At 30.6% G+C, this 288,358-nt stretch overlaps 23 protein-coding genes and 1 long non-coding RNA gene across 34 annotated transcripts; 10 read left to right on the top strand and 14 right to left on the bottom strand.

Annotated features, from left to right (window-relative positions):
* The first annotated feature begins 2,155 nt into the window (after positions 1-2,155).
* On the top strand, positions 2,156-3,795 carry LOC141532157 (uncharacterized). The gene is made up of 2 exons (XM_074250374.1): positions 2,156-2,432; positions 2,509-3,795. The coding sequence occupies exons 1-2, from the start codon at positions 2,156-2,158 to the stop codon at positions 3,495-3,497; spliced, it is 1,266 nt and encodes a 421-aa protein (XP_074106475.1). The 3' UTR covers positions 3,498-3,795.
* An 8,004-nt stretch (positions 3,796-11,799) lies between these two features.
* Positions 11,800-13,694, top strand: LOC141532209 (uncharacterized). Its single transcript, XM_074250449.1, has 2 exons — positions 11,800-12,380; positions 12,451-13,694. Exons 1-2 carry the CDS (start codon positions 12,336-12,338, stop codon positions 13,228-13,230), a joined length of 825 nt encoding a protein of 274 aa, XP_074106550.1. The 5' UTR covers positions 11,800-12,335; the 3' UTR covers positions 13,231-13,694.
* Positions 13,695-21,524: 7,830 nt separating this feature from the next.
* Positions 21,525-25,485, top strand: LOC141532321 (uncharacterized). The gene is made up of 6 exons (XM_074250612.1): positions 21,525-22,014; positions 22,323-22,492; positions 22,795-22,880; positions 22,948-23,164; positions 24,582-24,730; positions 24,889-25,485. The coding sequence occupies exons 2-6, from the start codon at positions 22,393-22,395 to the stop codon at positions 25,183-25,185; spliced, it is 849 nt and encodes a 282-aa protein (XP_074106713.1). The 5' UTR covers positions 21,525-22,014; positions 22,323-22,392; the 3' UTR covers positions 25,186-25,485.
* A 42,009-nt stretch (positions 25,486-67,494) lies between these two features.
* Positions 67,495-92,806, bottom strand: LOC141532163 (carboxypeptidase B). The gene is made up of 8 exons (XM_074250383.1): positions 92,654-92,806; positions 90,235-90,559; positions 89,872-90,174; positions 70,032-70,122; positions 69,788-69,933; positions 68,389-68,445; positions 67,915-67,999; positions 67,495-67,850 (listed from the first exon to the last, which is right to left on the bottom strand). Exons 1-8 carry the CDS (start codon positions 92,731-92,733, stop codon positions 67,666-67,668), a joined length of 1,272 nt encoding a protein of 423 aa, XP_074106484.1. The 5' UTR covers positions 92,734-92,806; the 3' UTR covers positions 67,495-67,665.
* Positions 92,807-95,700: 2,894 nt separating this feature from the next.
* Positions 95,701-106,852, bottom strand: LOC141532258 (uncharacterized). Of its 3 annotated transcripts, none has more exons than XM_074250514.1 (4): positions 106,632-106,852; positions 105,647-105,814; positions 104,118-104,180; positions 95,701-100,758 (listed from the first exon to the last, which is right to left on the bottom strand). In XM_074250514.1, the coding sequence occupies exons 2-4, from the start codon at positions 105,686-105,688 to the stop codon at positions 99,373-99,375; spliced, it is 1,491 nt and encodes a 496-aa protein (XP_074106615.1). In that variant the 5' UTR covers positions 105,689-105,814; positions 106,632-106,852; the 3' UTR covers positions 95,701-99,372. The 3 variants fall into 3 exon arrangements, with proteins under 3 accessions (XP_074106615.1, XP_074106616.1, XP_074106617.1); XM_074250515.1 differs by having other exon boundaries at positions 106,792-106,836; XM_074250516.1 differs by lacking the exon at positions 105,647-105,814.
* Positions 106,853-107,437: 585 nt separating this feature from the next.
* Bbs5 (Bardet-Biedl syndrome 5 protein) lies at positions 107,438-110,114 on the top strand. The gene is made up of 8 exons (XM_074250679.1): positions 107,438-107,478; positions 108,548-108,696; positions 108,762-108,811; positions 108,907-109,033; positions 109,124-109,257; positions 109,316-109,417; positions 109,635-109,826; positions 109,898-110,114. The coding sequence occupies exons 1-8, from the start codon at positions 107,438-107,440 to the stop codon at positions 110,108-110,110; spliced, it is 1,008 nt and encodes a 335-aa protein (XP_074106780.1). The 3' UTR covers positions 110,111-110,114.
* Positions 110,115-110,117: 3 nt separating this feature from the next.
* On the bottom strand, positions 110,118-111,672 carry LOC141532366 (uncharacterized). The gene is made up of 3 exons (XM_074250685.1): positions 111,237-111,672; positions 110,598-110,752; positions 110,118-110,503 (listed from the first exon to the last, which is right to left on the bottom strand). Exons 1-3 carry the CDS (start codon positions 111,244-111,246, stop codon positions 110,348-110,350), a joined length of 321 nt encoding a protein of 106 aa, XP_074106786.1. The 5' UTR covers positions 111,247-111,672; the 3' UTR covers positions 110,118-110,347.
* A 2,961-nt stretch (positions 111,673-114,633) lies between these two features.
* On the top strand, positions 114,634-119,579 carry Rep (Rab escort protein). The gene is made up of 8 exons (XM_074250672.1): positions 114,634-114,759; positions 114,843-114,908; positions 114,996-115,187; positions 115,276-115,459; positions 115,534-115,774; positions 116,159-116,588; positions 116,672-116,796; positions 117,930-119,579. Exons 3-8 carry the CDS (start codon positions 115,054-115,056, stop codon positions 118,394-118,396), a joined length of 1,581 nt encoding a protein of 526 aa, XP_074106773.1. The 5' UTR covers positions 114,634-114,759; positions 114,843-114,908; positions 114,996-115,053; the 3' UTR covers positions 118,397-119,579.
* A 313-nt stretch (positions 119,580-119,892) lies between these two features.
* Positions 119,893-120,676, bottom strand: Trs33 (trafficking protein particle complex subunit Trs33). Its single transcript, XM_074250687.1, is given in 2 exon segments — positions 119,893-120,423; positions 120,498-120,676. Coding segments are annotated over 2 exon segments (579 nt in total). The 5' UTR covers positions 120,663-120,676; the 3' UTR covers positions 119,893-120,009.
* A 742-nt stretch (positions 120,677-121,418) lies between these two features.
* Positions 121,419-175,441, top strand: LOC141532364 (uncharacterized). 2 transcript variants are annotated; one of them, XM_074250683.1, is made up of 6 exons: positions 121,508-121,556; positions 172,876-173,119; positions 173,800-173,862; positions 173,949-174,155; positions 174,527-174,851; positions 174,925-175,441. In XM_074250683.1, the coding sequence occupies exons 2-6, from the start codon at positions 173,102-173,104 to the stop codon at positions 174,963-174,965; spliced, it is 654 nt and encodes a 217-aa protein (XP_074106784.1). In that variant the 5' UTR covers positions 121,508-121,556; positions 172,876-173,101; the 3' UTR covers positions 174,966-175,441. The 2 variants fall into 2 exon arrangements, 1 of the variants encoding a protein (XP_074106784.1); XR_012480080.1 differs by lacking the exons at positions 172,876-173,119; positions 173,800-173,862; positions 173,949-174,155; positions 174,527-174,851; positions 174,925-175,441 and adding exons at positions 123,353-123,401; positions 123,463-123,810; positions 123,861-125,242 and having other exon boundaries at positions 121,419-121,556.
* LOC141532362 (uncharacterized) lies at positions 131,327-135,195 on the bottom strand. The gene is made up of 3 exons (XM_074250681.1): positions 135,178-135,195; positions 131,691-135,089; positions 131,327-131,615 (listed from the first exon to the last, which is right to left on the bottom strand). Exon 2 carries the CDS (start codon positions 135,069-135,071, stop codon positions 134,115-134,117), a length of 957 nt encoding a protein of 318 aa, XP_074106782.1. The 5' UTR covers positions 135,072-135,089; positions 135,178-135,195; the 3' UTR covers positions 131,327-131,615; positions 131,691-134,114.
* Positions 151,189-169,442, top strand: LOC141532359 (uncharacterized). Of its 5 annotated transcripts, XM_074250674.1 has the most exons (11): positions 151,189-151,417; positions 151,806-151,989; positions 158,381-158,514; positions 158,825-158,948; positions 159,028-159,377; positions 159,542-159,667; positions 159,750-159,858; positions 160,359-160,512; positions 168,647-168,833; positions 169,025-169,153; positions 169,248-169,442. In XM_074250674.1, coding segments are annotated over exons 4-11 (1,245 nt in total). In that variant the 5' UTR covers positions 151,189-151,417; positions 151,806-151,989; positions 158,381-158,514; positions 158,825-158,946; the 3' UTR covers positions 169,436-169,442. The 5 variants fall into 5 exon arrangements, with proteins under 5 accessions (XP_074106775.1, XP_074106777.1, XP_074106774.1 ...); XM_074250676.1 differs by lacking the exon at positions 151,806-151,989; XM_074250673.1 differs by lacking the exon at positions 158,381-158,514.
* A 1,570-nt stretch (positions 175,442-177,011) lies between the features above and the next one.
* Positions 177,012-206,564, bottom strand: LOC141532357 (uncharacterized). Of its 2 annotated transcripts, none has more exons than XM_074250669.1 (3): positions 204,034-206,564; positions 177,277-177,387; positions 177,012-177,153 (listed from the first exon to the last, which is right to left on the bottom strand). In XM_074250669.1, exons 1-2 carry the CDS (start codon positions 205,901-205,903, stop codon positions 177,335-177,337), a joined length of 1,923 nt encoding a protein of 640 aa, XP_074106770.1. In that variant the 5' UTR covers positions 205,904-206,564; the 3' UTR covers positions 177,012-177,153; positions 177,277-177,334. The 2 variants fall into 2 exon arrangements, with proteins under 2 accessions (XP_074106770.1, XP_074106771.1); XM_074250670.1 differs by lacking the exons at positions 177,012-177,153; positions 177,277-177,387 and adding exons at positions 189,420-190,120; positions 191,223-191,421 and having other exon boundaries at positions 204,034-205,912.
* A 128-nt stretch (positions 206,565-206,692) lies between these two features.
* Positions 206,693-209,291, bottom strand: LOC141532363 (uncharacterized). Its single transcript, XM_074250682.1, has 4 exons — positions 209,154-209,291; positions 208,222-208,978; positions 207,643-207,910; positions 206,693-207,541 (listed from the first exon to the last, which is right to left on the bottom strand). Exons 3-4 carry the CDS (start codon positions 207,673-207,675, stop codon positions 206,699-206,701), a joined length of 876 nt encoding a protein of 291 aa, XP_074106783.1. The 5' UTR covers positions 207,676-207,910; positions 208,222-208,978; positions 209,154-209,291; the 3' UTR covers positions 206,693-206,698.
* Positions 209,292-222,725: 13,434 nt separating this feature from the next.
* On the bottom strand, positions 222,726-225,896 carry LOC141532288 (uncharacterized). The gene is made up of 2 exons (XM_074250564.1): positions 223,168-225,896; positions 222,726-223,092 (listed from the first exon to the last, which is right to left on the bottom strand). The coding sequence occupies exon 1, from the start codon at positions 224,523-224,525 to the stop codon at positions 223,944-223,946; it is 582 nt and encodes a 193-aa protein (XP_074106665.1). The 5' UTR covers positions 224,526-225,896; the 3' UTR covers positions 222,726-223,092; positions 223,168-223,943.
* Positions 225,897-225,954: 58 nt separating this feature from the next.
* Positions 225,955-251,154, bottom strand: LOC141532368 (uncharacterized). The gene is made up of 3 exons (XR_012480081.1): positions 250,057-251,154; positions 227,043-227,189; positions 225,955-226,560 (listed from the first exon to the last, which is right to left on the bottom strand). It is a non-coding gene; the product is annotated as an uncharacterized LOC141532368 (long non-coding RNA).
* LOC141532360 (uncharacterized) lies at positions 231,507-234,307 on the bottom strand. Its single transcript, XM_074250678.1, has 7 exons — positions 234,216-234,307; positions 233,851-234,068; positions 233,456-233,577; positions 233,083-233,193; positions 232,442-232,801; positions 232,086-232,284; positions 231,507-231,761 (listed from the first exon to the last, which is right to left on the bottom strand). Exons 2-7 carry the CDS (start codon positions 234,053-234,055, stop codon positions 231,619-231,621), a joined length of 1,140 nt encoding a protein of 379 aa, XP_074106779.1. The 5' UTR covers positions 234,056-234,068; positions 234,216-234,307; the 3' UTR covers positions 231,507-231,618.
* LOC141532365 (uncharacterized) lies at positions 241,055-242,788 on the bottom strand. The gene is made up of 3 exons (XM_074250684.1): positions 242,735-242,788; positions 242,505-242,640; positions 241,055-242,059 (listed from the first exon to the last, which is right to left on the bottom strand). The coding sequence occupies exons 2-3, from the start codon at positions 242,532-242,534 to the stop codon at positions 241,712-241,714; spliced, it is 378 nt and encodes a 125-aa protein (XP_074106785.1). The 5' UTR covers positions 242,535-242,640; positions 242,735-242,788; the 3' UTR covers positions 241,055-241,711.
* LOC141532297 (uncharacterized) lies at positions 243,389-248,694 on the bottom strand. Its single transcript, XM_074250577.1, has 5 exons — positions 248,649-248,694; positions 247,963-248,129; positions 247,619-247,685; positions 247,384-247,525; positions 243,389-243,954 (listed from the first exon to the last, which is right to left on the bottom strand). The coding sequence occupies exons 1-5, from the start codon at positions 248,649-248,651 to the stop codon at positions 243,722-243,724; spliced, it is 612 nt and encodes a 203-aa protein (XP_074106678.1). The 5' UTR covers positions 248,652-248,694; the 3' UTR covers positions 243,389-243,721.
* Positions 251,155-251,174: 20 nt separating the features above from the next.
* On the bottom strand, positions 251,175-253,568 carry LOC141532356 (mitogen-activated protein kinase kinase kinase 7-like). 2 transcript variants are annotated; one of them, XR_012480079.1, is made up of 4 exons: positions 252,173-252,233; positions 251,766-252,084; positions 251,309-251,692; positions 251,175-251,237 (listed from the first exon to the last, which is right to left on the bottom strand). XR_012480079.1 is itself a non-coding variant. In XM_074250668.1 (4 exons), exons 1-2 carry the CDS (start codon positions 253,126-253,128, stop codon positions 251,781-251,783), a joined length of 342 nt encoding a protein of 113 aa, XP_074106769.1. In that variant the 5' UTR covers positions 253,129-253,568; the 3' UTR covers positions 251,175-251,237; positions 251,309-251,692; positions 251,766-251,780. The 2 variants fall into 2 exon arrangements, 1 of the variants encoding a protein (XP_074106769.1); XM_074250668.1 differs by lacking the exon at positions 252,173-252,233 and adding an exon at positions 253,091-253,568.
* Positions 253,569-257,392: 3,824 nt separating this feature from the next.
* Positions 257,393-258,628, bottom strand: LOC141532238 (uncharacterized). The gene is made up of 2 exons (XM_074250481.1): positions 258,563-258,628; positions 257,393-258,397 (listed from the first exon to the last, which is right to left on the bottom strand). Exons 1-2 carry the CDS (start codon positions 258,603-258,605, stop codon positions 257,427-257,429), a joined length of 1,014 nt encoding a protein of 337 aa, XP_074106582.1. The 5' UTR covers positions 258,606-258,628; the 3' UTR covers positions 257,393-257,426.
* A 4,449-nt stretch (positions 258,629-263,077) lies between these two features.
* Positions 263,078-265,164, top strand: LOC141532276 (uncharacterized). The gene is made up of 3 exons (XM_074250553.1): positions 263,078-264,541; positions 264,661-264,828; positions 264,898-265,164. Exons 1-3 carry the CDS (start codon positions 264,503-264,505, stop codon positions 265,153-265,155), a joined length of 465 nt encoding a protein of 154 aa, XP_074106654.1. The 5' UTR covers positions 263,078-264,502; the 3' UTR covers positions 265,156-265,164.
* A 10,530-nt stretch (positions 265,165-275,694) lies between these two features.
* On the top strand, positions 275,695-278,246 carry LOC141532211 (uncharacterized). Of its 2 annotated transcripts, none has more exons than XM_074250451.1 (2): positions 275,695-277,678; positions 278,036-278,246. In XM_074250451.1, exon 1 carries the CDS (start codon positions 276,912-276,914, stop codon positions 277,674-277,676), a length of 765 nt encoding a protein of 254 aa, XP_074106552.1. In that variant the 5' UTR covers positions 275,695-276,911; the 3' UTR covers positions 277,677-277,678; positions 278,036-278,246. The 2 variants fall into 2 exon arrangements, 1 of the variants encoding a protein (XP_074106552.1); XR_012480059.1 differs by having other exon boundaries at positions 275,713-277,915.
* Positions 278,247-280,180: 1,934 nt separating this feature from the next.
* Positions 280,181-282,642, top strand: LOC141532217 (uncharacterized). Its single transcript, XM_074250457.1, has 4 exons — positions 280,181-280,408; positions 280,484-280,936; positions 281,005-281,325; positions 281,395-282,642. The coding sequence occupies exons 1-4, from the start codon at positions 280,189-280,191 to the stop codon at positions 282,480-282,482; spliced, it is 2,082 nt and encodes a 693-aa protein (XP_074106558.1). The 5' UTR covers positions 280,181-280,188; the 3' UTR covers positions 282,483-282,642.
* Positions 282,643-288,358: the final 5,716 nt, after the last annotated feature.

The raw sequence follows: 288,358 nt of genomic DNA, 5'->3' as shown, positions 1-288,358 counted from the left end.
GGTACTATAATTTCAAACATTGAGTCAAGTAAGGAAACAAATTATGATTCCAAAGTCAAAAAAAATAAATGTAGCAAGGTAAATTACATTTATTTAAATTGTTGTCTTATATCAAATGTTTTTTTTTTTTCTAATATGCTCTCCATATTTTGTACAGCGGAAAAAAAATGATGTCACTTTCATCTCGCAATCTGATGGACATTGTAACAAAGAAAATGTATGTTATTGAAGTTCAATTTTATAAAATTGTAATCAATTGCGAAGTTCATATCATTATTTTGTTTTCTTTTCATTTTTTATAGGAGCCCATTTGTCTAAAGAAATTAAAGAAAGAGACGGAATTGCCTAAGGTAAGTTTCTAGAAAACATAAGATATTTGATATAGTTACTAATTATATTGTATTTTACAGAAAAAAGAAATAGTTCAAAAGAACAATGAATTAATTACTCAACAAGTATGTATGCTATGAAAAAATTTAGTAATTTTTCTAGTAAATTGATGATGATTAATGATCTAGTTCATATTCATTTAGATTATTATGATAAAATCGAAAAAAGACGAGTAGTGAAGCTGGGGGGTGATACAGTCATTACAGGAATCTGTTTACCGACAGATGACTCGTGTCCGTGCTAAGGGATCTACATTACCGATTGTGGGTTTGTGTCCACGCTAAGTACCATTTGTCGATATGGGTGACCTGTTTTACCGACAGTTTGAGCATATGGTCGAGGTTTTGCAGGTGGCGCTGGTGGTGAATTCCGCCGTCATCTTACTGTCCGCCATTTTCCCGCCATTTTTAAAATTTATCCGCCATTTTGAATTGTGAATCCGTCATTTGAATCCGCCATTTTGAATCCGTCATCTGGTGGCTGCTATTAGCCATTTGAATCCGCCATCTGGTGGCTGCTATCCGCCATTTTGAATCTGATTTCCGCCATCTGGTGGCTGCTATCTGAAATCCGCCATTTTGAATTTGCCATCTGAAATCCGCCATCTGGTGGCCGCTATCCGCCATTTTGAATTTGAGTTCAACATTTTGAGGTTAAAAAGCATCCTCAACTATTAACCTGCCTTCGGCTCAGCCATAACAGATCAATAGTTCAGGATTACGCATTTGTAGTATGGTATATCCATGTTCTATATATTTAAAATGAAGTTATGTCAACTACTTGCGAGAAGGATTTCACACAACACCATCTGGTGACAGCGTGCATTACTTCTAACCGCGCAGTAGATGACTCATTCTGTTCTAGAATTTTCTAACTGCGTAGTAGATGACGTCATCAGACAGGCTTGAACCTGTTCAAGGTCATATAACTGCGCAGTAGATGACTCATTCTGTTCTAGAATTTTCTAACTGCGTAGTAGATGACGTCATCAGACAGGCTTGAACCTGTTCAAGGTCATATAACTGCGCAGTAGATGACTCATTCTGTTCTAGAATTTTCTAACTGCGTAGTAGATGACGTCATCAAACCGGTTTTGAGGTAGAGGAGTGGGGGTAACTGCGTAGTAGATGACGTCATCATACAGGTCTGAGCCTGTTCAAGGTTGCGTAACTGCGCAGTTTTCTTTGTTCTATTTCTTACTGCGCAGTAGATGACGTCATCAAACCGTTTTGAGGTAGAGGAGTGGGGGTAACTGCGCAGTATCCTTTAGCTATAAAAGCAGCGCGCTCAAGCCATACTTCACAAAAACGAAGTACATGTCTCCAGTGAAACATCTCTCGTGATTAAACAGTATTCAGTGTTATAAAATATAGTGAAGTTCAGTGTTGTGAAGTACGCGAGTATAGTCCAGTGTACAAAAACTATTGTGTAGTGTACATAACCTTTAAAAGTGTATATAACCTATAAACAGTGACATAACCTTTAAAAGTGTACATAACCTATAAACAGTGTATATAACCTATAAACAGTGTACATAACCTATAATATTGTGTAAGACAGTAGTGATTCTCGTTCCAAAATGGCACAACCTAACCTCATCGAGGCTCTCAAGAACTTGGTGGACACTATTGGGAACTGACCATTTCGATCACGACATCTGGTGGTAAAAAAAAATACTAGTTTTAGTGTGCACTTTAGTATACAAGTATATGAAATAATTCCGAAAAATTAATTAAAAAATTAAAAAAAAATTAATAATTCTAAAATGGAACTCATTAAATTAAACCCTCGTTTAAAAAATAAAAGTAGAGTTTATTGTGCTGTGAATGGTTGCGGTAGTAAATCCCAAGAAAATTTAGAAATCAGTTTCCATGCTTTACCTAAACCTGGTAGTACTTTTGTTTATGTTGAGAATTATTTTGGAGCAAAAGAAAAAATTGATAGGCTTAAAGCTTGGCAACGCGCTTTAAAATTAAAAGCTATAAATCCCCATATGAGAGTGTGCTCGTTACATTTTAAGAGAAGTGATTTTATTTTACCAGGTAAGTTGACAATGCTTAACCTTAAACATGCAAAGGAGTTTAAATGTATAAATTTAAAAAAATTCTATCTTTGCAGATATCATAACAAAAAAGATGACGTTAAAAAAAACATGTGTTCCATCATGCAATTTGCCGACTTCTAGCAAAGTATCAGCTCAAGTTGACAAAATAAAAGAGGCACGACATCAGCGTCGATTAAATCGGAGTTCGAAAAAAGAAGCACATGAAAAACATACAAACATAAGTGAGGATTGTAGTGTAGAAAATTTTGATAGTATTTTACCAGATAACAGTGGTGAAGATCTTTTGACTAATGATAATGTTGATGAAGTACCATCTGAAAAATCATGCAAAGATTTCGGAGTTCAGGTGGAAGCTGTATTTATTAAACCATCATTCATGGATTTTATCAACACCGAGGAAAATTTACGAACAGCAACAGGAATTCAGTCGTATGAAATGTTAGATTTAATTGTTGAGCTTGTTAATGACAATTATAGACGGTCTTTACATAACAGTAAAATGAGCTTGAAAGATAAAATAGTCATGACATATGTAAAATTAAAACAGAATCTTTCGTACTCATTTCTACCAATAATTTTTAATAATTGCACACCTAGGCACTGTCAACGAATTATCTATAAAACTTTACAAATGTTAAGTGAAACATTAAAACCTATGATAACTTGGCCATCAAGAGATGAGATCTCTCGAAACCTACCAAAAGTATTCAAAGGTTTTGAAGACGTGAGGGTAGTTGTAGATTGCACTGAGATTTTTATACAAGCTCCAACTAAGTTGTGTTGTCAAGAAGTTGTTTATTCAAACTATAAATCATCTCCAACGATCAAGATTATGACCGGAGTATCACCAGGAGGGCTAATAACGTTTATAAGTAAACCGTTTGGAGGAAGAGCTAGCGATACAGAAATATTTTCTAACTGTGAATTAATAAATTTGTTAGAAGTCAATGATGGAGTTATGTGTGATCGAGGATTTTTAATAGACGAACTTTGTGCTCGAAAAAAATTGGAAACTTATAAGACCACCTTTCTTAAAAGATAAGAAACAATTCTCCCAAAGTGAAGCCATCCTCACCTCACAAGTTGCTAAAGCTCGAGTGCATATAGAAAGATCAAATCAACGGATCAAAACCTTTGCTGTGGTTGGTGAAACAATGTCGGTGAAACTGGTACCAATTATTGAAGATATTTTCACTGTTATCTGTGCAACAGTCAATCTCAGTTCGCCCATTCTGAAAGATGATAAATTTATGCAACAATAATAAATAAACAATTTGTAAATTTTTTAAAAATAACTTTATGTAAAATAAAAACAATAAACAATGTTTTAATCTATAAAATTCTTCTGTTTAATAATATTACTTAAGATTCTAATAAACTTTGGCTAACAATTTGATTATTATTTTCAGAATCTTTCATTGAACAGATAAAATGTAGCATTCTCTGATAATATGCTTTTTTTAAAGCTGATAACATTTTTTCAACAAATACACTATCAAAATTAACAGTCATAATACAAGCTCGTTTGTCAAACGATGAATATATCACAAATAACGTTTTTTGAACATTAACAACAGCCATTCCTAATTGCACTTGGCCATAATACTCATGTCTCTTTTTCAAGCTTAGGTTTTCACCGTTTTTAATTAAAAATTTCCCTATCGAAGAATTGAGAACTGTATTAATATCCTTGGATTTGCCTTGGAAAGGACACTTAATCTCCAATAATTCTGACGGCTGTCCATCTTTGAAAATTACACCATCAGGAGAGTATGCCAGCCACGGATTTTGTTGACATATTATCAATCCTGTTTCAACTATAATTTTATTGGTAGCTTTTCTAAAACATTCCCGAGCCTCCCCTTCAGTTTTTTTTCCATAATCAGTATATTCACTTCGAAAATTTTTCGGAGAGAAAAAAGAATCACATTTTTTCTGCCAATCAGGATTCTTATTCGATGTGTAAGTATATAACTGATAACAAGTCGATCCAGTTATCCGAAATCTCCTCTCTTTATGCCACTCTGAGTAATATAATTTTGTCTTTACACAAACTTCTTCACAATTACAATTTAACATTTTGACAGTCTCAAGGCAGCACTCCTTTAAATCAGTAATTCTTAACCTTTCAATGTTTTCTAACAATTCACTCCGTTGCAATGTAAATATTATTTTAAATTGTTGCTTTTCTACATCAGATACGTCGACTTTTGGATTACGCTCAACAACAACAGACTCATGCCTTCCAACACTACAAAATAATCAAAAAAAAAAAAAAATTAAAATTGAAACATATAAACACAACTTAATAAAAATACACCAAGATATTTAATTATTTTTACTAATGCTTAGTAAACGCCGAGTCTTTCAATCTAGCCTGAACTTTTTCGACTATTAACTTTTTTCATCTTCAGTAAGGTTTCTTACGTCGATCCATCCTGGACACTTGCGTTTTATCACACTCGTAGAAACAACTTCTTCAAAGACTTCACCTTCGTGAACATCATCAAGATCTTCATCAGCATTTTGTTGATTTGAAGAATTGTCCGCAGCTACAGGGTCTTGTGTTACATTTTGGCTGCTTACACATTTACGTTTCACCTTAGAAAAACAAGCATGTTGGAGAATTGGTGTCGAACTGTATTCTTTAACAATTTTTTCGTGCTTATTTTTCCATTCACATTTTTTATCAGTCGCAGATAAGATATCTAATTGATCTCCTTTTCTAAAATAAAAATTTATGTCATTAAATAATTAATTCCTTTTGCTCTGTGAGAATTGAGGTTAGAAAATCACTTACCGGTAACAATATAATAAAGCAGCTACTACGTGTTTACATTGTGTTCCTTTGCCAGCCTTGCATGAACATTTTAAACTTAAAATTTTTCCGGATTTTGAAACTGATCCCTCAATTTCGTGAGGTTTTTCTTTCAAATGAGATGTTTGTAAGCACAATGCCGAAAATGTCACAACATCACTGTTTATACTTTCAATATTTTTACCACATTTTAGTAAATGACCTGCTGCTATTATTCTCTCAGCATCTTTAATATTTTTCTGAGCTGGATTTGATCCAACCCAGTTAAAAATTTCCTCGATGGTAAACATAAATAAATAAAATTCACAACACTAATCTCATGTAAACATATCAGTAACTCTTTAATTGCACACAATACGTAGCCATGTTTTTTAAGCCACGCCCACTGGTCAGTTCCCAATTGCAGTCTCATATGCTGATCTGTTGGGAGAGCAGCTCACTGATGAACATCGTGAAAGGTGTTTACGAGTGTGTGATGAGACCATTGAATACTTCACCACAATATTACTGGATCCTGGAACAACAATTCAAGTGAGGCGAAGTGTTCAAGCACACATCAACCAACTTAACTGGTTTGCCGATCAGTTCATCAGACTCGGTAACCAAGTAGTCGGTGGAGATCTCAACCAAGGAGTCAAATGGCGGGACTTGGAAAACGCTTTCGCTGGTAACATCCAGACTGGATGTGTTATCAATCAGCATCACAAAGATCCAGCATCATTCCTCCAGGCCTCACGAGACACCATCATTAACAAGGTGCAGAGTGCCTTGAGAGATTTGGCAGGGTTGAAAGTGAATGTGGAATTCTTCTGCACATTCCGGAAACATCAACAAGATATTGAAGAGCGGAAATCTTTTGTCACCAAAAGTCGCGAGATTCTCCCTGTCACATCTCTCCAGGATTGGTACAGTGAACATGTATACGACAAATTACTTCAAAGAATCGAAGATTTTGAACATGAGGGTTCTGGATGGAGTCTGCTTGGACCGAACAGCTTGATGGTGACTATGTCAAGATTCACACCAACCCAAGTTGGAAACTCCACCTTCGTTAGATTGCCAAAGGATATTGTCAAGAAGAATGCGGTTACAAACATCCAAAATAAGGATGAGTTCTGCTTCCTGTGGTGCGTCAATGCTGCGTTACATCCACCTGTTCTCAATCCAGAACTACCTGAAGAATATCAACACTTTAGCATCAGATTGAACTATGAAGGTATAGAATTTCCAATTAAACTTAATGACATTCCGAAATTTGAAAAAATGAATAATCTTAGCATTAACGTATACAGTATAGAGTCGGAATTTACGAGTAAAAAGTCTGAGAAAAGTGTTATTATTCCATTATATTTAAGTAACTCTGAATCAAAAATACCTGCAATTCATTTATTGATGATTAAAAAAAGTGTAAATTATACAGATAATTTAGATAATATTGAGTCAGTCTATCACTTTGCATTGATACATAATCTTTCTGGACTAATTAAAAGTCAAATAACTCTAGGTAGACATAAATTGTACTTTTGCGATCGTTGTTTGAATCATTTTAAGCATCAAAAAAGTTATAAAGAACACCGAGCAGATTGTTTTACAACTAACAAAGTCCGCATGGAATTTCCCAGTGAAAAAAATAAAATTTTGAAATTCAAAGATTTCAAATCTAAAGATCCTGTACCGTTTGTAGTCTATGCAGATCTTGAATGCATACTCGAACCCCCAGGAGATGATGAAAAGATAGTTCATAAACATGTTCCACACAGTATTGCTTACTATGTGCATTGCAGCTATGACAACACACTGTCTAGATTCCAATTAAACCGTTCTCCTGATTGCATCAACTGGTTCGTTAAACAATTAGAGTCGTTAGCTCTAGACTTTGAAAAAATTCTAAAGAATCCCATCAAAATGAAACCTCTTACCAAAGAACAACAAGATAGGCATAATCAGGCAACTGTTTGTCATATCTGTGAAAAACCTATAACATTTCCTAATGATAAAGTTTATGATCATTGTCACTTCACCGGGAACTATAGAAACGCTGCTCATAAATCATGTAACGTTAATTATCAGAAATCTACCATTATCCCCATTGTCTTTCATAATTTATCCGGTTACGACTCACACTTCATTATTAAATCTCTAGCTACTGTATTTGAAGGTGAAATTTCATTACTACCGATCAATAAAGAGCGTTACATTTCTTTTACAAAATCAGTTAAAAATACTTCAGTCTCTTTAAGATTTATTGATTCATTTAGATTCATGGCTTCCAGTTTAGAGAAATTAGCTTCATACCTTGATGATAGTGACAAGAAAATTACACAATTACACTACCCAGACCGTGATAAATTCAAATTAGCAACACGTAAGGGTGTATTCCCATATGAGTACATTGATAATATTGATAGACTTGATGAAAAACAGCTGCCTGATCAGGATTCATTTTTTTCAAAATTAACCAACTCTACCATTTCTGATAATGATTATGCATTTGCTCAAGTAGTTTGGAATGAGTTTGATATTAGTACTCTCGGTGAATACTCAGATTTATATTTGAAAACAGATGTACTTCTTTTAGCTGACGTGTTTGAAAATTTTAGATTGAGTTGTTTCAAAACATACAATCTTGATGCCCTACATTTTTATACAGCACCAGGTCTTTCAAACTCTGCAATGTAGAAGCATACTGAAGTAGAACTTGAACTGTTAACTGATCCTGAGATACTTCTTTTCATTGAAAAGGGTGTTCGTGGTGGGGTATCGATGTGTGCTAATAGACATGCTGAAGCTAACAACCGGTACATGAATAAAGATTTTGATCCAAGCAAAGCTGAATCTTACTTGATGTACTACGATGTAAATAATTTGTATGGTGCTGAGATGAGTATGTCATTACCTAAAGGTAAATTTGAATGGGTTGAAAATGTAGATAATGTAGATCAGTTTTTCAATGATGATGAAAGTGTAGGCTACATCCTTGAAGTAGACCTACACTATCCTGAGAAATTACATGATCTACACAAAGATTTGCCTCTCTGCCCTGAACATTTTATACCACCTGGCAGCAAACAACAAAAATTAACAACAACTCTGTATGATAAGACTAATTATGTAATACATTATAAGAATTTGAAACAATGTTTAGATTTAGGCTTAGAACTTAAGAAAATACACAGAGTCTTGAAATTTGAACAATCAGACTGGCTCAAATCATACATTGATAAAAATACTGATTGTCGAAAAATAGCGAAAAATGATTTTGAGAAAAATTTTTACAAGTTTTCGGAAAGACATTGGAGAATGTTCGTAAATACAAAGAAGTTTGGTTAAGAACAAAGTGGGCGGGGCGTTATCAGGTATCAGACCTGATTTGTAAGCCAACCTTCCACAGCGTAACTGTATTTGATGAAGATATAGTCATAATTGAAATGAAAAAAGCTAGAGTTGTTTTTAACAAGCCAATCTATGTAGGCTTTAGTATCTTAGACTTATCCAAGACTTTTATCTACGATTTCCATTATAATTATGTAATGAAAAATTATGAAACGACATCTAAATTATTGTATACCGATACAGATAGTCTTATTTACCAATTTAATGTACCGAACGTATACGAAGACATCAAACGTGATATCTCAAGGTTTGATACCTCTGACTACCCACCCCAAAATGTCTTCAACATGCCGTTAGCAAACAAAAAGGTCCTGGGGCTTATGAAGGATGAGAACAATGGAAAAATCATGTCCGAGTTTGTGGGTCTCAGAGCCAAGCTCTACGCCTTCGAGATTCACAATCCTGAGAAGGAAAGAGATAGGATCAAGAAACGGGCAAAGGGTGTTGGAGGATCAACCTTGAAGACAGTCACGTTTGATGACTTCAAACGATGCCTGTTTGAAAACGTATTATTAAGAAAAGAGCAGTACATGATAAAAAGTAAAAATCATCAAGTACACACAATAAAGCAGGAGAAACTTGCTCTCAGTTGGGCTGATGACAAACGTCAACTCATTGAGGCAAGCACGGATACTGTGCCTTGGGGTTATAAAGGCTCACTAGTTTTTAAGAAAAGAAAGATTGTAGATGATGAAAATAATAATAAAAGACAAAAAGTTTTGTAATATTAAAAACAATGTAAATATAGTTTTAAGGTTTTGTAAATAAAAACAATATATAATTTGTGTTTTACATATCAGATTTATTGATCCAACTATTATGCTTAGTATCAAAACCTAGCCATTTAACATAGTATTTATTTCCACGTTTTCTAATTACTTTTTCAACAAGATATACATCTGGATATTTGACTTTGCTGAGTTCTTCGTTGTAAAATCCTCCTTCGATTGGTTGATCCTGATAGTCCACGAGCTTGTACGTCGTTGGATTCGTGTTCTGCACCGACTTGATGGTAAAAATCTCGGTTGTCCAGTTTGGCGTGTATCTTTTGTCAAAAACATGCTTGTACTTGCTGATTCGGACTTTGTCTCCAACTTTGAACTTCTGCTTCGATTTGACTTGCAGTGGTTGATATATATTTTCCAATAGTTGTTTCTCCTGAGCAGCGGTAACATCAACAGGTTTCATTTTGATAGTGCGATGTTTGGTGTTGTTGTAAGTATTCACCAAGTCATCAAGTATATCGGTCCACTTGTAGCTACCATGAGCTGTAAACTCTCGCCACATTTTAGTCTTGAGTGTTCTATTGAAACGTTCACATATGGATGCTTTGAGATTGCTGAATGTTGAATACAGATTTATCTTGTGCTGCTTCATCAGATCTTTGAATTCTTTGTTGTAAAACTCTTTACCCTGATCAACATGGAGATTCTTAGGTACACGACCTTGCTGGAGTACAGACTTCATAGCACTAGTGACATCTACACCACTTTTTGATTTAATTGGAACTGCCCAGGCATATTTAGAAAATATGTCTATGATTGTAAGCAGATACTTGTATCCTTTATTGACTGTCGCATATGGAATCATCTCAACCAAGTCAGCTTGCCAAGTCTCGTCGAGACCTCGGATGTCAACATGGCGACGTTTATAGTTCCTGCGAGCTGGTTTGTGAAGCTCTTCAGCTATCACTGTCTTTTTGTCGTTCATTGAGTTTCTCAGTGAGATATTTGATATTATTTTGGTGAGAGGAAAGTACTGCTTTAACTTCCTCAATAGTTGTCTGCAAACTTCCCACAGCAACTTTCAGTATTACTACTTCAGAGTGTAAATGTGAAATAATCTCTTTCTGTTCACTGTCTATACTTTTATTCAGTTCAGACATCTGTCTCAGTACAAACTGCACTGTCGCCGCATCATGTTCATTTGAAGGATTACCGAGATTGCACAGCCTTTTATTCTCAATGTTATAGTTTCCATCAGAAGTTACATTGAAACCTCTACCAGCAGGGCCTCGTTGACCTAAGTCATTGTCCAGTGGACGTCCAAATATATCGATGCTCATGGTTGTGAACACTTTGACTGTCAGCGTGTGAATGATTTAATTTTTCAGAAGCTTTTAATATATAACTCCAGCCTCCCTAAGCTCTTCAATAATTGACATGATTTCATTCGTGTGACTTGGATTTCCAGCAGCTTGAGATGCCATAAGTAGTCGCAAACGATCAACTAGTTCATTTGGATCATCCCAGTAAACATAGTCCATTGGTAATCTCTGTTTTCTTGCAATCATATATTTTGGTAACCCTCTACCGAACTTGGTGATAAAATCAGCAATGTATTTATTGAACTTGATTGTTGTATCTTCATAAATAGTATGATTTGGGTCATAATTTTTCCTATGAGCGTTGGTATGTTGAATTATGTCCAAGTACTTTTTCTTATCATCTGGGGTGATGAGTGCATCCTCTGGTGATTTTCTAAATAATAATTCCAACAACCCAGGAGTTATTGGATAATTTTTTTCTTTGACAGTTATTGTATCATTTGCAAATGAAATAGGTGAATCACCCATATGCATTTCACCACGTTTTCTGCGTACACCATAACTCATATCATTATCTTTATGTTTTTTACTTAAACGTTGTAGATAATTAGTGAGAAGAGGATTTCTACGAGCTGGAGTACTTGTTGATGGTGGTGGCTGAGTAATAGCAAGTGCTGTATTCTCAAATGAACTTTCATCATCTGTTATTAAACTGTTGTATACTTCTGGATCATCATACAAAGATTTTTCAACCTCTTGTTTTTCAACCTGTGGTTTTTCTTCTTTTTTAATATTTTCTCCTTTCAACTTTGAAGATTCAACTATACTCTGAAGTGGTGTGACAATAGGCTTGAACATTTCCTCCATAGCTTTCTCAGTTGTATTTTTACCCAACTTCAACATCTTGTGCTTCCGTCGGATGGCATCACTGGCTTGAGATATCTGATGCAGAATATCTTTCTGCTTTGATATTTCTTCAGGCTTCATGTTGACAGGTTAACGTCTACAGCATGTATGACTATCACACTCTAATGTACCTCAATTTATACTAATGAAGCAGTCGAATCCTTTGCGATACCTCCCAGTCAGCATCCAAATCAGAAAGACTTCTGGAAGAAGTCTTTTCAAAGACGTCCATAAGAAGTCTAAATATGATGTCTTAACGAATTCATCAATCAGAACTCTTAATCAAGAAGTCGACAGGAAATCTTTTGACAAACTTTGTAAGACTTCTAAAATATGAGCTCTTCAAGTAGTTTACTTACTGAACTCATAAGACATCAATAATCTGAGCTTTTTAAGAGGTCTTTTTTCTGACTTCGTAAGATGTCATGAATATGAACTCTTTCAGAGGTCTTTTTGCTGAGGTAGGATTGAATTGTATTGGCGCATGCGCACAACGATAGAAATTTTATTTTTATTTTTTATCTCTGTTTTAATATAACCTATAAGTGTATGGTACGTTTTCTGTTTACATTCAGCGTCGAATTGCAAAACTTTAATTTAGTGAAATCAATTAATTATTTATAACCAGTGATTTCGTAACTTGTAAATTAAAAGTTCTAAAAATAATGTAAGTGCATATTCGTAGCTAATTAATATTTGACTGTGTATGATATTTCATGTTTTTATCAGTGATAAATTTGAGAAATCATTCGATTTTAAAGGTAACGTATACATTTATCCAAAAATAAATATAAATTATGATTTTTTTAATTTAAAATATTTTTTCTCAAGATGTCTGAAAGAAAAAGATTCAGTGAACTGTCTAAGAGTCAGAAAAATCGAAGATTGAAAAAACGCTATGAGCAGGCAATTTTGGAGACTGCACGTGCAAAAGCATCGGTTGATACTTCGTTTGATAATAATCCAGTTATTAATAACAGTGTAATGAACAACGACAATAATTATGACAGTGATGATTTCAGTTTACAGTCGATTCATTTAGATAATACCGTAACCGATATCTCTTTAAAGACTTACACAGATAATAATGATAATTCTCATTGTACAACAACAAAAACAACATCAACAGTAACAGCAACAACTACTACAACTTCTATCACTTATAATAATAATAATAATAATTGTGATATCGAAGTACCAATTCCTTTAACCAAACAATTAGCTCAATGGAAATGCGAATTTAACATTACTCAAGCTGGATCAAGTGCTTTACTAAAAATTATTAGAAATGTGGAGTCAATAGAAGAGTTAAAAAGTCTTCCAAATGACAGTCGTACCTTAATTGATACTCCTACAGATACTACTATTCGTGAGGTTGCACCAGGAGAATATTTCCACTATGGACTGAAAGAAGGATTAATTGATCAATTAAAAATTGTCGATATAAAACAGATTACAGATATTATCCTGATTAGTATACACATTGATGGTTTGCCAATATCGAAGAATTCAAAACGACAACTGTATCCTATACTGGGAGAAATTTTTCCAAAAGTCTCTGTACCATTCGTTATTGGTATATACCATGGACTGAACAAACCAAATGACTAATGAATTTCTTCAAGATTTCATTAATGAGTACAAAAATCTGAGAGAGGAAGGTTTCGAGTATGATAGTCATAAATTTAAAGTAATTATAAGGGCTGTCATTTGTGATTCACCAGCGAGAGCTTTTGTAACCTACACAAAAGGTCATGGTGGTTTTTATGGTTGCGATAAGTGCATTCAAGAAGGAGAATATAGTGACCATCGAATGTTATTTCTTGATATGGATGCACCATTACGCACTGACTCGAATTTTATAAATCGTTTAAATGAAGATCATCATTTAGGAAAATCAGATTTTGAAGATATTGGTGTTGGTATGGTGTCTCAATTTCCAGTGGATTACATGCATCTTGTTTGTCAAGGAGTATCAAAAAAAATACTGACTTCGTGGACGAAAGGATGGCGACTAAATGATAAAAATTTACTTAAATTAAGTCACAAAATGACTGAAAATCAATATTATTATTATAATTATTATAAGTATTACATAACAACAATAATAATTTAACAATTAATATTAATAAATTTATAGCATGAATAAATAATATTTATTAATTTATAATAATAATATTCTGCAAATTTTCTGTATGAAATCAGAAAGAGCTCTCAATTCTGACTACTATAAGTACTCTTTTATTTGAAGTCGTAAAGAGCTCTTAATTCGGATTTCTGCAAGACATCTTATTTTTGAACTCAAAAAGACTTCCTAATTCTAACTTCTGTAAGCATTCTTTTTTTTTGAACTCAGAAAAAAGATCTCTTTGAGAATATTTGTGGAAGTCTTATATTACTCTTAAAGTGGCGCATTCGACGTCCTCAAGACGTCTTAGAGACACCATTCCGTTAAAAATTACGACGTCCAAATCTTAAATAGGAGTTCATCAAGAACCTCTAAAGACATCATATTGTTTACTGGGCTACCACTGTTCAATTCACTGTCTTTATCTATTACCACAAACCCATATTTATTCCAACATGCCGAGCATAAATCTCTGAATAAGTTGTACGACATGTCTGTATTGACATGATCATTATAAATATGCTTCAGATTCATTTCATCTTGACGGAATAGCACGAGAAAGTTTGCGTTATCTCTAATCAGATGCTTAGGTATTCGTGTATAAGTTTGACAGAGATAGAAGCTATCAACATCCTTGTGTCGACCCATGCAGAAAAAAGCCTTGATATGATCCTGTTTTTCACAAGCAACATCATCAAATATCATCAGAGAGTTAGGCTTAGCATCTTCAGGCTTGATTACAGCTTCATGTTCACTGAATGTGAAGAATCCAATACCATCAATCTGTTTAAGCAGTGTCTCCAGAAATTGATACTTTGGTTGGTTAAGAGACTTTGAGTAAAGATATATATTCTCAAACCTCAAACCGTTTGGATGTACAATAAGAGACAGTAGAGCGTTGGTCTTTCCACAGTTTGATGGTCCGCAAAACACTGCACGGATACTGTTGGGAAGTAAAGCACCGTGTCGTTTGAGTTTCACACCGGTTCCTTGAACAATTTGATCAAAATTGATAACTGGCAACTGAGCTCTTGGTTTGCTGTCCATGACTGCTGATTAGATTCTGAGCTCAAGGGGTATATATACCTGCTTATATAGATTAGCAAGTCAGTCTTTGATGTGACATGTCTGAGAGCAGACGTGGTGAAGGTTTGTTCAACAACATAATCAATAATCTCCCACTTGAACTTCACATACCAGGTTATCAGTACTGCGGTCCAGGTACAAAGTTAGCTAAGAGGTTAGCTCGAGGTGATCCAGGTATAAATCCTCTGGACGCTGCTTGTAAGGAACACGATATAGCTTACTCTAAAAATCGTGAAAATTTGGAAGCCCGTCACGAGGCTGATAAAATTCTTGCTGAGAAAGCGTGGCAACGATTTCAAGCAAGAGACGCTGCTATTGGTGAAAAAGCTGCTGCTTGGAGTGTGAATAAAATCATGAAGTTGAAAAGACGTTTCGGTATGGGTCTTAAAAAAGAAAAACCTATTACCAAGCGTAAGACAATTAAAAAAAAACAATGAAGCGTAAGACAGTCAAAAGAAAGACTTCCAAGAAGAAGGATGTTGCTCTGAGACAGATTGTTGATGAAGCTAAAAAGTCCACGCAGCCTGGTGGAGATCCAGTTAAAACAGCTCTTGGAGGTGCCCGCAAAGCTGTCAAGAAAGTTGGTGGGAAGAAAAACGTTCGATTGCCTCGTATTCTACCAGTTCCATCAAAGATTGGTGGAGTACATCCATTCTTGATTCCCCTGTTTGCAGGGTTATCAGCGGTTGGTGCTCTAACAGGTGGAGCTGCAGGTGTTGCAAAAGCTGTGAACGATGCCAGCGCAGCCAAAAATCAACTTGTTGAAAAGAAACGTCACAACTTGAAGATGGAGGAAATAGCTGTAGGTAGAGGATTATACCTCAAACCTTACCGAAGTGGTATGGGGCTCTATCTGAAACCATACCCAGAAGGAGCTGGCTGCAAGAAGTCAAAAAACCAGTAGAGCTACCACATCGAGCACTGACTAACATCGACTTATTAAAATATGTCAAGCTGCTTAAAATTCCAAATTTTCGTGGAGTTTTCATGAGAAATGATTTACCAAAATCTGGACCAAAGACAAACGAATCAGCAATAATAAATTTAGATGATAAACTTGGACCTGGAACTCACTGGGTTGCATACAAGAAGAATCATAATCAAGTAATTTACTTTGACAGTTTTGGTAATCTACAACCCCCACAAGACTTGATGAAATATCTCGATGTAGGTAGCGTAAAGTACAATCATAAAAGATATCAAGACTTTGATACAATCATATGTGGACATTTGTGCTAAAAATTCCTGGCTGGACAACTATAAATTGAAGTGAGTCGAGACAACAAGCGTCAGTCATGGCAGAGTCATTCACCTTGACACTATCCGGAAACTCCTCCATACTGGAGGCAAATTATTTTCCGCCAATTGAGCTATCACCAACAAAAAATTATGTACTTGGGCTTGTTAAGCTCCTAACATTTAATTCAATACCAAATATTGATGTTGGTGCTAATAAATTTTATGTGTCATCAAAAAGATCCAAAAGAAGTACAATCAAGAGATTTCAAGAAATAATTATACCAACAGGGAGTTATGAAATCAAAGATATTGAAACTTATATAAACAAGACATTACCTGAACTAAGTTTCACTTTAAAAGCAAACAACAATGAGTTGAGAAGTGAAATAAAATGTGATCAATATATAAATTTTGAACCTGAAGATTCCATTGGATCATTACTTGGATTTACCAACCGCGTGCTTGAACCTAACACAGCACATAAATCTGATTTACCAGTCAAAATATTGAAAATCAATGCTCTGAGAGTCGAGTGCAATATAACTACTGGATCGTACATCAATGGTGAGAAGAATCACACAATCCATGAATTTTTCCCGAGGGTTCCAGCAGGATATAAGATAGTGGAAGTGCCAACAAACATCATTTACCTACCAGTCGCCGTACGAGCAATACACAACTTGAGGCTCCGCATTGTTGATCAGGACGGGAGAATAGCAAATTTCCGTGGCGAGACTATAACGATAAGACTGCATATAAAAAGCCTGTAATGGGTATCGTATATGAGACAAAGACTGGTAACGGGTATAAAAGGATTGCAGGATGCCCAAAGATTATCAGTCATCATCGAGCTCTGAAAGTGTTGACACGTCAAAACGCAGAGTTCCTAAAAAGTCTAGGACTAAAATTACGTGGAAAATTCACAAGATAAAAATAAATTTTTGTTGTCTAGCTTGTGTGATACCATGGCGGAAATCTTAGATATAAAAAAATCAATTATTTTCGATGAGTCTATTGCACACTGTGAAGCTCATTCACACTTGCCATATGCATCATCAACATTCAACAACAGTGATGAAATCAGGATTGCTGTTCAACATCAAGATCTATGCTTGCTCCCAAGCAAGAGCACATTACATTTTTATGGAAGAATGAGGAAAGCTGATGGTACTGCTGTAAGTGCTACTACGAAGATGGTCAACATGGCTGTTTGTCATATGTTTGAAGAGATACGTTATGAGCTCAATGGCGTAGAAATCGATAGATGTAAGAATGTTGGTATCACCAGTGTTATGAAAGGATACGCTTCTCTGAGTCCGGGACAACAAAATATTCTGGAAAATGCTGGTTGGATTGTTAATGAAGATGACAACAAGCTGACTGATAATAGTGGTTACTTTGATGTCTCAGTACCGCTGAGTTTCATTCTTGGATTTGCTGAAGATTATCAACGAATTATCGTGAATGCCAAGCATGAATTGATACTGATCAGATCAAATACTGATCAAAATGCTTATGTTGTTACCGTTGAGAATGAAAATGTTTCAATTACGATTCAAAAAATTGAGTGGATTGTACCGTATATAACAATGTCTGACAAGCAAAAAATTATGGTGCTGAATTACATAACCTCCGATCCAGCTATTCCAATCAGTTTCAGGACTTGGGAATTGTATGAGTATCCACTGCTACCAGCTACCAACAAGCATATTTGGGTAATCAAAACAACAAATCAGCTTGAGAAACCTCGTTTTGTTATCCTTGGATTCCAAACAGCAAGAAAGAATCAATCGAATCAAAACGCAAGCGAGTTTGATCACTGCAGCATAAGAGACATTAAGCTGTTCTTGAACTCTCAGAGTTATCCATATGGAAATTTGAACCTCAACATTGTGCATAATCAGTATGCCTTGATGTATGATATGTACACAAATTTTCAAAGTGCTTACTATGGAAAAGAAGCTGAACCGCTATTGGCTAAGAAAAAATTTCTAAGTACAGCACCTCTGTATATAATTGACTGTTCCAAGCAGAACGAATCAATCAAGTCTGGACCTGTGGATATACGTCTGGAGTTTGAATCGTCAGCACAGTTTCCAAATCAAACTGCTGCTTACTGCTTAATAATTCACGACCGAATAGTTGAGTACAATCCCATCAGCAGCAGATCGGGAGATCGGGTTATAAAAAGGTTGAATTGATTGTAAGAGTCATCATTCAGTCACTCTTCGTTGTCAAGAGCAGAAAAAATGGAGATCATTCTAGACATTCAAGGATTCAGAGGAGCTGATAATCGCTTCATTGTTAAGGAGTTGGCCTCAATAACAATTCAACATGATATTGATAATATTGAAGAGTTATCATGCACACTATTTCAACCGCCATATCACTGGAAGGTGTTACCAGTCAACTATCAACGTCTGAATACCTGGCTGATCCGAAATTATCATGGAATCGGTTGGAATGCTGGAACAACTTCATATTACAAGCTCAAAGAAGTTCTCAATTATTTAACTTGTAATAAAAAAATTATTTATGTCAAAGGTATCGAGAAAAAGTTATGGATTCAAAATTTAATTGATTGTAATAATAAAATTGTAATCGATCTCGATAATTTCAAATGTCCCTCTCTAAAAAGTATGAAAATTTGTAACAATCATTTTTGTAATTATCATGATCGTTTATCTGATTTATGTGCCTTGGAAAATGTAAAAATTTAAAAGATTGGTTTGTAAGCACTCAATAAATCTAAAATAAATGAATTATAATTGTTATTATTATTTCATCCTAACACATTTAATTAAGAATAGAATTAATTATTGTTAGTTATTAAATTCAAATAATTTTCCAACACTACTACTGATATTAATACTTATCAACAGATGGCGTAATGGTTTTTGATTTTTTAAAATTTTATAATTAATATTTGTTTAAATTAAAAGTCATGCATTATTTTATATAACCATTTAAAAATAAAAACTGAGTATTGATTTTCAAAATATATCGCTAGAAGATTTTCGGATTTGACGATAGAGAGCACATCAACCCCATATTAGTTTATCAAATAATAATAATAATAATTTTTGAAATAAAGATAAATAATAATTATTTTCTAATATTTTGTTATTAATATTATTAACTTTATTTAAATTAAAAGTTGTATACCATTTTATAAAGTAATTTGAAAATAAAAAGTGAGTATTGATTTTCAAAATATATCGCTAGAAGATTTTTGGATTTGACGATAGAGAGCACATCAACCCCATATTAGTTTATCAAAATAATACATAACTTTTAATTTAAATAAATATTAATAATATTAATAACAAAATATTATAAACTAATAATAATTATTTATCTTTTATTTAAATTAAAAGTCATGTATTATTCTATATATGTATATATAACTAGAAAATTTTTTTAATATTTTTGAATTGACAGCTTTCACGCTCTAAGAATAAACTGATAGTAGATGGCTCTAGTACAAGAAGCGCGAAATTCAAACTATCATTATGATAAGTAACTTAAAAAATTATGATTAAGTATAACTTATTGAATTTGAATTATAAATATTAATCTTAAATTAAAAATGTAAGGAATTATAAATAAAAATAATGAATTATTTATATTGAAATCCAATATTTTATTGATTAAATAATTCCACTGGTCATTTTTATATCAAGACTAGAATTAAAAAATTCAAATTTATTATATTTTCCACCATGGAAACGTAGAAACAGATAGTTTGAATCTATTAATTCATTCAAACTCTTCAGGAAGTTATCATCTTTTAAATGTTGAATAGTTCTAGATGATAGATAAATGTTAAATTCATCGTTTAGATTGGCAACAATCCTAGTCCCATACTGAGTTGTAATAGCTTTGATACCATTAATCTTATATTCTCGATTAAACTCCAAATGAATCATTTTTTTAACAGGAAGAATCCCAGTAAGACAATTAACCTCATTTATCTTGGTAAGATCCATGATTGATAGCTGTAAAAATTTTTTAATTAATTAAATGATTCTTCATTCAATTCATATTTTAATTAGACAGTAAATGAATACTTACAATTAGTAATACTGATAGGCAGAAGATGTATATCACCAATACTTCACTACTGTCTGTCGACAACTGGTACTTCACTGGAGACGTGTACTTCGTTTTTGTGAAGTTCACTCTCGACGTGTACTTCGTTTTTGTGAAGTTCACTCTCGACGAGCTGCTTATATAGACAGAAAATACTGCGCAGTTACCCCCACTCCTCTACCTCGAAACCGGTTTGATGACGTCATCTACTGCGCAGTAAGAAAATTCTAGAACAGAATGAGTCATCTACTGCGCAGTTAAAAAATTCTAGAACAGAATGAGTCATCTGGTTCGTGGAAATTTCCCCCACCCCTTTCACAAAATAAGTCTAAACCTGTCTGATGACGTCATCTACTACGCAGTTAGAAATAGAACAAAGAAAACTACGCAGTTACGCGACCTTGAACAGGTTCAAACCTATCTGATGACGTCATCTACTACGCAGGAGAACAAAGAAAACTGCTTATGACCTTGAACAGGCTTAAACCTAAGGTTGACAAAAACCTCACCAGATGGTGTATCTTCTCGCATGTACTCGTCATACATCCAGTTTGAATATATAAACCTTTTCAGATTATGAACAATAAAATGCACCTGTTATCTAAGCAACTATTATTGATGCTGAGATCACAGGTGCATTTTTTAACAAAAATGCAGGAAATCAGAATCAAAATTTGAAATAGCGGAAATCAGACTCAAAATGGTGGATAGCGACCACCAGATGGTAAATTTCAGATAGCAGATTTCAGAGAGCAGACTCAAAATGGAGGATTTCAGACTCAGATAGCAGCCACCAGATGGCGAAAATCAGATAGCAGACTCAAAAAATTCTGGAACAGAATGAGTCATCTACTGCGCAGTTATATGACCTTGAACAGGTTTAAGCCTGTCTGATGACGTCATCTACTGCGCAGTTACCCCCACTCCTCTACCTCAAAACCGGTTTAATGACGCCATCTACTGCGCAGTTAGAAAATTCTAGAACAGAATGAGTCATCTACTGCGCAGTTATATGACCTTGAACAGGTTCAAGCCTGTCTGATGATGTCATCTACTACGCAGTTAGAAAATTCTCGAACAGAATGAGTCATCTACTGCGCGGTTAGAAGTAATGCACGCTGTCACCAGATGACGTTGCGTGAAATCCTTCTCGCAAGTAGTTGACATAACTTCATTTTAAATATATAGAACATGGATATACCATACTACAAATGCGTAATCCTGAACTATTGATCTGTTATGGCTGAGCCGAAGGCAGGTTAATAGTTGAGGATGCTTTTTAACCTCAAAATGTTGAACCCAAATTCAAAATGGCGGATAGCAGCCACCAAATGTCGGATTCAAAATGGCGGATAGCAGTCGCCAAATGGCGGATTCAAAATGGTGGATAGTAAGATGGCAGCAGAATTTCCCACCAGCGCCACCTATAACCTCGATAAAAACCTCATCCAAAATGTCACACATATCTACCGCATGCAACACCTACTGTCGATAAAACAGGTCGTCCACGTCTACAAATGATACTTATCACGAACCTGCAGTTGGTAATGTAGATCCCTTAGTATGGATACGAACCCACAAATCTGTTTTATCGACTGAGTGGCACCCCTGTATACCTACTAAGACGAAGTTTTTGAAAGACCTGTAGAATCAGATGAATGTAAAGTTGACAAAAATAAATCAGTTCCGAGTAAAGGAATTCAGTCATTGACTCCCCCTGACAATACATCGGCTCTGACTGACAGAACAATTGAGTTACCATTAACAGTTTACGAAGCTGGCTCATCACAACATGGCACTGTACCATTTGAAATTAAAACAAAATCATCTGATGACCCAACTACTTCGAAGTAAGTTTTGATTATTCATATGCATAATGAATGTTATAGATTTAATTATAAACAAAAATAATTTCTGTTTCATAAGAAAAAAATGGCACTGACTGTTTTTTATTTTTTTTTTTTTTTTTTTTTTTTTTTTTTTTTTTTATGATGAAAATCATAATTTGTAACAAAAATGTTTTTTACGTTTATAACATGCGTTTAATTAAATCTATGTTTTTGTTCTGTTCATGCTGAATTTTTTTTATTTGTAATTATAGTGCTCACAAATGTAAAAGAAACTATTAATATACTTCATGACTTGAATTTTATTTTAGTGTTTTGAAATCTGGAAAAGCAAAGAAAAAAAAACATCATGATAATAAAAAGGATGAGTTGATCGTGCGAATGAGTGAAATTGAACGCCGTATTGAAGACCTGAAAAAAGAATTAGAACTTCAAAGAAAAATGATCCGAAAAATATTGGATTTTTGGAATGAGCACAGAGGTATTAAACTTATTTGTTATCAAATTTTATTGTACATAGTTTCATCAAATTTCAAATAATTTTTAAAGTGCCGTTAATAAAAAGGCAATCAATATTTTTATCAACCATTTTTTTCATATGCTATATTAACATTATAAGAATACAGAAACAAATAAAAAAAGTTGAAAATTCGAACTTCTTTCGAATTTTTTAAAAATAGTAAAAATTGAAATTTGGGGATAACCGTAGTTCCGACTATTTTATAATTTTTAGGTAAGATTGATAGTTAATCAAAAAAATTTAGGGAGATTTCAATTTTACAGATACTCCGTCAAATCATGGATCGGTCGAATTGGAGAAAAAAACAGGGCATCCTCAAGTTGGTTTTACTCGTGTATCTGATAATAGTGTAAGTGACATTTTTTATTAATATGTAGAATAAAAAACTTACAACTAATTACAAACTACTATTATAGATTCATTTAGGACAAGGTGTTTATGTACCCAAAAATTCATATCTGACTGCAGCAAGTAGGTCTAGAACTCCATCACAATTTGTTCGGAAAATGATCATGGCTGTATTCTCACCAAAAGAATTACAAGACAGTAGTGTTCACGGGGCTAAATCAAATAAAGTGAAACAAAAAAGTCAAAAAGAGGGACTGGATCCTGTAAGATTACAAGCCGTGAAAGGTACACAAAATGCATCCTTAATCTTACGTTGTCAACATGTTTTCTATTTTTTTTTCTTATTATATATAAGGTAAAGTATCTAGTAGTTGAACAGGTTTCAAAGTAAAATGTATTTGACTTTATTTTTAATAGTTAATTAAAGATGTAATTATTAGTTTAAATTAGTAATTTTCATGAAAATATAAACAATTTTGAACTGATTAAAGCGCAACATAACAAAGATAATTTAATTTTTCTATTTTTACAACGTTTTTAAGATATATACCATAAAGGGAATAGTAGTTGAACAATCAATTCTAACAAACTGCAGTAGTTAAACACTCCGGGAGCAGTAATTGAAATAATAAAATATATGGCAATAGGCACACTAAAAATTTTCAACGTTTTATTGAAATATCAAAAGAATTAAAACATATTACTATTTAATATTGAAATAATACTATAAATATTTGATATGTTCACTTAAAAATGAGAAATATTTGTATTTAATTTTTTTATTATATTTTTTATGAATGCCAAAGTATATTATTAATTATAAATAAAAAAAATACTCAATTTAAAACGTTCAATCATTTTTAACTGCATTAATTTTTAGCTGTAAAACTTATTCAATTCTCAGAAATTAATACAAATCACAATAGTGATCACTAGTGTATAAGCCTATTAAAGATTAGAGTGCTGTTAAAATTATACGAATCCAGCTTGTTCAAGTTCTGAGTACCACTTTGAAAATTTGGAGACATAGTTAGACGCTAAAATTTAATACAAAAATTATAATTTATGTCTTTACAAAAAATATGTATTATTTGGAAAAGACTATTCAATTAGGTTGTACAAATTATTTTACTTAAAATGAGGATGTACCATATTTTTTTACTGATGGTTCGGTTCACGGTTCAGTACGTTTTTCATGAAAAAATAGCATCTATCGGCTATTCTCGACATGTCAATTTTTAAGTTAACTCAAATATAATTGTTTTGATTTATAATTGAAAAAACTTACAGAAATCATTTACTGTATCATTGAATAATTATAACATGCGCATATTGTTGATAATAAATTTACGGATTTTTTATTACAACAATTCGAAACGTCTGTTCAAGTACTGGTCACATTTTCACAAATGTTCAAGTACTGGGTACTTGACCTTATTGTAAAGTATCTATTTGGTATAATAACTATTTCAAAATGTTTTTTTCTCACAACAATTTAATGACAATGTTTATTAGAATGACTAACTTTATTTTAAAAATTAAATGTTAGAAACTTTCACAGTAGTATGAGTACGTCAGTACTTGTAATTAATTATTTAACTATAAGCTTGATATTTATTTATTTATTTAAGAATTCTTCACAGAAGTTGTTTTAACTTTTTCATTGAATTGGAATTTATTATCTTAAACATTTCAATTGCAGATATTTTTTCATATTATCTAAAAGAATCAGCCCAGTTTGATAAAGAAAAACACGATGTACAGATGAAACAGTTTTATAACTATGTATCGAGTAAAATAACCGATACCCGAGCCGAAAAGAAGCGTCCAAACGAAAAGAATCTACCAAAGGTAATTAAAATTTTAAAGCATGATCAAAAATAAAAAATTTAGAAATATTTAAACTCAAAAAAAGTTCAACCTATTTTGAAGTAAATTTTAATTCGTAATTTGTTCATTCTTCAGCTTAAGAACAATAGTATGGGTGTTGTATAAATTTTTTTTTTTAGGTAAAGCCGGTGGAAAGCAGTGACACTGAAGATATTTCAGACATTGAGGAAGATACCATAGCCTCAAATGGAGAGGAAAATAGCGGAGAGTCTACCGATGAAGTGTCTGCTCAAGAAGAGTGCGATAATGCCATGATTCAAGAAAGAAAGGAAGAAGTTGAAAAAACTGATGTTGATCATGAAGCTGAGCCTACAGTCGCAATTGTAAATACAATTGAGGAAAAATCGATTGAAGAGAGAAAAGAAGAGAGTGAACCCAACAATAGTTCCAACCCTAATAATAGTGAGGAAAAGTAACTGATTAAAATTAAAAAAATTATAAAGTGACGGATATACTCATTTATACTCAAATATCTACTAATTTTAAAAATATATATACCAACATGATTTTTCATTACTATAGTTATAAGTTAAATTAACTAATTATAAACCTATTCTAATATTTTCTGTATTTTTAATATTAAATTTATTAGCTTACTACTATTTTAAACGCATTTCTACTTTTAAGGCTTACAGATGTTATGAATTTGATATTTGATATAAATTTCATTGAAAAAATAATAAATATAATAATCATGATTATATACTACATTGAATATAAACTACATTGATCAAATTATGAATGTTTTCTTTTACTTTATGATAGGAAAAATGTCTGTAGATTCAGCACAAATAATTTAGGAATGATCGAAAGTGAGTCATAAAAATTGAAACATAATAAATATAATTAACCTGAATATGATCGGTTTGATTTTTTACATTGATTACTTGAATAATTTTTGAATATTGATGTAAATTTCGAAATCGTCACTGAATCTTTCTCGAGATTCTGTATTTTAGCAAAAAAAAAAATCCTTATAAAAATTGGTAACTGTACTGAATGAATTTATTCACTAACTCTCGTGAAAGTTTTGTTTAGGCTACGTCATTATTATCAGAATTTTCCATAAATATACTATCGTAAACTAGTTGACGCCAAATATTAATTTTTTTAAAAAAACCAAATGCCAAAAAATTGCTCATCAATTGCTCTTTCGAAGTACACAATTGCTCTACTGCTATAATTAACCGTTAATTAATTAATCGTAATTAAAAAATCAAAATTGAATTCCCCATTATCTCCAATTGTAAGGGCTCATGTTTATCGTAATTAGTTCCAAAAAATTGCTCACTCCTTTTTCTATTAGAAATGATTATTGCTCTGTGCAAAAAGACGTTTTTAATTAATTAATATTATAAGTAATTATTTTACATCTTTCAACCGCCGAACATTAATTGTGACGTCATCGTCGCGACATTTTGCTTGTCGTTTTTATGAGGACAGGCCATAGTGACTTATTAGGTTACATACGTATAAGTCAATGTAAACAATTCAGATGTTTACTATTTTATTCAAAATATAGACCATGTTAATGTTAACTTACATTTTTATAAAAAAATTTTATTTCAATAAATAAACAGAATAAATAATAAATGACGTATTTTATCACGGACATGAAGAACAAATTAACAAGTGTTTCAAGGTTGTGAAAAATTAATAATATCATCACCAATACTAATAGTACTATTTCTAGTTCTAATTGTACCTAGTAAATTTATAGTATTTATAGTACGAATAAAATGTTAAAAATGTTGTCCTTTAATAGAGCTAAGAAAATATACGTCAACATTTCTATAAGGAGTTTGAAGACAATGAAAACGGAATGGAGTGCACCAATGTTCAACCTTAGGTTTATTCTTGGTCAAAGAAAAAGGAAAAACCTAGACAAACATTTATGTTTTTTCGAGGAACTGAATGAAGGCTGAATATTTTTTATTTCCAATTCACCATTAACTTAGAAACTTGTGATTAAGATAACTTTACAGTATTTCTGTTTGGTGACTTTAATATTTGTAACTTTAGATTCTGTTGTTACAACTGATGTCGGGATGGTTTTTAGGGTAAATAAGTTTTTAAGAAGCGAAAAACTGATGAAGCTACTTGGTTATGAAAAGGAAAAGAAAAGGTGATGAGAAAATGAAAGTGGACTCTGACTGAGCAAACATGTCTGTTAAACATCAAAATTATTAAAAAAAAATAATGACAGATGATCCAGTAATTCAAAAGTTTTTTAGTATCATTCTTTTGCTTATTTAGAGATTTAGTTTTATATACGATGTGAATCAGTTTCAAATTAAACTTAAAAAAATGAAATATAAAAACAAAATCAATTTAATGAGAAAACATAAATCGGTCTCATCCTGTTGCAAAAAAGAGTTTGTAATAGTTCATAGATTTATTTATATTGCTAAATTTTATTCTTGGCAAATTGACAATATATATTGACCCAACAGCCACTGCCGTGTACTGCTGGAAATTTTTGATTGATGGTTTGGGAGCAAAATTCAAAGGCTATTCTGATGCTGAACAAAGTTATCGAAAAAGTGCCATCAGTACTAGCCTCTTGGAGGCTCCAACAGTCTATGATGTTTGCCGACGTTAATTTAAAAGTTGAATATGTTAAACGGATTGAAACTTCCCACTACACTACCAGTCCATTAGAGGTAAATCTTTAAATTCAATTAATTATTAATAGCGTTGCTCTAAATAATTATTAGATTACTATAATATTTAATTAATTTAATTAATTGAATCAAAGATAATTTAAATTTACCTTAAAATTAAATCTACTAGTATACCAGCTAATCATTTAATTAATAAAATCGATATTTAGATTTGTAACAAAATAATTATTCGTGATGTCAACTAACTAGAAGTTGATAAGATATTGGGAAACTATTTCGACTCCACTGATCTTGGTATTCAATTTATTATAATTACACTACTTTAATCACAATAGTCTTTATTTTATAAACATATTATTATTTATCATCAATTGTATTTTAAAATAACTTTAAGTATCTCTGTCAATAAAAATTTTTGATAATTATATATTTACATTTTCAGATTGACGGTCTTGGATTCAATGAAAAACAGAGAAATTCTACACTTTCACTACATCACATGGCCGTATTTTGGAGCCCCCCAGAGTCCAGTTGCATTTTTACGGTTTTTGGTAGACGTCAGAAAGTCTGGGGCTCTTAACTCAAATGGTAACTTTTTCATTTTTAGTATAATTTTTTAAAAATTAATTATATATTTCAGTAGATGAACAGGGGGACTTTACCCCCTCAATAAAACAGATTGTGGGTTCTGATCCGAACTATTTACCGATGGACGGTAAGTGAAATTTGTGGTTTCGACAGGTATTTGTTTTACCAGCGGTCGGTAATTTACCGCCGGTCGATAATGTGCTGCCTGTCTTTTTTGTCGGCTGTCAATGTTGAGAGGGGGTAAGTCAGCCATTTCGGGCCGACGTAATTCCACCATTTCTGGCCGACTCCGCCTCAGCCTTTTATTACTATTTTGCAATCGCAATTACGCCTTATTTTTTTGAGGAAAAAAAGGGGGGAATTCCACCATTTTTTGGCTAACTTCGTCACAACTATTCAATTTATAAATCTTCATTTCGTTAGTGTATCGTGAGAGCTTCAAGTACAACTTTTAAACCATGGAGATAGATAATTTGTGTGAACAAGAAATTGCATTTTTACGGAATAATTACCCTTTCTGTGAGGATTTTGATGATCTAATAGAAAGATTTTTTGGTGATGTTCCTCCTGAAGATATTGGTAAATTTGTAAACTGGATAATTACATTGGAGAAAAACTCTAAAATTTTAAAAAGTCTTTTTGCCGATACATCATACATAAATTGTGCTGATAAACAGAATTTGGCAAAAACACTCTTGGAAATAAATGAAAATGCTGAAAAACTTGAAAAGTTTTGCGAAGATTTTGATGATTTAATTGAAAGTGTTTTTTACAACAAATCTTCTGAATATATTGAAAAATTTATAAATGATGTCCTTGCATTAGAAAAAAACTTTGAAGTTATTAATAGTGTACGCATGGGAATATTGTGCTCAAATTGTGCTGATGAACAAAATTTACTAAAAAAACTGTAACCGTGGGGTTTTCCCAGGTCCAGTTAGCTACCCCTTTCCTCTTTAGAAAGGGCGCCACTGGGATTTTAGACACGGTGTCCCAGAAACCGGAGGAGCATGAGAAGGAAAGGACAGGGTCGTGAGAAGTCCGAGAAAGGCTGTAAATAAGACTGAGAAAATTATTAGAAAATATAAATGATTTATTCAATCAATCTACAAACTTAACAATTTCCTTAAAACTAACTTAATTGTGAGAACCTCTCACCTACGTTAAATGGCCCTTGCCAATTTTTCCTATAACTAATTAACCAATTTCTTCAACCTCGTCACTCCGACGGAATATCCCAATATCTTAATTTCCTCGTCAACCTGACGGAATACCATACAATACCAACTAATTACCTCGTCAACCTGACGGAATACCAATTAACATAATTTACCTCGTCAACCTGACGGAATACCAGTTAAAACCTATTCCCGACTGCGCCCCCGACTCGGGCGTCTACGCAGCGGTTTCCTAACTTAATCCGTTGTACCCCCGACTCGGGCGTCTATACAACGTTTCTAAATACTCACTAAATTCCATACAAAAATCGTCCACCGGACGCTAACTTAATACACACTTTCTCTAATTACTCAAATTTCTTCGAATTACTAATTAACTAAATTCCTTGAGTTTTACGCTTAACATTTCTTTAATACAAAATACCAAATTCACTAATTTAATTCATTACCAAAATTTCTCAACTAAATTCTTTAACAATTTTCTCAAAAATTAATTCACTAAATTTACTAAATTAATTAAATTCAGCCCAACGGCCTAGAATTAATTTTACAAAATTTCAAATTTCAAATTCTACAAGTTTAACAAGCCTCATTAAATATTCAAACTGCATATATTCCAAAGTGACCTTGACTATCTAAATTACACAATTGCTTCTACTATTTCAACTTAATCAAATAATTTTAACTAAATAATTTCCCATAACTAAAAGGCTTGTAACAACTAATTAATTGCCATTTATGAATAATTTACTTATAAAAGAATCTACTAAATTAAAAGTGACATCTGAGACAATAGCGATCATTAATTGACAAATTTTATTACAGTTAATTCGGCCTCTCAATTTTCAAATTCAAGCTTGGCCTGAAATAATTGTAATAATAATACCTGACTTAACTTTTACAACTCTCCAAACGTTGAGTGATGTCCTGGTGGAAACTGGCGAAATCAGCGGCTGGTTGGTCTCTCTCTCGTCTTCAATGAACTATCTGACTCCAAGTAAAGGGTTCCCAATTCCGGATCGTACATTGACTTCCTTCTTGATGGTCCTAAATCTTGATTACAGAATTTACTACACAGCACTACACTGACTCACTGTTTTGCCAAAAGCCTCACTGTCTCAAAGCATCACTGGCTCAAAAGCCTGGCTCAAAAGATGTTACTTGTTCCAAGGGCTGGCTCAAAAAAGCGTTACTTGTTCCAGGGCCTGGCTCAAAAAGCCTTGATGTTTCTTTTGTCGGATCTTTTATAACCCTTGACTCCGAGTTCTCGAACTTTCCTATTGTCAACCCCGCTTCGTTTTTTGGGGACAGCAGTGGGGACTTTCGATTTGCACGCCCGGTGACAAGTCTGAACTACTTGTCAAAATCGAACGGTAAGGGAAAACCCTCATTTATCGAGGCGTCAATAAAGTGGTCGATAACGACCATGAGAAGTTCAGTTTTCCCTGTCACACTCCCCCCTGCCAGACTTTCGCCCGGGTGTATGCAACAGAAAGGCCTGACACCCACTTCAGGTGGTCAGGGTGCGGCCAGTTCGTTCAAGGGTTTATTACCGTCTAACCAGCTTCCGATGAGACCGCTCCTTCGGCTCATCCACGGCTCTTTAAATGTACTTGGAGCTTTAACCAATCTATAACGCATTCGAAGCCACTCAACTAGCCCTCGTCCTTCTCCATAAATAGCGGTAAGGGGGATGGACTCGGGGCCCACACGGACTTGGTGGTATGCTTCCTTTCGGTTCCTTGTGTACATCCAGCTTGCTTCGTGAAGAGCACTCGTTATTCGTAGCACATTTGGTGGTGAATCCGCTGGAAGTGTCGTTGTCTGATAGATTGGTCTCCAATCTTCACAAAATCTCCAAGTATTGTTGTCCTTGGACGCTATGACTGGAAAACACGTCCATACTTTATCGCTCGTTTGAATAAACTTTTCCTCCTGGAGCTTGTCGATCTGTTTATCAAGTTCCTCACTTGGATTCCCCCGATCTGGCCTGATCCTTATCGGAATAGCCTCGGGTTCCAATGCTATCTTATGTTCAATAATATTCGTGAGTCCCTGCCTTGACAAACCTTTGGACTTTTCTAACTCATGTCTGAAATATTTCTGAAAGTCTTGGTCTTGCTCTGGGATAATTTCGACACAGTCTGAGAGCCTCTCTTTACAGGAAATCAACTCAAATGGGTAGAACTCTGAACTTCCACTGAATCGCCAAGTCCTGTTTTTGCTGTCAATTATCACTCCAAATTGGAGAGCGAAATCCATGCCCAAGACCATTGGATGACCAAGATCATCCAGTACACTTAGATACTGTTCTCCAGCAACAGAGCCGATCTGGATAATAAATGACGCACCACCCCGACTTTTACATTCAGTCTGATTTGCCAATAAAATCCATCGTTCCTGGGATAGATCCATCCTAAGTTCACCCGAAGCAAGTTCTTTTATAGCCTCATATATCTTGCTATTAATATACGATCTCTCACTGCCAGTATCTAAAATACCACTCAGAGTAACTCCACATATCCACACGGACACAGGGACCCTAGCCGTAATGCTTGGAGGCTTGGGACCTGTTCCTGGAATAAAAAACTTTCTTTCAGTTAGCTTGGAGTTGACCCTCGTTGACAAAAATTCACTCTGGAGTGTTTCAGGAATGAAAACTGCCCTCGCTGTCGTTTCCGGTGTGTTATTCGGGGCCTGTTGATCCGAAAACCAGCCTTCGAGGCCTGTGTTTTGGGACCACAGCCGGGTCTTGTCCTCTTTAACTTCAAAACCTCGGTCCGGTTCATCTTCCCATGAAGTTCCGGATTCATTATTCTCCTGATTCACTCCTGAAGAAAATAAATTGCAATTAGTATAAGTCTTACTATCAGTGTTAATCATAGTACAACTAGGATCATCAGATACCCTAATACCCTGTTGGAGAAATGCTGGTTGATTTTCTGGCTCAGGTGATGTTCTGGTCGCAGAATGATAGCTGTGCTGATCATTTTCGACCCAAGAGATACGTTGATTAAAGTTTCCTGTGTCCGTAGACAAAGTCGCGGTCGATATTAATGGGCCTACTTCAGAGCAATGTTGCTCAAAGGCTTGTCCTGGTTCTGAGCAGCCAGATATCTCATTCTGTATTTTATCATTACTAGACCCCAATGTTGCTCTTTTAATGACCTGGACCGACGGGGAATTCGGGACAGGTGGAGTTAGTTTTTCTTTCTCCTCTTCAATCCTAGGTTCATTCTTATGCTCACTTGATTTTGGACTAGTCTGAGGACTCCTTGAGCGAATATCATTCGAGAACAACGGACAATTCTGTCTAGTATGACCAATCTCGAAACAGTTATTGCATATATCTTGTCTGGAATTAGTGCAGGTATCAAAAGTATGTCCCAGGAGACCGCAGTTGTGACATGGTCTAGGAAATTTTAGGGACTGAGGCCTATAAGGCTGGCGATAATCGTTCTGGTTAGCTCTGACTCGAACCCCATACTTATTATTGTATGATGTGGTCGGTGATGCCGAAGCGTTGCAACCTCGTAATTCCGACTCTTCCTCCTGGTAATCATCTTTCTCAAACTCCTGCTCCATTGTCCCAAATCTAGGTTTATCCTGGAATTTTACAGATTTTAGAGTCTGAAAAGGCTGCGTAGCCTCTCCAAGGCACCTCGTGGCTTCGTGTAGAGCGTTCACTAGATCTTCATAGGAAAAAACCGGCCTGGAGAAAACCAGATTTCGTAGTTCATCTGTTAGGTGGTTTCTAATATTTGACACCTGATCCTCTATAGGTGGTGGATTCATCATTGTCAAATATTTCTGCTGAACCTTTAACACAAACTCTGTAACGTTCTCTCCAGGTTTCATCCGCAGTTTACCGATATCGTGTATGATTTGATAATCTGTTGACGCGCTTCCTAAGGCCTTACGAAATTCTATTTTGAATTGCATATAAGATCCCCATCGCTCGTAGTTGTTATCAAACCAGCGTGCCGGAGTTCCACGTAGCATATATCCCATGGAGCCCAGGATTTCGTCCTCTGTCCAGCCCTCGCGGTGTGCTCTGCTCTCCACTGCTCGGAGAAATTCTTCGGCCGAAATTCCATCTTGTGGGAAGATCAAGTTACCCACCTTCAAGCTTGATAAAATGTCCTTCCGCCTTCTTTCGTGCAGGAAATACCTGGTGCCAATGTTTGGGCTTTGGTATTGACTTTGGAACGGAGGTGGAGCCATCCCCGGCCCTGTGTTTTGGCCTTGGGAGTGTTGGCCTGGACCTCGTCCAGAGTGGTCTTGATTATGAACCGCAGAGTCGCCTCGTGTGTATGTTCGTTGTTGACCCTGGGACAGTTGAAGCTGATTTAATTGTTGTTGAAGGTAATTGATCCTTTCTGGTAAAGGAATTGTTTGGACATCCTCAGTCCTGACCCTGTTATTCTCCGATTGATTTCTTAAATTGGGCGGTGGAACCGTTCCTTCCCCCCCTGCCAAACCTTGACCCGGAGGGGCCAGGGTTGTACCACGCAGCTGAAGATCAGTAGCGTTGAAATCAACCGGTGAACGTGACCACCCCGAATTGTCACGACTGTCAAACTTGTTCATCAGCTCACGTTGGGATTGAAGTATCTCCTCCAGCATATGCGACAAACGACCAATGACAAGAGAATTTTCTTCGTTTATTGTCCTTTGGTCCGTGCCCATTTGTCTAACCGCATCTGATGCTCGATCCATACGGTTGAAAATTCTCTGCATATCTGGGGTTACTACCGTTTCGTCTGAGCGATGATCCACTGGAGGTTCAAGGTATTGATTGTAGTTATGGACAGCGCCTCCAGCCAGAGTACTCTGTGGAAGTGACTCATTATTGGCCTGTGAGGTGTGTTGGACCATTGAACTATCAGAAACTTTACTACTCATCGTAGGTTTGACTGTTGAAGTCGTAGTTGTCGCTGTTATCAACGTTGGAGTTAGTGGATACATGTCTGTCGAGCCTGGGTTAGCCATGGCAGTATGCCGGCCTTGCCCATGGCCTGCAAACATTCTACATCCATCCCACTGTGTCTTTGGCATGTTTGAATTGATCATTATCTGATGTCTCTTTTCAATCTTTTAAAAGATAATAATAAAAATTCTTAAAATTGTTTGAGACTAATTATTATCAAATTTTAATTTTAAGTAAGTGTTATAATGACTCTAATTAAATATTTTGTATTCAAAATTAATCCCCAAATATTTTAAATAGAGATAAATTATCTACCTTGAAAATAAAAATTTTACAAAATTAATTTCTAAAAGAGATTTTTCAGAGGATTTGTGTCCATTTAATATATTTTACGAAATGACTCATAACTGTCGGCAAAATTTATTTCAAGAATTTTAATCTCTAATATTTTATTTTTCACTTTTACTTTTACCAATATTACTTTCTTTAATCCCTAACTTATTCGGTTTTTCTCTTCTATTTTTATTCACAACTAAAATTTTCTAATCTCTTCTTTCTACTTATTTTCTTTAATTTTCAACTAACTAGATTTTTTTCAAAAATTTTTCTCAGAAAATTTGTAACCCTTCCCAAACTTCTCAGGGGTTGTTAGAGTAGTTGGGCGCCAATGTAACCGTGGGGTTTCCCAGGTCCAGTTAGCTACCCCTTTCCTCTTTAGAAAGGGCGCCACTGGGATTTTAGACACGGTGTCCCAGAAACCGGAGGAGCATGAGAAGGAAAGGACAGGGTCGTGAGAAGTCCGAGAAAGGCTGTAAATAAGACTGAGAAAATTATTAGAAAATATAAATGATTTATTCAATCAATCTACAAACTTAACAATTTCCTTAAAACTAACTTAATTGTGAGAACCTCTCACCTACGTTAAATGGCCCTTGCCAATTTTTCCTATAACTAATTAACCAATTTCTTCAACCTCGTCACTCCGACGGAATATCCCAATATCTTAATTTCCTCGTCAACCTGACGGAATACCATACAATACCAACTAATTACCTCGTCAACCTGACGGAATACCAATTAACATAATTTACCTCGTCAACCTGACGGAATACCAGTTAAAACCTATTCCCGACTGCGCCCCCGACTCGGGCGTCTACGCAGCGGTTTCCTAACTTAATCCGTTGTACCCCCGACTCGGGCGTCTATACAACGTTTCTAAATACTCACTAAATTCCATACAAAAATCGTCCACCGGACGCTAACTTAATACACACTTTCTCTAATTACTCAAATTTCTTCGAATTACTAATTAACTAAATTCCTTGAGTTTTACGCTTAACATTTCTTTAATACAAAATACCAAATTCACTAATTTAATTCATTACCAAAATTTCTCAACTAAATTCTTTAACAATTTTCTCAAAAAATTAATTCACTAAATTTACTAAATTAATTAAATTCAGCCCAACGGCCTAGAATTAATTTTACAAAATTTCAAATTTCAAATTCTACAAGTTTAACAAGCCTCATTAAATATTCAAACTGCATATATTCCAAAGTGACCTTGACTATCTAAATTACACAATTGCTTCTACTATTTCAACTTAATCAAATAATTTTAACTAAATAATTTCCCATAACTAAAAGGCTTGTAACAACTAATTAATTGCCATTTATGAATAATTTACTTATAAAAGAATCTACTAAATTAAAAGTGACATCTGAGACAATAGCGATCATTAATTGACAAATTTTATTACAGTTAATTCGGCCTCTCAATTTTCAAATTCAAGCTTGGCCTGAAATAATTGTAATAATAATACCTGACTTAACTTTTACAACTCTCCAAACGTTGAGTGATGTCCTGGTGGAAACTGGCGAAATCAGCGGCTGGTTGGTCTCTCTCTCGTCTTCAATGAACTATCTGACTCCAAGTAAAGGGTTCCCAATTCCGGATCGTACATTGACTTCCTTCTTGATGGTCCTAAATCTTGATTACAGAATTTACTACACAGCACTACACTGACTCACTGTTTTGCCAAAAGCCTCACTGTCTCAAAGCATCACTGGCTCAAAAGCCTGGCTCAAAAGATGTTACTTGTTCCAAGGGCTGGCTCAAAAAAGCGTTACTTGTTCCAGGGCCTGGCTCAAAAAGCCTTGATGTTTCTTTTGTCGGATCTTTTATAACCCTTGACTCCGAGTTCTCGAACTTTCCTATTGTCAACCCCGCTTCGTTTTTTGGGGACAGCAGTGGGGACTTTCGATTTGCACGCCCGGTGACAAGTCTGAACTACTTGTCAAAATCGAACGGTAAGGGAAAACCCTCATTTATCGAGGCGTCAATAAAGTGGTCGATAACGACCATGAGAAGTTCAGTTTTCCCTGTCACAAAACTATCAGAATTAACTGAAAAGTTCCAAAAACTCGAAGAGCGGATGAAGTAAACATCTAAAAAATCATGAAATCATCAAATAAAATTCTAAATTATGCAAAAAATCTTCATGTAATTTATTTAAACAATTTCCTCCATAATACTTTGCAGAAGAATAGAATCATATAAAAGACTGGTTTTTAAAAAAAATATTCAGTATTGTTTCTGTGACTGACTAAAATTTATCTATCTTTTTGTGATATATGGCTGGAGAAATTATTGTTGATGTTCAAGGCTTTAAAATGCCTAACAATTGTTTTGTGGTGAAAGAGCTTGCAGCAATTAGTGTAAATAAAACATTAGATCATTCAAATATACTGTCTGTTAAAATTTTCAAGCCACCTTGTAATTGGAGCGAGCTACCTAATAACTATAAACATATGAACTCATGGCTGATACGTAAGCATCATGGTATACCATGGGATAAAGGAGTCATACCTTTTGATTGTCTTGAAGAAGTTCTGAATTTCATTGTGAGAGATTACGAATACATTTACGTCAAAGGTCACGAAAAAAAAAAATGGATTCAAAGTACTTGTAGTTCGACTAAACAAGTCATTAATCTTGAATCATTAGGATGTCCATCACTCAGAAGGTTACCAAAAATTACTCATTTTATCCAACATCCAGAACTTGAACATAGTGATATCATATACGATGATTATCACTGTGCATTGGAAAATGTTCAGCATTTGAAAATTTGGTTTATGGAGAATTATTTATATTTCATTTAATTTTTGTCACAACAATTTATTAGAGTTTTAAATAATTGATGTATTATGATTAAAAAAAAAAAAAAAAAAAAATGTATTATGATTAAAAAAAAAAATAAAATAAAATTCTGAATCATTTTGTTTTTATTTATACAGTTTTCTAGAGAATAGTTTTATCATACATATTTACCACGCAAAAATGCATGATCTCATACAATTAAACAGCAAATATTATTGTTGATGTCAAATATTTACAAGAGTAATGTTATTATTTGAAAAAAGGAGTTAGACTTATACTTCCGGTCTATAATTTGACTCCGTTGAGAAAGTTGTAACCTTCGAAAAAATGTTACGCATTTTATTTAATCGAAAAACATGAGAAAAAAATTGCCTTACGATTCATTGCGGTAACTTTTTGAAAACAAGTTTTTATTGATGTAACTGTATATCTATGTAAATAAAAATTGTTGAAAAATATAAATTAAACAATATTGCACAATACTAAAAAATTTTGTAAAAAAAATTTTTTTTTTTTTTTTTTACAAAAAATGTTGCATTTAGTAAAAAATATGAAGTTCTCAAAATTGATCATAAATCGAAATTTTGATAGAAATTTCTCAAACATAAAAAAACATCTGAGAGTGCGTCACAATAATTTTAGACAAACACAATTTTCTTATCTTCGCAACTCGATACTCCTGGAAGTGTGTATCCGAATTGTCAATAAGTTCTATTTACTGCACACAGATACTCATTAATTGTTACATCTAAAAGTTTTGAGTGTATTTTTGCTCTATATAAATAAGTATAAGTGAACTAAACATCAAACTGAATCAGTTCATCAACGTGACCACGTGCATGCAAGTGAAAAAATTTCTGTCAAATTTCTGAGTGAATCCTAGTTCTTATTTTTTGTGAAAAGTTGTTTTTTTTCACCTGACGAATCTAGGTGAGAAGAATTTTTTATTTTAAATTGGTCACTTGAAAAAAACTTATGTTTTTAAATTTTTTGAATAGTTGTTAAAAAAAATTTTTTTTCATCGAGTACTGTATAATTTTTTTACTGATTAATTTTTCGATTTTTGAAGGAAAACTAACCATGACCTTTCCAAATTTGAATGTGGACTTAATCATATCACCAGTTGAGTGGGAAATCGAATTGTCAAATTTTGTTTTAATGGACGTTATTAAATTAGCTTTACAGCGTCAATTTATTTTGACTGGTAACTTGAATGGAGCTAAAATAACCATTGCCAACGTCAGTGCAGAATCTGTGATGATTTTGGAAAATACAGTTTGGTTCAAAGTTGATCGTGACTCATCAACTTTTCCATACATCATCAGTCGTGAAGAACTGTTTTCATCAGGATTCCAGGAACAGTTGGTGCAGCAACACCAACAATGTCAGCAACAACAGCAACAGCAGAAGAAGCCACCACCAATCGAGGTTATTTACCTCAGTGATGATGATTAGTTAATTATCATCATTGATTTTCTATATCATTTTTTTTAAAAAAACTTTTCAATCAAAAATATTATTCTATTATATGAAAGAGTTCATACATTTTATTAATATTATTGTATGTATATTTGAAAAAACTTTATTCATGTGTGTTAATCATTTATTGCAATAAATGTACCATGGTACATGAAAAAAATTATATTTAAAAAATATTAATAAAAAGACAAAAAAATTTTAAATCTTATAAATTATTTTTATTTATAAAAATGGTTCCTACTAATAATTGTATGCTTATCAATTATAGTTATAAAAAGGTAAGTGAAAAATAAATTTTCTTTATTAAACTAGACGAATTAAAAAAAATAGTTGTAAAAATTAACTAAAAATCTAATTATTGTAAGAATATGGTCTCTGATTTTTGATTGGTTGAAAAATTGGGCATGTGAAGCGTAAAGTTCAAAATTGTAGTATTTCTAAAACGTGTATAATTGTCTCATCAAGATAGAACTAGAATTTTAAACTTTGTGCTTCGCGCATCTAATTTTTCAACCAATCAAAAATCAAAATCATATTCTTACAATAATTAAATTCTTAAATAACATCACAAATATGTTCAATTCATCTATATTAATATACAGGATTAATATGTAGAAAACTAAACAGAAACAATTATTATTTTATGTTTTTGATATTCTTTGTAAGCAAATGAAAATATTAAGTGCACTTGAAATAATGAAAATAAACTTTCAAATTCCATTTTAAATTTTCACAAATTTTGAGTGTTTTTATCAATTAATCTTTTTGAATATGATGTAATATTATATGATGTAATATTTTTACATTCTCCAAAGCATTTGGTTAGTTATTAAAAATATTCTAAATGTTATTTTCTCTCATCATCTTTACATACTAAGTCTTACTATATCTATATATATTTTATTCTCTCTACTTTATTCGGATATTCTACGTGTATCCCCACTCAGTGATATGCTACCTCACCTCATACGTTTCACCACCACTTCATCTAAGTTTCGTTCTGATGCATGTTAAAATGTATACCTTTATATACAGAAGTGTAACATTCGATTATCGATATATTTCAACCTTTGAATATAGTGCTAGCTTCTAACATAGCGTAAGAGTATCAGTATCAATAGCATATTCTAAACTTATTTATACTGTAAATTAATTATAACTTATATGAAAAAATAATACTAATAATATTAATGATTAATTAAATAAAATAATGAACAAACGGTATTTATTCATATAGAAAAAGTTTATTATTGTTATAATTATATAGATACAAATGTTTTGTTTTTATATTTTTTCATGAGTAAACGGAAGTTTTACATTAATAAAATTTGAAACAATGAAAGTGAACATCAAAATTTTATTTAAATTCCCACAAATTCAAATTGATTATATTTTCCACCAAGATAGTTCAGTCCCAGGTGATTTTCGCTTGCATTTTTGATCATGTCTTCGAGTAGTTTTGGATCATCAAGCAAAATTTTTGCAACTCTGCTAGGTAAAAATACAGAGAACTCATTGTCGATTGATACAATGATAGTGTTTCCATATTTTGCTTTAACAGACTTGACATCACTGATTGTGTAAATATTATTAACTTCTAACTCACTCAATTTTTTAGATGGCAAAAAATCTTCACAACGACCAATAACGTTGACTTTTGAGTAATCCATAGCGTACTAGAATCAACAAATTTTCAATATTTTTTCCAACTAGAGAAATTTGTTCAACTAAATAATATACGTACTAATATAATTATTCTACCACACAATGCAACTCTGAATGTTCAACTTATACAGTTCTGCTCAAATCGTCTGTCTTTATAGGATGATCCCCTCTCAATAAATGAAAAAATTCATCAACATTTCTCAGAATTATTTCTATACGCAGTAAGAAATTTGAGATTGCTGGGAGAAAAAGTTTATTAATAATCTTTACAATTATTATTTGCGTAGTATAAAATTCAAAAGAATTTCAGTATCATTTTAAGCAATAAGGAGTTTGAGATCAACAAGAAAGAATTCATCAACAGTCTAATTTATTATTTTACGCAGTATAAAATTCAAGATTTCAAAGAAAAAATAATAAATTAGTAATATTTATTAATTTTGAAGGATTCAATTTCATGACTTCCTGTTGTTTATGAACTATACTTAATTTATTATAATAAATTAGTAATATTTATTAATTTTAAAGGATTCAATTTCATGATTTCCTGTTGCTTATGAACTATACTAAATTTATTACAATAAATTAGTAATATTTATTAATTTTGAAGGATTCAATTTCATGACTTCCTGTTGTTTATGAGCTATACTAAATTAATATTTTTTGTGTTATTGCACATTTTCACATACATGATATCATTGAAATCGTTGAAATACTACCCCTAATTATTTTTTAAATAGTATGTCAGCTTAGAAAAATTTTAATAACTACGCACTGGTTTTAGGTTTCTATAAATATTTATATAATTGAAATTATGGTTACAAATTTTTTTTTGCATAAGCTTTTGATGAATCATTTTAACCACTATATAAAGCCGAACTGTGAAGGTTTTTTCAATCAGTGACTTAACTCGTGTCCTACAATCACTTCAGTGAAAAAATCATTGTTTTTCTGCTAAGGTGGAAAAGTGCATTACATTAATAAAAATATTTTATTTTAACTGTAAAAATTATTATTGCAAAATAATTCATATTTACTGATCAATTATAAGTGTCAAATAGTTCAATAAAATGAATCATTCTTGTGATCTCATCAAATCTCTCCAAAACTTAGTCAACTCAATTGCTCAATCATATAATGATTTGAGAGAAAAGACAATGAGTGAAGAGTATTGTCAAAGATGTTACAATGTTTGCTCTGAAACAATTGAATATTTTAATACTATTTTGATGGATCAGCAAACAAGTGTTCAAGTCAAAAGAAGTGTTCAAGCAAACATTGTACTTTTGTGTTGGTATGCTCATCAATTTACCAGATTAAGTGGTCAAGTTGTTGGTGGTGATCTAAGTGCAAGAAATAGTCTGATCAAGTGGCAAGACCTTGAGAATGCTTTTTCAAATAATATTAAAACTGGTTGTGTTGTAAATCGTGCCCATACTGATTTAAGAGAATTTTTAAATGACTCAAAAGATTTAGTTATTGAAAAAATTGGAAGTATGATGAGAAATGCTGGAAACCTCAAAGTTAATGTAGAATTGTTCTGTACATTCAGAAATTCAAAAAATGGTGATGCAGTTGAAGAAAAAAAGTCTTTTAACACGAAAAGCCGTGAGATAATACAAGCTACACGATTAGATGAATGGTACATGGACAATGTGTACTATAAATTATTGAAGAAAGTTGAAGAATTCAATCAAAAAGATTCAGGATGGAGTTTGGTGGAAATTAACAACTTGGTTGTAACTATGTCAACATTTTTACCTCTACAGGCTGGTGAATCAACGTATGTGCAACTGCCTAAAGATATTCAACACAAAAGAGCGGTCCTTAACATTGAGAACTTCGATGAGTATTGCTTTCTCTGGTGTATTGTGGCTGCATTATACGAACCTCAAACTGGGCATCCTGAAAGGACAACTTCATATCCACATTTTAGTTCGGTACTCAATTACGAAGGTATTAAATTTCCTGTAGCTCTAAGAGATATCCCTAAATTTGAAAAATTAAATAATTTATCTATTAATGTGTATGGCATAGAGTCAGAATTTACACAAAAAAATTCAGAAAAAAGTAAAATAATTCCTGTATACTTAAGTAACCATTTTTACTCTAAAAAAGTTATTCATCTACTGATAATAGAGAAAAATATAAATACTCACGATAATGATATGAAAAATTATGAACCCAGATTTCACTTTGCGCTGATAAAAAATTTATCAAGATTGGTTAAAAGTCAATTATCCAAAGGTCATTCAAAGTTATTTTTTTGTAATCGATGTCTTAATCATTATAAAAAAAAAAAAATTCGTTTAATCAACACAAACTTGATTGTTTTAAAATAAATAAGGTTTGTATGGAACTTCCAAATGAAGAGAATAAAATTTTAAAATTCACTAAGTTTCAGTATAAAGATACTGTACCATTTGTTGTGTATGCAGATTTAGAATGCATGCTTGAACCCCAAGGAGATGATGAAAACAACTCTCAGAAACATGTTCCACACAGTATAGCATTTTATTGCCATTGCACTTACAATGATAAACTTTCCAAATTTGAAATTAATCGCTCACCGTCTTGCATTGAGTGGTTTGTAAAAAATTACAGTTTTTAGCTTCTGAATTTGATCACTATTTACGCAATCCAATACCAATGAAACAACTAACTAAAGAGGAACAGAATAGTCATGATCAGGCAACTATTTGTCATATTTGCGAAAAATTTTTCATTTCTGATCAAGATAAATGTTATGATCATAATCACTTTACGGGCAATTATCGCGGCCCTGCTCATACAGCCTGTAATTTAAATTATCAGAAACCTCAAATAATTCCAGTTGTTTTTCACAATTTATCTGGTTATGACTCTCATTTTTTAATTAAACATTTAGCTACAGTTTTCGAAGGTAGAATGACTTTACTACCAATTAATAAAGAAAAATATATATCTTTTACTAAATCAGTTTTAGGAACTTTAGTTACTTTACGCTTTATAGATTCATTCAAATTTATGGCATCTAGCCTAGACAAATTATCATCTTATCTTGAAGATGATAATAAAAAAATAACAAAATCGTATTATCCCGATACAGAACAATTTAAATTAGTCACTCGTAAAGGTGTATTCCCATATGAATATATTGATTGCATTGATAAACTTGATGATAAACAGTTGCCTGATAGAGACTCATTTTATTCAAGGATATCTAATGACTACATTTCTCATGAAGATTATGATTTTGCAAAATTAGTTTGGAATAAATTTAATATCGGTACCCTAGGAGAGTACTCAGACTTATATCTTAAGACTGATGTACTTCTTCTAGCTGATATTTTTGAAAATTTCAGATCAAGTTGTTTGAAAACGTATAGTTTAGATCCATGTCACTTTTACACCCTTCCCGGTCTTGCACTTGAAGCTATGGTTCGTTATACTGGTGTAGAACTTGAGCTGTTGACTGATCCCGAAATGTTACTTTTTATTGAAAAGGGCATTCGTGGCGGGATTTCAATGTGTGTTAATCGGTATGCTGTGGCAAATAATCGTTATATGGGAGAAAAATTTGATCAGAGCAAGGATGAATCCTACCTCATATACTATGACGTAAACAATTTATATGGTGCAGCAATGAGCATGTCATTACCAAAAGGTTCATTCGAATGGGTAGAGGTTAATCAGTGTGTAGATCAGTACTTGAATGATGTTGATGAAAGTATTGGTTACATACTAGAAGTGGATTTAGATTACCCAGAAGAGTTACATAATTTACACAAAGATTTGCCTCTATGTCCTGAACACTTTGTACCACCAGGAAGTAAACTAAGCAAATTAACTACAGCTCTTTATTCGAAAAAAAATTATGTAATTCATTATAAGAATTTAAAACAATGTTTAAGTTTAGGTTTAAAGTTATCTAAAATTCATAGAATATTGAAATTCAAACAATCTCCATGGCTAAAGCCATATATTGATAAAAACACACAGTGTAGACAAAATGCCAAGAATGATTTTGAAAAAAATTTATTTAAACTCATGAATAACAGTGTATTTGGTAAGACTATGAAAAATGTAAGAAAACATAAAGATGTGCACTTAATTACTAAATGGGAGGGAAGGTATGGTGCTAAAGCTTTAATTTCTAAACCTAATTTTCATAGTCTTACTATTTTTGGTGAAAACATAGTTATAATTGAACTAACAAAAGCTAAAGTCTATTTTAATAAGCCAATCCATGTTGGATTTTCTATATTAGATTTATCGAAAATATTCATTTATGACTTTCACTATAATTATATTAAAAACAATTATCGACATACCTCCAAACTAATGTATACAGACACTGATAGCTTAATCTACCATTTTACTGTACCAGACATTTATGAAGACATTAAGCATGATCTATCAAAGTTCGATACCTCTGACTATCCTGTTGATAATATTTATCAAATGCCGTTGGTTAATAAAAAAGTTCTGGGGCTTATGAAGGATGAAAATAATGGAAAAATTATGTCCGAATTTGTGGGTCTCAGAGCTAAACTGTATGCTTTCGAAATATTTAATCCTGCTGAAGAAAAAGATAAAATTAAAAAAGCTGCAAAAGGTGTCAAAGGTTCAACTTTGAAAACCATTACATTCAATGATTTCAAAAAATGTCTGAATGACCACATTAATTTATTGCATGAACAATTTATAATCAAAAATAAAAATCATGAAGTATGGACTTCAATCCAAAAAAATTATCTTTAAGTTGGGAAGATGATAAACGTCAGTTATTAAAAAATAGTACTGACACTTTACCATGGGGATTTAATGTGTCTGTGAATGATTTAATGAAAATAGAGAATACTCAAGATAAAATTAAGAAAATAAAATTTAAAAAAGAAAATTAATGTAAATAATTGTAAATCTAGTTCAAGGTTTATAAATAAAGTATAAAAATTTATGTTTTAAAATTTTTTTATTTTAATTCAATGTATCAAACCTTCCATCTATAATTTATTTACATATCAGTTTCATCAATCCAGCTATTGTGTTTACTATCAAAGCCCAACCATTTCACATACAATTTATTTCCACGTTTTTTTAACACTTTCTCAACGAGGAAAATATCTGAGTACTTGGCTTTGCTGAGTTCTTCGTTGTAAAATCCACCTTTAATTGGTATACCAATCCAGCTCATATGTTACCGGATCCGTATTTCGCACTTTTGTAACTGTGAATAGTTCCGTTGTCCAGTTTGGTGTATAACCTTTTTCAAATACATGCTTGTACCTGCTTATGCGAACTACATCTCCAACTTTAAATCTATTTTTTTTCCTCTTTGATGATTGAGATTTCATTGGTATATAAATATTTTCCAGCAATGACCATTCCTGAGTCTTAGTTACATCAATAGGTTTCATTTTTATTGTGCGATGTTTAGTATTATTGTAAGTATTTACCAACTCAGCAAGCATATCAATCCATTTGTAACTTCCACGAGCTGAGAATTCTCGCCACATTTTAGTTTTTAAGGTTCGATTGAATCTCTCAACTATACTCGCTTTCATGTTTGAATATGTTGAATATAAATTGATGTTGTGATGTTTCATCAGCTTTTTAAATTCTGTATTGTAAAACTCTTTACCCTGATCAACATGTAAATTTTTGGGAACTCGCCCCTGCTCAAGCACAGACTTCATAGCACTGGTGACTTCAACACCTGTCTTCCTTTTGATTGGAACTGCCCAGGTACACTTTGAAAATGTATCTATAATTGTTAGTAAATACTTATATCCTTTATTCACACTCGCATATGGGATCATCTCCACTAAGTCAGCTTGCCAAGTTTCATCAATTCCACGAATATCAAAATGACGATGTGGATAATTTCTTCGAGCTGGTTTATGAAGTTCATGCGCTATCACTGATTTTTTCTCCTCCATTGATTATAGCTTCCAGTTTCTTTATTCGTTGAGTATTCTGAGTAATTAATTCTTTTTTATGTTTTTGTCGTTTTATTATCACTTTTAATTCTTCATTTTCTTTTTTTAATAAATTAAATGAAGTCTCTAACATTACCATTTGGGAGTGCAAATGTGAAATAACTTCTGATTGTTCTATCATGAAACTGTTATACATTACAGACAGTTCTTTTTGAACAAATTGTACAGTTGCTGCATCGTTAACGCTTATAGGATTGTCAACATTACACAGTCTCCTATTCACTATATCATATTGTCCATCAGTAGTTATTTTGAAACCTTGTCCACGTGGTCCTGGTGGTCCGCTGACTCCAACACCATTTTTCAACGATCGTCCAAATATATCAATGCTCATTGTTCTGTTCACTTTGACTGATAACCAGTGAATAAAAAAATATTTTATAAACTGTTGCTAATATATAATTCCAGCCTCCCTCAACTCTTCAATAATTAAAATAATTTCATTGGTGTGGCTTGAATTACCAGCAGCTTGAGATGCCATAAGCAAATGTAGTCTGTCAACCAATTCATTTGGATCATCCCAGTAAACATAATCCATGTGTGCCTTTCGTTTTTTTGCAATCATAAATTTTGGTAATCCTTTACCAGTATATTTAGCAAGATAATCAGCAATATATTTCTCATACTTTTGAGAATAATCTCGATAAATACCATTATCTGGTTTATAATTTTTTTTGTGCATATTCGTAAACTCCATAATTTCAAAATATTTTTGTAAATCATCTTGAGTGATCAGTGAATCTTGTGGTGATTTTTGGAATATTAACTCCAATAAACCTTCAGTTGTTGGATAGGTTTTATCCTTTATATGAATAGTATTACCAATAAATTTTACAGCTGAATCACCTATATATAATTCATGATTTTTTTTACGCACACCATATCTTAAATCAATCGTACGATGCTTTTTATTTAAATTATTCAAGTATTTGGTCAATAAATTCGGTTTAGTTGGAGTACTTGTATTTACAGGAGATATTTGCATTTCATCAATTTTACTGTTAGCTGTGTCATCATCTGTTATTAAATTATCATACTTAGTTATTTCATCATTTTGTGTTTTTTCAACCAATGCAAGTTTATTTTCTTCTTTGATTTTATTTTCAGTTTCTTCTTGCTTAAATTTTTTCTTTGATGATTCAATTAGGCTTTGCAGTGGTGTTACTACGGGCTTAAATAGTTCATTCAGATTTTTTTCGGTGGTATCTTTTCCCATTTTCAACAATTTATGCTTTTGTCTTATAGCATCACTAACCTGAGATATTTGACGTAAAATATCTTTTCGCTCTGTAATTTCTTCAGGTTTCATGTTGGTGCAGTGATACTTACAGCATCTATGACTATAATTAATTGAATGTTGGTCAATTTATACTGATAAAACAGTCAAAACATTTTCTATATCTTCCACTATTCAACTCACTGTCTTTATCAATGACTACAAAGCCATACTTCCCATCATTCCAGCAAACTGAACACAAATCTTTAAATAAATTGTATGACATATCTGTATTTACATGATCATCGTATACATGCTTTAAATTCATTTCATCTTGACGAAATAATGCTAGAAAATTAACATTGTCTCGAATTAAATGTTTTGGTATACGTGTATAAGTTTGGCAAAGATAAAAACTGTCTACACCTTTGTGTCGACCCATGCAGAAGTAATCTCTGATGTGATCTTGTTTTTCACATGCAACATCATCAAATATCATCAATGAATTAGGCTTTACATCATCAGGTGTTACTACCGCTTCATGTTCATCAAATGTATAAAATCCAATATCTTTAATAGGTTTTAACAAAGATGCTAGAAATTTGTATTTCGGTTGGTTCAGAGACTTCGAATAAAGATAGATATTGTCAAATCTCAAACCGTTTGGATGTGTAATGAGAGACAACAGAGCGTTCGTTTTTCCACAATTTGATGGTCCGCAAAACACTGCGCGTACACTATTTGGTAATAAAGAACCGTGTCTTTTAATTTTTTTTGTTCCTGTACCAAGAACAATTTGATCAAAATTGATCACAGGCAGCTTATTTTTCTGTTTTTGAAGTTCATGTCTCAAAGCTGCAGCATCGACTTCACTAATCAGGTATAAATACCAGCTTTTATAAAATTGTTGGACCAGTTGTGATGGTATCGTTATGAAGAGTAAATGTGGTAAGGGCTTCATAAATAATCTTATCAACAAGTTACCAGTTGAACTTCATATCCCAGGTTATCAGTATTGTGGACCTGGTACAAAGCTAGCGAAACGATTAGCTCGTGGAGATCCTGGAATTAATCCTTTAGACGCTGCGTGTAAAGAGTACGATATTGCCTACTCTACTAATCGAGATAATTTAGAAGTTCGCCACGAGGCTGATAAAGTATTAGCCGAAAAAGCCTGGCAAAGATTTAAAGCAGCAGACTCTAGTATTGGAGAAAAAGCTACTGCATGGACTGTTAATAAAATAATTAATGTCAAGAGACGATTTGGAATGGGGCTGAAAAAATCCAGTAAAAGAACAAAAGTTAGTAAAAAACGTAGCAAAAAAAGAAAAATGAGCAAGAAACCTCAAGTAGCGCTAACAAAAGTTGTAACAGTGGCTAAAAAGTCTATGAAAGCGGGTGGAGATCCTATAAAATCAGCGCTCAAAGGAGCTCATGGAGCGGTGAAAAAATCGGGCGGTAAGAAAAATGTCAAAGTGCCTCGTATTTTACCAATCCCATCAAAAATAGGAGGAGTACTTCCATTTTTGATTCCAATTTTTGCGGGGCTCTCTGCTATTGGGTCTCTCGCTGGTGGGGCAGCAGGAATTGCAAAAAGTATAAATGATGCAAATGCTGCTAAAAACAATTAGAAGAAGCCACACGTCATAACATGAAGATAGAAGAGATAGTCATGGGTAAAGGCTTATATTTAAGACCATACAGACGTGGTATGGGATTATATTTAAGACCGTATCCTGCAGGCAAAGGATGCAAGAAGATGACAAAAAACAAGTAGAGCTACCACATCGAGCATTAACAAATGTCGATATACTGAAATATGCTAAGGTTTTGAAAATTCCAAATTTCCGTAGAGTTTTTATGAGAAATGACTTACCAAAATCTGGACCTAGAAGCAATGAATCAGCAATTATCAATCTAGATGATAAAGATGGACCAGGTACTCATTGGGTGGCATACAAAAAAATTGGTAATAATGTAATTTATTTTGACAGTTTTGGTAATTTACAGCCACCCCAAGACCTTATGAATTATCTCGATGTTGGTAGCGTAAAATATAATCATGAAAGATATCAAAATTTTGATTCAATTATATGTGAGCATTTATGCCTCAAATTTTTAGCTGGACAATATAAATTAAAGTGACACACTGTTCAACTCGTCAGACATGGCTGAGTCATTTACGTTAACGCTGACTGGATCATCCTCAGTGCTGGAAGCTAACTATTTTCCACCGATTGAATTATCACCAGCTAAAAATTATGTGTTGAGGTTTGTAGAGTTACTGACATTTAATTCGATACCTAATATAGATGTTGGTGCTAATAAATTTTATGTGTCTTATTCAGAGGACAACGTTGGAGATAATAAAAATAATATTACTAGTGAAAAAGTAAATAGTAAAAAGACAAAAAAGTCGAAAAGAAATGTTGCAATAATTACAAAAACTGATGATAGTATAAGTTCTGTTCTAAATAATGAAGTGACAATTCCAACAAATAGTTCTGAGGAATTCATGGAAATCACAAAGAGTGATGAAAATACAATCTCTGTTGATAATAAAGTTCTAACTATACCAACAGGCAGTTATGAAATTACAGACATTGAAAATTACATACAAAAATCATTACCAAAAATCAGTATCAATATTAAAGCCAATAATAATGAATTGAAAAGTGAGATTAAGTGTGATCAGTTTATTGACTTTAGACCTAAAGATTCTATTGGTCAACTATTGGGTTTCACAAACCGTCTCCTTGAACCTCACAAAACTCATTTATCAGATCTGCCTGTAACCATATTGAAACTCAACGCTCTAAGAATTGAATGCAATATCACGTCAGGCGCATATATAAATGAATACAAAGTTCACACAATTCATGAATTTTTTCCAGGTGTTCCACCAGGATTTAAGATTGTTGAAGTACCAACACATGTCATTTACCTTCCAGTCGTCGCAAACGCTATACACAATGTGAGACTGCGAATAGTTGATCAGGATGGAAAATTAGTGAATTTTAGAGGTGAAACTATTACTATCAGATTACATATGAAAACTACTTAATAATGGGTATAGTTTTTGATACAAAAATTGGTTCTGGGTATAAAAACAAACCAACATGGGTGAAAAATATCAGTCGACGAGTACCTCACAGAGTATTAACACGTCAGAACGCAGAATTCCTCAAGAATCTCGGATTAAAATTACGTGGAAAATTCGTAAAATAAAAATAAGCTTTTGTTGTCTTGAGTGTATAATACCTCGACGAAAGTAAATTATTTGTGAGTAATGTCGAAAAATCCAGTTTGTGACAGTTTAAATAAATATTTAGAAAGTGAACAGCATAAATACGGTAGAGATTTTTGTAAGTATAGTTGCAACGAAAAATCTGAAAAAATTAAGGGATCTTCAAAATACAACGGTCCAGAAAAAGGTGACAAATACGGTACAATAGGAGACAGGCGCTCGAGACGATAATGGCAGATATCTTAAATATTCAACAACCAATAATTTTTGACGAGTCAATTGCTCATTATGAGTCACATGCCCATCAGCCGTATGCTTCATCAACACTGAATAACAATGATGAAGTTCGTATGGTAATACTACCATTCAAAATCAGAATTTGTACATACTTCCGAGCAAAAGTACACTACATGTTCTTGGTAAATTTACAAAAGACGACAACACCGCTGTTGCTGCTACTACGAAGCTTGTAAACATGAGCATTGGTCACATGATTAAAGAATTCCGTTTATTGATGAATGGTGTTGAAATTGATAGAAATACCAATGTTGGTATCACTAGTACGATGAAAGGTCTTTCAGTCCAAATCAATTAAGCAGTTTGGAAAATGCCGGCTGGTATACAAATGATGAAACTGAAATCACCAATGAAGAAGGATACTTTGATTTATCCATTCCACTGAATATATTTTGTGGCGTTGCAGAAGATTATTTAAAAATTCTAATGAATGTTCAGCTTGAAATCATTCTTACAATAGCTAATACTGATATAAATGCTTATATACAAACGAACGCAGCAGCAGAAAATGTGAAAGTTACTCTTCAAAAAATTGAATGGATTATGCCATACATTACACCGTCAGACAAAGAAAAAATCCAAACATTGAATTATATTACTGGCGATTCAGCTATTCCAATAAGTTTCAGAACTTGGGAATTATATGAATATCCATTGTCACCTGCAACTTCAAGACAAATTTGGGCTGTTAAAACATCAACACAGTTAGAGAAGCCGCGTTGTGTGATTCTTGGATTCCAAACAGCAAGAAAGAATGATGCTAGAAAGAATTCCAGTCAATTTGATCATTGCCAGATTCGAAACATCAAGCTATTTTTGAATTCTCAAAGTTATCCTTATGGGGACTTGAATTTAAATATAAATAGCAACCAGTATGCTTTATTATATGATATGTACTTGAACTTCCAAACGTCATACTACAATAAAGAAGCAGAACCGATATTGACTAAGAAAAAATTCTTAGAAGAAGCACCACTTTGTGTCATCGACTGCTCCAAGCAAAACGAGGCTATAAAATCTGGACCAGTAGATATTAGATTGGAATTTGAATCATTAGCTCCATTTCCAGCCAATACAACTGCGTATTGTCTAATTATTCACGATCGTATTATTGAATATAAGCCTATAAGCAACACTGTACGAAAATTAATGTAAAACAAAACAATGACTGTTAGATTCAATTTGACACCGACTGTGCATTACATGCATGTTTGGGCTTCAGCATATCAACTTGCAAGACAAGGAGAATGGGAAAGAGCAGCTAGAGATAGAGAGAGATTCAGAGAAAGAATTAAACGTACAAGTAAAGTTATAGATCCTGTACTAAGAAAAAAATTATTTCAGCTGAAAATGGAACAATTAAGTAAAATTATAGAACCTGTACTAATTAAAAAACTTTTTCAATAAAAGATAAATAATTTTTAAAACAATGGTTAAATTATTCATAACTATTAGATATTTCATAAAAAATTATCAAATAACTATAAGATTAAGAAAAAACATAACCTAAAATAAAACATGTAAACAAATTTTTAAGTCAGAGTTATTTATTTATTAGAATTACAAGTATAACAATCTTTTTGACATGGATACATATAAATTCCTGATATGTCCCAGTCTACACATCCTCCCTTATGATGTTTAATACAAAATTTATAATCCATAATTTTTTCATTATTTTGCAAAACAATTGATAATTTGTGCCAAACATGACAAATTTGATTCTTAGCAAATCTCAATATAAAATGATCATCCAAACAAGCAATGTCAAGAGGGTGCATTTTACGGAGATCAGCCAGTTGATAAAATATTTGTACTGATTTTTCATAAGATGGTTTAACTCCCCAATAGTCCATAAACCAATGCTTGAGTTGTTGTGCATTTTGAAATGCACATGCGAACCTCCCTCTTTTAGAATGAAACTCACGAATCGAACACCTCACTTTTGCGAAATCTTCCACATTGTCAGGTGAATAAAATCTCATGTGCTCAATATCAATGATTGGAACAGCATTATCAATTAGATGTTCCAGCCACTTGTGTTTTTGAGATCCAAGAACATAAAAATAGCGAGCATTTTGCACCCAAGCCTTGAGTTTTTGTTCGAAAAATTCATAAGGTGATGCACCATAATCCCACAAAATACCATGTTTATTTCCGTCTTGATCTTGATTTTCACGCATGATCAATGCATTGGTGTATTTTTCAGGTGGACGAAACACATAATGCTCGCAATCGTAGACATTGTAAGTCAAGGATTCATTATGAACTTGTATTACACATATTTCTTTAACAACAAACACACCATCTGGTATAATGAAACCATTAAAATCAATTATGTATTCCATTGTGCTAGTAGTTGAAACTCACAAGAACAATCGGAATAGACTGAACAGAAAGATGTAAAATCATGAGTTAATTATTTGATGATCCCCACTTTACATAACTTAAAACAAGAAAATTAAACCATCAAGATATAAAGAAGGGGTAACTGATCATACTATACCCCAAAAAAATAAGGCGTAATTGCGATTGCAAAATAGTAATAAAGGGCTGAGGCGGAGTCGGCCAGAAATGGTGGAATTACGTCGGCCCGAAATGGCTGACTTACCCCCCCCCCAACATTGACAGCCGACAAAAAAGACAGGCAGCATATTATCGACCGGCGGTAAATTACCGACCGCTGGTGAAACAAATACCTGTCGAAACCACAAATGTCACTTACCACCCATCGGTAAATAGTTCGGATCAGAACCCACAATCTGTTTTATCGAAGGGGTAAAGTCCCCCTGTTCATCTACTTATTTCCTGATTATTATAATATAATATTATATTTTTGTTTTAGAAAATGGAACTGGTTCTCCAAACAAACCTTTACCCATGAAACCTCCAATATTAATTGATAATATTCATAAACTAACAAACTCAAATAATGTACATGAAAATCATGTCGATGCTAATTAAGAAGACAACAAACATTCATTACTTAAAGACAGTTCGCCACGTAGTGATACATCAGACACGAAAGTTTAAATCATATTAAATATCATTGTAAAAATTATGGGTGTAGATAATTAAATTTATTTATCCTTTGAGGCTCTATTCAATTACTTGAAATTCAGTAAAGACAGTAAAAATTTAATTATTTATATTTATTTTAATTACTTTGGTTTGCCGCCAAATTTTTTGTGCTCTGCGCATCTCGACGCATCATATTTAAAAACAATTGAATACCCTGGTTAAAAATATTGATTGAAAAGGATTGAAAATGATGAAATTAGAATACTTTTGAATAATTTCAATTCTTTTTCATGTATATATAGATATACAGTTCACATAGGGTGACTGATTCCCAATACTTTTCAATCAATATTTTTAATCAGGGTAGCGTACTTATAATGAATGCTTAGTTGGATATCAAATATTATCGTTATTGTTGTTGTTTAAGTTTATTGCTGTGTAATTTATTAAATAATTATGAGTTCGTGGGCAGCAGTATCTCATTTTGAAATTCTTGAAGTCATTAAAAATTTTGACATTTATCAAGAAAATGGAAAATTAAAATCGAGGTCTCATCCAATTTGGAAAGAAATTTGTTCTATGTGGAAGTTGGATTCGGGGAGTTATCGAATGAAACCTTTGAATCTATATTTTTATGTGTCTCAAGACCGGAATGCTATTCTCACAAGTTATGGTAAATGTCGAAATATAACTGAATCTAAAATTGAGGTAGAAGAAACTTGTGCGTATGACAGGTCATCGTCAACTAGCGAAGATAATGATTTTTTAGAGGATGAAAATGATTCTGACTTTACTCTCCACTCGCAACCGGATAATCACCCTTGCAAGAATAAAATACTAATGTTTACTATCAAGTTTTCGGTAGAAATTTGGGCTTCAATCAAACCTATTGAAAAAATAAGTAAAAATAATAAGTCATATTTGACATTACAAGGAAACTGGACACATGAGTTAGCAGAATTAATTTATACTGCAACGAAATTGCCTTGTGCATTCAGTTTTCAAAGCAATAAAGTTTATCGTCTGGAGAATAAAAATGAAGAAAAATCTGAAATTAAAGATGATTTATATAGAGTAAAAGTGAATGGTTTTTGTGCTGAAAAAAGCTGTCGAGCTGCTATTTATGGTGAATGCAATTATAGTACCCATGATAATACTGCTGAGATGGCTATTTTTACTTTAAATACCAAAGAAATTGCTCATTTTAAAAAACGGTATATATCGAAAGGAAGAAGAACAGAAGTAAAAAATGAACTAAAAAATAAAAAAAGTGCACAGTACCGAGAAGAATTAATTCTAAAATTCCAGGAGTATGGAGATCAAGTGTCACCGTTGATCCCATCAACTAAGGTACTAAACGAAGTTAAGCAAGAAGCTGAAATTGAAGATTTTGGTATACAGGGAGACTTATGGCAAAATTTAAATAGATTACGGTACAGTGTTGAGTTTTTTTCCACTTTGAGACAAATTGGTTTTGATAAATTTTTTGCGTTTTATTGGAGCATCGAACAAACTAGTGTGTACAATGATATCCTAAAATTAGATCCTATTGTTTCGATAGACGCTACTGGAAGCCTTGTTCGTAAAATAAATTATAGTGGACGTCGTTTGAATGGACCTATTTTTCTTTATCAAATTGTGACTCATATAGATAATTTAATTGTTCCAGTGTGTCAGATGCTTTCAGAACGCCACGACACCATCATCATCTCAACTTGGCTTCGAGAATGGATAGCTAGTGGTGCTCACATACCACAAGATATCGTGACTGACATGTCAAAATCCTTACAAAATGCAATTTGTTTATCTACAAAAAATCTAACTCATGTTCAGTATTTAGAAACCTGCTATCAATATTTAATCGGCAAATCTAAGTCTGTGTCCAAACCGTATTTGAGAATTGACATTTCACATTTAATGCATTGGATGTCTTCTGTGAAATGTTTTAAAAATGCAATTCCGGGTATAAAAGATTTTTAACTACGTGTTATTGGATTAATGAGCACTATTAATTGTTTTGAAACGCTAAAAAAATTGATGAAAGCCATTTTTAAAATTTGCCAAAATAACCACGGATGTAAAGAAGAAATTAAATGGGTTTTTTCAAAACTGGAAACGTTCAAATTTGATAGTAGTATTAATTATAAAAGTATGCGAGAATCAACATTTTGTGGTAGAAAAAACGATTGTGATGAGCACTTGATTTGTAATGACGATTATAAGGACGAAACAACTGATCAGGAACTTGGTAATTTTATTAATAACCTTGCCAAAGAATCATGTCTTATTAGTAATATTAAGTCTGATCTAGAAGTGAGCTTCGATGATATTAATTCATACTATTTTCCAGAGATTCTTGAAGAACTAATAAGTTTGTTTAAAAAATTTCCTGCTTGGACAAATGTTATGCAGGAAATTTTTGGCTCTAAAATTGATATTCCAACTTCTGCAAGATCAAAAAACTATTTTAGAATAATTAAAGAAGATTTTTTAAATAATCACAGGCCGAGTAGTATAATTAAAATACACTTCTCACAAAAATTAAGGGAGCAGAAAAAAAATCCAAATTTTTGGGGGATTTTCAACAGGCTGTAACTTATACAAAAATGGTCGTACAGCAAAAAAAAAAAAAGCAAATTGTAGCTCTAAGTGTTTTGTTTTTGAATCTGAGTTTGAAAATTTTTTTTTGAAAATATTTTTCGAGTAATCATAAGAAAACCACCGAAAAAAAAATTTTCGAAATTTTTTTGGTTTTTTTTTTTAATCTACGGACGTGGAAAAAATTTTTTCGACTCAACCTCCATATGGACCGGATAGCTTGTTTATTCAGATTTAATTTCGTTTTTTTAAAATCTCGATACGAGCATTTCTCGCTGAGATATCGATGTTTGAATGGAAAAAGATCATTTTGTCTTTGATTACCAATATCTCAGCAACCAATGATTGCACAGAAATTTTGAGGTTGGTTTTAAAAACTTGAATAAATTCTCTACAAGGATTGGCAATTGAATTTTGAAAAAAAGTTTTTTTTTCAATCATTACATGAATTTGAAAAAGCATCCAAAAAGGGCTTTTGTCGTTTTTGGAAAATCAAGCGCCCAATCAAAAATATTGCGGAAACCACTGACGTTAAGTGTGCCCCTTACTGTTCAATATACCCACAAAAACCCTACAAAGTTTCAATTCAATCCAGCCAACCGTTTTTTTTTCCCACTTGATCGAATTTTTGAAAAAATTAAAGGAGCAAGAATTTCGCTCTGAAAATGTCATAATTTTTATCAAAAATGAAAAAAAATTTTTTTTTTTATTTTTCTCTCAATTCTGTATTAGTGACTTGAAAAATTTAAGGAAAAAAAAAATCGAAAATTTTTGAGAAAAAAAAAATTTTTTTTTAATTTTTTTTCAATTGGCCCAAATCAAAAAAAATGTAGCGACTCACATTCTCACCGATTTTACTCTTCCGCACTTTAATTTTCCTAGTCACAAATTAATTGAATAAATTAAAAGTTGATACCCCCAAGGCAAGTCGAATATTCGTTCTACGAATATTGGGACAATAATTTTTTCGTGCGAATTCCAACAGTGTCTAAAAAAAAACAGTTTTTCTTAAAACTAACCTCATACATCGTGTATGTGTGTGGTTTTATCAGAGATTGAGACCCTGTGGTTCGTCACTTCCACAGTATTTTGTGACTCCAAACTCACTCTCCGAAGGTGTGTGTGTGTGTGTGTGTGTGTGTGTGTGTGTGTGTGTGTGTGTGTGTGTGTGTGTTGTGCTAATACCGCGTATTGCCACCTCTGCTCCTGATAACAGCCCGCAATCTTTCAGGCATATTCGAAATGCAGTTTCGAATCATTGACTGCGGAATCCGTCGCCAAGTTTCGATTAGCGCCCGCTCTAATGCTGCTAACCTTCGTAAATTGGGATAATTCTGGCGCAATCGGCGCTTCAGGATATCCCAGACGTGCTCGATAGAGTTAAGATCAGGGCTTACCGCTGGATGCCTTAACAACGTTATGTCGTGTCTTTGGAAAAACCGACGGGTGACGTTTGCTGTGTGAGGCCGGGCATTGTCTTGCATAAAAATAAAACCTCCAGTTTGCTGCCGTAGAGGCAAGACAACAGGTCGTAAGATCTGATTAATGTAACGCGTAGCGTTTAGATTTTCGTGGACGATTACCAAAGGAGTTCGTGAAAATCTCGAAACTCCTCCCCAAACCATCACCGACCCTCCGTTGTAAGCAGCTACCGGTCGAGTGAAGTTACGTGAAAAACGCTCTCCCTGACGGCGCCATACTCGGGGTCTTCGGTCATTTCATTAACTTTGTTCAGCATCAGAATAGCCTTTGAATTTTGCTCCCAAACCATCAATCAAAAATTTCCAGCAGTACACGGCAGTGGCTGTTGGGTCAATATATATTGTCGATTTGCCAAGAATAAAATTTAGCAATATAAATAAATCTATGAACTATTACAAACTCTTTTTTGCAACAGGATGAGACCGATTTATGTTTTCTCATTAAATTGATTTTGTTTTTATATTTCATTTTTTTAAGTTTAATTTGAAACTGATTCACATCGTATATAAAACTAAATCTCTAAATAAGCAAAAGAATGATACTAAAAAACTTTTGAATTACTGGATCATCTGTCATTATTTTTTTTTAATAATTTTGATGTTTAACAGACATGTTTGCTCAGTCGGAGTCCACTTTCATTTTCTCATCACCTTTTCTTTTCCTTTTCATAACCAAGTAGCTTCATCAGTTTTTCGCTTCTTAAAAACTTATTTACCCTAAAAAACCATCCCGACATCAGTTGTAACAATAGAATCTAAAGTTACAAATATTAAAGTCACCAAACAGAAATACTGTAAAGTTATCTTAATCACAAGTTTCTAAGTTAATGGTGAATTGGAAATAAAAAATATTCAGCCTTCATTCAGTTCCTCGAAAAAACATAAATGTTTGTCTAGGTTTTTCCTTTTTCTTTGACCAAGAATAAACCTAAGGTTGAACATTGGTGCACTCCATTCCGTTTTCATTGTCTTCAAACTCCTTATAGAAATGTTGACGTATATTTTCTTAGCTCTATTAAAGGACAACATTTTTAACATTTTATTCGTACTATAAATACTATAAATTTACTAGGTACAATTAGAACTAAAAATAGTACTATTAGTATTGGTGATGATATTATTAATTTTTCACAACCTTGAAACACTTGTTAATTTGTTCTTCATGTCCGTGGTAAAATACGTCATTTATTATTTATTCTGTTTATTTATTGACATAAAATTTTTTTATAAAAATGTAAGTTAACATTAACATGGTCTATATTTTGAATAAAATAGTAAACATCTGAATTGTTTACATTGACTTATACGTATGTAACCTAATAAGTCACTATGGCCTGTCCTCATAAAAACGACAAGCAAAATGTCGCGACGATGACGTCACAATTAATGTTCGGCGGTTGAAAGGTGTAAAATAATTATTTATAATATTAATTAATTAAAAACGTCTTTTTGCACAGAGCAATAATCATTTCTAATAGAAAAAGGAGTGAGCAATTTTTTGGAACTAATTACAATAAACATGAGCCCTTACAATTGGAGATAATGGGGAATTCAATTTTGATTTTTTAATTACGATTAATTAATTAACGGTTAATTATAGCAGTAGAGCAATTGTGTACTTCGAAAGAGCAATTGATGAGCAATTTTTTGGCATTTGGTTTTTTTAAAAAAATTAATATTTGGCGTCAACTAGTTTACGATAAATATACTATTGAAATTTCTTATTAGTTCTTATAAATGTTTTTGAGACTTTTTGAAACTAATGCGAATGTTATGTGAATAAACTCATTAAATCTCATAAAATTATTTGCCATTATAGCATTCAAGTTCTCTGAAGTTTCTCAAAAAATACTTCTAAGCATTAATCTCATTAAAATAATGGAAATATAACATGAATTTACTGATTAAATCTTATAAAAGTTCGGTTAGGTTCGCATTTAATTAACCTTCAATGTTGTATATCAGTATACAATCTCATACCACCACTCCGACAAAGTTCTCCTTAAATCTCATTTGTTCTCGTAATTATTATAATCCTAAAATAATCCGAACTCATAAATACTCATAGCTAAACAATTTTATCACTCAACTCTCATAAATTCTAATTAAACTTATCAGAGTTTTGCCTAAAAAATTGTTAAACCCTCTATTGCTAAGAGAAAATAATTGTATAAGAATTTTCGAGGTTTTTCATGGACAAATGCAGATCACTTTCTCATAACCAATTTTTTTATGAGAATTTATGAGACCTTTTCCACAGAGTTGTAGATGATTCACAAAAAAGTAAGAAAAATATTATCGGTGACGAAATATTTATTCAAATTTTCTTTATCAAACTACCGATACGCAAATTCTAATTTAAAATTTTTTGTTAAGATGATAGAGAATCAGGAAAAATTGTTGGCAGTAATCTAAATGATGAAACTCGTTTGTTCAGTATGTATCCAAATCCTAAAGAAGATAGGAAAGAAGAAAATCAAAGAGTCCGTGAGGATAGTCTTGAAAGTGAGCCATTGAACGATCAGAAAATGTTCATGAAATGTACTTTTGACACTGGTTATGAGAAAGTTTTTAAACGGAAAGCTGACGAGCTAACTTCTGCGACCAGTGATGAAGATAGTGAATCAGATAAAATGCAGCCTGTGATTAAAACAGTTAAAACAAAATTGATTCGAAAAGGTATAAAATTTTATGATTATTCAAATTTTAATTTTAATTATAGATAAACAAATTCTTATTAAAATTTATTATCAAAGATAAAAAAAAATCCTCCAAGATCATTGGTAACCGTGAAGACCAATCAAGTAGAGCAATTAATAAGGCAATAGAGAGTAATAAAAAATACAAAAAGTCTGATTTTGGCGATGAGCATGAAAACCATTCTAAATTTACTAGAAGAGAAGCTGATAAGTCAGCACTAAATACTAGCGATGAAGATAGTGATCCGGATGGAGTTGAATCTGTATTAAAACAAGGTAAAAAATATATATCATAAAACGATTTATTAACTTCGAATATTTTAATTTATTCATTACAAATTGATAAAGTTTCAAAACCGAAGATAATTAAACAACAAAGAGACACTGATGAAAAACTAAGCAATTAAAGGAAAACTCTATAGCTGATACTTACCTCACCCCCCCCCTCTAAGCAAATCGAGAAAGCAAGAACTGGTAAACGAGCTCTCAGCAACAGTGATAATAGTGAATCTGATGAAACAAAAGCTCAACTAAATGAAGATAAATAAAATCTCATATAGAACGGTGAGTAAATTTTCAAAGTTTTTGGATTCGTATGATAAATTAATCAATTTTCATTCAAACCTTTTTATGAAGTGGCTGTTAATAAGTCAAAGGAGAGTAAACGAATGCATAAGATGTTTATTGCTGACACTGTTCAAGAACAATTAATGAGTAAAGATCTAGCTACCAGAGACGATTCCAGTGAATCTGATGAAGCTGAAGCTATATTTGAAGAGCCTCGTGTTGTTAATAAATTAAAGGAGAAAAAGCAAATTGACAAGAACTTGGTAGCTGACAATCACCGCAAGAAATTATGTAAGTTACTCACTAAACAGACCCCTGATGCGCGAACCCTGACTGCTAGTGATGATTCCACTGACTCTGATGATGCTGGATCTACATTTAAAAAGTGTTATATTACTGATAAATTAATGAAGAAAAAGAAAGTTGACAAGAAATTAGTAGCTGACAGTCACCAGAAGAAACTATCTAACTTAGCGACTAAACAGACAGCTGATACGCGTATCATGACTGACAGTGAATCCAGTAAATCCGATGAAGCTGGAAGTACATTTAAATAAGGTACAAAGATTGTTATAAAATAATTTACTAGTTTGCAACTTTTTTATTATACATTACAACTTATTACATTTTTAGAATCAAAGAGAATTAAGGAGCGCTGTGTTCCTGGTAAGTTAAAGAAAAATACACAAATTGATATGAAGTCTGTTGATGACCAGGAACTCAGAGAATTATTCAAGCCAATCAATAATCGAACAGCTGATAAGCAAATTCTCACTGCTTCTGATGATTCCTGCGAATCCGATGAAATCAGTGCTTCTATTAAACAAGGAGCTAAATTTAAAGAGCGTGGTGTTGCTGAAAAATTAATGAAGAATAAGCAAGTTGACAAAAAATCAGTAGCTGACACTCATCAGAGGAAATTATTTAAATTATTGACTAAACAACCCATTGATAAGCAAACTCTTACTCTCAGTGATGAAGATACTGAGCGGGACAAAGTTGAAGCAACATTGGAACGAAGTAAAAAATATATTTTAAGATGTTATTTTATGTTCACTTAAAATTTTTTAATTTATTTGTTAAAAATTGATAAATTTTCAGGATTAAAAAATTCCAAACAGCTAAGAGACAATGATAAATTAAAAAAATCTGAGCAAAAAGACATGAAGTCTATACCTGACACCAATCCCAAATCACCATCTAAGCAAATCGTTAAACCGAGAACTGACGGAACAACTCTCATCAACAACGATGGCAGTTCCAATAGTATCCAGGATCTCTCACAACCATCGACATCATGCGCGACGCCCGATTCCACAGGTGCTATAGATACTAAATCTAATCCCGCTGAACTAAACATGCAAGAGTTTTCACTGATTTTTTCCCATGAACAGATTTCAAGCTTTTTCAAGATTTTATTAAATTTAAACAATGCAGAGTGCCAACCAAGCCGGCATCTATAAAAAAAATAACAAATCATTGGAGGTATTGATTAATAAAATTTTATATGTATAAAAATTTTTGTCAGCTTAACAAATTGAAAATATTTTTTAATATTTTAAAAAAGGTTGAATTAGTTGAAGGAAGTAAAATAAAAGTCAACAGATTTCGTTTAGAGTGGATCACTGAAAAATACAAGAAAAATGTAGGGCAAATGACTCGACACCTATTTAAATTGATAATTGGTGAAGAAGAACTTGCGAAGATGGTTCCTTTAAAATCAGTCAAAGGCAGGCTATTGATACCAGAGGACATCGCGGAGACTATTTTTGGTAACAGCTGCGATGTTGTTTGTTAAAATTTTTGATTTCATTTTTTTTTAATTCTTTTTTAATGTATCTTTTTATCAAAATTAGTTGATTAATATAATGTTTTTATTTTCTTTTAATTATAGCATACGTTAATGAAAATGTTGCACCTGGCCATGAAATAGATGTAGTAACGGAAAATATTAGAGTTTAAGATGCTTTCTTATTTTTACTAGTTTTAAATAGATTGTAAAATCAAAGGATGTATGGTTGTAAATTTAAGGATTAGACGGGTAACAGAGACTGTTCGACATGTTGTCAGCAGATGTCAAAATATTTGTAAGTTTCTGTTGCTGTAGAGAATAAGAAATGTTGTAACATGAGGTATGAGTGACAGAGTGAAAACTGAGAGAGAGAGTATGAAGTAATGTCCGAGATGGGGGTGAGAAGGGACCGAGAGGCCCAAGTAATTTTAAAATAGGTAGTTGTAAGTTAGTCTAACACCACCCAGGCTAGTAAGCAGACGTGTATCCCTTATTCTTAATAAAGCTTATCTTGTACTTTTAAAAAAACATTGCCCTATCCATTAATTCCAACTTCTAAATATTATACTAAAAATTAATATTTATACATACATTTGGATGAATTTCATGGAATTTTCCGCTCTATGTGTTGCTCTATTCGTGAAAAGTTCAAGCCTCCAAAACCTCCCAAAAATAATAGTTAAATTTTTTTTTACATTAACATGTTATAAGTTCTTAAAAGTATTGGGTGTGTTAGTTATGACATGACAGTCAATTTGAATTCATTTATTGACTGTAGGAAAATGTCTTCAACGATATTTTATTTTATTAAAGGATTTTTTTTTTATTTCAACATCAATTTAAAATTAATTTGAAATAATTTTTTTTCACAAAAATTTGTTCAATTTTGTAGTTTAAATTCATTTAGCCTATTTCATATTGGAACTAATAATCTATGATGTATGAATCGAAAATTAACTTACAAAAAGTTTATGTTTAATTACCTAACAATATTTTTTGTATACCAAGTAAAAATACATGAAATTTGTGGTTGAGTTTCTGAATATCATTTTAGATTCTTCAAAAAAAATTTTTATGATATTCAAATTATCATAATTTCAATACAAATTTTCATACTAAATGCTACATAATATATTATGAAATTATATTTTCATAATGTTCAGATGGATTGAAAAAAAAAAATTATCTGATATTGTAATTTCTAAAATCACAATCAAATTTTTTTTGATAATTATTAGTTCCTGTGAAGTTGATTGTTGATTAAAATGTCGTAAAATTGATAATACACATTGTATTCTTCATGAATAAACTTTAAACTTAAAATAAATTATTCATACCTACCTTATTTCAAATAAAGTTGATGATTTTTTTTTTATTATTGTACACTTTGAATTTAAGACTAATTTCATAAAGCTTTTTAATAAATATATAATAGATATTAAGTAGTTTAAAATAAATTTACGATAAATTATAAATTAAAAATGATTATATTGAAATAATTGTGGGGTTTATTGTTATTTAAATATGAATTTCAGATAAAATTAACAAGAAATTCCCGGGAAAAAATGAATTTGCCTAACCATATATATATATATATATATATATATATGATTATATATTAAATATATATAATTATATATTATTATATATAAATTTTTATATAAAATATATATAATCATATATGGACTAATGTATTATATGTATGTTTTATATAAGTCTATATATGATTAGATCTGATTAGATCTGACTTATATAGGTCTATATATGATTATATATAAGTCTATATATAATTAGATCTGATTAGACCTGAGTTATCTAGGTCCATACATGATTATATATAATTAGATCTGATTAGACCTGAGTTATCTAGGGCTATATATGATTATATATAAATCTATATATAATTAGATCTGATCAGATCTAATTTATATAGGACCATATATATATATATATATATATATATAATCAAACGTAAAGCTATGTACATAATTATATCTAATCAAACGTAAATTATAAATTTATCAATGATTATTGATTTTATGTTCTTTAGTAATTTTAAGATAAGTATAAGATCTGAATTTTTTTATTAATAATTGCAGATAAAGAGCTAAGTTTTATTTTATTTTATATTTCATTACTATTATTTATAAAACAATACTAAATTAATAATACATTTTGCTTATATATATTGAAGTAATACACTTATAATAGATTATGTATAATATTTCCTAAATTTTACATGATATATTTATTAGTATTTTAATAGAGTATACTTTGTTGAATTAAATCTGATTATATTCCCGAAGAAAATGATTTTGCCTAATCATATATAGTTATATCTAATTAATAATTAGTAATTATATATAACCATATGTAGACTTATATATGATTATACCTACTCATACTTGACTAATATGAATCTGTATGTAATCAGATCTGATTATATACGGGTCCATATATAATTAGATGTGATCAAACTTGGCTAACATAATTACCCTTTTATAGATTATCATGTATTATTAAATTATATATAAGTTAATATATAATTATATATAGGTTCATGCATAGTCAGACCTAAGCAAACATTTTTTTAGATATCACTTAAAGTGCAAAATGATGTTTTACAATACGCTTAAATAGTTATAAAATGAAAAATTTATTGCACTTCCTATAGGATGTCTTGGTTTGCCCTGCTACTGTTTAATAATAAAATGATTATTGGAATAAATATGTTGTTATAATTAGGTTCAGTGAAATAAGCGAATCAAGAGTATCAAAATTTAATATAAAATTAATTTTTATATTATATTTCTGATAAATTGATTTGATACGTTATATACTTCATAGAATCATCAATACTTAAAAGACGACAGCATAGCAGCCGGGAATTTCGAGACGCACTGGGATCATCAAAGTTAAGCAGCATTGCGCGTGGTTAGTAATTGGATGGGTGACCGCGTCGGAGTTATAGCTGCAAAATCATATGTGATGATTTTTTTTTTTGGTTACAGGATTAGGTACGCCGAAATCAAATATTATATCCCTAAAAATAACCACATATTTAATTAGGGGTAATGATATATAATTTAATGTTGTTACATGTAGTTATATATGAGTACATAAAATTATATATAACTTATATATGATTATATATAACTCATATATGATTATATATAACTTGTATATGATTATATATAATTAGACCTGGCCAATTTTCAGGTCTAATTATATATAAGTTATATTATATATAACCATATATAATTAGGCAAAATCATTTTTTCCCGGGTTGTTCTTATCGAAATAACGCAGAGAAGTATTTTAAATATCAACTATTTGAAGTACTGAAACTAACTTAGTTTAAATTAGGCTAAATTTATCATTAACATTTAAAATCCTTTGTTTATGAGTTTAATATAAATAAGCAATAATTATTTATTTAATCACGATTATGAGTTTAAATTTTTGTTAATTTAGAATAATTAAATAATATAACATTTCTTTTAAAATCTATTATTCTAAAATAATTTTACAAAGCTATGTAATAAATATGTAATGGATATTAATTAGTTTATAAAAAATTAATATGATTATGAATTGAAAATGAATTTATTAGAGTGATTTCTGCATTATCATTTTAATAATGATATTACGTTGTCACAAGTGAAGTTGATTTTTAAATCATTCTGAAATACATTTTTCAAAATATTTTTGGCGTTCTCGTTTCTACATATGAACTTTTCTTAAATTTAGATTGATTTTAGAAATAAATTCATATTTGTGTCATAATATGAATTTTAACATGAAATTAAGATTTAAGTTCAGAATGAAGCGAAATTTTTTTTGCACGGGACAGAACCTCAAAACGTCAAGATCTGATGAGAACTCGATTTTCGAAAAACGGAGTGAAACCAATAACTTCCCGATTTTTCAAAAATTTTCAATTTTCTTAGCAGGAAGTTAAAAGTTGCCGAAAAAAAAAGATCCTAATACATACATACATACAGGTGAAGCTAATAAAAGCGGGTTAATAAACTTAATTTTTTGCACCCTCACTGGATACCAAAAAAATAGAAAATCACTAAAAATTTTTTACATTCAAATATTCAAATAATAAGTAATGAATGTATACATTAATCATTAGTATTCAAATAACAAAAAAGGTTTTTTAAACTAAATAGAAAATATTAAAATAATAAGCATTATTTTTTTTTAGTCATCATTATTAATAAAATTAAAAATGTTCAATCCAATAATTATAAAATTTTTCGGTAATTGAAAATAAAATTACAAAAATTGCTTATTTTTTAGATAATAACTATTAAATAATCATAACGCTGGCAAAAATATCGTTATTGTCGATCTCTGGATAATTAATTTGAAAAATTTTTTTCTACATAAGCTTGGAAGACTTTAAATGCTTCAAAAGTTTCAACTCCAACAGATCCAATAAGAGAAGGCGGTGGATCAAATCTGCCACCTGGTAATTCTATTGTGTAAGATAAATTAGCACCTGCTACTCCCATTAGCCAGTCGTCACTGCCTCCTGCTGCAGCATCTAGATTAATGAAATATTAATTGTTTTTACCATATCGATGTTTGTTTCAATGTTTATCACTTACATAAAACGTTTGTTGAACTTCCGACGACATAACGAGTACCGAAAGATGCAGCAAGTGCAGCAGCAGCCTTTTCACCTACGTTTCTCTAAATAAATAAATAATCATAGATCACAATATTATTTACCATTTAACAAAAAAAAATTAAGAAATATGATATTTAAACTAAGTGTACTAACAATTTTTCGTTTTATTTTTTGTTATTCAACATATAAATTAGTAATATGAAATATTTTTCAATGATCGCATTTTTAGTTTTTCAAAATTTCTACTAATGAAATAGATTTCTTTTTTATTTTTACCATAATTCTATGTGAAAAAAAATTCTAAAAATGTACAGTTCAGTATCATAATGAGAAAGTGAGTAATCACGACCTCATTCCGAATAAATACAGATATTAAACAGAAAAAAATTGATTATCTAATATTCCAAGGACACTATTGGCTTATTTCTTCTATAAAATTATTAATACTTACAAGTTCAGGTTCGTTTTGAGGTAAGGATGACGTATATCCCCATGGATGTAAAAAGTACTGAAAATTTGAAATTTTTTTCTTAATAATAATAATTGATACTGAATTAGATTAATTTTAACAGGATTATAAAGTATTTTTATTACTTCACTGATAGATTAAAAACTGATCATATAATAAAAATTTATTTAAAAAAAAATAGGAAAACGGTTGACCCCAAAGGCCATTCCTGCAACTTCCCGCTAATTGCATACTTAAGCGCCCAATATTGCACTTATTACGTTTTTGAGCTCTTCAAGCTCACAAATATTATTTTCGTATCATTTTGAGCTCTCCGAGCACACACACACACACACACACACAGACACACACACACACAAATGCGCGCGGACATAGTGACATCTTCAGGACAATGGTAAGAATTACTTTCTAGGACCTCAAAACGTGAAGATCTGATGAAAACTCGATTTACACACATACATACATACATACAGATATACGAACGGTATCAGGCGTTTTGATTCTCCGACAAAATATCCCAAAACTAAATATCCCCGGACAAAATATCCCTGAGACTTAATATCCCCGAGGTTTAATATCACTGCGATAGAATATTAAAATATATAAACATTAATCTTTTTAAGATTAATAATATCGAATAAATACACACAAAAATCATAATAAAAGAGCGCAACACGATTATACGCGTTTGTGTTGGTCAAATGTAGAATAAACACACACAAAAACCATGTTAAAAGGGCGCAACAATATTACACAGAAAAAAAAATGTTCTTGAATCAAGTATATATTTTCGAAGAGCTCAATATTCTTGATTTGAATAGAAAAATTCTTGATTTAAAAAAATTTTTCTTGATTTAAGGAAATTTAATTCAAAAATTTTTAGTCTTGATTCAAGACAATTATCCTCTTCAAAATTATATTCTCGGTTCAAGAATTTTTTTCTTGAATCAAGTTAATTTTTTTTTTTTGTGTACCCGTGTTTGTGTATGAATAAATTTATTTTATATTTTGACAGTTGCAGTATTCAGAAATATTATATTTTTTGTATTATTGATAATAAATTTTTTGATAACAATTAATTATGTGGTATTCGTTGTTAATTATTATTTCGAAATGTTCCATTAAAAAATTTAATTATTTAAGATATTTTGTCTGATGGGGATATTTATTTCAGGGATATTTTGTCTGGAGATATTTACTTTGAGAATTTTTTGTCCAGAGATATTTTGTTCGGGATATTTTCTCCGGGGATCAAGACGCATGAAACCATACGAACATCATCACGGAAACATTCCAGGAAGTTTCCTAGGACCTCAAAACGTCAACTTTCGTTCAAAAACGGGGTGAAACGGGAAGTTAAAAACAAATAAAAATAACAAACCTGTCCATATGAATGCAATGTTAAGTAAGCTTTAATAGTATTATTATGGGCCAAAACATAATTTCTTAGTGCCTGTGTTTCAACTTCAGAAAATGGTTTAGATCCAGCATATATGTCAGAACAAGGATTATTCGATGCTCCTACAGCTGAAAAAATATTCAAAGGAAAAGTTTTAAAACTTGACTTTTAATTTAAATATAAAAAAAAAAGAATAGAAGTAGGTAAAGGAATAAAATATATTTACTCATCCATTTCAATTCAAAGTTTCTGTTAGCATCGGTGCCACGGCAAAGAGACCCGGGATTATTTGAACGTGTTTTTCGCCAAAATCGATACTAAAATTAGATTAATGAGTCTCTTTAGTTTTGAAATCATCAACTAATGCTATTTTTAAAAATGAGTAGATCTTGTCACGTGATTTAAATACATACATTACTCAAAAAAGTTAAGAGACCAACTAGTAAAAAAATATTTTACACGGAAAGAAAATTATGGGAACTTTTCCTATACCATTATGGGAATGGTTCCCATAATGCTATAGGAATAATTCCTATACTATTATAGGAATGGTTTCTATAATTTATGGGAATAGTTCCTATATTATCATGGGAACTATTCCCATAATGGTATAGGAAAAATTCCTAGAATATTATAGGAAGAAACATTTCTTTTTAATTTCTCTCATTTCCTTATGCACACAAATTATTGAATGGCTATTATTATTATTATTATTATTAAAATTATTATTATTATTATTATTATTATTATTATTATTATTATTTGTTATTAATTGCTCAGGGGGGTTTTCCCCGGAGTCCGACTCTCCGAGGGCCCAGCCTGAGCGCCATCCATTACTGCTGCACCACTCCGCACAACAAGGCGGTTAGTGAGTGCAGCAGGCCAAATTCATTTGCCTAAGTAGACGCAGGGATCCCAAAATGACAGCCTTTTACATCCGCACTGCTAGAGACACGGCTGCTGAACTGCAAGCCGGTATCTTCGCAAGTGAAGACACAAAAGACTGTTTCATCTCTCCAAGGACGCCGACAACCAAAACGACGAGCTTGACACGGTAACCTGGGTAGAGTTTGCCAATTTCAAACAGGAGATCCTGATATATCTGGTGTTTGTGCTCTTCTTTGGCCGAGATATTGTATTCGGCTGGGGCCGAAAACTCAATGACATAAATGTCACGAGTAGCCTTGTCAAAGAGCACAATATCAGGTTTGTTGTGGTCAATCCGCCGGGTTGTTGCGAATGGTATGTTCCAATAAATTTTGGAACTGTCATTCTCAACAACCTGCGGAATATCTCCTGGCAGATAAGGCAGCACTGATGTCTCATCGATACCGTAGCTATATCTGAGATGATAATAGAGTACTCGCTGGGCAGCATTGTGACGCTGTATGTAGGCACCTCTTGCCAGCACAGGACATGCCGACAAAAGGTGCATCAGCGTCTCCGGATGTTGTTTACACATCCGACAGGACGTGTCCGGAAGCTGCGCCTGGAGCAACTTGTTACGGTATTCGAGAGTGTTGATAACACCATCTTGGCAGGCAAATATAAACCCTTCGGTCTCGGACATCAGGCCAACTGACTTCAAGAAGGAGAATGTCAGCTGGGTGGACAAGCCATGGTCACGAACGTGTTTGAAATACACGCTGTGCATGGACTTGTCCATATGTTCACCGAGGAGTTTTTTTTCCTCGGCTATCCTGACGACGCTCTTGAACTCCTTTTTCGGGAGTTCAATGAGAGCATTTATTTCTCCGAGACCTAAGGTATTTGCCGCGTAGATTGCTGCCTTATACAAGAACGACCCCTTCCGCGTATTTTCATGACTATGAACAAATTGTATCAGGAAGTCGTCCTCGTCTGCTGTGAAATTGGCAACCTCGTATGTTAAACCCAGAACCAAACGATCGTGAAGCCGCTCCAAGCTCTGCAATCCTCTCCCTCCGATGTTCCGGGAGAGATACATCCAGGCGACTGATGAGTTAGGGTGCATGGTCTGATTCATATTGATGACTTTACGGGTTTTGATGTCGAGATCTTTCAACTCATTTCGAGGCCATTTCAGGGTCCCAAAAGAGTAAAGTAGGACCGGGACAGCGAGCATGTTAGTAGCTGAGACTTTGTTCTTGCCGGAAAGTTCTGATGACCAGATCTTCCGGAGTCTCCTAACATACTCGCTGCGAAGAGTTGTTCGGACTTCAGAGACCGCATGCATTTGCCGCTCTTCAATCCCTAGATATCTGTACAACTCTCCGGCGTCTAATTCTCTTAAGACACTCCCATCCACTAATTCGACATCTCCACCCGTATTAGAGCACTTATTATTATTATTATTATTATTATTATTATTATTATTATTATTATTATTATTATTATTATTATTTGTTATTAATTGCTCAGGGGGGTTTTCCCCGGAGTCCGACTCTCCGAGGGCCCAGCCTGAGCGCCATCCATTACTGCTGCACCACTCCGCACAACAAGGCGGTTAGTGAGTGCAGCAGGCCAAATTAATTTGCCTAAGTAGACGCAGGGATCCCAAAATGACAGCCTTTTGCATCCGCACTGCTAGAGACACGGCTGCTGATAATAACCATATTATTATTATTATTATTATTATTATTATTATTATTATTATTATTATTATTATTTTGTTATTAAATGCTCAGGGGGGTTATCCCCGGAGTCCGATTCTCCGAGGGCCCAGCCTGGGCTCCATCCGTTACTGCTGGACCACTCCGCACAACAAGGCGGTTAGTGATCACAGCAGGCCAAAGTCATTTCCCTTAAGAGACGGAGAGAACCAAGTATAACAGCCTTCTGCATCCTAACTGCCAAGAACTCAGCTTTTGATGAACAAGCTGGAACTTTGGCAAGTGAGGATATAAAAGACTGTTTCATCCCTCCTAGGACGCCAACAATCAGGACGACAAGCTTGACACGGTAACCTGGGTAAAGTTTGCCAATTTCAAACAGGAGATCCTGATATATTTGTCTTTTGTGCTCTTCTTTGGCTGAGATGTTGTATTCAGCCGGGGCCGAGAACTCAATGACATAAATGTCACGAGTGGCCTTGTCGAAGAGCACAATATCAGGTTTGTTGTGATCTATTCGCCGGGTTGTTGCAAATGGCATGATCCAATAAATTTTGCAACTATCATTCTCAACAACCTGGGGAATATCTCCTGGCAGATAAGGCAGCACTGGTGTCACGTCAATACCGTAGCAATGACGAAGATAGTAGTACAGCACTCTCAGGGCTGTATTATTATTATTATTATTATTATTATTATTATTATTATTATTATATATATATATATATTTAATTTACAAGCATGTATGGAATACACTCACATTTTATGCTTGTAAAGATGGATCCTAGGAACTCCGCCGTCCATCTTACGGCATGAAATATTATTATTATTATTATTATTATTATTATTATTTTGTTATTAAATGCTCAGGGGGGTTATCCCCGGAGTCCGATTCTCCGAGGGCCCAGCCTGAGCTCCATCCGTTACTGCTGGACCACTCCGCACAACAAGGCGGTTAGTGATCACAGCAGGCCAAAGTCATTTTCCTTAAGAGACGGAGAGAACCAAGTATAACAGCCTTCTGCATCCTAACTGCCAAGAACTCAGCTTTTGATGAACAAGCTGGAACTTTGGCAAGTGAGGATATAAAAGACTGTTTCATCCCTCCTAGGACGCCAACAATCAGGACGACAAGCTTGACACGGTAACCTGGGTAAAGTTTGCCAATTTCAAACAGGAGATCCTGATATATTTGTCTTTTGTGCTCTTCTTTGGCTGAGATGTTGTATTCAGCCGGGGCCGAGAACTCAATGACATAAATGTCACGAGTGGCCTTGTCGAAGAGCACAATATCAGGTTTGTTGTGATCTATTCGCCGGGTTGTTGCAAATGGCATGATCCAATAAATTTTGCAACTATCATTCTCAACAACCTGGGGAATATCTCCTGGCAGATAAGGCAGCACTGGTGTCACGTCAATACCGTAGCAATGACGAAGATAGTAGTACAGCACTCTCAGGGCTGTATTATTATTATTATTATTATTATTATTATTATTATTATTATTATTATTATATATATATATATTTAATTTACAAGCATGTATGGAATACACTCACATTTTATGCTTGTAAAGATGGATCCTAGGAACTCCGCCGTCCATCTTACGGCATGAAATATTATTATTATTATTATTATTATTATTATTATTATTTTGCTATTAAATGCTCAGGGGGGTTATCCCCGGAGTCCGATTCTCCGAGGGCCCAGCCTGAGCTCCATCCATTACTGCTGGACCACTCCGCACAACAAGGCGGTTAGTGATCACAGCAGGCCAAAGTCATTTTCCTTAAGAGACGGAGAGAACCAAGTATAACAGCCTTCTGCATCCTAACTGCCAAGAACTCAGCTTTTGATGAACAAGCTGGAACTTTGGCAAGTGAGGATATAAAAGACTGTTTCATCCCTCCTAGGACGCCAACAATCAGGACGACAAGCTTGACACGGTAACCTGGGTAAAGTTTGCCAATTTCAAACAGGAGATCCTGATATATTTGTCTTTTGTGCTCTTCTTTGGCTGAGATGTTGTATTCAGCCGGGGCCGAGAACTCAATGACATAAATGTCACGAGTGGCCTTGTCGAAGAGCACAATATCAGGTTTGTTGTGATCTATTCGCCGGGTTGTTGCAAATGGCATGATCCAATAAATTTTGCAACTATCATTCTCAACAACCTGGGGAATATCTCCTGGCAGATAAGGCAGCACTGGTGTCACGTCAATACCGTAGCAATGACGAAGATAGTAGTACAGCACTCTCAGGGCTGTATTATTATTATTATTATTATTATTATTATTATTATTATTATTATATATATATATATATATATTTAATTTACAAGCATGTATGGAATACACTCACATTTTATGCTTGTAAAGATGGATCCTAGGAACTCCGCCGTCCATCTTACGGCATGAAATATTATTATTATTATTATTATTATTATTATTATTATTATTTTGCTATTAAATGCTCAGGGGGGTTATCCCCGGAGTCCGATTCTCCGAGGGCCCAGCCTGAGCTCCATCCGTTACTGCTGGACCACTCCGCACAACAAGGCGGTTAGTGATCACAGCAGGCCAAAGTCATTTTCCTTAAGAGACGGAGAGAACCAAGTATAACAGCCTTCTGCATCCTAACTGCCAAGAACTCAGCTTTTGATGAACAAGCTGGAACTTTGGCAAGTGAGGATATAAAAGACTGTTTCATCCCTCCTAGGACGCCAACAATCAGGACGACAAGCTTGACACGGTAACCTGGGTAAAGTTTGCCAATTTCAAACAGGAGATCCTGATATATTTGTCTTTTGTGCTCTTCTTTGGCTGAGATGTTGTATTCAGCCGGGGCCGAGAACTCAATGACATAAATGTCACGAGTGGCCTTGTCGAAGAGCACAATATCAGGTTTGTTGTGATCTATTCGCCGGGTTGTTGCAAATGGCATGTTCCAATAAATTTTGCAACTGTCATTCTCAACAACCTGGGGAATATCTCCTGGCAGATAAGGCAGCACTGGTGTCACGTCAATACCGTAGCAATGACGAAGATAGTAGTACAGTACTCTCAGGGCAGCATTGTGACGCTGGATATATGCACCTCTCGCCAGCACTGGACATGCCGACAATAGGTGCATAAGCGTCTCCGGATGTTGTCTACACCTCCTACAGGAAGTGTCCGGAAGCTGCACCTGGAGCACCTTGCTACGGTACTCAAGAGTGTTAATGACACCATCTTGGCAGGCAAATGTGAACCCTTCAGTCTCGGACATCAGGCCAGCTGACTTTGAGAAGCAAAACGTCAGCTGGGTGGACAAGCCATGATCACGCACGTGTTTAAAGAACACGCTGTGCATGGACTTGTCCATCAGTTCGCCAAGGAGTTGTTTTTCCTCGGCGTTCCTGATGACGCTCTTAAATTCCTCCTTTCGGAGTTCCATAAGATTATTATTATTATTATTATTATTATTATTATTATTATTATTATTATTATTATTATTATTATTAACATTTTCGTAAATATAAGCTCATTCTAATTTTATACTCAACGACACCTTTCATTTGAGTACCCACATAAATTTTTTTATATATCTTATATATATAATATTTATGAAATATATAAAATATATGAAATTAGCTATGAAATTTTTTGTAAAAAATTTTTTTATCACATCGACTCAATGTGTTGTTAAAAGGTATAGACACTGCAACGAATCGAAAAAAGAAAAAAAAATTTTTTTTTGCTTTAAATCAAAATTTATACATTCAAAAATATGTCTATGAAATATTAGATCTAAATTTCGAAAATTTTCGAAATTACAATCACTTTGGTGAGAGCAAATAGACCGACCGTTTTCGTTCAGTGCTCCGACGAAAATGTCGAATCTGCTAGAAAAAAAAAATTGAGTCAAAAAAAGATTAAAAAAAGTCGTAGATACCATATGAGATAAAGAACAAGAATCCTTATATGGTCCAGGACTTAATAGTTTAATTTAAGTATAAATATTTCATGAGATATATGATTTTATAGTAACTAATTAAAGTAAAATAGACTAAAAACTTTGAACCCGTTTTTCTTAAAACAATTTTTTTCAAACTGGTTGCATTAATTACTTATACAAATATCAACCGGTTTTCAAAAATTTTATTTGTTTTGTTCATTTTTACAGTAGCTAAAGTTGCACGCGGCAGATTTAGAAAATTCTGATTTTAAGATTTTTTAAGACTATTTAATAAAAAAAAAAAATAAAAACATTTACAATCGCTCGCCATTCTTTTCGAATCAAAATAAAAAAAATTGTCTATGCGCAACAATAATCCTTTATACAGATTACAATGTAACGAACATTTTTTCGGATGACCCGTTTTCGAGGTAACGATGCTATCATGGAGGGGAAATTTTTTTTGAAGGTGAACAAGAATGTTAATAACTTTTTTTACGATTTGATATTTCTTAGTGAAAATTTAGGATATTAATCTTCAATATTAGGGTGGGTCAGAACAATCAAATATTTTTTTTTTTTACGAATGACACAGAAAAATGGGTTATTAGACGCCTTAAAAAAATTATCACCAAATATGAGCTCTAAAGTTTAATAGGAAGATCCTCCGCATCGCAGTTTTTTTATTTTTTTCTCAGTCCAATAGAAAAAAATTCATACCTGATCATTAATTGATTGTTCAAAAGAATGTTCTTAAGAAATTTTTTAGGAAATTTAATTCTCTACCAAAAAGGTATCTCATATTTTTTTCATAAACCTCACCATTTGAATGATATTGAAGATCAAGGTTTGATAATTTTAAGACAAAAATGTCATTTTTGTTTATGAATTTTATAACTCGACAGTAAACGACTATTATAAAATGCGCAGTACAAATTTTTGTAGAGAATTAACTGCTCTCTAAAAATGATATCTTATGTTTTGGCGATTAAATTAAGCGTTTGAAAGATTGTAACAGGGTAATTTACCCTTGATCGGCAAAACCGATCACACGTGGTTATAATTCGACGCAGCATTGGCGCGCCTCGGTCTTCGGGACCCGACTAGTATTAAGTGGGAAGGGATATTTTTGGGGCCTTTATATAGACCAGTCACGGAGGGTGTCGACAGAAGTAGTGAAGTTTACGAACGAGTGACATCGTCTGCTGACCAACCAAGAAGGAAGCCTAACTCTATACCAGAGCTTTCGGTTACGAAAAATTATCAAGGTACGGAAATTTTGTCTCTTCGTTGGGCCATGGGGTTTATACCCGGCTCAGTAAGTTTATTATATTTCATTTGTTGACTAAATTGTGGTAATTCAATTGTCTTATAATAATTAGCTTAATAATAATTAAGTAATTAAATTAAATCGGCTCGTTAACATTTTGAACATTCTTCCTGGGGATTTTATACCCGAGGAATATTCTAGACCTCTTGGGTTTGCAAGTCGTGAAGGATTAATTTATTAATGCAGCTGGTTAATAATTTTTAACATCGTAAATTGGTTTTTATTCAAAAAAATTTAGTAATAAAATTCTGAACATCGGGAAGGTTCCAGCCGACACGATAAAGTATTCTGTACCCGAGGTCGAAAACGTGCAGGAGTAACGAACAACGGAATTCAATTTGGAGCGAGTAAATTCCTTATGAATTTCATCGCACAAAATTTTAGGCAATTGAATTATCACTTATTAATTATATTGAAAGTTAATTGTATTAATTGCCTAAAAATATTTTATCTACCGGGAAAACTAAGCATTTAGAAAATTCGACGAAATTAAATTGGGAGTACCCGTGGATGATTTTGGAATATATTTCACGTCGAGATGAAGTATTGTTAGTTAATTATCTAGTCGAAAATTCCACGTGGTTGAACGTGATATTGAAAAAGAACCCCGGGAAGATTATAATAAGTAAAATTTAATACTATTGTTCTGATCAATTTCTATGAAAAAATAATTGTCATTGTGAGCCACGTCCGGAATGGCTAAGTAAAATTTCATAAAATAAATTCTTGGGATTCAATTAACGCGATGAGTATTAACTCGTGTAAATTTTGGAAATAAGTTTAGGCGTCGATTTTAGTTTGAAAATTTTGATAGTAACTTATTAATAGAGGAAATTGTTTAAATTATTAGTTGAGATCTAATGACTGAAATTAATTTATCAAAGTTGACCTTGTAATATTGAGATAATTTTATAATTTGAAAGAAAAAGTAAAGTAGAGTCCGTGTGAGTGTGTGATGCGTAGGTTATGAGTGTAAAATACTAGTGTGGGTAACGTGTGAGCGATCCTCTGCTTGTTGATGGTTTGCCGAGCAGAGGAATCGAGTCAGCCACATCCTAGAGCGTGAGGGTCCGGTGGACAGCGCGACGTAGTTAGAAACCACAATATAGACGCTCCATATGAGGGTATTGTGGGATTAAGAACCCTTTTTTTGACGACCTCTACTTGTTGATGGTTTGCCGAGTAGGGTAATCAAATCTTGGTGCAACGCTTTCTACTTGTTGATGGTTTGCCGAGTAGAAGGCTAGCACTAAGTCGGAGTCGCCGGTTTCAGCCCGAAATTCTCCGGTAGTTATAAGGATAGTATTAAGTGAGTGCATGAGTGAGAAGTGTACGTGCAAAAGCACGAGTTGTTATTTCGTTTGTTATTAAATAAATACCGATTATTATTGTTAAATTGGACAATTTTTTATTCAACAGCACCTTCCTCCACTCTCTCTACCCTAGATTAGGAATCCTCAGCTCTGTACCGGTTCCAGGAACCGTGATTAAAAATCCTGGTGGCGCCCTTTTGTTTATAATTTTAGAGTCAATTTCGTCAGTTCATTAATTAATTAAGGGGCCAAACTGAACGAGTAAAAACCGTTACAAGATCATTCATCATCAAACTCCATGTGTACTGATTTTAACAGTTTTTGATTAGATAATCGAAAAATTTCAATTGAATTTATGAATTTCATTTTTTTTCATCAATGAAAATATTATTTGAGTTTTATTCTCAAAATTTAATGTAAAATTAAATCATGATTTAATTTTAAAATTATATTGAATTTAAAATTAAATATTGCTGAGAAGCAAGAAAGAAAAGGTGGTTAAGTAATTATTACGTGAAGCGTTTCAACATTCACGAAACAAGATAATCAGGAGATAAAGAGATTGAGGAAGAAATTCGAAAGGACCTTTTTACTTAGAGCTTATAGAATATGCGAGAAAAAATTCGGATTACTCGAACTAGGACTCGAACCCAGGACCTTCCGATGACAGATACTCTATCCTTTGAGCTACCCGTTCTATACCAAAATCTTTTTCGCTTATTCTATATACATTAAGTCACACCGTTCATTGTACGGTAAGCATTAAATAAAACTGAAACATATCATAATATATTTATAATGAAAACTTGACTTTTTTTTTAATAAATAATTAACTAAGCGATAAATAATGTACAATTTGATTTTTAAATGTAGACAAAAGATACTAACACATAAAAAAAAACTTGAAAAATATTTTGATGTTTCTCAGTTGATAAAAACTAAAATTCGTGAAAATTTCCTTAAAACTTATAAATTAAATTGACATTTTTTGAATTCTTATACTCATAAGTATCCTCTATACGTAGGAATTTTTTTATCAGTCCTTGTGGCACTAAATTTTGAAATATTAGCATTTAAAATTTGTAAATTTTACACACAAACCCTATGCTGATCGACGTTCAAGCGAACGTTTTATTAAATATTAACCGTACTGTTATTAGAATTGTTTTAAAAAACTGAGAATTATTAATTGAAGATATAGCAAGTATTTTTTAACAAAAATAACATGAACGAGCAGTATTTATTTTTTTATAAAAAATGTTTGAAGTTAGTGACTTTCAATATTTTACGTGAGTGAAAGTAAGTGAGCTGTTATGTCCTGCGAGGTTACTAGATTCGCTGATGATGACACCTCGTGGACAAGTGGGTTGTTTATTGTCACGCGGGATTTTATTTTATAATTTAATTTGAAATATACTAAAAAAATTACTGATTGAGATTGTATGGCAAGGTATGATTTTAAATGATAAGAGTTCAATTGAACTTTATGTTGATGTTTATTTAGAAATCGGAGAGATGGAGTGAATAGTTACAGCTCTCGGGGAGAAGTGAAGTCACAAAGTCTCAACTCTGACTCCTCAGCTTCACTTTCCCCCACTATGGTTACACGTATACAGTGTATACTATACACTTATACTATTGCTAGAACTACCCTTATACATAGTGCGTAATATACTATCTTACATGTACTTATATAAACTTACTTTTATATAACACTTATTATTTGCGGCTGCGGCCGGCTTATATATTCATGTACCTGTATTTACCTGGCTTTAAATTCAGTACAGCGACCTAGGGAAACCGCAGAAAACTTGGTCGAGGTACAGACAGTAATGATAACATAATATCAGATCGTTGTTAACAATGATTATCCTTATCTATTATTTATAATTTAATTAACATATATTCATTAGAATCAATTAACGTGTTATAATTTTAAAAGGCTTTTAAAGTATTATCTGCTCAATAAATTATATCAGATGCGGATTTTACTTAAATATTTGCTAATCATTTCTAAATTCAATTTAATACCATTTACTATTCAATTATTCTAATATGTAATTAAATTTGTCTAAAACCATTGTGACATTAAATCCATACATATATACACATGTTGTAGCGTCTAAATACTCATTATTTATGTTATTTAGTTACTTAAAATAAAGTGAATAAATAAGTTATTATTTATTTATTTGTTGTTAAATTCAGTTGAAGTGCCTTGTTTTTTAGAGAGCAAGAGACCGTTGACTTTCCACACGTGTCTTTTATGGCTTTTCTTTTAAGGACTTGAACTTGTCAATGTGGCTAGGACATGTTCTGTGTTTACTCGAAGATTTTATGGTTTTTCAGAACCTAATACTATATTCCTTTGTATTATTTTCTTGAGATTAAAGTTTCTCTTTCGAAGACACGTGTGCACTCAACGACCAAACTCAGCAATTAAATCAAATAGAAATTCTGAATCTATATAAAATATAAATATAAATTTAAATTATAAATGTAACTAATTAACATATTCAAATTCTGTTTTATCTGACAAGTAGTGTCACCTGCCAGATGCAACCCAAAGCATTATAATTATTGCGACATAACAGAGCGATAGTCTGTAGAGAGAGGCAGCACTAGTGCGTGAATGTAATGTCATCAGCGGAATCCGTAAGATGACGCTGCAATTAGGAGGCGCGAATTTAAATTGTCCGATAAAATATAAAACTATATTTGTTAATAATAAATAAGACATCCGGTTAAATCGAACGTGCAAAAAGAAATCTTTATGGCTCATAAATTTTAGGTAACACTCTTTTGGAGTAAGCAATAAATAAATAAATCCGTGTAAACCTCTTCAAAATAAAAAAATATACACTCGAATATGACCCACACGTGTCACCTAACAATTAGACCTTTGTAGAAACACATAAAAGGAAAACACATGTTGAACCTTTCAAGGATTCCCTTAACCATTTAGATATCCTACAATGATATTTCCCAAAAACAATAAAATATAAATACAAGATAAGAAAACTTTAAATTAATAAATTCAAATAACAATGGCACGGTTGTTACATGAATAATTAAGGAAATATTAAAATAACTTTTAAATATTCATCGTAAATTGGAAATTGTATTTCTATAATAAGTAATATATATTTTTATAATAGATTCATTTTTATATATATATATGTATCGACATGGGTTTTCTCTGTGGTTTCCCCGTGTCACTGTTCCAAGAGCCTGAGAGATAGGAGTGAGGAGCAGAGCAAATGCGATACACCATGCACAAGTCGGACCACAGCCGCAACAATAGAAATTAATTAATGAATAATTATTTTATTATAATAATATCACTGTTGATAAGTAGGTGACAGTATTAAAATTAACTTAATAATAATAATAATAATAATAATAATAATAATAATAATAATAATAATAATAATAATAATAATTATAATAATAATAATAATAATAATAATAATAATAATAATAATGGCTTGTAGAAGGGCGAACCGTACTGATACCTAAAAAAAAGGTGACTTGTCTGACCCTAAGAATTTCAGGCCTATCACCTGCTTGAATGCGGTTTATAAAATTTTTACAAAAATTTTAATTAACCGTATCTTGCAGCAGATAGAGCCTGTATGGCAACAGATATATGAACAACGTGGCAGTAAAAGAGGCCTGTCAGGTTGCAAGGAGAACCTGATAGTGGATCGATGCGTCTTACAAGATGCGATCTACTATCAACGCAACCTGTCAATGGCTTGGATTGACTATCGCAAGGCATTTGACTCAACTCCACATGAGTTAATTTTATATCTACTCAAATGCCTGGGAGTCAATCCCGAAATAGTGGAATGTATTCGGCGTACAATGCAGCTCTGGCGAACGCGATTTCACATTGGAAGTGGAAACGCATTGCACGTAACCGGAGTTGTAGAGTACAAACGAGGGGTCTTCCAAGGCGATTCCTTGAGCCCTCTGCTGTTTTGCATTTCACTGCTGCCTATATCTGTTGCTCTCCGTAAAACTCGTGGGTACTCTGTGGGGCCTCCGGGTGATCGAAAATATTCGATCACCCATCTGCTTTACATGGATGATCTGAAGCTATATAGTGCTGATGAAGATCATCTACAAGCAGCCCTCAACATCGTAGCAGAGTACACACGAGATGTCGGAATGTCTTTTGGGTTGGACAAGTGTGCGGTCGTACATCTGGCGAGGGGTAAGTGCTCTGATACTGGTGATGATGTCGAATTAGTGGATGGGAGCGTCTTAAGCCAATTAGACGCCGGGGAGTTGTATAGATATCTAGGAATGGAAGAGCACCGCATGCATGCGGTCTCTGAAGTCCGAACAACTCTCCAGAGCGAGTATGTTAGGAGACTCCGGAAAATTTGGTCCTCCGAACTTTCCGGCAAAAACAAAGTCTCAGCTACTAACATGCTCGCTGTCCCAGTCTTACTATACTCTTTCGGTGTCCTGAAATGGACCCGAAAGGATTTACGAGATCTCGACATCAAAACCCGTAAGATCATTAATATGAATCGGAGCATGCACCCCAATTCATCAGTCGCCAGATTATACCTCTCCCGGTCCATCAGTGGGAGAGGTTTGCAGAGTTTGGAGCGGCTTCACGACCGTTTGGTCCTGGGTTTAACTCACGAAGTTGTCAATTTCACTGCAGACGAGGATGACTTTCTTATGCAAATTGTACATAAACATGAAAATGCGCATAAGGGGTCATTCTTGTATAAGGCAGCAATATATGCGGCAAGAACCCTTGGTCTTGGAGAAATAAACGCTCTTATGGAACTCCGAAAGGAGGAATTTAAGAGCGTCATCAGGAACGCCGAGGAAAAACTACTCCTTGGCGAACTGATGGACAAGTCCATGCACAGCGTGTTCTTTAAACACGTGCGTGATCATGGCTTGTCCATCCAGCTGACGTTTTCCTTCTTAAAGTCAGCGGGCCTGATGTCCGAGACTGAAGGGTTCATATTTGCCTGCCAAGATGGTGTCATTAACACTCTTGAGTACCGTAGCAAGGTGCTCCAGGTGCAGCTTCCGGACACGTCCTGTAGGAGGTGTAGACAACATCCGGAGACGCTTATGCACCTTTTGTCGGCATGTCCAGTGCTGGCGAGAGGTGCATATATCCAGCGTCACAATGCTGCCCTGAGAGTACTGTACTACTATCTTCGTCATTGCTACGGTATTGACGTGACACCAGTGCTGCCTTATTTGCCAGGAGATATTCCCCAGGTTGTTGAGAATGACAGTTGCAAAATTTATTGGAACATGCCATTTGCAACAACCCGGCGGATAGATCACAACAAACCTGATATTGTGCTCTTCGACAAGGCCACTCATGACATTTATGTCATTGAGTTCTCGGCCCCGGCTGAATACAACATCTCAGCCAAAGAAGAGCACAAAAGACAAATATATCAGGATCTCCTGTTTGAAATTGGTAAACTTTACCCAGGTTACCGTGTCAAGCTTGTCGTCCTGATTGTTGGCGTCCTAGGAGGGATGAAGCAGTCTTTTGTATCCTCACTTGCCAAAGTTCCAGCTTGCTCATCAAAAGCTGAGTTCTTGGCAGTTAGGATGCAGAAGGCTGTTTTACTTGGTTCTCTCCGTCTCTTAAGGGAAATGACTTTGGCCTGCTGTGATCACTAACCGCCTTGTTGTGCGGAGTGGTCCAGCAGTAACGGACGGAGCTCAGGCTGGGCCCTCGGAGAATCGGACTCCGGGGATAACCCCCCTGAGCATTTAATAACAAAATAATAATAATAATAATAATAATAATAATAATAATAATAATAATAATAATAAGTCTTGGAGAAATAAACGCTCTTATAGAACTCCGAAAGGAGGAATTTAAGAGCGTCATCAGGAACGCCGAGGAAAAACTACTCCTTGGCGAACTGATGGACAAGTCCATGCACAGCGTGTTCTTTAAACACGTGCGTGATCATGGCTTGTCCACCCAGCTGACGTTTTCCTTCTTAAAGTCAGCTGGCCTGATGTCCGAGACTGAAGGGTTCATATTTGCCTGCCAAGATGGTGTCATTAACACTCTTGAGTACCGTAGCAAGGTGCTCCAGGTGCAGCTTCCGGACACGTCCTGTAGGAGGTGTAGACAACATCCGGAGACGCTTATGCACCTTTTGTCGGCATGTCCAGTGCTGGCGAGAGGTGCATATATCCAGCGTCACAATGCTGCCCTGAGAGTACTGTACTACTATCTTCGTCATTGCTACGGTATTGACGTGACACCAGTGCTGCCTTATTTGCCAGGAGATATTCCCCAGGTTGTTGAGAATGACAGTTGCAAAATTTATTGGAACATGCCATTTGCAACAACCCGGCGGATAGATCACAACAAACCTGATATTGTGCTCTTCGACAAGGCCACTCATGACATTTATGTCATTGAGTTCTCGGCCCCGGCTGAATACAACATCTCAGCCAAAGAAGAGCACAAAAGACAAATATATCAGGATCTCCTGTTTGAAATTGGTAAACTTTACCCAGGTTACCGTGTCAAGCTTGTCGTCCTGATTGTTGGCGTCCTAGGAGGGATGAAGCAGTCTTTTGTATCCTCACTTGCCAAAGTTCCAGCTTGCTCATCAAAAGCTGAGTTCTTGGCAGTTAGGATGCAGAAGGCTGTTTTACTTGGTTCTCTCCGTCTCTTAAGGGAAATGACTTTGGCCTGCTGTGATCACTAACCGCCTTGTTGTGCGGAGTGGTCCAGCAGTAACGGACGGAGCTCAGGCTGGGCCCTCGGAGAATCGGACTCCGGGGATAACCCCCCTGAGCATTTAATAACAAAATAATAATAATAATAATAATAATAATAATACTCAAAGACCGTACACGCCAAAAGTTCGTCGCCTGGCGGCAGAACTTCGAAGGCGACATCACACACTGAACAAGAGTACTCTTCTTGTCATCAAAGAAGAGTCTCTTAACAGGTTGCGGGCTATGGTGGCTTCCAAACAGTCACTAGAGAAAAGGCTGAAGCGGTTGATCAACAACTCTTTGTTTCGATCCAACCCTTCACGCTTTCTGTCACCTAAGACCGCTGTTCCCGAGAATTATCCATCATCTGAGCGAGTGGAAGCCTTTTGGAGTGAATTGTACGGAGATCAACCAAACGTGAACCCGGATACTCCAGCTCTGCACGACTTCGAGGCATTCTGTCGAGAACACCGACGGCAGGATATCGCCGAAGAGAGCCCTGCAGTCAGTGTGCAAGAGGTTCGTAAAGCCCTGAATGGCAGCAAGAACTGGGCTGCCCCGGGTCCAGATGGCATAAACATCTTCTGGTGGAAGAAATTTTCTTCTACACATGCTCATCTGGCCCGGATTTTTACATCATACATTCAGGGCGACGAACCAATTCCAGACTGGCTGGTAGAAGGGCGAACCGTACTCATCCCTAAAAAGGGTGACTTGTCCGACCCGAAGAACTACAGGCCTATCACTTGCTTGAATGCGGTTTACAAGATTTTTACAAAAATCTTAAATAACCGTATCTTGCAGGAGTTAGAGCCTGTGTGGCAACAGATATACGAACAACGTGGCAGTAAACAGGGCGTGTCAGGTAGCAAGATCAACTTGTTGGTAGATAGATGCGTCATTCAAGACGCAATCTACTACCAACGCAACCTGTCTATGGCCTGGATTGACTACCGTAAGGCATTTGACACAACTTCACATGAGTTGATTCTCTATCTGCTCAAATGCCTCGGAATCAATCGCCAAACAGTGGGATGCATACAACGTACGATGCAGCTCTGGCGAACGCGTTTTCACATAGGAAGTGGAAATGCATTGCACGTAACCGGAACTGTTCAGTACAAGAGAGGCGTCTTTCAGGGAGATTCTCTGAGCCCTCTGTTGTTTTGCATCTCACTGCTCCCAATATCAGTTGCCCTCCGACAAACTCGTGGGTACTCTGCGGGGCCACCGAGTGATCGAGCATACTCGATCACTCACCAACTGTTTGTGGATGATCTAAAGATATACAGTGCCAACAAAGATCATCTACAAACGGCCCTCAACATCGTAGCAGAGTACACACGAGATGTCGGAATGTCTTTTGGGTTGGACAAGTGTGCGGTCGTACACCTGGCGAAGGGTAAGTGCTCTGATACGGGTGGAGATGTCGAATTAGTGGATGGGAGCGTCTTAAGAGAATTAGACGCCGGAGAGTTATACAGATATCTAGGAATTGAAGAGCGGCGAATGCATGCCGTCTCTGAAGTCGGAACAACTCTTCGCAGCGAGTATGTTAGGAGACTCCGGAAGATCTGGTCATCAGAACTTTCCGGCAAGAACAAAGTCTCAGCTACTAACATGCTCGCTGTCCCGGTCCTACTTTACTCTTTTGGGGCCCTCAAATGGCCTCGAAACGAGTTGAAAGATCTCGATATCAAAACCCGTAAAGTCATCAATATGAATCAGAGCATGCACCCTAACTCATCAGTCGCCAGGATGTACCTCTCCCGGAACATCGGAGGGAGAGGATTGCAGAGCTTGGAGCGGCTTCACGATCGTTTGGTTCTGGGTTTAACATACGAGGTTGCCAATTTCACAGCAGACGAGGACGACTTCCTGATGCAATTTGTTCATAGTCATGAAAATGCGCGGAAGGGGTCATTCTTGTATAAGGCAGCAATCTACGCGGCAAATACCTTAGGTCTCGGAGAAATAAACGCTCTCATTGAACTCCCGAAAAAGGAGTTCTAGAGCGTCGTCAGGATAGCCGAGGAAAAAAAAACTCCTCGGTGAACACATGGACAAGTCCATGCACAGCGTGTATTTCAAACACGTCCGTGACCATGGCTTGTCCACCCAGCTGACATTCTCCTTCTTGAAGTCAGCTGGTCTGATGTCCGAGACCGAAGGGTTTATATTTGCCTGCCAAGATGGTGTTATCAACACTCTCGAATACCGTAGCAAGGTGCTCCAGGCGCAGCTTCCGGACACGTCCTGTCGGACGTGTAAACAACATCCGGAGACGCTGATGCACCTTTTGTCGGCATGTCCTGTGCTGGCAAGAGGTGCCTACATACAGCGTCACAATGCTGCCCTGCAAGTACTCTATTATCATCTCAGATATAGCTACGGTATCGATGAGACACCAGTGCTACCTTATCTGCCAGGAGATACTCCGCAGGTTGTTGAGAATGACAGTTCCAAAATTTATTGGAACATACCATTCGCAACAACCCGGCGGATTGACCACAACAAACCTGATATTGTGCTCTTCGACAAGGCCACTCGTGACATTTATGTCATTGAGTTCTCGGCAAGAATCCTTGGTCTTGGAGAAATAAACGCTCTTATGGAACTCCGAAAGGAGGAATTTAAGAGCGTCATCAGGAACGCCGAGGAAAAACTACTCCTTGGCGAACTGATGGACAAGTCCATGCACAGCGTGTTCTTTAAACACGTGCGTGATCATGGCTTGTCCACCCAGCTGACATTTTCCTTCTTAAAGTCAGCTGGCCTGATGTCCGAGACTGAAGGGTTCATATTTGCCTGCCAAGATGGTGTCATTAACACTCTTGAGTACCGTAGCAAGGTGCTCCAGGTGCAGCTTCCGGACACGTCCTGTAGGAGGTGTAGACAACATCCGGAGACGCTTATGCACCTATTGTCGGCATGTCCAGTGCTGGCGAGACTTGCATATATCCAGCGTCACAATGCTGCCCTGAGAGTACTGTACTACTATCTTCGTCATTGCTACGGTATTGACGTGACACCAGTGCTGCCTTATCTGCCAGGAGATATTCCCCAGGTTGTTGAGAATGACAGTTGCAAAATTTATTGGAACATGCCATTTGCAACAACCCGGCGAATAGATCACAACAAACCTGATATTGTGCTCTTCGACAAGGCCACTCGTGACATTTATGTCATTGAGTTCTCGGCCCCGGCTGAATACAACATCTCAGCCAAAGAAGAGCACAAAAGACAAATATATCAGGATCTCCTGTTTGAAATTGGCAAACTGATATTTATTAAGATATAAGGTCATCTTGATGTTTCGCTCATCGAGACCTATCATTTTAATACCCACACGAATTTTTTCAAATATTTTATAAACATTTTCCATATTTGTGAAATATATAAAATACATAAAAAATTTCTGTGGGTATCCAAATGAAAGCTGAATAAAAAGTTTTTTCGCAGATGCATTGGGAATTTTACTCCATCGGGATCCTGGGTTAATGGGATTATACCCTATCGAAAATCTTGGCTATCGAAGTCTTGGTAATCGGAATTTAGGCTAACGGTTTCTATTTCATCGGGATTCTTGGTTATCGGAATTATATCCAATCAAAAATCTTGGCTATCGGAATCTTGGTAATCGGAATCTGGGCTATAGGATTTCAAGTCATCGGAACCTATGTTATCGGTTGTTTAAGTCATCACTTTCATGGCTATAGAGTTCTATCCTTTTTTTCTATTGGACTGAGAAAAAAATAAAAAACTGCGATGCGGAGGATCTTCCAATTAAACTTATTAAGAGCTCATACTTAGTGAGAACTTTTTTAAGGTGTCTAACAACCCATTTTTCCGTGTCACTTGTAAAAAAAAATTTTTTTGATTGTTTTGATCCATCCTATTCAATAGACATTAAATAGAACAAAAAAATCTGATCTCCAAATTTTTTTTCCCTGTCAAAAAAAATTTCTGAAAATCACTTATTTTTTGACCGTCACAGTGACTGTCCCCGTTAATTTCAATAAGTTGTAATATGACTAATAATTTGGAAATTTAGAGCTTTAGCGAAAAAAAGTTTTGAATTGTTTAATTTTTTTGAGTAAGGTAAAATTTCCTAGATCTAATCATTAAAAAAATACTTATTATTGAAAAACATACAGCCGAATGAGTATACTCATAACCATCAGGATTTAAACTTGGTATAATTAGCCAGTCAACATTTTTATAGAGGTAAGCATTGCTTTCATTAGTAACTAGTTGATGTACTAAATACAATGCTGTTGATGGTGCTATCCATTCTCGAGCGTGAATTCCCGCATCAACAATAATTTGAGGTTTATTTTTTCCGCCAGAAGATATTTTTACAACATAAATTGTTCGATTTTCATACGAACTACCTATTTTTTGAAGAGTTACGATTTTACTGTAATTCTTTGCTAACAATGTTATATATTCTTCAATCTGTAAACAGTATTTATTTGTTTATTTATCTTATTTTATTATTTTTTATCCGGTACTTGCCTCGTAATAACGAGCGTAATAATTGAAAGGCTCAAGTGACTGTTTTTTGGACCAAGTACGAAATGATTTCATACGAGCGATTTTATTCTGAAAGGCTTCTTGGTGAACAGCATATTCAACATCCTCGATAATTATGGTGTAATCAATATTATGTAAAGATAAGGCATCTTTGAATTGTGATAATTCATCAGCAGTTATCAGAATGTCGATTGATTCACCGAGAATGTGCGTTAGTTTTAAAACGACGGTATTAGGATTATCGGTGAATGATCTTACGAACAATAATTGTTCAGGTGTCTTGCAAATAATTGAAAAATATTGCATACTATGAAATAAAAAATTTTGTATTAGTTCACTTTTCAATTTATTATATAAGGGAGCAGATAAAATTAGAAAAACAATGATTTATTGGAAAAACTTTTTTAATTTGTTAACTTGTTTAAATAAAATAATTTTTTTATTTATTTTTTTTTTTGATACAGAAGAATAAATGAAAGAACTATTTCTTAAATATCATTAATGAGTTTAATTATTCATAATGTTTGAAGAGACAATAAAATTTCTACACTTTTAACTAATTTTTGAAGAACTATATTTTAATTTGAAAAATTATCGTAGGGGAGGAGAGGAGCGGCAAAATGGAGTACCCCGAAATTTTTTTTTCCCAAAAGCTTTTATATATTTAACGAAAGACTTTAGTAACGTACTCAAGTCTAAAATTTACAAAAAAATTGAGCAAACATTTTTTTTCCGCAACATATACATAATCTATATAATGGAAAAAATTTTGTCTCCAGCATCCCTGATTAAAAAAAAGTATTGAGACAAAGGAAAAGATATTTAAAAGAATTGGTTTTCTAGTCAATCCAATTCTTTTCAATACTTTTTTCTTTGTCTCGATACTTTTTTTTATTCAGGGATATTTATATAATAAATTAAGTTTTCTAAATTGGTTGGATATTTTTTAAATATATTTTTATATCATTATTTCTGTGATAGCACTATTATTTAAAAAGTACCCAAACTTTGTCAAGTGTGATTATGAATATCAAAAAATCATAAAGCCAAATTTTTTTTTTGTTTGTAGCTCGTAAATTTTGGTAGTCGCACGGCGACTGCAGGTTGCTAATAGTTTACATGATTAGTATTAAATTTGAATTCTTTGCGCTTTAAAAAAATTTATAAAATCTAAAATAAGAATAATTTTTAATTAAAAGAATAATATATTAATAACTTTTTGTCATTAGGCTGAAAACTTTTTCTAGCACAATTATTTTCAAGAATTTGATTTTTTCTAAACTTATTTTTAATTCTCAGAAAAAATATTTTTATTTTACTTTCAGGGGGTTCTTTGAATACATTTAAGAAAAGAATGAAAGGTTTACTATGTTGGGGTCCCCGAAAACTAAGCATTTTTTCGTTTCCCGTTTTACCCTCCTCTCCTTCATCTATATAGAAATTTTAAAACTTTAAACATTTAATCTTTTAGCATCAAATAAAATTTTTTTTATACACTAACAATTAATTTCTTGTTTTGTAAGTCAATAGATAAATCCGATATTATTCTAATTGACTAAAATTTTGAAATGAATTATTCTTTTTCTTAAAAATTTTTCATAGTTATTAAAATAAATGAATAAATTTTTCATTTTTTTTTTTTTTAGAACAAATTATATTTGAAAGTAGGAAAACAACGTTTCTTATTTAATGTAGTACCTCCGCGAAAAGCATATTTCAAGAAACTTATGGATTTTTTTTTATCGAAAGATAAATATATTAAGAATTCACCACCAAAATTTCAGATCAATTTACCGCACCGTTCTTGAGTAATTAATTTTCGAAATTGCATTTTTTACATGTAGAGGTATAAAGAGATACTAAAGTTAGTGTGAAACCTTCCGTACCACTCCGGTGATGCAAATAAATTTCATACCCACTTTACCATCTCTCTATACTTCTACCTGTAAAAGATGCGATTTCGAAAATTAATTACTTAAAAACGGTGCGGTGAATTGATCTGAAATTTTGGTGGTGAATTATTAATATAATTATCTTTCGTTAAAAAAAATTCTATAAATTTCTTGAAATACGCTTTTCGTGGAAATACTACCATAACGAATTTTTTTAAGAATTTTTTTTTCTTTAGGAATTATTCTTAGAGCTTTGATTAATCGACATTAAAAATAATAACAATTTAATATTATACCCTTTGAAAGTTTTTAAGACCATACAATTTTTTTTTTTTTAAATACAGCTTTTGAAAAAACTTTAAAAAACTCTTAAAATTTTCGTTTCTTTAATTTTGTAAAATAGCGTAAATGAAAATCAATGTATCTTCTTATTAGTCAAGAATGAGAATTAGACGCGTAATATATCATATAAATTACTTTAAACTCTTATTAATATTACAAAAACTTACCCTTTGAGTGATGGATGATATTCTCCATTGCTACTACTAGTAATTATCAAAAGTATTAATACAATAGATACCCTATTCATTTTAGCTAATAAGGCCACATCACATTTTAACAACCTTTATATTCTCTTGATTCCCATTAAACTATCTTATTGTTAAATAAAAGGAAAATGATAAGATTCTTGAATAATTTTTTTGTGCCTAATCATGTTGGTTTCATATCCATTTTTTTATTTTATGATAGAAGTATCGCAGATTGTATTATAATCTTGGATCTATTAAAAAAAATACGCTGAAATAGTCAGATAACATCTACTTTTTAACAATCCAACAGAAATTCTTAGTATTTGATAATAATAATGACTTTTAGAAAATTAATACATCTATTTTTTTTTGCATTTAGAACAGTAACTGTATGATTAAATCAATACTGTGAAAATGAATAAATTCTATATTTTTTATTGTTTTTTTTCCAAAAAAAATTCTTAAAAATTAAAAATCTTCAATACTTGAAACTTTTTAATTAAAAAAAAAATATTGACAATAAATTTTTACAAAATATTATCCAAAATTAGTGAACAACTTGGTAGAACTCTTTTTGCCGGTTTATTTATATCTTGCACAGTTAAAGAGGAGAAAAATCACATTCTGAATAATTTTCAAGGAAAAGTTCATGATTAATACACTAGTCACAAAAATTAAGGGATATAAAAAAAATTCCAAATTTTTTGGTGATTTTCAGCGAGCTGTAACTCCGAGGAAAATGATCGCACAGAAAAAAAAAAAGCAAATTGTAGCTCCAAGTGTCTAGTTTTTAGATATGACCATGAAAATTTTTTGTCATCGACAGGTCTGGAGAAATCCTAAGAAAACTACTGAAAAAAAATTTTTCGAAATTTTTTTTCGTCTTAAAAAAGGTCTACGGGCTTCAAAAAAATTTTTTCGATTGTTTCGTTTAAAAGCTCTTTTAGTAAATTTAATACCCTTTAATTTGACGTAATCAAAAAGCCTGTACAATAATTTGCCGCGGAGTTATCGTCAATCAAAGCAAAAAAGTTTTTTTGACTTTGGAAATCAATAACTCTGGAAATAACGACCGTATAGGAAATCGAAGGAGGGTTTTGAAAACTACACAATATTCTCTATAAGAAAACGTAAACCGCTTTTGAAGAAAAATTTTTTTGAATTGAAAACTCGGACTGAAAAAAGACAAAAATTCGCATAATTAAGGATATTTGGATAACTTGGTATAACTTTGGATAAAATGGATGAACAAAGGATATCGTTGGTAATTTTTAACTTCAAAGTGTCCCCTAAAATCCCTAAGAAATTCAAAGCGCTGCGATTTTTTGTTCATAGTGCCCAGAAGCTTCAAATTCTGTGTTTTCGCAAAAATCACCATTATGAGCAATTTTGTGATTTTTATTCATTTTTCCATTGAAAAAAATTTTTTTCAAAATTCTTTATTTTTTCGATCAAAGAGATTGATTTTTCAAGAAATTTAAAAAAAAAAAAAAATTTTCTATTTTTTCGAAAATTTTTTCGAAATTTTTATCAAAAATTTTTTTTTAATTTTTTTTTTTATCGTCTTCAGAATGCTTCACTATTGTCAAAAAAATTAACTCAATTTTTTCTGTCCGCTACAACTGCCTTAGTTTTAAATCTCATTTTAAAAATTCAATAAAAACAAATTGATATACCCCCGCGGAGTTCGGCTTTTCCTCACACAAAACTTGAATTTTACGTTTTCTTTTTAGCCTAAATTCCTTACGTGAATTTTATGTAAGCTTTTCTTTGATAAGCACCTTTTGATATGCCTCGTCGACATTTAGCTGCCACAGATGTGGCTCGCATTGTTACCCTCCTTCAAGAGGGCTACAGTCAGGTGGAAGTAGCAGCTTCTATGGGAGTGAGCCAGTCCGTTATCAGTCGGGCCTATGCCCGATTTAACGCGACTCAAAGTTACGATCGTCATCCGGGTCAAGGTAGACTACGAATCACTACCGAGCGTGATGATCGAGCTATCATTCGAGAAGCTCGTCGAAACCCTACTGCGCATGCCCACACGATCGCTCATCAATTTCGCAATCGTCGACAACGTCCTCCCCAACAACACATATCGGCATCGACGGTTCGAAATCGCTTTCGAGAGCAAGGACTACGCGCTAGACGCGCAAATCGCGTGCCTATGCTCACTCCACGACATCGCCGAGCCCGATTGGCCTATGCTCATGATCATCACCATTGGGGTCGTAGACAGTGGACCAGTGTATTATGGACTGACGAATAAAAATCACAAAATTGCTCATAATGGTGATTTTTGCGAAAACACAGAATTTGAAGCTTCTGGGCACTATGAACAAAAAATCGCAGCGCTTTGAATTTCTTAGGGATTTTAGGGGACACTTTGAAGTTAAAAAATTACCAACGATATCCTTCGTTCATCCATTTTATCCAAAGTTATACCAAGTTATCCAAATATCCTTAATTATGCGAATTTTTGTCTTTTTTCAGTCCGAGTTTTCAATTCAAAAAAATTTTTTCTTCAAAAGCGGTTTACGTTTTCTTATAGAGAATATTGTGTAGTTTTTAAAACCCTCCTTCGATTTCCTATACGATCATTATTTCCAGAGTTATTGATTTCCAAAGTCAAAAAAACTTTTTGCTTTGATTGACGATAACTCCGCGGCAAATTATCGTACAGGCTTTTTGATTACGTCAAATTAAAGGGTATTAAATTTACTAAAAGAGCTTTTAAACGAAACAATCGAAAAAATTTTTTTGAAGCCCGTAGACCTTTTTTAAGACGAAAAAAAATTTCGAAAAATTTTTTTTCAGTAGTTTTCTCAGGATTTCTCCAGACCTGACGATGACAAAAAATTTTCATGGTCATATCTAAAAACTAGACACTTGGAGCTACAATTTGCTTTTTTTTTTTTCTGTGCGATCATTTTCCTCGGAGTTACAGCTCGCTGAAAATCACCAAAAAATTTGGAATTTTTTTTATATCCCTTAATTTTTGTGACTAGTGTAAAAATGAATTGACATAGTACTTATTAACTACTTTTTATTTAAGTATATCTTTAACATTATTACACATGAATTATTTGTATTAATATAAAATTAAATCATTTACTAGTAAAGATGACAAAAAACTACTTGTTTTGATAGACTTAAAATTAGTTGCTGTCTCATTAATAAAAAAATCTAAAGGTTCCAAAAATAATTTTTTTTTCCATCAATATTAAAATTTTTTGTTGTACAAATATAATTTACAACAATAAATTAAGTAAAAAAGGTAAAATTTCATCACAACAATGCCAAGTATCAATACACTAAGTCGAAGTTGTCATTTTATAATACAATGCAGCCTTATGGCTTTCTTGTCATTAGTACCTAGTATTAATCGTTTTTGAATATTTATGAATAGTTATTTTCTTATGTATAATGTTTAATCATTTAATCATGATAAGTCAAGCTTGCTGAAATAACATTGCGCGTCAATGAATAATCAATGTTAACAGTTTAATTTTCAAATCTCATAGTTGATAATTAAAAAAAAAAAAAATAGATTTAAACTAGTATATTTTGATCATGATCATAATATATTGATGATGAACTATATTTTCATGCACAAATTCATATTTACAAATTTATTATACAAATAAATGCGTGAATGTAATTTCAACTAGTATAACTCTGATATTACAAATATCAGTTTTATTTTGTTTTCAAGTATTCTTTAAATACATTTTATTTTCTTTTTCCAGCAGTTTTGTTGAAAAACTAGCTGCTTTTTTGAATCACTGTCATAGATTTTTTAGTCTAATTATAATGAAAAATAATTTCAATGTTTTTAGCGAGAAGTTGAAAAAGAACGAATTTTTATTTTTACAATTAATAGTTCTTTGTTTTTTGATGAAGCTAACATTCACTCCACTGAGAGCCAGTTTTTCAATCGGAGATAAAATTTTATCTAGGATAAAATTATTATTGCCAGGATAGTTATATATACGAAATATATAGATATATTTCATCATTGGATAAAATTTTATCCTGGCCCTGAGAGGAGAAAGTTCTTTAAAAAAAAATTAATAATGTTGTAATAAGAAATTAACAGATTAATTTCGTATTAAAAGATTGCTCTTTTTATTCAAAAGAAGTTTTTTTTCTCATTGTAAAATTGACGAATAGTTATAAATACTTTTATACTAATTCAGTACTAATGTACATCAAGTACGGGACTAATTCAAAAAATTTTCAAAAAGTACAAAAGATAATTTAAACATAAAACAGAGTTCATCAGTGTTACTGATGAGTCTGTTAACATATCACCACGATTGAATACAATATAAAATCACGAATTTTGCTGTTTCTAAATCGCTTTGATGTGACAGCAGATTCTTATAGAAATTAAAAAAAAATAGTTTAAATGAAACTTTTGGTATTTTAAGGGGTTATATCCACTTGTAATTTTGAAAAAATCGAATTTTTTTGCATATTTTGAATGTATATATATTCGAGAATATTGTCTGTAAATTTCAAAGTAATCCGGTAAATAGTTTCGGAGTAATGAGCGTATTTGTAAAGACGTCTCCGAGCGTTTGAAAGTAGGCGGAACCGTAATTTTAAACAATAGCCAAATCTGTAAATGCGTTTTTCTCGAAACGATGTTTGCAAAGTCGGTGAGGAATATTTCTCCGAAACGGCTTGACTGATTGACTTGAAATTTTCACAGGATCTTCTTAGATACCTTTGTCAGGTAATGATCGAATGTTCCGTCATACACTTATATTTTAATATAACATTTTAAATTAATTTAAATAATTTATATTTTGTCATAGCCGAAAATTGCTGTGCTTTTTGAAAAATAATATATTTTAGTTTTTAAAATCTGGAATTTAAATCCGTAGTTTTTTGTTAAATACTTTTACTTATGTTACCTAGAAAAAGGTTCATTTATTTGTTCAATTTTATTTATGAGTAAAATTTCCCAGCCTATGTACTGCAATAGCAATCTAGGCAATTTGTTACTTTTTTTATATTTCAGTTTTTTCCTACCTCTAGAGTAAAAAATGAATTTTTAATGGTAATTTTTTGGGATATTTCTTAAATAGTTTTTTAAGCTGCTTATAGTCATAAACTTAATATTTGGGTTATATTACTCTGGGTTTATTTTACTTTTGGGAAATTTTGTATTTTTTAATCTTTTTATTGCTCACTAAGTTTAGAAATATTTTGTAAACCTATCGCCCATCCAGGTAAAATCTTAGTATCCGCATTCCCTTTCCTGCTTATTTTTCCAAACTGCATAGCTTGCAATTATCCCGCCTCCAAATTATTTCCTGGTCGACTATTTGTTACCAAATATTCCTACTCCTAATTTTTCCTACTTGTAATTGTAACGCCTAGTTCTTACTCTACTCTTAACAATTTGTATTTTCTCTAAGTTAGTTATTCTCAAATACTTGTAGCGCACAGTCGCATTTTTTGTTTGTCCTTTAAATAAATTAAAGTTAAATTTAAACCTCATTGGTTTTTACTTAATGCAACATCTATCATTAGTCTTGCATTTTATAAATTGTGAACTAAACGTTTTATTCACAATTTATTTGAGTAACTCATTTATTTGGTATAAAATATAAACTTTAATTTTATACGTAATTCTTTATATACTTGCGGTAAACCAATCGCGAGTCAAAACATCGAAAGAATAAAGTTTTTGATGAAAATTTCGATTTTTTAAGTCACTTTAAAGTGTAAATTTTCGTGCAAAAAAAGATTTTTTTTGTTGAGAAGCCGCCATTTTGTCTAAAATCAAAATTTTGACTATTTCTTCGATCATTACCTGTATTTGTCTATCCTAAAAGTAATCTTTTTGGTTTTTTTTATTTCAAATAATTTGGATCAGAGATATCTTCCTCACCGCCAGACACCTTTTTGTGGAGGACCTTCAGGAGATCTTCTACAGGAACGACGGAACCCAATATTTTTATTAATAAAATATGAATTATTAGAATACGTTAAATTCGCTAAATGTTCATATATTTTATGTATAAATTCAATAAAAAGCCTCTCCAGAAAAAATTAACAAAAAAACACATTTTTTCGAACTTACAAGTGGATATAACCCCTTAATTAGTTGCCAAAATCAAAATATTATTAAATTCAAGTATTTCATAACAGTAATTAATAGGCTATTACATCTATGTGTCATAGAAACAGCAGTACTTCTATCAAATTTCTAGCATCATTTCTAAAGAACTAATGCTTTTTACATACCTTGTACATAAATTATGCACCAGTGTAAAAATAAAAGAAGATTTTTATAGTACAATAATACATTATAACAAAAATGAAAAGAAGTTGAGATTAACGCATTCCCAATATCTTTCATTTTATTAGAGTACAATCTGTTGTTGAAGCGAAAAAACGCTTATAATCCTTAAATAGTAAATATATAACAGAATTTCAAATTATATGTAAAATAAAAAAGATATATTAAATACAATTTTAAGAATTTTCGCTAAATAGAATAATAATTCCTTAACAAAACGTATTTTTTTTTTATACAAAAAAATTTTCAATAAAAAAATACAAAAGTTTTTATTCGTACGATGAAATTTACGTTCAAACAAGATAATATATAATAAATTATTCGATAGATATGTTTTCGTAAAATGAAAACGATATCGAACGTTTAAATTTATTAAATTAAAAATTTACTTTTTTAAAGCAGCGATTATCTTTCCATTTAATTGTTTCAATTCTCTATTACTGAAAAAACATGAAATATTTCTCACAATAGTATAAGGAAGATCACGTGAAAAAGTTTCGAAAATTAAATCATCAACATTTTCTAATAAATGTTGTCGCCGTTTCGCTTTTTTTAATTTAAAATGAATTATACCGCTGTATAATGGGAATTTTTCTTTTAATTCAAACTCATCGTAAATAAGGTCGTCATCTTTGATATTAATGCAGCTCAAAAAATGAGCAATAGCATGGATACTTTTTTGCAAAATATCGTAAAAACTGATATTAGTATTAGCAATTTTAGTTTCCCTCATGGAGTCAACTTCTGCATAACACTTTTGACGATAATTCTTAGCATATTGATTACAATCAATTATGTCATTCAACGTTTTGTTCATAATATACAAATTAGCAGCACTCAATTTAACAGTATGTCGTCTTATCAATGGGATAACGACACAAAAACTACGTGAATCATCAAAATAACTAGCTGCTTTTTTCTTAAAATCGATGCCAGCATGAAGTAAGCTTTTAACAATGGTTATATCATCAGTAAATATAGCATAATCAAGTACGGAATTCCCATTGGATGTTACTCTATTAATATCAATATTATCATGATTTAACAACAATTTAACAGCATCGACATTATTCGTGTCAACCGCAATATGCAGAGGTGTTACATTGCAGCCGCCGTTACTCGGAAAATTAGGATCAATATCCGCGTCCAAAAGATGCTTGACAATTTTATTATTTCTATGACGCACAGCATCGATAAGTAATGATTCAAAATGTGTACTTTTTTCATTAATATCAGCACCATGTTTAATCAAAAATTTAACTAATTCTTCCTTACCTTCTCTCACAGCCATACGCAGGGGTGATATACTATTTGTAGATCTCAGTAAAGTGAGAGGATCAGCACCCCGGCTTACAAGAAATTCAGATAATTTTATCTGGTGTTTTCTGATAGCCAATTGCAAAGGATTCATAAAATCGTAACGGTTCATACATACTGCATTTACGTCCGCACCAGCATTAACTAACTTACGGACTATATTGTTTCTGCCCTTATCAATAGCATGATGAAGAGCAGTGCCATAGCATCTTGTACTAAGGTTTATTTGAATGCCTTGCTTACTCAAAAGAAAATCAATAAACTCTTCGTCATTATGATCGATAGCACATTGCAATATTGTAGGCCTTGAAGAATGATCCGATTGCAACGGTACTCTTGTATTTACATCCTCGATTCCAAGTTTTACTTTATCACGTGTCTCTCTATATTTTTCATCAGCTGCTGACCGTTGATGACGACACACAACCATCGGTCCAAATTCTAATCTATGTCTCTGATAACAAAAAAATTATTTATTAGTTATTGGTTGTTTAAAAATATAAAAAGTTTGAAAAATCCAAAAATGCACGCCTCAAAGCGGTCATTCAATTTTACAAAAAAAAAAAAAAACTTTTTTAATGCATATTCATTAGTGTCATATGAATTGAATAAAAAATTTATTTCTAAATGTTTCACACCATTGTCCGCTCAAAAGAAATAAATCGGTACTGCGTATGCGCTGTGAAGAAACCTCATTTACATAGACATAAATATACAAAAGATTAGTGTATTATAATTATTATTAAACTACATTGAATTAGGCCGTGATTTTCGAAAAGGCTTAGTTTTCGATAATACTGAAGCGTATGAAAAAAAATGGACTTGATTAGTTAAGTTTTTCGGCAGTTATCATGACCACATACAGGATTCGCATATACAGACAAACGGACGTCCTGGAAAATTTTTTTTAAATCAATTTTTTTTCAAACTAAATAAAATATGCAGTGAAAACTCTATATAACGAAACTGAAGGGACCAGATACTTTTTCCCGTTATTAAAGAGTTTTCTTTCGAAAGAACTGAATACATTAGTATGAATGTTTTTTCTTATCATTCGTGCATTTATATTATTTTATAACTGCATTATGAGTAAATAAACATATTTTTAGTCCGAAAAATCACTTGACTTTTTAAGGCAAGAGTGGAGCCTCAACGCTTCGCTTATGAGGCGTGCAATATTTGAAAATTTTTGGGTAGCTAATTAATTTCACGGTCATCTAAATTTTGTTTTTTTAGTAAAAAATCCAAAAATAAAAATGAAAAAATATTTGTTTATTTCAAATTATCCTATCTCACTGCGGATGTAAAATGATAATCATGAAACTTTGTAAAAATAAAGTTTTCAATAAGTTTGAAAGCTCTTTATATTAGCAAAAATTTTATGATAATCAAGATTCGTTCATGATATGTCGCGTGCGAAAAGGTAAAGGGGCGCATTGCTATAGATTAGTAAGGGATCCATGTTTGAAGGGCGCACAAAAATTTTTTTCGCTATTTGTTTTAAAATCATTCAAATCATAAAGATCTGTAAAAAAATTCGATCATCCTACAGTTAAAAGATCGTATCTCAAGAAACATGCCCTTTCATCTATTAGAAAAGTAGTACTTAAAACTAAAAGGGCGTATAATAAGAAATTTTAATTTTAATATAAAATGTTGACAAATAGTTTGACAAAACAAGTTAAATCCAAAAAACAGTCTAGTACACTGATAGAAAAACAATCTTGATTCAAGAAACTTTTTTTCTTCAAAATTTGAACTCTTGAAACTAGATATAGATATATTTCTTTCAAGAATTTTTGTCTCTTGGTTCAAGATAGACGATAACATTGATTCAAGATGTTACCGGTGTGTTAAGAATGACTTTTTTTTGAGTTATTAATTTACTTATTTCCAAGAAATAATTTTTTTTCGGTATAACAATTAAAGACTATTTAGTTTTTGAAATATACTTTAATGAATTATTTTAAGTTTTTTAAACGATAATATTATTTTGGTTGAAAAACTAAATGTATCGATTGAAGATAATATAGCTCTTAAGCCAAGAAAATCTAAATCAAGACAAGAAATTCTTAAAGCAAAATAATCATTTGTCTTCCAAAATAAATTCTTTGATCAAGAAAATATCTCTTGAGTCAACATAAATTTTCTATCAGTGTATATAACGCTCAATTGTAATAAAACGGAGCAAAACGAAAATAATTGTTTAGTTTCGTAGTTACTCTGTTTCTGAATATAAAATTCACATGACTAAAATTGTTTTGACTTATGACACATTTTAATTTCTCAAAATTCATTGAAAATAAAATAATAAAAAATTTGAAAATATGAATTTTTTTTTTAAAAAAGAATTTTTCATAAAAATGATGGGAAAAAAACCGAAGTTTACTAATTTTTTTCTGTAATTATTATCTTGGATAAAAACTACGTCATAAATCTGAATAATTTTTTATTCAACTCTAATGACAGACTAATCTTTTGTAAAATTCAAGAATGTTAATTGTTTGATTTTTTATATATTTGTAATTTCTCTAAGAATATTTCTAATTTTAATTCTAACAGAGCGTATAGCTAGAATATGCTCCTATAACTTCACAATTTTTTTTTAATTATTCAACTTAAGATAAGCATTTTAGTAAATTGCTGGGAAAAAATAGGAATTTTTCTATATTATAATGTAAAACCAAATAATTTAGAAAAAAAATTTTTTTTATAAATAATTTTTTTGATTTTATTATTTACTTGAACAAATTTTTTTTTATCGAAAATTTAATATTTTTAATGATATTTTTTTTCTTTAATTATTATATTTTTAATAAACTTAAAAAAAGTATGTGATAGATAAAAAAAATTCAAAATATGATTTTTATTTCAAATAAGTTATGAACCTGAATTCCGAACGTTGGATGCCAACCAATTTTCAACTTTCTTAAAAATAGAAAAAAATATTACTAACAGCGAAATTAGGAGCCGACAGTATGAAAAATTAAATAAAAACTTCCTCTAGATGCCGGAGACCAAGTCCCACCCTCACAAGTTAAGGCTTCATATTAAAAGATCAGAAAAAATTACTTTAACACTTTTTTTTACTCCTAAAAAATTCTGTCGTATATAATACACTTTTAGAAGAGCAGAAAAAAATCCTGGTCGACCTCCGCACTCCAGAACCTCGTCAATCCACCTTCGCATGTCAATAACAATATTAAAAAATTACTTGCACGCTTTTGTTTACTCCAAAAAAATTCTGAACTGTTCAATAAATTTGTCCAAGCTCAGAAAACCTCAGTATGGAGGTTGACCGTGATTTTTTTTCAAGTCTATATTTTAGCAGATACTCCAGAATTTTTTTGGAGTAAGCAAAAGCGTACAAGTAATTTTTCTTAATTTTTTAATTTTGTTGTTGACATGTGAGGGTGGATTGACGAGATTCCAGAGTGCGTAGGTTGACCTGGATTTTTTCTGCGCTTATAAAAATGTATTATATACGACAGAATTTTTTAGGAGTAAACAAAAGCGTTTAAGTCATTTTTCAGATCTTTTAATTTGAAACCTTGACTTGTGAGAGTGGGACTTGGTCTCCGGTATCCAGAGGAAGTTTTTATTTAAGTTTTCATACTGTCGGCTCCTTATTTTGTTGTTAGGAATATTTTTTTCTGTTTTCAAGGAAATTGAAAATTCGTTAGCATCCAACGTTCGGAACTTCAGGTTCATAATAAGTTGAAGTACTGTGTACCGTAAAAATAATCAATTAACAATTTTTGTGCAGTTTTAAATAAATAATTGAAAATCCAAATATTAACAATTAATAAATACCATCATCGTCCACAGGATCCAGAAATTGTAGTAGAGTTGATAGTATTGATATCTTGCCAGTTTCTAAAAATAATAATATGTATTAATATTGAGTTATTATAAAAAAGTTATTGATATTCATAAATATCAAAGAAATAAAGAAACGCTTAACACTTAGCCCATGAAATCAAATTTTCCAAGCATACCACATGTATTAAATATATGTACACACTTGAAAATTTTAATTTTATTTCCGATAAGCCATCAAATATAAAAAGAAGGAATGAATTACTGTAGAACTTCTATATTTTGAAGTCAAATAAGAGATACAGATAGCTGTTTTCATATTTTCTTTACTCGTTTACCAATCTACAATTAAAGGAAGAAGAGAATAGCTTTTCCTTACTTTCTTTCAACTTTGAGTTTATAGAAGTTCTACTGTATTAAGGGTGATAAATAGTCAAAATAAAGAGAAATATTGCTAAGAAATTACAGATGGGTAGAAAGTTTTTTCGATTCATTTTTCAGACTTGCTCATTTTTAATTAAATTTGGGAGTTCTTGATACAGAAGAAAAAAAACACTATTCTATATTTTTTCACGAAATTGATATCACTTCAAACGATTTGAACTGGGCTTCTGGAATTCAATAAAGTTTTTTGAGTGCTAGTATTTTAATTTCGAACGTCGATTGGAAAAAAAAGTTTTATAGTATTTTCGAAAAAACATTAATCTACTAATTAACCAATTAATGTGAATTAAAAAATTAATTTTATTCTTATTTTGTTCAAATCATATTCTGATTTTAAACGAACATAAAAATCTAATGTTGTACTTATTGTATTTGCATCATCAGATCCATTTTTAAAAATTTTAATCTACAACGTAACTTGAAATTATGAAAATTAAAATACATTTATTCCAAAAAAATCTAATTTTTAGTATTCGTCAATAAAAGTTATTACTCATACCACTCATCTTTTAATGATAACGGACATCTGACTATTTGATGGTTTTACTTAATAAATTAATAAATACTTAGAAAATATTGAAAAGTATTGTATTTTCAAATCTGTAGAATTTTTATACATGATATTTATTTTATAATTTCTTTCATAATAATTTGTTTATAAAAGAAAATTCAAAAAATTATCAAGTAATTTGATTTCAGTATCATATTGTTTAAACTATAAATGCTGAAATAGCAGATAGACTTTTTTTTACAACTCAATTGTATAGTATTAAAGAATAGGTCGTAGTAAATCAATTTTTAAAAATTTAATTTTTCTAATTACGTCTTAAATAAATTTTGAAATCAAATAAAATAAAATTTCCGAAAAAGAATATATGACTAGCTATTTCAAAAGCTTTATAATAGTTCATTTAACAATTTTTTCAAAAAGTAATTAGAAAAATCAAATTTAATTGCAAAATTTAAAAAATAAAATAAAATAAAAAGTCTTAAGCAATAATGTTTCTACCAAATTTTTTTTGACTGTATGTACAGCATAACCTGGTTACAAGTTATATTTCTTTCTATCTTCTACTTACATGAAATATTTCATATAACTGCCGTAAGAGTGAATAGATCATCTGATGTAACTTATGACCAGGTTGTAGCGTATATTTCTACTAAGCATCAGAAATTTTGAACTCCAAAGTGCTATCGATAAAATTATAAGAATAATATCGGTAAGGACGTTACTGTTTGGTTGTTACCTAAAAATTTTGATGAAAAAAAAAAAAAAAAACACAATTCGTAAATATTCGAACAACAAAATCTCAGTAAATTTCTGCAGGTTGACATTTTTGCTTGTGTCAAAAGTTATTAACAAACTTAAAAATTGAGATGACACTCAAATTAACAGACATCTAATATTTTTATAGATTTTTATAACGATTAAATTATAATGAAAAAAATTCCATAGGAAGAATTTAAAAAAATTACAAGTGCAAATTTTTAGAAATGTTTTTATATTATAATTAATTTGTTAAAAAAATTTTTAAATTTGTCAGATGTCTGCCGATTTCAGTATCATAGAACAAAATACAAAAACTTGAAACATAACTACGAAATCACAGTTTTCATTTTGTATATGTGAAAATAGATTTACAAAAAATTCTCCTATGCATTATAGTTAAAATATTGTCTGCTGATTCAGTATTATATAATTTAAACCAACATTCTATGTATACTCCATACTTATCGGTATTATTTATTGTTTTTAGTTATAGTCACCACAAAAAAATCTATAAATTTATTAGACCGCTTTATGCCCACCGACTGATAATTAAAAACAAACAAGCTGAAATTAAAATTTTTATAAATTATAATTATAACACGATTTACAACTAATTGTAGGAGACTGAAAAATTTTGTGATATCACAACTCATTTAATAAAAACACGTGCAGTTAATATTTGACACTTTCCTTCACTATCAATTAAATTTAAAAATATTTAGATGTATTCCATTTAATGTTTCATGTTATTATTTTTATCCATTAATTATAGATTTTGTATTGAAAGAACATACCAATTTCAATGTGTGAATAAAATCTATGTTGACGGCAAATTTAAGGAGGTTATTATTTTTATGTCGTACTAAATGACAAAATTCACACAATTTGTCACAAACTAATCCTATGATTATATATAAAAATTTTATAATCAATAGTTATATTGGAGCTGAGTACCTTGTATCGATAGATGGTTAGACTCCATGAAAGTCTGAACTAAAAGACACTTACTTACTTTCCACAAAAGCATACGCATGGTCATGGCCACGAGGGTTTTTGTGAGCACAGCAAATGACATCTAGCGCTCAAAGCTGAAATTACCATAATCTAGAGTAAGAATTAAAAAAAAATAATAACTATTTAATTTTATAATTATTTCTTCCACCATTCCCTATACTGCCCTAAAATAATTTTTAGTTCAATTAAGACAATAATTATATAAATCACGATACAGAACTGAAAGTTTTAATTTAAAATTTCATTCACAAGTGTTTCACACCTAAAAATAACCGAAATTTCAAGAATGATCTTCAAAAAATTGGGATTTGAATTTTGAAATTTTTTACATTAAATTATATAAAAAAAAACTCTATTTATTGTTATAATATTTATTTGAAACGTATTTTAGTATAGAAAATATATAAAGAATTTTTTAATTTTATTTATTAATTTAAAAGCTTTGTTTTTCATTCGCAAGTTTTTCGTAACCATGACAACGGGATCGATTAATAGTTCCGCGTTCATAGCCACTGGTTATTATGATATAATTTTTAAATTTAATTCTTAGAATTTAAATCTCCAAATTTTAATATAAAAAAATAAGATGTGGCAAGATCATGAAGTTCGTTTTGATGTGTCATTAGCGTAAGTATTTGTAATCAAGTTTTTTATCATAATAATTTAGTACACCTGAATGTTCAAACATGTAATTACCATAAGCCATGTAAAAATGACATGAGATCATGATAATCTATACCTGTAGGTCGCCATGAGATCATATAGATCTCATCATGGTCTCATATTTTGACACAATCATTAGATCATGACGAGATCATGATTAGTAAAAAATTTAATTGTTATATTCATTAAATTTTTATGAAAATTTGAAAAAAATTTTAGAGCTTATATATAAACCAATAACTTTTTTAAATCTCATGGCTTACGAATTTTTTTCATAAATCGACAAGATTTAAAAGATATTAACAGATGTGTAAGATATTAAGGATGTATTATGAGGTAATAAGCTTCAATAGTTCGACGCGCAATCTTCACGAGATCTTTAAAAGAACCACAAAGATCCTCACGAGATCTTCAAAATTTTATCACAAAATCGTCATGAGATCTTCAAAAGTTTGTCATACGATAATGCATCCACTCGGTATTACAGTGAAGTCTCCAGAATCTGAATGCGCAGTTGATCTTTTTTTTATTGTTAGTTACTATTTTTTTTAATTTTCAGAAAATTATGATGAATATAATAATCAAAATTTTTAATAATCATGCTCTCATGTCATTATTACACAGGAGAAGTGCATATTTATATGTCACGTAGTAATACAAAGTAGTTCTATTTATTTTGTTGTGTATGTGAAAATTCAAGTTTACTAATAATCCAGAAATGATATTTCTATGGTTGTAAAATGAATAAAACTTTGAAAAATTTGTAGAGCTGGTCGATTAAATAATTTTAAGATTGATAAATAAATGAAAAATCGAAAAAAATTTTTCTTCCATTTTTACTGTGTACTTTCTAAACTGTTTAATATCTTTCTTTAGTTTGAAAATTGAGTAGATTCAACATTCAAAAAAATAAAAATAAATAACTTCAAAATTTTTTATAATTTGTGAGCTTTCCTTCTAGCAGAAAGAAAGGTTTCTCCCTTTTAAAAGCTTTTAAATTCAATTGTTCTTCATAAAATAATTTTTGTTTTAGGGATTTGCAAATTCGAAATGGCGAAATATTAATAGATAAATTGGATATGATTGAAGATACAAAAGGCAATGCTGGTGATCAAGGTCGCTTAATGGTAACCAATTTACGAATCATATGGCATTCACTAATGCTACCTAGAATTAATCTGAGTAAGTTTTTTTTTTTTTTTACTTATAATTCAGAAATCACCCTTAAAAGATTTATTTTTCTTCAGGTATTGGTTATGATACAATAATTAATACATCCACTAAAACAGTAAATGTGGTAAATATGATGTTCATTGAGTTAAATTATTTCTCACAATGAAAGCGAATTTACATAAAAATAAAAAGTTTATTGTTTTTGAAAATAACTTATAGATTCAAGGAATGACTACTCAAGCTTTGCACTTACTAACATCATTTAAAAACTGCAAATATGAATTTATTTTTACAAATTTGAACACAAAAAATTTCCGGCACTATACGTCAGTTACGGAGTTTTCAGGTAAGCACTTTTTTGATCCTAAGTGAAATAAATTATTTTAATCTATTAAATCCAATAATATACAAATAATATTTTTAATAAATTTTAGAGCATATATGTCTACAAAAATTTATCGTGAAATAAAATTACGGGGAGCTTTTATTCAAAATAAATCACTTATAACGTTACCATCAGAAATTATAAGTAGTGCGACTCCTGGAGTTTGGAATTTGTCGACGGAACAAGTATAAAATTTATTGCTTTCATAAAAATATGGTCAATAGTACAATGAAAATATTGCAGGGCAATGTTGGAACATTTTTAGTGACGAATATTCGAATAGTATGGTTTGCAGATATGAATCATCAGTTTAACGTCTCCTTACCGTATTTAGCTATGGAAAGTGTAAGTGAAATAAAGTAATTTCATTTTTAAGGAGAATATATTAAATAGAATTTATTTTTTAAAACTCACAAAAAAAATTTGCTTTTCTTAAAGAAATATTTTGTCCATTTTTTCTAATTCTTCTAACTTTAACAATCCCTTTGTGAAACGCCACAGCGTGGTATTCTGATTTGAAACAATAATTGATATCTATACTGTTTAATCTATCAAATTTTAGGCATCTATTAAGTCTTCTAAATTTGGACCAACCCTTGTAATCATAAGTACAAAATCGAGTAATGGTTACGTGTTGGGATTCCGCGTGGATCCTGTACAAAAATTACATACTCTTAATAAAGAAATTCAGACTCTTAAAACGTCTTATGATAAAAGTCCAATCTTTGGAGTTGAATATACTTTCGAGTATCAGGTATGCTAATCGACTTAATTTTTAGTCAATTTAATTTAAATATTAAACAATAAAATTAAATTGATTTTCAGGGCGTCATTGAACCTGAAGTAAAAGAAGAGGTCACGAAAGAAATACAAGATAGCAACGATGAAATTTCTAATGTATTTGGTTTATATTTTGCTGATGACGGAATAAAACAACATCAACCTCAACTTGATTCATATTTAGGGCTTGCTGCTGAAGAACCAAGACCGGGAATTTCTTTACAAAGTTTATGGGAACTAATACCTGGCAATCCATAATAAGTGACATTTTTTATTTTATTTCTTAGTTTTCATTGACGTCATTTGAATCGAGTACTAACATTTTCTTATTAGTGAAAACAGAATAAAAAATTTATGATTTATAATATAAATACTTAATTACTACAAGGACTTATATAAATTGAACATTGCAGAGTTTAATAATATAAGTTTAGGAAACATTAAACATTTGTCTTAAATTTTCTAATGAAACTGTCCAAACAAAAAAAAAAGTCTTCAACGATTTCTTCTCGATTGAAAACGAGAATCAAATTCGTGTAGATAACCATGAATTCTAGCGGCTTCTTCGGTTAATTCCGTGATGAATCTCTTATTTCTGTTGATAAGTATCGTGCTACCAGTAGTATTATTTCCAAAATTCTTCATCAGCATCTGGAAAATAATCGATAGTAAAAGTTCGATATAATTGATTTGCCACGTTACTCATATAGCTGTATAAATTGATCTAAACGTTTTTTATTATTACCATAATTAGGCGGATTAAATAAATTGCAAATGTTAAAAACGATATAGCTAAGAGAGCTCCTTCAAGAGATGGGAAACCAATATGACTGTCATGCTCATCCCAACTTGAACCTCGTTTTTTTCGAGCACGAGAATCAGTATTTCGATTCATAACTTCTAGAATTATTAGAAAATTTCTTTAAAAATATGACATTGAATTTACTTTTTATTTTTTATGATTAAAATAAAATCAGACTTAGTATGAAATTTAGTTGTTTCTATTGTGAGCATATTATTTAGAGCGTGACAAAAAAATAGTTAACCGCTAAAATCATCCTGACATAGTGTAGTTTGTTTGTCAATTTTTTTTTAAAACATATATTTAGATCATAAGTATCTTATTAATGATCAAAGTATGACCGAAATATTTTTTTTTGTGTCAATTAGATAATAAAAAAATTAAAATTTGTAAAAAAGTAAAGTAAAGTAGTGAATGAATCAATAAGATTAAACTGAAAACAAAGTTATTGATTTTTTAGAGAAAAGTAAAAAATTATTATAACATAAATGTAAAAATAGATAAAAATTTCAAAGATACAATAATTAATAGTATGTTTTAATTTATATATAAAATAACAATGAAAAATAAATATACGTTTACCAGGAATCATAGAACGAATCGTTTTCGATAAGTCGTTTTTGAACGACTGTAAAAATTGCAGTTTTTCTTTATGAGTTTTTCCCAGATTTTCAATTAAAATTGTATGAACTCGTTTCAATTGATTTATTGGAATATAATTTAAAAGATAGTAAGAATATGATTGCTTCTTTTTATTGGATTTGGACTTTTCTTCCGTAAAATCAAAAAATGGAGATTTTGTTGTAATGTATAATTGAGTAGATGAATCTTTAGGCTTATTTTCTAATTCATTTGTATTGTTTTCAGAAATTTTGGAAAAATTTTTATGTGTATTTAATATCTCCTGGTGTATTGGAAAATTTTCATAATTTTTATTTCTATCGCTATCATTTAATTGGTCAAAATCGGTTGGAACTGATATTTTGGACGGTTTCAATAGTATATCACCATAAAGTCCTTCAGAATCACAGTTAGTGTGATTCGTTACATTGGAAAATAAATTTTTGAAATTTTCAATAAGTTATTAACTTTCATTACATCAAATTTAATAGTCGATTTACGATAGATTTTCGTTTTATCTGAAAATTGAGGAAGTTCTATCCATTCACTTATCACTGCATTTTTAATAAAAATTGTTGATAAATACAATGTTAAAATAACTATCACTTGTTTTTCTAACATAACGAAAATTTTATATTTTAGAATATATTTTTAGTGTATCTTGTCTTACTACTTTGGTGACAATAAGTCGGAGACTGACCGCGTTAAGCAAAATTCATGTTACACTTTTAACAGCGACAATTATTTCCAGCAGGTGTTTACTAATTGTCATAAAAAAATAAATGTAATAAATAGAGCATAAGTCCAATTAAGTAATATTTTTTAAATCTGTATTTTATTTCTGTTAATATATAGAATCAAGAAGCTACATCAATAAGATTATTTTCTTAAATTTTTGTGAAATAAGTGTTAGAAAAAAAGAATGTATAGCTAGAGACTGTTGTCATGTTTTGATGATAAAAACTTACAATCATTATTGAGGGAAGAAACCTTTTTATAAGCTTTTTACAAGCTGGAACAAACTTTTATTTAGACCGTGATATTTTCATTTTATAAAATTATGAAATATTGAAAGAATGTCCGCAAAATATTGAACTGAATTTGGACAAATTAAAAGAAGATAGAACAGTTAAAGAAGATTATACTTTTGCCATATAAATTGATAATTAAGATTATTGAGTACTTATTTATTGATAAATCTTTTCAGATATTCATTGTTTTTTTAATTAAAAAAAAAAAAAAAAAAACTCAAATCTAGAAATACAACAAATTTTTTATGGATGGTAGCTTTTTTTTTCTATATGCCATTAAATTATGATACTGAAATTGTTAGACTTTTGACAATTCTTTGAATTTTTGAAACCAATCAAATATTATAAAAAACTACATTTAGTTTCAAATTTCTATGTGAGGAATTTTTTACAAATAAAATTAAAATATATGTTATAATTATAAGTCTAAAATCATTAAATTATTCATAATACTTATAAGTTAACCGACGTTTTTCATTTTTAATTATTTTTCAATCATTAAATTAAAACTAAAAAATATTTTTTAAAAAATTGTCCTTTTAGTTTTTCAATTTTTTCACAAATCCAAATTTTTTTTATTTTTTTGTAATAATTTTTTCAACAAAAAAAAATTTCTGAAAATCTCTAGATGTCTGCTAACTTAATTTTCATGACACTGAAGTTGACAGATATTTAATTCTTTTTTAGTGAAAATTTGTAGAAGCATTTCTTTATTGTAATTGATTTGTGAAAAAAATTTTTTAAATTGACAGCTGATCGCTTACTTCAATATGATTAATTTTGAATTATTTTATTTATATCTTATTTTATGGTGATAATAAAATATAAAGTAGTAATGCTAATGTAACCAAGTTCAGTTTCAAAACCATCAGGCCGTAATATACTTCGAATAAATATAAACAAATAAAAATTCACTTTTTCTTCTTTAATTTTTTTATTTTACTTACTGTAAATTATTTTCATTTCAGTTTATTGTTTCTTCGTTTTATATCTGCACAGTTGTATTTAATTAAGTTTAAAATATTCAGTTTTGCCAACATTACAGCTGTTATATCCTAAAATATCATAGGTGTCGTTGTCGATGCATTACGCGGTAATTAATTTAAATTCAAATTACTTAACTCTATTTAAATATAAATATAAAATAAGTCTTTTATCTTGAAATCTCGTAAACCGTAGCAACTCATAAATTTAGATTAAACGCTCTCTCAAAACATACAATAAACAAAACCATTTACTAAAACTTCTCAGAAACATAAAAAGTACTTGAATAAAATGCACACGCGTTACTTAACAACTAGACCTTTGTGAAAACTCATAAAAAAGAAAACACGTGTTGAACATTTCTCAAGGGTTTTCCTAGTTAAAATTATTTTAGCTAAATATTCTCAAGAGGTCATAAATTATAAGATATAATAAATACGAAATAGAAAGCATAAAACCTTAAAACAACCAACACTGGGACCATTTGTTAGATAAATAAACAATACTTTTAGAATATCTTATAATTATTAAATAACATTAATGTTTTAGTTTAACTAAAGAATAGTTTTCATATGGATTAATAAACAAATAATGATAGATTCATATTAATATTAATATGATGTATATAAGTATATATATATATATATATATATATATATATATATATATATATATATATATATATATATATACATAAGTATATTATATAGTTTTGAGAGAGCGTTTAATCTAAATTTATGAGTTGCTACGGTTTTCGAGATTTCAAGATAAAAGACTTATTTTATATTTATATTTAAATAGAGTTAAGTAATTTGAATTTAAATTAATTACCGCGTAATGCATCGACAACGACACCTATGATATTTTAGGATATAACAAACTTCACAGTAGTTTTTTTTTAGAAAGAGTAAAACAAGCATGCGCGCAGGTTAAAGTAGTTATTGCGTATACTATACCTATATATAACAATAATTAGGTTATTCTCCGTTTCTACGTTTATGTCGTCTGTGTCTAGCTGTCAACTCTGAGAAATTGTATGAGAAGGGTTGGATAATTCCTAGAAAAGTACTTGTGTTGTCGATCATCTCTGAATAATTTTTATATTAATAGTTAAATTGTACTATTCTAAAAATTTTTACACTGTCAAAGAATCAATTGGTAAATTGAATTTTAATTCATTAAATGTCTATAACATGAATACTTTTAAGTAAAAAAAGAGAAATCGGATCGATGTACTCGTAAAATATAAAAAAGGTATTCATTATTAGTAAGAATAAACTTTTTCAATTATTAATTGTGTTCGAAATTTATCTACCAACTCAATTGCTCACTTACTTTCTTGCAGAAGAAGCAGCTGGGTTGAGTATTTGTATGTATTAGTAATTTAATATATTGTGAAAAATCAGGAATATTATAAATTATGGAAGACGATCTTCCGGCCGAATATGATGTCGTTGTGGTGGGAACTGGTATTGATTTTTTGTTACAATTATCATTTTTTCATTTATTATTTTCTTTTTAATTTTTATTTTGTTTTTGTAAAAATTTTTAGGCATGACAGAATCCATTGTCGCTGCTGCTGCCAGTCGTATTGGCAAAAAGTACTTCATCTGGATAGGTAACATCTATATTTCGATTTTTATGTGAATCGTAAAGTTTAATGTAAAGTTTAAGTAATTTATTTATTAAAATTTTTTTGTAATAGTAACGAATACTATGGAGGCTTGTGGGCTACATTCAATTTTGATGGATTGCAAAAATGGATGGAAGACTTGAAAACTCTTAAAGATGCCAGTAGTGATGTTAACATAAGTCTTAAAGATGGTGAAAAGTTTTTAAGAGCAAGTAACCAATATTCCACCGTTGAAAACATCGAAGAAACTTGGTTCATCTCGAAGTAACTATTAATATATTTATTGTTATTTCTCAAATAAACTAACGAGTGAAGTAATATTAATTAATTGAACTGATGATAAAAATTTCAGTGACGCTGATTTGCCGCAGCTTTCTTCAAAAGATACTCAAACTGAAGGTACTGAAGAAAATAAAGAAGATGATGCTAAAAAAGACGATGCTGATCCAAATAATCATAAAGACCATGTTCAACGTTGGTCTAAAGATCGGATCAAGAAAGAATACAGGAGATTTAATATTGATTTAGCACCAAAAGTAAATAGTTAAACTATAAATTTTAATTTATCGATTAACTTTAGATAATTATTTTAATTTTTCTGTATTTTTAGTTGCTCTTTGCCCGAGGAGAATTAGTAGAACTTTTAATATCTAGTAATATTGCACGTTACGCCGAGTTTCGAGCTGTTTCTCGAGTTGCTACATACATGGATGGAAAATTGATACAAGTACCTTTATGCTCAAGAGCTGACGTATTTGCTAACAAAACTGTCAGTGTTATTGAAAAAAGGATGTTGATGCAGTTATTAGTTTCTTGCATGGAACAAGGCGCTGAAAGTTCGGAATTTGATGGTTTGAAATAATCTAATAAATAAATAAATAAATTATTTGGTAATTATTTACAAGTAGGATTAACCCCATTTTGGGCCATGACGAAGTAAAAAATTAACATTTTTTTATCCTGCTTGTTTTTACGGCGCATTTACGATAAAAAATGTCGTGAAAGGAAAAAATAAAGATTTAGATAGCTTATTGCCTTTAAAAGTTGAAACAAATTTTAGCTTTCATGTTTTTGGATAAAATTTCTATTTTATCTTTTTTTGATATATATTTTTTAAAATACCTAGAAAAACGACAAAAAAATTTAACGTGGCCCAGCATGGGTTGACCCCTCTTGTAAATAATTATCAATTATTTTTTTTAATTTTCTTGTACACTTAATGATTTGTATTTTAGGATACCGCGATAAAACATTTATTGAATATTTAAATACGAAAAATTTAACACCTATTGTTAAACATTATGTGATGCAAGCCATAGCGATGGCTACTGACAAGACTTCATGTCGTGATGGTGTAAACCGTACAAAACATTTTCTAAATAGTCTCGGTCGATATGGTAATACACCATTTTTGTGGCCTATGTATGGAAGTGGTGAATTACCACAATGTTTTTGTCGATTATGTGCAGTATTTGGTGGAGTATATTGTTTAAAACGTCAGTTTGACGGAGTAGTAGTTGAAGGAGATAAATACAAATTCATTGTAACTGGAAAACAAAAACTAGCTCTAGAACATTTGGTTGTTGGACAAGGTCACTTACCTCCTGAAATCGTTGATTCTGCGGGAGAAATGAAAATTTCTCGTGGAATTTTCATCACAGACAGGTAGTAATTTCTTTTATAAGTGATTATAGTATTAAAGATTAGTAATTTTTTTGATTATTTGAATGATTTTATGATTATGTTAGATCTATCATGCAAGGAGAAAAGGAAAATTTGACTTTACTTTATTATCCACCTGAAGGGCCTGACCAAGAGCCAGTTACTTTGATTGAGTTAGGACCATCTACTAATGCTTGTCCTCAAGGCCTTTGTAAGTTATAGCTCTATAATTTTTAAACTACTTTAATTATATTTCCATTTTTATTCGTTTACTAACAACTTGCAGTCACTACTTATGTGACTGCCGAGATTTGTAGACTATGAGTAACAAAACTTTGGCTCAACGATTTTTGATATTTATAATCGCAGTATACATAGTTTGGGTACTTTAGAAATGAATTTTGAAAATAATAGGACTATCACAAGGTCAATTACAATTAAGTTAATGGACAAAAGTGACGAAACAAATTTATAGAACCAACCAACTGTTTAAAATTACTCCAAAATCTTAACATAAAAATTGATAAATGATGTATATAAATACACAACTTCTTCTCAAGACCTATCTGATGATACTAAATTTAACTACAAAAATTTATTCACAAATAATATGCTCGTCACAAAATTTTTCTGACTTTTAAGGGGCATAACCAGTGTGACAGCTCCAAACAAAATGCGATTTAAAAATTTTAAGGGTATATTAATACATATTTTACGAATATACAGTAAAATTTCTGAAGAAAAAAATTAAATATTTTTCGAGTTACACGCGATCTCCGACGGCGCTAAAAAAAGTCCTCCGCTGCTACAGTGATTCCGGTCTTCTTCATGGATGAAACATAAAACAAAAAAATTGTCGTTCAACTAGAAGATATTGTCCGTACAATAAGCCTCGGTCAAAAAAAAATATCAAAAATTGATAAAATGCCGGTTTTTTTAAAAAAGTTAAATTTTACCCAAAATTTTAGTCGTTTTAGGCCTGCTGAAATTCGATTTTGATCAGGTCAAAAAACTGGAAGGTCATCATATGGTGAATTTTATACAGAACTTAATTTAATAATTTAAAAAATTCATTTTATTATATAAAAATGCTGGAGACAACATTTTCTTTATTCTCTTAATTAATAAATTAATTAATTTATTTATTTATTTACATCAACACCAATCGGCATTGTACATCTATTAAGATATTCTTTAAAATATAACTTTTTAAATTCTAAAATTCTAGCTCGAAAATGATAAAAATAAATTCTTATATAATGATGCCTTGTTAAAATTATGATTATTATTAATAATATTGCAAAAATTAATTGTTAAATATATATTAAACACTTTTTGTTTTAGTCATGGTTCAAATGACTTGTAAGCGTACTAAAACAGCCAAAGAAGACTTGAACTATGTCGTGAAAAAATTCTTGGAATTAGATATTGTTGAGACGAATGTACGTTACCCCGCTGATATGCATACGCAAACTATTTCTACAAACGATGATCATCTCCAAGAAGGGAATATTGATAGAGACAAAAATGAAAACCTGAAACCTCATGTGTTATGGTCTTTATATCTGAATTTACCTGCTAGCGATATAAAATTGAGCGAATCAGCACCAAATAATATATACCTTTGCTCCGGACCTGATCTAGATCTTGATTTCGATTTTTCTGTAAATCAAGTGAGTTATTCTAATGAATATTTTAACGTAAAATATTTGAAATTTTATCTTTTTATGCTTCTTTTTATTTTTAGGCTAAAAAATTTTCAAAGCCATGTACCCAGACGAAGATTTCCTGCCGCGTGCTCCAGATCCTGAAGAAATCGTTCTGGAGGGTGATGAAACACCTGGACCTAAATTTGATGACCATATACCAGAAGATGAAGAAAAATAAGTTCTGAGAAAGAGTAGCGTGAATAATCTCATTTAATTAATTTATAATTGATGCTTTCATAATGAAAAAGCCGCACAAGTGTAGCCTCAATTCGTACGGTATTATTATGATATTATAATTATTTTGGATTATTCTATTTTGGACTGAGATTTTTAATTACATATCTATTCTCTGCATGGTCAAAATCGTACATAAGAGTTAGACTAACTTGAAATTGTCTTTCCAAATTTATCGTTGTTTAACAACCAATAAACAAAGTAATGCGCAGTTTGTATAACAAATCGCCATAAAAAATATCTTAAATCTTTCTAAAGGATTTAATTTTATCAGCTATGAATTAGTTCATCAGTTTAATTGAACATATGCTTATGAAATATTATGCTTACATCGACACAAAATGAAATAAATATCATTCCATATAAATGATCAAATGTGACTTGAATTTATCTTTAATTGTAGCATTTATTATTATGATTTTTGTCATTCTTATAATTATTTACTTGAATAGTCATTTGTTCACATTATTTACAGTTATAATGTCGATTTTAAAGGTAAAAACGAATTTTTCATCCTTGTTGGAACTATACAAATCTATTGAAAATCTTAATCATTTGAAAATTAATATAGATAATGAAACATCTATTGAATCAATTATTTACGATTTTCAAATTTGGTTTAAAAGTAAAATATGTTTCTTGACAAAATATAAAAATTTTTAAAATCGTCTGACATCTGATTTTTAGTATATAATTTATTTATATTTTAAATAATTATATAATATTTATATAATTAATTATATTTAAGGTTCAATGATGTTCCAATTCGATACTGTCATCCTAACAAGATGTATAATTTTTGTAATTTATATTTCACGCCACAATTTTCTGTTTACCATGAGTGCTTAGAGATAATTATTTGTTATACTCGGCATAATTACTTTATAATTTTTGTAAACTATTTCAATTATGAATCACATATGCTAATATTGATAACCGAATAAGAAAAATAATTTTTATTGGTACATTAATATAAGTAATAATAAATTATGTAATCAATTAAAACCGATTTAATGCTGTAGTCTGGAAAATACATGTTAATGTGCAAAAATTTGTATTTATTTATTTTCTCACGATTTTACGTGCTCAACTTTTATTTTGTATTAACTTTTTTTTATTTCGTTGATAAATTATTGAAATAATCATCTTTATTACTGATTTATAAAAAAAAAAAAATAACATTTTCATTATAAATATCAGATTGAGTTTATTGATGAGTTTATTGATGAATATTTCTTAACGTCGACATAAAAATTATTTATTAAATTCCGTAATCATTTTTTGAATGTTTGATGTTATTAATTAAATTTTCTAATTAAATAATTAATATACAATTAAATTTTTAGTCTTTACTATGATATCTTAAGTATTAAGCTAAATTTTAATCATGTAGATGAATAAATAATAATCAACTCAAAATAACGGAATTTTTATTGATAATTATACATTTACAAAATAAAAATATTTTTAATAATGACAATTCAAACTCTCAGTACTTCAACATGAAATTTGCAAGTTGGTATTAAAGTTATTTCAGCTTTGATAATACTGACGATACCAAGATTAGATAGACTTCCTCGTAAAAGTCCACAGGTGAATGCTATTAATAGTGGACATTCACGTAAATATTGTTTATTATTATTGTTACTGTTATGATTTGCTAAATGTTTCAATAATCTAAATTCGTTGTCTTGTAAAACATATGTGCCATGATGATTCGTTTTTAAATTATCAATTTGTTTATGATATAATGACGACCAATAATCTGTACAAATAAATTTAATCATATCCAGTTCATCCTTAAAACGTACCCATTCACGAGTTAATCGTTCAACAATGCGATATCCAACTTCGTAACCCATCCATTCTAATTCAGATAAATTCTCCTCGGTGTCCTGAAAATAAAATTATTTTATCGAATAGTTTTAAATTACTCAATATTAAATTAATGATAATGAAAAATTGATACTTACTTTCACGTTAGATTCACTCGTATTTTTTCAATAACATAATTCATTATTTCAGCATGTAGACATTCGAATAAACATTCGTTGGCTTCACCTAATGTTGACGTAGTCGATGATACTGATGAACCAGATGAATTTGTTTTGGAATCTGCTACTTGAGGCTTCATAATTTTTTGATTAGTTTAAATAACTTTACCAATAATATCTGAATATTTTGTTGATATAGATTTTAACCATAAATTATATTTAGTTTTGATTCAAATTTAACACAAATTTATCCTCTCAATGAAAATTTTATATCATTTTATTTAATTCTGTCACAAGCTGTAAACAAGACAAGCTCCCTTAAGTTGGCGGGGGAAAGTCAACTTTTTGCAAATTTTTTTGCTAATTCGATTGTTCGTCGTTTGTTCTTTAATGTTCGATTAAATTTAGCGTTTGTTCGATAATTGTTTTTTTCAGATAATTATTTAAAATCCCATCTGAACCTGGCTCTTAAAATTCAACTATTTGAACTTTTTTTTTTTTTTTATCTATTGTGATGAATTCTTGTTTGTTCGATTAAAAAAAACGTTTGTTCGATCGTATTTTTTTTTATAATCAATTTTTTAATATCATTACACCCACGCTCCTTTACACATGTTCAAATAAATATTGCTGCGCATGCGCGAACATTGGATAAATTTACTCGGATTGTTGAATATGTAATACAACATAATAATAATAATAATAATAATAATAATAATAATAATAATAAACGTGTAGAACAATGTTCTCTTTATTACATCAAAAACCAAACGATGAAGAAGAGTTAATAACATCTATGACGGAACTTCAAGGTGCTCTGTCCATGATATTGTCGGCTTCTGAATCAATACAAGCAACAGCCATTAAAGATCCTTAGATCGTGAAACCCTCTAGCGCAGCTCAAAAAAATTTGATTCTAAGTATTTCTTAATTATGATTTATTTGTGTTAATATTAAGAAAAGTAAATAGAGCCACATACTTCACATGATGGGGGTAGTACGAAGTCCCTGGCAAAATTAATAAATAATTCTCGGTAAATATAAACATAATTTTTTTTTTTAAATTCTTTTAATAAAAATTATTACCAAATTATTCATGAATTAAATTGATTAAAACTATTAGACAATTAGTTTGATATATAAATATAAAAGCGTCATAAACATGAGTAATCAATTATATTTTTCTGAGACATTTTTTCCATGCTGCAATTGACACTACAAAAAGTTGGCATAAAACTATAATCGCTCAGATTAATGAATGTGCTCTTAATTGCTCACAAAATGCTCAATTAGAATCCACAATTGCTCACACTGTTAATTAATTATTTAATTAGTTATTAATAATTATAAGTACAAAACTTTTTTTGCCCTTTTATATGTAAAGCGATGAATTTTTCTTGAAATTTTTGTTTTCAATAAATTGCTCACAGTTTGTTTATCCGGTTCTTCAAGTTTATTTTATTAATTATCTTTTATTTATTGTTAATTAATTGAATAATAGTTATTACGGCTTGAATAATTATAAAGTTGTGACGTCATGAGTGGGAAATAGATTATACGCATGTAGGGATGCACGATTCAAAATCGATTCTTACTAGAATCGATCTTTTCCTGTTGTCGATTCGATTATTTAGATCGATTCTTCAGAGCAAGTTGAATCGACATATCGATTCTTCAGAGTCGGAATCGATCGTCTAAAAATAAAATGGCGACGATGACCGGGAATTTTGAAAGAAAGTATTTTTTAAGTAATTTAAAAACTTGATTCTAAAATTGAGATAAAATTTTTTTTAAATATTATAACAAATTAATTGTAGCAGTTAAAATGAGAAAAATCCCACTTATAGAAATTATTCAAATCAACAAGTGTAATTTTTTAACTCATTTACTATATAAATAAAATACAAATATGGTGAAATATCTAATAAATTCTGTGTCATTGAAAATTTTTATAATCGTATTAGAAAAAAAAATTTATCGATAGTCCTTCTCAAGAAGATGAAAACGTAATTGAGTTTTGAACCGAGAAAAAAATCTGCACCAGTTTTATCATCGATAGCCTTAGAACACCTCACGATTCCTGCAACTTCTGTCCCGTGTGAAAGACTTTTTCTATTGCTAGTCATATTGGAAATGCTATCAGAAATCGATTAAGTGCTGACCATTTACAGCAAATATTATTCCTTAAATCCCTACCAACAGCGGAATGGTATTTCTAATAAGAAAAACTTAATTTTACTTTCTTTTAATAATTTTATTATTCTTTTTGAAACTAGAAAAAAATATTTATTTTTTTATTAAAATATACATTTAACTAATAATACTTTTTATTTGATTAATATTTAATAGCAGTATTAATATTTAATTAAATCAATTTAATTAATAATTAATTAACTCATTTAAATATTAGAAAGCATTTAGTAAAAAAATTATAATTCACTGTTATTAAGTGCAATAAAATATTATTTTCAATCTAGAAGAAATGTCTATTTTAATAATTGAAAATGCATAAGTATAAGCCATATTAATTTTTAAATTAGTTCATTATAATGATATGGAATTTTTTAAACTAGAAAATTACGCCTTCATTCAAACGATCGATTATCAGTGGATCGATTCTTTCACACTCGATTTTATCAAGGATCAATTCTTTCGATAAAATTTATCGTGATTCTCGAGATCGATTTTTCTTTTGGAATCGTGCATCCCTATAGGCATGCGCATCAACAAATTCACGGCGCAAGCGCATTTTGACAAAAATAAAAGTAAAGTTGGTGTACCTGCAGGGGATATACTTTAAAAAATATTTATTTATTATTTTGTCTTTCAGTTATTGTCCCAACAACCGAAAAAAGTTACTAAACTTTGTTTTAATTAAGGTAAATGGTTGGATTTATGTCTTATATTTTATAATTAATTGTATTATTTACTTATATACAGGAACATAGTGGAAAGTTAAAAAAGCAATGGTGAACACTCTAATTCATCTCAACTAATTAATTTTATATTTAATATTGGAGCTTGATCTACTTACTAATTATTCAGAGATGAACTATCTCTATTGAAGCCTTTTTTATTATGCAATAATAACAATTTTTGAATGAAGCATAGTTTTTATAATTTCAAGTTTATTTTTTAGATCCAATCCATACGTAATAGATGAGTGTTTATCAAACTGATATACTGTGATAAGATACACAACTGTATGAGGTTATCCTACTTCTAACTTCAAGGAAATAAATAAAGTCTAGGATCAATGATTCCAAATTTTTACCTACTTTTACAGAAGTAAGTTTAATATTTTTATGGTGTGATATTAATTGTAATATAAAAATTAGACTATTTCAGGTTATCAAGATTATCGCAGAATGAGCCGTTTCCTCATTTCAATAATCTACTGCTCAATTCCTCTGACAAAAATTTGGAAATATGAGAAAAATTACAAATATGTCTAAGGTATTGACGAAAGAGTTGGAAAAAATTTCAGAGTAACTGCCCCGCTCGTTCGAGTTGGAATTTTATGCCAAGTTGCTGGTGATCGCCAAACAATTCAGCGGAGGTCTAATGTGAGCTGAAGGATGTTGGTAATTCTATTGTTGATCAAAAGAATCTTCAGATGTTAAAACATCAGAACAGTAAAAGTTAAACATGGAACTGTCAATAAGTAAAAACTAGTAAGATAAAGACGGCAATTACTGATTTCATCTTTTCTTTACAATAAGCCACCCTATGGATTATTAATTTACTTAGACACTGGTGATACATTTTCTAAAATCTATGGCGGCGGTGGATAGAAATAATCATAGTTGCTTTACATAACGCAGTTTTGCTTAATACAAATAACCTTTCTTTCATTTCGTTACGTACAACCCTGTAAAAACGAGACAAATCATTACTACTGAAATGCTTGAATGTTTAAAAATTTAGACGATTTAAAAATGAAAATTTTTGATGGAATCTCATGTTATTTTGTGATACTTACAATCAAACGACAATAAATGTATTCAATATGTCACAAGTTGATATTATTCAAAAATTTAAACTATATTCAAGCATATAAAAACTTTTAAGAATATTATTTATGCTCAGAGAAACAGACTTTAGTTAATATGTTAATTCTTTATTATTACATATCTTGTTTTGATCTCAGTTACGATATGAATTTTATCAATTTGCCAAAAAACTCAGCCTGATGATAAGAATTACCTTACATCCAGGCTGATGAGATACATTTTTAATTAATACAGTAAAGATCGATTTTATATTATTATAACAAAATATTTATTTAGACCTAAAAGGTAATGTTTTTAGGAACAACTGACTGAATCACCCTGGAATTCTTTAAAATTATTTTTATTCACAAATAAAATTATTATTGTTCTTATTTAAGTAAATAACTGATTAAAAAAAAAAAAAAAAAAAAAATTGAGCATCTAGTGTTTTGGATTTTTATAGATACATACATCTATTATTAAATGTTTTTCATTGATTTGTTATGGAAACAGATCAAGAAATCATCATTAAACTGTTGATTTATATAACTAACTAGTATGACATCAAAGTTAGAAGTCATCAACAATTAATGGGTATTTCAGAGCTCATAATAATTTACTGAAAATAAATGTACATTTTTTTTATAAATTTTATAAATATATACTGTCATCATAACTTTTTTTTATAAATTATTTGTGAGAAAACTATTTTATATACTATTAAAAAACTTTTTAAATCAGTTATTTTTAACTTTGAAGTAGCAATAATTCATCATTATTTTATTAATTTTAATTGAATAATCTTATTTTAAAGCAATTCAATATAATAATAATAACAACAAAATGTTTCTATTTAACATTTTAATTTATGGATAGTTATCTATAGCTCTTGACTAAATTTTAAAATACTTTCAATTAAAATAATTATTGTATAGTTACTCATTTTTTCTTCTTATATTTATTAGTTAAATTAATTATAAAGAAAATTACATTGTGTAAAGTTTAATGAATTTATATTAATAAATTGTGTGTATATATACTCGCTGTGTTACATTTTGCTTAAAATATCCTATTCATTAATTATTTTTTCCAGCACAAGTATTCTTGGTATCCAAAAATTTTAATAGTAATTATTTGTCATAGTGCTAACAATTTAATTTTTAGATCTATAAATTTTGAATAACTTAATGGATATATTAAAATTTACATTGACTTAGAGGTTTCTTGAAATAGTATATATTTTATTTTTCTCATAATTTAAATGTCTAAACTACTCGGAAATTCATTGTAAATAAATTGTTAGCAATGAATAATGACTTATCTTTTAGATATTAATTATTTTAAATAACTAAGTTTATAATAATGACAAGTTATAAAATAGTTATTGATGGAAATTAAATAAAGTACATCGCATTATCAATAAATAAATTATTGACGCTAAAATTACAATACTTGATATTTCCACTATTCGTATATTTATTCTAGAATTGCCGAATTTGATTTCCAATATATTGAAAAAAAAAAAAAAAAAAATGATCTCTATTCATTGATCGTGCATTAGTAGCCTGTTAAAAGATGTTTATAAATGTGGTTCATCATTTTGGACTCCTTTACAGAGATGTGGTAAATCTCAAATCATTTAAACGAGAACTAGATAAGTAACACTAAAAAATTAAAAATCTTAATTTATCTCTATCTTTTAAACTAAATGATTTGATTTATTATAATTTATTTCACATGTAATTGTATTTCACATTGAAATTATTATGTATAATCCAATTTTAATGGTTATAAACGACAATGGATATTAGGTTATGGAAGCCACGTGGTTTAGGCTTAAAATAAATTTTTTAAAGTTTAAAATACATTAAATACTGTAGTTTTTAATACATTATTTTTATCAGTAATAATTATAATAAAATTTTTAGGTTTTAATAATATTTGTGTTAAGAAAAATAATATATTTATATGAGGAATATTGAACAGAATCTAATAACTTGTATATAAGCATTATATATATAACAATATGTTCGTGAAAATTTATTAAAATTTTAACAATAAATCAATAAATAAAATCATTAATCATAGTTTCCTGAAAATTACAAAATAAATAAATAAATAAAAATTTATATTCGATATCTTAAATAAAATTTATTAACTTTTTATTTAAAGGAGATCAAGATAATGACTAAATGAATCATAATATATATTAATTATGACTTACTTAATAAAATCGAAGTAAATGATATAAATAAAGATGGTTAATTTGTTATTTATTAATTGATAAGCTCTTATTTTGAATTGAAATTATTTATTTTATTGTGAATAATTAAAACGACATTGTGTAGGTTATGGTAGCCACGTGGTTTATTTTTATATAAATGATTAACTTTAAAGTTCAATCGTCATATATATGATACAAAGCATCATAAAAAGTCAAAATTTTTTTCGTCTTTTATCCATTTATTTAAAAAAATTAAAGTAATGAATGTAGTTTTCCTCGCGGTCTTGAAACTACAATAAATCCACCGTGGATCCACCGTGGTTTCACCGTGGATCCACCGTGAATCCTCCGTGGTTTTGTGACATTTCACCATGGTGGTTTCACTGTGGATCCACCGTGATTTTAATGTGGATTCACCATGGTTCCATTGTGGATCCACTGTGGTTCCCCGGGTCAAAAATATTATATATAATTATAATTATCTATATAAATGGTCCTATAAAATTAGATATAGTTATATAGAATTAGATATAATTATTTCTATAGAAGAAAAAACCGGGACGCGCGGGAATCGAACAACGGACCTTACACTTGCTAGACTAATTCTTTACCTGCTCACCTACGAGACTTACTTGAAGAGTACAGTTTGTAACAACTACAAGTATTGCAAATGGTATACATAATCAATGCGTAATGAACAAAATTTTTATCAAATTTGTAAATTATTAATTATCAATATACACTGATAGAAAGATTTATTAACTATTACTAAATTAATTTATTCGAAGATAATTATTTAATTTATAAAATTGTAATAAATATGTTTGAACATTCAATAAATATTTTTTGGGAGGAAAGTATATTTATTAATAGCGTATTAGTATTTATTAATAATTAACAAATATTTAGTAACACAATAAAATTATCTATATAAATTATTTGGATTAATTATATTACATTATAGTAACGTTTATTGTAAAATACCTAATTCTATCAGAGCTCATAATTATCTTTTATATTTTTAAATATTAAAAACGTTATTTATTTAGTTAATTGAATTATTAGCATGTATTTCAGCTATAGGGTTTTATAAAGTATCAAAAGAAAATGGCAATTTTTGCTTTTTATGATAAATAAATATTTGTTAACTGTTAATAAATATTTATTAAATCCTATGATGTTAAAAAATCATTTATTAAGAGTTAATAAAGCTTATTAAATGTGAACAAATCCTTCTATTGGTGTATATATAACTAAAAAGTAATTTAACTTACTTACCAAAATTTCAAATACTCGAGTTAGATTTTTAGAAACGTCTTAATTTTTCGCTATTTCAACTGAAAAATTCATGTCAAAGTCTCGCGTCAAACCACGGCGGATCCACGATGGAACCACAGTGGATCCACAGTAAAACCACGGTGGATCCACGATGAATCCACTATGGATCCATGGTGAATCCACAGTGGAACCACGATGGATCCACCGTGAATCCATAGTGGAACCATTGTGGTGAAATGTCACAAAACCACGGTGGATCCACAGTGGTTCCACGGTGGATCCACGATGTGGTGGTTTTACCGTGGATCCACGGTGGTGACAAGACTGCGAGGGTTGGTATATTTTTATTCAACACTTGTTTAATTCCATCAAAAATGTATGTAATGTTTATCAATACCTTGGATGTACTTAACTAGTTATTTAACCTTATTGTCATTGAGACTAGTACTCGATTACAATATGAATTAATTATAAATTAAAAACTACTCTTCGCTGTGCAACTGAAAGTTTTAATGTATACCTTAGTAATAAATGCAGTTTTTGAGATGTGTACGTGTACTCTTAATTTATCAACTGGGTAACAAGAACGAATTTATATATTTTGTAATAAGAAATTTGTGATAGTTATTGTTAATTTATTTTATTAATAACGTAAAGTACCCAGTAACGCTCAGGTATCAGTATTTTTTATATCTATAAATGTAAAAATACATTGAGCGGTCAGGTGATGATTCTTGAGCAGTTACTGGGTACTTAGCAATTGTGGATTCTAATTGAGCATTTTGTGAGTAATTAAGAGCACTTATTCATTAATCTGAGCGATTATAGTTCCATGCCAACTTTTTTGTGGTGCAATTGACGGAAGTTCAGACATCACCCTTGAGGAAAAATTTCTCTGAAATAACCGTAAAAAAATTTTAATAAGTACGAATAATAGTTCATAAAGTTTTTTGTTTTCTTAAAAAGTCCGAAAAAGTCTTATTAAATCAGAAAAACTCTTTATTCGACTTAGAAAGTCAGGTTTTTACCAAGATTTCGGACTATGCCAGAAAAGTCATTCAGAGTTATTAAAACTTCTTGTAGGAATCCTTGTGGAAATAATTCTTTGAAAAATCTCTTAAAAAGTCAAATTTCCCCTGAAAATTGGGACTTTCTTAAAGGGTTATTAAAGATTTGATAAGACTTATTCAGTTTTCCAGTAAAAAGAAGAGAAAGTTTCGTTTCAAAAAATTTACTGGTCAGAATTGGAGAAAATTGAAAATTAAACTATTGAAAGAATTAATGGATGTTTTGTAAAGAATTTTTTTTTCGAATAATATTTTCATCACAAAAATATTTCGATAAACATATAATCGCTCATAGTTGAACATGTCAAAACATCAACAGCAAATAAAGTGCATTTGCTGGTAAAGACAGATACTACTCAGAGAGTAAATCAAATCTATATTTAATGTTATGTAAAGAATTTTTCTTTACATATTTATGAATTATAAAAAATCGAGTATGATTCTATTTCATTTTTTTTTAAAGGATAATTCGAGTGTGATCATTAAGTGTCTCGTCCGATCTCTCTCTAAAATTTTACTGTACTTAGGCTATCTCGGATGCGTCAGGGAACAAATAGTCCTAAGTACACAAAATGTTTTTGGGAAAGTTTTTAGATTATCTTTAGATAAGTAAAATAAGAACTCCCAAAATAAATAATACAAAAAAAAAAATAAAAGTCTAGATAGTAAATAAGTTTAGGAAAAAAATAGTTTAAATAATAATGATAACAAATACGTTAAATAATAATTAATAATAAATAATTTAGCTAAATAACTATTCGGATGTTAAAATGTTAAAATAATAGTAAATAACTAAAATGATGTTCAAACAAATAAGAAATACGAATATGAAACAGATAAAAAAAAATATAGAACTTAAAAGTTAAACAATTTAAAATGAACAATTATTAAACCACGAAATTCTAAAATAATACAACTTATAAATTAATAAAATAGAAATATTTCTACAAATAATAATTAAATTTAGAAAACAAAAGAGATGCTAGATTCAAGTACATGCACATTTATTCATACGATTTTTAATAAATAAATTCTTGTTAAACAGTACGAATGTATGTATTTGTCTATGCGTAAATGCGCTTACGTATACACAAACACATAGATGATTAATAGAACATAAGAGTAAGTGAGAAAAATATATTGCGCTCTGACCCAAGTAGAGGGGACTCATACGATATTTTTGAACAACTTAAGAGAGAGGGTGAGGGCCCAAGAAAATAGACAAATAATTGGACATTCGGTTCCCCCAATGAGTGGAAATTAGTAACGCCCTAAAATTCGACACCTTATAATTTTCTCAAGGAAATCTCTCTCGTTGTCCTGACATCCTAGTGTTAACATCGTAAAGTATAATTGTGAAGTGAATCAAATTAAAAGAATAAGTCAAATCAACAAGATTCATAAATTTTTATCAGGTACATTTTAAATAACTAATATTTGTGAATTTAAAAATATTGTAAAATCGTTATATGAAAGAGAAGGATTAACTTTGAATCACTGTGTAATAATTGTAATTATTGTAATTTAACTAATGATATTAATTTTTGATTTAAACAATATATGTATTAAAATTATTCCACGTACAATTTATTCAACAAACATATTATTCTCAATAAATATGAAACTCGGAGTTCCCAGTCTATTAGCCTGATACGCTAGGACTAAATACTAAAATAAAACAATTAATTACCTGTAAATTAACATAAATTTTTACATAACATTAATTTGGACTATAACATATATAACTTAACTTTCTAGGTAGGAATGAATTTTCTAACCATACGCCATCTATGAGAAACTGAAAATACTTCTTTTTTCAGTCAACTTTTTTCAGCAAGCTTTTTTCATTTATTTATAAATGATGTCATTTTTCAAAAAATTTTCTGAAAAAAAATTAGTATCGGCATTATTTAAAAAGCTAGAAGTTACGAAAATTTGAAAAACATCGAAAAAAAAATTACTTTTTATAAACAAGTAATTTTGGGCAAAATAAATTCAGAAAAAGTTAATGACATCAGACATTCAGAAATTTACTTGACATGCATGATTATGCATAAACAGATACGAACATGAACATTAGTTTGACTGAAAAGTGTTTTTCTGCCAAATCATATAACAAAAGAAAGTAATAAATAGAATATTTATGAATCTAAATAAAAAAATAAAATTTTTGATTAATTGTTATAATTTATTTATTAAATTATTACAAGAATGAATTTTTTCACAATTGAAAATTTGTTGAAGTTATCGTAAAACTGTATTTGATCAATAAAATGTTTATTTTTATAAGTATTGAAAGTAGTTAATTAAATAATTAAAAATCGACTAGTTAGTCTTTGCACATTATTAGTTTCTTAAACCTATGCCGAATTTGGATTTAATATGTATAGCACCCCGTGGGGAATAACATCAATAGATGAATTTATTCCTTTGGGTGGTGCCAAACTGTCATTAAAATATTGCCATGACCCAGATAAGTTTTGGCAATAGGCTATGTAATGCTTATCTTGATACCCTATCACTCCGGATAAACTGAAAACATGTAAAAAGATTAATGTAAATAAATTTATGGTAATTACACAAATAAATTAATAAAAGTATACATACCGATAGTTCAGTTGTTTCTGTTTACCTAGTAAATTTTTTTCTAGTAGATTTATATGTTTCGGAAAATTTTTTAATTTATATCTTTTTGATTGTCGAGTACCTGCGATAGGTACATCCAACTCAATATAAACGTATGCATTTAGCGTTCTTGTACAGATTAAATTATTTTGCTTACATTTATGACAGTATAACCCTTTACTAATACCTTCAAAGATGATCGACTTCTCAAGGGATTTAAGAATAGGATCAACCAGTTTGTTATAATTTACCGCCAGATTTGGAGCATTTCTTTTATAGCCTTCACAACTAGGAGACAAACATAAATAAACTTCAAAGACACTTGGCTCGTCGTGAAACAGTTTTTGCCATAAAGGATTTACGTTATCAAAACAATTTATGATATGTGTTTCATTTACATCACTATCTTTATAGAGAGGGTATAAAATTTCAAATCTCTTTGAATAAATAGTTGTACAAGTTTCTTGCATTAAACCAGTAGACAAAAAGTCAGCAACGAATAAAAATGTCTTGTTTTGAGAGATTTTTAAAAAATTCAAAAATTTCGGATTTTCCAAAGCAGCACTATATATTAGTTGAGCAATACTATCGAATGGGCATGTATTAAATGCGAACCAGCTATCATTACCGATTTTTATTGGACCAGATACATTCCCGTTCAATAAAAGATTTCTTATTATTTTAGTATTTTTTCGTATAATTATATTGTTGCCTTTTTTTCCTGATTCAATTTTTTTAACAATTCCATCATTTATAAGTTTTATATCAGGACAAGGTTTGAAGTATTTACTCTTGTGTTTGTTTTTTTTTCTTGATTAATGATAACAGGATCTAATTTTTCTATTTTTATTTCCACTAACGGTGAACTTGAGAAATGATAACTATGGTCTTTAGCAATAGAATCATTTAAATTTGATGTTATGATACTACTTTCTTTGGTGTCTGACATATCTAAATTATTTTCATTTGTTTCAGAGATACTCTGATAATTCAAATCTTCATCATTTAAATTTTCATCATTTAAGTTTTCATCCTTTAAATTTTCATTATTTTTATTAATCTTAGAAGAGTTATCAGAATTAACCCAATTGAATTTTTGATGTTTTGGGTCTTTTCCAAATCCCATCCAGTTTTCGTATCAAGACTCATTTTGAAATTTTTCGTCAATATTTTCACTTCCCACGTCATCGTCATCTAAATTAGTTTGAATGTTAGCCATTTCATCCATAAATTTAGCTAATTTTGCTTGGAATATTTTTATACCACCAATAAGGATCTTAAGATGAGCTTTCATGAAAATATCAACCCTAGATGGAAGAGAAATTTGCTTATGCAACATCATTTTCAAGTCCTTAAAATTTTCTTCAATGTAAGACGAAGAAGCACGTGAAGTTGTATATTTAATACACACTTTAGTCCAGAGTGGAAACTCTTTTAATTTTTCTTTAAATGGAAGACTTAAATTGGGTAAATAAAAACAATTTAATTTTGTTCCCTTTTGAATAACTGTTAAAGAGTAATTTTCTACTAAACATAACCAACTTGAAATTTTTTCTATTTCTACAGATGATTCATTTAAATTATCACTCAATTCATTTTATTTTTCATGATCCAAGTCAGAATCAATACGATTAACTCTTTCTTCCATTTCATTAATGAAATTTTCAATATTTTTAGTGGCAATCAATGATTCCAAAACTTGTCTAGCTTGTAGCGGGGTTAAAAACTCATTATCATATTTATAATTAATAACGGTATTCTCATATTCAACATTAAAAACTATAAAAATTAGAATCACTAGGAGTTCCATTCCTTTAAAGTCTTGTGAGTCCATCAATAATCCAAAGCAGTATAAATAAAATGATTTCACATTCTTGTGCACTACGGAATTCCAGCATTTCCACTTACTAACTGAGTGCATGAAATGTGCGGTGTCTAATCTTATATAGGTTTGGATAGAGCTTGTAGTTGTGTTCTTTTGCGAATTTATAAAACATAACTGCATGTACTGGGCTAATGAAAATTTGTTAAATGATAAACAAACTGCATTTAGGAGAGCTCGTGATCCATCACATACCACCTCTTTTGGTAGACAAATCTTCAATCGTAACCATCTAGATAACCAGAGACTAATAATATCTGAATCATGGATCTCAGATAGCATTTGATAAATAGGCTGCGTTGTATTATTGAAATTAATTACAATTTGATACAAAAATATGTAACTTGTTTTATTGTTCTTGCTGTCTATAAATTTCCGTACAACTCCGCCTGTTGCATCAATACTTATAGAGGAATTTTCTTTATTAATACGCCGATATTCTTTATAACAATGAAGCTGGGTTGGTGATAAATAAAAAACAAAGAATGGCGAATCTCCTACTTGAATAATACAATCTCTGTAAATCAGTTCTTTTCCATATTCTGAATTGCTTTAATTAAATCTCTTCTATCTTCAGACTTGACATTATATTCCTTATTTATTGATTCTTTCTTGAGCTGGTACAGGACATTAGAAGAAAAAAGTAGTGGGCATTGTGTGTCACCAGGTTGAAGCAGATGACTTGCTTCTTGAATTCTTGTGCCTTGAACACCTTTTTCTTTGATATTATTTCTTAATAAATTTCTTTGTTCCCCCTGCAATGGTCTATAAACATCATCGTGTGGCGTAAAACGTGAATCGCGACATTGCAAATGTATAGTTACGGGGACTTCTTCCCCTGGATCTTTATCAATGAATCCAAAAATCGGATTTTTACATTTTTTATCTTTGCATTTACCTTGCATTGTTGCATAGTACCCGCCGTTTTGATGAACTTCGCCCTTTTTAAAAATAAATGCACACTTTAACCTAAATTGTTTCCAAAATTCGCAAGATATTATATGAGTCCAGGTTTTTGGTCGTAATTTTACATCAACACAACTGTTCTCTTTTAGTACTTGGATCATTATATGCTGCCATAATTCTCTAGTAATGATAACATCAAATGTTTCTAGGTCCGGCCGTTCATGTTTATAATGTACAGGCAAATAATCTTTGTCATTTTTGGCATCCTCTTCGTCAATATCATCATCACTCTCATCACTAACAATATCATTAAAATTATCATTTTTATTCAAATTTTTCGACATAAAGTAACCACATTCCTCTCGGGCTCGAGTTAACAGGTTTCTCCTATCTTCTCTGACGTTCGTGCGGATTGAATGTATAGACCAACCATATTTTTTTACGTCTGGTTCTGCTGCTATTTTTTTCCACACTTCGTTTTTCCATTCAGGTAGAGACTCAGTTACAAAAAAACTGATGTATTTTTTTAATACCTTAACGGCCTCATCTATTGGCATTGCACATTCTCGAGGCATATTGAATAGTAAGAATACCTAAAAAAATAAAATTGAATTAATACTTTCCTTAAAAACTATGGCTTTGGTAAATAAAAAATTTAAAAACTAAAAGATCAATAATTACAATATTAAAATGGTAAAAGCTCAACAATTGTAAAAACTATCAATAAATATTGCCAATCACTGTTACGAACTATACAAGTACTTTTTATGAAAATGATTGGTTTTTGTTTTCGTTATACATAGACAACAGCAGATATCACATCCGTCGAATATTAATGAATTATTTTGTAACAATAAAAATATTGTAGTTCAAGTATTTTAAGAATTAAATAATCAACTTTTTTAATGTTTATTAATTTTTGATTGTTTTATAAAATAAAAAATATTTCCACAATTATCGACATTACCTACTGATGATCAGTTAATTTATTTGCATTAAGTCGACAAAAGAGATAAAGCAGATTTAAAAAAATTTGAATTAATTGAAATGTATTGAGAAAAGAACTGTCATACGAACATTTAAATTCTCAAAATATCGAACTATTTATCCAGACGCATCAATGTATGTTCAATTTTTGCTTCCATCAAAATCTCACGTTTTTGCTAACGAATGGATGTTTGACAAGTTGATTACAACATAAATCTTTACTCAGGAATTTTAATCTGAAAATTATAAAACGAAATAAGTTAAATAAAAATAAATTCCTAAATTACTAACAGTAATTGATTATTTCGACAATTATGTAATGATAATCATATTAAGTTATTAAATAAAAACTGTACTTTTATTCAATCTAATTTAACACATTTTATCTAACATATATACATCAGAAAGATATATAATAAATAATGAAATTTATATGACTTCACAGTGGTTATCACGAAAACATTCAGTAAATTAGAACCCGAATTTTTTTACGTAGTTGTGGTAAGTTTTTGATAATATATCGAAGTAGCCAATCAACAAAAATAAAAAAAGGAGTAAAATTTAATTATTTTTTTATGATATTTTCATTCGATAGAGAATTTTCGATTATAAATTTAAAGACGTGACTTTTAAAAGTTCACTGCTTGATTTATCAGTTACTGTGCAAATAGAAGTGAGACTGGAAAGAGCGCATAAGTTATTACTTAGGTACTCACATAATCGAAGATTATAACTATATTTGATTGTTTCTCCCAAAAAAAGCGAAATGAAATACTAATTGAAATTCAGCTGGTAAATTACTTTTGGAATAAAATTTTTGAATACAGAACATAGATGTACAACGAATGTGGCTCTGAAAGTATTTATTTCAATGTAAATATCCAAGTTCATTGAAAAATGTTACGTCCAAATTTTATGGCGGCTTTATTTTACCTGCAATTCAAATTTTAAACAAAATATTCTTTGGTTGTTTGATAAAAAGTATACATCTATTGGAATTTGTAGTTCCATTATTTGAAAAAATATATTTCTCCTTTGGTTGCATAAATAAAGTTAATGACGATGGTGAAAAAAACAGAAAACTTTTCAAAAAGTATAAATAACACAAGCTCTACCGTAAAAAATTATTAGTTGCCAATTACAAATTATAATTGTTTTAATCTCGACCAATTAAGAAATGAAAAAAAAAATCTTGAGGTAGTACCACAAGTGTCAAATATCAAATACAAAGTCTCTTTCGATTTATGTATTAGATTTACCCATTTTTCGTCGTATTGGAGAAAAAGAGACAGATCTAATTTTTTATAGTTTTTTTTATTAATTATTACTATCAAATGCCCTGAATCTGTACTTTTAACTATACAAAATATTCAATATATTGTTTCTTTTTATTAATTAAACTTTTATTGAAATTTGTGCGGTACTTTTTATTAAATAAAATAAAATCTGTGAATTCTTATAGAATTAATGATAAAGGCTAAAATTTTTTTTACATCAATATCTTTTTTTTGGTTCTTTGCAGATCTTTAAAAATTTTAATGATTCCTTATCTTATTTTATTATAATGTATTAGTACGCTAAGTTTTATTAAATTTTTTATGGTAATTTTATAACCCAGGGCTCAATCTTAATGTCAAACACATATGAGGTCAGTTTGAACTTTCAATTTCAAATGAAAATTTCTTAAATTTTCTTTTCAAGTCTGATAAGCTACGTCAATTTCAAATTGTTTTAACATTAAAATATTGTTTTATATAATGTATATGATAAGCATAAAATTAAATCTATAAAATTTCGTCTTTTTACATTAAGATTAAAAATGACTTACGATTGTTTTTTAAGCTGTATTTTGAAGTTCCCACAACGATTCTGTACTCGTAGTTAACTCCCAAGCATTCTTAAAAAATAATAATAAAATTAAAAAAATTAAATATGAAAAAATATTTTATGTAAAAAAAGAAAACTTACAGGATTACATTCAATATGAAGTGGTTGAAATCGATTATTAGAATCTCTATTATCATTATTACTTGTTGGTTTCATTTGTGGAAAGTTATCAATAACATTTGAATCCCTAAATTCTTGACTATTTTGTATTGTTTTTAATTGTTGTAGTTGATAAATCAATTTTGCTATCATTATTAATACCGTTCACTTGATAACCATTAATTTGACTAGAAGACATATCCCACGAAACAACAATAGTATCTTGATCAATTTCATCATCGTTATCGTCATAATTTTCTTCATAGTCTTCAGACATACTGTTATTCAACTGTTCTAAAAGTCCGCTGATGAATGAAGCTAGACAAGTCCATTGACGGTCGTTCTTCAGGGCGTTTACTCCAACACCTATAAGGTTTTATAATTATTTATTTTTCTTACATTTTATAGAAAAATTAAAAAAAAAAAAGGTTCAAAAATTACCTGGTGATTAAATTTTCAATTGGGACAACCTTCAATAAGAGATGGTCGTTGTCCAACATGTACTGCCCACATGATGCGATACGCAGATCCACCAATATCATCGAATGATTTTCGACGGGCCAATATCTCCCACAATATCACCCCCCAACTAAATATATCACATTTTTCAATGTAACGCGAGCCTTCAAATACTTCTGATGCCATCCATGCTGCAGAGCCTTTGTTATTTGTCATATTCAAGTCACAAGCCGTACCAAAATCGCAGATTTTTAGCGTTCTTCCACCAAGAATTAATAATAAATTTTGTGGTTTAAAATCTCTGAAAATTAATGACTTAAATTAGCTATAAAAAAAAAAAAAAAGAAAACATCAAATGATACTTGAAGGACTGTAATTTTTTATTTACTTTTAAAGATTTCTCTATTATATTATCCGAGTTTCGCATTTGAATCATTTATTTAAGAAACCCATAAGTCACATTTTTTGCGAAATTGAGTTATTTGTATTTCTTGGTTCTTTGCACCCCTGGTGGAAATATTTTCTGCTAGGAGTCAGATTAATTCTTGCAGCATTCTAAATAAAAATTGTAGAAGAATAAATAAGTCAGAAAAATTCTGAAAAATTCTGAAAAGGTATGAGAAGACACATTTAAGATATATATTGCATTTTAAAGACTGCATTTTTAAACGTTTTTGGACTCTTCTGGAAGATTTTTTCAGAATTTTTCATAGATTTTGTACATATGTAGTGGAATCAAGAACTATAATTTTTCAGACTATTTCAGAATTAATCAGTAATTTATAAAAGTATTTATATTTTCGGAAAATAAGTTATTGTGACTTTTTTAATATTTATTACTTATCATCAGGAATATAAGAATTAGGAAGAAGGGAATGTTATTGGTAAAAAGATATTAATATACAAACGTTATACATTTTGAAATTTAATTTTAGATTCCTTCTGATATTTAATTTTATACATTTATTATAAATAAATTTTTTTTATTAATCATTATAAAAGTATTTCAATTGTTAAAATATAAAATTAACAAATTTGTAACTATTTTATGATATCCGACTTTACGAAGCATGCGTTTTAGCTATAAATGTAACACTTTTTTCGTTATTAAAAATTTTTAGTTTTATATCATCTAAAGAAACTTTGACAGACTGATACATAGTATGAGAAACAATAAAAAAATCAACGTTATAGTGAAGATCTACTAATCTCCAACTATCAAAAATAATGTGATGCATGAAGCATGCTACAAAAGAAAAATTTTTCAAGAATCGCGTGGAACTTTTAAGTAGCAACAAAACGTACGAATTTCTGAAAATTATTAACATTAGATTATAAAGTTTACATATAAATAATTGAGTTTGCCATTTTAAGGCAAAATTCTTTCTTAGTAATTTAAGAACAAGCTGAATATTTGCGGGAAGATGTAAAAAAAAACCTCTTCCAAAGGTGGCTCTAATTGAAATTGAAAAAAATATGTTGTCTCAAAATATGGCACATACTAATTTAACTATATCTATATGTTTGAAAGTAGTAAAAAAAAAAACATTTACAGTTCTCTAGATATCTTCTGTAACTTTGACTAAATCAGTTGAGATATAATTTTTTTTTCTTTTTTTTCAGAATTAAAGAACTAAATTTTTTTTCAATATGTAATAAAAACTTACGTTTGAGGCATAGCAGCATTTTTTACTTAAAGGATTTTTTTCAAAACAATGGATGAAAAACTTTTTTTAAGGATTCTTACATAGATTTTAACTTGAATCAATTATTTACAAATTTTTACAATATCTATATGGATCTTATATAATCATAAATAATATAATTCAACTATATTTATATGTATAAGAGTAGTAAAATAAAAAAAAAATATTTGCAGTTCATTAGATATCTTCTATAACTTTTACAAAATCAGTTGAGAAATATTTTTTTTTTTTTCAAAATTAAAGAACTAAACTTGTTTTTAAAACGTTGTAAAACTTGCGTTTGAGGCATAACAGCATTTTTTACTTGAAGAATTTTTTTCAAAACGATAGATGAAAAACTTTCTTTAAGAATTATTACATTAATTTTAACTTGACTCTATTATTTACAAATTTTTACTGTATGTACATGAATCTTCCTAGTCACCAAAACATCCTTTTGGTATTTTTATAATATAATCTTGCTCTTGTACTCGAGTTAAAATACAGGGCTGCTTTATCACTTCTGGTTCACATACAGATAACTTATCAGTAACAGAACATTTTTCGATATTATGGACTGTCACATTTTTGGATTGATAGAAAAATTTGTTATGTGTTTTTATCTGATCGTAGAAAATATAAATTTTTTTTCCAGAATTATCATCTCCAACACAGCAGATATTTTTTATTTTACCGAAATTTCCGTCTCTTAACTCAATGACGAAATCGTTTATTTTTTGACACAAGCGGTAACTTTCTGAAGTATATCGATTACCATTATAAATAAACCTATTAAATGATCTACATTTTCCTGATGAATTCAAAAGATTTTTCTCTGGTGTACTCAATTTATGATCTTTCCCTTTACCAATTAATGTACAGCCATTCACTTCAAATGTTTTTTTCAATCTTCCTGTTATATTTTTTTCACAGAAAGTTGTAAATCCATGACTTTTCTTGATCTTGTCACCCAATGATGGCAAAGATTTTTCGAATATATATCTTCTTGCTACCTGAATATGCAGATGAGACGGACTTTTTTCCAGTTTCAATATAAAATGGTTCTCATTTTCAAAACTGAAGGCATTGTGACACCACAGTGGCCCTAAATTTAATATACTTTTTTCTATATGTAAAAGTAGGTGTATATTATAAGTCATCGCACTTTTACCAAAATAATCTTGATAGAAAACTGCATATTTGATTAACAAAAATCCGGCCACTCGCAGTTGTTCTTTTGTTATCTTTTCTGATAGCATAATATTTAATGCTTCTACTAGCATAGCTAAATGATCTAAATATTTTTTTGGGAGTAATCCCTCGAGGCAAATCAAAGAATAAAAAAGCAACCATGACCGCCATTATGTACATTATTATGTACATAATCCCATCAAAACCAACAAAAAAATCTCAAAGATCGGCGTTTGAATAAAAAATAATGGAGTGAGAAAAATGTAATTCTATTGAGAAATTCCTCACATCACCGGCTTATCGGGTTTCTTAAATAAATATATAAATATATTTTTTCAAGAATACATAATTTTTTTCTTTTAATCGAAATCTTATAGAAGGAACGTTATTACCAAAAAAAATATAAAAAATACTAAGTAACAGTAAAATATACAAGATCAACTATTTTAAATTACTTTATCTAATGACATCGAAATTATTAATTAAAAAACTCCATTACTTTGGTTTATCGCAAACGATTTTCTGTCAATGATTTTTTGATAGACTAATAATTTTTAAATATTGTTTCATCCTCAATTGCTTGTCTTAATAATAAAATAAATTATAACTTTAATTATTATAATAAGTTATTGAATAGATTAAAAAAAGTTTCAGTTAAAGAGATTTATAAGTTCTTCTTCAAGGAATTTTTTTTTACATTTGATACTGAATAATTATCACATATCCACTTTCCTGTCCTATCTAGATATTCAATAATCTTTATAATTGCTCATGTTATTTTTCTTAATCTATATTATTAAGATAATAAGAAAAATTTCCTTTCCTGGATAGTGATGTGATAAAATGGGTTTTTAAAATGAAATTTAGTGTCATTTAATTCCAATTGAATTACATTAATATGCCTTCTTTTGGTTCAACACATATAAGCAAGATGCTCCAAATTAAGAGGCAACAAACGTAATAACATAAAAATTAGTTGTTTAACCACTTACCCAACGATCAGCTTCTGCGAAATTAGTTTCGCGATCATATTAATTCAAAAAGTTGCTCACATTATTATGGAGAGTAGAGATATCCGAGGATACCTCTACCCTCCATAAACTCCACAAATTTCCACCATAATGGATATTTTAATTTGGAGTGATTAAAGGCGGAAACGCATGTTGTCGAGATAGAAAATCACTTAGGGCCAGTTTTTCAACCCGGGGTTTTGATTAAACCAGAGTTTAAAGTTGTACCAACATAGAAAAATGTATGAAGTGACGTTATTACTTGATGATCACTCTGAACGTGTATATTAAAATTTTATTTCTACCTACGTTCATGTTTGTTTTCAATAATATAACCTTGTGTACTATTACCAGACAGATAAATTGATAAACATAATTTAAAAAGAGTGATATAAATCAATGTAATGGAATCATAATTTCGTTAAAAATATTATTAATTTAAATAATATTTTATAAGTATTTTATGAAATAAATAAATAATATCATATGGATAATGTGATTGAATATGCATTATTATCTGATGAAGACTCCGATAATGATCTGGATGAGATTCCCGTTGAGGAGCAACGACCAATCCAAGTTTTCCGTGAACGTTTAAATTATTTTTACATTTTAAATGAAAATCAATTTCACGACCGATTTCGTTTATCAAAAATTCTGTACATATGTTATTAAATAGATTGGGTAATTACTTTGAACTTTTCACTGAAAGGTAAGACTCTAAAATCATTAGTTATTACTAAATCTATAAATCGTAAAGTTTATTAAAAATAATAAATTAGCAGACATTTGACAATTTTGATGATTTTTTTATAATAAAATAAAAAAATAAACAAAATTGTCGAAAGTCTGATGATTTTAGTATTACACTAGTAAATAGTTGTAAAAGTTTGTTTTGTACTTTTCAGAAATAATGCAGTTCGTCCACTAACACAATTGTTATTATTGTTACGTTTTTGTGCAACAGGAAGTTTTTAATAACTGTCGGAGATTTTATTGGAATATCAAAAAGTTGTGCTCATAAAATAATTCACAGTTTAGCTCATTCGATTGCATCCTTACGTCATGAGTTCATTAATTTTCCATCTACTCGAGAACAAATACTACAAAACCAAGTTGAATTTTTTCAAACAGCCTCATTCATCAGAACAGTAGGTTGCATTGATTGTAAGCATGTGAAAATTGAATCATTCGGTGGTAATGATGCCGAGATTTACAGAAACAGAAAAGGGAATTTTTCAATAAACGTTCAAGTTATTTGCAATGCTCGATTAGAAATTATAGATATTGTAGCGAGATGGCCGGGTTCAACCCATGATTCCACCATTTTTAACAATTCCAGAATTCAAACTCTCTTTGAGAATAATGCTTTTGGAGATGCGATATTGTTAGGTGATTCTGGGTACCCGAATCTTTCTTATATATTAACACCACTTCAAGATCCACAAGCAGCATCTGAACAACTGTATAATGAATCACAAATAAGAACAAGAAACTTTATTGAGCGTACATTCGGTGTTTGGTCGCGACAGTTTGCTGTATTGCAAGGAACTAGGTTTAGAACAGCAGAAAGAACGTTAACTATAATTGTTGCTACAGCTGTTTTGCATAATATTATAAGGAGAGAGAAACCCTTCAATATTTACCCTATACACGAATATTTAAGAATTCCGGAAGTCCAAAATCCTGTTATTGGTGACGTGAATTTAAGAAGAAATCTAGTTGAAGGTTATTTTGAAAAGTACGTAAATGGAGATATTTCAATATTTTTCAATGCTAATATCAATTTTTATAATTTCAGTTTAATTAGAAGAAATTAAAAAGAAATAGTATCCTAAAATCTTGATCGAAGTGAGTAATATTAGAATTTGTAAAAGTAATTGAAGGTTTTAAAATGACACTAATGAGATTTATCGCTACAAGTTCTTGGTAAGTTTATCACTCGAGACTGAAACACTACAAAACCAATTATTGTAATTTCATAATTTTTATTGTAATTGTAAATATTGTAATTTTTATTGATTACATTGTAACAGTTTTACCTGCTCAGGTTGGCCCCTAATCAATTTTTAATTTAACTAAACAAAACTAACAACAATAAAAATTACCAGGGCGCCACCAGGATTATTAATCACGGTTCCTGGAACCGGTCCAGAGCTGAGAAAACTTATCTTAGGGTAGAGAGAGTGGAGGAAGGTGCTGTTAAATAATAAAAATTTAATTAACAATCTGATCAGTTTTATTAACAATAAAAATTTAACAAACTTAACAAATTTAAGCGCTCACACACACACTTATAATCTAACGAAGCGGAGAACAACTGCGAACTAAACGATATTTACAAACGAACCTTCCAACGACGATACGATGACTAGACGGGCTTTTTTGAACGAACGGTCTCCCACACCTGCTTAAAACTAGTTGGGCTTTTTCTAACGAACGGTCTCCCACACCTGACCTAAAACTAAGCTTAAAATTACAAGTCCACCGGACTACCAAAACGAACTCACTTTACACACTTCATAACTTAAAACTAAGTCCACAGGACTACCGCACTTAACACTATTAACACTCTCTATCACGCATAACCCGTTCAATTCTTCACACGCATAACCCACACTTCGCTTAATTGATTTTTACTTTATAAATTAAAAAAAAAAAGGATTTTAATTTAATTACAATATTTTTCCAAATTATTCAATCATTAGTATTTGGTAAAAACAATAATCCCAATTAATAATCAACTTCAATTAACCTCGAACTAATCCCTATAGAACCAGAGGCTTAATGCCTTGAATTAACTTAGTCACAATATCAACCTTTACAATCACTTCAAAATTATTAACAAAAGTTTAATTCACTAACTCTGATTAAATTTTTACTGTGACGATTTTTTTTGACTCGATTAACTGATTTCTTGGACTTAATATTCACGCTGACGATTATCAAGTTCAATAATTTTAATTTGACTAATTCACGGACTTAATCCCCAAAAATTACTAAATTTCCACATGATATAATAAATTTTACAATATAAATTAATTTTCGATAAATTTTCCACTATATTTTATCTTCAATAATTAATTCTTAATACTTTTCCGATCTATCATATTTTCAATAATAAATTCTTAATATAATATACTTAATAATTTTCCAATCTATATTATCCTCAATAATTAACTCTTAATATAAAATTCTTAATAATTTTCTTAACATAAAATACTCTTAATAATTAATTCTTAATAAAATATTATTAATAGTTTTCTTCTAGTTTTATCACTTATAAAAAATTTGACACAATTCGAAATATTCAAATTTCAATTGCTAGAACATTCGCTAGCTGTTTTTGCTTGACCTTGGGTATTGGAATTTACTGCGACACAAAACTGACGGTTGACCAAAATTCCACGAATAAAAATTTGCCGATTATTTCCAATGACAAAAATTAATCAATTTTTACTAAGTTAATTGTTATAAAAATTACAACAATAAAATTAACGAAACTTTCGGATGTTAATTTATTAATTGATAATTTTTCCGGTAATTAAAATTTCCCCGCAAGGTCGATTGAGTGATCCTCGGGTATAAACCCCCATGAAAATCACTAAATCCAAAACTAGCAAATGTTGCACTATTAATTTATTAAATTTTACTAATTTTCGTCGATTAACGACCCAATTGATAATTAAATAGGAGAAGTAACTGGGTATTCGGTAAACCGCGGTCCACTTCTTTCCCACAGAGTAATAATTGATACCTTGACGAACAAAACGATGATCTAACTCTCTCGTCAAGGATGAAGTCCTAGTTGTAGTTGGCTTCCTTCGTCTCGTCACTACTCCGGGGATCGGTCCTTCTTGATTTCCGTGGCACTCAGTCTGGCGGTCACACTACTTCTCCCTCTTCCACTGCACGGCTCACCTATTTTAACCCAAACTCACCCCCTCCTATTCTCCCTTTAGGTCCGAAGATCGAGACGCGCCAGTGCTATGTCAAATAATTATCGATATCCGGTGACTTATCGATTAAGGGTAATTTTACCCTGTTACAACATTATAACTCGACCTTATAAAATCGAAAAATTAAGAAAATAAATTATTTATTTTACCAATTCCACATTTTTTTGTAATCATTTATGAAAAATGAAATAATTAAAAACCATAAATTTTTTGGTTTAAAAATTAAAAATTTCACAAAAATCATTATTTAAAACAGAAAATTTTTTAAAAATAAATAAAAAACATTTGATGTAAAATTAAAAAAAAAATACTTATTTATCTTTTTACAATTTTTTTTCATTAATATTTAAAAAAATAGATTTTGGTAAGATTGACTTTATTAAATACAATAAATTGGAAAAATTACAACGTAACATGTAACGCGAAACATATTTCGAAATAAATAAATGAAATTTAGCTTGCTATAAATAAATAGTATTGTTTTTTAAATTTTCCATTTGAATTTCTTTGTAATGAAAATTAAAAAACTCGTCCAATATGTATATATAGATTTCAATAATCATAATCAACCCGTAAAACCTATAAATATTCTGAGCAAACGCGTAATAAAAATAAATAATGAAATATAATTAATTTGATAATTGAAGATTAATATTTTTATAATCAAATTCATCATCAATTTCTTCGACATGTTTTATTTTTTCAATGGATAATTTTCCCAGTTGAATTTCCAAGCATCTCCAATGTTTTACGCATCTTATAGTCGTAAAAACGACTCATTTCTTGCGTAGTGGCTTGGCTCAGACCGCAGTGTCAGTTCTAAATTACGTAAACATAACTTGTATAACACCACGACCACCTGCAATGGTTCAAAAAATGTTGCAACAATTACAAGCAGCGGAATCAATTGTTGCTAACGCTTTAACTTCTGATCGTGATCATCATCCAAAAACACCCTATTCAAATGAAGGTGATCATAGTAATGGTAGTGAAACTAGTAGAATTTGCTCCGAACGTAGTATGGACAAATTTCGACGACCAAGCCATGTAAGTTATTTATAATTTAATTTTTTTTTAATTTGCTTATCGATTAAACTGTATTTGCTGATATAATGTGTTTATAATAAGTATTTCAAATTGTAAAAAAGTACATATATAATCGGATTAATTTTTAAAACAATTATTAAAATTATTTCTTCAAATTTTTTGAAAGTTATAATGTAGATAAAAATTATTAATCTCAAGTATGGCATGACAAATTGTATTAACTGAAATCTTAGATTTCTTTATCGTTCGTAATAATTAAATTTTAAGGATTTCAATTATAATTTTCTATTTGTGTGTGTGTGTAGTAAGACATCACCTTAAAGTTTTGGCTTAATGCTTCGCATTTAAATATTTAACCGTTTATATTGTTCACCCAGAGTTGCGTAATACATTACTAATAATCTGCTGGAGATTTCAAAAGAAAGGACTTTGGATGAAGAGTTTAAAAGTAGAAAAGAAACCATGTTTGGATTCGCGAAAATTGAAAATTATTTAAATTCATTAGAAATAGTAGCAATTGAATTTTCGCGCCCCGTCATATTGTATTTTTATGTTTTTACGTATGTCTAGTAGAGTATCGCCACACAACAATAGATTTGAAAATTCATTTGTTTAAATATCAATTTTTTTATTTCAGCGTCTAATTTTAATTTCAAAGCATCTCACGTCTAACATTGATTACTCTTCTTAAAAAAAAGTTAAAATGTATTATCAGTTTGAAAGTTCGTGGGCTCATGATCTGAAGAGATGTAAGTTATTATTTCCAAGTATAATTATATAATTATCTTCATGTTTAAATAATTAATTAATTAATGATGATATTTTTTATCCAGGGACTTGGGCCGAGGACGACCGTCTCATCTATTTAAGGTTTCATCGACATGATAGGACATTTGTATTTAGAGACCTTTACTCTGACCATCCGGCTATATGGAAGTAAGTTTTTAATTAATTTTGAATAATTATTTTATTATTTTCATTAAATTATATTTGAATACTTGGTGTCACTAGAGTTTTGTCCGTCAATCCTGCTATTGGACTGGACAATTTTCTTTTAGGTTCAATATCAAATTTCTCCATTCTTAAAAACTAATTAATAATTAACTTAAATCAATAACTAGTAAAAATCAATTATTATTTTTACTTATTACGACTTACTTACTTACTTACCATTACTACTACTACTAATACAATAATAACTTATGTCTAATTATACTTATTTCATTAATTATAGTGACCAAATAAATGTTTCCTTTCAATTACAGCACAATAGCTCAAGAGTCTATTTTTATTAACCGTCAAAAAGTGCTGATGACATTGAAAAACGTTTCTTTGAGCTCTTAGATGGATTTTTAGTAAGTTGAATTATATTTTTAACTTCCTGCTGAGAAAATTGAAAATTTTGAAAAGTTGGCAAGTTATTGGTTTCCCTGAATAAAAAAAAAAAAATATTAAGACAAAGAAAAAAGTATTGGATTGACTAGAAAACCATTAGCTCTCAATACTTTTTTCTTTGTCTCAATACTTTTTTTTAATCATTTACCCCGTTTTTCGAAAATCGAGTTTTCAACGGATGTTGATGTTTTCAGGTCCTAGGAAGCTTCCCCGAATGTTTCCGCGATGATGTCTATATGTATGTGTGAGTGTATGTTGTACGTGTGTATGGCCGTATGTAAACCTATTTGGGGCGATAAATTGTATTAAAAAAGTTTAAATTAAATTAAATTGAAATTTCATGCTATTTTAACTTTTATGCTTGTAGGTGTACTTCAATCTATCTGACAGACAACAGGCATCTCAAGAAAAGCCCTGCCATTACAATCAATTTACTTATTTTATGACTTTGTGTAAATTGAGAAATCAAAATAACTAGTTAAATCCTATTGCCATTAAAATTATATTTCTTTTGTTTTGAGTACTTACATCTTCACTTGTTTTCAATGATCAACAAAAAAATATGTTTTCCTAATTTTCATATAATTTGACTATCAATTATAAAGTATCAAAAAAAAAAATAAAAATACAATCAAAATTAAAAAATGGATAATATTCACAAAAAGGAAAATAATCCCCGCAGAGCATCAAGAATGTCTGAAGACGACAAGTTATTCTTAATTCAACTAATTAATGAAAAAAAAGACATTATTGAAAATAAAACTACGGATAAAATATCAATAAAAAGCAAACAATTAGCGTGGGAGGAAATTGAGAAGAAATATAAAGTAAAGAATCAGCACAGGTCTTCTGAAAGTTTACAAATGGCTTGGAGAAATATAAAAAAAATGACAAAACAATATTCTACAAACATGAAAAAACAAAGTCTGGGTACAGGTAAATTGTACATTAATCTTTTTACTTGTTTATAAAAAATTTAAATGTTCTTTAGAAAATTTTATTAACTTGATTTAATCTAAAATTCTGAAGTTGGATTTGTCTATTTAAGTATTAATATTTCAAAATAATAGGTGGTGGAAAAAAGAAAATTTTGGAAAATGAAGTGTTTGATGCAGCATTGAATGTTATCAATCATGTGACTGTCATTGGACTTCACAATGAGTTCGATAACGATACTGATTTAACAATCGAAGAATTTTTGGATGATTATGGAGATTCTGAATCTAACAACGCTGTATTTGAAGTCATAATATATTTATATATTTAAAATGCGACGAGTTTAATAGAAATAGAATAAGTGATTTTAATTTTTTTTATTTTTTTAGTATTTATTAAAAAATGATCAGGTTCCAGATTGGAAAAAAAATAGTCCCTCGAATTTAAAATCTTCTGTCAGTGAACCATTGAAAATTAAAAAAAATAAGAGTGACTTCATCTTTAGGCCATATGATACTCACAAAAGGGCAGACTTATCTCCTAAAAATGAACTTGCACTTATTTTAAAAAAGCAAGCTATTGAAAAGCATGGGTATGAAATTGAACTGCTAAAACTAAAAATTGAAAAAGAAGAATTATCAATTCAAAAATGAAAGATATGGAAGAAATTGATGATGAGTCTGATTATGAAAAATATTAACGTTTAATTATCAAATTAATTATATTTTATTATTTATTTTTATTACGCGTTTGCTCAAAATATTTACGGGTTTTACGCGTTGATTATGATTATTAAAGTCTAATATATACACATATTGGCGAGTTTTTTAATTTTCATTATCGAGAAATTCAAATGGAAAATCTAAATAACAATACTAATATTTATTTATAGCAAGTTAAATTTCATTTATTTATTTCAAAATATGTTTTGTGTTACATGTTATATTGTAATTTTTCCAATTTATTGTATTTAATAAAGTCAATCTTACCAAAATCTATTTTTTTAAACATTAATGAAAAAAAATTGTAAAAAGATAAATAAGTATTTTTTTTTTAATTTTACATCAAATGTTTTTTATTTATTTTTAAAAAATTTTGTTTTAAATAATGGTTTTGTGATATTTTTAATTTTTAAACGAAAAAATTTATGGTTTTAAATTAAAACTTGAAATTGATTTTCATTTAAAATGTAAAAATATAATTTACACGTTCACGGAAAACTTGGATAGGTCGTTGCTCCTCAATTCAATATTTAAATTAATAATATTTTTAACGAAATTATAATTCCATTACACTGATTTATATCACTCTTTTTAAATTATGTTTATCAATTTATCTGTCTGGTAATAGTACACAAGGTTATATTATTGAAAACAAACATGAACGTAGGTAGAAATAAAATTTTAATATACACGTTCAGAGTGATCATCAAGTAATAACTCACTTCATACATTTTTCTATGTTGGTACAACTTTAAACTTTGGTTTACTCAAAACCCCGGGTTGAAAAACTGGCCCTTAGAAGAGCACCGTTATGCTAATATTTTTTTCAAAATAATCATAGATAAAAGATGTTAATGAAAAAATGTATTATTATTATTATTATTATTATTTATTATTTATTATTATGTTGTATTACATATTCAACAATCCGAGTAAATTTATCCAATGCTCGCGCATGCGCAGCAATATTTATTTGAACATGTGTAAAGGAGCGTGGGTGTAATGATATTAAAAAATTGATTATAAAAAAAAATACGATCGAACAAACGTTTTTTTTAATTGAACAAACAAGAATTCATCACAATAGATAAAAAAAAAAAAAAAGTTCAAATAGTTGAATTTTAAGAGCCAGGTTCAGATGGAATTTTAAATAATTATCTAAAAAAAAACAATTATCGAACAAACGCTAAATTTAATCGAACATTAAAGAACAAACGACGAACAATCGAATTAGCAAAAAAAATTTGCAAAAAGTTGACTTTCCCCCGCCAACTTAAGGGAGCTAGAATAGAGGCAGTAGGCCTCATGCCTACACGTTCACACATTACATGTGTGTAGAACACATTTTGTGTCGTGGTTACATGTGTGTAGAACACATTTTGTGTCGTGGTTACATGTGTTGTAGAACACATTTTGTGTCGTGGCCATTTGCCTAATGGGGGGTTGGAGTATCTTTACCTCCATAATTTGCATAATTACTAATATCAATAACTTTAAGTGTAAATATAACAATAAAAATTCATTTTATAAAAACTGATTCTCTGGTAAGTAGTTAAACAATTAATTTATATGTTATTATGTACACTCTCTATTTGGAGCTATTTAAACATGTTTTATCAAAGAGAAGGCATATCTGAGGGTAGTATTATTTAGTTTTATTTTCAATTTACTTTGTCTTCATCAGCGAGAGTGCTTACAAATTTTTTGTTCTTAAGCATATTTTTATCCGTTAATGTATTTCCTCTTATTCTTTTTTTCTCTCATTCTTTTAATTAGCTATGTCTATTTACGTCATCTTAAATATTAGAATGCAATTACTTTGATGAAATATTTAAAGAATTCCTGTCATCATTGTAATTTTTATTATTGCGTTCTTATAGAAGCGATCGTGACTGATAATAATTACAAATAATTTTATTGTTTTCTGTTCAGTCAACCCCTACTGTACTGATCGCCAAGCTGGCAACGGAGCATCCACATATATTGTATTGAAGACTAAAGTACAATTCTTACATCGTCTAGATAATCCCAATTTGCTGCTGTATACATTTGTGTTGATATTGTATTCGCTATTTCAACGTTCAAACATCGCATTCTTCGAGAAACAAATCTTGCCGTAATTTATTTTGATTAATTGAAAATTTTTATTACTTTTAAAATAACTATATAGAGTATATATAGGGTATATATGAAAGACCCCAATTAGTGGCATCTTTAATCCTTAGTAGTGGTACTTTTTCTTTCAATGAAAAAATGTTCTACTTGGAATAAAAATTAAAAATTTTTTTGATCTAAAGGTCTTAAATATTAGAAATAATATATTCATTATTAAATTAATGATTTCATTAATTAAATAGATATCAAAATCAAAGAAAGTGTCAGTAATGTTTAAAAGTAATAAAAAATTCAAAAACCAAAAATTAAGTGGGGTCAAGTTCAGTGAGCCCATAAATACGGATTTTGATTCTCCCGAAAGCAACCTCATTCGGGACGAATTAATGCCACGTACTAAAATATGTTGTATGTATAGCCCAAAATTGGCTACAGTAAATTTATTGAGTTCTTTTAATTCGCCCGTTGGAACGCGGTAGGGCGTTCAACTCGCCGTAAATAGATTAGGACGGGAGAGTAGATTTAAATTCAAATAAATTAAAATAGATAATATATAAATAATAAATTAAAAATACTCAGATTATTGTAGTTTAATTTAGATTTGCCTTGCGCGCAAATCTATTATTTATTATTCAATTTGTTACAAAATTGTTTGATCCGATTGTGAATTGTTTAATTGATGAGTCATGTCGCCGAGACATGTTTAGTTATTTGTGAAATAACTAAATCTTATTTAAGAAATAATAACTCTGCTGAGTGATTATTATTAAGTACGTTTTGTTTTGTTATTCGAGTACAATTCTTACGTTGATTTTGTTTTCGATGATTATCTGAGTGATTACGATTATTATTTTGTTATTTTGATTTATTTTGAACTGATTATTCACCGAACTGATCATTATTGTTTGACTAAATAAATTGTTATTATTTTTTTACGGAATTTCTTCGTTTGTTTTTTTTTCTTTAGGAACCCGCCGCACTGAGTAGAACTAGTTATTGTTAAGTTTTTTTTTTCGATTTAGTTTGTTTGAGGAATGGAACATCCTGAACTGTTCCTGGCGCCCAACGTACGCCCCGAAGGATACAAAGCAAATTATTTTGGACCCGTTAGCTCAGTGAGGTACACTGAGCTCAACCGGCCATTATAATGTTAATAATAAATAAAACATCCAGTTAAATCGAACGTCCAAAAAGAAATCTTTATGACTTGTAAATTTTGGGTAACACTCTTTTAGAGTAAGCAATAAATAAATAAATCCTTGTAAACCTCTTCAAAATAAAAAAATATACACTCGAATATGACCCACACGTGTGACCTAACAATTAGACCTTTGTGGAAACACATAAAAGGAAAACACATGTTGAATCTTTCAAGGGTTCCCTTAACCATTTAGATATATCCTACAGTAACATTTCCCAAAAGCAATAAAAATATAAATACAAAATAAGAAAACTTAAAATTATAAAATTCAAATAACAATGGCACGGTTGTTACATGAATAACTAAGGAAGTATTAAAATAACTTTTAAATATTCATCGTAAATTGGAAATTGTATTTCTATAATAAGTAAATATATTTTTATTATAGATTCATTTATATGTCGGAGAATAAAGTACAGGAGTATCTTCCAATATTAGTATTCTCCAGAAAATTTGTACTTTTAGTCTCTTAAGAAATGTACTTTTACTTATAATATTTTGTAGAGTAAGATATAAGTAAGTTGTTTTATTGCGGTAGGCTTAGGTCTAGGTAGGCACATGGTTGTCAACTTAATCGGAATCACAGGACGGTAGGGGTATCATAAAATTGATACAAAAGAAGGGAGATATGCAGTTGACAAATGTTGTGAGAATAGTTCTTTTTTTTCAAAAAAGACAGTCTTGCCCTAAAAGCAGAATATAACAGACGTCCTGGTGATCGCGAATTCGTTATCACTTAAATCTGAACTTACCGCAAGTTATTTAGACATTTGTTGATTTCTACGATTAACCCTCTTTGCATTGTATTTGCTGTATTATTGTATTAACGATAAACTGTAATTAATTATTGTTAATCATTTTAATATACGAGATTATTTAGCCATCATTATTGGTCGACTCTTTGTTTATAATTGTGCTCGCTATTTATTAAAATAATAAAGACAATGGAAAATACACAGAACCATAAAGATACACCTAGCCTTCCTGCCTCCCCGACATCAGAAGTGGGGTCGTCGCCATCTGCTCCAGCACCTGATCAGTGGAATGCATTTCTTTAAATCATGAAGAATTATTTACCAAAACCGTCTTCGCCAAAGAACAATATTTCTTTGCCCCGGTTCAATCCAGAGAGTGCGGGATCGGATCCTGTTGCCTGGTGTTCGGCAACAGAGTTGTGTATGTTAGAAAACCCTCTTCAAGGGAGCGGATTGATATCTGCGCTTAGTAAAGCTTTGGAAGGTTCAGTGGCTCAGTGGCTATCTCAAGCAGCTATTCCGGGTATACAGTGACCCCAATTAAAAGAACTTTTTGAGTCCCGTTTTGGTGGACAGGAAACGGCAACGGCAGTCGTATTAAAAGTTCATCAGGAAGTTTCCGATACCTTTTAAAATTACTAATTCATTAGCTCTTTTTCCCGAAAACTTGAGAGCAATTGATTCCTTTATTAATGAGCATTCTGCTCTCGAATCAAAACAATATGGAAACGACTCACCAAGCAGATGATGCAAAATACCAGTAGGAGCTGTCACTGTGCAAAGATTTATACGACGTTCGATGCCGCCGTTGTCCTTGTTATTCCCTGGACCGCTACGACCGCTACCTGGCGCCGTACAGTTTGTTGCAATGTGGCCAGCTGCCCCGCATTTATAATACGTCACGGGACGCAATGAAAAGGATGATCCTTTGCTGCCATGATGATGATGGTTGCTTGTTTCCAAGTTTTTCTTCTTTAGCTTGGGACACTCAAACATCTTGTGGCCTATTTCTCCACAGGAATGGCACTTCACTGACACTGTAGGCTTGGAGCGCTTCTGATCCGATGTAGAAGAGTTATCCGAAGCCGGAGCTGGTCTCTTTCGAGTGTAAGAAAAACCTCGCATTTCACTCAAGAATTCAGCTTCCGTTTTAATGTCGGTGGTTAATGCGACACGCTCCACTCTATAGTCAATATTGGTTAATCGCGCAAGCAAAACCGCGTTAATTATCTCATCGACTGATAAAGACCTCCAGCGGGCTTTTAACGACGATCGAAGTCGGATGCCAAATGCACCGACACTTTCATCCTTGGTTGGCAATTCCTGATGAACTTTTAATACGACTGCCGTTGCCGTTTCCTGTCCACCAAAACGGGACTCAAAAAGTTCTTTTAATTGGGGTCACTGTATACCCGGAATAGCTGCTTGAGATAGCCACTGAGCCACTGAACCTTCCAAAGCTTTACTAAGCGCAGATATCAATCCGCTCCCTTGAAGAGGGTTTTCTAACATACACAACTCTGTTGCCAAACACCAGGCAACAGGATCCGATCCCGCACTCTCTGGATTGAACCGGGGCAAAGAAATATTGTTCTTTGGCGAAGACGGTTTTGGTAAATAATTCTTCATGATTTAAAGAAATGCATTCCACTGATCAGGTGCTGGAGCAGATGGCGACGACCCCACTTCTGATGTCGGGGAGGCAGGAAGGCAAGGTGTATCTTTATGGTTCTGTGTATTTTCCATTGTCTTTATTATTTTAATAAATAGCGAGCACAATTATAAACAAAGAGTCGACCAATAATGATGGCTAAATAATCTCGTATATTAAAATGATTAACAATAATTAATTACAGTTTATCGTTAATACAATAATACAGCAAATACAATGCAAAGAGGGTTAATCGTAGAAATCAACAAATGTCTAAATAACTTGCGGTAAGTTCAGATTTAAGTGATAACGAATTCGCGATCACCAGGACGTCTGTTATATTCTGCTTTTAGGGCAAGACTGTCTTTTTTTTGAAAAAAAAAGAACTATTCTCACAACATTTGTCAACTGCATATCTCCCTTCTTTTGTATCAATTTTATGATACCCCTACCGTCCTGTGATCCCGATTAAGTTGACAACCATGTGCCTACCTAGACCTAAGCCTACCGCAATAAAACAACTTACTTATATCTTACTCTACAAAATATTATAAGTAAAAGTACATTTCTTAAGAGACTAAAAGTACAAATTTTCTGGAGAATACTAATATTGGAAGATACTCCGCTGTACTTTATTCTCCGACATATAAATGAATCTATAATAAAAATATATTTACTTATTATAGAAATACAATTTCCAATTTACGATGAATATTTAAAAGTTATTTTAATACTTCCTTAGTTATTCATGTAACAACCGTGCCATTGTTATTTGAATTTTATAATTTTAAGTTTTCTTATTTTGTATTTATATTTTTATTGCTTTTGGGAAATGTTACTGTAGGATATATCTAAATGGTTAAGGGAACCCTTGAAAGATTCAACATGTGTTTTCCTTTTATGTGTTTCCACAAAGGTCTAATTGTTAGGTCACACGTGTGGGTCATATTCGAGTGTATATTTTTTTATTTTGAAGAGGTTTACAAGGATTTATTTATTTATTGCTTGCTACTCTAAAAGAGTGTTACCCAAAATTTACAAGTCATAAAGATTTCTTTTTGGACGTTCGATTTAACTGGATGTTTTATTTATTATTAACATTATAATGGCCGGTTGAGCTCAGTGTACCTCACTGAGCTAACGGGTCCAAAATAATTTGCTTTGTATCCTTCGGGGCGTACGTTGGGCGCCAGGAACAGTTCAGGATGTTCCATTCCTCAAACAAACTAAATCGAAAAAAACTTAACAATAACTAGTTCTACTCAGTGCGGCGGGTTCCTAAAGAAAAAAAACAAACGAAGAAATTCCGTAAAAAAATAACAATTTATTTAGTCAAACAATAATGATCAGTTCGGTGAATAATCAGTTCAAAATAAATCAAAATAACAAAATAATAATCGTAATCACTCAGATAATCATCGAAAACAAAATCAACGTAAGAATTGTACTCGAATAACAAAACAAAACGTACTTAATAATAATCACTCAGCAGAGTTATTATTTCTTAAATAAGATTTAGTTATTTCACAAATAACTAAACATGTCTCGGCGACATGACTCATCAATTAAACAATTCACAATCGGATCAAACAATTCTGTTGTCGATGACGAAACAGAAGAAAGCGATAATCCGCTTAAGAATGCGGTACTCTAGCGATACGAGTACAGCAACGTGACCTCGAGAACGAAACGGAAAATAAAACTCAAATAAACAAAACTTTCATTCTGCACTATTTTACAGGGAAAACGGTACTCTAGGTACCTCGTGGGGCGTCGTCAAGGGGTGGTGCTGGTTGGTGACCGAGCAACTCACCAACTGAACTTCTCAGTTACAAAACACAATCACAATACTCATGTCCCACGAGCTATCTATCCTGACGCAAGCCACTTACCCTGGTATCCTCGTCGAGGGCTAGTGGTCCAGGTCCAGGTAGTCGAACGGTCGTCGTGTCGGGTCGTGTCGTGCCCCGGCGAAGGCTTGGCTGGATCGCGTCGAATAAATTTAATTATGACCAACACGTGGTCGGCGATATCAACAATTACTTCACAAAAATAATCGATTGAACAATTTACATTGCGGTTTCAACTAAAATAATGATTCGAAATTTCAACAGTAATCAGCAATTAACAGCGTTAATACTCGGCGTATTAATTAATAAACAAATCAGCGGTACGATAAGCGAATAACAATGTTTTGAGCTAGGCTCCAAAAACGCGTGCGATTCCGACCAAGGCAGTATCCAGAAGAGTTTGTTTCACAAACTAATGGTCGGCTTCTTCTTCTTCTCTTTGTCCCGTTCTTCGTTACTCTGGTTACGGTCTCGGGCCCAAAGATAACGGCAATAATACAATTGATCGATGTTGACAGGCAATTGATTGATTTAACGGCGTGGTAACTGTAGCGGCCTTCAATCAAGGCGACTCAAAACTTCAGTGCGATAGTTCTCGGCGGTGATACACTTCATGGTGGCGTTGACGATGCTCTCGATGATCTTCTCGGGCTCGTGGCATGCGTCAGGGATAATTCAGACTTAAAACTACTTTACAAATTAAATCTTAAATCTAAATTCGAATTGTCGCGCTCTCGAGCTGCGGACTTCTGAATATTGTTTCAGTATCCGGCGAGAGCGACACGGTCGCGGCGAATCACAAAAAACAACAAACTTTTTCAAATTAAACAAAAATAGAATTAATCAAAATTAAACAAGGGGAATGAAATTTTCCATGTTACAACATATATAGTTTTATATATTATCGGACAATTTAAATTCGCGCCTCTTGATTGCAGAGTCATCTTACGGATTCCGCTGATGACATTACAGAGAATGCCGTAAAAATGCCGTAATTTTTCGGCATTTATGCTCATGCCGTATGTTTACCGTTATAAAGCGGTTAAACTATAGTTGTCACACCGAAAAAGAAGTTTAAGTCCTATGAATATACTCTTTTTATTGAATTGGTATTGCGAATATGATATAAAAAGTTTATGTATTATCGCAATACTCAGTTCAAGTGGGCTCGTTCAGATTTACTAAGCGCTAGACAGTGCTGAGCTTAGATTAATATATCTGATATTGTTAGAATATAGTATTTATAGGTGAGAATATAGCAAATTAGACAGTTTTTGATATAGAGGTTGCTAAGATCTGCTAAAAACTTAGTAAACTTGAACGAGCCCAAGATATATTATCTTATTATCTTATATATTTTCAAAAAACCATTCTCGTTGCAGAGTATACACATTCAGTTCTGGCTTTGATGAACTGAACTTGGCGCCAGATTCTACCGAATCTGTAGATCTTACTAGATCTCACGCTCCATTTTTTATGGTACCTGACGTTAATAAGATAAATCATGTAATAACAATTATTAAAGATTTTCTTTTCATCATTCAAATTCAAATCTAATACATCTAATACATTATTTTTTCACAAGGGATGTAACGTTTCCATGTGAAATATGGTTGGAGATATTTAAGTGGATAAACCTACCGAAATTGATGGAACTGAGGCTCGTGTGCCGACTTTTCTACCATATGATAGAAGACAATTTAAACAAAAACCAGGAGTGGAGAAGTTTGGCATATGAAACCCTGTACAATGATTGTTTTCATACGACAATGCAGCGGGCTTTTCCTTATCATATCGTGTCTGAGGATAATCCGATATTGTGGCGTGGGACATACTTGTCCTCCAAAAAGTGGAAAAAGGTGATGGAAAATGAGCATAAAGACTCTATCATTTTAGTGTCTTCTTACAGCAAGATTTCATGTATTAGGACTTTCGGTGAGCAAATTAACTGATTTAATTTTTCTGTGTTGAACGTTTTTCCACTAGCCGTAAGAATTTAATCCATGATATTTTTTTTTATAGTTTTGCATGTTATTTTATAAGCCCCCCTTTACATTTTTAAATGATACAACTTTTATTCATTATGATTTATTCCACAGATAAGTACATGTCAATTGCTTTAGATAGTGGCGTGATAGAAAATTACACTATTGATGACTTGGAAATGCCGTATTATTTAGCACATCACAATACCTACATCAAACAAATTGTGTTTTGGTATACCAGTTATGTAATTACAATGCATACCATTACACCTTTCAACCGTTATTAGTTGACCATTACTAACATACTTTCTATTATACTTAGATGACGAAGTACTCATTGTGACTGTTGGACAGGACAACGGTTTGAAGTTTTGGGATCTTCAAAATAAAAAAGAAATAGTTACTACCGGATTCTACGCTAATTGCATTAAGTAATTTTAATTGATCGATTAATCCACAATTAACTCTTCAATACTTGCGTCATACCCGATCAAAAAAGAATTTATCTAATTATATATGATTATGCATAATCGTCTAAATATGATCAAATCCAAAAAATGGCCAGATCTGATCATACATAATTAAATCTATTTATACGTCAAAAGATAAGAATTTTTCGGTAATACGGTAATCATTTAGGTATGACAATGATCCTACCTAATCCATTATAACCTATTAAAATATTTAAAAAAATTATTACTGATAATTTATAGCTACATATAGTACACAGGTACATATACTAAAAATTCCCGTCTGACTGTGCTATTGATTTATAACAAATAATCATTTTATACATGATTATGTACAGCTTATATATTCTCATTTATAATTATATATGATGCGTCAAAAATTTTTTCATCGGGTATCCTTGTCGCGGATGCTTAAAGAGTTAATATAAATGCTTAGCTAATTAATTAATTATGAATAATAGCTCTGGAGAATGCCGGCATTTTTGCATCGGCGAATGGAATGGAATTTTAACCTCTTATGAGAAAATCGACAACCAAATAACAGCTGGTTCAAAACATGATTTACGTTTAAATACAAACGAAAAAATACTTGATCTTGCTACCAACGACATATCTGTAAATATGAATATGTTTTATTTATTTTTCCACATAATACCCTATTAAAAAAATCCATGTGGGAATCTAGCCTGGATATCCTGGATCTAGCTTCTCCATGGGGTTTTCGGGTGGATTCCTGCATAGGAATCCATATAAAAATCCATCTAGGAATTCCATATAGAAATCTATGCCAGGAAAAAAATGTTCAAACCTGATCAGGCATGCCTCTTCAGACCTGATCATGTATGAAAAATGACCGGGCCTGATCAGGCATGAATGAGAGAGCCACCTGACCAAACCGGGTCTAAAAAAATAGCCGTGACAGAGAAGAATCGAACTTTTTTAATTTCATTAGCTTGTTTAACTAACTTAAATCTGTCATATGATATACTCCACGTGTTGACAAGGCTTAGAGATAATTTATTTATTATTAATTATAAAAATTTTTGAATAATTTCAAATTTGAAATAAATTTAACTATTCATACCTTTCCATACAAACTCATATAGATTCCTATATGGATTTCTCTAATAGAAATCTATATACCAATAGCTTCTTATATGAATCCCAATAGGAATTCATACTTCCTATATAGATTTCTTACGCAGAAATCCATATAACTACAGGTTCCTATGTTGATTCCCATGAGAATCCATACTTCCTATACGGATTTCTTACACAAGAATCCATATATCTATAGGTTCCTATGTAGATTCTCATGAGAATCCACACTTTCTATATGGATTTTTCACAAAGAAATCCATGTACTCACAGATTCCTACGTGGATTCCTATCGGAATTCATATCTTCCTATGTGGATTTCTTAAGTTTCCATCGGAATCCATACTTTCCCATGTAGATTCCCATGGGTTCCTACATAATTCATGTGGATTTTTTTGATAGGGTACCTATTTAATTATAATCTTAAAATCAGCACTGAAAAGTCACAATGTTTTGTTTACTAAGATCATTATTTATTATTAGTTATAGGTTATTTGTAACGCTATATAACCACTAAACTACTGCCTCTGACATAGCCTCTTTACCCAAAATGTAACGGAAATTTAAATTGGTAACTTTCTCAAAATCTACTGCCGGTATTCAAATACAATTTGAAACTAAAAGTTGAAAGTAAAGTTGACAGATAATTCTTCATTAACTTTGAGATAATTTTTGCTATCATCGATAACATTTTTTCTGTAATTTCCAGAAAGAAAATTAATGTCATTAAATTTCATTTAATTACTAGGCAAACTACCGAAATACAAGTTTTAAAGTTCTTAATAAATCTTGTAATGGAGTGTCACCGCTCTCTTGGTCGCCTCTAAATTTATAAGGCGCCACTGGATTTTTCCCACAGTATCCAGAAACTGGCCCAGAACATGGAGTGAAGACTCAGGGTCGTGAGAAATTATTAGAAAAGATGCAGAAATTAACAAGAAATTCATTCTCTATATTTCAATTTATTTAACCAACCCAGATTACAATAAGACCCCTTACTAGATAATTAAATAAACTAATCCCGACGATACTCTCTTATGGAGCGTCTATACCGCGGTTTCTATCATAGTTTCTTATTCCCGACATTATCTTCATATGGAGCGTCTATACCGCGGTTTCTAGCTTACTACAGTTGTACCCCAAATCCGGCGCCTATACAACGGCTTCTAAGTGCGCCCAGGAAGCGGAGGAGGATACCATAAATCCCTAGGCTATACTGCAATATAATATTTTCCGCACACACCCACAATATTTATTTATTATCTTACGCCTATTGCACCCCCGATCCGGGCGTCTATGCAAAGGACTCTAAGTGTATCCAAGAAGCAGAGGAGGATACCATGAATCCCTAGGCAACACTACTATACATAATACTCAACCCACCCACTCTATTATTTTCCAAACCTACTAAATATTAAGCCGGATTTTACTAATTTATTTTAAATTAATAAAATTAATTTCCCAAAATTTAATGAAATCCGACTTAATGTCTGGATCCATTTATTCTATTTACTAAATTCGAGTTCCTATGCCTTTTCTAAAATCCCTAATCTAAAATTGCAAATTAAAATCATTAACTAATTTATTGTCGTGGTCTTAATAATACAACAATAAATATTTAATTACAAGAGGTTTTCGTATCTTGAATTAATAGATTAAAATCCATTGACATAGGTCTTAATAATTTACCAACAACGTGTATTTGTTACTTCCGAGTATTTCACTAAATTATTATTACTTAGTTTTATTTATAAATTGTTTCGTTAATAGTATATTTTGATACTAGGGACTTAAGTAGCCGATTATTGAACTGTGTGAAGTTAATGCACGAGCGAAGCGAGTCCCGGCAGGGGGTTGGGGGGCGGAGCCCTCCCATCTCTTATAAAAATTAGTAATTAATTTTTTTTTTTTAATTTTTTTTCTGTCGCTGTTTATTTTTATTAACTTAAATTTAATTAAATTTTATTCTAAATACTCTACCATATTGATTGGTAAATAACCTTATTATTTTTTTTATTATTTAGAATATTTTTATAATGTTCAAAAGATAATTTTATATTTTGTTGATAATTTGAAATTAATGTTTAATTATTAATTAGAAATCTTATGATTTTGTATTCATCATTTGTATATTTTTGTTAGATTTCAATAAACACTAATCTACAAGTATCAAAAAAGTCCCAGAAAATTTCCCTACAATAATATTTGCTTATTTGTGTGCTCAAAATTATAATTTTATAGGTTATTATTTTTATATAAGACTCTATGAAGTAAGTAAATAAGTACGTAAACAAAACAAAAAAAGCGTGTAATAATCGGCTACTTAAGCTCCGCGTAAGTGTGACTTAAATGTGATTTTAAGTCACTGAGTACTATAAATTAATATACTTTGTCCAATTTATATTACCAGCATTTATTAGTTTATTTTTCGAGATTATTTAAATTTATTTGATCAGAATATTTCAAATTATTTTATGAGATGGTTTATAATTTTAGTCCAAATTATTTTCCCAGAATCTATTAAATTATTATTATCAAATTACTCAGAATTATGTCCATATTATTTTATTTAAATTATTGATTTAATTTTTATCAACTAAAATTTGTCAATTGATTCCATGTAATTTATTTTTACTAAACGATTTTACTTATCCTTGAATAATCGAGTCTTATTTTCTCTACATTATTTTATTTTACTGTCTATTGTGTTTGGTCGAAAACTGAGAATTTATTTTATTTTATTTGAGGATTATATTCTGCCTAGCAACACAATGAGTTTAGTCTTGACCTTGAGTGTCCTCTACTCAGCGCTTCGCGCGGGACAAGATGGCTGATGCTTTCGCTCGGTCTGGCGTTTTTGTCGCTCGACTTCGGTATCCGGAGGCACTGTCGTGCCTCAAGCCAAGTACACGTTCAACAACACACATGAAATGTGTGTGAACGTGTAGGCACGAGGCTACAGTGCCTTTATTCTCGAGTCAGATGTCAACATAACCTCACTTTATTTTCAACTTGATTTATTTTATTACTATATACATATTAACACTTGTAACGCGCTTTAAATAGTTTAATTATTAGTTCTTTTTATAAAACAGCAATAATTATATAATTTTTTTCATTTTTTAGCGTTATCATAATTTATAAAATTTTCGCTCCCCCGTTTTTCGATACTACGAAAGATTTTACTAATTTCGGTCGAATTTTTTATTTCGAAGTTGGTACTTTTCAATTTTGTACGTATAGTATACCACCGAGTATTAGAGTTAGTCCGTTTCCATTTAACGCCTGAGATCCTCTCCGGATAGTTACTCTGCTCCAGATTTTTTATTTTTAAGTTGGTACATTACATTTTGTGAGAATAGTATACTACTGTATAGTATCAGAGTTGTTCCATTCCCATTGAAAGTTTGATAAAATAGGCGGTTAATTCAAATCTAGTCTATTTAAAATTGTAATTTTATTCTATTTTAACGTTTGATTTTAATTATTATAATCAATATTATTGTCATCAGTGTTTAACTTAATTATAATAATGAATATTTGTTGTAGACATTTGATGTAAATATATAGTGTGAATTGTTTTCATTACTTTTTCAGCTGTGGACTGGGATACTCCTAAATGTATCCAGCAGGTGTCACTATGTGCCAGAAAGGCGCGAATTTGAATTCATTTAAAATATTATATTAAAATTAATTCAAATTTATTGTACTCATACATAATCCTAATGCATGCCCGGCTGTAAGCTGTATTGCTTTAAGATGCACCTGGCATGTCTGAAAAATTAAGCTGTTATTTTGAATTTAAATTCATTGATTATTTCTTTACATGTATTTGTAAAATAATTAACACAACTTTATTTTAGAAAACTTTTTATTATTTTATTTTTTTTTAATACTTGTATATTTCTGTCTTTATCATAATTATTGTTATAGAGATATTATTATTATTTTGCTATTAAATGCTCAGGGGGGTTATCCCCGGAGTCCGATTCTCCGAGGGCCCAGCCTGAGCTCCATCCGTTACTGCTGGACCACTCCGCACAACAAGACAGTTAGTGATCACAGCAGGCCAAAGTCATTTCCCTTAAGAGACGGAGAGAACCAAGTAAAACAGCCTTCTGCATCCTAACTGCCAAGAACTCAGCTTTTGATGAGCAAGCTGGAACTTTGGCAAGTGAGGATACAAAAGACTGTTTCATCCCTCCTAGAACGCCAACAATCAGGACGACAAGCTTGATACGGTAACCTGGGTAAAGTTTGCCAATTTCAAACAGGAGATCCTGATATATTTGTCTTTTATGCTCTTCTTTGGCTGAGATGTTGTATTCAGCCGGGGCCGAGAACTCAATGACATAAATGTCACGAGTGGCCTTGTCGAAGAGCACAATATCAGGTTTGTTGTGATCTATCCGCCGGGTTGTTGCAAATGGCATGTTCCAATAAATTTTGCAACTGTCATTCTCAACAACCTGGGGAATATCTCCTGGCAGATAAGGCAGCACTGGTGTCACGTCAATACCGTAGCAATGACGAAGATAGTAGTACAGTACTCTCAGGGCAGCATTGTGACGCTGGATATATGCACCTCTCGCCAGCACTGGACATGCCGACAAAAGGTGCATAAGCGTCTCCGGATGTTGTTTACACCTCCTACAGGACGTGTCCGGAAGCTGCACCTGGACCACCTTGCTACGGTACTCAAGAGTGTTAATGACACCATCTTGGCAGGCAAATATGAACCCTTCAGTCTCGGACATCAGGCCAGCTGACTTTAAGAAGGAAAACGTCAGCTGGGTGGACAAGCCATGATCACGCACGTGTTTAAAGAACACGCTGTGCATGGACTTGTCCATCAGTTCGCCAAGGAGTAGTTTTTCCTCGGCGTTCCTGATGACGTTCTTAAATTCCTCCTTTCGGAGTTCCATAAGAGCGTTTATTTCTCCAAGACCAAGGGTTCTTGCCGCATATATTGCTGCCTTAAACAAGAATGACCCCTTATGCGCATTTTCATGTTTATGTACAATTTGCATAAGAAAGTCATCCTCGTCTGCAGTGAAATTGACAACTTCGTGTGTTAAACATTAATTTACTAAGCAATTTTTAGAATTAATTCAGTAATCATTTTTCTTGCCACCAGTATATTTTTAACTTCTCGCTAAGAAAATTGAAAATTTTTTGAAGGTCTCAGAAAACTTACATGAGTATCCCCACGAGGGTGTCACTGTGTGTGTGTGTGTTAACTTACAGCTAGGGGCGCGAGTATTTCGGATCACAGCGCCCTGGGGAATCAGTCGATAACTAATTCGCACGGACCGGAGACCTTCTCTAGGTAAAGAAGGCGCCGTGTACTCCGTTACAATCTACATAATTTTTTTAATAAATTAATGACAACTTTTTACTAGTTTACTTTTGAAGTTAATTTGCCTTTAAGTACCAGCAGTAGATTCCTAATATCTTGTATGGTAAATTCTACGTAAGTGTAGTAAAAAACAAAGAAACCCGACGCTGACGCATAGTCTGTAAAATTGAAGAAAACTTTTGACTTGTGCGAATTTAGCGCCCATCTAAGGATTTGGGAAGTGCGAATGACCTTAATCGATAGGTCTATAATAGGTCTCTTTAGGTCCATAAAATTTTTCGTTAGGTTACCTATAGTTCTTTTTTTTTAAATAATTTTTTAAATTATGCGTCAAAAAATTCAAATTTTAGCAACTCATTTTCAAAAAAAATCAAAATCTTTATCGTATTTACATTCTTAATCGTTAGGTCAATATCGGTTCATAGTTTCTGTTTTAAGGGAGGGGTAAGGGTTTCAGCTTGGTAAAATAGACGTTTTTGGGATTTTTTTTTCTCAAATATGGATTGAACCATTTGATTCAAATCTTTTATACATTATTTAGCACACTTTCAACAATATTGGAAAAATTTTTTACGCAGAAATATCGAAGCATGAGTCGGTAACAGAGCTTTTCACTGTAACCTGGCCGGATATTATCTGAAAATAAAAAACCAAGAAAATTTAGTCACATTAAAAATAAATCTTCCCCCCAAAGTTCTCTGATAATTTTTTTTTTCATTTAAAAATTTTTGGCGGCTATCCAAAGTGTGAACTGTTATTTTTCACGGAAAGTTCCGTCATTTTGTGGATGGGAAATACCCTTAATATAAAAAAAAAATTTTTTGCTAAACGTTGGGGGGAGGTATTTTATATGAAAAAAATGTGTACAAAAATTTTAAATCAATCTGTCGATTAATTTTTAAATGGCAGTGAACACGGACTGTGAAAAAGTAGTTTTGAGAAAAACGCGTTTAAAGTTTATGAACTAAAAAAATGAATAAAAAAAATTTTTTTCCCAACTTACACAGAATCATCAATCCCAGCTCCATACAGTAGACTTCCTGCGGCATCGTCGATGTCTTGAGCTTCTTTTCTCGCAAATCTGTCTGGTTATCCTGGCTTCTTTACTCTGCTTGTTAGCTTGAATCTCGGCCCTGTCAATGCGATTATTGTCCGCGAATGTTACATTATCATGAGCGCTTGGGCCGACGCTTACGTTCATATCAGACAGAAAAGTAAGGAAAGCACCAGCACCTTCATTGAAAGTGTATGTCGCAACATAAGATGCAAATTCAACAATTTGTCTGCTGCCAGATAATTTTTTCGGTGCAATTCTCCAAATGAGCTGGTTCAAGCTTTCGTTGGCATTTTGAGTAAAGCCTTCAAGACATCTGTTTAGAAGTTCGTCTTTACTCAAATCTTCATAAATAGGTTTAATCGCTTGTATAACATCTTGTCGTCGAAGTGCAGTGTAGTCATGTTTGAAATTTTCCACTCCTGTTGTAACCAAAGCTTTTTGATAACGGCACTACGAGATTTCATCGCTCATGCACCTATGGTATTGAGGGTTATCGGCTGTTGACTGTTGGTGGTAGAACGTTGCCCAGATTGCATTTTTCATTCCTTCCAGCGAATCACAATTATTTCTGATTGCTGCTCCATAATATCAAGTCAAATTATCAATAACTTTTCCAGTGAGCTTCCCTTTGCCGCCGAGTATCTTCAAGTTCCTTTTTTTTCTGATTTTTACAACTGTATCTTACAGTTTTAGCCACTAGATCACGTAGACGTTTACCCATTCTTTTTTGCACGTGACCTACAGATTCTTTTTATTTATGAGGAAATTTTCACCATAAGGTTTCACTTTCATATGTATATGTCTATACATACATATACATATACATATATACATATCAAGTTTTACTAAGCCACGACTATCAAAGATCTTACGAAATATGCTTTTATGTGTACCATAGTTCTCAATTAATGGATGGGTATATCAAAGTTAGCCCTCTATACTATCTTACTAATTAGTCCGATATTATTTTTTGAAAATTTTACTTAATTCAAGATATAATGAAAAAAAGAAATTTTTTTTCAAATACATTTAGAACTTTCCCTGATTAAAAATACTGATTGAAAAGAATTGAGAAGCGGTCACTCTATGCAAACTGTATATCTATATATACAAACAAAAGAATTGAAATAATTGAAAAGAATTCAAATTTCATACTTTTGAATTCTTTTCAATCAGTATTTTTAATCAGGGTTACCACCGTCAATTATTGGTACTCTATTTTTATGGTTTAACAGATGGTGATACTTACATATCATGATTATAAAATGAACATTTATCATTACGATGCAAAATTGGAAGGCAAACGTTTGACAGGGTTCGACATAGTATACGAACCATCAGAAGATAATATGGCAGAACGTTTACTTTCTTCTCTGGGTGAAGTACTCATATTAACCAAGACCATTTATTTTATAGTCGCAGGTAAGTTCCCTGGTTAAAGAAAACGATTTAAGACAATAGAAAAAGCATTTAAAAGGATTAAAAAATCAAATACTTTTAAATCTTATTTCTTTGTTTTAAATCCTTTTCTTTAACCAAGCTTTTAAGGTTAACTTTCAAAAGCTAATAAACATCAATTTTTTAATATAAAAAATTTATGTTTATTATTGTAGATGAGAAGATCGCAACAACTCATTCAACCCGTCCCAAATGGTATAATTTCAACTCAACTGAATACTTTAAATGTCGTGTCAGGTCCATCGCACTCCATGCACAAATTCTGATGTTTGGTCTGGAAGATGGTAAGCCGATGCATACTTTTTCATTATTGAATTTCATTAATTAATTCATTGATTAATTAATTAATTCTTCGACATGATTGATATTTTTTTAAAGGTTCTATTCACCTACTCCATATTACTTGTTACTATGATCTAATGAAATTGAGAAAGAGGATTAGACACTCTAGAAAGATTATGGTTGACATCATACCTATTATTAATTTAACTATTTTAGAAGTTGACAAAAAACCTTGCATTGTCGCGACTACTGAACGCAGAGTTCATTTAATAAATTTCTTCTAGAAAATTATATTACATTTTTAATTTTCATTTTATATCGTGAAATTCTCAAATTGTTGTATAAACGAAAACAATGTATATACTGATTTTACTGAGATAGTTCACTTAATAAACATTTTTCGTTATTATCCTTTATAAATATTTTAACTCCATATTATCAATACAACAACTAATTGTATTATGATTGAAATTTTTTTATATTGTTACGTCCGGATTATCGGACGTTTAATTTATTTATTTTTGGTCCAAATCTCAATTACACTGTAAAAAACAGTTCCTGTCACTAAACCAAATTCGTTTGGCTCAAGTACTCCATACGTTTGGATACAGCCAAATATATGAGCGAATCGAGTCAAACGCCCTCTACGTTTGATAGTATTCCTTACATCAAATGAGAGTTTCTTGAGCGAAGATACTGACTTGTTTGAGCTAAACCCCTTAGTTTGAGCTAAGCCCCCTAGTTTTTCTTGTAACCGAAAAGTGGGGTAGACCTCTATCGCCCACAAGTGAATTGGCTACACTGACGATGGAGTAGATCCCAATTGCCCAGATTTAAATATCCCAGAATCCGATCACTCATATTATCGATGATATGAATTTTCGATGGGATAGAATTCCGATTACACTAAATTCCAATGACACAGATCCCGATTGCCCAGAATCCCGATATTATTAATCTCGATGACCCAGAATTTCAATTAATTAGAATTCCAATTGCCTCAAATTCCGATGATACTAATCCCGATTGCTCAGAGCCCTGATATTGTTGATCCCGATTACCCTGAATTTTTGTCGGCTAGAATCCCGATTACTTAAAATCCCGATGATACAGATGTGAACATTACCCAGGGTTAAAAATTTTTAATTCTCATCCACTCTATAAAATTATTGAGTTTATGGCTATATGTTGTATTGGCAAAACTGAGATCGGAGTAGAGCGTGAACTTAGTTATAGTAAAGGTAAATATATTTATGATGGTTAGTAGTGACAGCGTGTTGTGACAGCCTGTAAACATTAGGTGAGATTATAAATTTTATTAAAATAATAAAAAAAATTATTAATTCAATCTACGAGATTTAAATTACAATCGGTATAAATTAAAAAAAAATCTAAATCTCATACCAAAACTTCTCATTACTAAGCAATTGTTTAATTCTTGATTTTTCTATATTCGCGGTAATTTTAAAAATTTATTTATTTTAATAAAATCAATAATTTATTGAATACAAAATAAATCTTAAAAAAAAAAAATGAAAATTTACTTTTATCTTTATATTTAATTTTTTGGAGCCAGAGAGAAATTTTCTTGAGTCAAGAAAATTAACTTTTATCAAGAACAAAAATTTTTGGAGCAAAAGGCTGAATTTTCTCAAAACAACATTTTCTTGACTTCAATAAATTTTCTTGGATCAAGAAACGTATTTCTTGAAGCAAGTGAATAAATTTTATTAGAATAAGTGAAATTTCTTGTATAAAAAAAAAAAAAATTTTTTTTCGCTCAAGAAAATTATTAGGAAGAAAAATATTTTCTTAGCTTTTTCTGTGTAATACAATTATATGACAACAGTTAATCTTGTAGATATGCAATGTAGATTTTATAAAATTCAAAATGAATGAACAAATGTTAAGAAACGAATAATTAAAAAAAATTGACGTATACATATTTTGGTTTTCTAATTGTGTTCTATTTTATTTTTAAATTTACTATTTAATTCGTTATTTTCATTATTTTTACAATTAATTATGTTTACTAGATTTACTCTTTACGTCGCTATAAAATTTTTTATAATTTTTTTACATTGCTATAAATGCTTCACAGCATTATTTCATTTTAATTTAAATTATAATTATAATTTAAATTAAATGAAATAATGCTGTGAAGCGGGAAAGAACAGGAGTTACGGATTATTTATTACGTGAAGCGTTCCAACATTCACGTAACAAGGATATTGGGGAAGGAAAGGGTTTGAGAAAGGAGTAAGGAAAGGAACTTCTTAATGTGAGTTTATAGAATAAGCGAGAAAAAATTCGGAATAGCTCGGACTGGGTTAGATGGCAATGTAAAGGAGTGAGGCTGAAATGTCCGGTTCTTTCCTAGATTTTATTTTTTTATCATAATCTCGGACTTCTGAATCCCATGCTGCTCCTAATTTATCACCTGGTATACTACTTTTGTGCTCCTTCAATGGCCTGTGAAGATCACTCACTTGTAAATCACATTTGTATTTTTTCTAGAAAATTTTTAAAACCTATCTGAAAAATATTGAAGTATTTAAATCACTTAATAATTTAGAAAAAAATATATTATAATAATTATTGATTAAATACTCACAAGAATGTTAATGCATTCAAAGGGTTAAGGACTATACTTACGTGATGGTTGCTGAGATTTTAACTTCGTGCTAAAAAATAATTTTTAACTTTTAGAATATTCCAAATATATTAATAATAAGTAATAATAATAATTATTATTATAATAACAATAATAATAATAATAATTAATAAAAAAAAATGTATTTGTTTTTTATGTAAACATATAACAATCTAAAAATAAAAGAACGTGGTAACTTATTATGACAACGACTGTCTGTTATTTATAAAGTAAATCCTAAATCCTACATAACTTCTAAAATTACTGAATTTTTAAATATTTAATTACGATCTATAAATAAATACATTATTATTAAAATTATTTTTTGTGCTTTTACTTAAGTTAATATTAATGTTCTATTTTTTATTTTAATATTTGATTTGTGATTTGTGATTTTTGATATGTGATTATTGATTTGTGATTTGTAACTTTGAATATGAAAGTTATAACGGGAAAAAAGAAAGGATCGAAGGTGATCTTTCATGATGGGCATACATATGCAAGAGACTGTCAAAGCACTCATATTTTTCGATGTTCGAGGAGGAAATCTTATGCATGCACAGCGTATCTGAACTTTTCTAAAGTAATTCTTGACATTGAAGAATGCTCAGGCATGAAAGAAGGTGAAGATTTCGTTGTAGAAAATCATCATTGCTGATCTTCCTCAAGAAGATAAAGATAAGTGGTCGATTCTTCTTAACATTATGATTAAAAGATGTGAAGAGACCAATGAAGGTCTAAAAGAAATCTTTGATGATGTCTGTCGACCGTAAATTTCATTGATTTATGTATTTATATTTATTAATTTTTATCCTTAAGAAAAATTCTTAATTGTATTATAAAATGTAATTAACTCTAATTAATTATATGTTATTATTTATGAAAATTAATTTAGCAGATATTTAATAATTTTTCTAATAAATAAATTACTGGATAAAAAATTGAGAAAAAAAATTGATATTTAAAAAATGTAATGAATTAAAAAAAAAATTTTCGGAACAATTTTTTCTGTTAAATAAAATTAAATAATGGTCAAGTGACAGCTAACTTTAATATCATTGTTATTTATAGATTTCCAGAATTAAGTGCAAAGCACAATTTTAACTCTTGCTCGAGTATTTTATCGCGAGCGCGTGCAGCTAGTCGAGAGAAAATACCGTCGAAACTCTCGGAGCTAGGTTTAACTCTCAAAGAGCACGGCATTGCTACGGATTACGTTCAAAGTAATGATGACACGGCGATAATATTCACAAGAAATTCATTGCTTGAAGTATTACAGAAAAGTAATAATATTTACATGGATGGTACTTTTGAGGTTTGTAATTAATTTATTAATATATTATATATTTTTATAATTAACGGAGAACACCACTGTGACGGTCGAAAAAAAAAATAATATAATTTCGGAAATTTTTTTGACAGAGAAAATAAAAAGGAATTTGGGTATCGGATTTTTTTTTTTTATTAAGGGTACATTAAAGATTATAACTCTAAATTTTTATTGAAAAATGTTTAATTATTACAAAATTGTAACGGGTAATTAAAAAATTTTTTTGATTCTAACGATTTTTTGAGCAGGGTTTAAAAAAACAGTTAAAATAATGAGAAAATTTCCAATTAATTTCAATTTTTTTGAAAATTACAATTTTAAAAATTCCGTACGTGCAACGATAACTACATCCTTACTGATAGAAAAACAATTTGAGTTTTTATTATCAGATCATCCGTTTTTGAGTAATCGATGCGACCATGAAGGGGGAAATTTTTTCTAGTGCTCTATAACATTGTTTTAATAATTTTGTAATAATTAAACATTTTTCAATAAAAATTTAGAGTTATAATCTTTAATGTACCCTTAATAAAAAAAAAAATCCGATACCCAAATTCCTTTTTATTTTCCCTGTCAAAAAAATTCCCAAAAATCACCTTTTTTTCGACCGTCACTCACAGTGGTGTTCCCCCTGAAGAATAAAAATTAATTAGTACAATTTTCAGAATGCCTCAGTTAATCCTAAAGTTCATCAAATTTACACCATCCATGCAAAATTTTATGATGCGGTAATTATTCATTATATTATTCTTTAGTAAATCATATCTACTTACATAAAATTATTAATTGCATTTTTTTTTTTTATTATTTCCAGTATATTGCTACTGTTGTTGTCCTCATGGAACGACGAAATACAGAACTGTATAATACAGTGTTTGAATGGATCCGGAAAAAATGTCCTAAACTGCAAAAAAATAAAAATTTAATTATTTTAACAGATTATGAACGCGCGACGATTAAGTCACTTAGACTTAACTTTCCAGCCGCTCAAATACATGGATGTTATTTCCATTACTGTCAAGTGAGTTCTTTTCATTATCATTTTCGAGTTTTCCTTAGTTCTGTTTTAATTTTATCTGATTAACAGTTATTGTAATATAGTCTTTAATAGATTTTTCATAAATTCAAAAATTTTGGTTTTCTAAATTTTCTTACATTTGTTATATTTAATGCATTAATAACATAAAATGCAATCTTAAAAAAATCTATTATTATGAAATGTAAAATTTTAAACAGCCTATGAAATATTAACAAATGTACTGATAGTTAAAAACTTTAATTTCATTTGATATACTGATTCAAAAACAACTACATTTCAAAACTTACTTTCAATAAATAAATTTATTAATTATATATTTCTATAGAATATTACATATTTTAAATACTTTTTAGGCGGTAGTGAAATATTGGGTAAAATCGAGAATTTCCGTACCTGACAGCTTTCTATCGATGTGTTTAGTGGTCCCATTACTGCCAGCATATCTTTTTGAGGAAGCTGAGAAAGTCTTAAGAGACGTAGTAGCTGAAAACAGATGGCAAAATGAAGACTCAAACATTTTATCATTTCTCAGTTATTTACACACAACATGGCTTCGCTATAGTAAACATGTGAGCGTTTATGAATGTGAGAGTTTAACAACTGATGGTGCTGAGAGTTTTCATCGCCACAACAAAATTAAATTAGGTGGACGACATCCATGTATTTGGACATTATCCGGTAAGAATTTTTTACTCAATAACAAGTAATTTGGCTTCATAATTAAAATTTTAATTTTTTCTCTTATATTTAGATGGAATTGAGAAAATCTTGATAGATGAGGAGATAAACTAGAAAAGATTACTGACGACAGCTAAACCACCTAAGAGAAGGACACCACAGTACGTTATTGATAGACTAAATTATGTTAACAATTTAAAAAGAATGATTAGCAAAGAAAATCAAAAATTCGATGTAGCTACTTACCTAAAAATGATGCCTAAGTCGATTCAAGAATTGCTGTTTACTTTAAAATTAATCATTGGAAATGACATTGACTTTATTACAAATGATGATTCGGTGCCTCATGAATTCGATATACCTAAAAAAGAAGAAATCCAAGGAGATTATCAACAATTATTAAAAGAAGTTGAAGAAATGATACCTCCAAAATCATGCAATCTTTTTAAGAGAAGCAGAGAACCAATAAATATCTCACCATTCTTTCCAACTCAATCTTCAGCTTCAAAGTGTGAAGTGTCTCAATCGTCCAAAATACCAACAAAATTTTCTAATCCATCTCGAAAAAATAAAGAAAAAGCAGTTAAAAACTCACCACTTTTTTCACCCAAATCCACTCAAGTAATGACGATATCAGGTACTAAAAATAAAAATCCTTCATCCTTCACAGTAACATCTCACTCGTTGAAAATACCACAAAAACCTGGTAATACAATTCTGAAAAAAATCAAACCATTAACAGCAGCACCACTCGTTTTACTAAAGTCCAATGAAATATTGATGTCATCAGTTACGAATAATAGAAAACGTCCATCCTCCACAGTAACAATTCTGAAAAAAAAAATAAACCATTAATAAACACACCACTCGTTTTACCTAAGTCCAATCAATTATTGACATCAGGTACTAATAATAAAAAAATATCCTCCACCATAACATCTCCATCATCTACAATACCATTAAAGCCAGTTAATATACTCCTCCAACAAAATCAAGTTATGATTTCAAAATTTTTTGCGTCTGGAATAACTTCTGAAAATAAAAATCAAAAAAATCATGACAATAACAATGAAAGAAAAGTTATTTTGAATGGAAAATTATGTACATTGGAAGACTTAGGAAACTTAGGAGACTCGAATAAATTAAAACAAGTAGCAACTGAGACGTCATTATCAATAACTGAAATTACAGAAATAATTAGTAATTTCAACATTACTAAAGAAAATTGTGAAAATCATTTACGAAATCTTGCTGCTCGGTATGGAAAAAGGAAATTGCCACCCAATAAATGGTTAAGAGAATCAAAGAAAAAAAGAAAAAAAAGAGAAAGTAAAAAAAAATAATAATATTCTTTTTTTAAACAGTAACCTTTATAAACTCGTTCTTATAAATTTTAAATTATAATTTGAGTTATATGGTGCTACTAATTGTCATTTTTAATCCATGATAATTTGATGATTGTATAAGGACTCTGTCAATCAATCGCGTTTTTTCATTCACTATCTTTCAATTTTAATTTTTAATTTAATTTTAATAAATAATACCAAAGTACATAGATAAATACAAGTGGACATTTTTGTTATAAATATTTATATACAAGTAAATAAAGATTATGCTATAGTTTCATAAGAAAACCATATGAGCACTACACCTACTTGTAGCTCTTGTAGCCATATTTAGAAATGTGAATTTGCCTTAAGCTGCCTGTAATTGCAAAATAAGAAGATCATTAAAAGTTTTTTTTTTATTTAATCTGGATAAAAAAATTTTGGAAATATAATAGCATTAAATTTTAAATCAATAACAAAAAAAATACATTTTCAATTAGTTTTTGTAGAAACAATTTAAAAATATTTTTATTCTTATAAACTATAAAAGAATTACAAAACATATATTTTGTGTTTTTTTAAATGATTTTTTAATGCACTTCTGGAAATTGAAGAATTTCCACATTTGACAAATTTTTTCGAACATACGATACATATCAGTTGGCTTCTGTGTTTGACAAAGTAATCAGAGATGTTAAAATCAACTTTTTCTATTTCTTCGTCAGGTCGAACTGGAATTTAATAAAATTAATATTATTTCATTATAATACAATTATCGTACAACAAAAAAATACAATTAATTTTATTTAAAAAAAGTTAATTAATTACCATCATCGTTAACTTCGTCAATATCATCATCAGTCGGACTAGCATCATTTTCGATATCGTCATTAGTAATATCCTTGTTTACAGAATTATCAGCTTCATGTCTACTATGATCATCAGCATCAGTATCAATTACTCCAATGTCTTCACTAATAGAAGAATAAAATTTCGTAGTTTAGATACAATATAGACAATGCATAAAAATGATTAGAAACATAGTTAATAACAATAAAATAATAACAAAATTAAAAATAATTCAATTAAAATCTTACAAGTCTATTCCATTTTGACTCATGGTTATGGAAGGTATGGTGTTCTTGGGAAGTGTGATCAGACTTTCGTTAACACATTCCCAAAAAAATTGTCGGACAGCCTTCTTCTCGCTAAAAAATGTTTAATAGTAAATTATAAATAATAAAGTCTTAGCTGTCCCTCGCATTGTTCACACGGTGTAATTAAGAGAAAAAAAATTAAATAAATATTTAATCATATACGTGTTTATATATTATGAATTATGATTTTCATTTCGTCAACTACGGAACATCCCCGTAATATATATATATATATATATATATATATATATATATATATATATATATATATATATATATATATATATATATATGTTTAATACGGTAAACGAGGACGATTTCGCATATATATATCGGTCTTCGGGGACATTTTTCGGCTACGAGGACGGTACCCAAAGACGATCACGATTATCACGGGCTTCGAGGACCGTACCCGAAGCCGAATTAGGAAAATATGTTTAATACGGACTTTGAGGGCTTCAATATTTACTTAAGACAAATCCGTTTACTTGTGAATTGAGGTGATTATTATCGGTTCAGACTTATCGAGTCTCATTACATAGTCTTATAAAAATTAAAATCTACGAGCTTTTATTTTATCAAAAGATTATGAACAATTTCAGAGTAATTCCTAAAAATATTTTAAAAATTATTAACTTATGATATGGTTTGAACTCAGTAGAATTTTTTCTCAAATTCTTTCGAATTTTCTCAAATTATCGATAAATTAAGTTGTTTGTTTCTTTGAAGATTTGATTTTCTTTCATTAAGAAAAACTCTTTGAAAATGGATCTCTAATTTTACGACGTTCAATTATTATAATTTTTATAAAATGTTCATGTTTTCATAGAAAATTTTATGCTTCGCTATTTCATTCCTTTTTTTTTTTTTTTTGATACAGATCCTAAGTAATTTAGAAAAAATTGTGATATTTAAAAACTTAGTTGTTGAATTTCATTTGTATTTGGAATAAAGGATTTTGAAATTTAAAACTTGAAAAAAATTGATAAAAAATAGTAAATAAGTAAGTAACAGGCTCAGTTGTGAAAATTGATAAAATAATAACAGTCCTAGTCGTAAAGAATGTAAGATAGAAATATATTTTAAAACCAAAAATCATACAAAATTTAATCGTACAATCAAAATTTTAGAATTTGCGGAAATAAGAGAAACTCATCGACAAATAGAAAATAATTGTATGAATTATTTGAGAGGAAATTTCTCAGTAAGAACGTTGCCAATTTTGTGCACGTGGACATTATCATCTAGAATCAAGTGCCTGATAGTGAATATATATCGATTTACGAATCGCCCCAAAACTCCGATATATATATATGAATGTAATAGTCCTCGAACTCAATAATATATCAGCGGAGGTCTCTGAAATCAGATATATATCGTGCAAGAAAATAATCGTTACCGACTGAGATAACGGGTAGATTTTAAATTCTTAATCTAAAAACTAATAATTTCAAATAAAAAGTCATTCAATAATTTATTTCTAAACAATACCAAATAATTTCCTAAGTACACTGTCTACGATTCGAGAGGTAAAATTTTACAAGAGTTTACGTTTGAGGATTCAATTATATGTTTATTTAGATTGAGTGAACACACTCAATTTCTTACAAATATCCTGATTACGTTATCTATCTGATAATTTTATCAATGTTAGAATTATCTGTCAAGACCGATGTTCGTCCCCGAACGTAGATATATATAAAAGTAATGGTCCTCGAATTCAACTATATATCAGCGGAGGTCTCTGAAATCAGAGATTTATCGCGCAAAAAACTAATAGTTACTGACTGAGAAAACGTGTAAATTTTTAATTCTTAATCTCAGAACTAATCATTTCAAATCAAAAGTCATTCAATCATTTATTCCTAAACAATACCAAATTAATTTCCTGAGTACACTGTCTACGACTCAGGTTGGTAAATTAATCGAGAGTTTACGTTAAAGGATTAAATTAAATGTTCACCTAGATTGAGTCAACACAGTCATTTCTTAAAAATATCTTGATTACGTCATCTATCTAATAATTGTATCAACCTGAGAACAATTTGTCGAACCCAAGTATGCATCTTTCCCCACTTTGACCTTTATTTAGGAAATTTGAAAAAGCTTAAAATATAAAAAATATAAAACCGGTAACAAAAAATTAGAAAAAGGTTCACCCTAAAAGCCATCCGTGCAACTTCCCGCTAATTCCATTCCTGAGCGCTTAAAATTGTACTTATGACATTTTTTAGATTTTTAAGCCTAAAATAGAATTTATGTAATATTTTGAGCTCGCGGATGAGTACTCCAAAGTAGATGTGGTTTACCCTGATTAAGAAATCTAATTTGAAATTATTAAAAATGATTTGGAATGATTTAAATGTGTCGGATTTGAATACTATATAGATATACAATTAACATGAAGGTAATCATTTCAAATCATCTTTCTGAATCAGGGACGCAAGCTAGAGCACCCTTTTCAGCCGTATTTTTATTTCTCTGGAAAAATTATAAATATTGGTCCTACAGTTCCGGAAGTCGAGAAATATTTCAGGAAATTTCCTCCTATTTTGAATCTTTTTTTAAATATTCAAAATCTTTATTACATTTGCAATTTTTTCAAGCGAAACTTCATTCTTTTTAGAAATCATCTAGATGCCATTCCGAATCGAATGACATCTGAATCATAATTTTCGGAGACTGCCGGAAAAAGTCGACCAAAAAGACACTTGTTGACTAGACTATTGGTAGGTCAAAAAGTTTCATATTTTCTAATTATTAAATTAAAATTTTCAGATAATAAAAATTCTTATTTGGTCACAAGCTGGACAAGCTGGACTTTTCGCAAGAAAAATAATTGTTTTCACGATAAAGTACTCTATTTTCCCTGGTTTACACCTTTAAAGAAAAATTTTTTTGAAGATTTTAAATCTTTGCGCTAAAATTATATGCGCAGGACACATAGTGCAAAAAAATTAAGCTATAATAAAAAAAAATTTTTTTTAAGTTTTTAAATTTTTCCGCCTAAACTACATGCGCAGAACCTTTGCGCATGTGCGTTCTGCGCATGCGCAAAAAAAATTTTTTTCCAAAGAAAGCGGCCATCGAAGTTAAGTGATAAAAACACTTTTTTCGGTTTCTTTCGGTTTTCTTTCATTCACGCTATCTCTCGAACGAATCAACTGATTTTGGCCGCATTAGCGTCGATCAGCGTGATTTTTCAAGCTTAAAGTCGGATTAGTTTTTGAAATTGATCGATCGAACCGTTTAAAAGATATTCCAAAAATACCACTTTCAAATGTGATTTCTTTTTTAATTTTTTTGAGATTTTTCAAAATTTCTCAAAATCTATCCCTTTCGAATGGCCCTTTCGAATGGCACCAACCGCGATGCAATCGGTTCAACCGTTCAAAAGTTATAAGCGATTGACATACTTAAACAAACACACATACATATAGACATAGTGACGACCTCGCGGGGATAGTCAGGGAAGCTTCCTGTGACCTTTAAACGTCGAGATCTGATGAAAACTCAATTTTTGCAAAACGGGGTGAGAACAATAACTTCCCGATTTTTGAAAATCTTCGATTTCCTTAGCAGGAAGTTATGAATTTAATCAATTTTGTTCATATGCATTATTTATGTTGTATGAATTATTTGAAAGGAAATTCCTCAGAAAAAATATTACCAATATTATGCACGTGGACATAAGCATCTGGAATCAGGGCCCTGATAGTGAATGTATATTGATTCACAAATCGTCCCTAAACCCAGATATATATAAAAATAATGGTCCTTGAACTCCACTATATATCAGCGGAGGTCTCTGAAATCAGAGATATATCGTGCAAGAAACTTATAGTTACCGACTGAGAAAACGTGTTAATTTCAAATTTTTAATCTCGAACTAATCATTTCAAATCAAAAGTTATTTAATCATTCTTTCCAAAACAATACCAGATAATTCCCTAAGTACATTGTATACGATTCGGTTGCTTAATTGATCGAGAGTTTACGTTGAAAAATTCAATTGAATGTTTATCTAGATTGAGTCAACACACTTATTTCTTAACAAATATCCCGATTATGTGATCTATCTAATAATTGTATCAACCTGAGAACTATCTGGCAAGTCACACTACGCATCTTTTTACACTTTGACCTTATAACTAGAAAACTTGCTAAAAACTTATAAATAATATGAAACCGGTAAAAAATGAATACAATTCCGTACAGATGTATCGTATATTTTATATAAACTTTTAAAAGGTAATTTCTCAGTAAAATCCTTGCTAATTTTGTGAACGTGGACATTACCATCTCGAATCAGGTCCCTGATAGTGAATATATTTCGATTTACAAATCGTCCCCGAACCCAGATATATATATGAATGTTATGGTCCTCGAACTTAATTATATATCAGCGAAGGTCTCTGAAATCAGATATATATCGCGCAAGAGACTAATAATTACCGACTGAGAAAACGTATCAATTTCAAATTTTCAAGCTTAGAACTAATCATTTCAAATTAAAAGTCATTCAATTATCCACTTCTAAACAATACTAGATAATTTCCTGAGTACACTGTTTGCGATTCGAGTGGTAAAATTTTACGAGAGTGTACGCGATGAAAAATTCAATTATAAGATTACCCAGATTGAGTAAACACACTCATTTTTTAACAAATATCCCGATTACGTGATCTATCTGATAGTTGTATCAACCTGAAAACTATCTGTCGAATCCAAATATGCATCTTTTTATACTTTGACCTTTATCTAGAAAATTCGAAAAAAACTTATAAAAATTATAAAACCGGAAAAAAAAATATTTTTATCAATTTCGTTCATATGCAATATTTATGTTGTATTAATTATTTAAAAGGAAATTCCGCAGAAAAAATATTACCAATATTATGCACGTGGACATAAGCATCTGGAATCAGGACCCTGATAGTGAATGTATATTGATTCACAAATCATCCCTGAACCCAGATATATATAAAAATAATGGTCCTTGAACTCCACTATATATCAGCGGAGGTCTCTGAAATCAGAGATATATCGTGCAAGAAACTTATAGTTACCGACTGAGAGAACGTGTTAATTTCAAATTCTTCATCTCGAACTAATCATTTCAAATCAAAAGTCATTTAATCATTCTTTTCTAAACAATACCAGATAATTATCTGAGTACACTGTCTACGATTCGGGTTGTTAAATTGATCGAGAGTTTACGTTGAAGAATTCAATTGAATGTTTATCTAGATTGAGTCAACACCCTTATTTCTTAACAAATATCCCGATTATGTGATCTATCTAATAATTGTATCAACCTGAGAATTATCTGGCAAGTCACACTATGCATCTTTTTACACTTTGACCTTATAACTAGAAAACTTGCTAAAAACTTATAAATAATATGAAACCGGTAAAAAAATGAATACAATTCCGTACAGATGTATCGTATATTTTATATAAACTTTTAAAAGGTAATTTCTCAGTAAAATCCTTGCTAATTTTGTGAACGTGGACATTACCATCTCGAATCAGGTCCCTGATAGTGAATATATTTCGATTTACAAATCGTCCCCGAACCCAGATATATATATGAATGTTATGGTCCTCGAACTTAATTATATATCAGCGAAGGTCTCTGAAATCAGATATATATCGCGCAAGAGACTAATAATTACCGACTGAGAAAACGTATCAATTTCAAATTTTCAAGCTTAGAACTAATCATTTCAAATTAAAAGTCATTCAATTATCCACTTCTAAACAATACTAGATAATTTCCTGAGTACACTGTTTGAGATTCGAGTGGTAAAATTTTACGAGAGTTTACGCGATGAAAAATTCAATTATAAGATTACCTAGATTGAGTAAACACACTCATTTTTTAACAAATATCCTAATTACACAATTTATCTGATAATTGTATCAATGTGAGAAATATCTGTTGAGCCCCAAGTAAGCATTTTTTAACCCTTAATCCTTATATCTCGAAAATTTGAAAAAAACAAAAACTATAAAACCGTTAAAAAGAACTAAAACAATTTCGTACATATCTATTGTTTATTTTGTATAAATTATTTAAATGGCAATTTCTCAGAAAAAAAGTTACTAATTTTGTGCACTTTTGTGATAGGGAATATACATCAATTTACGAATCGTCCCCGAACCTAGATATATATAAATGTATTGGTCCTCGAACTCAACTATTTATCAGCGGAGGTCTCTGACATCAGATATATATCGCTCAACTAACTAATAATTACCGACTGAAAAAACGTGGAAATTTCAAATTCTCAAGCTTAGAACTAATCATTTCAAATTGAAAGTCATTCAATCATCCACTTCTAAACATTACTAGATAATTTCCTGAGTACACTATTTATAATTCGATTGGTAAAATTTTACAAGAGTTTACGTTTACGGATTTGATTATATGTTTACCTAGATTGAGTGAAAAAACACATTTTTCAACGAATATCCCGATTACGTGATCTACCTGATAATTGTATCAATGTGAGAATTATCTGTCGAGCCCAAGTATGCATCTTTTACACTCAGACCTCATATCGAGAAAAACTTGTCCCAGAACCTAGATAAATATGAATGCATTGGTCCTCGAACTTAATTATATATCAGCGGAGGTCTTTAAAATTAGATATATATTGCTCATTATTCTACTAACTTTCGACCAAGAATATGAGAAAATTTCGAGCATTATGCTCAGAACTAATCATTTCAACTTAAAACTTTTAAGTTAAAAGTTATTTAATAATCCTTCATTAATTAATTAGTGAATCTTTTTCAAAAATCATATCTATTTGACTGTATAGGATCTCAATCTGAGGCATGTATACGTAAGGTCTTTCAAATTATATATTTATGTCTCTTATACGCCCTTATTCCTGAATAAATATGAGCATAAAATCGAAACGATTTTTATCTGAAGCTTTAATCATAAATTATACGGATTGAAATTTCCGAATTTAACAATTTCATACATCATACGTATTGCAATAAATGCACTCTGTACATAATTCGGATTCAAATATTTTTTTCATTGCGTAGAGATATTACTTTAATAGTACAAAGTTTTTCAATCAGTTATTATGAATGTCTAAGGATAACCTAAATAAAAACAAAGTCATTTCTATAGAGACTTTAATTCATTAGATTTGAATAATTTTTTTCGAAATGTCCTCAAAATTAGAAATATATAGTAGAAGGTCCTCAGAACCAGAAATATATAGTGAAAGGTTCCCATAATCAGAGATATATATAAAAGTTGCAATATCTAAATAAATATTTTAATAATTAGAATTTAATTAGGAATATACACATCAGAACATTAATTAGAATCTATGTATACATAAATCTCGTCCGCCATCTTGAAGTCCCCAAAGCCCGTATTAAACATATATATATATATATATATATATATATATATATATATATATATATATATATATATATATATATATATATATATTTCTTCTGTGTTCAATTAAGTCCACGGGGAAATGTTCATTTAATAGATTTTTTATTTCTAAATTGTTGTTGACCTTGAGTACCCACAGGCACTTTTCATATAATTGCCATTTAATAAATAAAAGCTATCTTCTGTACATTCTAATATATGTCTATTCATTTAAATAATTGATAATTAAACTATAATATTTTATAATGACGAGTTGGGCAGCTGTACCGTTTGTTGAAGTTTTAAATAGAGTGGTAAATTTTGAAATTTGTTCTGATAATGGTAAAATCAAATCAAGACGTGATCCGGTTTGGTCAGATATTTGTAAAATTTGGAAGTTAGCTTCTGGAAAATACTTGAAAACTCCAATTGCTTTATATATTGAGATCACACAAAACCGCAATAATATTTTTGAGCGATATCTAAAGGAGCGTGGTTTAAATTTTTCAAAGACTGATCATAAGAAAGATATTTTTCATGTACAAAATGAATCGGTTGAAAGTATGGAAACTCAAGAAAAGTATATAAGTTTTAATATAACTTTTACTAAAGAAGAATGGTTAAAAATTAAACCAATCGAGAAAATCGATTGCAATAATAAAAATATTTGGCATTAAAAAACGGTTGGACATCTATCGTTACAAAATTAATATATATTTCAAAAATTACCTTGCGCATTTAAATTTTCTCAACAATCAGTTCTCCACCTAGAAAATAAAAATAACATTGATAAATTTATACTTAAAATTTCTGGTTCATGCACTGAAAAATTATGTCATGCGGCTATTCTTGGAGAGTGTATTTTTAATTTCAGTGACGATGAAAATGTGTCCATGCTAATACATACAACCAATACTTTAAAAATTCCCCATTCTAAAAAACTGCGTATTGCTGGAGAACAAAGGCGTCAATTTGCAAAAGATTTAGAACTGCAAAAAGGAAACCAGTACAAAAGAAAGCTCATAGAAACATATCAAAAGTATGGCGAACAAGCAGCACCAATAATTCCAAATGCACCTGTTCTTAATCAGATACGTCATGAAGGGAAGAAAATCCGACTTGGTATCCAAGGAAGCTTATTTGATTCGTTAAAACATTTGAAACATAATAATTCAGAATTTGTTAATATTATTAAACAAGTGGGATACGATAAATTTTTCATTATGTACTGGACTCCGCAGCAAATTGATTTATATAATGATCTAATTAAACTTAACCCGATAGTTTCCTTAGATGCCACTGGAAGTGTCGTTCGAAAAATACCATTTGCTGAAGATAGTCATCAGAGTCCAATATTTTTATATCGAATTGTTACATATATTAACAATTTAATCATCCCGATTTGTCAGATGTTATCAGAGAGACATGACACAAAAATCCTGACATTTTGGCTTCTCGAGTGGATTTCATCAAAAATTCGAATACCTCTGGATGTAGTAACGGATATGTCTGCAGCTCTACAAAATGCGATATGTTTAGCTTTTTGTAACCTGAGTTATAAACAATATTTATCTAACTCTTTCAAGTTTTTAATTAAGAAAACTGAAACTTTGCCACAATTATATTTAAGGATTGATATAGCCCATTTGATTCACAACGTATCAATGGACAAATGTTTTTCATCAACAAAATTTATAGTTAAAGATTTTTATCTGAGAGCTATCGGCTTAATGAGCACATTCGAAAATTTTTCAGATATTGAAAGACTAATGAAAACTTTATTGAACATCTGTCAAAATGAATATGGGTGCAAAAACGATATTCAATGGATATATTGAAAAAGTTGGAAACTTTTAGTTTTGACGATACAGCTATTGATTATAAAACCATTAAAAACAGTAGTAGTTGTGAGAAAGAAAAGTCCTGCGATACCCACTTATTTTGCCATGATGAAGATCTAGAAGACGATGATTCTGAGGCTTCAAGTTCAACTGATGATTCTCAATTATCAAATTATATTGATAAAATTGTAAAAAACTCTCAGAGCAATATCGATTCTGATAATTCTGTAAGGTTTGACGATTTTAATCCTTATTATTTAGTAGCAATATTAAAAAAACTAATTAAATTATTCAAGCAATTTCCGGCTTGGACAAACGTAATGCGAAAACATTATGAATCAAAAAATCATATTGCCACTTCGTCCCGTTCTGAGAACTATTTTAAATACATCAAAAATAATGTTTTAGAAGGTCACCAGCCTACTCGCGCAGATATGTTTTTAGTCGAACATGTCAAAACAATTTCTACAAGAATGATCGAAGGAAGAGCTGCGTATGAGAAACAACAGATGATTCAAAAGTATCAAATAATACAAAAAAGTGACAGACAACAACATGCTAAACTGTGAAGAAAATTGGAGGAATAAAAATAAACTTCATGAAACTCTTGAATTAAATATCACCGAGGATACATTTTCGGAAATTTCTCTGAATACTATAGAGGAGAAATTAAAACAGTTTAAAAATAATGCTGAAGAAAGAGAAATGTTACATGAATCCGAATCATCTAAAGAAATTATTTTACCAAATGTAAGTATGTCATCAGATTTGGAACCAAAGTCTACTGTTGTTGTTATTGATTCTTCCGTTGATGAGTGTAGTGAAGATGCTTTAAAATTATCAACAAATATTAATTTGAGTTTCAGTAAAGAAATTAGTACCAAAGTTAATAATAGTTTAAATTGGTTTGAACAAAATTTCATTCTACCCCAGTATCATTGTCAAATTTTTCATATGAACAGAAAGAAGAAAGTAGTTATTCAATAGTACTCAATGAGCAACCAATCCCATTTAAAATTTGTGAAACTAAAATACCGCTAAAACGGAAATATATCTCAAACAGTGATTCATATAAGCCAGTTAAGAGAGGAAAATATGTTAATCCTTTACCAGGAGCAACATTAATCCACCAAAATGCAGTTTCCATGAAGTCTAAAATTACTAAAACAAGAAAAATGATTGAAAATGGTAGCAGATGTGCACCTCAAAAAGTTGGTAATGTAAAATTATCCCTTAAAAATACTTGTTCATTTGATAGTATAGTAGAAATTTTGTCTTTTGCCTATTTAAATTTCAAAAGTTTTCAAAATTTTATTGACAATCAAAAAATCATTCGCAATTTATAAAAATCCTACAGTTATGCGCGCAGGTTGGTGCTACTCCAGACTTTTACAGTAAAAGATTTAATCTATTAAGAAGAATATTCCATGCAGAACAATATGTTATTAACTGTGTATGTGATGTCAATGAACTAATTCCAAATTTGCTGAGAAATTATGAATCTATCACTGAACGGCGAGATTGTGTAAAATGTGCATCTTCTGAAACAAAAAAATTATCAACATTAAACGCTAATGCTAAATTAGTATGGGATAATGGTTTTGATTATTTAGAGGAAAGTGTTTTGAATGATATCGAAAAAGAAACATTTTATTGTAAAAAGTGTAAAAAAATTGTGACCGGTCATAAACTGGAAATTGATTCGTATTTATTGTTAAATTTAGATCATTTTTATGAAGCACAATGTTCATCAGGAGAAAAGTTATTAAATACTAATTTACGGGAAATTCCTATAACATTTAATATTCAAAATAAAAAATATTTGCTGACTGGAGTTATTGAATATGAACCATCGGCAATACCGAAAGGCATCGGACATTTTGTGGCTTTTACGCGTACAATTCAAAACAAATGGACTAAGTTTAATGACTTGCAAGATACTCCACATATTTTACGTACTAAACTACCGAATGTTAGAATTTCCACATTATTATACGTCTTATTGTAAAATTTTATGAATGGTATTATTAATTAATAAAACTAATTGAACTCAAAACAATAAATTGGTATTTATATTCAACAATAATCTATTCAAAATTGATAAAACTTATATACATCATTACAATTTGTACGATTATGTAATTAAAGACGATAATTTTTTTTAATGAATATTTTGAAACGCAGAGGTAGCTTCGATAATGACTTTTATGATTGATAAATGATATAATGTACAAATTAACTTTTAATCCGGTTAATTTATTTAAATAGTTTTAATCTATGCTTACCAGTAGTCCTCTCCCTCGCGGTTTTAGAATCACAGTAAAAGCACAGTGAAAACTCCGTGTAAGTTGTGTGAATTTACTGTGCTTACACTGTGCATTTGTTCCATTTGTACACGGTGATTTCACTGTGAAAACATTATGATTTCACTGTGAATTAAATGTGAAATCATAATGTTTTCACAATGAATTCACAGTGAAATCACCGTGTTTTCACAATAGAATCACAGTATCTACACAATGAATTCACTGTGATTTCACAGATAATATACAGAGAATTCACGATATTAACACAGCAGATTTTGGTGAACTTACAGTGTATTCATGGTGGTTGCACGCAAATTTCACAGTGAATACTCTTGTAACAGCATTAATATGATTTTTGTGGTATGCCTACTAAATTTTTCTACTCAAAAATTAATAATATGAAATACCATAGATGTTAAAAAAAAAAATTTTTTTACTTTTAAATACCTTAATTCATACATATCATTTAAACATATAATTTATACTTATTTTAATACTATAGCACGAATAATAATCTGTACATCTTAACAATAATTAATATTAAACTATCAGTATTCATAATTATAATAATATTAGTAGAATCAATGTAATTATCAACTATCACAGCACGACAGTTTGCACTTTATATCAGTTGTAACCATTGCGTTATACTCTTAAGGTAATAGTTGCGTGATAGGCATTTCAACAGAAAATTATGAAATTTTTTTTATTGAAAGATATATATTAATAATTCACTACCAAAATTTCAGATCAATTTACCGCACCGTTTTTAAGTAATTAATTTTCGAAATATCATCTTTTAAACGTAAAGGTATAGAAATATGGTAAAGTTAGTATGAAATCTTTGGCCCACTCGAGTGTTACGGAAGATTTCATACTAACTTTACCATCTCTCCATACCTCTACGTGTAAAAGATGCAATTTCGAAAATTAATTACTTAAAACGGCGCGGTAAATTGATCTGAAATTTTGGTAGTGAATTATTAATATATTTATCTGTCAATAAAAAACAATTCATGATTTTCTGTTGAAATGCTTATAACGCAACAACCACCTTAACTTAAAATGAAGTTAATTAACTACATTTTCTTGGTTTTGTTTTATTTTTCTTCTGCATGCGCGAAAAGCCATGCTCAACCAATTTTTTAAATGTATGTTAATGTCATCGTTAGAGCCTTGGCCATAGTGAATTTCACGACGTCTTTGAAGGTATAAACAAATTTCTATTAACAGAAAAAGAAAATTTAAATTAAAATTAGGTCTTATAATTGAGAACAATAGGCAGCATTTCTTTAAATTTGCTATCTAATTTTTCGTTGTACATTATTATTTTTAAAAATCTTGTAACTCTCTTTGAAATTTTAGTTTATGTTCAAAAATGTTAATTGAATATTGAAAAATGAGATTTTATAGCATCAGAAAATAACATGAGATAAATTTTAATTTTTCACAATGGATCAGAATTTTTTAACTTTCCGCTGAGAAAGTAGAAAATTTTTTAAAATCGGGAAGTTATTGTTTCTACCCAGTTTTTCGAAAATCGAGTTTTCATCGGATCTCGATGTTTCAAGGTCGTCGGAAGCTTCCCTGACAACTCCCGCAATGGTGTGTGTGTGTGTGTGTGTGTGTGTGTGTGTGTGTGTGTGTGTGTGTGTGTGTGTGTGTGTGTGATCCTCTTATAACTTTTGAATGACTTTACCGATTTCATCGCGGATGGTGCCATTCGAAAGGGCTCAACTAAACTTATAATTCACTTTGGACCGATTCAAACCGGTAGATTTTAAAAAATTTCTAAAAAAATAAAAAAAAAATTTTTTCTGAAATTTAATTTTGTTTGCAATAACTTTTAAACGCCTTTACCGATCGATTCCAAAAACTAATCAGCTATTAATATTAAATAAACACGTCGATCGCCACCAGCCCCGTCAAAATCGGTTGATCTGTTCGTGAGTTTTCATTGTCGAAAGAAAACTGAAAAGTTTTATTTTGAAATTACTTTGAAATTTCCCGTTTGATCAATTTAATCTTAAACATTTTTATGAGGCCTAAAAAACTACGTTGAATGCAGTCAACCGCGTGGAAATCGGCTCATTCATTCAGAAATAGTTAGAGTTGAAAAATTTAAATAATGGTGTTATATTAAATATCTATCGGATTTTTGAGCTCGAACAGCTCAAAATCTCATAGCTGCAATTTTAGGTGCTTGGAGATAGAATTCGCGGAAAGTTGCCGGGATAACCATTTAGACTAAACCGTGTTCTTAATTTTTTTAAACTCCTTCAACTTTTTAAACATTACTTATATGTAGAATTCTTAACAACATACTTTTTAATTTTTGCCGATCTTCAGGGGTTGTAATCGTTTGTACTTCTACATTATCTTGTCGAGTCAGATACATATTTTTCATTACATTCGGCGGCCACATTTCTCTCATTACAAGATTAGCACGTCGTCTCATTGTCTTTTGCATGAGAATATCTGACATATTGTCTGCATCAATTTTTAAACCTTCAATGACGACAAACTAGATAAAAAAAAAAAAACAGGTTTATTATGAAAATTCGAGTATCATTTATGAAATGTGTACATTAGTGTGGCCCAAAAAAACCGAAATTTCTTTTTTTTAGTCTTCAGTTAAATAGTGGTAGTTTTTGATGTTTTAAGAGCCCTCTCCATAGGAGAGCTCAAAAAAAAATTTTGAAGAGGTCGCTCCAAATTTTTTTTAATTTCAAAAATCATGAAAAATAAATTTTTTTTTCCTCGTTACGGTATAATTTTACAGACCAAAAAAAATAAGTTTCCGAAAGTTTCAGTTCAAATTTTCAATTAAGGAAGCTCGCTCATAATTTTTTTTTCTTTAATTAATTATTACTTAGAGTCGGTTCTAACCGCTGTGGTCATATCGTCGACTTTAACTGTTGGTAGTGGTACGTTGAGATATTTATGGTTTATGAAAATCTTAACCTACGTGGCAAGCGTCAAATCTCAACCAAGCTGGTTTCTAAGATCAGCTTGGGATTCGAACCCACGTCAGGCAATTGATTAAATAAAATTATTAAATTAAAAAAAAAAATTGTTTTCTATATTATGCTTGATTTTTAGTTCATCTCGTAATATATTTTTGTCGATTATTGTACTAAATAAAAAAAAACTGCATGGAATTTTAATTTGAATAACAAAAGGTCGTTCGCAAAAATTTTAACTAATGCACTAATAAATTGAAAAAAAATTACGAACGACCTTTCAAAATTTAAATTTGAAACTGGAATGTTCAGAAACTTATTTATTTAGTCAATAAAATTATACCGTAACGAAAAAAAAATTATAAAAAAATAATTTGTTTTTAAACAATTTTTGAAATTTTAAAAAATTTGGAGCGACCTCTTCAAAATTTTTTTTGCTGTGTTTTAGAGAGAGCTCTTAAAATATCAAAAACTAACATTTTTTCACTCGAGAGTAAAAAAAAAATAGTCGTTTTTTTGGTCCACCTCAATGTACATCACAGTAAGTAATATACAGGTGTACACATACGAAAAAGGTATTCAAGAACAATCCCCGATGAAAAATATTAAATGAAAAAAATTGAAAAAATTTAATTCTGAGACGAAAAGTCCTTAGCCATTTTTTAATCAGATGCACAGATAGTTAATTATTAATTAAAATAATAATTTTGCTATCAATAAATAAGAGAGAGAAATGAGAGAGAGAGAGAGAGAGAGTACCTGTGTCTAGTTAAGTGCGTTCCAAACGAAGACGCTTGCACGTGTGAATGTGTAAGTAAATGTGTGTGACTACGTTAGCTAAAGTAGCTAGTTAGAGTTATGCAGTTAGTTGTGTCGTTGTTTGTCACATACTTTACTAGACACTTGCGCTTATTTTTTTTTTCTATCATACGATCGCAGTCAATTTTTTCTACTAAAATTCATAGAGCATGGATGAAAATAATTAAAGCAACTAAATTCAACCACCACACACAGTGTTCACACACTTTATTAGTCGAGTGTAAAAAATTATCATCGCGAGCCTATTCAATACTTACATGATTAATTAGACGAAATAGAGCTGCTTAGCAATCGTAGAGGAATAAAAAGTTTAATTTATTTTATTTTTTTTTTTATCAAATGTGAAATAAAAAATTAGATTTAAAAAATACTTAGCCCTGAGTTTTTTTAACAGAAAATAATTCATCACCCATTGCAAAAAGGTCGATCAAATTAAATATTGATGTAATTTTTTCGTCCATTAGAAAAAAACAACAGACTGAAAGAGGCCGATTTTTACCCAAGACAATTAATTATTCATTGAAATGATTAATTGCAGATTGATAAATACAATAGTTACAAGATTATTGATAAACGAACAATAGAAAAAATTTTTTTATTAAAATCTTATATTTTGCTATTTCAATTAAAAGAAATGTCTAATAGTAAAAATGTAATTGCTATTCATCTGGTACTCAAGCACATAAATTATTTATTTCAAGAGCTAATGTCATTGATTTGGGATTTGAACATTATTAAACTTATAAACTTTTTTTTTTTTGTAATATTAAATATTGACTAAGGGACATTGAGTTATGTATGATTATTATATTTTTTTTTTGAGTTATTATATTTTACCGTAAAAGTAGTTCATGAGGCGAGATTATTTAAGCGTCGCAGCAACTAACCGGTACTGGTGCTACAACTTCAGGCTCAAAAGCACCATCCACTGCAATGATGTCAATCTTGACTTTCATAGACTATTTATCTGTTGAATATTCGTCACCACAATTTTGCTTAGCCTCTTCGTTGATGCTATTTCTGTGCTTCGTTTTCGTAGTCTTAACTTGTTCAGCGATTGCGACAACTGTTTCTGTTATTGAGTTATTTTTTCAGATTTAAAGTCGCCAATTTAGTTTGATTTCTTCGACAGCAGATTATTCTTCAACTTGTTTAGTCTTAGTCTTAATAGCGGGAGCTGATTATTTAACTTCTTCAAATATCTTTTCAGCTTTAAAAATTTCTTCAGTTTTAAGTATTGTTCATGTAGATTTATCCTTTACTAATGTAGTCTCAAATTTTTTATCAGCTTCAGTCTCTATTTTAGTTTCAGCAATAAGTGCATAGATGTTTTGAATACGAAAATAAAAATTATTTTTTAAATAAATCTTTTGAATTATTGTATTTCTAGTAATACTTACGTTATTTGTAGAAATGACAAATTGTGAAAGTTAACTTATGAGTGTAATTTACTCATACATTTACCATCCGGTATAATTTATTTGGTGCACTTATTGTAAGTCCAGACCGAGGGTTAGCCTATATGAAGTAAATAATAATATTAATGTTAAAATGTAAGACATAAATTTAATTAATTACCTCATTTAAAACAAAACTTAATTTTTTTTTTGGCCATTAAAAAAAGAACTGAAAAAAAAATTAATTCTTATACATTCATTTTACTAATATAAATAGTAATATACAAAATATTTACCTATTTTGTTTATACATTGTAAACAATTAAATTTATTTTTCTTGCTATCCTGTTAGGTTATTACCGAAAAAATCACTTCATATATATCCTCTTCAATTATACCAACTTAACTTTGTATTTTTTCTTTCTCTCAGTGCGCCTGCGCCTTACATTTGTTGGTGCGCATGCGTATAATATATCTTGCTGTGACGTCACCATGTCGTAATTATTACAAGCATAAAAATTATGTTTCATTAATTAACGATAATTTAAAGAAAATAAATAAGATAAAGCACAAAATTCAAATGAACAAAAAGTGAGCAATTTATTGAAAACAAAAAATAATCGAAAGTTCCATTGGTTCACGTACTAAAGGCAAAACAATATTTTGTATTTATAATAATTAATAATAAATTAATTAATTAATTTACAGGGTGAGCAATTTTTGATATGAATTGAGCAATTAATGAACAATTAGGAGCATTTATTTATTTTATTCTGTCTTTGTGACTCTATGCCAACTTTTTTGTGGTGTCGACATTCACGTTATGACGTGTTATAACTCCGTCTAGTTGCGAATTGTTTTATTGACTCTAGCGTTACCTACCGTTGTTCTTTCGCCCGGGAGTATTAAAATACTCGGTTCCAGTGCGGGAAAAGGAAATTTGAATTTAAATTAATTATATTGAACGACTTGTGATTTGTTTATTAAATCATGTGAAATGTACTTATTTCATTTATTGACTAAACATTTAAATATAAGATTATGAAGAGAATTACAGAGGGTAGATTAAACAGTTCTGGGCTCTCAAGGAGAAGTGAGTTACAAAAATGTCGGCTCGAAACCTCCGACCTCGCGTCTCCACTCCCACTTTACACATATATACTCAGACTATTACAATTCATACTTCGCTTGACGCTTACACTAATACATACAACTAAACTTATCTCGAAATACACTTATACTTATTGCTTTTACACTTATATCTACAATATAAGAAACTGAAAATATATATCTATATATATATATGTATATATTAGGGTAGGGGTTGTCTTATTACACTAAGTTTCTTATATACTTTAAGTTTCTATTTTATTAATTAACTTAGATTACTATCATCATATCTACTTTAAATATCGTTAATATCAACATTGATTATTATTATTGTTACTACAATTATTCGTATATTTGTATTTTGTTATTACTATTATTGTTAACATTATAATACTATTATACTAACTTATTATTATTTCTTATATTATTATTATTATTTTGTTATTAAATGCTCAGGGGGGTTATCCCCGGAGTCCGATTCTCCGAGGGCCCAGCCTGAGCTCCATCCGTTACTGCTGGACCACTCCGCACAACAAGGCGGTTAGTGATCACAGCAGGCCAAAGTCATTTCCCTTAAGAGACGGAGAGAACCAAGTAAAACAGCCTTCTGCATCCTAACTGCCAAGAACTCAGCTTTTGATGAGCAAGCTGGAACTTTGGCAAGTGAGGATACAAAAGACTGTTTCATCCCTCCTAGGACGCCAACAATCAGGACGACAAGCTTGACACGGTAACCTGGGTAAAGTTTGCCAATTTCAAACAGGAGATCCTGATATATTTGTCTTTTGTGCTCTTCTTTGGCTGAGATGTTGTATTCAGCCGGGGCCGAGAACTCAATGACATAAATGTCACGAGTGGCCTTGTCGAAGAGCACAATATCAGGTTTGTTGTGATCTATCCGCCGGGTTGTTGCAAATGGCATGTTCCAATAAATTTTGCAACTGTCATTCTCAACAACCTGGGGAATATCTCCTGGCAAATAAGGCAGCACTGGTGTCACGTCAATACCGTAGCAATGACGAAGATAGTAGTACAGTACTCTCAGGGCAGCATTGTGACGCTGGATATATGCACCTCTCGCCAGCACTGGACATGCCGACAAAAGGTGCATAAGCGTCTCCGGATGTTGTCTACACCTCCTACAGGACGTGTCCGGAAGCTGCACCTGGAGCACCTTGCTACGGTACTCAAGAGTGTTAATGACACCATCTTGGCAGGCAAATATGAACCCTTCAGTCTCGGACATCAGGCCCGCTGACTTTAAGAAGGAAAACGTCAGCTGGATGGACAAGCCATGATCACGCACGTGTTTAAAGAACACGCTGTGCATGGACTTGTCCATCAGTTCGCCAAGGAGTAGTTTTTCCTCGGCGTTCCTGATGACGCTCTTAAATTCCTCCTTTCGGAGTTCCATAAGAGCGTTTATTTCTCCAAGACCAAGGGTTCTTGCCGCATATATTGCTGCCTTATACAAGAATGACCCCTTATGCGCATTTTCATATTATATTATTATTATATTATTATTATTATTATTATTATTATTATTATTATTATTATTATTATTATTATTATTATTATTATTATTATTATTATTATTATTATTAAGTTAATTTTAATACTATCATTTACTTATCAACAGTGATATTATTATAATAACATAATTATTCATTAATTAATTTCTATTGTTGCGGCTGTGGTCCGACTTGTGCATGGTGTATGGCATTTGCCCTGCTCCTCACCCCTTTCTCTCAGGCTCTTGGAACAGTGACACGGGGAAACCACAGAGAAAACCCATGTCGATACATATATATATATATATAAAAATGAATCTATTATAAAAATATATTACTTATTATAGAAATACAATTCCCAATTTACGATGAATATTTAAAAGTTATTTTAGTATTTCCTTAATTATTCATGTAACAACCGTGCTATTGTTATTTGAATTTTATAATTTTAAATTTTCTTATTTTGTATTTATATTTTATTGCTTTTGGGAAATGTTATTGTAGGATATCTACATGGATAAGGGAACCCTTGAAAGGTTCAACATGTTTTCCTTTTATATGTTTCCACAAAGGTATAATTGTTAGGCGACACGTGTAGGTCATATTCAAGTGTATATTTTTTTATTTTGAAGAGGTTACAAGGATTTATTTATTTATTGCTTACTCCAAAAGAGTGTTACCTAAAATTTATGAGCCATAAAGATTCCTTTTTGGACGTTCGATTTAACCGGATGTTTTATTTATTATTAACAAATATATATATATATATATATATATATATATATATATATATATATATATTATCGGACAATTTAAATTCGCGCCTCCTGATTGCAGCGTCATCTTACGGATTCCGCTGATGACATTACACATTATATATAAACCAAAGAGTATAAGATAGAGGGGAAGGTCGCGTATACTGTTACGAATGCCATCTGATGTTTGTGTCCAAGTACTAAAGTACTGTCATGGCGGTTTAAAGTAATGCGTCATACTGGTAATACCAAAGTTGCTTGTAACGGCTAACAGCACTTGATTTTTATCTTAATATAAAATTTTTTTTAAACTAATTAAAAAAACATGGTTCGGTGTAATGTGAAAAGATGTCTAAGAAGACCAGAAAAAGATAAAGACCATTCTTTTTTTTTATGGCCAAAGGAAGAACGAATGTAAGTAATATAGGCATTAAATTTATAGCGTCTCAAAAGTAAGTTATTGATTATCGATCAACTTTTCTTGCTTGTAAATATTTATATCCTGTAAACTTGGTGTTGTTAAATGTTTTTTATTTACATTAAATTACATAATATTAAAAATTTTGCTCGATGAAATTAGTGTTTTGAATTGATTTTTAAATTTTATTGTATAGACGCCAACAATGGAAGGACTTTGCTCAGTATAAAGGGTCTTCCAACAGTTTACGAATTTGTTCCGATCATTTTGAAAGACGTTATATCAAGAAAAATGCACCACCCAAACGACTATTAGTACCAAATGCTGTTCCTACTTTACTTCCGCCTGATAATATTTTGAAGATGCCCAAGAATATGCCAAAACCTCCTTTGACAAATTCAACTGCAAAAAATTTATTAGTAAACGTCAATAATGAAGAAGTTATATTTGAACGTCCGGCTTTGAAAGGTATTGTTTTAAAAATAATTTAAAGAAAAAAAATGAGAATTGTTGCAGTAGTAAAATAGAACAATATCGCTAATATCAATATTGTTGTTACAGATGAATGCTCGCATAATGACAGGGGCATTACTTTTGAAATACGCAAGGCTACTGATAATGAACCAGCTTTAATTAATATTGAAACAAATAGCTTTGTGAAAATTTCATTAAGAGGTAAGAAGTGCTTCTGCTTGCATTAGAAGCTGTGACTTAAATACAGGCAAAAAAATCAGTAAATTGCATTTAATATTTAAATTCATGATTTTTTTGCGTTTCTGTCGAGTAAAAGAAACTGGTGAAACGATAGAAAATGTAATAAATCCAAAAGTGAGGGGATAAAATGCAGAAGATATACTTCAAAAAAAAATCAAAAAAAAATTCTGTGATATTCAACTGAGAGATAGCATTTTGAAAATTATAACTATTGTAACAAGCAGCCTTACAATTTTTCCAAATTTTTATTATTTCAATGCCAATGAAAATGTGATATTTTGTTATTAATAATTGTAAATAATTAAAAATTATAGTAACTACTGTTTTAAAAATGTCTGAGCCCGAATTGTAAATATTATTTATTAGAATTTTTGTTACTACTGTTTCAAAAATATCTGAATCAAAATTGTAAATATTTTTAGATTTTTTGTTTAAATAGCTTATTAAAATTTAAACACAAATTTTTAATTTTTGGTAAAAATAGAAAATATTTTAAATACCTTAAATTAACATTTTCTTATTTTGGAGATGATAAAATTGGAAAATTGTAAGTAACTTAATATTGTTCGAATTGCATTGTAATCAATCCCCGGAAACATGATAGATATTCCAGATTTACCGTAGCAATAGTGAACAGTATATAATAATTGCAACTTATTACAGCCTTATACGCATTAATACCAGTGTAAAATTTAGTGACAACATCAAAATAAAACTCGACAAAATTTACAATTAAGATTATTTGATTGTGAAGCCAATTCCTATCCTACTTAGTTTAATTTTTTTTCTGTCCCCACTTTTTCTACTAATCACAAACACAATAAGTTCATGAATCTTACAAAGCATCATCTATTACGTCATCAATTTTTTTTTTTTTTTTTCATTACAAGACGAACGAGAAATTGGAAAATCAACGGAACCACTAAATCCAGAAGCAGTAATACGGCCAACTGATAGTCAAGAACCTAAATTTAATGCAGCAGAAAAACTTATCAATACTGTCGAGGCAGCCTCACAAAATGATACTTATATGCCCATATTGCCAACTAATTCTGAAGAACCGAAATCTAACGCAGCATTGGAAGAGTTGCCATTCAACAACAGGGCGGAAACGCTAAACTTGAATATTTCGCCTGAGATTCCTGCGCAATATAGTACACCTAAAAGAATCATAAATTTATACGTAAGTTTGAACTTTTTCAAAAAAACACCGAGTCAAATAATGAAATCACCGAACGCAGTATCTTCTAAAGTTAAAAAAATTGAAATGTTAACGCCTAAATCTTTAAGGCTGCATAAAGGGGCTAGAACAATAGGTCGATTGCGAAGCCAAATTAACAGGATGGAGAAAAAATTTGCTGTAAAAAAAAATGAAGCAAGACGTTGAATCAATAATAAATGCGTCATCAAATTATTTGAGTAAAAAGCTTTAGTATTATTTGCAGCCCAATTACGCTTATCTGTGAAGAACAAATATGCTAAACGCTACAGTAACGAGGTGAAAGATATTGCATTGTCTATAAAATATCATTCCCCAAAACTTATAAGCTTTTAGCGAAATTTCTACATATACCAACTATAAGGACTTTGAACGAATATCAAAAGATTTTCCTACCACTCCAGGTTTAAATTTAACTGTATTAAATCAACTTAAAGATACGTTTGAAAAAAACAATACTGAAGATCGTCTTGTTAGTGTTTTATTCGACGAAATAAGTTTAGCCACTGAAGTTCACTATGATGCAGCCAAAGATATGTTCCACGGTTATGCTGATGATGGGGAAGAGCGTACGAATGAAATAGCGCATTGTGCATTAGTAGCAATGATAACTTGGATTAATAAACCAATGAAGCAAACGATTGGATATTGGTTTCTAGGAAAGAAAGGCAATTCAGCAAAAACTCACAAAATAATGGTTAATACTATTGAAAAATTGAATGAGACTGATCTTATCGTCAAATGTTTAATTTGCGATCAGGGAACTCGAAATACCGGACTGATAAAAAAGTACAAAATAACTAAAGATAAACCTTTCTTCGAGTTTACAGTTGGTGACGAAAAACGCAAGATTTATATCATTTTTGACCCTCCTCATTTAATCAAATCTTTTCGCAACAATCTATTTAACAAAAGATTTAAATACCGAGGTGGATACGTAGATTGGAAACTGATTTACAAAGTTTATTTGTTGAGTAACCAAATGAACATTAATTTTATTCCAAAAATCAATGATCGTCATTTTGGAATGCAACAAAATGCAGCTAAAATGACTGTTTCACTAGCAACTCAAATTTTTTCAAATTCAATGTATTTAGCTTATCAAGCTTACAGAATGATAAAACCGAACGAATTTCCCGACAATGATACAACGGCAGATTTCTTATTGGACATGGATAAATTATTTGATTCACTTAACTCGCATCTTCTTCAACCAACAGTTAAATCAAAATTAAATTTTGCCATAACTGAGACATCTGGACACATAGAATTTTTAAATGAAATGTTGCTTCACTTTGCCGATAGCAAATTTGAAAAAAAAATGATAAACAAAAAGCTATTCCACCGTGCATCACAGGAATTATGCTAACTATTAACAGTGTTTTAAAATTATCTGAAGAGCTAAGAAAAGAATATAATATTCCAGCATTGAAAACTAGGCGTTTGAATCAAGATCCTCTCGAAAATTTGTTTGCAGTTATTCGTCAACAAAATGGATGTTCAGTCAATCCTTCTACCAGATCATTCGAGACAGCTATAAAACAAAATTTTATTACGCAATTAACTAAAGTTTCCGAATCGGCAAACTGTCAAGATGACGGAAACATGATTTTTGCAAAATTAAACAAGCTCAGTGCTGCAATCGCCAAGCCACAAAAAAGTCAACTGTCTTTGCGAGAAGCCTTAATAGAAGCCTCCAATCCAATCAAAGAAATAGAAAAAGATATGTCACTGACAGAAACAGCTTCATTCACCCATGACAATGCGATTTATTACATTTGTGGATATCTAACCCGCAAATTTTTAAAGTTTCACAAAAACTGTCAAAAATGTGTAGATTTCCTAGTACTACCTAAATCTGATAACAATTATCAAGAATACAAACTATTTACTATTATGAAAGACTATGCTGATAAAAATGGGCTCCAATATTCTACAGAAATTGTGTTTACAGCTGTTAAAAAATGGAATACCAAGTTTGACGAAGTTATCCGTAGTTGTATTTATGAAAAAATATATCGGCGCATTTATACTCAACACTGAGTTCAGAATTACCAGCTTTTCAATTGTGTTCCTTCGATGCTACAACTTTATTTTTAAATATTTTTATAAAAACACGATGCTTCTGGGAAGCGCGATTCATCAGACGTGATCTAAAAAAGACTGATACTGTAACATCCAAAAAATAAATATAAGGAAACTGTCAAAATTCGTAAAATCAACTACTGAAGAAATTCCAAAGATAAAATCGAACCAAAGTGAAGACCAATAAAAAATAAATTAAGGAAAAGATTGAGTAAAATATATATTTATATATTATTTATCTGTTATAGTCATTTAAGCAAAAAAATTTTTATACATATTATTTAATTGTTATTCTGTTATATACGTTAAAGCATATTTCGTAGATAGATTTTTTTCATATTACCAAGTGCAATGACAGAATTTTGGCTGTTGCAGCAGTGATTAGTAAAAAATATGTTTTATGAAATATTTTATTATTATAATTAATAGGTTGCTTTTAAGAAAACTTTTATTAATATGAGAGAGCTTTATATTTACACCAAGTTTTATATTATGTTTTTAATTAGTTCAATTGAGTAAATTTTATCGTACATCAAATCATTTTGCAAAAGAAAGATTGCTTTTTGCTAATTTTTACAATATAATTATTGTTAAAATAATAGTTTTATCATTTCAGGATTATCATTAATCAATTTTTTATTACTATGTATTTGCAGATATTTATTATTTTAATAAATTTTAATAATTCTTAATTATTTTGTCTTAAATTATTTGTTTTCACATTTTATCTTAGGAAATTTAAATTGAACTGAACCGAATGTCCCGCGCGTTTTACGTTTTCATGACTGGACACAATCACTAGAGGCGTTGAAACTTGTGTACGCTTTTTAACATTGCCACTAATGAGAGCCTTCCCCTCTATCTTATACTCTTTGATATAAACCGTATATGTAATAAAGGAGTATTACATATATGATATAAACGTTATTGTCGTTTAATTGCTAATTACTCTAAGATATTGTTCTTAAAGTAATTATTTACATATTAATTTATTTAGTAATTAAATGATATTCAACGATTTATAATTTATTTCATGTAACAAATAACCCAATTGTTAGTTTTAGTTTATACTTTTACATTTCTTATTTTGTGTTTATTATATCTTATAATTTATGGTCTCTTCAGAATATTTAGTCAAAACGTATATTTACCAAGAAAACCCTTAAGAATTGTTTAACCCGTGTTGTCCCCTTTTTTTATGAGCTTTTCACAAAGGACTTGTTGTTAAGGAACACTCGTGCATTTTACCCCAGTACAATTTTTATATTTCCTTAGAAGTTTTGCTAGATCGTTTTGATTATATATTTTTAGAAAGACGTTAAACTAAATTTATGAGTTGCAATGGTTTTCTGAGGCTTTGGAATAACAAATTTATATTACATTTAAATTTAAATAGAATCAACAAGTTGAATTCTGACCAATTACAGCGTAATACCGCAACAACGACACCTATGATATCAGGATCCAACACCTTCCCCGTAAACTAAAATTCGAACATATCATATTTCGAATTTTCTGTGTGTAATTTAAATCGGTGTCAATGAATGAAAGAAAATTTCTTTTGAATAGTAAGGTCGCGAATCATAGTTTACTAAACCCCAAAATACTTATAATATTAGAAGTTTCTCTTAAATCGTTGCAACACATTTACAATGTCATAATTATAATTATTTTATTTCTAAATTTCGAAACTGTCCTTCTATGTTAATTAGATGTTTATTAGTTCAGTAAATATTGCTATTAATGTTAACAGGCAATACTCTTGGCAGGACATTTTATCTCTACGCATAATCAAAAGAAAAATATAATTTTCTTTTAATACACGAATAATATAAAATTTTACTTTTTTTTCATATTTATTATCATCGAAAAAAATTTTGTTACAAGTTTAAAAGATGAAAAAAAAAAAAATTCTCTTAACGCACTTGGTATGCGTCATTGAATATTGCAAATTTTTTCGGACGTATATTACATTTCATCACTTACATTCCATGAGTAACATTACGTCAAATATTATTATTATCATTATTAAAATTTAATGCACAAATAAAATTTAATTTACGATCGATCCACAGCATATCATAAGCATTGAAGAACAGCTTTATAAGGATGATTGCATTTCAAGAACTAATTTATCATACAGACCTTTATCTTCCTTTCTCAATAAGCCCCTGAAGCTTCTCTCCTGATAACTATCATCATCGATGCTCAGTATTTTCTTCGCTCCATTCAAGATCCATGGAAAATCCTTGAGAGACATCTTTTTAGCAACTGCTAAATGCCTATTCAATCCATAGATTACGCAAGTAATATTCATTATCCATTGAAAAGTTGGATAAGTTTCATTGGTTTCATTCTTGGATTGTAAAGCTTTAATCAGTTGTTTTAAAAATCGAATTTCGAACTCAAGATCATTATAAAGCAGATAGAAACCATAGTTATCACTTTCAAATAGATCAACAATGAAGTTCATTTTATCATTTTCTATATTATTCATGATATCAAACCGATATACCCATTTCATCAATTTAAATATTCTGTATCCAATATCCACTACTCCTTTGGCATGCAACATCTTCATTAGTTTATAAATTATGTCGAAGTGATTTTGACTCAGCTTTTCCAGTAGATGGATTCGATTTTCATTCAAATGGAAATCCATTATTTCGTTAGAGAAAATCTCCATTAAATCTTCAGGCGATTCATCTTTGTGCCTTTTCCAAATATATTCAAGTACTTTAAGTAATTCATCCGTATCATAATTGATAATACAGGTGTTAATTAATCCCCTTAAATAAATACATCGATCGCTAGAAGAAGTCGAACTGTTGATTCGTGCTTTGAAGTTTGGAATCGATTCTTCAAGTGGTAAATGAGAAATCCAAAATGACTCACCGAGAAAATCATCTTTCGTTATGTTTTTATATTGAATTCTTGCTAATTTAAAGCGATCTTTATCAGGAAGTATTTCTAAGAATGTAGAGTTGTCTATTAATTCAGAGCAGTTAAGGGGATTTACTTTGTAGAATTTTTCAAATGAAGTTAACAGGATACGAAATTTATCTTCTTTTTCAAAAAATTCAAGATATTTTAAAATATCGTATGGAATGAATCTTCTAATGTCGTCTGGATACACTGTTTCTAGCATGGCTGAAAACTGCTCTTTGGTCAGTAATTCCGAAACGCTCTTCAAATCCAAAATAGGTAGAAATAATTTACCATTTTTTATCAAAGCGTCTTTGCATTTATTCAAAAATATTTTTGAACGCGTTTTGCTAAGTTTAGCACAACGCGTATAATGGTCGTATAATACCATTATTACAACAAAATCCTGATCATACTTCTTAATTAATCTTGGAAGGAAGTTGAACAAATCTAAAGACTCATAAACAATTGATTTATTAATCTCATCATTGCTACAACGTTTAAGATAATTTATAATGATCTTTGGATTTTTGTAGAATAAAAATCTCATATTCCTGCCTTTCAGTTGAAAATTATTCTCATCAAGACAGCGTTCAATAAAATCTTGACTGCAGATAATCAGAAGAGGCTGAGCTTGATCCTCTCCATACAAGGAAGCCACTTCTTTGTAAAATTCTTCAGCAAAAATGGCATTTGTTATATTATTAGCTAGACACTTAATTATTTTCCTGCGGAGTTTCAAAGATATAAATGGACAAATTTGCTCGCGGTAAAGTTTTATCGAATTATTGTTCCCATTAAAAAACCATTTGGCTTTAAGAGCACGGTTTGTCATCAAAATGTCATTAGATTTAAGAGCATTGATGATTTCCTCGGGCTCTTTTAATTGTTTGGCTATTTCCACTCGTACGAACGGTTTCATGTCTTCCGGCATTTCAGCCTTCTCTATCAGTGTTTGTACAGATTCATTCTCACTTAATGTTTTAATTATTTCATTCGCAATACGATTAACTGTAATAAGCTCATCTCTTTGCGTTTTTCTCTTAATATGATGGATACCGATCAAATGAACAGAAATATTTGTTTCCATTTCTTTTATTATTGCATTTCACAATGCACTACTATTTATAAACACGTGTTTTATATTTAACTAATATAAATCGACCAATTTAATCACTTATTACTGACTTTTCTATGTAACTATTATTCACTTATCACTCGGATTAATTGAATAATTAATGTGATTAAAATTAAACTCCAATTATTTTCACACGCTTTGCATTAAATTTTATAATCCCGAAACTACGTGTCTGCCACGGAGGCTAGATATAAGGAGGACGATCGTAATGTATTACAAGCGTCCGAAAATTGGAGGACAGATCTTTCACCACTAGAGTGCGCAAGTGTCTCTAATGTCAGGTTTTTAAATAAATGACGCGGAATGCAATGTACAATCACATTTATCAAAAGAAAACATTAAAATTTCATTTTTAGTTGCGAATTGGGATAATAATAATAATAATAATAATAATAATAATAATAATAATAATAATAAAGTATTCAAATAGTTTAGGTAATTTTATTCTTAATTAATAAGCGTAGATATGTTGAAAGTAGAATATTACTGAAGAGTTTAATAAGTTAAGCTAGTTTAGAAATTTTACGATGTTTCTTGGCCATCATCTTTCGTTCGTTAAGAGTTCGGTTGATAAGATTAGCTAAAAATTACCTCTCATAATTACAAAATTATTCAATATTTTAGCCGTAAGCTCCTTTTTGTGTTCATCACATCCTAGGATTGGGAGGCATTTAGCTTTTGCTATTTTCTCTAGCACTTGGTGCATAGTATTTATTTTAACAGTTTTAGTACCAACTACGGTTAAAACTATTTGTTCCAATTTTTAATTAGTCTGAATAAATTTTCACTGGGAAAAATTAATCCACCGTTGCTCATTAATTCTATAACCCGATCACGTTCAGAGGAATTCGCAGAGCGTAATGTTTCAATACATTCACAGCAAGAAGTCATTCGCTGAAATTTTCTCGCAACATATCCAGCAATATAAGCAACTATACCATCACTGGTGGAAACAACATCATAATCATGATGGTAATGCTGGTCATCACGAAAACTATTACTTCCTTCCCAATCATTTTCACTTTGTAAAAAGTTTTCATTTGAATCAATATTAATTTTATTTTGATTATGATCATTAATGTTGTTTTCAGTAGAAGAATCGTCAACCTCAGTTAAATTTTCGAACGGATAATGATTATCGTGATACAAATCATCATCGTCCTCTATATCATCCTCACTATCTTCGTCTAATAAACTTTCGAATGGTTTTCTAATAAATGATGGCATAGTATCATCATTGTCGTCATCACTATCTTCGTCTAACAAGCTTTCAAAGGGTTTTTTAGCCACAGAGGTATTTGGATGAGAAAATATATTATTATTATCATCACTAGACGAATAATTACTAGAAATACCATTTTCAACAATAGCGTCAATTTCATTCAGCCAATTTTTTTTTAATGCATTAGCTGTAGCCAGAGAATCTTCGGACTGCATTAAAGATTGTAGTAATTCACCAGCTGTGACATTGGACCCTTTCGGCGGCGTGACTAATGAATATGAACACAATAATCGAAAAACTTGCCCGAAAAGGATTGTATCCGGATGATCGCTGCAACGACAAACACTCCGCATTATACCGAAGAAATTCTAGAAATTAAATAAGATTCAAATATTAAAAAAAAAAAAGAATATTTACTATAACAATTTTTAATTATTCATTTGATAAAAATCCAACGATTAATACATACTTCTAATTGATCTTGATTAAGCCGCGATGTCATCAAGTACTCAAAATTACATTCTTTTTGCAAAAATTCACTTAGCTCTAAAGTAGCCTGTAACGTAATTTTTAATCCAGTAAGAGTACTAGGAGTAATTGCGAAAAAAATTTATCATCAACTTCATTTTCATTTTTGATTTTTGTTTTTTGTCTTTCTTCTTCTTTTTATAAAGTTCTCTTTCTTCATTAGCTTTGGCTTCCCAAATCTTCAGATAATCAATAAAATCACTTATTACCTAGCAAAAATAAATAGCATTACTTATTTATCCTCTATCTTATGGTAGTAGAAATTACTCTAGAAAAATGCATGTTTCAGAAAATAGGATACATAGTCCAAGAGAATATCAGCTATGATAAAGATTAGGAACTTCCGCAACTAATAAACTCAAATTCATTGAATTTGACTATCATTTGAAGTTTCGTTTAATAAGTTTCATATTGAAAATGTAAGTAAACTTGCGAGACTGGATTATGTGCAAACATTAGTAGGAATAATGTCATGATAAGATTGGAGTGTCTTAAATTATTTTTATAGTTATATACTTACATATATATACTTTATAAATATTTTCCAATATTGGTTATAATATGTGATCATGTACACATGGTATAATGATGGTTTTATGTTGACAATGGTTCTCCGTTTAGAACTATAATTTTCGCTTTATTATTGCGAAAAAATTGTATGAAGCTATCAAAAGACCTAATGTATATATTAAAAATTAACTTTTTTTCGGGGACAATTATCATTTAAACGTAAAGCATTCAAAGGAGTACGTGAACTCATGGCTTCAATTAAATCATTTACTCTTTTAATAAAAGCCACTGTTGGATCGCAATCACTGAGCTCAGGAGTAGCGTTCTTATAAGTCGCCATTGCAACTTGTATATTTTTCGAAAAAGCTAAAAACAAAAAGTTTTAATTTTTCTCATTAAAATTAGATAAGCAGTTGTTATGATTGAAAATTTATAAAAATTAATTTTTTATCAAAATAAGAATAAATACATCTTATTATTTATTTTAACTGAATCAGCTATTTATAATATGAATTGTTAGAAATTAAAGATAAATATTAGGCCAGTTACCTCGATGTTAATGATAATCTTAAATTCATTTTAACTTACTCTCACAGCTTTATAATTATAATTACCTGATAAGCCAACGGGACATTCATCTTTTGATATCCTTCTGGATTTAAATGCTGGGGAGTTAGTTGATAAGCTATTTTTAGATTGGCTTTCAGATAAATTTCATGCAATAATAAAGCTTCCCAATGACTTTTTCTTACAAAACCATCTGGAGTCTAAAAATAAATAACATTTTCATAAATAATTAAATACAATCATTGAAAAATTTGATAGTTGTAAAATTAAATAGGTCACTTATGAATATATTCATTCCAATGCTAACTAAATTGAAAATTCAATCGTGAATAACAGTACACTGGTGTTAAAAATCATATTATAAGAGAAGCTTACCCAAAAAAACAATCGTTCCATAATTTTGTTCCTGAAACATTTTATTAAGTGTGGAAAATCCGAAATAAACCAAAGTCTGCGGTCAAAATTGCATGGATGATCACAGCTACATTGTCCATCTTTGACACCGAAAAGTGTCCATGCTCCTCTGTTCCATTGAGCTGCATCAGAAGTAACGACATCAACATAAAACCCAGCATTCTCCAGTAATACGATGCATTCAATGAGTAATTTGTGAAGAATGGCACTCGTGACAGAATTTCTGCTCAGGAAGCTACCAACTACTTGCACCCAGTCATCCTGAAAAGGTTGGTACATGAAGACTAAGGCATGATCAGCCCGACTGTTGATTAAATTTTCCGGAGTATGTGCCCCCAAGTCTACAAAACCATCAAGCTGCATAGTTCTCCGATTTAGCTTCACGGCTTCACTTAAAGCTACTTCATCTATTAAAAGGGTACCTAGGAGAAAAAATAAAAAATTGTTAGAATGAAATAAATGTGAATCAGATGTAGTCTAACAATAATAGCCAGCTAGTGTTAATATTAAGCTACTGTTAAAAGTTAATGAAGCTTTTAAAGAGTTATTTAAAAATATCAAATACGAATTACTTTTTCAGCTAAAAACTTATGCGCTCGGATTTGTTAATATAATCATACTCGATAGCTAAGTAGAGTTGTTAGATATATATATCTATAGTTAAAATAACTATAGTTAAAATATAGTTAAAATGGTTGCGTTTTTAAGATTTGCATTTTTAAGATTTGCAGTTAGTAGTAAAGTGTGACAGGAATGGTGCATGGATACCCCGTTTTTCATGTGGTTCCATACGTGAACTTTTAATACGAAGAGTGTCGAATATGGCTTTAGGGAAACCAAAAGCGCTATCCAACTTCTGGATATATTTGTTAAGGGTGTCTTTGCAGGGAAGAGGGAGAATTTAACGTTCTCTGAGTCGTTCATATACCGCAGCACTTTTTATACGAAGTAGCAAACATTCATAAACCCACTCAACCGTACATCTTCGTTGTTTGGCATTTTTAACTTTTACTGCATTAAAACAAGCACGAATTGCTAGTTGTTGCACGGGAGGCAAAATAGAAATTTCCGCTCTTAGAGCTTCATCTTTAATTGCCATACAATTAAGTCGTTGCGTTTCTATAATTTTGATGAGTGATTCATTCTGTAAAGGGTTAAATAGTTAAATAGGCATTTACAGGTGATTTAATTTAAGTTCTTAGATTGTAGTTGATTAAATCCGGAGGCACTGTCGTGCCTCAAGCCAAGTACACGTTCAAACACACATGAAATGTGTGTGAACGTGTAGGCGCGAGGCTACTTAACTGAAACTTTTTTTAATCTATTCAATAACTTATTATAATAATTAAAGTTATAATTTATTTTATTATTAAGACAAGCAATTGAGGATGAAACAATATTTAAAAATTATTAGTCTATCAAAAAATCATCGACAGAAAATCGTTTACGATAAACCAAAGTAATGGAGTTTTTTAATTAATAATTTCGATGTCATTAGATAAAGTAATTTAAAATAGTTGATCTTGTATATTTTACTGTTACTTAGTATTATGTATATTTTTTTTGGTAATAACGTTCCTTCTATAAGTTTTCGATTAAAAGAAAAAAATTATGTATTCTTGAAAAAATATATTTATATATTTATTTAAGAAACCCGGTAAGCCGGTGATGTGAGGAATTTCTCAATAGAATTACATTTTTCTCACTCCATTATTTTTTATTCAAACGCCGATCTTTGAGATTTTTTTATTGGTTTTGATGGGATTATGTGCAAAGAACCAAGAAATACAAATAACTCAATTTCGCAAAAAATGTGACTTATGAGTTTCTTAAATAAATGATTCAAATGCGAAACTCGGATAATATAATAGAGAAATCTTTAAAAGTAAATAAAAAATTACAGTCCTTCAAGTATCATTTGATGTTTTTTTTTTTTTTTTTTTTTATAGCTAATTTAAGTCATTAATTTTCAGAGATTTTAAACCACAAAATTTATTATTAATTCTTGGTGGAAGAACGCTAAAAATCTGCGATTTTGGTACGGCTTGTGACTTGAATATGACAAATAACAAAGGCTCTGCAGCATGGATGGCACCAGAAGTATTTGAAGGCTCGCGTTACATTGAAAAATGTGATATATTTAGTTGGGGGGTGATATTGTGGGAGATATTGGCCGGTCGAAAACCATTCGATGATATTGGTGGATCTGCGTATCGCATCATGTGGGCAGTACATGTTGGACAACGACCACCTCTTATTGAAGGTTGTCCCAATTGAAAATTTAATCACCAGGTAATTTTTGAACCTTTTTTTTTTTTAATTTTTCTATAAAATGTAAGAAAAATAAATAATTATAAAACCTTATAGGTGTTGGAGTAAACGCCCTGAAGAACGAGCGTCAATGGACTTGTCTAGCTTCATTCATCAGCGGACTTTTAGAACAGTTGAATAACAGTATGTCTGAAGACTATGAAGAAAATTATGACGATAACGATGATGAAATTGATCAAGATACTATTGTTGTTTCGTGGGATATGTCTTCTAGTCAAATTAATGGTTATCAAGTGAACGGCATTAATAATGATAGCAAAATTGATTTATCAACTACAACAATTAAAAACAATACAAAATAGTCAAGAATTTAGGGATTCAAATGTTATTGATAACTTTCCACAAATGAAACCAACAAGTAATAATGATAATAGAGATTCTAATAATCGATTTCAACCACTTCATATTGAATGTAATCCTGTAAGTTTTCTTTTTTTTACATAAAATATTTTTTCATGTTTAATTTTTTTTTAATTTTATTATTATTTTTTTAAGAATGCTTGGGAGTTAACTACGAGTACAGAATCGTTGTGGGAACTTCAAAATACAGCTTAAAAAACAATCGTAAGTCATTTTTAATCTTAATGTAAAAAGACGAAATTTTATAGATTTAATTTTATGCTTATCATATACATTATATAAAACAATATTTTAATGTTAAAACAATTTGAAATTGACGTAGCTTATCAGACTTGAAAAGAAAATTTAAGAAATTTTCATTTGAAATTGAAAGTTCAAATTGACCTCATATGTGTTTGACATTAAGATTGAGCCCTGGGTTATAAAATTACCATAAAAAATTTAATAAAACTTAGCGTACTAATACATTATAATAAAATAAGATAAGGAATCATTAAAATTTTTAAAGATCTGCAAAGAACCAAAAAAAAGATATTGATGTAAAAAAATTTTAGCCTTTATCATTAATTCTATAAGAATTCACAGATTTTATTTTATTTAATAAAAGTACCGCACAAATTTCAATAAAAGTTTAATTAATAAAAAGAAACAATATATTGAATATTTCGCATAGTTAAAAGTACAGATTCAGGGCATTTGATAGTAATAATTAATAAAAAAACTATAAAAATTAGATCTGTCTCTTTTTCTCCAATACGACGAAAAATGGGTAAATCTAATACATAAATCGAAAGAGACTTTGTATTTGATATTTGACACTTGTGGTACTACCTCAAGATTTTTTTCATTTCTTAATTGGTCGAGATTAAAACAATTATAATTTGTAATTGGCAACTAATAATTTTTACGGTAGAGCTTGTGTTATTTATACTTTTTTGAAAAGTTTTCTGTTTTTTCACCATCGTCATTAACTTTATTTATGCAACCAAAGGAGAAATATATTTTTCAAATAATGGAACTACAAATTCCAATAGATGTATACTTTTTATCAAACAACCAAAGAATATTTTGTTTAAAATTTGAATTGCAGGTAAAATAAAGCCGCCATAAAATTTGGACGAAACATTTTTCAATGAACTTGGATATTTACATTGAAATAAATACTTTCAGAGCCACATTCGTTGTACATCTATGTTCTGTATTCAAAAATTTTATTCCAAAAGTAATTTACCAGCTGAATTTCAATTAGTATTTCATTTCGCTTTTTTTGGGAGAAACAATCAAATACAGTTATAATCTTCGATTATGTGAGTACCTAAGTAATAACTTATGTGCTCTTTCCACCCTTGTGGAAATAATTCTCTGAAAAAACTCTTGAAAAGTCTTTATAACTCTGAATAAGACTTTTCGAAAGTCTTCACATCCCTAACTAAGTAAAGGAAAGACTTAATAAGTCTTCAAAACTCTGCAATACTCTTCAAAAGTCAAATTTTCCCTGCAATTTCGGAATTTCTCAAAGAGTTATTAAGACTTGATAAGACTTGTTTAGTTTTACAGGAAAAGAAGAAAATATTTCTTTTCAAAAAAATTACTTATCAGAATTAAATAAAACTATATAAAAGAATTAATGCATGTTTTAAAAAAATTTTTTTTAAATAATATTTTCATCACGAAAATACTTTGATGGGCATTGAATCACTCATAGTTGAGCAAGTCAAAACATCAACAGCAAATGAAGTGCACTTGATGTTGGAAACAGATACTACTCAAAGAGTAAATCCAATCGGTATTTAATTTGGACTATCAAATATTAAAGTCAACTTTCTAGGTAGGAAAGAATTTTCTATCCACACGCTATCTGCTGGAATTAATTGATACCTAACATATTTTAGTTTACGAATTTACAGTTAGAATCTTTGAGTGTTCTTAGTTTCTAATAGGTGGCATGTGGTTAGAAAATTCTTTCCTACCTAGAAAGTTGACTTTAATATTTGATAGTCCAAATTAAATACCGATTGGATTTACTCTTTGAGTAATATCTGTTTCCAACAGCAAGTGCACTTCATTTGCTGTTGATGTTTTGACTTGCTCAACTATGAGTGATTCGATGCCCATCAAAGTATTTTCGTGATGAAAATATTATTTAAAAAAATTTTTTTAAAACATGCATTAATTCTTTTTTATAGTGTTATTTAATTCTGATAAGTAATTTTTTTGAAAAGAAATATTTTCTTCTTTTCTGTAAAACTGAACAAGTCTTATCAAGTCTTAATAACTCTTTGAGAAATTCCGAAATTGCAGGGAAAATTTGACTTTTGAAGAGTATTGCAGAGTTTTGAAGACTTATTAAGTCTTTCCTTCACTTAGTTAGGGATGTGAAGACTTTCGAAAAGTCTTATTCAGAGTTATAAAGACTTGTCAAGAGTTTTTTCAGAGAATTATTTCCACAAGGGCAGTCTCACTTCTATTTGCACAGTAACTGATAAATCAAGCAGTGAATTTTTAAAAGTCACGTCTTTAAATTTATAATCGAAAATTCTCTATCGAATGAAAATATCATAAAAAAATAATTAAATTTTACTCCTTTTTTTATTTTTGTTGATTGGCTACTTCGATATATTATCAAAAAACTTACCACAACTACGTAAAAAAATTCGGGTTCTAATTTACTGAATGTTTTCGTGATAACCACTGTGAAGTCATATAAATTTCATTATTTATTATATATCTTTCTGATGTATATATGTTAGATAAAATGTGTTAAATTAGATTGAATAAAAGTACAGTTTTTATTTAATAACTTAATATGATTATCATTACATAATTGTCGTAATAATCAATTACTGTTAGTAATTTAGGAATTTATTTTGATTTAACTTATTTCGTTTTATAATTTTCAGATTAAAATTCCTGAGTAAAGATTTATGTTGTAATCAACTTGTCAAACATCCATTCGTTAGCAAAAACGTGAGATTTTGATGGAAGCAAAAATTGAACATACATTGATGCGTCTGGATAAATAGTTCGATATTTTTTAGAATTTAAATGTTCGTATGACAGTTCTTTTCTCAATACACTTCAATTAATTCAAATTTTTTTAAATCTGCTTTAACTACAAAAAAGTTGGCATAAAACTATAATCACTCAGATTAATGAATAAGTGCTCTTAATTGCTCACAAAATGCTCAATTAGAATCCACAATTGCTCACACTGTTAATTAATTATTTAATTAGTTATTAATAATTATAAGTACAAAACTTTTTTTGCCCTTTTATATGTAAAGCGATGAATTTTTCTTGAAATTTTTGTTTTCAATAAATTGCTCACAGTTTGTTTATCCGGTTCTTCAAGTTTATTTTATTAATTATCTTTTATTTATTGTTAATTAATTTAATAATAGTTATTACGGCTTGAATAATTATAAAGTTGTGACGTCATGAGTGGGAAATACATTATACGCATGCGCATCAACAAATTCACGGCGCAAGCGCATTTTGACAAAAATAAAAGTAAAGTCGGTGTACCTGCAGGGGATATACTTTAAAAAATATTTATTTATTATTTTGTCTTTCAGTTATTGTCCCAACAACCGAAAAAAGTTACTAAAGGTAGTTTTCCAATTATAGCACTAGAACGCATTATGCGGCATAATGTTCAACGTTGAATGTTCCAACTACAGCAACGCTTCGCACAATCGAGCACTTTTAAAAGTACTATTCTCGCGTGATACTCGCAATCAATACCAATTTAGTGACAGAAAATTAACAAGCGTTTTTTATTCAAGTTGGCATTGTTCGAAATTTTGTTTATACATTATCGTTCAAAAATTTGTAAGGCTTTATTTTAACATGCCAAAACAAATATTTTACATTAAGATCTATGATTAAAATTTTGTGATACTTGAAAGTTTATGATAAATGGCAAAACAAATAAAATAACATATTTCAAAGTTTTTAAAATTTTTTATTTAAGTATTCTATTAAGTACTGTCATAACTACGTAATTGAGAGATTTCTTTAATTTGGTTATAAACAGTGAATTATTTATCTAATAAATGACAATTCTTTATCGTTTCAATTGAATTTGACCATCTCATTTTTACAATTCAATTGACAAGTCGTATCGGAAAGTGTCGATATATTTTATTTTGAACTTAGATAACTCTATGAATATTTATTTTTCAACACTGAGCTTAGCACACTCTGCTGAAGCATTTGAAAACTAATTCACGTTCCAATTAAGCTTCAGCATAATTAAGTATTGTGCGCCACTGAGTCGCATTATGCTCTGTAATTGAAAAACTACCAAACTTTGTTTTAATTAAGGTAAATGGTTGGATTTATGTCTTATATTTTATAATTAATTGTATTATTTACTTATATACAGGAACATAGTGGAAAGTTAAAAAAGCAATGGTGAACACTCTAATTCATCTCAACTAATTAATTTTATATTTAATATTGGAGCTTGATCTACTTACTAATTATTCAGAGATGAACTATCTCTATTGAAGCCTTTTTTATTATGCAATAATAACAATTTTTGAATGAAGCATAGTTTTTATAATTTCAAGTTTATTTTTTAGATCCAATCCATACGTAATAGATGAGTGTTTATCAAACTGATATACTGTGATAAGATACACAACTGTATGAGGTTATCCTACTTCTAACTTCAAGGAAATAAATAAAGTCTAGGATCAATGATTCCAAATTTTTACCTACTTTTACAGAAGTAAGTTTAATATTTTTATGGTGTGATATTAATTGTAATATAAAAATTAGACTATTTCAGGTTATCAAGATTATCGCAGAATGAGCCGTTTCCTCATTTCAATAATCTACTGCTCAATTCCTCTGACAAAAATTTGGAAATATGAGAAAAAATTACAAATATGTCTAAGGTATTGACGAAAGAGTTGGAAAAAATTTCAGAGTAACTGCCCCGCTCGTTCGAGTTGGAATTTTATGCCAAGTTGCTGGTGATCGCCAAACAATTCAGCGGAGGTCTAATGTGAGCTGAAGGATGTTGGTAATTCTATTGTTGATCAAAAGAATCTTCAGATGTTAAAACATCAGAACAGTAAAAGTTAAACATGGAACTGTCAATAAGTAAAAACTAGTAAGATAAAGACGGCAATTACTGATTTCATCTTTTCTTTACAATAAGCCACCCTATGGATTATTAATTTACTTAGACACTGGTGATACATTTTCTAAAATCTATGGCGGCGGTGGATAGAAATAATCATAGTTGCTTTACATAACGCAGTTTTGCTTAATACAAATAACCTTTCTTTCATTTCGTTACGTACAACCCTGTAAAAACGAGACAAATCATTACTACTGAAATGCTTGAATGTTTAAAAATTTAGACGATTTAAAAATGAAAATTTTTGATGGAATCTCATGTTATTTTGTGATACTTACAATCAAACGACAATAAATGTATTCAATATGTCACAAGTTGATATTATTCAAAAATTTAAACTATATTCAAGCATATAAAAACTTTTAAGAATATTATTTATGCTCAGAGAAACAGACTTTAGTTAATATGTTAATTCTTTATTATTACATATCTTGTTTTGATCTCAGTTACGATATGAATTTTATCAATTTGCCAAAAAACTCAGCCTGATGATAAGAATTACCTTACATCCAGGCTGATGAGATACATTTTTAATTAATACAGTAAAGATCGATTTTATATTATTATAACAAAATATTTATTTAGACCTAAAAGGTAATGTTTTTAGGAACAACTGACTGAATCACCCTGGAATTCTTTAAAATTATTTTTATTCACAAATAAAATTATTATTGTTCTTATTTAAGTAAATAACTGATTAAAAAAAAAAAAAAAAAAATTGAGCATCTAGTGTTTTGGATTTTTATAGATACATACATCTATTATTAAATGTTTTTCATTGATTTGTTATGGAAACAGATCAAGAAATCATCATTAAACTGTTGATTTATATAACTAACTAGTATGACATCAAAGTTAGAAGTCATCAACAATTAATGGGTATTTCAGAGCTCATAATAATTTACTGAAAATAAATGTACATTTTTTTTATAAATTTTATAAATATATACTGTCATCATAACTTTTTTTTATAAATTATTTGTGAGAAAACTATTTTATATACTATTAAAAAACTTTTTTAAATCAGTTATTTTTAACTTTGAAGTAGCAATAATTCATCATTATTTTATTAATTTTAATTGAATAATCTTATTTTTAAAGCAATTCAATATAATAATAATAACAACAAAATGTTTCTATTTAACATTTTAATTTATGGATAGTTATCTATAGCTCTTGACTAAATTTTAAAATACTTTCAATTAAAATAATTATTGTATAGTTACTCATTTTTTCTTCTTATATTTATTAGTTAAATTAATTATAAAGAAAATTACATTGTGTAAAGTTTAATGAATTTATATTAATAAATTGTGTGTATATATACTCGCTGTGTTACATTTTGCTTAAAATATCCTATTCATTAATTATTTTTTCCAGCACAAGTATTCTTGGTATCCAAAAATTTTAATAGTAATTATTTGTCATAGTGCTAACAATTTAATTTTTAGATCTATAAATTTTGAATAACTTAATGGATATATTAAAATTTACATTGACTTAGAGGTTTCTTGAAATAGTATATATTTTATTTTTCTCATAATTTAAATGTCTAAACTACTCGGAAATTCATTGTAAATAAATTGTTAGCAATGAATAATGACTTATCTTTTAGATATTAATTATTTTAAATAACTAAGTTTATAATAATGACAAGTTATAAAATAGTTATTGATGGAAATTAAATAAAGTACATCGCATTATCAATAAATAAATTATTGACGCTAAAATTACAATACTTGATATTTCCACTATTCGTATATTTATTCTAGAATTGCCGAATTTGATTTCCAATATATTGAAAAAAAAAAAAAAAAAAATGATCTCTATTCATTGATCGTGCATTAGTAGCCTGTTAAAAGATGTTTATAAATGTGGTTCATCATTTTGGACTCCTTTACAGAGATGTGGTAAATCTCAAATCATTTAAACGAGAACTAGATAAGTAACACTAAAAAATTAAAAATCTTAATTTATCTCTATCTTTTAAACTAAATGATTTGATTTATTATAATTTATTTCACATGTAATTGTATTTCACATTGAAATTATTATGTATAATCCAATTTTAATGGTTATAAACGACAATGGATATTAGGTTATGGAAGCCACGTGGTTTAGGCTTAAAATAAATTTTTAAAGTTTAAAATACATTAAATACTGTAGTTTTTAATACATTATTTTTATCAGTAATAATTATAATAAAATTTTTAGGTTTTAATAATATTTGTGTTAAGAAAAATAATATATTTATATGAGGAATATTGAACAGAATCTAATAACTTGTATATAAGCATTATATATATAACAATATGTTCGTGAAAATTTATTAAAATTTTAACAATAAATCAATAAATAAAATCATTAATCATAGTTTCCTGAAAATTACAAAATAAATAAATAAATAAAAATTTATATTCGATATCTTAAATAAAATTTATTAACTTTTTATTTAAAGGAGATCAAGATAATGACTAAATGAATCATAATATATATTAATTATGACTTACTTAATAAAATCGAAGTAAATGATATAAATAAAGATGGTTAATTTGTTATTTATTAATTGATAAGCTCTTATTTTGAATTGAAATTATTTATTTTATTGTGAATAATTAAAACGACATTGTGTAGGTTATGGTAGCCACGTGGTTTATTTTTATATAAATGATTAACTTTAAAGTTCAATCGTCATATATATGATACAAAGCATCATAAAAAGTCAAAATTTTTTTTTCGTCTTTTATCCATTTATTTAAAAAAAAATTAAAGTAATGAATGTAGTTTTCCCTCGCGGTCTTGAAACTACAATAAATCCACCGTGGATCCACCGTGGTTTCACCGTGGATCCACCGTGAATCCTCCGTGGTTTTGTGACATTTCACCATGGTGGTTTCACTGTGGATCCACCGTGATTTTAATGTGGATTCACCATGGTTCCATTGTGGATCCACTGTGGTTCCCCGGGTCAAAAATATTATATATAATTATAATTATCTATATAAATGGTCCTATAAAATTAGATATAGTTATATAGAATTAGATATAATTATTTCTATAGAAGAAAAAACCGGGACGCGCGGGAATCGAACAACGGACCTTACACTTGCTAGACTAATTCTTTACCTGCTCACCTACGAGACTTACTTGAAGAGTACAGTTTGTAACAACTACAAGTATTGCAAATGGTATACATAATCAATGCGTAATGAACAAAATTTTTTATCAAATTTGTAAATTATTAATTATCAATATACACTGATAGAAAGATTTATTAACTATTACTAAATTAATTTATTCGAAGATAATTATTTAATTTATAAAATTGTAATAAATATGTTTGAACATTCAATAAATATTTTTTTGGGAGGAAAGTATATTTATTAATAGCGTATTAGTATTTATTAATAATTAACAAATATTTAGTAACACAATAAAATTATCTATATAAATTATTTGGATTAATTATATTACATTATAGTAACGTTTATTGTAAAATACCTAATTCTATCAGAGCTCATAATTATCTTTTATATTTTTAAATATTAAAAACGTTATTTATTTAGTTAATTGAATTATTAGCATGTATTTCAGCTATAGGGTTTTATAAAGTATCAAAAGAAAATGGCAATTTTTGCTTTTTATGATAAATAAATATTTGTTAACTGTTAATAAATATTTATTAAATCCTATGATGTTAAAAAATCATTTATTAAGAGTTAATAAAGCTTATTAAATGTGAACAAATCCTTCTATTGGTGTATATATAACTAAAAAGTAATTTAACTTACTTACCAAAATTTCAAATACTCGAGTTAGATTTTTAGAAACGTCTTAATTTTTCGCTATTTCAACTGAAAAATTCATGTCAAAGTCTCGCGTCAAACCACGGCGGATCCACGATGGAACCACAGTGGATCCACAGTAAAACCACGGTGGATCCACGATGAATCCACTATGGATCCATGGTGAATCCACAGTGGAACCACGATGGATCCACCGTGAATCCATAGTGGAACCATTGTGGTGAAATGTCACAAAACCACGGTGGATCCACAGTGGTTCCACGGTGGATCCACGATGTGGTGGTTTTACCGTGGATCCACGGTGGTGACAAGACTGCGAGGGTTGGTATATTTTTATTCAACACTTGTTTAATTCCATCAAAAATGTATGTAATGTTTATCAATACCTTGGATGTACTTAACTAGTTATTTAACCTTATTGTCATTGAGACTAGTACTCGATTACAATATGAATTAATTATAAATTAAAAACTACTCTTCGCTGTGCAACTGAAAGTTTTAATGTATACCTTAGTAATAAATGCAGTTTTTGAGATGTGTACGTGTACTCTTAATTTATCAACTGGGTAACAAGAACGAATTTATATATTTTGTAATAAGAAATTTGTGATAGTTATTGTTAATTTATTTTATTAATAACGTAAAGTACCCAGTAACGCTCAGGTATCAGTATTTTTTATATCTATAAATGTAAAAATACATTGAGCGGTCAGGTGATGATTCTTGAGCAGTTACTGGGTACTTAGCAATTGTGGATTCTAATTGAGCATTTTGTGAGTAATTAAGAGCACTTATTCATTAATCTGAGCGATTATAGTTCCATGCCAACTTTTTTGTGGTGCAATTGACGGAAGTTCAGACATCACCCTTGAGGAAAAATTTCTCTGAAATAACCGTAAAAAAATTTTAATAAGTACGAATAATAGTTCATAAAGTTTTTTGTTTTCTTAAAAAGTCCGAAAAAGTCTTATTAAATCAGAAAAACTCTTTATTCGACTTAGAAAGTCAGGTTTTTACCAAGATTTCGGACTATGCCAGAAAAGTCATTCAGAGTTATTAAAACTTCTTGTAGGAATCCTTGTGGAAATAATTCTTTGAAAAATTTCTTAAAAAGTCAAATTTCCCCTGAAAATTGGGACTTTCTTAAAGGGTTATTAAAGATTTGATAAGACTTATTCAGTTTTCCAGTAAAAAGAAGAGAAAGTTTCGTTTCAAAAAATTTACTGGTCAGAATTGGAGAAAATTGAAAATTAAACTATTGAAAGAATTAATGGATGTTTTGTAAAGAATTTTTTTTTCGAATAATATTTTCATCACAAAAATATTTCGATAAACATATAATCGCTCATAGTTGAACATGTCAAAACATCAACAGCAAATAAAGTGCATTTGCTGGTAAAGACAGATACTACTCAGAGAGTAAATCAAATCTATATTTAATTTGGACTATAACATATATAACTTAACTTTCTAGGTAGGAATGAATTTTCTAACCATACGCCATCTATGAGAAACTGAAAATACTTCTTTTTTCAGTCAACTTTTTTCAGCAAGCTTTTTTCATTTATTTATAAATGATGTCATTTTTCAAAAAATTTTCTGAAAAAAAATTAGTATCGGCATTATTTAAAAAGCTAGAAGTTACGAAAATTTGAAAAACATCGAAAAAAAAATTACTTTTTATAAACAAGTAATTTTGGGCAAAATAAATTCAGAAAAAGTTAATGACATCAGACATTCAGAAATTTACTTGACATGCATGATTATGCATAAACAGATACGAACATGAACATTAGTTTGACTGAAAAGTGTTTTTCTGCCAAATCATATAACAAAAGAAAGTAATAAATAGAATATTTATGAATCTAAATAAAAAAAATAAAATTTTTGATTAATTGTTATAATTTATTTATTAAATTATTACAAGAATGAATTTTTTTCACAATTGAAAATTTGTTGAAGTTATCGTAAAACTGTATTTGATCAATAAAATGTTTATTTTTTATAAGTATTGAAAGTAGTTAATTAAATAATTAAAAATCGACTAGTTAGTCTTTGCACATTATTAGTTTCTTAAACCTATGCCGAATTTGGATTTAATATGTATAGCACCCCGTGGGGAATAACATCAATAGATGAATTTATTCCTTTGGGTGGTGCCAAACTGTCATTAAAATATTGCCATGACCCAGATAAGTTTTGGCAATAGGCTATGTAATGCTTATCTTGATACCCTATCACTCCGGATAAACTGAAAACATGTAAAAAGATTAATGTAAATAAATTTATGGTAATTACACAAATAAATTAATAAAAGTATACATACCGATAGTTCAGTTGTTTCTGTTTACCTAGTAAATTTTTTCTAGTAGATTTATATGTTTCGGAAAATTTTTTAATTTATATCTTTTTGATTGTCGAGTACCTGCGATAGGTACATCCAACTCAATATAAACGTATGCATTTAGCGTTCTTGTACAGATTAAATTATTTTGCTTACATTTATGACAGTATAACCCTTTACTAATACCTTCAAAGATGATCGACTTCTCAAGGGATTTAAGAATAGGATCAACCAGTTTGTTATAATTTACCGCCAGATTTGGAGCATTTCTTTTATAGCCTTCACAACTAGGAGACAAACATAAATAAACTTCAAAGACACTTGGCTCGTCGTGAAACAGTTTTTGCCATAAAGGATTTACGTTATCAAAACAATTTATGATATGTGTTTCATTTACATCACTATCTTTATAGAGAGGGTATAAAATTTCAAATCTCTTTGAATAAATAGTTGTACAAGTTTCTTGCATTAAACCAGTAGACAAAAAGTCAGCAACGAATAAAAATGTCTTGTTTTGAGAGATTTTTAAAAAATTCAAAAATTTCGGATTTTCCAAAGCAGCACTATATATTAGTTGAGCAATACTATCGAATGGGCATGTATTAAATGCGAACCAGCTATCATTACCGATTTTTATTGGACCAGATACATTCCCGTTCAATAAAAGATTTCTTATTATTTTAGTATTTTTCGTATAATTATATTGTTGCCTTTTTTTTCCTGATTCAATTTTTTAACAATTCCATCATTTATAAGTTTTATATCAGGACAAGGTTTGAAGTATTTACTCTTGTGTTTGTTTTTTTTTCTTGATTAATGATAACAGGATCTAATTTTTCTATTTTTATTTCCACTAACGGTGAACTTGAGAAATGATAACTATGGTCTTTAGCAATAGAATCATTTAAATTTGATGTTATGATACTACTTTCTTTGGTGTCTGACATATCTAAATTATTTTCATTTGTTTCAGAGATACTCTGATAATTCAAATCTTCATCATTTAAATTTTCATCATTTAAGTTTTCATCCTTTAAATTTTCATTATTTTTATTAATCTTAGAAGAGTTATCAGAATTAACCCAATTGAATTTTTGATGTTTTGGGTCTTTTCCAAATCCCATCCAGTTTTCGTAGCAAGACTCATTTTGAAATTTTTCGTCAATATTTTCACTTCCCACGTCATCGTCATCTAAATTAGTTTGAATGTTAGCCATTTCATCCATAAATTTAGCTAATTTTGCTTGGAATATTTTTATACCACCAATAAGGATCTTAAGATGAGCTTTCATGAAAATATCAACCCTAGATGGAAGAGAAATTTGCTTATGCAACATCATTTTCAAGTCCTTAAAATTTTCTTCAATGTAAGACGAAGAAGCACGTGAAGTTGTATATTTAATACACACTTTAGTCCAGAGTGGAAACTCTTTTAATTTTTCTTTAAATGGAAGACTTAAATTGGGTAAATAAAAACAATTTAATTTTGTTCCCTTTTGAATAACTGTTAAAGAGTAATTTTCTACTAAACATAACCAACTTGAAATTTTTTCTATTTCTACAGATGATTCATTTAAATTATCACTCAATTCATTTTATTTTCATGATCCAAGTCAGAATCAATACGATTAACTCTTTCTTCCATTTCATTAATGAAATTTTCAATATTTTTAGTGGCAATCAATGATTCCAAAACTTGTCTAGCTTGTAGCGGGGTTAAAAACTCATTATCATATTTATAATTAATAACGGTATTCTCATATTCAACATTAAAAACTATAAAAATTAGAATCACTAGGAGTTCCATTCCTTTAAAGTCTTGTGAGTCCATCAATAATCCAAAGCAGTATAAATAAAATGATTTCACATTTTTGTGCACTACGGAATTCCAGCATTTCCACTTACTAACTGAGTGCATGAAATGTGCGGTGTCTAATCTTATATAGGTTTGGATAGAGCTTGTAGTTGTGTTCTTTTGCGAATTTATAAAACATAACTGCATGTACTGGGCTAATGAAAATTTGTTAAATGATAAACAAACTGCATTTAGGAGAGCTCGTGATCCATCACATACCACCTCTTTTGGTAGACAAATCTTCAATCGTAACCATCTAGATAACCAGAGACTAATAATATCTGAATCATGGATCTCAGATAGCATTTGATAAATAGGCTGCGTTGTATTATTGAAATTAATTACAATTTGATACAAAAATATGTAACTTGTTTTATTGTTCTTGCTGTCTATAAATTTCCGTACAACTCCGCCTGTTGCATCAATACTTATAGAGGAATTTTCTTTATTAATACGCCGATATTCTTTATAACAATGAAGCTGGGTTGGTGATAAATAAAAAACAAAGAATGGCGAATCTCCTACTTGAATAATACAATCTCTGTAAATCAGTTCTTCTTCCATATTCTGAATTGCTTTAATTAAATCTCTTCTATCTTCAGACTTGACATTATATTCCTTATTTATTGATTCTTTCTTGAGCTGGTACAGGACATTAGAAGAAAAAAGTAGTGGGCATTGTGTGTCACCAGGTTGAAGCAGATGACTTGCTTCTTGAATTCTTGTGCCTTGAACACCTTTTTCTTTGATATTATTTCTTAATAAATTTCTTTGTTCCCCCTGCAATGGTCTATAAACATCATCGTGTGGCGTAAAACGTGAATCGCGACATTGCAAATGTATAGTTACGGGGACTTCTTCCCTGGATCTTTATCAATGAATCCAAAATCGGATTTTTACATTTTTATCTTTGCATTTACCTTGCATTGTTGCATAGTACCCGCCGTTTTGATGAACTTCGCCCTTTTTAAAAATAAATGCACACTTTAACCTAAATTGTTTCCAAAATTCGCAAGATATTATATGAGTCCAGGTTTTTGGTCGTAATTTTACATCAACACAACTGTTCTCTTTTAGTACTTGGATCATTATATGCTGCCATAATTCTCTAGTAATGATAACATCAAATGTTTCTAGGTCCGGCCGTTCATGTTTATAATGTACAGGCAAATAATCTTTGTCATTTTTGGCATCCTCTTCGTCAATATCATCATCACTCTCATCACTAACAATATCATTAAAATTATCATTTTTATTCAAATTTTTCGACATAAAGTAACCACATTCCTCTCGGGCTCGAGTTAACAGGTTTCTCCTATCTTCTCTGACGTTCGTGCGGATTGAATGTATAGACCAACCATATTTTTTTACGTCTGGTTCTGCTGCTATTTTTTTCCACACTTCGTTTTTCCATTCAGGTAGAGACTCAGTTACAAAAAAACTGATGTATTTTTTAATACCTTAACGGCCTCATCTATTGGCATTGCACATTCTCGAGGCATATTGAATAGTAAGAATACCTAAAAAAATAAAATTGAATTAATACTTTCCTTAAAAACTATGGCTTTGGTAAATAAAAATTTAAAAACTAAAAGATCAATAATTACAATATTAAAATGGTAAAAGCTCAACAATTGTAAAAACTATCAATAAATATTGCCAATCACTGTTACGAACTATACAAGTACTTTTATGAAAATGATTGGTTTTTGTTTTCGTTATACATAGACAACAGCAGATATCACATCCGTCGAATATTAATGAATTATTTTGTAACAATAAAAATATTGTAGTTCAAGTATTTTAAGAATTAAATAATCAACTTTTTTAATGTTTATTAATTTTTGATTGTTTTATAAAATAAAAAATATTTCCACAATTATCGACATTACCTACTGATGATCAGTTAATTTATTTGCATTAAGTCGACAAAAGAGATAAAGCAGATTTAAAAAAATTTGAATTAATTGAAATGTATTGAGAAAAGAACTGTCATACGAACATTTAAATTCTCAAAAATATCGAACTATTTATCCAGACGCATCAATGTATGTTCAATTTTTGCTTCCATCAAAATCTCACGTTTTTGCTAACGAATGGATGTTTGACAAGTTGATTACAACATAAATCTTTACTCAGGAATTTTAATCTGAAAATTATAAAACGAAATAAGTTAAATAAAAATAAATTCCTAAATTACTAACAGTAATTGATTATTTCGACAATTATGTAATGATAATCATATTAAGTTATTAAATAAAAACTGTACACTGAAAAAAAAAAATTTGCTATCATAACCAAAGTCAGGATTACGCAGCTATTTGTTATGATAACAAAACTATCTTGGTTAACGTAACAAAGTAACATTTGTTGTGGTAAGTAAAGTGAAGTTGCTGTTTTAACAAATAGTATGTGCTAAGGAAATTTTTTTGAATACTCTCGAAACATAAATTTGTGAAAATTCACTTGAATAAATGAATATTCACTTTTTCCAAGTGCCAATCGAACCACTAGTGATTCAAAGTGGTTTGATTGGCACTTGTAAATAGTAAATATTCACTTATTCAAGTGCATTTTCACTAATTCATGTTTAGAGAGTACGCATAGAATTTTTTCCATCTGATACATTTCTAAGGCTGATAGTCAGTAGAGGAACTAGGGGCACGAAGGCCCCCCTGGGGCACGACGGCCCCCCTCAAAAAAATTTTTTTATATGAATTTTTGGGGAGGGGGCCGTTGTGCCCCAGAAAAAAAAATGGTTTTTCTTCGATTTTTTGCAAAATTTCGACTGATTTGTTCGAAATAGATGGAAAGTAAATATATTTGATGGTTTAAAGCCACAAAAAGGAAAAATCGGCTTAGAGGGGCCTTCGTGTCCCAGGCCCCCCTATTAATTTTAGTTGTAAACGTGATACTTAGCTCAATTTAGACAGATAGTTATTTTTCAGATAAAAATTGTAGACAATTATATAATCATTACATAATCAATTTCGGGAACTTGGAAAATAGTAAAAATAATTAAAAATATGCTGTATGGCATATTAAAAAAAAAATTATCATCTGATTATCAATGTCGACGTTCCGGAAATTGTTTATTTATTTATGAAACATGGATTAGAATCCACAGAGTAATGGTGAACAAAGTTTTCTGAGTTACTTTTATATTAATTTAATAATTTTTGTTTTACATAACATTTATTGTAAGTTCAATACTAATAAATATATAAACATACATACAAACATATCTAACAATTAATTATAGTACTATACGTATTTTTTAAAAGTTGACAAACATGATATTTTAAAACAATGAAATTTTCATTATTAACTGAGGTATAAATGTAGAGAGGAAATGGGTCAAGTAAGTCTTTAACATTGACAAATATAATTTTCTCATCGGTTTTTACTTCGTATGCCCATACATGTTCATTAAACCCTAATAGGTCAATACTTTTGCATGCAAAAACTAATTCATTACGATCATGAAGACTGATGATCAATTCAATTAAAGCAAATGTTGGGCAGAGATCTTTCGTTCCAGTAAGTAGAACCATATTTTGGGTATATTAATACTTTTATATTCTACCCATCGAAAAAAACTTTTTTTGGAATTATTTAATGCTTCATTTGAACAATTATACTTCGACCATGTTTTAGAATCAATTTTCATTTTAATACCAGTAATTTTTTCATCTGTAATAGATCTATTTGTCAAAAAACGATAATTTAAATTTAGTTGGTGCTTTATCGCGATAGATTTACAAATATTTACGCGAGATTTATTAATTGATGCCGGTACTGTTAAATTTGTATGCTTAGATTCAGCTCTGATTGATGATAAATGTGAGCAAGGACCACTTTCTTCACACGTTTTCTTGTAGTAAAGAGAAATATGGCCCTTTGGTTTCATAGATTTACCGGTCAATTCCTTATACAGCTGCCAGTGTCTGATTACAGTGGTATCAAATGCATTTATTTGATCATTTGTAATTTTTTTAGCTAAAATAAAATCAAATATTTCTCGCAAAATAACATATAATTGCCAGTAAGGGTTATCTTTCGACACTAAATCTCCAATGATTATTCCCAATAATCTAACAAACGTGGTTAACTCTGAAGCTGTCATTTTTAATTTATTATTTTTGCTCAAATCGTCATCTCTAATAAATGGAGGTTTGTTTAGGGAATCAATAGGCCCATAATCAAAAACTGCTAATCTTTCATTCAATTCCGATACAGAAAACTCATAATATTCACTATTTTGTGAAGTAATTGCACTTAAAATTTCTATTAAATCATCATGAGCTATCCCTTCTCTAAAGTCATGCATTTCGTCGACAGAAAAATTTTCTACGGCATGGAATGAAGCTGAATTAAATACACATTTTTCTCGTATACCTGTTAGCGTAATATTGTTTGTTTTAAGGTCTGTCTCGTAGTTTTGTACAGTTCGAGTCAATTCAGGGGATAAAACAATGGTATGTTGACATGTATTTTTGTCCATTTTACAAAATCGACAATAATAAGTTGCATAAAACGATTCAGTAAAGCCTAAAAGACCATGTAAGCCAAGGTTATCTCCTTGGATGAGACCCAACACAAAATAAACATGTTTTTCACCTTGATTTGTTAAAATTTTAATTCCTTTTTCTTCCAAAAATTTTATTTCCTTAATGAGCGGGCGGTAAATGCGATATGTTCGATTTTTTTTATTTTTATTTAAACGAATCCAACTGTCATACAATAAAACAAGGAAATAATTTTCTAATTTTGACCGGCATTCTGATGATAAACATCCCTTGCAACCTTCACCTCACTCTGGAATCACTCTGTATTCAGAGTCAGAGTGAAATCATATTGAAACCAGTGTGGATCCAGAGTGGTTTTGTGCCTTTTTTCCAGAGTCAAATCACAGTGAATCCAGAGTGATCCCAGAGTGAATTCAGAGTAATCTCAGAGTGAATTCAAAATGAAACTAGAGTGTTTTCAGAATGTCTTGAAAATGTTTTCAACGTGGGTTTAGCGCTTTTCAGAGTAAATTCGAATAATTCTCAATTTTGTCCTTAGTATATTTATGATAACTTTAACACGAGTGTAGTGCATTGAGTTTTCATAATTTACCTAATTATATTAACAGTTAGACGACAAATGGTTAATAAATTGATAATCATATAGCATTTTTCAACTACATAATTAACAATCATTTCATTCTACAAAATAAGAGATAACAAATTTTGTAATTTGAAAATACTTTCAATTAGTTAAAGGTCTATTTTTATCTTTATTATATTAAATTATGAAGTCAACAGGTGAATTTAGTATTATACATTATTAATTGGTTCCCTATTTAAAAATTTTTAAATGTTATGAATTTTTGTATGAGACTTAAAAAGATTTTATTTTGAAAATACTAGAAATTCACATAGGGATCCGTTTGATCCCGGGAAAAAAAATTATATATAATTCTATAGAACCATATATAATCTATATATAATTTCATATAATTTATATATAACTATATGTCTTTACATATGTTTGTTTTTAAGATTATATGTAATTATACAAAGCTATATATAATTGCAAATAATTTATATATAACTACTGTACGTCACTACATACATTCGTTTTTAAGATTATATATAATTTTTATATAACTACATATAATTACATATAATTTATATATAACTATATGTCATTACATGTATTTGTTTTTAATATTTGATCGAGCTAAATTTTAAATTATTTTAATTTTAAATTATTAAAATTTAACCAATTAAATAATTGTCTTCGAATAAATTAATTTATTAATAGTTAATAAATCTTTCTATCAGTGTATATTGATAATTAATAATTTACAAACGAAATAAAAAATTTTGTTCATTACGCATTGATTATGCCCCTCGCGACTTTAGGATCATTCTGGAAACACAATGTTAGCAGTCTGGGACCTTTCTGTAATCAGGCTGGTTTCATAATGTTTCCAGAACGTTTCCAGAGTGCGCTTGTTACATTTTCCCATAGTGTATCCAGAGCACAACCAGGGTGAATACATACTAAAACCAGAGTAAATCCAGAGTGAATACATACTAAAACCAGAGTAAATCCAGAGTGAATACATACTAAAACCAGAGTAAATCCAGAGTGAATACATACTAGAACCAGAGTAAATCCAGAGTGAATACTCACCAAAACCAGAGTGAATACATAGCAATTCCAGTATGTAACTTTAGTGAATATATACTGGAATCAGAACTAATACATACATACCATAATGAAACCTTAGTAATTTTATACTGGAATCAACATGTAACTTGATTGAATACATACTGATTTCAAAAAGATGCAGACCAAATCCAGAATATAACCAGAATGATTTCATACTGTAATCGGAATAAATACATACCAAAACCGAATTGGATATTTATAAAGATCAAAATGTGCTCGACATAATATAATAAATGAAAACTTATTATTTTCAGGTTATTATTATTGCTTTAATTGTTTTTAGATGAATAAATATTAATACAAAAATAGATATAATTTTTCTCATATACTTTTTGACAAACATTATTTTCCATTTAAGCAGTATTTCGATTTTTTAAGTGACGCCGGTGATCATTAAGATAAGCTCCTATCCACGATTTCAAATAAATTGTGATATCATCTTTTGATCCTGGGATGAACTTCAGTTCTCTTTTCTGCTGCAGGTATAGACATATATCTGTAATATACAAAATAATTTAATTATTATCAAATATATAATTTAAAATTCTATATCATATAGTATTATTTGAAAACTTTAAGAACGTGCTCAAATTACAGGCCAAACAAAAGATTGTAAATATTTTTTAGATTTAAATAATATTGTCGGTGATAATATATGTTTTTGAGCGCTTTGAACTCATCAATTCCGTTTTTAAAATCTGACAGTCATACCAAGTCAACAGAATTATAAATTAGACATTGTAAAAATTTGATTTTCAATTATAAAAATTAGTGAAATGAATGAAACTGAAATGTGTTATAAAAAATAGGCTGGTATTACCTCTTATTTTTTTGCACTGCTGGTTAGTAATTTCTATATGATTTTCGTTCTTGTGACGGTCCTGAATATACATCTTTTCTAATATCTCTGATGGCCACAATTCTTTTATTATTAAATTTACCCGTTGCCTCATGCTCGACTTTTTCAAAATTTTTGCTAAATTTTCAGCACCTATTGCTGTATCTCCAAAAACGACAAACTGGAATAAATAAAGAAAATGATGAAATTTAGTTTCATGAATCGTAAATGGTTGATAATTTTTACGGTCATTCAGAAAGAGTCGATTTTGATAAGATAACTACTTGTTACTTGAGCAGTACTGTTACTGTTATTAACCAGAATATATATATAGTTACCTCATCTCCATTTTCGATTATTATCGATTCTGTCAATTTTGGAATAGGATAAGTAACTTGCTGATTATGGCCTGGTTGTTGAGGAGCCTGCCTTGACTTAACGTTGTTATGTTTCAAATCTGCCTTAATCATTCGACTTAAATTATTTATTTTATTATTTAAAGTTCTCAGGTTAGTATTAAGAGACGTTAATGGCCGGCGTATAACTGTCTTGCTGCGTCGTGACGTTGATCGATTTGATGAAACATTAGGTACTGTTGGACTACGTTGAACCGGTGCTCCTCGTACAGATTTTTCGACACTTGAACTTCTTTCGGTTTCACTATTGTCACTGACAATCTCCGTGGGTATCTGCTCTTGCTACAATAATAAGTAAATCAGTGAGTGTAATAATTCAAAACGCATTTAGAAATTACATTACAGAGACAAATACTTCTGTATTAAAATATATGTATTAAATAATATTTTGTTTTTAAGTTAGCTCGTTAGATATTAAAAGATGTATTAGCATGGAAAAAACAAATGCGTTCTATCTTTTCAAATACAATTCTAAAAAGTCAAACAATTAAACAAGTTCCACAATTTTTCAGATTACAAAAAACAGGCTATAAAATTACTGTATTACAATTTTTGTAACTTACGTCACGGTCTATTTCATCGTAATCCCTGGGAAAATTATTGCTTGGCATCATATTGCGGTAAAACTCCGATGATTTCGTCGTAACCTTTTCTTTTGGGTTTTTTTTATTATTCTGTTCAAAAGCAACGAAATAATTATTTAAAAATTTTTAAAAAAGTATATTTTCAGAAACAAATACTATTAAATTGTTCAATAAATTTGATTTTAATTTTTGGTATTAATTATAAGTGAATACGAAATAAAATAACTATAGAAATATATAGTCGTCTAATATTGAAAGTTTGTACAGTTATTGTACTTTAATTGAATGTTTGACAACTTTAAACACTGACATTAAAATTTTATTCTTTTATTATGCCAAAAATTAAACTTACTTTTATAATTATTTTCGGCTTAAATGGAATATTGGTTCTCATTTTTGGACTGTACTTCGGTAATTTCATCATAATAATTCGATTAGAATCCGAATTACGTTTCATAAGTGTATGTGGATTATCTGTAATAAATGACAGTAATTATAACTGAAAGATGTAAAAATAAGTTAATAATTTACTATAAGAAATATATATAATGTAATTTATTTATTTTTATCATGTTTCATTTTTCATTTCGCAGGTAGACAAACAAATTGATTATTACGGAATTCCAAAGATAATCTTAAAATTCGCGGTCAAAAGTCAAAATGTTAATTTTTTGACTTTTAATCAACAAAATGATCGTTGTAACTTAACTGGATGTCAATTAAAGTATTAGTTTATAAAAATCATACCATCTGAGTCCACGAATTTTACGATTGCATTACCCAATGATAAACGCTCGTCCCTCACAATTAAACTGCATTCACGGTCGATGTCCTTTGTCCAATCGATAGGCGTTAATTTTTTATTTTCGTTTATTCGGAAAATACAGCTGGAACACACTATGTAGCTCTTATTTTTACGGACATCTTTCACAAGACTATATTTATGATGCATCTTTATCAACGATCTATGAGAAAAAAATGAATTTGATTAGTAATTTTTGCCATTTATATACTTATGAACGTTCTTAAGTTATAACACAGAAATCGAACTGCCGATAAATTATACATATTGGCTATTATCAATGGAAGTTGTAAAAAAGTGATGTACTTACATCTGTAATTTGTCCTAGAGTTAAAACATCTGTTGTTTACACGTCGCCATCTTTCATGGGTCTTAAACGCAAGCGCTGTAAAGCACAGAGGTCTAACATTAGTATATCCAGGCATAAATCACAGCGTCTGGATAGGATACGAACATATTTACGCATGCGTGTGTAAGGTAAGCGCGACAATTTTGAGAAAAATAAAATAAAATCTTATAACATTGTCTGAAAATTGGACAAATTCCATAGAAATAATAAACGGAATAAAATGAAAAAATTATTTTATCATTTTAATTACAAGCCGAAATAAATAGATGATTTTGTCCCTTTATACATTTGAAATTTTTACGTAAAACGTCTAATGCTTGCATCTACATTCTGCGCATGCGTTTACTATTTTTCATATTGAAATCATCTTTTTTTATTACATTTAATTTTTAATACACGAGAAGTTGAGAATGTAAGCAACTTGTATAAATAATATTATTGACACTATAAATTGTTTATTAAATTATAAAATAAATATAAACTATCCACAGCGTACTTTTTTAATCGCTCCATAAATGTGTGATTTATAAATTAACTCTTTGTATATAAAGTCGTTTACTTAAAAAATTAACCTAACTTGTGAGATTGTTCAGTCTGTTATTAAAGTCCTGTAGAAAATACATGTAATCAAAAATCAAGCATTAATAATAAAAAGTACTTTCAATTGTTAGTATTTTGACTATATAATCTACATTGAACATAGAAGTGAATGCTAGGTAAGTAAAATGGCAGTTTCGAATGTTTTTCTGTAATATCTAAACAGTTACATCTATTATTTTGACCGTTTAATTCAATGTAAAAAACGTGGGAGACTTGCTTCATCAATGCTACTTAAATTTTTGCAGTAGAACTCTGTACAGATAAATGCAGGTTATATTTCCATAGAAGTTTAATAGTTGAATAATAATCTATTTGAACAAAAAATAATTTAATATACTACCTATAAAATTATTCACATATGAATATTGAGTAATTAAACAAACCTCCATTTCTAAATTACTAGTACTTTTTTTTCTATAGATATCCCTGGGTAAACTATTTGAATGTTGGCTAGGCTATCTGTAAAATTCAGGGTTGATTACCGTTTACGCGTAGATCAATCAATGTCATTCTAATTACTAATTTTGTATTTATAAATTCTTTCACCAGATAAATAATGAAGAGGAAGTTCAGTAATTCTCGGGTAGCAGTGTATAGAAGACAAAAAAGAAAACTAGCTAATTATTTGACGGCGTTTCCAGATGGACAGGGGCCATCTATTCCCCAACATTTTTCGGATCACCAGTAAGTTGAAATAATTTAAATAATATTTTTTCCGACTTTCATCATTAATGTACATGTATGAACACATTTCAAATAACTTGCATGTAGTTTTATTCCAGCATAAATTTGTATAAAAAAAAATTAGTAGAGATCAAAAATGATTTAATTTTTTAAATTTCAGTAGTCCAAATTATATTATGCTATTGGTGCTTATTTGTTAAAGCATTCAATAAATGAATTCGATTTTCTTACTGCTTTAAAATGTTTATTATTCGTTCAATAATAGTTCAATAGTTCAAATAATGCTTTAGATGAAACGATTATAATTTAATCAAAATCTTACTTTTTAATATGAGTAGATCAATTTTTATATTTTTCATTACTTATTTTTTTTTTTTTTTAATAATTTAGTGTATTATGAACTTGTTATTATGGAATAAATGAATATTACGCGTTATAAGCAATTAAAAAAATTTTGTTGAAATACTTAAAATTTATTATCATTAATGAAAGCAAACTTGTTTATTATCCCTGATGGAATTCTTTTATTGAAAAGTGTTGAAATTGATAGAATGTACATTCTCAATAATTTCAATTATATTTGCTTCAATGTAAATATACTGTTCACATGGAGCGACTACTGATCAACGCCTTTCAATGAGTATTTTTAATCAGGGAAAAGTTGCAATCATAGCTGTGCCTATGTACTGTTTTTTTCTATGATGATGTTTTGATAAAATGAGAATTTATTATGTGTATTTACGTTTCATTTCAGAATTCTGAGCATACCGAAAATATGGATGTCGAACCTACCAACGATCTAAATGTTAGTAGTTCTCATGGTGTTTGCGTTGAAGATATGTATGATACTGACAATCGAGAAGAAGAGTATGAAAATGAATTTCATCATGACTATAATGTAGAAGACAATGAAGAAAAGGAAGAGGAAGAAGAATACAAAGAAGAAGATGATTATAATATTAATAATGATGAAGAAGAAGAAGAAGAAGAAGAAGAAGAAGAAGAAGAAGAAGAAGAAGAAGAAGAGAAGGAGAAGAAGAAGAAGAAGAAGAAGAAGAAGAAGAAGAAGAAGAAGACGAAGAAGAAGAAGAAGAAGATGATGATGAAGACGAAGAAGAAAAAGGAGAACACGATGATCAAAGTGAAAGTACAAATAATTGTAGTGAAGTTGAAAATTCGAACAAGCCATTTTTCAGCGTCGATAATGAAGTAAATCCAGGTGTTTTCTTAATTGCTAAACGTAATAAAACTGCAAGAGACCACGTTCTTGCTCAAATAGCTATATCATCCCGACATCAATTATCGTATACAGCTACTCTTGATAACTTGAAATGGATTAAATCGTTGTATTATGATAGTACAATACCCTCTACAAAAGATGGGTTATGGAAATTTTTAAATCGCAATGATGATTGCCTTACCTATCATTACTATTGTCGCTTATGTCAGGACTATTTAGGCTTTAAATGCGAAATAACTAATAAACTGACTAGACAGTGTGAATGTAAAGCGTGTGGTCCTGATGATAAGTTAGAATGTAATTTACGTTACTTCATATACTTGAGCTTATCAACACAAATCCAAGAATTACTCTCTATACCCAACATTAGTGAGTCGTTAAAATATAGATTTCATCGAATAAAAAAAGATCCAGAGGGTTACGAAGATATTTATGACGGCCAAGAATATAAATCGCTCTGTGAACCTAGAAAATTTTTGGAAGAATGGTATAATTTCTCATTAACTATAAATACTGATGGATGTAATGTATCAAAGTCTTCTAAATCAAGTGCATGGCCGATTTACGCTCAGATCAACGAGCTACCTCCACAGATGCGAAAGAAACATATGCTTCTTGCGGCAATATTCGTGGACGAAACACATCCAGTAATGAATAATTTTTTAAGACCATTTACCACAGAAATACAAAATATATTTTGTGATGGAATTACATGGAAACCTAACAATAATTTAGAAGTAACATCAAGATTAATTGTCACCACATGTAGCTTAGACGCCCCGGCCCGCGCAGCATAGCTTGTATTAAGCAATTCAACGGAAAATATGGTTGTTTATACTGTTATGCAAAAGGCAAATCAGCAGGACGTGGTAAACGAATTTATCCATTATCTCAGTGTTATCAAAAAGAACGATGTGATGCCGAAATACGTAATGACATGATTCGAGCTTTTGATACCGAGAAAGTGATCCATGGAATAAAAAATATATCAGCTTTAGTAGCTCTACCATTATTCGACATAAGTAAAGGTGTTGTTGTTGAAGCGATGCATGCTGTTTTTCTCGGAGTTGTAAAGCAATTAACAAAGTTACTTTTAACTACAACAAATGCACCTTATTATATTGGGGCACCTAAAACTATGAGCTCGATAGATAAATCTTTATTGTCGATCAGACCACCGTCATGTCGCTCACGAAAACCACGGTCCATATCAACTTATCCCAAGTGGAAAGCATCAGAATGGCGGAATTGGCTCGACTATGCTCCAATTTGTTTATTAGAAGTTTTGCCAAAAAATATTTAACCCATCTAGCACTTTTATCAGAAGCGATTCATCATTTAAACAGTGACTGCCTGACGCCCAATAATTTAGAGCGATCTGCTACTCTATTAAAAAATTTGTATCACTTTTTCAAAAGTATTATGGCACGATAAATATGTCTTCTAATGTCCATTTAATGACACACTTGGTATCTGTTGTGAAAAACTGGGGCCCAATATGGGTCCATGAAGCATTCGTGTTTGAGTCCTGGAATAAGAGAATCATGGATTTTGTCAGCAGTTCTCATGCTCGAGTTAATCAAATTGCCATGCGCTTTATCATGCGAAAATTTATTATTACATCTCTATACGATAATGCAATAACAGCTGAAACCAAAAAAATTATGGCTAAACAATGTAGAGTTTCATTGGAAACCAATAAAATTGACACTAAAAATCGCTTGAAAGGTGTAGGAAAATGTATAACACGATTAACGACAGATAATGAACGGAATGCTTTGATGAAATTTGGATATGAACCTATACACATGGAATGTTTTGAAAAGATGATATTAAACGGAATCAAATACGAGTGTAAGAATACAAAAATTGTAAATTCGACAACAGTATTATTTTCGATGGAAATAATAAATTTGGTACGATAATTTCAATTGTTAAATTTTGCAACAATAATAAAACAATAGGCGGTATTTTCATTCAACGCATGCAACAAGTCAGAAGTCTATTAGGAACTAAGCATATTCACAAAGTAACCACCAGATTGGATGACCTAATTTTTATCGAAGAATCTCAATTTATTAAGCCTGCAGTTCAGATCATTAAATCGCAACAATTATATGTTATTGAACAAACTAACTGTTGGGAAACAGATTAGTTATATAATATAGATAGGTTATGTTTGTAATTAATATGTTATAATTTTAGGTGGCTGTGTGCAGGTACCAGCAGTTATTTGATTGTCTGTTCCATTGGATGCTTCCCTGAGTTCCTATATTTTTATATAACTTAATTTATAAAAAAATTTGAATAAAGTTGTTAATTTTATAATTTAAGAGTTTAAATTATTTCTTCAGCATTCTTTAACACTCATTACAAACTGTTTCTTTCTAGGTATAATTTGCTACATCTATTTATATGTATATAGCTATAAAGAATATAACTGAACAGGGAATCTAGATACACAGTAAAAAGGTTTCCTTCAGCCAAGAAAATAAAAATTGATTCAAGAAAATTTTTTTGAAGAAATTGATATTCTTGAGCTAAGATAATGAAAAATGTGAAACCAAGAAAATTTTCTTGTTAAAGTAAATTTTTCTTACTTTCAGAATTTTTCTTCTTAGCTGAAAATAAATCAAATTCTTAAAATAAAATTTTCTTCAGTCAAAATTTTTTTCTTCGCTCAATTAAACCATTTTTTCTGTGTACGGAATTTGAAGTTAAGTAATCGGAAAAACTTGAAATCCCAAACATAACAATCAATTTAGCAATAAATTTAAGCTAATTTTGATGCAATTCAAATATAAGTAGGAAGTAAAATGTTTAACGTTGGATTAACAAAAATTAATTATGGGGCTATATTTCATATTTATTGGACGTATAACTTGTTTTCTGTATCTAAATTAGCCCTTCGTTAGTCGCGCTATGTGCGAATCGCTAGCTAACAACTACTCAAATTATAAAGACTCGTTATAGTGCAAGTGAGAAACTAAAAAGACGCGACCAACGGAGGGTTAAATACGTAACATAAGTACTCCCACTCTTTACGGTGATTAAGACATCATTATATATATTGACTATGGATACATTATGGTTCTTATATGTTTCAACTCGGGGAGCTTTGTGATAACAACATGTATTCACTCTGGTTCTTTGATGGGCTCTGTATGAAACCATTTTGGAAACTTCAAGATAACAAAATGTATTCACTCTGGGTACGTTATAGTAACATATTGGTTACAGTACGTATTCACTCTGGAAATACTCTGTTATCATTATGTGTTCTTTCTGAAAACATTCTGTTTTCAAAATGTATTCATTATTGTTTCACTACATATTCATTCTGGTTACCGACTGAGCCCACTATGGTTTCACTCTGGAAACACGATGGACAAATGTAACAAACACAGTCTGGAAACGCTTTGGAAACACTCTGGAAACAGAATGGAACCATTGCCACTCTGTTTCCAGAGTGTTTCCAGAATGGTCCTAAGGTCGCGAGGGTGTATACGATTTGCATTACTTGTAGTTGTTAAAAACCTTGATATTCAAGTAATTCTCATCGGTAAACTGGTAAAGAATTAGTCTTTCAAGCGTCAGGTCCCAGATTCGATTCCCGAGCGTAACGGTTGTTTTTTATTTGATTCCACTCTGACTTTAGTCTGGGTTCACTCTGGTTCCACTTTAATTTAATTCTGAGTTCACTTTGATTCCACTCTGGCTTTAGTCTGGGTTCACTCTGGTTTCATGCTGGAAAATAGGCACAAAACCACTCTGGAACCATCATGATTCCATAACGTTTCCAGAATTTTTTCAGACTGATTTCAGAATGATTTGAAAGTCGCAAGGGATGGAATGGATGCGTAAATGGGCATAATCTTTCCTGATCGAGAGCCTAGAGGATTATTAACTTCCACGTCATCACCAGATAAAAAATATGGTATCACAATATCATCATCTTTGTATTCAGATCGTTTTTTAGCCCATGATTTACACTGAATATAGTTTTCAATTACTGCTTCATTATTTTTAAGTTGTTCCATATAATTTACCGTGTCAGTTAAAGCATTAGGTTGCTGAAAAAATTTTTGAACGTTGCACGTAATGGTATAAATTGTCCACATATGTCAATCATTTTACTCTTAGAGCCTTTTTTGATTTTGAAATAACATAAGCACGATCAATAATGTACGATTTCGGTTTTACATAAAAACCTGATTTTTCAAAATACTTTAACCGTCGATGCTCTGTATCTAAATCCGCAAAAGTATGTTTTATATCATCAAACATTTTTTTAATTACATTAATATCTTTATCGGAACAGTTTGAATTAATAAGAGTATTTTCTACTTTTGATTCTAATATACCTATAAAAGAATCACCCAAGAAAACCTTAATATCATCGACAATAGATTGAACAATATTTTTAGACAAGCGAAGATTAGCGTACAAGTTTGCTATAAGTTCTACTGCTGCTTTATTAAGGGCAGTTTTAAAATCATTCGCTGAAAAACCCGGATTATTTGTATTTTGCTGAAAGTTACTCTGAGTATTACTATCATAATTTAGATTTTCCCTATTAGAAAATTCTCGAGTTTCATTCATCAAATTAATATTTATATCATTTACAACTAATGAGTTCAACTGGCAATCATGTATTCTCTGTAAATGTTTTTTGAAAGAATCTTTTGTGCTAAAAGTTGAGTAACAATTCAATTCTCCACAATTGTATACATTTTTTACATCTGGATGTTGTTCAACGATATGAAAAATGAGTGTATTAATACAATCAATTTGAATTGAACAAATACTGCAAGTAGGCATTTTAAATTAAGTAATTATGTTGCTAACTAACTAATTATAAACATTTACGGACCTGTAAAATTAAACCATCAATGAAATGCAACTGATTTTAACTTAATAATTAAACTTAATTTTAGGGAGTAAAATGTTTGTACTCTCCAATCAATGTTTCGACGCTTATATAATGGCTGTTGTATGTGTCATCATATGGCAAACCCCAAAGAACTCTTTGGAAAAACTGCCATATTGGTGCCGATTCAGGGGGGTAAATTGCGTTGAGAGCGAAAATACACTTAAAAAGCAAAAAAAAAGCTTCTAATAGAGAATTAACTTCATAACGATAGTCTGCATGCAAATAGAGGAAGATTTGAGAAATGTTTTCAATTGGACCCACAACAACAATGAATGGTTGTAAAGTACACTTGTATTGAGCAAGCTTGTCGACTCTTCTTTTGACTATTGCTTCAATGTTGCCAACAACCTATGAAAAATTTTAATTTTATTATAAAGAAATATAAATAAAATAAAACCTCAAATCACGTAAATGTCAAGTCGAATGTTCAACAGAATAAATTTTTCTGACCATTCATTTTTCCTACAACAAAATCATATAAAATAAATATTATCTGAAAATTAATTGGTTATTTTTACTCTCAAATTAATATAAAGAAACATCAAATTTATTGTAGAGAACAGATTGGAAGTAAAAAAATTAATTTGGAAAACTTAAATTAATGTTTTTGAATCGAATAGATATAAGTTTTCCAATAGAATAAAATTGAACCAGTAAATATTTCGCAATCAGAGGAATTTTCATTCAATTCATGTTAAACTTTTCAATTTTACTAAATTAACTTCTGCATGAACATTCAAGTGGAAATTCACTAAAATATTTGTTAAATAAATATTATTAATATTAAACTTACTGATACTTGTAATACGAATCCTCTTTGCATTTCTTCGTGAGTTGGACGAAAATGTTTAATAATTTTTTATTTTGGATTGCATTACAAACACCGAATAATAAGGCCAAATGAGTTAAAATAAACGCGGTTTTTTCGTCTAAATAAATAAAGAAAATTATATAAAGTAATATACTTTACGACCTTTTAATTTTACAGCTTGTTTGAATTAGATAGATTTTATGTACACTTACTTTCACTTATGTCAGTAACAGAATCATCAAAAATATCCCTATCGATCAATTTTTATATAAAAATTGTTCCACTTTTCTCAATTTTCCGTTGCAATCTGGTCTCGATCAGGATATAAAGTATCAAAATCTTGTTTAAGCTAAAAAATTATATTTTTTAATATAAATTATTCCCTTCCATCAGAGCAAGAGTCGGAGAAAAAAAAATAAACAGAAAGAAACATTAATTATTTTAACAGCAACATTATTATATTCAAAAAAATTTTTTGAATTAAAATATGTTTAAGGCATTTTGTTCGTTATATAATAAACAAATTAGGTTGATTGGAGCTAAAAAATATAGAACTAAGGATATAATTTCCACGAATATGTTTCTGTCAAATAAAACAAAAAGAAATTTCGAAATAACAATTTGTATTTAATATGAGTTGATTTTAAATTATTCAAGAACTTTTTCACTTGATTTAATAAAGTTAAGTTCTTTGAGATTATATACCAAATTTTTTCTTGTAAATCGATTGACTTATTTTATTTCTATTGAAAGATGTCTAATGAGAAATTTTTATTATTCTGTTTAGTAGTTAGTTTTTTAATCATATTTACATTGAAAAAATTATTGTTTTATCAAATAAAATGAATACGACTATAAAAATTTCTATCGCTAATTAATGTATTTAATAATACGTAATAAACTAATGAATAATATTTCTCAAAAAATCGCATTGAAATCATAAGCCACATATAAATCTGTTAATTTGCTCGAAAAGTATCTTCGTTGAATAGTTTTTGAAAGTGTTTTTAAATAAATTAAAATTTTTTGTAAGTCTTGTAAATTTCAAATTTTTTCAACGATCTATTAAAAAGCTCAATTATATAAAAATAGATGTAATATGGAAAATTCTGATCTAATAAACCGCAAAAAGTTTCAAAAATAGCGAGCAATTTCATTTAATTTCTTAATTTTACGTTAATAAATTATCTTAAGTTAAATTATAAATAACAGCGCATTTGGCATACCAATAAATAGCCTCTATCATCTTTGAAAGCGAAAAATTCAGACAAATAATTATAAATTTCAAAATCATAGTTTTGTAAAAGATTTCTTCTTTCATCGAAAGTAGCTTTCCAAAGCACTAAAAATTCATTTAAAGGTACATCGAGGTCTTTCAAAGATTCTAAAGTTATAGTCGAGCCATCATTTTCACTTTCTACACTTTCGTTATCTATAGTAAAAAAAATATTTTTATTAACTTTTGAAAGAACAATCAAAATATTCATTATTAAAATATAGATCGGAAATTTTGTACACAGAAAGAAAGATTAATTTCAACCGAGAAAATTTAAAAATTCGCTGAAAGATCTAAGGTTACTTGAAGCCAAAACAATAGGGGAGGGTGGGGCAGGACGGCCCACCTAAGCCGGTTTTTATTTGTTGTGGCTTTCAATTATCAAATGAATTTACTCTTATCCAACTTTGACTCAATTCACCGAAATTTTTCGAAAATTTCAAAAAAAAATTAATTTTTTTTTGGGGCAAGACGGCCCCCTCCAAAAAATCATGAAAAAAATTTTTTTGTTTTTTTTCATGGCAAAGTTCTTTCTCACGTCAAAAATGTTTTTATTTCTCTCCTGGACAATTGCATTCACTTTCCTATTACTCAGAACAACTATTTTTAACACAATACCAATCGTTCTCCTACTTTACAGAAAAAAAATTGAGTGAAATGATTTTTTCTACAAACCTATTAGGGGGCGTTCATAAATTACGTGAGATGTTCAAGGGGGGGAGGGGGTCGAGTCAAATCTCATCTAATCTTACGTTGGAGGGAGGGGGGGTCTCGGCAAATATCACGTAATTTTTTTTCTGAATGAAACAAAAAAAAAATTTATACTATTTTGGTCCATTTAATCCAGATCGCACATGCTTAAGATTTGATCCTAAGCGTACTCGTAATACGATTAAGATCATTCCCTAATTCGTTCTAAAAAAAATAATTTCATTTATACTTCGACGTTATACATTTACTGACTGTCAAGCCATCATCCCCCATGAAAAAAAAAATTGTATTTCGAAATATATAAAAAATATATTTGTTTGCTTGACGGGCAGAAAGCGTCAACTTTCGGCCCGCTGCGCTAAACGAAGTTGTCGCTTTCTGCCTTCGTTGAGCAAAAATAGTATATTACACACCTAGGGAAGTAAAGTAAGAAATGTCTCAGATCACATATAATTGTTGGCCGAGGTGAAGCCGAGGTGTGTAATATACTATTAAATATATTAAAATTCTATAAAAAAATATATAAATATGTATAAAATATGTACAGTAAATATATTTTTAATAACTAACTTTTGGTCGATTTTCATATATATTTTATATATTTTTAATATATTTTAAAGTACATGAAAAATAAATATCTAAAAATATAAAAAAAATATATTTTAAATATATAAAATATATATGAAAATCGCCCAAAAGTTAGTTATTAAAAATATAATTACAATACATAATTTATTACTGAAAATCATATGGATATGTTGGTTCCAATAATCTCTCTTGAGACCACGCATGATTCTCCATGGACTGAATTAGAGTAGACATTCTTTTGAGTAGATTTCGTAGAAATCTAAATATTGCAATGGTCCTCATGACAAAACTTTTGAAAAATTTTGCTCTATTCCAACTTAACTCGATGAGCTGAGTCAGAAAATGCATGTGGTTCAAAAGTTTATATATGTATGTATATATATTTATATATATATACGATATAACGCGGCTTGTCACCACAATATCGTCGCCAATTTACAACGGATCTTTACCAAACTCAACATACTTATTCTACCGACAGATACCGAAGTCAAATTCGAAGATGAGCTCAAGCGGTCAAGTAATTTAGAAATACCAGGATTTCAAAATTTTGAAAATCATAAAAATTCATATTTCTTCACTTCCTTACTCGAATAACTCATGAATGGGATAACTTATCGAAATTCTGTAAATTGTATCTGAAAGTTCTTTAAATAAGCTTCAATTTCAGTACCAAATCATATGTGTAGACTTAAAATTATTCAGAAATGCCAGGATTATAAAATTTTCAAAACTATAAAAATTCGTATTTTTTCACTTTCTTACTCAAATAACTTTTGAATGGGATAACTTATTAAAATCCTGTAAAATTCATCTGAAAGCTCGTTAAATAAGCTTTAATTTAAGTATCATAACGTATGAGTAGGCTTGAAATTAGTCAGAGATGCCAGGATTCAAAAATTTTCAAAATTCTTAAAATTCATATTTTTTTACTTTCTTACTCGCATAACTTTCGAATGAGATAATTTATTGAAATTCTGTATAATGCATCTGAAAGCTCTTTAAATAAGCTTCAATTTGAGTACCATATTATATGTTTTGTCTCAAAATTGGGTCCTATTCTGCTATACCATTATAAATTTTTATTACACTTATAATTAAACTCTCAGCAATATTGATTACTAGTCTTAACTAGTCGTAAATAAAAACACGAAGAAAATTTTCTTTTCTTTTTACAATAATAATCTAACGCGGTTAAGTAAGAAACCCACATTTTGAAAAATCTCACGTGAGATTGGGGGATGGGGGAAGGGGGTTGAATAAAATCTCACGATATCTTACCAAGGGGGGAGGGAGGGTCTGAAATTTCAAAAAAACACCTCACGTAATTAATGAACGCCCCCTTACCAAATGTACAGTACCGATAATTACATTTATGAATATTGTGAGGATTGATTTATAATAATTCTAAATGATAAATCTCACTCCCACAGGGGGTTGCAGGGGTGAATGTCAACAATAAAAATTGTAAATTTTCGACATTAGTTCTTACACACTTGCAATTTGGTAGAAATCTTCATGTATAATCTTCGTGTCAAATTCAGCTAAGAATTGATCTTATTAATTAAATTCCAACCTCAATAAAAATTGTAGGGGTGTTAATAACGAATAATTCTTATTTCCAAACAATAGTTTTATACGAGTATATTTCATATGCAGGATGTGTCAGAGAGATGAGTAGAATAGAAAAATTGTTGTTGTTTATAAATTAGAACTTTTTGAAACATGAAATCTAGAACATGTCATTCAATTTTTTAGGATGATCCTGAAGGTCTTAATAATTGTTATTTTTCTTTTAAATAAAGAATTTGTTATTGTTATTCACAATTTTTTCGAATGGTCTATTTCGCCCTAAATCTATAAAATCAGCTGAAAAATATGATTTTTACTTCATTAATCATGATTAGATTATAAAGTTATAAGAAAACTTCTTCTTAAAACTTTTCAGTGGCTCATTTTGCCTTTGTTTTCACACGTAGGGCTAACAATTCATCAATAACCCGAATTTGTCGTGATTAAAAAAAAAAAAATTTTTGGTCAATTTTTGAGGTGGGCCGTCTTGCCCCACCTGGGCCGTCCTCCCCCACCCTCCCCTAGTTCATAACACAAAAAAACTTTTCTTGAATATCAAAAAAATTATACTTTCACCGAAATTTGTTTGATTGATTAGAACAATTCCTTAATTAAGAAAGTTTATATACATCAAATAATTTTTTTTCTGTGTAAAATTTTCTTGATAATATACAATACAATCTTAAATTTTTTCTTACGAAATTTTCTTATTACCTTCATTTCTCTTACGCTTATTTTTGTTAATGGAAATCAAACCAAGCTTAATCATTTCCCGTCTCGTATTTGACCATCGTCGGTATAATTTGCCATGGCCAGCTACAAACTGTCCGTTCTCAGTAATAAAAATGTACGTCAGCTATTATTACAATTAATTCAAAGTTTTATTGAACAATCTTATTAGATCTTCAAAAAAATATTTTCTTCTTAAAAATATAAGACCCTAACGAACCTTGTTTTCTTTGGGAAAAAGCTCTACAATGGCCTCAGCTATTTCTATGAAACGTTTACCTGATATGCTGCAAAAATTACAAAATTTACGAGAATTCGAATCGAATTAAAAGGTAAGTTTTACTCAAAAAAAGCCTAAACAATAGTTAAAACTTAAGGCCCTACATGCAACTTCTTGCTATATTCAAATGGTCTAAAAATTTCATAGCAATTAATTTTTTAAATCGCTAAACTTTTTAAGATCTTTGGAAAGCGTTTTTTAATTTTTTTGAGTAATTTAAATGTTACCTCTTAAGAAGAAATGAATGTTAATTGACACAAAAGAGTATAATTTGATTTACTGACCATTTGTCAAGGCTACATTTGATTTCATCATCAATAATTATGTCGACGAGTTTATTCCGATCGTGTTCAGTGAGACCTTCATAATTTTTTTTACGTTTTGGATTTTTTTTATATGAAGCAAGAACTTTTTTACCAAAACTGGATTTTTTTAAAAGCTCTTCTAGTGTCTATTGATAACATACAGTGAAAAATTAATAATCAATAGAATAAATAAATCACGCATATTATGACTCTCTTATCTAAAGTAAAGCAAAAAATCTCTCAAATGAAAAATTTTGGTTTCATTAGATAAATTTAAAGGTATAAAATTTACGTACTCAACGCTAAGCCTTAAGTTAAATGTTAAAAGTATAAGTAAAATTATGGGGTAATACCATCGATTCACTAAATAAAATAGGTCTCTGATTTTCTCGCGGATTTTGGGGGATAGGACTCTCATCACTCGGATCAGAATCCAAATCAGCAGGCCGTGGATCATCTAATGCACATAGCAGATGATTTGAGTAATATCAATAGTCTTTTTTAAAATTAGAACGAGTATCCCTGATTAAGAAATCTAATTTGAAATAATTTAAAATGATTTGAAATGATTCAAATGCATCGGATTTTAATACTATATAGATCTACAGTTAACATGAAAGTAATCATTTCAAATCATCTTTCTGAATCAGGGATAAACAAATTACCATTCAATGGAGTATTTATTTCATCCACGAAGGAAGTGGAAATGAGTTCTGTTGGAGCAAGCGAAAGACTAGACGCACTAAAATCACGCTGGTGACTCTGTTTCTGTGATAATAAATTCAATTAAGTATTTCAATTTATTGTAAACCTTAAATTAATTAAGGAAAACGCATCAAATTTTCAATCTAAAATTTCTGAATGAAAAAATTTTTGTCAGTGTAAAAATATTAATACATGACATCTAAACGAATAATAACAATTAATTATTAACGCTTAACCTTAGCTGAAGATTCTTCCAAATTAGTATTACTAACAAGATTTTTTAATTATTTCGGAATTTGATTTGCTCGCCTAGTGATAAATTTAATTGTTTTAAAATATAGTCATCAACGGAAGGCAGAAGGTCAACTGTAATCTCTTGACCTGTGGATATTGTTAAAATTAATTGTTTTTCAATTAAATATTTACAAAAAAGTTATTGATTTTACATTCGATACAGAAAAAATATTATCTAAGTCCAAAAAATGATTGACAACCGTGAAAATTTTCTTTATAGAGTAAAAGTTTTTAAATTTCACAAAATATTTAAATTTATCAATTTGTTAAACATTTTTTTCTGTGAATAAATTTTTAATTATTTTTATTACAAATGGTGAAAACCTTTCATATTGATACTAACCAATGAACTTGTTGATTGATTCGTCACTTATCCCCCAATTTCTTAACAAATCATACATTTCTTCATTGTCCATTTAAATTGTAATTTTAATCAAACTTGAATAACTATGCATACAGTAAATTATAATTTGATCACTTCCTTTTTATCTCTTAAATAAATAAAATAACTTGGTAACCAAGAATATGAAATGTTAATAAAACCTGATTTATTATTTTGCCTAATACATGTCATTTGTTTCAACGGCAACTTCATTTTACTTGCCACAACAAATATTATTTCGTTGCGTTGACCAAGATGGATTTGTTATCTCAACAAATAACTGCGTAATCCTAACTTTTGTTACAATAGCAAATTTTTTTTTTCAGTGTACTTTTATTCAATCTAATTTAACACATTTTATCTAACATATATACATCAGAAAGATATATAATAAATAATGAAATTTATATGACTTCACAGTGGTTATCACGAAAACATTCAGTAAATTAGAACCCGAATTTTTTTACGTAGTTGTGGTAAGTTTTTTGATAATATATCGAAGTAGCCAATGAACAAAAATAAAAAAAGGAGTAAAATTTAATTATTTTTTTATGATATTTTCATTCGATAGAGAATTTTCGATTATAAATTTAAAGACGTGACTTTTAAAAATTCACTGCTTGATTTATCAGTTACTGTGCAAATAGAAGTGAGACTGGAAAGAGCGCATAAGTTATTACTTAGGTACTCACATAATCGAAGATTATAACTGTATTTGATTGTTTCTCCCAAAAAAAGCGAAATGAAATACTAATTGAAATTCAGCTGGTAAATTACTTTTGGAATAAAATTTTTGAATACAGAACATAGATGTACAACGAATGTGGCTCTGAAAGTATTTATTTCAATGTAAATATCCAAGTTCATTGAAAAATGTTTCGTCCAAATTTTATGGCGGCTTTATTTTACCTGCAATTCAAATTTTAAACAAAATATTCTTTGGTTGTTTGATAAAAAGTATACATCTATTGGAATTTGTAGTTCCATTATTTGAAAAAATATATTTCTCCTTTGGTTGCATAAATAAAGTTAATGACGATGGTGAAAAAAACAGAAAACTTTTCAAAAAAGTATAAATAACACAAGCTCTACCGTAAAAAATTATTAGTTGCCAATTACAAATTATAATTGTTTTAATCTCGACCAATTAAGAAATGAAAAAAAAAATCTTGAGGTAGTACCACAAGTGTCAAATATCAAATACAAAGTCTCTTTCGATTTATGTATTAGATTTACCCATTTTTCGTCGTATTGGAGAAAAAGAGACAGATCTAATTTTTTATAGTTTTTTTTATTAATTATTACTATCAAATGCCCTGAATCTGTACTTTTAACTATGCGAAATATTCAATATATTGTTTCTTTTTATTAATTAAACTTTTATTGAAATTTGTGCGGTACTTTTTATTAAATAAAATAAAATCTGTGAATTCTTATAGAATTAATGATAAAGGCTAAAATTTTTTTTACATCAATATCTTTTTTTTGGTTCTTTGCAGATCTTTAAAAATTTTAATGATTCCTTATCTTATTTTATTATAATGTATTAGTACGCTAAGTTTTATTAAATTTTTTATGGTAATTTTATAACCCAGGGCTCAATCTTAATGTCAAACACATATGAGGTCAATTTGAACTTTCAATTTCAAATGAAAATTTCTTAAATTTTCTTTTCAAGTCTGATAAGCTACGTCAATTTCAAATTGTTTTAACATTAAAATATTGTTTTATATAATGTATATGATAAGCATAAAATTAAATCTATAAAATTTCGTCTTTTTACATTAAGATTAAAAATGACTTACGATTGTTTTTAAGCTGTATTTTGAAGTTCCCACAACGATTCTGTACTCGTAGTTAACTCCCAAGCATTCTTAAAAAATAATAATAAAATTAAAAAAATTAAACATGAAAAAATATTTTATGTAAAAAAAGAAAACTTACAGGATTACATTCAATATGAAGTGGTTGAAATCGATTATTAGAATCTCTATTATCATTATTACTTGTTGGTTTCATTTGTGGAAAGTTATCAATAACATTTGAATCCCTAAATTCTTGACTATTTTGTATTGTTTTTAATTGTTGTAGTTGATAAATCAATTTTGCTATCATTATTAATGCCGTTCACTTGATAACCATTAATTTGACTAGAAGACATATCCCACGAAACAACAATAGTATCTTGATCAATTTCATCATCGTTATCGTCATAATTTTCTTCATAGTCTTCAGACATACTGTTATTCAACTGTTCTAAAAGTCCGCTGATGAATGAAGCTAGACAAGTCCATTGACGCTCGTTCTTCAGGGCGTTTACTCCAACACCTATAAGGTTTTATAATTATTTATTTTTCTTACATTTTATAGAAAAATTAAAAAAAAAAGGTTCAAAAATTACCTGGTGATTAAATTTTCAATTGGGACAACCTTCAATAAGAGGTGGTCGTTGTCCAACATGTACTGCCCACATGATGCGATACGCAGATCCACCAATATCATCGAATGGTTTTCGACCGGCCAATATCTCCCACAATATCACCCCCCAACTAAATATATCACATTTTTCAATGTAACGCGAGCCTTCAAATACTTCTGGTGCCATCCATGCTGCAGAGCCTTTGTTATTTGTCATATTCAAGTCACAAGCCGTACCAAAATCGCAGATTTTTAGCGTTCTTCCACCAAGAATTAATAATAAATTTTGTGGTTTAAAATCTCTGAAAATTAATGACTTAAATTAGCTATAAAAAAAAAAAAAAAAAAAAACATCAAATGATACTTGAAGGACTGTAATTTTTTATTTACTTTTAAAGATTTCTCTATTATATTATCCGAGTTTCGCATTTGAATCATTTATTTAAGAAACTCATAAGTCACATTTTTGCGAAATTGAGTTATTTGTATTTCTTGGTTCTTTGCACATAATCCCATCAAAACCAATAAAAAAATCTCAAAGATCGGCGTTTGAATAAAAAATAATGGAGTGAGAAAAATGTAATTCTATTGAGAAATTCCTCACATCACCGGCTTACCGGGTTTCTTAAATAAATATATAAATATATTTTTTCAAGAATACATAATTTTTTTCTTTTAATCGAAAACTTATAGAAGGAACGTTATTACCAAAAAAAATATACATAATACTAAGTAACAGTAAAATATACAAGATCAACTATTTTAAATTACTTTATCTAATGACATCGAAATTATTAATTAAAAAACTCCATTACTTTGGTTTATCGTAAACGATTTTCTGTCGATGATTTTTTGATAGACTAATAATTTTTAAATATTGTTTCATCCTCAATTGCTTGTCTTAATAATAAAATAAATTATAACTTTAATTATTATAATAAGTTATTGAATAGATTAAAAAAAGTTTCAGTTAAAGAGATTTATAAGTTCTTCTTCAAGGAATTTTTTTTTACATTTGATACTGAATAATTATCACATATCTACTTTCCTATCCTATCTAGATATTCAATAATCTTTATAATTGCTCATGTTATTTTTCTTAATCTATATTATTAAGATAATAAGAAAAATTTCCTTTCCTGGATAGTGATGTGATAAAATGGGTTTTTAAAATGAAATTTAGTGTCATTTAATTCCAATTGAATTACATTAATATGCCTTCTTTTGGTTCAACACTTATAAGCAAGATGCTCCAAATTAAGAGGCAACAAACGCAATAACATAAAAATTAGTTGTTTAACCACTTACCCAACGATCAGCTTCTGCAAAATTAGTTTCGCGATCATATTAATTCAAAAAGTTGCTCACATTATTATGGAGAGTAGAGATATCCGAGGATACCTCTACCCTCCATAAACTCCACAAATTTCCACCATAATGGATATTTTAATTTGGAGTGATTAAAGGCGGAAACGCATGTTGTCGAGATAGAAAATCACTTAGAAGAGCACCGTTATGCTAATATTTTTTTCAAAATAATCATAGATAAAAGATGTTAATGAAAAAATTTATTATTATTATTATTATTTATTATTTATTATTATATTGTATTACATATTCAACAATCCGAATAAATTTATCCAATGCTCGCGCATGCGCAGTAATATTTATTTGAACATGTGTAAAGGAGCGTGGGTGTGTTACGTCCTCGTAACCGCGCGGTTTGAGAAGAACCGGCACTAAATAATATAAAGGGGTCTGGAGAATTAGGATGGGACGACCTCCAGTGTCGTCAGTAGGTGGACTCGAGTTTCCTCCGAAATAAACTGATTTAATTTGAAATTAATAGTCTCCGATTTATTTAATTAGTAATGCGATACAATTTAACTACCCGGAGGGAAACCGTCGTACAGTGTAATGTTTATCGGTTTCTAGAGCATTCTTTAGTTGCTTAACGATATTATGAAAAAGGCCTCGAGTTCCCGATGCAGCTCGCTTTTATAGACTCCCCAAGGGACGCGCCCTTGTAGGAGTAGGGTTGCTTATCAGGTTCTCGAAAATATAGAATGTTCTAGACTTTAGAGTTCACGCTTCCTGCGTCATCAGGGTGAGCTGGCTCATCGGCTGATGCCACTCCAGAGTCTAGTCCACGTAATTGTTTGTTGTTGACTTAGGACATTCTTTTCGTGAAACTTTCTGATGTTGCCGCGTACTGTACTCTAGTTTCCCTTTACATTTTATTATACATTTGTGTTATCATTAAGCGTTCCTTGTTGGAATGTTAATGGTAACTTAAAAACAACTTATTTGTTCTACTGCTTGTTGAATCATTCTAGTTTTTCCATTAACATTCTTCGAAAGAAAATGTTAATGTGAACTTAAAAATAATCTGTTTACTCAGGTGTTGGCTGAGTTTCACTTATCATTTTCTTAGTATTTAATGTTTAACATTTGGAATTCTTTACTTATCATTTAACATTATATTTATAAAAAAATGAATATTTATGAAATTATTGTACAATTGTTAGAGTTTAAATTTGCGCGCGTATTCGCTATCAGAGACATCTGCGAATGCAGGTGGGGACGTAACACGTCCCTCCCTCTAGACAAACGTCCCGTTTGTTGTTTAGGTGGTATTGATCTCAATTTATGCTTATGAGAAAAAAAAATATGTTTTTCGCGCGTTAAATTATATTAAAAAAAAATTTTAGGAGATTTCTCCCTCTCAGTAGGCTCGCGCCCCTTGTGGGTTAAGAGATATTCCGGCTGTTCTCCGATAACTGCTTTACCTGCTATAGGGCTATTATTTTTATTTTTAAGTTCTTCTGAAACCTTAATGACAATGATCCTCTTTTATTTGTTTTTACTTATATATTACGTTTAAGTTTATGTTTATCTTTTTCTTTTAAAGTTCTTTAAAACCTTAATGACAATAATCTTCTTATTTTTGGAAGAAAATACATGTTCGTTTGCGTTATCTCTGTTATTTTTTTTTTTAGTTTGTATTTTACTCAACTGTCATTTGAACAGAAAGAAAAAAAAATTTAGTTTACAATTTATTATGTATTATATTATTATTTATAATTTATTAATTTATTATTATTATTATCATCTTTCTTGGCTAAAAACAATTTATGTACTTTGTGAACAATAAAATCTATGATTATTTATTTAATTATTGTTGCTTGAATCGGTAATTCTTTGCTATCGCTGTGAAGCTTAAATGTTCATTTATTTATTTATTTATTTATTTATTTATTTTTTTGTATTTCTATATATTCGATGTTGAGGTTCATTCTTATATATCTTAAATTATATTCTATCTCTTAAATATCTAAATGATTCTGCAGGTAATGGTTTTGTAAGTATATCTGCTAGGTTCTCTTTCGTAGATATCCAACAAACTCTTATTCTATTTTCATTAATGCATTGTTTAATGAAATCACCATGGCTGTTTGCCATGTGTTTTCTATTACCTGTTTTCTCTCTTTCTAGTAATTCTAATTTAATTTCATTTACACTATTATCGAACATCTTAAGTTTATGACTGCCATCTCTTTTGGTACAGTCATTTGCTGACTTATTATCACACCAAATCGTCGTAGGAAATAGTGTTTTTCCAATAATAAATCTAATCGCTTTATCCAGAGATATTATCTCTTGACACGCATCGCTCATTGCTAAATATTCAGCTTGACACGTCGAAAGCGTAACGTAATTTTGTTTGTGAATTCTCCATGCTATTATGTCACCAAACAGTCTAATAATGTATCCACCTGAAGAAGTTGAGTCATCATTGTCTCTAAAGCTCGCATCGGAGAAAGCTTCTAATTCATCCGAGTTTCCTGTGTATTTTAGGCTTGAATTTACAGTACCCTTTAAGTATCTCAGAATTCTTTTAACATTTTTCCAGTCATCCTCGCTGGCATTTAATTGTTTTCTAGCTAAATAATGTACAGCAAACGCAATATCTGGTCTAGTTCCATTTGCTAAGTACATAAGACTTCCAATTGCCTCTCTGTATGGGACCTTTCTAGTAGTTGATGATTGTTCACATTTTGACGATCCTGATTCTTCTAGTTTTCTTCTTTTGCATCTATTTTCAGTCTGTCTTGTAATCATTGGAGTGTTTTGAGGATTACAATCTGTCATCTTGAATCTATCTAAAATACTTTCAATATAATTACTTTGATTTAATACAATGTATTTCTCTTGTCTATTTCTCTCTATTTCAATTCCAAGAAACTTCCTGGGTTCACCAAGAATTTTCATCTCAAAATTCTTGCATAAGTGATTTCCAACTTCATCTAATTTTGTTTTATCATTACTAGCGGCTAAAATGTCATCTACATAAATTAGCAACACAACTATGATTCCATTTTTCCTCCAAGTATACAGACATGGTTCGTGTAAATCGTTTTCGAGTCCAATTTCTTTTACCACTTGATTAAATCTAATGTTCCATTTCTTTGGACTTACCTTTAATCCATACAAAGATTTCTTTAATTTAAGTATCTTTGTTTGTTTTGTTTTTTCATCTACATCTAGACCTTCGGGTATCTTCATATAAATATCTTCATCTAAGTTTCCATAAAGGAATGCTGTTTTCACATCATATTGACATATTTCTAGGTCATATTTATTTACTATTGAGATTAATACTCGTATGAGTGATAGTCTAGACACTGGTGAGTATGTATCTTTTAAGTCATAGTCATTCTTGTCTTTGAAACCTCGACATACTAGTCGTGCTTTATAAGGTACATCTTTATTTACTTCTACTTTCCTTTTAAATACCCATCTTGAATCAATGATGTTTAATTTTCTTTCAGTTTTACTTGCTTCTTCCAAATCTACGAATTTCCAGACGTCATTTTTAGTTATAGAATCCAGTTCATCCTTGATAGCTCTCATCCATTGACATCGTTCACTTGAATTGCTTGCCTCATCATAGTTGATTGGTTCTTTGTTTAACGAAGTGATTAAACAACTTATCAATTCTTGTTCATCCTTCTTTGATTGATCTTCTGACACATTTACGCTTCTTACAAAGCTTATGTCTTCAATTAATTTTCTATCTTTATCCTTTTCAGACTCTAATTTTCTTTTTATCTCACCTCTACTACATGGTCTAATTTCTTCTGATGAATTCTTCTTTTCATTTAAGTATTTAACATCTAGTGGATTTTTGCGGGGTCTTCCTCTTTTTCTTTGTTCTGGTTTCTCCTTTTCTTCGTTGATTTGCTCTTCTAAATTGTTTGGTACATTTTCGTTTGATTTCCAACTTATTTCATCTTCAGTTTCTTCTATTCGTTCATTCTTATATACATCTTTGTACACTAATTTTTCATTAAATCTAATATGTCTTGATTCTAGAAATTTCCTTGTATTTGGATGCCATAATAAGTATCCTGTGGGTCTATATCCCACCATGACTGCTTTGATTGCTCTCTCGCTGAACTTGTGCTCTGGTTTTGGAATTCTAATATATCCAATACATCCAAATCTTTTAATTTTGTCAAAATGACAATTTTCATTTTTGTTAAACTTCATCACCTTATTATAGTTTCTATCACGTCTATCATTCTTATATGGTATAGAATTCACATTATGTCTAACTCTATTAGTTCCCTGTCTGTCTAGTTTACCTCTCGGCTTCTAACTGCAGTATAAAAGATTTCATTTCATTTATTGTCATCTCTTTTGAATGAGACCTTTTGATGAAATCAGCAGACATTAATTGAGGATTCATTGGAGTTATGGCTTGATAAAATGCAGCTCTGATTTCTTGCTCAGTTAGTTGCTCCCCATCTCCGCAAGATTCATACTCTCTGGTGATCTGGTCAAATCTTTCACAGAAATCATTGACCTTTTCATTCTTTTTCATCTTAATTGAATACAGTCTTTTTCTAACAAAACTTGAAGTAAGATTTATTTGTTCTTTTCTACAAGCTTTGATTTTCTTTAAGACTTCTATAGGTTCAGGAATATCGAGAATTTTCTTATGATAATCTTCATCTAAATGATTAATAATAATATCTCTAACCAGACATTTTCTTTTATGAATTATTGAATTTGGTAAATTATTTTCATTACTATTATTTTCATCTATTACATCTAATAAATCACAACTTGTTAGTTCTGATTTTAAATAATCAAGCCAAATATTATAATTTGATTTTTGAGTTAACTTGTATTCTCTTTTAATGTTGATTTTATTTTGATTTAATAGTAATGCATCTTTAATCAAATTCAATTCTCTAGTGATGTTGTTATTCCCATTTGTAGTGTCTAACTGTATTCTATCTGGGATATTGGGAATTATATGTGAATCTTTTACCTTAGTTGCTTCTAATTTAGCCTTCTCACGATCTAGTTCTGCTATTCGTCCATCTACAGTCATCTTAAGAGCTTTGACTAGTTCGTGAGTGACTTCCTCTAATCGTTTTGCAGCTCTACCGAGTGTTGCTGCCATCTCACGAGTCTGTTTGTTGGACTCGACCATCATCATCTTCATGTCTTCTAATTCTTTGTTGCCAATTATCATCATCTTTTCACAACTGACAATCTTAGCCTTGGCATTTTCAGTTTTATTTAAAATACCTTCATCTTTATCTGTAAACATATAATCTTAATTAGTATCTGGACTTTTGTTAACATCTAAGCATCTTAATGTCTAAATAGGCCTCCTCTAATTATTCTTAAACACTTTTATACTTCTTAGAGTGTATCTTCTAGTTTAGTTTACAGCTTCTAAATTATTCTATAGTCAATACTTACTTGTCGACTGGTCTGGTTTGACAGGTGTTGAAAAATTGTTCATCTTAGCTGATAACGCTTGTTCATCTTTGTTTTTGTCAGTTGCTTTTGATGGTCCTGCATTATCTTTGTCTGACACCTGAAACAATCCCTTGTGGAATTGTGCCAGACTATGGAGGGTATCCATATTTTCTTCAATTTTGATCTTTAATGTTGGATCTTGTTCAACATTCTCCAAGCTAGATGATGTTCTTTCATAACTTCCGTCGCTGTCATAGTTGACCAGTTGAGCCTTTTCTTCCGACTCTGACATCTATTTCGGATTTTATGAAACAGAATTTAAATTTAGTTAATTATACATTTAATTAATAATTTATCGTCTAATTAATAATTTCCATCTATCTCTTATTATTAATATTCTAAAGTTCTATTCGTCTAATACCAGATACTCTTCATAGTTAATTCTGTTTCGTGCTTCTAAATTAAAATGAACGCACTGCAATTCATTTCAATTTGAAACGCAAGATTGATTATCTACACAGCACCACCTCGAGTATGCACACCTATTCCAACGTACAGTTTCACGCACGGCAATGAGACAACGTTGAAGGCGGTTGATCACGCACACACTCGGGATACATTATGCAAACAAAACAACCTCACAAACTATAAGATACTTGATACCGAACGCAAGCATCGCATATCTCAAGTTACCGAAATATTTCTGATATGTATTTTATATTGATCAATATTTATGACATGTCCAAATACATTTATATTTCAAAATTTATTATAATTCATAATTAAATCCAAAATCTATTCTAAACCATCTTAAAACATCGTAATCTAAAGTGTAATAATACACGTGATTTCTTATATGTTATTATTATTATGACGCTGTTATCCGACATCATGAAATTTTTCGCGCCTACCGGCTTCACTGATTCTTTCATCATAAAACAAAAGACAATCTACTCAATGTTAATCTCTTTGTCACATTCTAATATACTGAAAATTATTTTCAGAAATCTATGAATTTATTTAATGACGCAAATAAATATTTGTCAGTTTTTCCTAAGTTGTCTAATTCATCGTCTGTTAATACGCATCTATTGCGTTCTATCTTCTATGTGCATGCATGACTCACTCATCTATTTCTTTCGTCTTATCTTCTTACTTAATTTTTTAAATTTATTTTCTAAATTAATGTTTGTAAATACTCTTACCTTATAATAAATCACTTCCACAAAATTTATTATATTTGTTAATAAGTAAAATCACAAAACGCTGTGGTAGCGTGCACTGGGACTCAATAACCTGTGAGGAAGTGAATTAATTTACACCAGTATTTGTATTTAATAATATACACTACTGGAAAAAATTAAGGGATCAAAAAAAAATTCCAAATTTTTCGGTAGTTTTCAACAGGCCGTAACTTTGAGAGAAATGGTCGTACAGGAAATAAAAGAAAAAGGAAATTGTAGCTCCAAGTGTCTAGTTTTTGGATTAGAACTTCAAAATTTTGTAGCCTCCGCGGTTTCTGAGTAATCGTAGAAAAACCAGCAACAAAAAAATTCTCAAAATTTTTTTAGTTTTTTTTTTTGGTCTACGGGCGTGGAAAAAATTTTTTTAGCTTAACCACCATAAGAATCGGATACTTTGTTCATTTAGCTTTAATTTCTTTTTTTAAACACCCTGATACGTCCACTCCTCGCTGAGATATCGGTCTTCAAATGGAAAAGGATCTTTTTGTGTTTGATTATCGATATCTCAGCAACCAATGATCGCACAGAAAGTTAAAGGTGGGTTTCAAGAACTTGAATGAATTCCCTTAACGACTGTCCATTGTTTTTTCGAAAAAAATTTTTTCTTTCCGTCACATGAATTTGAAAATGCAACAAAAAAAGGGCTTTTAGTGGTTTTTGGAAAATCAAGCGCTGGATCGAAAATATTGAGGAAACCACTAATGTTAAGTGTGCCTTTCACAGTTCAATATGTCCATAAAAACCCTACAAAGAATCAAATTAATCCAGCCAGCCGTTTTTTTGTTTCACTTGATCGAATTTTTGAAAAAATTATAGGATCACGTTTTTGCTCTGAAAAGCTCATAATTTTTAAAAATGAGAAAAAAATTGTTTTTTCGAGCTTTTTCCACATTTTCGTTCCAAAAAGTGCTTAAATTTTCAAAAAAAAAAATTCAAAAAAAAATTTTCAAAAAAAAATTTTTCGAAAAAAATTAAAAAAAAATTTTTTTGGAAAAATTTTTTTAACAAGTTAAGGAAACTCAAAAACCATCGCCCAATGATTTTTATCACTTTTCCACCGCTGCATTCCTTGATTCCACTGATCTCCTTTTAATTAAATTAATAAAAAAGTTAATACCCCCAATCGAATTTCGATTTTTTCATACGCTTTTCGGAGTTTTTTTTTCTTTTCTTTTTGTGAATCCTTAGCAAATCGCTTTATTCAACAGTTTTTTCAAAACTAATCCCTCTGCGCTAAAAAAATTTGTTTTAATTTTTTGGTCAAAATTGAAAATTTCTGACTTTTGATTCTTAATCATGGTTAGACGACATTTATCGGAGGTGGAAGTCGCTCGGTTAGTGACTCTTATCGACGAAGGTTACACTCAACATGCAGTTGCTATCCGGATGGGTGTAAGTCAATCTGTCGTATCTCGAGCTTATACCAGATACCAAGAGACGAATCAATATCATCGTCGCCCCGGACAAGGTCGCCATCGAGTCACTAATGCCCGCGATGATCGAACAATTGTTAGAGAAGTTCGACGACAACCTTTCGTCAATGCGAATATTGTCGCTCGAAACTTCCCCAATCGCAGACAACAGCAACAGCGACGACGGCATCAAGTGCGAAACATTTGCTCTCGAACAATCATCAACCGTCTTCGTGAAACTGGGTTACACGCACGACATCCTAATCGTGTACCCCTGTTGACAGCAAGACATCGTCGAGCTCGTTTAGCGTATGCTTACGATCATCGAAATTGGAACTTGAGGGAATGGACAAATGTTTTATTCACTGATGAGTCTCGTTTTAATCTGTATGGCAACGATCGACGTCCTCTCGTTTGGCGCCGTCGTGGAGAACGTTTTCGCCAGAACTTTGTCCGTCCAGTCGTTGCCTACGGCGGTGGATCAGTTATGGTGTGGGGCGGCGTTTCACGAAATTGAGAACACCTTTGGTAATTGTACGCGAAAATTTGACAGCTAGACATTACATCGACCAAATTTTAAGGCCCATTGTTCTGCGCAGACGACAACATCTGAGGTCGTTCATATTGATGCAAGATAATGCACGTCCACACACAGCCAACATTACCCGGCGCTTCTTTGAGCGGCATGACATCACATTGTTGCGACACCCAGCAATGAGTCTAGATCTCAACCCCATAGAGCACGTTTGGGACATAATGGGCCGTCGGTTGCGCAGAGAGTATCCAAATTTGCAGAACTTAGCTGCTTTGGAGCGCGCGCTTCAGCACATTTGGAATACCATTCCGCAGCCTCAAATTACCGTCTGCATAAACATGGCTGAACGTTTGAGAGCCGTTATTGAAAACAGGGGTGGTAATACCCGGTATTGAACCAACAAAAACCTTCAGAGAATGAGTTTGGAGTCATTAAATACGGTGGAACTGACGAGCCACCGGGTCTCAATTCTCCTGAAATACCTCACACACACACACACACACACACACACACACACACACACACACACACACACACACACACACACACACACACACACACACACACACACACGCGCGCGCGCGCGCGCAGAAGCGTAAATCCGACCGCGCGACCTCCACGTGGTATGCTTTGGATAACGCTAATGCCGGCGGTAATTGTTTTCTTAAACTTTTCAAGAGAAAAAATTTCAAAAAAAATTTTTTTTTTTAATTTTTTTTTTTTTCAATTTAACCACTTTCTGGAACAAAAATGTGGAAAAAGCTCGAAAAAACAATTTTTTTCTCATTTTTAAAAATTATGAGCTTTTCAGAGCAAAAACGTGATCCTTTAATTTTTTCAAAAATTCGATCAAGTGAAACAAAAAAACGGCTGGCTGGATTAATTTGATTCTTTGTAGGGTTTTTGTAGACATATTGAACTGTAAAAGGCACACTTAACATTAGTGGTTTCCTCAATATTTTCGATCCAGCGCTTGATTTTCCAAAAATCCACTAAAAGCCCTTTTTTGTTGCATTTTCAAATTCATGTGACGGAAAGAAAAAATTTTTTTCGAAAAAACAATGGACAGTCGTTAAGGGGAATTCATTCAAGTTCTTGAAACCCACCTTTAACTTTCTGTGCGATCATTGGTTGCTGAGATATCGATAATCAAACACAAAAAGATCCTTTTCCATTTGAAGACCGATATCTCAGCGAGGAGTGGACGTATCAGGGTGTTTAAAAAAGAAATTAAAGCTAAATGAACAAAGTATCCGATCCTTATGGTGATTAAGCTAAAAAATTTTTTTCCACGCCCGTAGACCAAAAAAAAAATAAAAAAATTTTGAGAATTTTTTTGTTGCTGGTTTTTCTACGATTACTCAGAAACCGCGGAGGCTACAAAATTTTGAAGTTCTAATCCAAAAACTAGACACTTGGAGCTACAATTTCCTTTTTTTTTATTTCCTGTACGACCATTTCTCTCAAAGTTACGGCCTGTTGAAAACTACCGAAAAATTTGGAATTTTTTTTTGATCCCTTAATTTTTTCCAGTAGTGTAAATAAATCTTTATTTAACTTCTAAGCAATCAAGATATTAATAATATGTTTATTATAATTAATGATATGCAACAATATAAATTGCAACGCAATAAGAAATAATTATCAAGACGTAATGGCACGTGGTAGTACTTACTAACGCTAAGAGTACATAGCACAAAGTAAAAAATATAAGAATGTAGGGGAGAGGAGTCGTATGCGCCGTCAAGCGCGGCGTAGATCGCCGCCAACTCACTAGCAATAATAATAATAAGCTTAAGCGGACTTGGGTAAATCTTGACTTCTTAACATATTTCCTGTAAGAAAAGTATGTCATTATTTTTCCAGAAAAAATTTGTTTCTCGTCATATTTTTTTTTGTTTTAGATGTGCTTCTTTTTATTTTATAGTTATTTTTGTTTTCAACCTGAATTTATAATTTCTGATCTATCGTTTATTCTTCTTTATTTTTCTTGTATCGTTAGGGAGTGAACCGAAGGAAAGAAAACTTTTTGATGATAGAGAGAGACGAGAAAATATGGAAAATAATTGTTTCTAAATTGATTTTGGTAATTTGTGTATTTTTATATTAAAAAAAAATCTTATTTATGTATTTGAAGGAAAAAGGGACCTTGAGGGAAAAAAGAAAAAAAAGGAATTTTTAATTTAAAAAAATTCATTCACGTAGGTGTGCTTATGTATATATGCTGTAATTTTTACTAAAAAAATAAAAAAAAAATGATAAAAAAAAGTTTGTTGGGATTTTCAGATAAAAAATCTTCGCTCTTTATGTGTTATATGATCTGTTAAATTCATCGCTGTTTGCTATTAATTAACTTTTTGTTCGATATTTCCTTGTTTATTTAATATTTTTGTATATAAAAAAAATTATTCATTATTTCTCTTTTTATTTCTTTTGTCATAAAAAAAATTTTATCTGAGGGGAGCGTTAAAAGAAAAAAAAATTTTGTAAGAGTGGGGTAGTTCCTGCGCGTGGTTTCACTCTTTGTTTCGGGTTGTCGGTATAATTTTGGTTATATTATGCGCATTCTGACTGGATGGGGATGTATTTTCTAAGTCGTGGGGGTTTTTCGTACCGTCTAGTGTCTTTAGTTGTTTAATTACGTTACTACTTTTCCGAGTACCTTTGTGAAGATCGTCACGTGCTTTCTTTCTCTTTGTACTTTCGCGTATATAAATATTAGACTTTTCTTGTCTCCGAATAAAAAAAAATGTGTAACCCTAGTTACTCTTTGTGCTATCCCGTGGACGTAAGTACCGTTTTTAAATTATTAATACTAATTTCTACTATTTGGTTGACTCTTTTATTTGAGAAAACAAATTTTTACATGAAAAAATTTAAATATATTAAAAAATATATATTTTCCAGAATGTGTTCGATGTCTTTATGTGGCTTGTGATCATCAAAGATCTGGTTGATCTTGGGCGTGATCTGCGCGGGGGTTACTTGGTGCGGTGGTGCTCGGTGGGGCGGTTGAAAGCCCTCATTTTGAAACTTGTCCGTCTCTACGTGGAATCGCAGATACGCGTATCTCCCGTAAGTATGCTTGTTTCTTTATCTGTTTGCTTATTTACTTCATTTCACTGATTAATTTGCTTATTTTAGCTTTCCGGATCACTGAATATTGATGGGTTTATCTCCATCGATATTGTTCGTCGCCGGCGTGCCGAGAAGATTCAGAACCGATGTGCTTGGTTCCGGGACCGGTTCGAGTCATCCCAACCCCAATCGGACGATTTCGACTACTTGGGACTTCGTTGGATGCAGGAGGGGAAGTTTGCCGTCCTGGACCACCCTACCGACGACTGGTGTCATCCCGCTTGGGCTCATCCTGAAGGACTTCTTTCTGTTTACGATTTATAAACGGCTTTGTAGAAGAAAAGGATTTCAATAAAAAAAATTTTCCTTCTTAGTGTGTATTGTTAGGGTTTTTTTTTTTTTTTTTTTTTTTTTTTTACATGATAATGGAATGGGAGAGAAAGGAAATTTGCTAATTTATGGAAATAGTTTTCTTTGTATTGTTTTGTCTGTCTGGTCGATGTCTACCTTATTTGTTCCCGATTCTCTTGCTCTTGGTCTTGGCGTCCTCGGTGGTTCTTCTTCTGAGTCTTTTTCTTCTATGTCGATTGTGGTTAGTTTTGACATTATTGGGTTGCTGGCTGTTTGCTCCTTTTCTTTCTCGTGTTTCTGTTTTGAATGTAACAAGAAGTTTGTTAACGAATCCCATATAGATCCTAGTAACCATAGGCTCCATCCGAATACGGAGTGTAGTGCCAATGCGTGTATTACTGTGTCGGCGGCAAACTTGAAAGCTTTTATTATAATACAGCCTGCTATTATCGCTGAACTGTAATCTCCAATGACAGTGAAAATTCCATGTACTTTTGTCAGCATGTTTTTAATTTTGTTTTCTATATTGACCTCGTCGATGAATCTATTTATGTTGATTCCTTGTACGTTTATTTGTCTGCCTGTTGCTCCTCTGGCTATCGTGTTTACTACTGCGAATCTTTCTACTGGGAACATCATTGCTTCTCTTAGCTTACTCAGGTCTTCGTTTGAGTATATTCCGGTTTTTGCTAAATATTCCGGTGCCGTGTACTTCCATGTTGCTCTGGTGTTTGGGCCAATTTCTTCTGGTTCTAAGGTTGGTGTCAATTGGGGTAGAATTTGGTACCATGCATTATTGATGTTAAATGTGGTAGGCGTCAATGTGTTGCAATCGATCTGGTTACCGGTCTTTACTAGCAGATGCGTTCTAGGTAACATGAAGAAGCTACCGTTTCCTAAAGTAACCGGTAGTTCTTGATAGCATTTTTCTGTTTTCCTCGTTTTGACTTCGACTGGTACACATTTTGATATTCTGATAACTTCTCCAGTGACGCTGGCCATATATCCTTGTTCTTTCATGAATTGAAACGCGAATTCCGCAGGTGCTATTGATGCTAATGCAAGGGAATTTCGTAGTACTATTTTTTCTAATTCGCATTGTTGTTTAATGGCATCGTTATAACTCGCTACAATCTCTTTTCTCAAATGTTTTTCTAAATAGACTACTTTCGAATTTACATATGCGAATATGTCCATGTCCGATGTTGTTAATTCTGATTTTTTTAGTAAGAAACTATTGTCGTCACTTTCTATTACGAATAATCTGGGTTCTTCCGTGCGTAAGAATTTGTGTCCGCATACTGAGAGTGTTTCCTGTTTTGTTAGCGCAAAAGTTATTTGATTTGATGTTACTGCAAAGAATTCGACGGTCTTATTTCCTGAGCTATCCCTAATTTTTTGGGCTTGACCTTGATAAACTACTTTGAATCTTTCTGTTTCGCAGTCGTCTTTCCTTATGACGTCCCAGAACGTGTAGCCTCCTTCTGTATCCAAGCATTTTTCTGATCCATGCCAGCATCTTATTCCCGATTTTAGGATTACGCTGTTTTCTTTGAAGTTTACCGGGGCTAAATAATCACGGATTGTGATTTTTATCTGTCCTTGTACCACTACATCTGAGTATGTCCCGTATGGATCCGAGTATTTTCCTCCTTCGCAGTTTCCGGAGTTATCTGCTTTCCCTGCGAAGAGTAGAGACCTTATCGTCGTTCCGTTCGGCTGTATGTCTCGAATTGCCGTGTCGTACATGAAGTGTGTCCGGGTCTTGTGTATATCTTGACAGTAAGGTTTCGATATCTCTTCTATGTACTCTATGTGTGGATTTGTTACTGTCGCTACGTGACTCCAGGAGCCGCAATAATAGACTGATCTTTTGATTTCAATTTTACACTGAATTATTTTAGTGTGGGAATATTCTACCGTTTGTATGAGCTGAATATTAGATTTTGTTATGTTAGGAGTCGTTATGGGTTTTTCGCATTCTTTTATGTTGATTAATGACAATGTAGTAAAGTTTGTAGCTGCTGCTCCGCAATCGTATACGATGAATGCATTTGTCGTTGTGGTTAGCATCAGCAAGATGGAAAGAATTTTGAACGCTTCCATTTCTTCCTGTAAGAGAAGTGTATTTATGGTGGTTGTTTTCGCTATCTGCGTTGTTTTTATACTATTATTAATGTGCGATTTTCGCTCTGTCACAATGAACTATTTTTCTTTTTCCCTTTTTTATTTCTATTTCAATGTCATTTTTATCTGGAAATATCTCGGTAATTTTATAAGGACCTAAATAATTATCATCAAATTTGTTTGTCTTTTGATTTTTCACTAAATAAATGTTTTGACCTATTTTAAAATTTATTGGATGTATATTTTTATCATATCTAATTTTTGATTTCCGTTTAGCTTTTTCTAGGTTTTCTCTGGCTATCTTTTGAGTTTCTAATAGTCTGGTCGCGTGAGTTTTGATATAGTCTGCGTAGGTCGGTATTTCGTCAAGGTAAGAAAATTCTGAGGGTAATCGGGCTTCTTTACCGAAAACTTGGGGTAACCACTTATCCCAATCGTTTCTGCTAGTATAATGTTTAATGTAGTCAGTCAAGACTTGGTGACTACGCTCAAGAGCGCCGTTTGACTGTGGTCTAAATGGTGTGGTTTTTATTTGTCTAATTTTAAACGTTTTTGCTACGCACGTCATTATTTTTCCTATAAGCGCTTGACCTTGATCTGTTAATATGACTTTTGGACAACCGAATTTACATATAAAATGTTCAACTAAAGCTTCTGTGATATCTTTCGCGGTCATTGTTATCAATGGTATCGCAAAACAAAATTTTGATAGATCGTCTTGCATGGTTAAGATGTAAGAGTAACCATTAGCTGAAATTTTGTTGGGAACTACTATATCTAGAGCTAATTTATCCCAAACTTGGGCTGATGTGTCAGTAATGACCATCGGTTGTTTAGTTTTTATTCTAACTAGTTTCTTTTTCTGGCAACTAATACATTTTCGAACGAAATCTTCTACCTGTACTTTTATATTGTCCCAAAAATATCTTTGTCTTATTTTCTTGTATGTTTTTGTCACACCTTTGTGTCCTGACATAGGAGGTTCATGGTTTTCTAACATTATTCTATGTCTTTCTTCTATGGGGGGTATTATGATTAATTCTCTGCAAATAGTAAATTTTATTTCTGTTCCTGCGAAAATTTTTGTAATGATACTTTTAATTTTTGACCAAACTACTTCGCTTAAGTTACTGAGTCCTTGTGATACACTAATTGTTTTGATATTATTATCTATAAGAAATGACTTCAAGTTTTTGAACGCTTTTAAATAATTTGATTCTAATGGTTTTTCTTTATCATGATTTTGTGTTACTAAAGCTATAACTTTTCTTCTTGAAGATCCCATTTTTATTATGTCTCCGATATCGTGTTTGATATTTGGATTTAATTTATTTAAATGACCTACTCTAATTAATTTTCTCCCTATTTCACTAGATACGGTGCTATCTGCATTTATAAAGCATAGATAACTGTTTTTCTGCATTAGTAGATTGTCTTTTGTTTCGATGATATTTTCGTTACTAAAGTCGTTTGATATTGTTGAGTTTTCGGATGCTGTAGAGCTATCTGAGTCGTTTGTTTTGTCGTTATTTAAATTATTATCGTTTCTTGGGATTCTGTTTGTGTTGTTTGTCTGTGATTTCTTTTTGTTTTGAGATTTTGTCTGTTCGTTATTGTTTATTTGTTCTTTGTTGTCAGTGGAATCGTTATTTATTGATAAACTATTTATTTTACTTGTTGATTTGTTTTTCTTTTTGTTTTTAATCCTATTTCTTGTTCTAATACTGTTTTCTAATGAATTTTCGCCACTTGAGTCTGTAATTCCTGTTGGATTTATGTTGGAAATGTTTAGGGAATGTTGTCAGAATTCGTGTGATTCGCGTGTGGTTGAATTGTATGTTCTGTTAGTATAACTATTACGTTTATATGAGTTATTTGTTTTATCGGTTGATTTATTATTTCTTTCTTTTTTTGTTTTGTATTTCTTTATGTTACTATTTTCCATTGAATCTTTGCTACTTGAATCTGTGCTTAGTATTGGATTAGATAAGTTTAGGCCCTGGTTAAAAATATTGATTGAAAAGGATTGAAAATGATGAAATTAGAATACTTTTGAATAATTTCAATTCTTTTTCATGTATATATAGATATACAGTTCACATAGGGTGACTGATTCCCAATACTTTTCAATCAATATTTTTAATCAGGGGGGGAGGCTGTCTAAATTCGTCCGACTCTAATATAGTTGAGTTATATGTTCATTGGCTAATATTTTGTTGAGTGTTATCTATTATTATTTTATTAATGTCTGAGTCTGTGTTTGGCGTATATGGAATGGGTTGACAGGGATTTTCTGTTTCTGATTGTGTAACTGTATGTTGGCTTTGTGTGTTTTGTATGAGTATAGGTGTCTGTGTTTTGTCTTCTTGTTGACTTTTACTTGTTGTTGTTTTTAATATTTTGTTACTTGAGTCTAAATGGTTAGGGATGATGGGGTCTGGTTGTATGTGAGTGTGTGAGTTTTTCTGTTTTCTTGATTGTGTTGATTTTCTTATGTTTTTGTTTTGTTTGCTTTGTTTAAGTACTTTTATTATTTTATTAACGCGATCCATGTGTTCGGGTATTGATGACAATCTCTTATTAATCTTTGTTTCTTTTGTTTTATCGTAATTATTTGAATCCTTTAGAGATTCTAAAGTAATCATTATGTCTGGTAGTTTTATGTTTTGGTTTTTCTTTGTGATTTTATTGTGTTTTATTTGATTTTTGTTAATTAGTTTTCTGATTTGGTGAGGTATGTATTTGTGTGTGTGTACGTGTGAGTTCGTGTTCGTTTCACAAGAGCATGTTTTTGGTTTTCTTGTTCTTTGTGACCTGCGTAAGGGTAGAGGGTTTTCTTCTACCTGTGTCTGTATATTATTTTTGTTTATGTCTTTGTATGTGTGCTGTGTGTGTAATATTTGAGAGTTTTCGTTTGGTGTAGTTGTTGTATGAGGTTGTGCTGAATTTGAAATATCGTTTTGATTGTTATTGTTTTCGATTACTGCTTCTACGGTAATGTATTGGGGTCTGTCTCCACCTTCTTCTGAGGACCATGGTACTGCTCCTCCCATATCATTTTCGCGATTTATTGTCATAATGGGAATTGTTTCTATGGGGGAATCTGTGCTAATATTATCTGAATTATTTGAATATATTTTGGAATTAATAATTTTTGATTCATCCGTATTTGATTCGTCGTCCGAACTGTCAATTATTTTGAAAATTTTTTTATTTATGCTTTTATTTATTTTTTTATGAGTACGCGAGATGGGTGATGGTGTAAAGTCTGCGTATTGTCGTGTTCTTTTGTATTGTAAGGGTAAAAATCTGTTTTTAGATCTTGTATTTTTAAATTTTATTTGAGGAGTCTGTGTTTCTGTATTATTTTGGGTCGGGTTTTGTGGGTCTGGGATTTCTTCATTAATTTTATTAGGAGAGGTTTGGGGTAGTGGATTTTGATCCGATGGGACAGTCTCTGTTGGTTCTTTGAGGTAGGATAAACCGAAGTCTGTTGTGTTAGAATCATATGATAAGTTATTTGTATTATTTTTGATTAGTTTCTTTCTTAATTTTTCTCCTCTAGGATCACTGTTTGATGATGAATATGATTTATCAGAATAATCGGATAATTTGCTCGCGTTAACTAACATGCTAAATTTATCGCTCCTATTATCTTCTAATTTATTACTATTTATGATTTCTGACCGTGTTTTATTACTTGAGTTTGTTATTTCTAGTTCTTCTTAAGATATTTCTAAATTTCTTATACTATCTATGCTCTGGTTTAAGTTTTGTTCTATAATTTTTCCGCTATTATCTAAGCTGGATTTATTTTGATCCGCGATATTTTCACCGGCTCCTTGAATTATACTTATTTTATTTTTATCGGTTATTTTTAATTTGTTATTTTTATTTTTATATTTGTTTTTATTATTATTTTTACTTTTCTTACAAGGGATATATTGCCTATCTTCTTTGTTGCTTCTTCCTTCCTTTTTTCGCCTTGTTGCTGACCGTAGTTTCATAGGGTAGTTAGTCCTATTCTTATCTTCGATCTTCCAAGGGTCATTCACTTGGTCTAGCTGCTCGTCTGTGGAACTGCTAATTATTTTGTATATTTGTTGTCCCCTTGTGGGTTTTGACATTACCTGAGTATATCCTTCAGGTAATTGAGATGATTTCTTAATTGATTGTTTTTCTACTGAATTATCTAATTTTACCGCATGAATAATTTCATCGCGTAATATTTTTATGTTTTTGTTACTACCCTTGTGCACTGGGGGGGTAATATTTTTATTTATTTTTTTATTTGTATATTCAGGTTCGTTTTCTTCCGAATATATCAATTTTTCTATGTTTTTCGAATTATTATTTTTGTTTTTGTTTATTTGTAAGTTCTCGGGTTCCTTTTCTTCCGAATTTATTATTTTTGATTTTTTTGTTAGTACTGGTTCGGAGCCAGATGGGTCAGACGTTCTGAGTCTTGCGATTCCTGGTTTCCCTGTGGGACGCCATTTAAATTTTATTGGGAATGCTTCCCGTTTATTTTCTACTGGATTTCTAGATAAAGCATCGGCGTTTGTGTTTATTCTTCCTGCCTTGTATTGTACTGTATAGTCGAATTCTTTTAGACGTTCTCTCCATCTCATTACGCGTGAGGTCGGGTCGTTCATTGAATTTACCCATACTAATGGTCTATGATCCGTAATGAGTGTGAATTCTCTACCGTAAAGATAAGGTCTAAAGGTTTTCATCCCGAATAATGCTGCATTCATTTCTTTTTCTGTAGTTGAGTAATTTTTCTCATGTTTATTTAGGACGCGAGAGGTTGCTGCTATTATTTTATCTTCACCTATTTTACCCTGGGAAAGAATTGCTCCTACTGCGTAGTTTGATGCGTCGGTCGTTAAAATAAAAGGTTTTGAAAAATCCGGATACTGTAATATTGGAGCCGTGCATAGTTTATCACGTAAATTTTCAAAGATTTCTTGATGTTCTTGTGTCCAGACGAATTTCGCGTTTTTACTTGTTAGGTCTGATAATGGTTTCGCTATTTTTGCAAAATCTTTTATGAAACGTCGATAGTAACCCGCAAGTCCGAGAAATTCTCTTACTTGAGTGGTATTTGTAGGAGTTTTGTAATCTTTGATTGCTCTTATCTTTTCTGGGTCTGGTTTCACTCCATCGGCAGAAATAAGATGTCCTAGATATAACACTTCTTTTCTTAAAAATTCGCATTTATCGGGCTGGAAACTTAGATTCGCTTTACGTAAACGTTCGGCTAACTTTTCGAATTTACTTCTATGTTCTTCGAGCGAACGCGCATAGATTACTATATCGTCCAGGTAGACGAATAGATCTACACCTTGTAAACCTCTAAGTACTAAATCCATTAGTCTTTGAAAGGTAGCAGGTGCATTTTTGAGTCCGAAAGGCATCCTATTGAATTGATAGTATCCTCGCGGGGTCGTAAATGCCGTTTTATGCTTGTCCCTATTGTTAACTTTTATTTGATAAAAACCCGATTTCAGGTCAAAAGTAGAAAAGTACATAGCTCCTCCTAGTTGGTCGAGTATATCGTTTATGAGCGGTAATGGGTATGCATCCCCAATCGTCTTATCATTTACTTTTCGATAATCTATAACTAGACGGTATTTTACGTTTCCTTTTGAATCCTTTTTCTTTGGAACTCCCTTATTAAACAAAATGATTAAAAATGATTTCACAATGTTGAATGCCCCTTAAGAGATATGATTTGAAATGATTTGACAGGATTAAAAATAATTAGAAAAATAATCATTTTTAATCATATCAAATCATTTTGTTTAATCAGGGCTATGAAAAGAGGTGAATTATACGGTGAAGTTGATGGTTCTATAATATCCATTGAAAGAAGTTCTGTTATTTGTCTTTCGATTTCATCTCTATGCGCGGGTGGGTGTCTATATTGTCTAGTATTTACTGGGATGTCATCTTTCGTGGGTATTATGTGATCAGCCACTGTGGTTGCCTGCAAATTTTCTCCCGGAATGTTGAAGAGGTCTGCGTATTTTTCAACAATTGAAACTATTTCTTCGCGCTCTTCTTCATTCAGATGTTCTAAACGCAAGAGACTAATAACTTTATCAACGCGATTTTCCCTGGCCATGGTGCTATCGCTTTGTTGAACCGTTTCATCTTGCGATAAGTAAGTGCTATCTTCTTCGCTTGTTCCAAATGGGTACAAGGAGATTGTTGGCACCTTTACTTTGACATCTTCACTAAGAGTATTTATTGCATACAAATAAGCTATCCCATTTCTATTACTCACTAATGCTTCTCCGGCAAATATACCGTTTCCCATATCTAGACGAGACATGTATCCCTCTTTGAGATTACCATCTATCCGAACGAACATTGCTGTTTTAGTACGAGCTTTTAAAACGAAATATTCTCCTTCTGTCAATGAAATTTCTAAATTATTTAACTTCGTAAACGTAACCGTATTTTCTACTAGGTTTATTATTCCGCCGTATTCGCGTAAGAATTCCATTCCTAATATACCTGAATAATCTAGGGGGAAGTCGTCGGGTATTACGTGAAAGTCTGTTTCTGTATTAAAAATGTGTATTTTTATTCTACCTAGAGTAATTGCTTCTGATACTCCGTTTAAATTATAGCAATATGATTCATCAATTAAATCTTTATGTTTGACTTCCCCGTATTTTATTAGGTTTAAATTACATCCCGTGTCTAATAGAATTTTCCCGTAACTAGAAATTATATTTTTAGATTTTATCATTATTGAGGTAGGCTTATAATCTGGTGACATTGCGCTTACAAAGTATGTTTTTGTGGGTATTCTGGTATTTAATTTTGGGTCTGGCTCTGTTGCGTTGAGGTGTTTCCCCTTGAAGAGCCTGGAAGGGGAAACATTTGTCCGTTTCCCTGAACTGTTTGTGCGACATTTAAACCTGCTTGTCTACCATAATCGTAAATTTTCTTTCTACAATTTTTTTCTACGTGTCCTATCTTTCTGCAGTACGCACATTGTATTTGGGGTCCGTTATTATTATTATTCGTATTACCACTGATCGGATTATTATTATTCCTAGTGTAAATATTGTTTGTACTATTGGTGTAATTGTTATTATAACGATTGTAGTTTTTATTGTTATTATTATTATTATTGTAATTGTTGCTTGTCATATTACGATTGTGTCTGTTATTGCTATCATAGTTTCCGTAATTTCTAAACTTTAAAAATCTGCAATCCTCTGTATTATGATTGTTTCTTTTGCAATTTGAACAATATTTGTTCGTATTAATAATGTTATCTTTAAGTTGAATTTTGTCGTCGTTTTTGTGTGTCGCGTCTGTATTAGGAGTACTTTGAATAGCATGACACTTTGTGTCATTAAAGGTTTGAAACATAGAGTTAATATTGCTCATCGATTGTAATTTTCTTTCTGCTTCACGAGCAGCGGTAGCGGCTGACTGAAGGTCGTTATATTCTACCTGTCCTAAATATAATGCTATTTGCGGGAATAGTCCTGATAAAAATGTTTGAATTGCTGTCTCTGTCGCTATTATCGTTTTCTCATTCGAGTTTTTACATTTTGAATTTTCAATTTCTAGGATTGTTTTTCTTAAATGTTCATCTATTCTACTATGAAAATCTATAACTCTCTCGTCTTTTCTTTGTTTAAATTGTGTTAGTTCGTTTAGTAAAACTGAGATAGGTTTACTCTGTCCGCAATTTAGTGTTAATGTTGAAATTAACTCGTCTATTGTTTTTATATTAGCGTTTAATAGTCTAACTATCGGTCCGTTTTTACATTTTGATATTAATAATCGTACTAGTACTTTTTCTTCTACGTCTGTTATAAAGTTCTTTGCTTCTTTACATATTTCTGTAAATGATTGTACTGGGATTGTGTGTCCGTCAAATTCAGGAATAGTTTTTATGAAAAGATCGAATTTATTATAATTTATACCGTTATTATTGTTACTATTATGTTTTGATGTACTTTGTCGTGAATTTAATTCAGCTTTAAACTGATTAAGTCTGTCTAATATTACATTGTCGCAACGTTTTTCGAAGTCGCTTTTCATTCTCTCTTTCATCTAACAATTCTTCTATAGCTTTTTCTAAAGCTGCTATTTTTCCTTTACTTTCTAATATAGTGGTTTCCATTTCGTTATCGTTATCTAAAGTCATTTTGATTTATTTAAGGGGCACAACTAGTGTGAAATTTCGAAAAAGTCGATTTTTTTTTTTTTTCATATTTCGGTAGATTACACCTTTAAAAATAACATATTAAAATTTCAAATCGATATCTCAAATAGTTTTTGAGTTATAACATTTTAAAGAGCAGCCGCTCGGCAGTTAGAGTGTCATTAGCTGCGAAACGTACCTGAAGTATTGTTCAGAGTCTACTGTCTCTTCCAGCCCCTATAACACGATTCCAGTTTCTATTGTTGGCTCTCAGGTATACAAAAATATATCATTATAATAATTTCTAGAAATTTCTAGAAATTTTTCGTTTACTGCCACGTAAATTATTTTCGGAGCCGGACACATTTAGTCTCATTGTGATCGTTGTATCGAGCGCATCATAATTTTACACGTGCTATTTTCTTGAAAATGAGTGATCAATCTTCATATTCAAATAAAAAAGGAACTCACAATGTTCCTAAGCATCGATCAATTGCGAAAAAACGCAAGTTTACCGGAAATAGATTTACATTTGAGCAATCTACTGCGAATACCAGTACGTCCGCAGAAAAGTAATTACAAAATAATGACAATAATGTTGTGATTGACCCATCTCATGGATATTGTATTTTGCAATTTTTATCAGTTTTTAGTGCAATTAGTAATTTAGTGGTGTGTAAAACCTGTCAAAAAAAAGTTACTTTCAATCAAGCAAGTTCAAGAGGCCTAGGGTTCAAAATTGCTATTATTTGTGAATGTGGCAATTCGTATATTAATTCTGGACCAATGATTAATAACGCATTTGAAATAAATAAACGTATTGTTGCTGTGATGCGTCTATTGGGCATCGGAATACATGGGATAAATTTTTTCTGTGGATTAATGGATTTAGCATGCAAATTTTACGACCAAACTTTTGCGGGATGTTTTACGAATTTACAGATTGCAGCCGAAACTGTTTGTAAGCTCAGTATGCAGCAAGCTATAAATGAAGAAAAAGAGCTTACATTAAAGAAAGAAAATTCGGAGACAAATTTGACTGTTAGCGGCGATGGTACCTGGAAAAAACGTGGCCATACTTCCCGTTTTGGAGTAGTTACGCTGGTAGGAAAATACCGCAAGAAAATTCTTGATTCATGCGTAAAATCTGCATATTGTCAGAGTTGTGTTTTTGGAAGAAAAAAAAAAAAGATAGCGAACCTGAAGATTATGAGGAATGGCTATCATTACACGATGAAGAATGTGATGCCAATCATAAAGGATCTGCCTCAAAAATGGAAGTGGATAGTGTAAAAGACATGTTTGGTCATTCCATTAGTAAATATGGTGTAAAATATACCCGCTATATTGGTGATGGTGATAGCGCTACCCACAAAGGACTTATAGATTTGAATCCTTATGATATTCCTGTTGCTAAATTGGAATGCTATCTACATGTGAAAAAAGAATGGGAACACGTTGCCGAAGTGTAAAGAACATTAATAAGAAATTAGGAGGAAAAAGTAAAACATCACAAAAGTTAACTGTAAATTTTATAAATAAACTCCAAAAATATTATGGTTTAGCAATTATGAGGAATCAAGATAATGTAGATGAAATGTATAAAGCAATCTGGGCAACATTTTATCATTTCTGTTCAACTGACAAAAACCCAAATCATAAAAATTGTCCAGAAGGCGCTGAAAGTTGGTGCGCTTATCGCCGCGCGGAAGCTGAAGGAATCACTAGTACATTTAAACACGATTACCTCCCACTGGATCCAGAAGTACAAGAAGCTATAAAACCTATTTATGAAGACTTATCTCGATATGAATTGCTTGATAGATGTAAAGGTAACAATACTCAAAACAACAATGAAAGCTACTACGGTTTACTTTGGCACTTTTCACCCAAGCATCTTCATAATGGCTTCAAAACTATTGAATTGTCAAATAATTTTGCAACTGCAATATTTAATGACGGTTATTCGTCAATTTTGAAGATATTCAATGTAATGGGAGTGATAGTTGGACCTGCAGCAAGAGATTTTGCGGCTCTTAAGGACGACACGAGAATACGAATCGCTGATTATCGCCAAAGGGCTTCTTCAAAAGAAGGTCGATCATCTCGAAGAAAAGCTTCTTCAGCTGAACAAGCCCTTTTCGAAGAAGAGGAAGGTGTATTATATGGCCCTGGAATAGCAGATTAGCTGTAAATATGATTTTAAACCACTTATAACAGTGGAAACGATCATTTTATCTTTAAACGCGTTTTTCTCGAAACAGCATTTTCCGAATTTGCTGCAGTGATTACTCAAAAACAAATGATCCGATCACTATCGAATTTTTTTTACATGTTCTATATATAGTTCTCCGTACAATGACCTATCGATTTTTTGATCTGATCAAAAATCGAATTTTCGCAGGCCACAAACGACCAAAATTTTAGGTAAAATTCGACTATTTTTTTTAAAACGCCGCCATATTGTCAATTTTTGATTTTTTTTTTTTTATCGTAGGTCATTGTACAGACAATATTATCTAGTTTAACGAGATATTTTTTTTTTAGATTTCATCCACGGAGAAGGCCGGAATCACTGCAGCAGTGAAGGACCTTTTTTTTTTCGCGCCGTTAGAGATCGACGATAACTTAAAAAATATTTAATTTTTTTCTTCAAAAATTTCATTATGTATTCTTAAAACATGTATAAATATATTCTTAAAATTTTAAAATAATTGATAAAGTATTTTTTTTAATAAAAATTCCCAAAAATCACGTTTTTTTTAAGCCGTTACACTAGGTGTGCCCCTTAAAACAAATCAAAAAGGGAAAAGAAAAAAAATTTATACTGCGTGGGCAGACAAGGGGAAAAATTGTAATTTTTGACGAGAAACAAATAAATTCGAATTAATAAATGACTTACTACTTCGTTGTATATTCTTATGTTGTTAATTATATTTAAATACTTGGGTTGTCCTTTTTCGGATTCGTGAGCTGCCTCTCAGGTGATGTTGGATTTGGGCTGCTTGGCTCTTATCGTTGTTGTCCTAGGTCGTCACTGCTTGGCTGTAGTTGCTTCTGCTTGAAGTTTTTTTTTTTTTTTTTTTTTAAGTAGATTCTTGGTGATGATTCACTTGTTTTACAATTTAATGGTTTTTATTTTTCTTTTTGCTTATTGTTTGTTGAATAGTCTTTTATTTTATTCGTTGTTATTATTAATTTTATTTAATTTTTAATTTGTTTTGATATACTTTATTTATAATTAAGCAAAAGAAAATTATAGATTATATAAATTTTTCAAAAACTTCTCACTGATTTTTGATTTTTAACTTTTCACTAACTGTATCACTTTATATATTTATTCTCGTTGATTTTTTTTTTTTGGTTGTTCCCAGAAAAAAAAATTTTCGATTTTTGAGTTGATGGTGAATTAATACTTTCGGAGATGAAGATCGATGTTGAATTTTATACACAAAAAAATATTTTTGCGCCAGTCCTCTTCGGAGTGTGTTCGAATCCGTCGCTGCCACCAATTTATTATATTAATTACCCTGATAGCCAGCGCTTTCTCAGTAAGTGTTGACTTCCGGCTATCAGTGTAGTGGCTATCAGGGTAGTTGTTACGTCCTCGTAACCGCGTGGTTTGAGAAGAACCGGCACTAAATAATATAAAGGGGTCTGGAGAATTAGGATGGGACGACCTCCAGTGTCGTCAGTAGGCCCTGATTAAAAATATTGATTGAAAAGTATTGGGAATCAGTCACCCTATGTGAACTGTATATCTATGGGGTATTCCATGCCAAATCGACCACTTTTGACCCCGACCCTTTTCGATTTGGCCGAAAGTTTTCCATCCTTTTCTACCCTATAAAAAACGGTTCTCAGAATTTTTTTGAATTTTTTTACCTAACTCCAAAAAAGTTATGAATTTTTCAAAAAAATGGCTTTTTTATTTTCAAATAGCCATAACTTTTTCAAAACTAAACATTTAGGTACCTTTTTTTTTTTTAAATTTTTGTTTTTAGATGTACTTTCCGATAAAAAATATTAAAAAATTTTTGTAAGTCAATACATATGGAATTTTTCAGTTTTTTGACAAAAATCAATGATTTTTCGAAGTTCGACATTTTTTTTTTTAATTTTTTTTTTCTAAAATAAACTTTAATCAATTCCACAGTTATCCCTTTAGAACCCAGATTGGGCCGATTTCTCTTTCTATTTTTTTTATTCAATTGAAAAAATATTGTTAAATTTTCAAAAATGGAAAAAAAATTTTTTTTCATAAATTTTATTTATATAATGAGATAAATACAATTCAACGATTTTACGGCATTATATTCACAATTTAGAGCCTTCATCGATGACTGTATTTAGTAAGATTCAAATTTTAATATATCAATTAGATCGATAAACTAGGGATAACAATTATCGACTTACCTATAGCCAGTAAACTAGATGCTATAAGCTAGTATGTTTTGATTAAAAGTGCGGCTTTTTCATTTTGAGATCTAAAACATAACCTATAAATCTTTTGTGCAATCTAGTGTTTTATAAAAGATTGTCATTACATTTGTTGTATAAATAAATAATATTTCTCTAGTTTATAAGCGCTTTTTTAATTTGTCTTTATGGCGTCAAAAAAGGTATTTGATCGGTGTTGTAATCCTTTTGAGTTGGAATCTCATTTTAAAAAAATTGGTTTACGTTCGGCGACTGATATTATGAAAGTAACGTTAGGATTAGATGATAATTATTTATTATGCAGTTCATGTCGAAAAAAAGCTTCAGAGTTAGTGAAGCAACAAACAAATGCTCGTAATGATCCTAGTGCTGATGTAAGTGACCGTGAAGACAACTATAGTGACAATAATGACAACAATGATCAGGCTGATAATGATAGTAATACAACTGCCATGGATCTCCCATTATCCTTATCATTCCGTAAGTTTTTTTAATTATTTATACGTTACTTGAATACATTTCTAGTAGCTATATGTTTCACTATTATTTTTTAAGGTTCCATGTCATTTGATAGCGAACCCAAAGCATCACAATCAAGCTCAGGATCCCAAGTTAGCGCTGCAACTCAATTACCCGTAATAAACCATGCATTAGAATTGTTAAATCACTCACCGATTCCATCGAAGAAATTGAATGATAATCAATTTTTGAACAATAAAATAAATCGGGTATCCGACAGCTTGAAAAAAGTTTTGCTTTCTTCTTCAGATGAAGAATCGATTGATGACGATGGTGAAAATTTTCGCTCTCTAATTAAAATGTTGTATGATAAATTCAACGATAAAGAAACTGATAAGTCTTTGAAAATACAAATTTTAACATTATTACCTGTAAAATGGAGTGAGATACGTATTTGTGAAACTATGAATACATCAAGACATTTGTCAAGAGTAGCAAAAAATTTGGTTGAAGAAACGGGTTTACTTTCTACACCTGAATCGAAATTAGGTATGGGTAGCATAAAATCGATGTTTTAAATACATTTGAAAACTAAATTACTCAACATTTTTGTATAGGGAGGACAATTACTGATCAGGTAAAATTAAAAGTTGAAAATTTTTACAACGATGATGAGTATAGTGCTCAAATGCCCGATATGAAAGACTTTGTATCAATTCGAAGTGATGATGGTAATCGGATACACGTCCAAAAAAGACTTATCCTGTCTAACTTAAAAGAATTATACCAATGTTTCTGTGAAATAAATCCTACTGAGAGAATTGGATTTTCAAAATTCGCTTCTTTGCGACCAAAACATTGTGTGTTAGCAGGGACAAGTGGAACACACACCATCTGCGTGTGTACGATTCATCAAAACGTGAAGTTAATGATGCTTGGTAATTATCAAATTAATTAATAATTATAAATGCGTGAATTTTAAGTTTACTAAATTACTGTTATTTTAGGTGCAAATATTTATTCTTTGACAAGGAACACAGAAAAGCCCATTAAACACTACAGCGATTACTTGAGCATGATTATATGTGAAAATCCATCTTTTCAGTGTTATTTAGGTGGATGTAAAAACTGTCCTGGGGTCGATGAGTTGAGTAAAATTTTACTAAAATGTTTTGAGGACCGGGAAATCGAGAATATTACATATAAATATTGGATATCAAAACCGAGAAGTAATTTAGAAACTATTATTAAGCCTACAGAAGAATTTGTGGAAAAATTTTGTAGTGAGTTAGAAATTCTTCTACCTCATTCGTTCATTGCTAAGGAGCAAGCCCAATTCTTGAAGACATTGAAAGAAACATTGAAACCAAACGAATACGTTATTATTTGTGATTTTGCAGAAAATTATGCCTTCGTAGTACAAAATGCGGCAGCTGGTTTTCACTGGAATAATAATCAGGCAACAGTTTTTCCAGTCGTTATTTATTATACAGTAAATAACAAACTTGAACACAAAAGTTTAGTAATTATCTCAGATTCTAACAAACATGATGCCGTTGCTGTTCATGTTTTCATCGAAATAATAACTGATTACGTGAAAAGTCTTCCTGAACGTTGTAACAAGATTTATTATTTTTCTGATGGAGCTCCTCAACAATTTAAAAACTTTAAAAACTTTGTAAATTTATATTACCACGAAGATGATTTTGATATTCCTGCTGAATGGCATTTTTTTGCGACTGCCCATGGGAAAGGTCCGTGTGATGGAATCGGTGGTATTCTCAAACGACTTGCAGCGAGAGCAAGTCTCCAACTCGCGGTAGACAAACAAATAACGACACCAGAAGAACTTTTTGAATGGGCTTCTGCACCGGATAACTTGCCGAATATTATAGTGAAGTTTTCCCCAGAAGAAGATTATGACACAGCAGTAAATGATTTAAATGATCGATTTTTGAAAACGAAACCGATTACAGGAACTCAACAACTACATTGTATAATTCCGGACAAAAATGGTTGTTTACTAGTTAAAAACTTTTCGAATTCGAATGAACACAGAATTTGTAAAATATTTAAACGACAGAGAGAAAAGTAATTAATTTTAGCTGCATCAATTATTGATCTTACTAATTACAGTCATCGATGAAGCCTCTAAATTGTGAATGTAATGCCGTAAAATCGTTGAATTGTATTTATCTCATTATATAAATAAAATTTATGAAAAAAAATTTTTTTTCCATTTTTGAAAATTTAACAATATTTTTTCAATTGAATAAAAAAAATAGAAAGAGAAATCGGCCCAATCTGGGTTCTACAGGGATAACTGTGGAATTGATTAAAGTTTATTTTAGAAAAAAAAATTAAAAAAAAAATGTCGAACTTCGAAAAATCATTGATTTTTGTCAAAAAACTGAAAAATTCCATATGTATTGACTTACAAAAATTTTTTAATATTTTTTATCGGAAAGTACATCTAAAAACAAAAATTTAAAAAAAAAAAAGGTACCTAAATGTTTAGTTTTGAAAAAGTTATGGCTATTTGAAAATAAAAAAGCCATTTTTTTGAAAAATTCATAACTTTTTTGGAGTTAGGTAAAAAAATTCAAAAAAATTCTGATAACCGTTTTTTATAGGGTAGAAAAGGATGGAAAACTTTCGGCCAAATCGAAAAGGGTCGGGGTCAAAAGTGGTCGATTTGGCATGGAATACCCCCTATATATACATGAAAAAGAATTGAAATTATTCAAAAGTATTCTAATTTCATCATTTTCAATCCTTTTCAATCAATATTTTTAACCAGGGGTTGGACTCGAGTTTCCTCCGAAATAAACTGATTTAATTTGAAATTAATAGTCTCCGATTTATTTAATTAGTAATGCGATACAATTTAACTACCCGGAGGGAAACCGTCGTACAGTGTAATGTTTATCGGTTTCTAGAGCAGTCTTTAGTTGCTTAACGATATTATGAAAAAGGCCTCGAGTTCCCGATGCAGCTCGCTTTTATAGACTCCCCAAGGGACGCGCCCTTGTAGGAGTAGGGTTGCTTATCAGGTTCTCGAAAATATAGAGTGTTCTAGACTTTGGAGTTCACGCTTCCTGCGTCATCAGGGTGAGCTGGCTCATCGGCTGATGCCACTCCAGAGTCTAGTCCACGTAATTGTTTGTTGTTGACTTAGGACATTCTTTTCGTGAAACTTTCTGATGTTGCCGCGTACTGTACTCTAGTTTCCCTTTACATTTTATTATACATTTGTGTTATCATTAAGCGTTCCTTGTTGGAATGTTAATGGTAACTTAAAAACAACTTATTTGTTCTACTGCTTGTTGAATCATTCTAGTTTTTCCATTAACATTCTTCGAAAGAAAATGTTAATGTGAACTTAAAAATAATCTGTTTACTCAGGTGTTGGCTGAGTTTCACTTATCATTTTCTTAGTATTTAATGTTTAACATTTGGAATTCTTTACTTATCATTTAACATTATATTTATAAAAAAATGAATATTTATGAAATTATTGTACAATTGTTAGAGTTTAAATTTGCGCGCGTATTCGCTATCAGAGACATCTGCGAATGCAGGTGGGGACGTAACAGGTGTAATGATATTAAAAAATTGATTATAAAAAAAAATACGGTCGAACAAACGTTTTTTTTAATCGAACAAACAAGAATTCATCACAATAGATAAAAAAAAAAAAAAAAGTTCAAATAGTTGAATTTTAAGAGCCAGGTTCAGATGGGATTTTAAATAATTATCTAAAAAAAAACAATTATCGAACAAACGCTAAATTTAATCGAACATTAAAGAACAAACGACGAACAATCGAATTAGCAAAAAAAATTTGCAAAAAGTTGACTCCCCCGCCAACTTAAGGGAGCTGATTTATTACCGTTTCAAACTTGGTATCGTTTATTGTTATTTCACTTCATCAATATAGTATCATAAGCAATCATTAGTATCAAACTAATTCAATAAAAAATTCGAATGTCATTAAACAAACCTGTTTTAAACATCAATTCGAAGCAAGTACGGTTGTTACAATAATCATTCGACTTTAAGTTATAGCGGCAACAATTTGCAGTTGGTACATTCTCAGATTGAAATTACCTAGCGGTTAGGACAAAAACAGTGCACCCGGATCTATATTTTAACGGTGGCAGCGCTGTGGAGAGTAACAAAATTAATTGGCGCATGCGCGCTTATAATTAAAAATCTAATCTGTGAATTATTTCTAAAAAAAATTAAATAAAATAATAAAAATAATCGAACAAATAATTTAATTAATCAAACAAATGATAAAAAAAAAAGCTATCGATTAAAAAAAAAATTAGATTTGGAATAAGTTGCGCCAACTTATAACAGTAAATTTAATTAATTTTTTAAAAATAAACATTAATCGAACAAATAATAATTTTTGACGAACAAATAAGAACAAAAGACGAACAAACGATTTGCTTATAAGAGAATAGTAAAAATCATTTTTTAACCGTCAGGTTCAGGGAACTATGCCGTTCGAGCTCCTTCTATCTAAGCTCCGTGCTAAAAATATATAATATACATTTATCTAATATAATATAATATATTTATATTATATTTATTAATTCATATATAATAGCTTACTATAGCTTATATATGAATTAATATAGCTTATATATTATATAAATATATATATATATATATATATATATATATATATATATATATATATATATATATATTTATATATTGTAACGGAGCACACGAAACCTTCTTTATCCGGTGAAGGTCTTCGATCCGAGCTAAAATTATCGACCAATTCCCCAGGGCGCTGTGCTCCGAAGTACTCGCGCCAATAGTCTTATGTTAGTAAGTAAGTCCCCGAGAGGGTAGTGCTGGCGCTAAGAGAGAGAGAGAGAGTGGGGAAGACAGAGCCAAGAAGAAACGAACCAACAAATTTTGGTAAGTTTTATTGTGTTCGAACGATCGAAGAATCGACATCGCAAACATTTCATTCAGGTAATTATTTCTATTCTATTGTTTCTTGTGGAACGGGGCGATAAATTTTAGTTAAATTTAATGCTTGCTAGGCCCAATGCCAGCTCACTTAAGTTAATTAATCTAAGAAATATTCTAATACCAATTTCGTGTTCCAGAATAAAATATTTCCTGAGGATTAAGTTACGAAGTGGCGATTCAGGACCGTGCTGCCAATAAGACCTCACCGAGGAGAACATCTGGGAAAAACGAAAAACTTGGGAGTAAAAGCGTCGAGGGATTTTGAAAAAAAAAACCCAAGAAGACTCCAGGTACAATAAATATGTCTAAATAGATTCTCGGTGAAGCGGCATCAGCCAGGCCTTATGTCGGCTGGAGGTTATCGCCATTTCGCGTTCAATTACAATCATTAGTTTTTAATAAAAGTTTAATTAATTAATCTTGCCAAAATTTAAGCAATTGGTTTAGTCAATAATTAAGCACTCGTTACTTGAACTAAAGTCTGAATAAAAGACCGAATAAAGTTAAGAATAAATTTAAGAACAAGTCAGAAATAAAATAACTAAATATTTAATTAATAATACCAGGAATTATTTCGGGTTATTAATTAAACCCGTAGGCAGAGTCTGGATTAATCTTACTAGGAATTAATTCAGTTTGTTAATTCATGATTTTGGTGCCACGTGAAAGTTTGATCTCTGAAAATTGAGTTTAAGTAAAATCAGTTAATTTTGTGTCAATTAAAAGCATTAATATAGTTCAGTAAAATATTTTAGTAAAATCATCAGAAGTTAAAATTAATTAAAATCAACATAAATAATTTGGAACAATTTTAGGTTGTGTGAAATAAAATAGAAGTAAAATTAGAATCGTAAAAAATTCGTTAGAATAATTGTTAAAATCATTTAGATAAAAGTAGAAAATAAATCAGTTGTAAATTTCACTTGAAGAAAAATTCAACAAAAGTTGGAAGAGGGTCCGCCATCTTGTTTCGAGCTAAAACGCTGAGTAAAGGACGTACAAGGTCGAGACTAAAAAATCTCAAGGCGTTGTAAGGTGAAATATAATCCTCAAAATTAAAATAAAATAAATTTCAAGTTTCAAACAACATAAAGAAAGTAAAGAAGGTAATTTAGCAAAAATAAAATAAACTCAGTTATTCAGAGACAAGTAAAATAATTTAGTTAAAATTGAGTGAAATAAAACCAATTGTCAATTTCTTAATTCAGAGATTAAAACTAAATAAATTAATTAATTAACTCTGACAAATAATTTGGACAAGATTAAAACAATTCAAGTAAATAAAATAAAATTACAAAAGTCGGAAAAATGAAATTCGAAGAAAACAATTAATAAAAAGAAGCTAAATTAATTTTAAGGAAATCAATTAAATAATTAAGTAAAATCATGTTATAAAATTTGGCGAAAATAAAATTTGCAAAAGTAAAATAAATTGGTAAGATACTAGGACGTAGCGAATATTTTGTCGGCAGATTATTTAGACCTCTGTCGTCAAATTTTAATCTATTAATACGAGATACGAAGACCTCTTAGTATTATATATTTATTGTTGTATTATTAAGAACACGGCAGTAAATTAGTTAAGAATTTTAATGAGAAAATTAATCGCTATAGGAATTTGGATTGGGAATGAATGGAAAATTTATTCAAAAGAAAATTTAATAATTGAAATTTAATTTAGATTTAGAAAATTTAATAATCAGATTTAATTTGGAAAATAAAAGTAAATAATAGTCTTAGAAAATAATTAATGAAGTATGAAAATTTTAATTAGTGTGTTTGAATGATAATAATTATATTGTGGGTGTGTGTGGAAAATGATGAAACTATGAAACTATAGCAAATTATGGAAAATGGAAATTATGGAAAATTATGGAAAATTGAAAAATGGAGGAAAATAATTAGAAACCGCGGTATGGTCGCTCCATAAGAGGGTACCGTCGAGAATAAGAGCTTTGATAGGAAACCGTCTTACAAACGGGAATAGGACTTAGGATTAAGTGTTAATTAATTGTAAGGGGAATATCATTTTAAGGGGGTGGGTTAAATAAAATTTCTTGAAAAATGAATTTCTTTGGTGATTTCTGTTTTCTTCTCAGCAATCTCTCACGACCCTGTAGAACTTACTCCATGCTCTGGTCCACTTTCTGGATACTGTGTCTAAAAATCCAGTGGCGCCCTAAATAAATTAAGGGGTGACCAAAAAGGACGACTGGGCTTTTCAAAAGAGTTCCATACCGTTTCAATATATATATATATATATATATATATATATATATATATATATATATATATATATATATATATATATATGTATGTATATATATTAGGGTGTTTCAAAAAAAGTCGAATTTTTTTTTTCTTTTGGTGTCTAAAAATTGATAGTATACCTAAAAACAAAAATTTTGGCGCCCATGTGAGCTCTTAATATCAATAGTAAGATTTGCCTGTATCCATTTCTTTATTTTCCATTTAAATAACACGGGAAAAATTTTTCTTAATTTTTTAATTTTTATTACTATGGAACGGTTCATCGTAATAACAATCTGAAAAATGATACTTGTAGGAAATTTTACGCTCTACAAAAAACGTCTGAAGACCAAAGTTCCTCAGATTAACGGCTTCAAAGATATTCGCGGTCAAAGATAACACTAATAAAAAATTTATAATATTTTCCAATAAAATTACAAAAAAAAATATCACATGCTATATTTTTATTATTTTTTATGTTAAATTACTTTAATTTCGTTAACCTGAGACTGTAAACTTTTTTTTTTTACTAATTAATTCAATACTTAACTCACGAAATGCACTAATATATAAATATAAACGTTAAAAATATCTTATAAATGATTTTTTGGTCTCTTTTATAACAAATTTATTTTTTTTTTTTAATAAATATTAAGAAATTTAATTGAACAATTAATTCTTTATAACAAAAAACTATATTTACAACTTGTTACAACAATTTTT

Source organism: Cotesia typhae, unplaced genomic scaffold, assembly GCF_013202065.1.
Source record: "Cotesia typhae breed Kobodo isofemale line unplaced genomic scaffold, CoteBio_Ctyphae contig_59, whole genome shotgun sequence".
Taxonomy (NCBI): Eukaryota; Metazoa; Arthropoda; class Insecta; order Hymenoptera; family Braconidae; genus Cotesia; species Cotesia typhae.
This window is presented reverse-complemented; position numbering and strand designations above follow the sequence as displayed.

Bases quoted from the DNA above. Each gene is read 5' to 3' on its own strand.
- Rep (XM_074250672.1), top strand. From the start codon at position 115,054: ATGGAAGACTTGAAAACTCTTAAAGATGCCAGTAGTGATGTTAACATA. The intron at 115,460-115,533 runs GTAAATAGTTAA...CTGTATTTTTAG, and splicing joins ATATTGATTTAGCACCAAAA to TTGCTCTTTGCCCGAGGAGA. The intron at 115,775-116,158 runs GTTTGAAATAAT...TTTGTATTTTAG, and splicing joins TGAAAGTTCGGAATTTGATG to GATACCGCGATAAAACATTT.
- Bbs5 (XM_074250679.1), top strand. From the start codon at position 107,438: ATGTGGCAAGATCATGAAGTTCGTTTTGATGTGTCATTAGC. The intron at 108,812-108,906 runs GTAAATATGATG...AATAACTTATAG, and splicing joins CCACTAAAACAGTAAATGTG to ATTCAAGGAATGACTACTCA. The intron at 109,827-109,897 runs GTATGCTAATCG...ATTGATTTTCAG, and splicing joins AATATACTTTCGAGTATCAG to GGCGTCATTGAACCTGAAGT.
- LOC141532364 (XM_074250683.1), top strand. The intron at 173,863-173,948 runs GTAATTATTCAT...TATTATTTCCAG, and splicing joins ATGCAAAATTTTATGATGCG to TATATTGCTACTGTTGTTGT. The intron at 174,852-174,924 runs GTAAGAATTTTT...TCTTATATTTAG, and splicing joins ATGTATTTGGACATTATCCG to ATGGAATTGAGAAAATCTTG.
- LOC141532276 (XM_074250553.1), top strand. From the start codon at position 264,503: ATGTGTAACCCTAGTTACTCTTTGTGCTATCCCGTGGAC. The intron at 264,542-264,660 runs GTAAGTACCGTT...TATATTTTCCAG, and splicing joins CTTTGTGCTATCCCGTGGAC to AATGTGTTCGATGTCTTTAT. The intron at 264,829-264,897 runs GTAAGTATGCTT...TGCTTATTTTAG, and splicing joins CGCAGATACGCGTATCTCCC to CTTTCCGGATCACTGAATAT.
- LOC141532321 (XM_074250612.1), top strand. From the start codon at position 22,393: ATGAGTGAAATTGAACGCCGTATTGAAGACCTGAAAAAAGAATTAGAA. The intron at 22,881-22,947 runs GTAAGTGACATT...CTACTATTATAG, and splicing joins CTCGTGTATCTGATAATAGT to ATTCATTTAGGACAAGGTGT. The intron at 24,731-24,888 runs GTAATTAAAATT...TTTTTTTTTTAG, and splicing joins ACGAAAAGAATCTACCAAAG to GTAAAGCCGGTGGAAAGCAG.
- LOC141532359 (XM_074250675.1), top strand. The intron at 168,834-169,024 runs GTAAGTTCCCTG...TTATTATTGTAG, and splicing joins CATTTATTTTATAGTCGCAG to ATGAGAAGATCGCAACAACT. The intron at 169,154-169,247 runs GTAAGCCGATGC...ATTTTTTTAAAG, and splicing joins GATGTTTGGTCTGGAAGATG to GTTCTATTCACCTACTCCAT.
- LOC141532357 (XM_074250669.1), bottom strand. From the start codon at position 205,903: ATGGAAACAAATATTTCTGTTCATTTGATCGGTATCCATCATATTAAG. The intron at 177,388-204,033 runs GTCTGTATGATA...AACATTTTTTAG, and splicing joins ATTGAGAAAGGAAGATAAAG to CGAGAAGAAGGCTGTCCGAC.
- LOC141532365 (XM_074250684.1), bottom strand. From the start codon at position 242,534: ATGCAAAGAGGATTCGTATTACAAGTATCA. The intron at 242,060-242,504 runs GTAAGTTTAATA...AATTTTTCATAG, and splicing joins GATTCGTATTACAAGTATCA to GTTGTTGGCAACATTGAAGC.
- LOC141532366 (XM_074250685.1), bottom strand. The intron at 110,504-110,597 runs GTAATAATAAAA...ATTATTTTCCAG, and splicing joins ATTTAATCCGCCTAATTATG to ATGCTGATGAAGAATTTTGG.
- LOC141532362 (XM_074250681.1), bottom strand. From the start codon at position 135,071: ATGCCTCGAGAATGTGCAATGCCAATAGATGAGGCCGTTAAGGTATTA.
- LOC141532258 (XM_074250514.1), bottom strand. From the start codon at position 105,688: ATGATCTATTCACTCTTACGGCAGTTATATGAAATATTTCAT. The intron at 104,181-105,646 runs GTAAGTAGAAGA...TATTATTTTTAG, and splicing joins AGTTATATGAAATATTTCAT to AAACTGGCAAGATATCAATA. The intron at 100,759-104,117 runs GTATTTATTAAT...TTTTGTTATCAG, and splicing joins GGATCCTGTGGACGATGATG to AGACATAGATTAGAATTTGG.
- LOC141532157 (XM_074250374.1), top strand. From the start codon at position 2,156: ATGGAACTCATTAAATTAAACCCTCGTTTAAAAAATAAAAGTAGAGTT. The intron at 2,433-2,508 runs GTAAGTTGACAA...CTATCTTTGCAG, and splicing joins AAGTGATTTTATTTTACCAG to ATATCATAACAAAAAAGATG.
- LOC141532217 (XM_074250457.1), top strand. From the start codon at position 280,189: ATGAAAGTAACGTTAGGATTAGATGATAATTATTTATTATGCAGTTCA. The intron at 280,409-280,483 runs GTAAGTTTTTTT...TTATTTTTTAAG, and splicing joins CCCATTATCCTTATCATTCC to GTTCCATGTCATTTGATAGC. The intron at 280,937-281,004 runs GTATGGGTAGCA...ATTTTTGTATAG, and splicing joins TACACCTGAATCGAAATTAG to GGAGGACAATTACTGATCAG.
- LOC141532163 (XM_074250383.1), bottom strand. From the start codon at position 92,733: ATGAATAGGGTATCTATTGTATTAATACTTTTGATAATTACTAGTAGT. The intron at 69,934-70,031 runs GTAAATATATTT...ATATTTTTTCAG, and splicing joins CTTTGAATTGAAATGGATGA to CTGTAGGAGCATCGAATAAT. The intron at 68,446-69,787 runs GTTTGTTATTTT...TCAAATTTTCAG, and splicing joins CATTGCATTCATATGGACAG to TACTTTTTACATCCATGGGG.
- LOC141532209 (XM_074250449.1), top strand. From the start codon at position 12,336: ATGTTTTTATCAGTGATAAATTTGAGAAATCATTCGATTTTAAAG. The intron at 12,381-12,450 runs GTAACGTATACA...TTTTTTCTCAAG, and splicing joins GAAATCATTCGATTTTAAAG to ATGTCTGAAAGAAAAAGATT.
- LOC141532356 (XM_074250668.1), bottom strand. From the start codon at position 253,128: ATGATCGCGAAACTAATTTTGCAGAAGCTGATCGTTGG. The intron at 252,085-253,090 runs GTAAGTGGTTAA...ATTAATTTTCAG, and splicing joins TTGCAGAAGCTGATCGTTGG to AGATTTTAAACCACAAAATT.
- LOC141532360 (XM_074250678.1), bottom strand. From the start codon at position 234,055: ATGCATCATAAATATAGTCTTGTGAAAGATGTCCGTAAAAATAAGAGC. The intron at 233,578-233,850 runs GTATGATTTTTA...CATTTATTACAG, and splicing joins AAAATTCGTGGACTCAGATG to ATAATCCACATACACTTATG. The intron at 231,762-232,085 runs GTAATACCAGCC...TGTATATTACAG, and splicing joins GCAGTGCAAAAAAATAAGAG to ATATATGTCTATACCTGCAG.
- LOC141532288 (XM_074250564.1), bottom strand. From the start codon at position 224,525: ATGATGTTGCATAAGCAAATTTCTCTTCCATCTAGGGTTGATATTTTC.
- LOC141532238 (XM_074250481.1), bottom strand. From the start codon at position 258,605: ATGAACAATTTTTCAACACCTGTCAAACCAGACCAGTCGACAA. The intron at 258,398-258,562 runs GTAAGTATTGAC...ATATGTTTACAG, and splicing joins CAAACCAGACCAGTCGACAA to ATAAAGATGAAGGTATTTTA.
- LOC141532363 (XM_074250682.1), bottom strand. From the start codon at position 207,675: ATGACATCGCGGCTTAATCAAGATCAATTAGAA. The intron at 207,542-207,642 runs GTATGTATTAAT...TTTAATTTCTAG, and splicing joins TTAATCAAGATCAATTAGAA to AATTTCTTCGGTATAATGCG.
- LOC141532297 (XM_074250577.1), bottom strand. The intron at 247,686-247,962 runs GTCAGTAAATCA...TAATTTTTGCAG, and splicing joins AAATGTAGCCTTGACAAATG to CATATCAGGTAAACGTTTCA. The intron at 247,526-247,618 runs GTTCGTTAGGGT...TTGTAATAATAG, and splicing joins TTTTTCCCAAAGAAAACAAG to CTGACGTACATTTTTATTAC.
- LOC141532211 (XM_074250451.1), top strand. From the start codon at position 276,912: ATGCTATCTACATGTGAAAAAAGAATGGGAACACGTTGCCGAAGTGTA.